This window comes from Aulostomus chinensis, chromosome 5, assembly GCF_037954235.1.
Source record: "Aulostomus chinensis isolate RoL2024-O1b breed Wild chromosome 5, RoL_Achi_v1.0, whole genome shotgun sequence".
Lineage (NCBI taxonomy): Eukaryota > Metazoa > Chordata > Actinopteri > Syngnathiformes > Aulostomidae > Aulostomus > Aulostomus chinensis.
The window spans coordinates 8,680,952-8,958,125 of record NC_141324.1 but is presented as its reverse complement, the minus strand read 5'-3'; the positions used below and the strand labels follow the sequence as shown (position 1 = coordinate 8,958,125).

General features: G+C 45.6%; 18 protein-coding genes, 1 long non-coding RNA gene and 3 pseudogenes across 35 annotated transcripts; 7 read left to right on the top strand and 15 right to left on the bottom strand.

Moving 5' to 3' along the window:
* Nucleotides 1–1,161: 1,161 nt before the first annotated feature.
* LOC147261087 (uncharacterized) lies at nucleotides 1,162–3,544 on the bottom strand. Of its 3 annotated transcripts, none has more exons than XM_086204824.1 (6): nucleotides 3,370–3,544; nucleotides 3,065–3,130; nucleotides 2,546–2,979; nucleotides 2,113–2,188; nucleotides 1,931–2,038; nucleotides 1,162–1,836 (listed from the first exon to the last, which is right to left on the bottom strand). In XM_086204824.1, exons 1-6 carry the CDS (start codon nucleotides 3,522–3,524, stop codon nucleotides 1,461–1,463), a joined length of 1,215 nt encoding a protein of 404 aa, XP_086060950.1. In that variant the 5' UTR covers nucleotides 3,525–3,544; the 3' UTR covers nucleotides 1,162–1,460. The 3 variants fall into 3 exon arrangements, with proteins under 3 accessions (XP_086060950.1, XP_086060951.1, XP_086060952.1); XM_086204825.1 differs by having other exon boundaries at nucleotides 3,400–3,527; XM_086204826.1 differs by having other exon boundaries at nucleotides 3,242–3,510.
* Nucleotides 3,545–10,049: 6,505 nt separating this feature from the next.
* On the top strand, nucleotides 10,050–11,892 carry LOC147261086 (tubby protein homolog pseudogene; annotated as a pseudogene).
* Nucleotides 11,893–26,995: 15,103 nt separating this feature from the next.
* Nucleotides 26,996–28,913, top strand: LOC147261085 (tubby protein homolog pseudogene; annotated as a pseudogene).
* Nucleotides 28,914–44,037: 15,124 nt separating this feature from the next.
* Nucleotides 44,038–45,973, top strand: LOC147261084 (tubby protein homolog pseudogene; annotated as a pseudogene).
* Nucleotides 45,974–48,793: 2,820 nt separating this feature from the next.
* Nucleotides 48,794–54,069, top strand: LOC147261083 (UDP-glucuronosyltransferase 1A1-like). Of its 2 annotated transcripts, none has more exons than XM_086202950.1 (10): nucleotides 48,794–48,979; nucleotides 49,519–49,992; nucleotides 50,151–50,214; nucleotides 50,288–50,436; nucleotides 51,443–51,570; nucleotides 51,759–51,852; nucleotides 51,926–52,051; nucleotides 52,113–52,200; nucleotides 52,263–52,482; nucleotides 52,569–54,069. In XM_086202950.1, exons 2-10 carry the CDS (start codon nucleotides 49,540–49,542, stop codon nucleotides 52,837–52,839), a joined length of 1,593 nt encoding a protein of 530 aa, XP_086059076.1. In that variant the 5' UTR covers nucleotides 48,794–48,979; nucleotides 49,519–49,539; the 3' UTR covers nucleotides 52,840–54,069. The 2 variants fall into 2 exon arrangements, with proteins under 2 accessions (XP_086059076.1, XP_086059075.1); XM_086202949.1 differs by lacking the exon at nucleotides 48,794–48,979 and adding an exon at nucleotides 49,014–49,151.
* ndufb3 (NADH:ubiquinone oxidoreductase subunit B3) lies at nucleotides 52,956–54,969 on the bottom strand. The gene is made up of 3 exons (XM_086202954.1): nucleotides 54,865–54,969; nucleotides 53,483–53,611; nucleotides 52,956–53,189 (listed from the first exon to the last, which is right to left on the bottom strand). The coding sequence occupies exons 2-3, from the start codon at nucleotides 53,608–53,610 to the stop codon at nucleotides 53,039–53,041; spliced, it is 279 nt and encodes a 92-aa protein (XP_086059080.1). The 5' UTR covers nucleotide 53,611; nucleotides 54,865–54,969; the 3' UTR covers nucleotides 52,956–53,038.
* A 129-nt stretch (nucleotides 54,970–55,098) lies between these two features.
* pecr (peroxisomal trans-2-enoyl-CoA reductase) lies at nucleotides 55,099–58,507 on the bottom strand. Of its 3 annotated transcripts, none has more exons than XM_086202951.1 (8): nucleotides 58,349–58,507; nucleotides 57,817–57,950; nucleotides 57,575–57,740; nucleotides 57,217–57,298; nucleotides 57,003–57,099; nucleotides 56,811–56,921; nucleotides 56,514–56,625; nucleotides 55,099–56,413 (listed from the first exon to the last, which is right to left on the bottom strand). In XM_086202951.1, the coding sequence occupies exons 1-8, from the start codon at nucleotides 58,458–58,460 to the stop codon at nucleotides 56,331–56,333; spliced, it is 897 nt and encodes a 298-aa protein (XP_086059077.1). In that variant the 5' UTR covers nucleotides 58,461–58,507; the 3' UTR covers nucleotides 55,099–56,330. The 3 variants fall into 3 exon arrangements, with proteins under 3 accessions (XP_086059077.1, XP_086059078.1, XP_086059079.1); XM_086202952.1 differs by having other exon boundaries at nucleotides 58,072–58,480; XM_086202953.1 differs by having other exon boundaries at nucleotides 57,817–57,925; nucleotides 58,072–58,480.
* Nucleotides 58,508–59,202: 695 nt separating this feature from the next.
* rpl37a (ribosomal protein L37a) lies at nucleotides 59,203–61,235 on the bottom strand. Its single transcript, XM_086202948.1, has 4 exons — nucleotides 61,102–61,235; nucleotides 60,335–60,463; nucleotides 60,159–60,241; nucleotides 59,203–59,365 (listed from the first exon to the last, which is right to left on the bottom strand). Exons 1-4 carry the CDS (start codon nucleotides 61,180–61,182, stop codon nucleotides 59,302–59,304), a joined length of 357 nt encoding a protein of 118 aa, XP_086059074.1. The 5' UTR covers nucleotides 61,183–61,235; the 3' UTR covers nucleotides 59,203–59,301.
* Nucleotides 60,336–63,118, top strand: cfap410 (cilia and flagella associated protein 410). 2 transcript variants are annotated; one of them, XM_086202947.1, is made up of 8 exons: nucleotides 60,336–60,510; nucleotides 61,520–61,611; nucleotides 61,705–61,723; nucleotides 61,828–61,874; nucleotides 61,958–62,187; nucleotides 62,294–62,444; nucleotides 62,532–62,622; nucleotides 62,699–63,118. In XM_086202947.1, the coding sequence occupies exons 2-8, from the start codon at nucleotides 61,523–61,525 to the stop codon at nucleotides 62,861–62,863; spliced, it is 792 nt and encodes a 263-aa protein (XP_086059073.1). In that variant the 5' UTR covers nucleotides 60,336–60,510; nucleotides 61,520–61,522; the 3' UTR covers nucleotides 62,864–63,118. The 2 variants fall into 2 exon arrangements, with proteins under 2 accessions (XP_086059073.1, XP_086059072.1); XM_086202946.1 differs by lacking the exon at nucleotides 60,336–60,510 and adding an exon at nucleotides 61,400–61,433.
* orc2 (origin recognition complex, subunit 2) lies at nucleotides 63,109–69,013 on the bottom strand. Of its 2 annotated transcripts, none has more exons than XM_086202944.1 (16): nucleotides 68,885–69,013; nucleotides 68,541–68,612; nucleotides 68,320–68,460; nucleotides 67,769–67,855; nucleotides 67,605–67,694; nucleotides 67,478–67,509; nucleotides 67,335–67,392; nucleotides 65,817–66,139; nucleotides 65,628–65,737; nucleotides 65,427–65,559; nucleotides 64,790–64,886; nucleotides 64,560–64,706; nucleotides 64,314–64,485; nucleotides 64,169–64,230; nucleotides 63,505–63,623; nucleotides 63,109–63,410 (listed from the first exon to the last, which is right to left on the bottom strand). In XM_086202944.1, the coding sequence occupies exons 2-16, from the start codon at nucleotides 68,608–68,610 to the stop codon at nucleotides 63,330–63,332; spliced, it is 1,722 nt and encodes a 573-aa protein (XP_086059070.1). In that variant the 5' UTR covers nucleotides 68,611–68,612; nucleotides 68,885–69,013; the 3' UTR covers nucleotides 63,109–63,329. The 2 variants fall into 2 exon arrangements, with proteins under 2 accessions (XP_086059070.1, XP_086059069.1); XM_086202943.1 differs by having other exon boundaries at nucleotides 63,110–63,410; nucleotides 67,335–67,395.
* A 580-nt stretch (nucleotides 69,014–69,593) lies between these two features.
* LOC147261077 (D-serine dehydratase) lies at nucleotides 69,594–74,630 on the bottom strand. Its single transcript, XM_086202945.1, has 10 exons — nucleotides 74,415–74,630; nucleotides 73,854–74,020; nucleotides 73,483–73,612; nucleotides 72,465–72,615; nucleotides 72,210–72,390; nucleotides 71,075–71,193; nucleotides 70,877–71,003; nucleotides 70,629–70,691; nucleotides 70,443–70,548; nucleotides 69,594–70,362 (listed from the first exon to the last, which is right to left on the bottom strand). The coding sequence occupies exons 2-10, from the start codon at nucleotides 73,997–73,999 to the stop codon at nucleotides 70,273–70,275; spliced, it is 1,113 nt and encodes a 370-aa protein (XP_086059071.1). The 5' UTR covers nucleotides 74,000–74,020; nucleotides 74,415–74,630; the 3' UTR covers nucleotides 69,594–70,272.
* A 1,749-nt stretch (nucleotides 74,631–76,379) lies between these two features.
* col6a2 (collagen, type VI, alpha 2) lies at nucleotides 76,380–95,486 on the bottom strand. Of its 2 annotated transcripts, XM_086202941.1 has the most exons (32): nucleotides 95,288–95,483; nucleotides 91,580–91,667; nucleotides 91,346–91,446; nucleotides 91,100–91,243; nucleotides 90,195–90,557; nucleotides 90,093–90,113; nucleotides 89,929–89,994; nucleotides 89,750–89,848; nucleotides 88,659–88,685; nucleotides 87,723–87,749; nucleotides 87,527–87,571; nucleotides 87,364–87,417; nucleotides 87,221–87,283; nucleotides 87,076–87,138; nucleotides 86,928–86,981; nucleotides 86,824–86,859; nucleotides 86,677–86,739; nucleotides 86,505–86,567; nucleotides 86,220–86,282; nucleotides 86,078–86,140; nucleotides 85,914–85,964; nucleotides 85,732–85,830; nucleotides 85,580–85,642; nucleotides 85,423–85,458; nucleotides 85,283–85,328; nucleotides 85,055–85,207; nucleotides 84,882–84,976; nucleotides 83,936–84,117; nucleotides 83,603–83,781; nucleotides 83,480–83,518; nucleotides 80,328–80,671; nucleotides 76,380–77,500 (listed from the first exon to the last, which is right to left on the bottom strand). In XM_086202941.1, the coding sequence occupies exons 2-32, from the start codon at nucleotides 91,653–91,655 to the stop codon at nucleotides 77,234–77,236; spliced, it is 3,045 nt and encodes a 1,014-aa protein (XP_086059067.1). In that variant the 5' UTR covers nucleotides 91,656–91,667; nucleotides 95,288–95,483; the 3' UTR covers nucleotides 76,380–77,233. The 2 variants fall into 2 exon arrangements, with proteins under 2 accessions (XP_086059067.1, XP_086059068.1); XM_086202942.1 differs by lacking the exons at nucleotides 76,380–77,500; nucleotides 80,328–80,671 and adding an exon at nucleotides 80,879–82,074 and having other exon boundaries at nucleotides 95,288–95,486.
* Nucleotides 95,487–104,214: 8,728 nt separating this feature from the next.
* Nucleotides 104,215–127,602, bottom strand: col6a1 (collagen, type VI, alpha 1). The gene is made up of 35 exons (XM_086202940.1): nucleotides 127,282–127,602; nucleotides 126,565–126,694; nucleotides 126,272–126,472; nucleotides 126,022–126,181; nucleotides 125,141–125,254; nucleotides 125,017–125,037; nucleotides 124,175–124,195; nucleotides 124,033–124,077; nucleotides 123,883–123,936; nucleotides 123,742–123,786; nucleotides 123,602–123,628; nucleotides 123,485–123,511; nucleotides 123,351–123,395; nucleotides 121,666–121,719; nucleotides 121,057–121,119; nucleotides 120,911–120,973; nucleotides 120,781–120,834; nucleotides 120,665–120,700; nucleotides 120,435–120,497; nucleotides 120,179–120,241; nucleotides 118,410–118,472; nucleotides 117,565–117,627; nucleotides 117,344–117,394; nucleotides 117,226–117,261; nucleotides 116,894–116,956; nucleotides 112,167–112,232; nucleotides 110,131–110,166; nucleotides 109,754–109,790; nucleotides 109,501–109,509; nucleotides 109,279–109,412; nucleotides 108,817–108,923; nucleotides 107,492–107,678; nucleotides 107,201–107,372; nucleotides 107,067–107,096; nucleotides 104,215–106,342 (listed from the first exon to the last, which is right to left on the bottom strand). Exons 1-35 carry the CDS (start codon nucleotides 127,361–127,363, stop codon nucleotides 105,741–105,743), a joined length of 3,024 nt encoding a protein of 1,007 aa, XP_086059066.1. The 5' UTR covers nucleotides 127,364–127,602; the 3' UTR covers nucleotides 104,215–105,740.
* A 1,757-nt stretch (nucleotides 127,603–129,359) lies between these two features.
* LOC147261074 (uncharacterized) lies at nucleotides 129,360–137,363 on the bottom strand. Of its 4 annotated transcripts, XM_086202927.1 has the most exons (8): nucleotides 136,981–137,363; nucleotides 136,879–136,902; nucleotides 136,035–136,237; nucleotides 135,859–135,951; nucleotides 135,681–135,776; nucleotides 132,468–132,578; nucleotides 132,264–132,393; nucleotides 129,360–132,178 (listed from the first exon to the last, which is right to left on the bottom strand). In XM_086202927.1, the coding sequence occupies exons 2-8, from the start codon at nucleotides 136,889–136,891 to the stop codon at nucleotides 130,299–130,301; spliced, it is 2,526 nt and encodes an 841-aa protein (XP_086059053.1). In that variant the 5' UTR covers nucleotides 136,892–136,902; nucleotides 136,981–137,363; the 3' UTR covers nucleotides 129,360–130,298. The 4 variants fall into 4 exon arrangements, with proteins under 4 accessions (XP_086059053.1, XP_086059052.1, XP_086059056.1 ...); XM_086202926.1 differs by having other exon boundaries at nucleotides 136,879–137,362; XM_086202930.1 differs by having other exon boundaries at nucleotides 136,035–136,230; nucleotides 136,879–137,362.
* A 1,022-nt stretch (nucleotides 137,364–138,385) lies between these two features.
* On the bottom strand, nucleotides 138,386–144,942 carry LOC147261073 (uncharacterized). Of its 2 annotated transcripts, none has more exons than XM_086202935.1 (7): nucleotides 144,675–144,942; nucleotides 143,977–144,179; nucleotides 143,386–143,472; nucleotides 143,189–143,281; nucleotides 142,080–142,190; nucleotides 141,842–141,977; nucleotides 138,386–141,283 (listed from the first exon to the last, which is right to left on the bottom strand). In XM_086202935.1, the coding sequence occupies exons 1-7, from the start codon at nucleotides 144,676–144,678 to the stop codon at nucleotides 139,938–139,940; spliced, it is 1,980 nt and encodes a 659-aa protein (XP_086059061.1). In that variant the 5' UTR covers nucleotides 144,679–144,942; the 3' UTR covers nucleotides 138,386–139,937. The 2 variants fall into 2 exon arrangements, with proteins under 2 accessions (XP_086059061.1, XP_086059062.1); XM_086202936.1 differs by having other exon boundaries at nucleotides 138,387–141,283; nucleotides 141,842–141,974; nucleotides 144,675–144,940.
* A 5,114-nt stretch (nucleotides 144,943–150,056) lies between these two features.
* On the bottom strand, nucleotides 150,057–201,592 carry LOC147261072 (sodium channel protein type 5 subunit alpha-like). The gene is made up of 30 exons (XM_086202939.1): nucleotides 201,521–201,592; nucleotides 201,149–201,306; nucleotides 199,786–200,284; nucleotides 187,890–188,196; nucleotides 185,967–186,084; nucleotides 184,977–185,067; nucleotides 183,908–184,036; nucleotides 183,015–183,106; nucleotides 182,686–182,928; nucleotides 182,507–182,570; nucleotides 177,754–177,895; nucleotides 175,565–175,762; nucleotides 175,299–175,484; nucleotides 174,849–175,220; nucleotides 174,587–174,716; nucleotides 174,219–174,457; nucleotides 173,867–174,040; nucleotides 173,091–173,447; nucleotides 167,230–167,637; nucleotides 161,865–161,982; nucleotides 161,618–161,772; nucleotides 161,178–161,351; nucleotides 160,170–160,196; nucleotides 158,813–158,935; nucleotides 157,481–157,753; nucleotides 156,207–156,260; nucleotides 155,986–156,127; nucleotides 154,942–155,042; nucleotides 154,518–154,788; nucleotides 150,057–153,917 (listed from the first exon to the last, which is right to left on the bottom strand). The coding sequence occupies exons 4-30, from the start codon at nucleotides 188,154–188,156 to the stop codon at nucleotides 152,686–152,688; spliced, it is 5,880 nt and encodes a 1,959-aa protein (XP_086059065.1). The 5' UTR covers nucleotides 188,157–188,196; nucleotides 199,786–200,284; nucleotides 201,149–201,306; nucleotides 201,521–201,592; the 3' UTR covers nucleotides 150,057–152,685.
* Nucleotides 201,136–211,681, top strand: LOC147261071 (WD repeat-containing protein 48). 4 transcript variants are annotated; one of them, XM_086202934.1, is made up of 18 exons: nucleotides 201,136–201,273; nucleotides 201,936–202,076; nucleotides 202,167–202,242; nucleotides 202,328–202,540; nucleotides 202,662–202,750; nucleotides 205,644–205,745; nucleotides 205,911–206,135; nucleotides 206,309–206,383; nucleotides 206,597–206,699; nucleotides 206,780–206,877; nucleotides 206,961–207,068; nucleotides 207,175–207,271; nucleotides 207,353–207,448; nucleotides 208,226–208,331; nucleotides 208,480–208,567; nucleotides 209,689–209,765; nucleotides 209,863–210,055; nucleotides 210,144–211,681. In XM_086202934.1, the coding sequence occupies exons 1-18, from the start codon at nucleotides 201,226–201,228 to the stop codon at nucleotides 210,237–210,239; spliced, it is 2,031 nt and encodes a 676-aa protein (XP_086059060.1). In that variant the 5' UTR covers nucleotides 201,136–201,225; the 3' UTR covers nucleotides 210,240–211,681. The 4 variants fall into 4 exon arrangements, with proteins under 4 accessions (XP_086059060.1, XP_086059059.1, XP_086059058.1 ...); XM_086202933.1 differs by having other exon boundaries at nucleotides 202,164–202,242; XM_086202932.1 differs by lacking the exon at nucleotides 201,136–201,273 and adding an exon at nucleotides 201,387–201,855.
* On the bottom strand, nucleotides 211,603–216,449 carry gorasp1a (golgi reassembly stacking protein 1a). The gene is made up of 9 exons (XM_086202938.1): nucleotides 216,308–216,449; nucleotides 215,429–215,509; nucleotides 215,122–215,325; nucleotides 214,946–215,032; nucleotides 214,700–214,830; nucleotides 213,605–213,737; nucleotides 213,330–213,453; nucleotides 213,094–213,237; nucleotides 211,603–212,992 (listed from the first exon to the last, which is right to left on the bottom strand). The coding sequence occupies exons 1-9, from the start codon at nucleotides 216,368–216,370 to the stop codon at nucleotides 212,529–212,531; spliced, it is 1,431 nt and encodes a 476-aa protein (XP_086059064.1). The 5' UTR covers nucleotides 216,371–216,449; the 3' UTR covers nucleotides 211,603–212,528.
* A 5,204-nt stretch (nucleotides 216,450–221,653) lies between these two features.
* On the bottom strand, nucleotides 221,654–223,447 carry LOC147261069 (uncharacterized). Its single transcript, XR_015116068.1, has 3 exons — nucleotides 223,215–223,447; nucleotides 223,019–223,097; nucleotides 221,654–222,612 (listed from the first exon to the last, which is right to left on the bottom strand). It is a non-coding gene; the product is annotated as an uncharacterized LOC147261069 (long non-coding RNA).
* A 945-nt stretch (nucleotides 223,448–224,392) lies between these two features.
* On the bottom strand, nucleotides 224,393–235,723 carry LOC147261068 (cysteine/serine-rich nuclear protein 1-like). Its single transcript, XM_086202925.1, has 5 exons — nucleotides 235,165–235,723; nucleotides 232,707–232,927; nucleotides 231,064–231,326; nucleotides 230,714–230,980; nucleotides 224,393–225,897 (listed from the first exon to the last, which is right to left on the bottom strand). The coding sequence occupies exons 2-5, from the start codon at nucleotides 232,897–232,899 to the stop codon at nucleotides 224,944–224,946; spliced, it is 1,677 nt and encodes a 558-aa protein (XP_086059051.1). The 5' UTR covers nucleotides 232,900–232,927; nucleotides 235,165–235,723; the 3' UTR covers nucleotides 224,393–224,943.
* A 4,796-nt stretch (nucleotides 235,724–240,519) lies between these two features.
* xirp1 (xin actin binding repeat containing 1) lies at nucleotides 240,520–259,174 on the top strand. The gene is made up of 10 exons (XM_086202924.1): nucleotides 240,520–241,061; nucleotides 243,192–243,316; nucleotides 243,773–243,933; nucleotides 245,330–245,384; nucleotides 245,479–245,736; nucleotides 246,261–246,348; nucleotides 249,983–250,119; nucleotides 250,588–250,629; nucleotides 252,090–257,205; nucleotides 257,287–259,174. Exons 3-10 carry the CDS (start codon nucleotides 243,809–243,811, stop codon nucleotides 258,816–258,818), a joined length of 7,353 nt encoding a protein of 2,450 aa, XP_086059050.1. The 5' UTR covers nucleotides 240,520–241,061; nucleotides 243,192–243,316; nucleotides 243,773–243,808; the 3' UTR covers nucleotides 258,819–259,174.
* Nucleotides 259,175–266,399: 7,225 nt separating this feature from the next.
* Nucleotides 266,400–273,325, bottom strand: LOC147261066 (solute carrier family 22 member 13-like). Of its 2 annotated transcripts, none has more exons than XM_086202922.1 (10): nucleotides 272,914–273,325; nucleotides 272,722–272,825; nucleotides 270,167–270,321; nucleotides 269,127–269,295; nucleotides 268,937–269,057; nucleotides 268,295–268,389; nucleotides 267,489–267,703; nucleotides 267,294–267,402; nucleotides 266,812–267,018; nucleotides 266,400–266,707 (listed from the first exon to the last, which is right to left on the bottom strand). In XM_086202922.1, the coding sequence occupies exons 1-10, from the start codon at nucleotides 273,286–273,288 to the stop codon at nucleotides 266,656–266,658; spliced, it is 1,602 nt and encodes a 533-aa protein (XP_086059048.1). In that variant the 5' UTR covers nucleotides 273,289–273,325; the 3' UTR covers nucleotides 266,400–266,655. The 2 variants fall into 2 exon arrangements, with proteins under 2 accessions (XP_086059048.1, XP_086059049.1); XM_086202923.1 differs by having other exon boundaries at nucleotides 272,722–272,830; nucleotides 272,914–273,110.
* Between the last annotated feature and the right edge of the window lie 3,849 nt (nucleotides 273,326–277,174).

Sequence of the window (277,174 nt, the reverse complement as noted above, 5' to 3'; positions counted from 1 at the left end):
AGTGCTCATATTAAGGAGCTCATTCTAAAGCATCTTTAAAAAAAAAAAAAGTTCCACAAGTAACCTGATGTTTGAAGTGTCATGATCACGTGACCCTGAAGCCCCTCCCCTTTTACTGAGCAGAAGAGTAGCTGATTGCTCGTCCGGCGTCCGTGGCCCTCCTGATGTCTTCCGTGTGGAAGCTCTGCTTCAGCGTCCATTTCACTCAAAGTGGAACCATACTTCTCCTGAACATCCACCATCATCGACCTTCAACTAGCGAAGGGACAAATTAGCCGCGGTCAAGTGTGTATAACACGTCCCAGACACACACATGCGTGCTGCAGCGGCAGGTATTAAAAACCTGCATGGACGTTTCCTCTGACGGTGTCATGAGTGGAGCTCAGGCTGCTCGCTGCAGTTCTCAAATGGTAAAGCTTTCATTATACATCGCAATTACAGCCTGAAAAAGTCAATATAAATATTCACGTATGATGACCCGAGACGAGAACAGAGACGATGTCCCACCTGGGAGAGACAAGCAGGACGCAGGGAGGAACCACAGAAGCTGTCTCACGTCACTGGAGCAGGCAGGACTCATTGTACTACAAAAACATTCATTCAGTAAAACACTGGATGCTTCTCTAGCGAATTATCTCCTTTATTCATACGAAGCAAAGTTCGATGCAGTGCTGCAAAAAGGTTATGTTGCTGTTGGGACTGAGATCCTTTATATGTTTGTTTTACGTGGGCGGCCCAGTGGAGCAGTGGTCCTCACGGTGGCCTCCCAGCAAGAAGGTTGTGGGTGGAGCCCCGGCTGCAGCACGGGGTCTTTCTGGGTGAGTCTCCATGTTCTCCCTGTTCCTGCTGGGTTCTCTCTGGTACTCCAGCTTCCTCCACAGTCCAAAGACATCAAGAGGGACCAGGTTAATCCAGACTCTAAATTGACCGTAGGCGTGGCTGGGAGAGCCAATGGTTGTCTGTCTCTATGTGTTGGCCCTGACATGGACTGGTGACCTGTCCAGGGGGAAGGCTGCTGGGAGAGGCTCCACCCCCACCACCCTCAACAGGAAAATGTGGAAGACAATGGATTGATATTTTATGTGTAGAATTTATTTTTATCACCACAAACGTCTCTGGCTCTCGGTGGCAGGGATGAAGCCGGTCGTCACGACAAAACGATGCACATGCACACAAAACCAGCGTTTATTAAATAAAGAGAAAACTGTTCCAGCTCCAGAACACGGTTCTGCTCTCAGAACAGGAGAGGAACCCTTCAGGTTCCACAGGAACAAAGCATCTGAATGCAATAATGAACTGCTTCATTAACATAATACAAGGTTTGGTGGCCTGTAGAGGGTGAAAATACCTGGGAGTGTGGATCTCGCTCTCTCTCTCTCACGCACACACACAGTAAGCCCAGTTGGCACCAGTACCTCCAGTGCTGTTACTGCAGCACTGCTTCCCAATGGCTCCACTCGCTAGCGTGTTTCTCGGACAACTGCACTCTGTTTGCCGCGCAGCTGGACAAGCATGTCTTGGAATCTCGACACCTTCTTTGGTGAATGGGGTCTGGACTTGGTGTTTTCCACAGCAACCGTGGAGGGCTTCAGCTCAGCAGCCCTGCATGTGCTCCCCAGATCCCGGTTCTCTGCTTCGCTGCAATCCGGAGAGTAAGCGTTCCCACCGTGCCCACGGGCAGAGAGGGGAGCGCTGCCACTGGCGTGCCACAGGTCGTTGTCACGGGAACGCTTCCGCTTAGCCACGTGTGAACCCTGAACGGTGTTTCTCACTCGCGTCCTTGTATTTTTCTTCCTCTCCGTCTTCACCTGCACTTTGATGCATCGCCTGAGGTTCCTGACATGTTCACACACACACACACACACCTTCATGTCACGTGCTGACTGACCTGCTCTGATGTGAGAGGTGTGTGTGGTGAATGGGTTATTACCTGTGTAGGAACGTGTGTGGCCTTGAGCAGGCCGACCAGTCTCCATCATCCCAGTGTTTCAGTTTGGCAAGTCTCTTCTTGACCAGTTCCACATGGATCAAAAGCTTCCTGGCAGGGGGGTGGGGGGGTGTTAGTGGCTTTGTGACACTGGTGTAATCACTCCACTCCACAAGTGACCTTACCCTTTCACGTGAGGCCACAGCTTCAGCTTCCGCTTTTTCAGCAGGACCCACTGGTCACAGGTCAAGGAGGCGGGATCTAAACCACAAACCAGGAAAAGGAAACTTAGCATGTGGTGACGTGTCAGTGTAGTGGCCACTGCCGTTACCACGGCAACAGAACTGAACAGGGCAGGTTAGGGTGGCTCGATCAGCCGTCTCACCCAACTACCGATGAAGCTGTGTTTGGATAAAAAGTTGGCCTGCAGGTAGAAGCTGAAGCATTCATCCTGACCGAGCTGTCAGCTTCTCATTGATTTACGCATCACAAATAAAGAATAATATTTCGCAGCTCTTCTGAGAAACAGATGGCTGCTCGTGATTGGCTGCCGTCAAAGGGCCTCAGGTCTGATACCTGTTTAGAGGACTTGTTAGCTCACACAGCTCCAGTTCTTACCGTTGTCCAAGAGTTTGCTTCTGATGGGAGCTTTTATCTTCTTCGCCTTCTGCCAGCGCTTCAGACAGCACGGGCACAGGCTCAGCCTCGTGGTCGTGGACAGGGAGGGGAAGGACGGACCGGAAACAACACTGCTGCTCGTGGAGCCACACTCATCCACTCCTGTATCCACGATTTCTGCCAACCTGTCTTTGTCCTCCTCTGGAACGTCACAGGCGCTGTCGATGAGGTCGATGATGTCATAGCTGCAGCGTTCACCTGCCTGGAGGGGGCTGCCTCCAGCCCTCCTCCTCCTCTTACTCCTTGGCCTGCCCCGATTCACGTCTCCTTGGGGGCTTCGACTTTTCTGGGTTTCCTTCTGGGAGGCTTTTCCAACTTTGGAGGAAGGTTCAATATTCATGAGGCTTCTCCTCCTCAGACAATACTCAACAGACCTGCGGCAGAAGGCACAGCCGTCACACCGCTGGGACCCACTCCACCCTACCGATGGACACGTCTGAAGACGCCCAGCTGTCTGACCTGTAGTACTCCACTCTCACAGCCATCGACCGAGCGGAGGCCTCACGTCCGGAACTCTCCGCGACCCTGTAGAGTTGAGAACACCTTGACGTGAGTCGGTTTAAAGAGCAAATGGGCAACGGAACAGCAGACACCAGCAGAACCGGGGGACTCGGTTTCTCGTGCTAAAACTGATACCTGACGGGTTTTAGGTCACGACCGAGAACTTCGGATCGGTCCGCGGTCGACGGAAGCGCGAGCTGCTTTCTGATAGCAGTTTTAGTGACAACCAGGACTCGTAGTATCACGACGGTTTTCACACTTACGTGGTCTCAGCTCGTCCACCGTTTACGTACGTGTGTGTTCGCATCACTGTTCGGACTCCGTATCGCTCAGAATGAAGCCGGCGTCGAAAAATCGGCGACGGTAACTGACTGACACAGAGGCTCAAAGCGGACTCGCGGCAGACAATTTGAGTCATGGCTGCGCATGCGCAGTTCTTCTTCTTCTTCTTCTTCTACTGGGATTTAGGGCGGTTGGCAACCAACTAGCTAGAGCATTACCGCCCTCTTCTGTCCCACCGCGGAAAAACCAACTTTCCCTCCATCTAACCCCTACACCGAAGTCCTACCTCTAAATAGAACCCTAACACTCTCCCGATCCTCCATCCAAAGAACTCCCTCCAGACTGATAAGGGTTTGATAAAGAGGTCAACACTCTTCAAACACATCGTGCTTGTTTTTAGATTGTATTTGTTTTTATTTGATTTCAATATAAATGTTCTAATTCATCGGAAATAAAACAAACCAAACAAATGGATGATAAAAACTCAGTGACGGTGCTCGTCTTTCATAGAAAAGTGATGTTGTTGCCATGGAGCAGTGCCTCTCAATTATTTTCTGTCCCCCCCCCCCCCCCCCCCAGCAAGAAGAAAACAATTTGCCCCCCCCCCCTCTCCACCGTGACTCTAAATAATATCATTGTTCTATAAAATTGTTATTAGTACACCTCTGCATAACATTGTATCCTTGTTAACATGAAAGAAAACAAGGCAGACAAAAGAAAGAAATGTAGTTCAACTTACAACAAAGAACAACTTTGTTTTTTAGTTTGGAACAGAAAAGATTTGGAGTGCATCAATTTGCCTGACATTAAAAAAATCCTTGTTTCAACTGTCAACATTTTTGACCAACTTCTTGCACCATTTGATACTGAAAAATAAAATGAAATAAACTCAATAAAGAATCCATTCAAATTCAGCTCAGCAACATGAACTCTGGAGCGCAGTGTATAAAACACTTTAGCCTCCAAAACAAAAATGAAGAAAACAGTTTGTGCTGTTTCTTTCTTTCTTTCTTTTTTATCAAAATGAGGGAGTCAGGATTAATGGCTACAGTGAGCACGTTTTGCAGCGCGCAGCTTTTCAAAGAGAGGTTTGAAGCACGATACTACTGCAGCTCTCAGCTGCTGCTCCAGGTTTAGCCGGGACCTGGACTTGGTCCTCAGTGCAGCAACAGCAGAGAAGCCAGTCTCACGAAGGTAAGATGTAGCAAAAGGCAGCAGAATGCCTCCAGCCCTCTGCCCTGAGAGTGGATACTGCCTCTCTCCACTCAGTCTCCATGTGGAGTCAGACGTCATGTCAATGAACCGGTCCTCCTCTGCAGAGCTGAAACCAGTTGGAGCTGGTGCTCTGAAAGGATCTCTCACCCAGTCTCACTGGGAACTGTTTTCAGGGAAGCACTTTTTAAAGAATCCCATCAGTGATTCAATATGCTGCTTCATGTGTGGAATCACTGAGGTAGCATCATAGTCAGTAGTGTCTACAAATTTGTGCAGGTTCTCCAATGAATCAGTGTTTCCTTCATCAAGTTGCCTGCCCCACATCGCAAGCTTTCCAGCGGAAGAGCCGATCTTGTCTGGGACCTGAGGGAGGTGTTTATCTTTCCCTTGAAGCTGTAGATTGCGTTCATTTAGCTTTCCAAATGTGTCAATCAGGTCGGCCAGTTTTCCCAGGAAGTTCTCATCACTAAATTTTTCTGCGACTTCACACCTGTGCTCCTGCTCCAAAAACACTCTTATCTGCTTCAAATGTTGTTCAGTCAGTAAACCAGCTCACCTGTTAGGGGTTTGTCAGAATTTTCCTGTCAGACACATAGATTCAGTTAAATATTGATGCTTTTTAATTCTTTTTTACCTTGACCCTAAAATAAATCCATTTTCTTTGGTTATTTTGGTCTCAAATGTGTCACCAACTGACTGGGCACTGCTCCAGGAACACTCTTATCTGCTCTCTGAGCTCAGAAACTCAGGACAAGACTTTTCCTCGTGCCAGCCACACCTTGCTTCCTAGCGCAGCAGCTGAGTGGACGCACTTCATTATACACAGAGAAGCACTTGCATCAAGGCAACTTTCCCCTGAATTAAGTGAAGTAATGACTGATGTTATTTGTTACATTATTTTGTAAAGACCAGACCACTCAAAACAAGAGTCTTCTCTGCTCTCTGAGGAGACGGGAGCTGAACATCGAGCTGTGCTCTATCACAGGGATGGTACAGTGGATCACCAAAACATTGTGCACTTTTTGAGAAAAGCTTGAAACTCCTACCATAGTAAGATGATACCATGAGGTTTATTTGAGGCAAGTCAGATTTGACCCTTGAGGCCCGGGAGAGGTCAAATTCAAAATGGCCGCCAAAAATATTGAAAAATGCTTAACTTTGGAAGCAAACTCTGTAAAAATACAATTAAGGTTTCATTTCCTGCTGATTTTTGGGTGCCCAGTCAGTTGGTGACACATTTGAGATCAATATAATTAAAGAAAATGGATTTATTTGAGGGTCAAGGTAAAAAAGAATTAAAAACCATCAATACTTACCTGGATCCATGTGTCTGACAGGAAAATGCTGACAAAGCCCTAACAGGTGAGCTGGTTTACTGATTGAACAACATTTGAAGTAATGCGCTACCGAGTTGCTGGGCTTGGTTTGCGCTCATGTGACGTCACAGCGCGCCCACATACACAATGAATGGACTTCCCCCGCGCAGCCTGCGCCTTGCGCGTTCAGTGTGAAACTTCCTTGACACGGAGTCGTGCCCATGAGCGCATCGCCGCATGCAGGCGTTTCTGGTTGGCTGACAGACGGACACGTGGGTCACGTTACCAGCATTGCTAGTTGTGATTGGTTAAAACCACACGTGTTCTGCTTTCACGGAACGAAAAAAGAGAAAGAAAACCAAACAGAGGGCAAAATCAAAGACCTCGGCTGCTGGCTACCTGCTTTGGGACAATGCAACGTAACATAATTGACATGTTTAAGGCAAGGCAAGGCAAATTTCATTGTATAGCTCCATTCATCGCGCTTTATAGAGGGAAAGAGAAATTGAAAGTTAGAATCAGTTTAAAATTGAAAACATGAATTAAAACATTCAAAAATCATTTAAAATCAATAAAACAGTTTAAGATCAATTCAACAACAACAGCAGACTAATCAACATTAAATCAATCCATCAATCCCAAATCAACACTATCAGAAGGCTGCAGTAAACAGCAGTGTTTTCAGCCCTGATTTAAATGAGCTGACAGTTTGTGCCCCCCTCAGAGGTTCAGTTTGTTCCACAGGTGTGGACCACAGAAGCTGAAAGCAGCTTCCCCCTGCTTGGTTCGGACCCTGGGGACGCTGAGTAGACCTGTCCCTGATGACCTGAGGGGTCTGGATGCTTCACGCCCAGTCAGCAGCTCTGACATGTATTTAGGCCCAAGCCCATTCTGTGACTTATAGACCAGTAACAGGATTTTGAACTCAATCCTTTGACACACAGGGAGCCAGAGCAGTGGTTTAAGGACAGGTGTCATGTGGTGAACGTGAACACAGTACACGATCACTGTTCTGTTTCAAGTTATTATCATTATTCATCATAAAAACATTTCACTCGTTGCATTCATTTTTCGGGAAATAAACCACCCTTTTGCACATTTCAGCTCTCTTTTTCCAGATGATTTGACCTTGACATTGATCTAAAGGCATTTTCTTTAATTATATTGATCTCAAATGTGTCACCAACTGACTGGGCACCCAAAAATCAGCAGGAAATGAAACCTTAATTGTATTTTTACAGAGTTTGCTTCCAAAGTTAAGCATTTTTCAATATTTTTGGCGGCCATTTTGAATTTGACCTCTCCCGGGCCTCAAGGGTCAAATCTGACTTGCCTCAAATAAACCTCATGGTATCATCTTACTATGGTAGGAGTTTCAAGCTTTTCTCAAAAAGTGCACAATGTTTTGGTGATCCACTGTACCATCCCTGTGATAGAGCACAGCTCGATGTTCAGCTCCCGTCTCCTCAGAGAGCAGAGAAGACTCTTGTTTTGAGTGGTCTGGTCTTGATAAAACTGACTGCACCTTTGATTGCAGTCATAACTGCACTTAATTCAAGGGAAAGTTGCCTTGATGCAAGTACTTCTCTGTGTATAATGAAGTGCGTCCACTCAGCATTGGGTGAGGCCTTCTTGATGAGTGCCCCAAGTCCTTTTCTCTTCCCTGCCATGGTTTGTGCCCCATCACTGCAAACACCAGTGCAGTTCTCCCACTTGAGCCCATTCTCAGTCAAGAAGCAGTCCAACATTCTGAAGAGCTCTTCGGCTGTGGCTCTGTCTCTGACATACCTACAAAAAGTAGATCCTCACACAGGGAGTTTGTCAAGTCAAAACGTACACAAGCAAGAAAAAAACCCTCTTTGTTGTTGTCAGTTGCTTCATCAAATTGTAAGGCAGAACGCTTGTCTTGAGTTCATCTACCAGCTGTTCTTGAAGACGGTGAGCAAGGTCATCTATACGTCTGGCGACAGTGTCATTAGACAGAGGGATTGTTTTGGTTTGGCAGCACTTGGGTCATCCACCATGACAGAGACCATGTCCAATGCTGCAGGCAGGATCAGCTCCTCTGCTATGGTGGAGGGTTTTTAGCACTGAGCAACTTGGTATCCACCTGATATGATGCTAACAGCGCTCGCTGGTTTGCTGAAGTAGCGCTCACAAAGCGGGATGATTGTTGGCAAAATTCGGCACGTTTTCGCTGAAAAAACTCCAGCAGCTTACCAGCGTGATTGGGGTGGAATGTCTTCAAGTGGCGCCTTAATTTATTTGGCTCTGTGCTGTCTGCTGCTAGCACTTTTAGACAGTGAACACACCGGTCTGTCCTCGTCTCCCACTGTAGTCACAGTCAAGCCAAGTGCTACATTCGCTTCGTCATATTTCCTCATCTTAGCTTTCGGGTGACTTTCTTTTGTCTCATTATCTTCGTCTCTCTCCTTCTTTCCTTTCAACCCTGTTCAAATTTTTTTCCATGTTGTCTCTTGAGGGTTGGTTTACTGCACTTAATATCGCCTGTTCGGTGCAAAAAAAACAACAACCCTACACCATCGAGTCAATACTCCCTGCACACACTCTGACAATGAGAGCGCCACTGCCAACTACTGTAGTGGATGTGCAATTACTGTACACTTTATTCTAGTACGGCAAAAAAGAAAATAGAAGCATGTTCCCCAGGGTCATACGCGCCCCCCCCCCCCCCGGCATCGCCCCACTATTTGAGAAAGACTGGACTGAGGCGACATGCTTCTGTCTGGACTCAGTGGGGCTGTTTGGGAGTGTTGCAGATAAAGACTGCGCACACACACACGCACACACACACACACACACACACACACACACACGCACACACACACACACACATACACACAGACACTCGGCAGCAGGACTTCAGAGTCGGTGGTGAGATCACAGTCGTAGTTCTGAGGGTGAACTCAGACAAAATCATGGCAGTCTGTCTTCTTGTCATCTCAGTCACTAACAGTGATGTCACCTGTCTGTCATCATCGTCGTCACATGGTATAACAGAACACCTGCACCTGACAACGGATAGAAAAGTTCTGATGGAAACAAACCACCACAACAACGACACCGACATCAAGGAACAGGAAACTAACATGAATCCTAAGGAACAGCGTTGGCGGGATGAACCGGTAAAGAACTTTCACCATTTAACGTCTCTGGCAAACACCAGATGGGTGGAAATGATACATGTATACATGTTTATAGTACATGTATACATGTTTATAGTACATGTATACATGTTTATAGTACATGTATACATGTTTATAGTACATGTATACATGTTTATAGTACATGTATACACTACATGTTTATAGTACGTGTTTACTTTGGGATATTGTTGATCAAAGTTAGCGTTGTCATCTGTTCTTTTTCTATACGAGTGAACAAGTGATTGGGGCTGAGGTGGAGCTTCCTCGCTGTCATGGCTACTACCTGTGTCACAATCACCTTCTGGACCTTAAGTCTCGTTGCGGTACTATTTGGGTTGTCATCTTGTACCTCAAATAATACTATCAGTCGTAGGAAACAGGAACGATGATGCATGAGCCCATCCATCCATCCATTTTCGGGTTGCAGGGGCAGCAGCCTAACAGCAACACCAACAACAACCTTGACAGTTTTGGCGCTAATGTGAAGCTGACATGTTTTCTCTTTCAGCTACAGAGACCTGGCAATGTACAAGAGGAATGCCTGAGGAAATGCCTGGAATCAGAGGGAATGCATTTGTCTCGTGCTGGATGCAACTGGACAGAGTCTCACAAAACTCTGTTGGACCAGACTTCTCAGAGCAGCGGGTCCCTCAGCGACTCCTCCCTGAGTGAGCCTGAAGATGGCTCTGACGAGGACACACTCAATCAAAGCAACATGAGGGCCTGGTGGCAAATGGAGGAAGAGGAGGAGGAGGAGGAAGAGGAGGAGGATCAGGAGGAGGAGGAGGAAGAGGATCAGGAGGAGGAGGATGAGGAACAGGAGGAGGAGGAAGAGGAGGAGGAGGAGGAACAGGAGGAGGAGGAAGAGGGGGAGGAGGAGGAGGAGGAAGAGGAGGAGGATCAGGAGGAGGAGGAAGAGGAGGAGGAGGAGGAGGATCAGGAGGAGGATTATCAGGAGGAGGAGGAAGACGACAGTGCAGAGTCCCTTCAGTACTCTTCAGAGAGTGAGGAAGATGAAATGTCAGCGTCTCCTCTGTCGGTGGAGGATCTGCAGGAGTTCGCCATGCGTCCTGCTCCTGAGGAGGAAGTCATCCGGTGCAGGATCACCAGGGACCAGAGCAGTTTTTACCCAGTTTACTACCTCCACATGGAGAGGGAAGACGGAGAGAATGTCTTTCTAATGGCCGCTAGAAAAAGGAAGAAGTGTAGAACTTCAAACTATGTGATTTCTACCGACCACTCCAATCTGTCAAGGAAAGCCAGCGGCTATATCGGAAAACTGAGGTCCAATTTGCTGGGTACCAAGTACGCAGTTTATGACTGTGGAGAAAACCCGGCAACAACAAAGAGGAAAGGGAGTGAAGCAGTGCGGCAGGAGCTAGCAGCTGTTAGCTATGAGAGGAGTGATCATGGGGTTTGGGGTCCCAGGAAAATGAAAGTGGTCGTCCCTGGGATCCTGGAGAATGATGCCAGAGTGAGCATTCGTCCACAGAATGAGCAGGAAACCCTCCTGATGAGGCAAGCAAACGATGACATGGATCAGCTGATCACCCTGCAGAGCAAGAGCCCCAGCTGGGATGAGCGGATTGAGTCATTCACTCTCGACTTCAACGGGCGAGTCACACGGACGTCTGAGAAGAATTTCCAGCTCGTCCACCCTCAAAATGAGGACTATGTGGTGATGCAGTGTGGGCGCGTGTCAGAGGACGTCTTCATCCTGGACTACTCCTTCCCCATGTGTGCCTTTCAGGCGTTTGCCATCGCCCTCTCCTCTTTTGATGGCAAACTGCCATTTGGTGAGCTGATTCCCTCATGGACAAGAGGCACTCAGAAGTCGATTGAGGAGGAGACAGAGGACGACACAGATTGGAGGAATGGAGGGACAGCGTCACCAAGTGCGTTGTCCCCTCTCTCCACCCCCAGGCAGGAACCCACAGGGAGTGAACGGAATTCAAGGGCATCGTCTCCTCTGTTTGTGAAAGATCTAAATGAGCTTGTGATGTGTTTCTACTTACCCCCATGGTGAGACCATCCAGTGGAGGATCACCAGGGACCAGAGCAACGGCCTCCCCGTTTATCAGCTCCACACGGACGGGGAAGACGGAGAGAAGGAGTTTCTAATGGCTGCCAGGAAAAAGATGTACAAAACACCTGCACCTGATTTCCTCTGACCCAACAAATGAGTCCAGAAAAGCCAGGAGCTGCACTGGGAAGCTGCCATCGCCCTCTCCTCTTTTGATGGCAAACTGGCCTGTGAGTAACGCAGTCGTGCCTGCAGTGGCCTTCACTCAGCCCCCCTAAGACGCCCGCGGCCAAATCCAATCCTACATGGGCCATCTTGACTGTGCAACGGAGGCCTTTCAAGCATTCAGCAGTGGTGAAAATACACTGCAACTATGGGACCTACAAGTCTGATGGCTGACATGCAGACAAATTTCAGGGAGGGGTGTTGAATATTTCTCTCTCCCAAAGCCAAGACCAAAGAAGAGAGATGGTAGGAACATCTGGATCCTGCACAGAACCTGAGAACTCCCAGCTCACTGATCGGGGCTCCAAGCTTGAAGAAGGGGAGGGGATTTCTTATGAGTTACTTTTATTCCAATGGGAAAGTGGATTGTTATTAAAAGACAACACAACATGATTTTGAAAAGCTGTATGGATGATGAAGTGTCATATTCTGAGTTGTTTCTTGTTATGGTCTTTATTCATGTTCCCAATCCATTTGGGGTTCTTAAGAATTATAAATGCGTTAAGGGTTTGATAAAGAGGTCAACACTCTTCAAACACATCGTGCTTGTTTTTAGATTGTATTTGTTTTTATTTGATTTCAATATAAATGTTCTAATTCATCAGAAATAAAACAAACCAAACAAATGGATGATAAAAACTCAGTGACGGTGCTCGTCTTTCATAGAAAAGTGATGTTGTTGCCATGGAGCAGTGCCTCTCAATTATTTTCTGTTCCCCCTCCCCCCCCCCCCCAGAGACAAGAAAACAATTTGCCCCCCCCCCCTCTCCACCGTGACTCTAAATAATATCATTTGTCTATAAAATTGTTATTAGTACACCTCTGCATAACATTGTATCCTTGTTAACATGAAAGAAAACAAGGCAGACAAAAGAAAGAAATGTAGTTCAACTTACAACAAAGAACAACTTTGTTTTTAGTTTGGAACAGAAAAGATTTGGAGTGCATCAATTTGCCTGACATTAAAAAAATCCTTGTTTCAACTGTCAACATTTTTGACCAACTTCTTGCACCATTTGATACTGAAAAATAAAATGAAATAAAATCAATAAAGAATCCATTCAAATTCAGTTCAGCAACATGAACTCTGGAGCGCAGTGTATAAAACACTTTAGCCTCCAAAACAAAAATGAAGAAAACAGTTTGTGCTGTTTCTTTCTTTCTTTCTTTTTTATCAAATGAGGGAGTCAGGAGGTAGGTAAAAGGTAAAAAAGAATTAAAAAGAATAAATATTGAACTGGATCCATGTGTCTGACAGGGAAATTCTGACAAACCCCTAACAGGTGAGCTGGTTTACTGACTGAACAACATTTTTTTTTTAACTTTAACTTTTCTTGAGATATTTTCCTTTGCATAGATGTAACATACAACTACAAACCTAAATCAACATATGGGAGTCACTATCAAAGCATTAGTCCATGTTCCATCCTCTTAAACTATGTCAGCTTGTATGGTTGGTCGCTCATGGAACACAGATGACGTCCATCTCTTCCATCTCTCGTTAAGTTGAGCCTCCTGGAGCCGTAGACCATGGATCATTTTTTCCTTTTTGTCAATGTCCTCTATAAGGTGGGTCCACTGGTCCTCTGCAGGGGGGTCTTCCTTTCCCCATTTCTTCGTGATGGCTTTTTTGGCTGCTGTAAATAGTACTTTTACCAAGTATGTGTCTTCCGCTCTCACATTCTCTGCAGTTAAATTACATAAATACAGGACCTTACAAGACACAGGAATTGGATACGCAAGAATTTTAACCAATGTGTCGTGTATTATTTGCCAAAATCGTCTGATTTGATCACATTCCCCAAAAATATGCGAGTGGTCCACGTTCACGACTCCACAGCCTCTCCAACAGGGTGTGTTTTTGTTCAACTGTCCACTCTTGATCTTGGTGAAACAAAAAATCGTTTCAGATTTTTCCAAGAGAACTCCTCCAGATCCGAGAACTAGTGGACGTGTGGTGTATTGTCCACATATTTAGCCACTCTTCATCATTCATTTTTATCTGTAATTCTGATTCCCATTTTTGTTTTATACATTTAGTTGAATGTTTATTAGATATCAAACTTTTATATAATCTTGATAAAGTTCTACATTTGGTCTCCTTGTATGTATTAATTATGATTTGAATCACAGCATTCACTTCTCTGGAGGGATGCGTCTTTATCTTTTCCATATAGTCATCCCTCAGTTGTAGGAACCTATAGAATTCGTTTTTATCTAAATCATATTTTTATTTTAAATTTTGGAAACTCTCCAGCTGTCCGTCTTTCACGAACACACACGTTGCTGTCATTCCCTTCCCTGTCCACCTTTGAAATCCTTTATCGTATCTTGCTGGTTCAAAATTGCTCTCAATGCGACCCACTTTAAGGAGCCGGTGTCTCCCTGGATCTTATATTTCTGTATTATGTTGAACCCTAACCTTCAGTGTAAACAACACAATCGGGTCTACTTGGTTTTTAGTCTGTTGGCATGTTTCTTCATCTCCTATAACACTCTCTATTTGGTACTCCCCGATTTGTTTTTCCATTTCTTTCCACTTTGCGGTAAAATCTGTGTTGCACCAACCAACAGTAAACCTTAATTGGGCTGCACAAAAGTACATTTTCAAAGTTGGGAGTCCCAACCCTCCATCTTCTTTCGGTGGCTGGAGAGTCTCCAACCTTATTCTTGGTTTCCTCCCTCCCCAAACAAACCTTGATATTCATCTATTCCATCTCATAAATTGAGACTGGGGGACCTCTACTGGTAGAGATTGGAACAGGTAGAAAAGCCTTGGTAAAACATTCATTCTAATTATCTGAATCCGTGAGCTAAAATCTAATGTCAATGTGGACCATCTTTCAATGTCTTTTTGTATTTCCTGACTTATCTTGCCACAGTTTGATTGAAATAATTTAGGTAGTGATTTGGCAAGGCAGTTTTCTTTGTAGCCTGTTTTCCCCACCAGTTTGTCTCCAGCCTTCATGGCATCATAACAACATCCTCTGTCCTCAGAGTCTCACGTCAACTGAGGAGAAACTCCATAGAAAACCTTTAACAGGGAAAAATCTGAGAAACCTCAGGGTGAGGAGGGGAGACGGATCCCTCACCAGGAGGGACAGACGTGCAGGAGATGTTGTTACAGACAAGAAAACAGTTTATAACACAGAATGGAGGAAACATGGAAATGTTAATAACAGTTGAAGAGGGAAGCTTCTGGAAGGGGAGGCAGGGAGAGCAAGCCAGCTTGATGGGGGACTGGATGGTAGACTGGTTCATGGAAGGGGAGGCAGGGAGAGCAAGCCAGCTTGATGGGGGACTGGATGGTAGACTGGTTCATGGAAGGGGAGGCAGGGAGAGCAAGCCAGCTTGATGGGGGACTGGATGGCAGACTGGTTCATGGAGGGGGAGGCAGGGAGAGCAAGCCAGCTTGATGGGGGACTGGATGGCAGACTGGTTCATGGGAGGGGAGGCAGGGAGAGCAAGCCAGCTTGATGGGGGACTGGATGGCAGACTGGTTCATGGAAGGGGAGGCAGGGAGAGCAAGCCAGCTTGATGGGGGACTGGATGGTAGACTGGTTCATGGGAGGGGAGGCAGGGAGAGCAAGCCAGCTTGATGGGGGACTGGATGGTAGACTGGTTCATGGGAGGGGAGGCAGGGAGAGCAAGCCAGCTTGATGGGGGACTGGATGGTAGACTGGTTCATGGGAGGGGAGGCAGGGAGAGCAAGCCAGCTTGATGGGGGACTGGATGGTAGACTGGTTCATGGAAGGGGAGGCAGGGAGAGCAAGCCAGCTTGATGGGGGACTGGATGGTGGACTGGTTCATGGGAGGGGAGGCAGGGAGAGCAAGCCAGCTTGATGGGGGACTGGATGGTGGACTGGTTCATGGGAGGGGAGGCAGGGAGAGCAAGCCAGCTTGATGGGGGACTGGATGGTAGACTGGTTCATGGGAGGGGAGCGCAGGCCGGTGTAACAGTAGGGGATAAAAGGGGGGGCGATGCAGGCGGCGTTTGGAGCTCTGGTGGATCTGTGGAAACAGAGAGAGACTGAGAGACACCAAGGACAAACTACAAAGTGCAACAAGTAGTGGTAATGAGAGTTCCAAAAATGTGCGGGGAGGAGAGGTGGAGAGAGGGGGAGAGAGGAGAGGAGAGGAGGGGAGGGGAGGGCTCCATGTAACATGATGTGTCCCCCAGCAGTCTAAGCCTGGAGCAGCATAGCTATCAATGGTTCAGAGCTACCTGAACCAGTCCTAACTGAAGGCTCTGTCACGGAGGAAGGTCTTAAGCCTGGACTTAAACGTAGTTAAAGTGTCTGCCTCTCTGACCCATGGAGAGATGCTGGTTCCACAGTAGAGGAACCGGTAACTAAAGGCTCTACCTCCCAGTCTGTTTTTATTGATACTGGGAGTCACTAACAGACCTGCATTCTGGGAGCAGAGTGCTCTGGTAGGACAGCAGGGACTAATGAGTTCTTCAGAGAGGATGGAGCTTCATCATTGAGAGCCTGATGAGTCAGCAGAAGGATTTTGAAGTCCTAGATCCTACAGGAAGGAGAGAAGCTAAAGTGGAGAGATGTGTTCTCTCTTCTAACTCCTGTCAGAACCCTGGCTGCAGCGTTCTGGACCAGCTGGAGACTCTTTAGAGAGTTGTTGAGACATCCTGACAGGAGAGAGTTGCAGTGGTCCAGCCTAGAAGTGATAAATGCATGCACCAGTTTCTCAGCATCACTCTGGGAAAGGATGTTCCTGATCTTAGTGATACTGCAGGTGGAAGAAGGCGGTCCTAGTCACATGCTTTATGTGGGAGCTGAAGGAAAGGTCCTGGTCAACAATGACTCCAAGGTTCCTTGCAGTTGGTGATTATGACCCCCAAATATTCAGTTCTCTTAAGTTTCCAGTTGAAATGAAATAATTCCTGGATCTCCTTTGGTGGGTTGTAGTTAAGCGTTAATATCTGAGTCTTTGCAACATTTATTTTATACCCTGACAGGTTTCCGAATGTCTCCAGAAGCTTCATCAAGGTAGGGAGGGATTTGTTTGGGTGTTCAAGGTAGGTAATGATGTCATCCGCCAAGAGGCCTATTTTTTGCTCTCCATCGTTCACCGTCACTCCTCTGATCCTTGGTCCTGTCTGGTAGCCTGCACAAGTGGTTCTCCAAAGAGAGCAAATAGGGCGGGTGACAGACAGCACCCTTGCCTTGTTGACCTCTGGATTTTATCTGTCAGACTCCTGTTGATTTTGATTCTTGCAGTTGGTTGTTGATAAAGTGTCTTTATGCACTGTATTGATTTATTGTTGAACCCAAATTTCTCTACTCCTTTATACAGAAATGTCCAGTTGACACGATCACGGGGTTTGTCTGCGTCTATACTGACGACTAAAGTGCTCTTTTAGTCTTTTCTGGCTTGTTCCACTGCAGTGCTTGTCGTGTTCTTCTAATGCTATCACGAGTCTGTCGTCCTCCTACAAATCCTGTTTGATCCTCTTCTATTATTTCTGATATAAAGGAGTTCAGTCTTTTCGAGATTATTTTTGTATATATTTTGTAATCTACATTCACGAAGGAAATGGGTGTGTAGCTGGCGCACTGCTCTTTGTCCTTTCCCTGTTTCAGAATGACTGTAATTATGGCCTCGGCCGACGATGGGGGCATTTTGTTGTTTGGAGAGTCCAAGTGAAAGAAGCAAGGAGCGGTGGAGTCAGCTCGTCTCCAAACATCTGACACCACTCAACCGGGTATCCATCGCTCCCTGGTGTTTCATTGTTTGTCAATGTATTTATTGCCTCTCTCACCTCCTCATTTGTGATCTCAGCGTTTAATTTTCCATTTTGTATTCGTCCTGTTGAAGGTCGACGACTCCAGGAATGCACTCATTTCATTCTCTTCTCTGTAGGCTGTGTCTACAAATCTTGGTAGTATCTTTGGAAGATTTCTCCAATACCATCTGGGGTGGATGCTTTCTCACCTGTGAGTGGATCTTTAATTTTGTAGATTTTATTAACTGCCTGTTGTTTTCTTATTCGCGTTGCCAATATGGTAGTGGCCTTTGAGCCTACTTCATGCTAACTCATCTTAAGGTATTTATTCTTTTTTTCAATTTCATCCAGTAGTACGTCATCTATTTTGGTTTTTGTTTCTTTAATTTGCTGACTTATCTTGGAGTCGTTACTACTTTGGTGTTTCTGTTCCAGTTCCCTTAGCTTCTCAGGATTCAGTCTCTAGGCTTCTTCTTTGACTCTGTTTCTGTATGCTGCTTCAGCTGTCAGCTTTCCTCCAATGACCGCCTTCATGGCAACCCAAAAACTTGTTGGGTCCTCAGCGTCATTGTTATTTTCCTCTGTGAATCTTTTTATTTCCATTGTAACCTTCTGCCTTGTTTGATCATTGTTCATTATTCCCAAATTGAGTCTCCACACTGTGTGCCGTCTTCTATCATCTAAATTTGTTGTTAAATAAAGTTGTGATCAGACACATCTGCAGCCCCTACTTTGTACTGCCTTACCATGTGATTATCCTCTACAGTTATAAAGCAGTACTCTATCCTTGAGTGGGCCCTATGTGCTGCCCAGTAAAGTGTGAAGTCTTGTTCCTGTGGATGGAGATTCCTCCAAACATCGATCATCGCCATCTCCTCCAAAGACACGTTTATGAATCTTGCCAAATGCTTTTTTGCCCTTTTTGCACCAGTTGTATCTTTTTTGTGGTCCCTGACAACATTTAGATCTCCCCCACAAACCAGGACTCCTCCCGTTTCTGATAGAATGACATCAAATAGACATTAAAAAAATATTTGTCACTTTCCGGAGGTGCATATATATTTACTAATGTAACTAGTTCATTCTCCAGTCTTCCTTTGATAATGACATATCCTCCTTCTTTGTCCCTGCATTCCTTCTCGAGTTCAAATTTAATTGTATTTGATATCAGTATCACTACCCCTCTTCTACTTCCTTCTCTAAAAGTACTATGGTATAAGTTCCTATAGCCATATTTTCTAAGTTTATTGTGTTCTGATTGAGACAGGTGAGTCTCTTGAAGAAAGATTATATGTGCCTTTTCTTTTTTAAGTTTTGTGATGACCTTCTGTCTTTTCATTGGATTATTTAACCCATTTACATTCAGCCACATTATTTTGGTAAGGTTAGTCATCTTTATGTTCTGTTATTCCTTGAAAGCAAACTCCCAAACATCTCTGAACCAAACATTCATGAACAGTAAGTGAAACAACAGAAATCAGAAGAGTGAGTGACTTCAAATGCTGGGGAGAATTATCTGTCCTCCCCGAGTCCCCGTTGGTGTGCAAGGGGAAAACCCTCATCTCAGGAGGGCCCCTTCCTGGACTTTAACAAAGGTCTAGATCTGTCCAACTGAAAGAGCACTAAACAACCCCCAGTTGGATTTTAAAGAGTCATTAAAGAAGAAACCTGTGTGTTGTAATCTGTGCTTCTACCTTCCCGTGCATGTTCATGTTTTCATGTGGTATTTCTGCAGCATCGCTCTGGCACGGTGTGCCGCTTCCCGTCTCGTATCCTTCCCTTTCACACGTTGCCAATCGGGCGTCACTCGTTTCTTCCTCGTAGCCGCAGGTGTGCCGTCTTCTCCTGGTGGGTCCACTGTGTGTCCCCTCTCTCTCATATCCCGCTCAGCTTCCCTGGCGCTGTCGTCAGGGCCGGATTAACACTCCACAGTGTCCCTGGGCAACAACCTGTTAGTGCCCCCCCCCCAACCCCCCCAACCCACAAACCCAACCAGCACCGCGGTATCAACAATTAACCACAGAAGATTATAATATTGTCCAGTCAGTGCTTTAATATCAAACAGTCTCCAAGTACAAATTAAATGACAGAACATTTAACTTGGACTTTCTTTAGAACAAAAACAAAGAGATTATATAATAGTCACTCCTATCTTATCTGCTTATGGCTTTTCCTTTTGTAAGCATATCTATAGCATATGCTATTCCTTTGGTAAGCATATTTTACACTGGCCTCTTTCTTGACTTTAAATGGGCAAACTGGTGTATAATATCTTCAAAATCAAGACCACTAACAAGTTCGTGTTCAATGGCCAAGAGGGAAAGTGCAGAAAGCCGTCTTTGTGACATTGTGGTCCTCAGGTCATTTTTAACTCTTTTTAATACAGAAAATGACCTCTCACCCTCACAGTTCGACACAGGCAAAGTTAGAAACATTCGGAGTGCAACATATACATTTGGTCCAGATGGATATGTTGCACTCCTAATGTAGAGGGGCCCTCTAAGGATCTAGGGCCCCTGGGCAACTGCCCAGTTGCCCTAATGGTTAATCTGGCCTTGGCTGTCGTACGTTTTCACTCCGTCGCTCCAGTGTATCCGTATTTTCGTTAGCGGTGTCTTGAAACGGATCTTTTTTTCTTTGAGGACCTTTTTGATGTCCGCATACGACCTCCGTTTCTGGACGACTTCAGCAGGATAGTCGTGATCAAAAAAGATGAGTTTGTTTTCCACTTGTACTTTTTCCCCCATGCCATCTTCAGGGTCATTTCTTTTGTCTCAAACTTCAGAAAGTTAACCATGATGGACCTGGGTGTAGCATTTGGGCCCGGTTTCTGTGCGAGGCTGCGATGCGCTCGTTGGGTATGTAGCTCCACTTCTTCAGGTAGCTGGAGCTCTGTTTTTAGCAGTCGCTCAGTGTACTGACTGGTGGAGTTTTCTTCCATCTCTTTCTCCTCTGGGATGCCGAAGATTCGGATATTGTTTCTCCGTGATCTTCCCTCAAGGTCTCTTGTCTTCTCTTGCATCTGTCCAGTCTGCTCCAGCATTTCCATCATCACTTCTCCCGCATCTGCTTTCTATTCCTCCAGCTCTGCTATGCGTACCTGGGTCTCAGCCTGAGCCTCCTTCTGTGTCTGTAGTTCGTTAATATTGTCTGTTAGTTTACGTTCAATTTTTGCTGAAGAGTGCTTATTTCTTCTTTCAGTTCGTCTTTTAGAGTGTTCAGTTCGTGTCGTATCTCTTGTTTGAGGTCTTTTATGTCTTCACTGATTGGAGCCGGCCCAGTTCGCAACGTCTCGTTGTGGTCTGCTCCGTCCATTTTCTTTGCTGTGTCGTCCTCGTGTTCGCTTGCTTCACTTTCTTTCTAGTTATTTCCTCAGTTTTATCTTGTTTCTGTTTCGTACCTGTTCTTCGGTTGCCTCTTCCACCCATAATATGATTTTAATTATCGAGTGTTGTTCTTGGGTGGGTTTTCATTTTCCCACTTGGGAGAGTAGTTAACTATGTGTCTGCACTATCGGCCATCTTCCCGGAAGTCGATTGAACAACATTTGAAGTAATGCGCTACCGAGTTGCTGGGCTTGGTTTGCGCTCATGTGACGTCACAGTGCGCCCACATACACAATGAATGGACTTCCTCCGCGCAGCCTGCGCCTTGCGCGTTCAGTGTGAAACTTCCTTGACACGGAGTCGTGCCCATGAGCGCATCGCCGCATGCAGGCGTTTCTGGTTGGCTGACAGACGGACACGTGGGTCACGTTACCAGCATTGCTAGTTGTGATTGCTTAACACGGATTCACTACCACAGGTTATGCCCTGGATGTTTGCCCTTGACCATACGCACTACAGGGTGGCTGTTGGTGCACATCCGGGACATGATGGCTCTTGTGGACAGACATCCAGATTTCTTTGCAGAGTTCATGTCAGGACATTCTGTCGTGCACAAAACTACCAACAAATTCTCTGCTATGGCAATCGACCAGTGCCATGAACAGAACAATGCTATGGTGAAAGGATCCGGAGGGGCAGTTGGATTGACTGGGAATCCAGGAGCACTGAGATGCTGGATGGTAGCTGGGCCAGAGATTGCAAGGATCACTAAAGAGTTTGAAGAACAGGCAACAAAGCAACAGTGTAAACCCAGTGACTCAAGACAACATGAGCAGCGACCTGCAGTACAAACAACATTCCTGAAGGAGGTCCAAGCCCTTGTGAAGGTGCTGGAGGAGATGGGGATCCCTTTTTTCGAGCACATCCAGGATCTTCTAGTCATTGACACAAGAGACATTGTTGATACTCAAATAGCTGACACTGTAAGAGGAATTGATACCCTTGGTGAGGAGCAGTCCACCCAGTTTGAGACTGAAAGGCTGGAAAAGTGCACAACACCTATCACACATCCTCTTCCAAAGAACAAGTTGTCACTGTTCAGCGGGCCACCTGTCAAGGTCAAATCAAAAGAGAAGGCACAACTTGCCGCACTGAAGAGTGACTGTGGTCTTTTTTCTAGGCTGTACATCTCATGTCAAACAAGAGCTGGAGACATCAACCATTTCTTTTCCCGTGAAAACCACGCAGCGCCCCCAGCTCTGTCAAGTGGAGGAAAACTTCAGCGTGGGGTGAAGGCTGATCTGCTTTGCTGCCTTGAGTCAAATCTGCCTGACAACAAGAGTGTTCCTGAGGCTGATGCAGTTGTTCTAGATGGCGCAGCTGTGGTTCAAATGCTGAAACCAAATACATCACGAACATTCCAAGAGGATGGAGAAACTGTTTTTGCAGCATACATCTCTGCTCCACTTGATGTAAGCTCCCGTGTCGACCTTGTCTGGGATGCACCCCTACCTGCCAGCCTGAAAGCCTTAACAAGATAGAAAAGGGGAAAGACAGTGAACGATCGCTGTTCCGTTACCACAATGAATCATTGTGCTGACTTTTATTTTGAAAAAGTTTATTTTGAAAGGACAGGAAGTACACGTAAGTTTAGCGATCTCAATTTCCTGCTCATGGACTGGAAGTGAAGGAAAACATTTGCAAGGGATGTCGTTTTTTTCTGACAGCTTCATCCTGTTGAATTTGTCAGCATCTTACACCCTTTGATAGCATCGCCGGTATGTAGTAAAGCACATTTATGTTGGAAATGAGCGCAGATGATAATTTTGTGATGGCGTTTATTTTTGCTAACTTTGTGGGGAGAGTTGAGGACTCTATTTCTGCCGTTGATCATTTCTCTATGACTGTTGTTGAAGTTCATATAGATGGTGATGATATGTTAAAATACAGTGGTTAAATGAATAAAGGGACTTAAGCAGCTAACTAACAAGTTGATGAAAGGTATGGTTGAAGAACAGTCACTTTAGTTCATGAGGACTTTATTAGGAGTATATTTACACTGTGTGTTGGTGCAGTCAGAAGAAAGAAAGCAATTCCATTTGTATTCATTATGTGTTTTGTGTGTTATAGTTTTACTCTTCCCTGCGTCAATAAACCTGTGGACAACGGGCAACTGTCTTCAGAGTGGTGATGTTCAGAAGGAGTTTATCTGTCTGCTAAAGTGTACAGCAGTACACATACTAGAGGCACCACAGTCACAGTCACCCATAGAATGATCTGTGGTGCTGATGTACGACCGAACCACTGAATGGATGGAGGGTAACGATGCCAGGAAACACCTTTTCTCCCAGAGGTCCAGGAACTTGGAGAACATCCCTCCAACCCAGGCAGCCCTTAAAGAGCACATCAAGAGGACTTGCTTTCAAGCCAACCTGTGGAACCAGTCAGTGGTCTTGGATCCGAAGATATCAGAGCCATCTGACTGGGGCTGGATGAAAGAATCTGCTGGATGGCAACCTTTCTGGACAGCTCTCCCTCAAGCAGCACAATTTTGCAAGGAGCTGATCTGTAACTGCCAGAAAGGGTGCACTGGACCATGCATGTGTGTCAAAGCTGCACTTGCATGTACAGATCTTTGTTGTTGTTCAGGAGACTGTTAGAGTTTAATGATTCACCACAATCATCACAGAATCCAGGAAAGTGCCAGGCTAACAGGGTGCAGAAGGAACGCACGTATCTGGGGGTGAAAAGGTGGGGAACCAGGGGGCGCTACTCATGACTAATAGACGGTTAAGAAATGAGATTATTTCCATTACGTGACATGAGGAACTGTGGGACTGTCTATTTGCCATAACTCCATCCACTTTTTATTTTTGTTTTGTCAAGAAACCTTCTGTTCTATGACAGGTGCTGTATGAAACACACATTTTTATTTATATATATATATATATATATATATATATACATACATACATACATATGTACACACACACACATATATATATATACATACATATACATATATACATATATATGTATATGTATGTAGTACAAGTTATTATCATTATTCTGATATTCATCATAAAAACATTTCACTCGTTGCTTTCATTTTTTGGGAAATAAACCACCCATTTGCACATTTCGGCTCTCTTTTTCCAGATGATTTGACCTTGACATTGATCTAAAGGCATTTTCTTTAATTATATTGATCTCAAATGTGTCACCAACTGACTGGGCACCCAAAATTCAGTAGGAAATGAATCCTTAATTGTATTTTTACAGAGTTTGCTTCCAAAGTTAAGCATTTTTCAATATTTTTGGTGGCCATTTTGAATTTGACCTCTCCCGGGCCTCAAGGGTCAAATCTGACTTGCCTCAAATAAACCTCATGGTATCATCTTACTATGGTAGGAGTTTCAAGCTTTTCTCAAAAAGTGCACAATGTTTTGGTGATCCACTGTACCATCCCTGTGATAGAGCACAGCTCGATGTTCAGCTCCCGTCTCCTCAGAGAGCAGAGAAGACTCTTGTTTTGAGTGGTCTGGTCTTGATAAAACTGACTGCACCTTTGATGGCAGTCATAACTGCACTTAATTCAGGGGAAAGTTGCCTTGATGCAAGTACTTCTCTGTGTATAATGAAGTGCGTCCACTCAGCACTGGGTGAGGCCTTCTTGATGAGTGCCCCAAGTCCTTTTCTCTTCCCTGCCATGGTTTGTGCCCCATCACTGCAAACACCAGTGCAGTTCTCCCACTTGAGCCCATTCTCAGTCAAGAAGCAGTCCAACATTCTGAAGAGCTCTTCGGCTGTGGCTCTGTCTCTGACATACCTACAAAAAGTAGATCCTCACACAGGGAGTTTGTCAAGTCAAAACGTACACAAGCAAGAAAAAAACCCTCTTTGTTGTTGTCAGTTGCTTCATCAAATTGTAAGGCAGAACGCTCGTCTTGAGTTCATCTACCAGCTGTTCTTGAAGACGGTGAGCAATGTCATCTATACGTCTGGTGACAGTGTCATTGGACAGAGGGATCGTTTTGGTTTGGCAGCACTTGGGTCATCCACCATGACAGAGACCATGTCCAATCCTGCAGGCAGGATCAGCTCCTCTGCTATGGTGGAGGGTTTTTAGCACTGAGCAACTTGGTATCCACCTGATATGAAGCTAACAGCGCTCGCTGGTTTGCTGAAGTAGCGCTCACAAAGCGGGATGATTGTTGGCAAAATTCGGCACGTTTTCACTGAAAAAACTCCAGCAGCTTACCAGCGTGATTGGGGTGGAATGTCTTCAAGTGGCGCCTTAATTAATTGGCTCCGTGCTGTCTGCTGCCAGCACTTTTAGACACAGTGAACACACCGGTCTGTCCTCGTCTCCCACTGTAGTCACAGTCAAGCCAAGTGCTACATTCACTTCGTCATATTTCCTCATCTTAGCTTTCGGGTGACTTTCTTTTGTCTCATTATCTTCGTCTCTCTCCTTCTTTCCTTTCAACCCTGTTCAAATTTTTTCCATGTTGTCTCTTGAGGGTTGGTTTACTGCACTTAATATCGCCTGCTTGGTGCAAAAAAACCCCCCAAAAAACGTACACCAGAAAGCCAATACTCCCTGCACTGACAGGACCAGGCTCAGACACAGGACACAGATGCAGGGTTCACGGCAAGGGGTTTTATTGTCTGACACTCTGAGCAGAGAAATCAAAGAGCTTTGAAAATTAAACTAATCTACTCAGAGCTATGAAACAGACACAAAATGAAAATCGCTCCAATGAAGGAGGAAAACACAAAAGCTATCAAATACTATCAATAAATAAAAATCACTCCAAGCGGAGGAAAGAAAAAGGGCTGTAAACAAAACTACTAACCCTGGACTAAGGTATAAAACTTACAACCAAAAACTCTCTCAGAGGGATGCAAACAGAAATCAACAGGCAAACTTGAGGTAACTTGATCAAGGATGTGGCAGGGCTTTGAGTCGCTGGCTGGGGTGAACGCACAAGGACGAAACACACTGGCAGTGGACAAAGGGAGACAAAGACTATTTAAACACAAGGTCAGGGGACACAGGTGGAAACAATCAGGGCGGGGCAGACAATCAGACTGGCACAGGAGGAAAGGCAAGTGACCTGAAATGAGAGGAGAGTCAATATTTCACAATAAGACAGGAAGTGACAAGACAAATAACCAGGCGACATGCTTTTGTCTGGACTCAGTGGGGCTGTTTGGGAGTGTTGCAGATAAAGACTGCGCACACACACACACACACACACACACACACACACACACGCACACGCACACGCACACACACACACACACACACACAGCCACACTCGGCAGCAGGACTTCAGAGTGGTGAGATCACAGTCGTAGTTCTGAGGGTGAACTCAGACAAAATCATGGCAGTCTGTCTTCTTGTCATCTCAGTCACTAACAGTGATGTCACCTGTCTGTCATCATCGTCGTCACATGGTATAACAGAACACCTGCACCTGACAACGGATAGAAAAGTTCTGATGGAAACAAACCACCACAACAACGACACCGACATCAAGGAACAGGAAACTAACATGAATTCTAAGGAACAGCGTTGGCAGGATGAACCGGTAAAGAACTTTCACCATTTAACGTCTCTGGCAAACACCAGATGGGTGGAAATGGTACATGTATACATGTTTATAGTACATGTATACATGTTTATAGTACATGTATACATGTTTATAGTACATGTATACACTACATGTTTATAGTACGTGTTTACTTTGGGATATTGTTGATCAAAGTTAGCGTTGTCATCTGTTCTTTTTCTATACGAGTGAACAAGTGATTGGGGCTGAGGTGGAGCTTCCTTGCTGTCATGGCTACTACCTGTGTCACAATCACCTTCTGGACCTTAAGTCTCGTTGCAGTACTATTTGGGTTGTCATCTTGTACCTCAAATAATACTATCAATCGTAGGAAACAGGAACGATGATGCATGAGCCCATCCATCCATCCATTTTCGGGTTGCAGGGGCAGCAGCCTAACAGCAACACCAACAACAACCTTGACAGTTTTGGCGCTAATGTGAAGCTGACATGTTTTCTCTTTCAGCTACAGAGACCTGGCAATGTACAAGAGGAATGCCTGAGGAAATACCTGGAATCAGAGGGAATGCATTTGTCTCGTGCTGGATGCAACTGGACAGAGTCTCACAAAACTCTGTTGGACCAGACTTCTCAGAGCAGCGGGTCCCTCAGCGACTCCTCCCTGAGTGAGCCTGAAGATGGCTCTGACGAGGACACACTCAATCAAAGCAACATGAGGGCCTGGTTGCAAATGGAGGAAGAGGAGGAGGAGGAAGAGGATCAGGAGGAGGAGGAAGAGGAGGAGGAGGAGGAGGAAGAGGAGGAGGAGGATGAGGAACAGGAGGAGGAGGAAGAGGAGGAGGAGGAGGAACAGGAGGAGGAGGAAGAGGAAGAGGGGGAGGAGGAGGAGGAGGAAGAGGAGGAGGATCAGGAGGAGGAGGAGGAGGAGGATGAGGAACAGGAGGAGGAGGAAGAGGAAGAGGAAGAGGAGGAAGAGGAGGAGGAGGAGGAAGATCAGGAGGAGGATTATCAGGAGGAGGAGGAAGACGACAGTGCAGAGTCCCTTCAGTACTCTTCAGAGAGTGAGGAAGATGAAATGTCAGCGTCTCCTCTGTCGGTGGAGGATCTGCAGGAGTTCGCCATGCGTCCTGCTCCTGAGGAAGAAGTCATCCGGTGCAGGATCACCAGGGACCAGAGCAGTTTTTACCCAGTTTACTACCTCCACATGGAGAGGGAAGACGGAGAGAATGTCTTTCTAATGGCCGCTAGAAAAAGGAAGAAGTGTAGAACTTCAAACTATGTGATTTCTACCGAACACTCCAATCTGTCAAGGAAAGCCAGCGGCTATATCGGAAAACTGAGGTCCAATTTGCTGGGTACCAAGTACGCAGTTTATGACTGTGGAGAAAACCCGGCAACAACAAAGAGGAAAGGGAGTGAAGCAGTGCGGCAGGAGCTAGCAGCTGTTAGCTATGAGAGGAGTGATCATGGGGTTTGGGGTCCCAGGAAAATGAAAGTGGTCGTCCCTGGGATCCTGGAGAATGATGCCAGAGTGAGCATTCGTCCACAGAATGAGCAGGAAACCCTCCTGATGAGGCAAGCAAACGATGACATGGATCAGCTGATCACCCTGCAGAGCAAGAGCCCCAGCTGGGATGAGCGGATTGAGTCATTCACTCTCGACTTCAACGGGCGAGTCACACGGACGTCTGAGAAGAATTTCCAGCTCGTCCACCCTCAAAATGAGGACTATGTGGTGATGCAGTGTGGGCGCGTGTCAGAGGACGTCTTCATCCTGGACTACTCCTTCCCCATGTGTGCCTTTCAGGCGTTTGCCATCGCCCTCTCCTCTTTTGATGGCAAACTGCCATTTGGTGAGCTGATTCCCTTATGGACAAGAGGCACTCAGAAGTCGATTGAGGAGGAGACAGAGGACGACACAGATTGGAGGAATGGAGGGACAGCGTCACCAAGTGCGTTGTCCCCTCTCTCCACCCCCAGGCAGGAACCCACAGGGAGTGAACGGAATTCAAGGGCATCGTCTCCTCTGTTTGTGAAAGATCTAAATGAGCTTGTGATGTGTTTCTACTTACCCCCATGGTGAGACCATCCAGTGGAGGATCACCAGGGACCAGAGCAACGGCCTCCCCGTTTATCAGCTCCACACGGACGGGGAAGACGGAGAGAAGGAGTTTCTAATGGCTGCCAGGAAAAAGATGTACAAAACACCTGCACCTGATTTCCTCTGACCCAACAAATGAGTCCAGAAAAGCCAGGAGCTGCACTGGGAAGCTGCCATCGCCCTCTCCTCTTTTGATGGCAAACTGGCCTGTGAGTAACGCAGTCGTGCCTGCAGTGGCCTTCACTCAGCCCCCCTAAGACGCCCGCGGCCAAATCCAGTCCTACATGGGCCATCTTGACTGCGCAACGGAGGCCTTTCAAGCATTCAGCAGTGGTGAAAATACACTGCAACTATGGGACCTACAAGTCTGATGGCTGACATGCAGACAAATTTCAGGGAGGGGTGTTGAATATTTCTCTCTCCCAAAGCCAAGACCAAAGAAGAGAGATGGTAGGAACATCTGGATCCTGCACAGAACCTGAGAACTCCCAGCTCACTGATCGGGGCTCCAAGCTTGAAGAAGGGGAGGGGATTTCTTATGAGTTACTTTTATTCCAATGGGAAAGTGGATTGTTATTAAAAGACAACACAACATGATTTTGAAAAGCTGTATGGATGATGAAGTGTCATATTCTGAGTTGTTTCTTGTTATGGTCTTTATTCATGTTCCCAATCCATTTGGGGCTCTTAAGAATTATAAATGCGTTAAGGGTTTGATAAAGAGGTCAACACTCTTCAAACACATCGTGCTTGTTTTTAGAATGTATTTGTTTTTATTTGATTTCAATATAAATGTTCTAATTCATCAGAAATAAAACAAACCAAACAAATGGATGATAAAAACTCAGTGACGGTGCTCGTCTTTCATAGAAAAGTGATGTTGTTGCCATGGAGCAGTGCCTCTCAATTATTTTCTGTCCCCCCCCCCCCCCCCCAGCAAGAAGAAAACAATTTGCCCCCCCCCTCTCCACCGTGACTCTAAATAATATCATTGTTCTATAAAATTGTTATTAGTACACCTCTGCATAACATTGTATCCTTGTTAACATGAAAGAAAACAAGGCAGACAAAAGAAAGAAATGTAGTTCAACTTACAACAAAGAACAACTTTGTTTTTTAGTTTGGAACAGAAAAGATTTGGAGTGCATCAATTTGCCTGACATTAAAAAAATCCTTGTTTCAACTGTCAACATTTTTGACCAACTTCTTGCACCATTTGATACTGAAAAATAAAATGAAATAAAATCAATAAAGAATCCATTCAAATTCAGTTCAGCAACATGAACTCTGGAGCGCAGTGTATAAAACACTTTAGCCTCCAAAACAAAAATGAAGAAAACAGTTTGTGCTGTTTCTTTCTTTCTTTCTTTTTTATCAAAATGAGGGAGTCAGGAGGTAGGTAAAAGGTAAAAAAGAATTAAAAAGCATAAATATTGAACTGGATCCATGTGTCTGACAGGGAAATTCTGACAAACCCCTAACAGGTGAGCTGGTTTACTGACTGAACAACATTTTTTTTTTAACTTTAACTTTTCTTGAGATATTTTCCTTTGCATAGATGTAACATACAACTACAAACCTAAATCAACATATGGGAGTCACTATCAAAGCATTAGTCCATGTTCCATCCTCTTAAACTATGTCAGCTTGTATGGTTGGTCGCTCATGGAACACAGATGACGTCCATCTCTTCCATCTCTCGTTAAGTTGAGCCTCCTGGAGCCGTAGACCATGGATCATTTTTTCCTTTTTGTCAATGTCCTCTATAAGGTGGGTCCACTGGTCCTCTGCAGGGGGGTCTTCCTTTCCCCATTTCTTCGTGATGGCTTTTTTGGCTGCTGTCAATAGTACTTTTACCAAGTATGTGTCTTCCGCTCTCACATTCTCTGCAGTTAAATTACATAAATACAGGACCTTACAAGACACAGGAATTGGATACGCAAGAATTTTAACCAATGTGTCGTGTATTATTTGCCAAAATCGTCTGATTTGATCACATTCCCCAAAAATATGCGAGTGGTCCACGTTCACGACTCCACAGCCTCTCCAACAGGGTGTGTTTTTGTTCAACTGTCCACTCTTGATCTTGGTGAAACAAAAAATCGTATCAGATTTTTCCAAGAGAACTCCTCCAGATCCGAGAACTAGTGGACGTGTGGTGTATTGTCCACATATTTAGCCACTCTTCATCATTCATTTTTATCTGTAATTCTGATTCCCATTTTTGTTTTATACATTTAGTTGAATGTTTATTAGATATCAAACTTTTATATAATCTTGATAAAGTTCTACCTTTGGTCTCCTTGTATGTATTAATTATGATTTGAATCACAGCATTCACTTCTCTGGAGGGATGCGTCTTTATCTTTTCCATATAGTCATCCCTCAGTTGTAGGAACCTATAGAATTCGTTTTGATCTAAATCATATTTTTATTTTATATTTTGGAAACTCTCCAGCTGTCCGTCTTTCACGAACACACACGTTGCTGTCATTCCCTTCCCTGTCCACCTTTGAAATCCTTTATCGTATCTTGCTGGTTCAAAATTGCTCTCAATGCGACCCACTTTAAGGAGCCGGTGTCTCCCTGGATCTTATATTTCTGTATTATGTTGAACCCTAACCTTCAGTGTAAACAACACAATCGGGTCTACTTGGTTTTTAGTCTGTTGGCATGTTTCTTCATCTCCTATAACACTCTCTATTTGGTACTCCCCGATTTGTTTTTCCATTTCTTTCCACTTTGCGGTAAAATCTGTGTTGCACCAACCAACAGTAAACCTTAATTGGGCTGCACAAAAGTACATTTTCAAAGTTGGGAGTCCCAACCCTCCATCTTCTTTCGGTGGCTGGAGAGTCTCCAACCTTATTCTTGGTTTCCTCCCTCCCCAAACAAACCTTGATATTCATCTATTCCATCTCATAAATTGAGACTGGGGGACCTCTACTGGTAGAGATTGGAACAGGTAGAAAAGCCTTGGTAAAACATTCATTCTAATTATCTGAATCCGTGAGCTAAAATCTAATGTCAATGTGGACCATCTTTCAATGTCTTTTTGTATTTCCTGACTTATCTTGCCACAGTTTGATTGAAATAATTTAGGTAGTGATTTGGCAAGGCAGTTTTCTTTGTAGCCTGTTTTCCCCACCAGTTTGTCTCCAGCCTTCATGGCATCATAACAACATCCTCTGTCCTCAGAGTCTCACGTCAACTGAGGAGAAACTCCATAGAAAACCTTTAACAGGGAAAAATCTGAGAAACCTCAGGGTGAGGAGGGGAGACGGATCCCTCACCAGGAGGGACAGACGTGCAGGAGATGTTGTTACAGACAAGAAAACAGTTTATAACACAGAATGGAGGAAACATGGAAATGTTAATAACAGTTGAAGAGGGAAGCTTCTGGAAGGGGAGGCAGGGAGAGCAAGCCAGCTTGATGGGGGACTGGATGGTAGACTGGTTCATGGAAGGGGAGGCAGGGAGAGCAAGCCAGCTTGATGGGGGACTGGATGGCAGACTGGTTCATGGAGGGGGAGGCAGGGAGAGCAAGCCAGCTTGATGGGGGACTGGATGGCAGACTGGTTCATGGGAGGGGAGGCAGGGAGAGCAAGCCAGCTTGATGGGGGACTGGATGGCAGACTGGTTCATGGAAGGGGAGGCAGGGAGAGCAAGCCAGCTTGATGGGGGACTGGATGGCAGACTGGTTCATGGGAGGGGAGGCAGGGAGAGCAAGCCAGCTTGATGGGGGACTGGATGGCAGACTGGTTCATGGGAGGGGAGGCAGGGAGAGCAAGCCAGCTTGATGGGGGACTGGATGGTAGACTGGTTCATGGGAGGGGAGGCAGGGAGAGCAAGCCAGCTTGATGGGGGACTGGATGGTAGACTGGTTCATGGAAGGGGAGGCAGGGAGAGCAAGCCAGCTTGATGAGGGACTGGATGGCGGACTGGTTCATGGGAGGGGAGGCAGGGAGAGCAAGCCAGCTTGATGGGGGACTGGATGGCAGACTGGTTCATGGGAGGGGAGGCAGGTAGAGCAAGCCAGCTTGATGGGGGACTGGATGGTAGACTGGTTCATGGGAGGGGAGGCAGGGAGAGCAAGCCAGCTTGATGGGGGACTGGATGGTAGACTGGTTCATGGGAGGGGAGGCAGGGAGAGCAAGCCAGCTTGATGGGGGACTGGATGGTAGACTGGTTCATGGGAGGGGAGGCAGGGAGAGCAAGCCAGCTTGATGGGGGACTGGATGGTAGACTGGTTCATGGGAGGGGAGGCAGGGAGAGCAAGCCAGCTTGATGGGGGACTGGATGGTAGACTGGTTCATGGGAGGGGAGGCAGGGAGAGCAAGCCAGCTTGATGAGGGACTGGATGGTAGACTGGTTCATGGAAGGGGAGGCAGGGAGAGCAAGCCAGCTTGATGGGGGACTGGATGGTGGACTGGTTCATGGGAGGGGAGGCAGGGAGAGCAAGCCAGCTTGATGGGGGACTGGATGGTGGACTGGTTCATGGGAGGGGAGGCAGGGAGAGCAAGCCAGCTTGATGGGGGACTGGATGGTAGACTGGTTCATGGGAGGGGAGCGCAGGCCGGTGTAACAGTAGGGGATAAAAGGGGGGGCGATGCAGGCGGCGTTTGGAGCTCTGGTGGATCTGTGGAAACAGAGAGAGACTGAGAGACACCAAGGACAAACTACAAAGTGCAACAAGTAGTGGTAATGAGAGTTCCAAAAATGTGCGGGGAGGAGAGGTGGAGAGAGGGGGAGAGAGGAGAGGAGAGGAGGGGAGGGGAGGGCTCCATGTAACATGATGTGTCCCCCAGCAGTCTAAGCCTGGAGCAGCATAGCTATCAATGGTTCAGAGCTACCTGAACCAGTCCTAACTGAAGGCTCTGTCATGGAGGAAGGTCTTAAGCCTGGACTTAAACGTAGTTAAAGTGTCTGCCTCTCTGACCCATGGAGAGATGCTGGTTCCACAGTAGAGGAACCGGTAACTAAAGGCTCTACCTCCCAGTCTGTTTTTATTGATACTGGGAGTCACTAACAGACCTGCATTCTGGGAGCAGAGTGCTCTGGTAGGACAGTAGGGACTAATGAGTTCTTCAGAGAGGATGGAGCTTCATCATTGAGAGCCTGATGAGTCAGCAGAAGGATTTTTAAGTCCTAGATCCTACAGGAAGGAGAGAAGCTAAAGTGGAGAGATGTGTTCTCTCTTCTAACTCCTGTCAGAACCCTGGCTGCAGCGTTCTGGACCAGCTGGAGACTCTTTAGACAGTATTTAGGACATCCTGACGGGAGAGAGTTGCAGTGGTCCAGCCTAGAAGTGATAAATGCATGCACCAGTTTCTCAGCATCACTCTGGGAAAGGATGTTCCTGATCTTAGTGATACTGCAGGTGGAAGAAGGCGGTCCTAGTCACATGCTTTATGTGGGAGCTGAAGGAAAGGTCATGGTCAACAATGACTCCAAGGTTCCTTGCAGTTGGTGATTATGACCCCCAAATATTCAGTTCTCTTAAGTTTCCAGTTGAAATGAAATAATTCCTGGATCTCCTTTGGTGGGTTGTAGTTAAGCGTTAATATCTGAGTCTTTGCAACATTTATTTTATACCCTGACAGGTTTCCGAATGTCTCCAGAAGCTTCATCAAGGTAGGGAGGGATTTGTTTGGGTGTTCAAGGTAGGTAATGATGTCATCCGCCAAGAGGCCTATTTTTTGCTCTCCATCGTTCACCGTCACTCCTCTGATCCTTGGTCCTGTCTGGTAGCCTGCACAAGTGGTTCTCCAAAGAGAGCAAATAGGGCGGGTGACAGACAGCACCCTTGCCTTGTTGACCTCTGGATTTTATCTGTCAGACTCCTGTTGATTTTGATTCTTGCAGTTGGTTGTTGATAAAGTGTCTTTATGCACTGTATTGATTTATTGTTGAACCCAAATTTCTCTACTCCTTTATACAGAAATGTCCAGTTGACACGATCACGGGGTTTGTCTGCGTCTATACTGACGACTAAAGTGCTCTTTTAGTCTTTTCTGGCTTGTTCCACTGCAGTGCTTGTCGTGTTCTTCTAATGCTATCACGAGTCTGTCGTCCTCCTACAAATCCTGTTTGATCCTCTTCTATTATTTCTGATATAAAGGAGTTCAGTCTTTTCGAGATTATTTTTGTATATATTTTGTAATCTACATTCACGAAGGAAATGGGTGTGTAGCTGGCGCACTGCTCTTTGTCCTTTCCCTGTTTCAGAATGACTGTAATTATGGCCTCGGCCCACGATGGGGGCATTTTGTTGTTTGGAGAGTCCAAGTGAAAGAAGCAAGGAGCGGTGGAGTCAGCTTGTCTCCAAACATCTGACACCACTCAACCGGGTATCCATCGCTCCCTGGTGTTTCATTGTTTGTCAATGTATTTATTGCCTCTCTCACCTCCTCATTTGTGATCTCAGCGTTTAATTTTCCATTTTGTATTCGTCCTGTTGAAGGTCGAGCTAACGACTCCAGGAATGCACTCATTTCATTCTCTTCTCTGTAGGCTGTGTCTACAAATCTTGGTAGTATCTTTGGAAGATTTCTCCAATACCATCTGGGGTGGATGCTGTCTCACCTGTGAGTGGATCTTTAATTTTGTAGATTTTATTAATTGCCTGTTGTTTTCTTATTCGCGTTGCCAATATGGTAGTGGCCTTTGAGCCTACTTCATGCTAACTCATCTTAAGGTATTTATTCTTTTTTTCAATTTCATCCAGTAGTACGTCATCTATTTTGGTTTTTGTTTCTTTAATTTGCTGACTTATCTTGGAGTCGTTACTACTTTGGTGTTTCTGTTCCAGTTCCCTTAGCTTCTCAGGATTCAGTCTCTAGGCTTCTTCTTTGACTCTGTTTCTGTATGCTGCTTCAGCTGTCAGCTTTCCTCCAATGACCGCCTTCATGGCAACCCAAAAACTTGTTGGGTCCTCAGCGTCATTGTTATTTTCCTCTGTGAATCTTTTTATTTCCATTGTAACCTTCTGCCTTGTTTGATCATTGTTCATTATTCCCAAATTGAGTCTCCACACTGTGTGCCGTCTTCTATCATCTAAATTTGTTGTTAAATAAAGTTGTGATCAGACACATCTGCAGCCCCTACTTTGTACTGCCTTACCATGTGATTATCCTCTACAGTTATAAAGCAGTACTCTATCCTTGAGTGGGCCCTATGTGCTGCCCAGTAAAGTGTGAAGTCTTGTTCCTGTGGATGGAGATTCCTCCAAACATCGATCATCGCCATCTCCTCCAAAGACACGTTTATGAATCTTGCCAAATGCTTTTTTGCCCTTTTTGCACCAGTTGTATCTTTTTTGTGGTCCCTGACAACATTTAGATCTCCCCCACAAACCAGGACTCCTCCCGTTTCTGATAGAATGACATCAAATAGACATTAAAAAAATATTTGTCACTTTCCGGAGGTGCATATATATTTACTAATGTAACTAGTTCATTCTCCAGTCTTCCTTTGATAATGACATATCCTCCTTCTTTGTCCCTGCATTCCTTCTCGAGTTCAAATTTAATTGTATTTGATATCAGTATCACTACCCCTCTTCTACTTCCTTCTCTAAAAGTACTATGGTATAAGTTCCTATAGCCATATTTTCTAAGTTTATTGTGTTCTGATTGAGACAGGTGAGTCTCTTGAAGAAAGATTATATGTGCCTTTTCTTTTTTAAGTTTTGTGATGACCTTCTGTCTTTTCATTGGATTATTTAACCCATTTACATTCAGCCACATTATTTTGGTAAGGTTAGTCATCTTTATGTTCTGTTATTCCTTGAAAGCAAACTCCCAAACATCTCTGAACCAAACATTCATGAACAGTAAGTGAAACAACAGAAATCAGAAGAGTGAGTAACTTCAAATGCTGGGGAGAATTATCTGTCCTCCCCGAGTCCCCGTTGGTGTGCAAGGGGAAAACCCTCATCTCAGGAGGGCCCCTTCCTGGACTTTAACAAAGGTCTAGATCTGTCCAACTGAAAGAGCACTAAACAACCCCCAGTTGGATTTTAAAGAGTCATTAAAGAAGAAACCTGTGTGTTGTAATCTGTGCTTCTACCTTCCCGTGCATGTTCATGTTTTCATGTGGTATTTCTGCAGCATCGCTCTGGCACGGTGTGCCGCTTCCCGTCTCGTATCCTTCCCTTTCACACGTTGCCAATCGGGCGTCACTCGTTTCTTCCTCGTAGCCGCAGGTGTGCCGTCTTCTCCTGGTGGGTCCACTGTGTGTCCCCTCTCTCTCATATCCCGCTCAGCTTCCCTGGCGCTGTCGTCAGGGCCAGATTAACACTCCACAGTGTCCCTGGGCAACAACCTGTTAGTGCCCCCCCCCCAACCCCCCCAACCCACAAACCCAACCAGCACCGCGGTATCAACAATTAACCACAGAAGATTATAATATTGTCCAGTCAGTGCTTTAATATCAAACAGTCTCCAAGTACAAATTAAATGACAGAACATTTAACTTGGACTTTCTTTAGAACAAAAACAAAGAGATTATATAATAGTCACTCTTATCTTATCTGCTTATGGCTTTTCCTTTTGTAAGCATATCTATAGCATATGCTATTCCTTTGGTAAGCATATTTTACACTGGCCTCTTTCTTGACTTTAAATGGGCAAACTGGTGTATAATATCTTCAAAATCAAGACCACTAACAAGTTTGTGTTCAATGGCCAAGAGGGAAAGTGCAGAAAGCCGTCTCTGTGACATTGTGGTCCTCAGGTCATTTTTAACTCTTTTTAATACAGAAAATGACCTCTCACCCTCACAGTTCGACACAGGCAAAGTTAGAAACATTCGGAGTGCAACATATACATTTGGTCCAGATGGATATGTTGCACTCCGAATGTAGAGGGGCCCTCTAAGGATCTAGGGCCCCTGGGCAACTGCCCAGTTGCCCTAATGGTTAATCTGGCCTTGGCTGTCGTACGTTTTCACTCCGTCGCTCCAGTGTATCCGTATTTTCGTTAGCGGTGTCTTGAAACGGATCTTTTTTTCTTTGAGGACCTTTTTGATGTCCGCATACGACCTCCGTTTCTGGACGACTTCAGCAGGATAGTCGTGATCAAAAAAGATTAGTTTGTTTTCCACTTGTACTTTTTCCCCCATGCCATCTTCAGGGTCATTTCTTTTGTCTCAAACTTCAGAAAGTTAACCATGATGGACCTGGGTGTAGCATTTGGGCCCGGTTTCTGTGCGAGGCTGCGATGCGCTCGTTGGGTATGTAGCTCCACTTCTTCAGGTAGCTGGAGCTCTGTTTTTTGCAGTCGCTCAGTGTACTGACTGGTGGAGTTTTCTTCCATCTCTTTCTCCTCTGGGATGCCGAAGATTCGGATATTGTTTCTCTGTGATCTTCCCTCAAGGTCTCTTGTCTTCTCTTGCATCTGTCCAGTCTGCTCCAGCATTTCCATCATCACTTCTCCCGCATCTGCTTTCTATTCCTCCAGCTCTGCTATGCGTACCTGGGTCTCAGCCTGAGCCTCCTTCTGTGTCTGTAGTTCGTTAATATTGTCTGTTAGTTTACGTTCAATTTTTGCTGAAGAGTGCTTATTTCTTCTTTCAGTTCGTCTTTTAGAGTGTTCAGTTCGTGTCGTATCTCTTGTTTGAGGTCTTTTATGTCTTCACTGATTGGAGCCGGCCCAGTTCGTAACGTCTCGTTGTGGTCTGCTCCGTCCATTTTCTTTGCTGTGTCGTCCTCGTGTTCGCTTGCTTCACTTTCAGAGGTCTTTCTAGTTATTTCCTCAGTTTTATCTTGTTTCTGTTTCGTACCTGTTCTTCGGTTGCCTCTTCCACCCATAATATGATTTTAATTATCGAGTGTTGTTCTTGGGTGGGTTTTCATTTTCCCACTTGGGAGAGTAGTTAACTATGTGTCTGCACTATCGGCCATCTTCCCGGAAGTCGATTGAACAACATTTGAAGTAATGCGCTACCGAGTTGCTGGGCTTGGTTTGCGCTCATGTGACGTCACAGCGCACCCACATACACAATGAATGGACTTCCCCCGCGCAGCCTGCGCCTTGCGCGTTCAGTGTGAAACTTCCTTGACACGGAGTCGTGCCCATGAGCGCATCGCCGCATGCAGGCGTTTCTGGTTGGCTGACAGACGGACACGTGGGTCACGTTACCAGCATTGCTAGTTGTGATTGGTTAACACGGATTCACTACCACAGGTTATGCCCTGGATGTTTGCCCTTGACCATACGCACTACAGGGTGGCTGTTGGTGCACATCCGGGACATGATGGCTCTTGTGGACAGACATCCAGATGTCTTTGCAGAGTTCATGTCAGGACATTCTGTCGTGCACAAAACTACCAACAAATTCTCTGCTATGGCAATCGACCAGTGCCATGAACAGAACAATGCTATGGTGAAAGGATCTGGAGGGGCAGTTGGATTGACTGGGAATCCAGGAGCACTGAGATGCTGGATGGTAGCTGGGCCAGAGATTGCAAGGATCACTAAAGAGTTTGAAGAACAGGCAACAAAGCAACAGTGTAAACCCAGTGACTCAAGACAACATGAGCAGCGACCTGCAGTACAAACAACATTCCTGAAGGAGGTCCAAGCCCTTGTGACAGTGCTGGAGGAGATGGGGATCCCTTTTTAAAGCACATCCAGGATCTTCAAGTCATTGACACAAGAGACATTGTTGATACTCAAATAGCTGACACTGTAAGAGGAATTGATACCCTTGGTGAGGAGCAGTCCACCCAGTTTGAGACTGAAAGGCTGGAAAAGTGCACAACACCTATCAAACATCCTCTTCCAAAGAACAAGTTGTCACTGTTCAGCGGGCCACCTGTCAAGGTCAAATCAAAAGAGAAGGCACAACTTGCCGCACTGAAGAGTGACTGTGGTCTTTTTTCTAGGCTGTACATCTCATGTCAAACAAGAGCTGGAGACATCAACCATTTCTTTTCCCGTGAAAACCACGCAGTGCCCCCAGCTCTGTCAAGTGGAGGAAAACTTCAGCGTGGGGTGAAGGCTGATCTGCTTTGCTGCCTTGAGTCAAATCTGCCTGACAACAAGAGTGTTCCTGAGGCTGATGCAGTTGTTCTAGATGGCGCAGCTGTGGTTCAAATGCTGAAACCAAATACATCACGAACATTCCAAGAGGATGGAGAAACTGTTTTTGCAGCATACATCTCTGCTCCACTTGATGTAAGCTCCCGTGTCGACCTTGTCTGGGATGCACCCCTACCTGCCAGCCTGAAAGCCTTAACAAGATAGAAAAGGGGAAAGACAGTGAACGATCGCTGTTCCGTTACCACAATGAATCATTGTGCTGACTGTTATTTTGAAAAAGTTTATTTTGAAAGGACAGGAAGTACATGTAAGTTTAGCGATCTCAATTTCCTGCTCATGGACTGGAAGTGAAGGAAAACATTTGCCAGGGATGTCGTTTTTTTCTGACAGCTTCATCCTGTTGAATTTGTCAGCATCTTACACCCTTTGATAGCATCGCCGGTATGTATTAAAGCACATTTATGTTGGAAATGAGCGCAGATGATTATTTTGTGATGGCGTTTATTTTTGCTAACTTTGTGGGGAGAGTTTAGGACTCTATTTCTGCCGTTGATCATTTCTCTATGACTGTTGTTGAAGTTCATATAGATGGTGATAATATGTTAAAATACAGTGGTTAAATGAATAAAGGGACTTAAGCAGCTAACTAACAAGTTGATGAAAGGTATGGTTGAAGAACAGTCACTTTAGTTCATGAGGACTTTATTAGGAGTATATTTACACTGTGTGTTGGTGCAGTCAGAAGAAAGAAAGCAATTCCATTTGTATTCATTATGTGTTTTGTGTGTTATAGTTTTACTCTTCCCTGCGTCAATAAACCTGTGGACAACGGGCAACTGTCTTCAGAGTGGTGATGTTCAGAAGGAGTTTATCTGTCTGCTAAAGTGTACAGCAGTACACATACTAGAGGCACCACAGTCACAGTCACCCATAGAATGATCTGTGGTGCTGATGTACGACCGAACCACTGAATGGATGGAGGGTAACGATGCCAGGAAACACCTTTTCTCCCAGAGGTCCAGGAACTTGGAGAACATCCCTCCAACCCAGGCGGCCCTTAAAGAGCACATCAAGAGGACTTGCTTTCAAGCCAACCCATTGGAACCAGTCAGTGGTCTTGGATCTGAAGATACCAGAGCCATCTGACTGGGGCTGGATGAAAGAATCTGCTGGATGGCAACCTTTCTGGACAGCTCTCCCTCAAGCAGCACAATCTTGCAAGGAGCTGATCTGTAACTGCCAGAAAGGGTGCACTGGACCGTGCATGTGTGTCAAAGCTGCACTTGCATGTACAGATCTTTGTTGTTGTTCAGGAGACTGTTAGAGTTTAATGATTCACCACAATCATCACAGAATCCAGGAAAGTGCCAGGCTAACAGGGTGCAGAAGGAACGCACGTATCTGGGGGTGAAAAGGTGGGGAACCAGGGGGCGCTACTCATGACTAATAGACGGTTAAGAAATGAGATTATTTCCATTACGTGACATGAGGAACTGTGGGACTGTCTATTTGCCATAACTCCATCCACTGTTTATTTTTGTTTTGTCAAGAAACCTTCTGTTCTATGACAGGTGCTGTATGAAACACACATTTTTATTTTTATATATATATATATATATATATATATATATATATATACACATACATATGTACACACACACACACACATATATATATACATATACATATATACATATATTTGTATATGTATGTAGTACAAGTTATTATCATTATTCTGATATTCATCATAAAAACATTTCACTCGTTGCTTTCATTTTTTGGGAAATAAACCACCCATTTGCACATTTCGGCTCTCTTTTTCCAGATGATTTGACCTTGACATTGATCTAAAGGCATTTTCTTTAATTATATTGATCTCAAATGTGTCACCAACTGACTGGGCACCCAAAAATCAGTATGCTTCCAAAGTTAAGCATTTTTCAATATTTTTGGCAGCTATTTTGAATTTGACCTCTCCCGGGCCTCAAGGGTAAAATTTGACTTGCCTCAAATAAACCTCATGGTGAGGCCTTCTTGATGAGTGCCCCAAGTCCTTTTCTCTTCCCTGCCATGGTTTGTGCCCCATCACTGCAAACACCAGTGCAGTTCTCCCACTTGAGCCCATTCTCAGTCAAGAAGCAGTCCAACATTCTGAAGAGCTCTTCGGCTGTGGCTCTGTCTCTGACATACCTACAAAAAGTAGATCCTCACACAGGGAGTTTGTCAAGTCAAAACGTACACAAGCAAGAAAAAAACCCTCTTTGTTGTTGTCAGTTGCTTCATCAAATTGTAAGGCAGAACGCTTGTCTTGAGTTCATCTACCAGCTGTTCTTGAAGACGGTGAGCAAGGTCATCTATACGTCTGGCGACAGTGTCATTGGACAGAGGGATCGTTTTGGTTTGGCAGCACTTGGGTCATCCACCATGACAGAGACCATGTCCAATGCTGCAGGCAGGATCAGCTCCTCTGCTATGGTGGAGGGTTTTTAGCACTGAGCAACTTGGTATCCACCTGATATGATGCTAACAGCGCTCGCTGGTTTGCTGAAGTAGCGCTCACAAAGCGGGATGATTGTTGGCAAAATTCGGCACGTTTTCACTGAAAAAACTCCAGCAGCTTACCAGCGTGATTGGGGTGGAATGTCTTCAAGTGGCGCCTTAATTTATTTGGCTCCGTGCTGTCTGCTGCCAGCACTTTTAGACAGTGAACACACCGGTCTGTCCTCGTCTCCCACTGTAGTCACAGTCAAGCCAAGTGCTACATTCACTTCGTCATATTTCCTCATCTTAGCTTTCGGGTGACTTTCTTTTGTCTCATTATCTTCGTCTCTCTCCTTCTTTCCTTTCAACCCTGTTCAAATTTTTTCCATGTTGTCTGTTGAGGGTTGGTTTACTGCACTTAATATCGCCTGCTTGGTGCAAAACCCCCCCCCAAAAAACGTACACCAGAAAGCCAATACTCCCTGCACTGACAGGACCAGGCTCAGACACAGGACACAGATGCAGGGTTCACGGCAAGGGGTTTTATTGTCTGACGCTCTGAGCAGAGAAATCAAAGAGCTTTGAAAATTAAACTAATCTACTCAGAGCTATGAAAAAGATACAAAATGAAAATCGCTCCAATGAAGGAGGAAAACACAAAAGCTATCAAATACTATCAATAAATAAAAATCACTCCAAACGGAGGAAAGAAAAAGGGCTGTAAACAAAACTACTAACCCTGGACTAAGGTATAAAACTTACAACCAAAAACTCTCTCAGAGGGATGCAAACAGAAATCAACAGGCAAACTTGAGGTAACTTGATCAAGGATGTGGCAGGGCTTTGAGTCGCTGGCTGGGGTGAACGCACAAGGACGAAACACACTGGCAGTGGACAAAGGGAGACAAAGACTATTTAAACACAAGGTCAGGGGACACAGGTGGAAACAATCAGGGCGGGGCATACAATCAGACTGGCACAGGAGGAAAGGCAAGTGACCTGAAATGAGAGGAGAGTCAATATTTCACAATAAGACAGGAAGTGACAAGACAAATAACCAGGCGACATGCTTTTGTCTGGACTCAGTGGGGCTGTTTGGGAGTGTTGCAGATAAAGACTGCGCACACACACACACACACACACACACGCACACACACACACACACACACACACACACACACACACACACACACACAGCCACACTCGGCAGCAGGACTTCAGAGTGGTGAGATCACAGTCGTAGTTCTGAGGGTGAACTCAGACAAAATCATGGCAGTCTGTCTTCTTGTCATCTCAGTCACTAACAGTGATGTCACCTGTCTGTCATCATCGTCGTCACATGGTATAACAGAACACCTGCACCTGACAACGGATAGAAAAGTTCTGATGGAAACAAACCACCACAACAACGACACCGACATCAAGGAACAGGAAACTAACATGAATTCTAAGGAACAGCGTTGGCGGGATGAACCGGTAAAGAACTTTCACCATTTAACGTCTCTGGCAAACACCAGATGGGTGGAAATGGTACATGTATACATGTTTATAGTACATGTATACATGTTTATAGTACATGTATACATGTTTATAGTACATGTATACACTACATGTTTATAGTACGTGTTTACTTTGGGATATTGTTGATCAAAGTTAGCGTTGTCATCTGTTCTTTTTCTATACGAGTGAACAAGTGATTGGGGCTGAGGTGGAGCTTCCTTGCTGTCATGGCTACTACCTGTGTCACAATCACCTTCTGGACCTTAAGTCTCGTTGCAGTACTATTTGGGTTGTCATCTTGTACCTCAAATAATACTATCAGTCGTAGGAAACAGGAACGATGATGCATGAGCCCATCCATCCATCCATTTTCGGGTTGCAGGGGCAGCAGCCTAACAGCAACACCAACAACAACCTTGACAGTTTTGGCGCTAATGTGAAGCTGACATGTTTTCTCTTTCAGCTACAGAGACCTGGCAATGTACAAGAGGAATGCCTGAGGAAATACCTGGAATCAGAGGGAATGCATTTGTCTCGTGCTGGATGCAACTGGACAGAGTCTCACAAAACTCTGTTGGACCAGACTTCTCAGAGCAGCGACTCCTCCCTGAGTGAGCCTGAAGATGGCTCTGACGAGGACACACTCAATCAAAGCAACATGAGGGCCTGGTTGCAAATGGAGGAAGAGGAGGAGGAGGAAGAGGATCAGGAGGAGGAGGAAGAGGAGGAGGAGGAGGAGGAAGAGGAGGAGGAGGATGAGGAACAGGAGGAGGAGGAAGAGGAGGAGGAGGAGGAACAGGAGGAGGAGGAAGAGGAAGAGGGGGAGGAGGAGGAGGAGGAAGAGGAGGAGGATCAGGAGGAGGAGGAGGAGGAGGATGAGGAACAGGAGGAGGAGGAAGAGGAGGAAGAGGAGGAGGAGGAGGAGGAGGATCAGGAGGAGGATTATCAGGAGGAGGAGGAAGACGACAGTGCAGAGTCCCTTCAGTACTCTTCAGAGAGTGAGGAAGATGAAATGTCAGCGTCTCCTCTGTCGGTGGAGGATCTGCAGGAGTTCGCCATGCGTCCTGCTCCTGAGGAAGAAGTCATCCGGTGCAGGATCACCAGGGACCAGAGCAGTTTTTACCCAGTTTACTACCTCCACATGGAGAGGGAAGACGGAGAGAATGTCTTTCTAATGGCCGCTAGAAAAAGGAAGAAGTGTAGAACTTCAAACTATGTGATTTCTACCGAACACTCCAATCTGTCAAGGAAAGCCAGCGGCTATATCGGAAAACTGAGGTCCAATTTGCTGGGTACCAAGTACGCAGTTTATGACTGTGGAGAAAACCCGGCAACAACAAAGAGGAAAGGGAGTGAAGCAGTGCGGCAGGAGCTAGCAGCTGTTAGCTATGAGAGGAGTGATCATGGGGTTTGGGGTCCCAGGAAAATGAAAGTGGTCGTCCCTGGGATCCTGGAGAATGATGCCAGAGTGAGCATTCGTCCACAGAATGAGCAGGAAACCCTCCTGATGAGGCAAGCAAACGATGACATGGATCAGCTGATCACCCTGCAGAGCAAGAGCCCCAGCTGGGATGAGCGGATTGAGTCATTCACTCTCGACTTCAACGGGCGAGTCACACGGACGTCTGAGAAGAATTTCCAGCTCGTCCACCCTCAAAATGAGGACTATGTGGTGATGCAGTGTGGGCGCGTGTCAGAGGACGTCTTCATCCTGGACTACTCCTTCCCCATGTGTGCCTTTCAGGCGTTTGCCATCGCCCTCTCCTCTTTTGATGGCAAACTGCCATTTGGTGAGCTGATTCCCTCATGGACAAGAGGCACTCAGAAGTCGATTGAGGAGGAGACAGAGGACGACACAGATTGGAGGAATGGAGGGACAGCGTCACCAAGTGCGTTGTCCCCTCTCTCCACCCCCAGGCAGGAACCCACAGGGAGTGAACGGAATTCAAGGGCATCGTCTCCTCTGTTTGTGAAAGATCTAAATGAGCTTGTGATGTGTTTCTACTTACCCCCATGGTGAGACCATCCAGTGGAGGATCACCAGGGACCAGAGCAACGGCCTCCCCGTTTATCAGCTCCACACGGACGGGGAAGACGGAGAGAAGGAGTTTCTAATGGCTGCCAGGAAAAAGATGTACAAAACACCTGCACCTGATTTCCTCTGACCCAACAAATGAGTCCAGAAAAGCCAGGAGCTGCACTGGGAAGCTGCCATCGCCCTCTCCTCTTTTGATGGCAAACTGGCCTGTGAGTAACGCAGTCGTGCCTGCAGTGGCCTTCACTCAGCCCCCCTAAGACGCCCGCGGCCAAATCCAGTCCTACATGGGCCATCTTGACTGCGCAACGGAGGCCTTTCAAGCATTCAGCAGTGGTGAAAATACACTGCAACTATGGGACCTACAAGTCTGATGGCTGACATGCAGACAAATTTCAGGGAGGGGTGTTGAATATTTCTCTCTCCCAAAGCCAAGACCAAAGAAGAGAGATGGTAGGAACATCTGGATCCTGCACAGAACCTGAGAACTCCCAGCTCACTGATCGGGGCTCCAAGCTTGAAGAAGGGGAGGGGATTTCTTATGAGTTACTTTTATTCCAATGGGAAAGTGGATTGTTATTAAAAGACAACACAACATGATTTTGAAAAGCTGTATGGATGATGAAGTGTCATATTCTGAGTTGTTTCTTGTTATGGTCTTTATTCATGTTCCCAATCCATTTGGGGCTCTTAAGAATTATAAATGCGTTAAGGGTTTGATAAAGAGGTCAACACTCTTCAAACACATCGTGCTTGTTTTTAGAATGTATTTGTTTTTATTTGATTTCAATATAAATGTTCTAATTCATCAGAAATAAAACAAACCAAACAAATGGATGATAAAAACTCAGTGACGGTGCTCGTCTTTCATAGAAAAGTGATGTTGTTGCCATGGAGCAGTGCCTCTCAATTATTTTCTGTCCCCCCCCCCCCCCCCCCCCCAGCAAGAAGAAAACAATTTGCCCCCCCCCTCTCCACCGTGACTCTAAATAATATCATTGTTCTATAAAATTGTTATTAGTACACCTCTGCATAACATTGTATCCTTGTTAACATGAAAGAAAACAAGGCAGACAAAAGAAAGAAATGTAGTTCAACTTACAACAAAGAACAACTTTGTTTTTTAGTTTGGAACAGAAAAGATTTGGAGTGCATCAATTTGCCTGACATTGAAAAAATCCTTGTTTCAACTGTCAACATTTTTGACCAACTTCTTGCACCATTTGATACTGAAAAATAAAATGAAATAAACTCAATAAAGAATCCATTCAAATTCAGTTCAGCAACATGAACTCTGGAGCGCAGTGTATAAAACACTTCAGCCTCCAAAACAAAAATGAAGAAAACAGTTTGTGCTGTTTCTTTCTTTCTTTCTTTTTTATCAAATGAGGGAGTCAGGATTAATGGCTACAGTGAGCATGTTTTGCAGCGCGCAGCTTTTCAAAGAGAGGTTTGAAGCACGATACTACTGCAGCTCTCACTCCTCCCCATGTTCCTCCACCTGTCCCTCATCACCCTCCTCTCCACCTCATACCTGCCACACCTCAGAAGTACGTGCTCTACCGACTCTTCCTCACCACAGCCCTGTGTCGTGCTTCCCCAACACCTTCAAAGTCCCGTTCAGCCCACAGTGTCCCAGCCTCAGCCTCACATTCACTACTTCCTCCCTCCTCTGCCCACCTCCACCCCTACACCCTCTAGCTTGCACACTCCTCTGAAACCTATACAGGTGCCTACCCTTCTTCTCTCTGTCCCACCTTCCCTGTCACATGCCCATCACCCTCTCCCTCACTATCACCTTCACCTCAGCCCTACTCACCCTCACGTTCATCTACACCGTCCTCTTCACCAACGCCCCCTTTGCCAACTCATCCGCCTTCTCGTTCCCCTCCACCCCCACATGTGCTGGCACCCTTCTTCTTCTTCTTCTTCTTCTTCTTCTTCTTCATGGCTCATCCACCGGTGGGGGAACTACTAGGTGCATCACCGCGTCCAACCTGACTCGAGTCTAGAAGAAGAAGTATTCGCTTAATAAGCAATTAAAGAAGAAAAAACAACTACTTAAACTTTATTTCTAGTTGTTCAGAACAGCGACACGTAAGGCACATTTTGTTGTATAAACTTGGGAGAAAGAAAAGAAAACACACATTTAAACAGGAGGACAGGAATCAAACACCACTGTTAGGGTCTCATGCTAGGAGAGCAAACGGGTCCATGAATGAAAATCCTCTGAGGGCGTCACTGTTAGAAAAAACAACGAAATAGTTCTGATCAAAGCTTCCACGCACAGGACGAGCAAAGCCCTCCCACAAGGTCACATGTTCAGCTCCGCCACCGCGGGTGGACCAAACGTGGCGTGTGTACGCCATACTCAGGACACCCTCCCTCCATCTCATCAGCTCAGCTTGCTTTTAGCGATGTGCTTTACTTTCTCTTCTAGACGTTGAATCCACACCGTAGGAGGAACACCTCCAAGTCTCCTCGACTTAATTAAAGGCAGAAAACCTCAGATAAAAGGGACCTCTGGGTGAGTGTGCACCGCTGAGGGCATGTTAAAGTGGAACTGTTCCACTTTTGCTGCTCTGATTGTATCTTTTTGAAGTTGCCAATTTTTTTTAAATTTGAAAATACATGAATTTCAATGATTTCTATGTGAAACACCTGTTGTTTCCCCACCATGACAAGTTCATACATTTAAAATGAAAAAGCTTTTATAAATGAAATAATCAGGTTATTGGCTGCACGGTGGAGCAGTGGTCCTCACTGTCGCCCCCCAGCAAGAAGGTTGAGGGTGGAGCCCCGGCTGCAGCACGGGGTCTTTCTGGGTAAGTCTCCATGTTCTCCCTGTTCCTGCTGGGTTCTCTCTGGTACTCCAGCTTCCTCCACAGTCCAAAGACATCAAGTGGGACCAGGTTAATCCAGACTCTAAATTGACCGTAGGCGTGGCTGGGAGAGCCAATGGTTGTCTGTCTCTATGTGTTGGCCCTGCCATGGCCTGGCGACCTGTCCAGGGTGAACCCCGCTTCTCACTTGTTGACGCTGGGATAGGCTCCAGCCCCCCCGCGACCCTGCATGTAGGAATAAGCGGAAGCCAATGGATGGATAATCAGGATATTCGGTTGTATTGTCATCACCCTCTGCAGCACCACGCCACAAGCTGGTGTGGCCGTGATGTGGGCTGGTAATCGGATGACAGGTGGAGTTCTCTGGTAGCAGCAGCAGCCTGCTCTGCCCCGTTAGTGAACCTGACTTACAGGAACCGTATCCTCTGCCCCCGTCTTTATGTGCTCTAATGCATATCAGCTTAAAGTCAGCCAAAGTGGGTTTGGCCCACCAAATGGAATGAATGAGAACATAAATAATCAGCCAGACTGAATAAACCTCGTCAGCCATGTGCTGGAGCCTATCCTAGCGGCAACGGGCGAGAGGCGGGGTTCACCCTGGACAGGTCGCCAGCAGATTGTGTTTCATTTCCACTCATCTTATTTTATCTGAATCTTCGATAGGTTACTTCCTCCTTATTTATCGCTGCAGTCCAGCAACTTCCTGCAAGGGATTAATAAAGGATTTCTGATTCTGATTCTGATTCTGATAATCACATTGACTGTAGTTGAAAGTTTATAGTGTTTTCTTTTGTGAGGTTAAAAAAGCCCTTTAAATATGTAGGATCCCTATTAATTAATTTTCAATATTTTAGTTGGGTGACAGCCAGGCAGGAGAGGTGCTGCAGACAGGAAGCATTACTCCGTGACAGTGGGTCTTTATGACCCACAATCCTTTACTCAGCCTGAGCTTTGCTTCACAGAGGACAGAGTTGGCAGCCCTGCACTAACTGGTAAGAAACTAACTGGTAAGAAACTAACTGGTAAGTAATGTAGAGAGGCATGTTTGATTGACATGTGTGTGGGGGGTGATGTTAGAAATCCTCCCTGTCTGTGCCTGAGAGCTCCAGCTCGTTGTGTCTGGACAAAGGCAGCAGGTTTTCCTGGATGTTGGGGTTGTAAAAGGTAAGCAAATCTAATGTGCACCTCATTTGAGCCAAACTGGGTTTTACAAACTACTAGGGTCGCATTTTGAACGTATCGGGACTTTGCTGGTGCATGTAGACATTCAGAAGGCATGTGAGCACCCTGCAGTTGAACTTTGTCCCACTGACTAACCTGCATTATCAGCTTAATCCATGCGATTTCTTGTGAGTGTGTGGGAAACGTAACACATTAACAATAGTTGTCCTCATCAAATCTTGTCTCGAGCTGTGATTGTCACACTTTGTGGACTTTGAACACGCGTAGAGAGGCCGTGACGGCAGGCATTCAAAGAGTGTTTACGCTCTCCATTTTCTCTCCAACGTCCCCCACATTCCTCTCCGTCAAGGATTTGGTGAGGCACACAACAATGTGGACAGCAGCAGTGTGTGTGCTCCTTCTGCTGAACATGGATAAGGAGGTGAGCGGTGCTGTGGATCGAGCGATCGGGCCTGCAAGTCAAACTTTCCTGGGCAAACTGCTGGTGGTGCCGATGGACGGGAGTCACTGGGTGGGTATAAAGGCCATTGCTCAAGAAATGGGTCGCCGTGGACACCAGGTCACCGTGGTGATACCAGAACTAACCCTGCGGATGGGCCCGGGGAAACACTACGATACCCTGACCTACCCAGTTCCATATGACAGGGCTTTCGTGGACGGCATTTTGTCTACACACAAAGACTTGATGCACAAGTCAGCACAATCCTTCCTGCAGAAAATATCCAAACGACTGTCTCAAGTCCAAAGCATCAGAGGCCTCATCCTCACCACCGCAGAGAGCCTTCTGTTCAACGCCACTCTCATGTCACATCTGGCGCAGCAGGTGAGTGCGTTCCGCAGGAATCCCGCCCTCTGGACTTCGCTGCGTCTGTACGATGGCTGCACTTGCTTCATTTAGAATGATATCAATATTTACCAGGCGCTTTATGCAAAGTAACACTTTTCTTCGCTCCTGTGTGAACTGTGCATCGGTGTGTGAAGAACTTCGATGCAGTCTTGACAGACCCCATGGTGCCCACAGGCGCCATCATAGCCCATAAATTAGGTGAGTTCTCCCACTCTTGAATCAGTCTGCCTGTGTTTCACACTTTCTCACTGTGTTGCTAAACCACTTCCAGGTATCCCCACTGTTAATCTACTGCGAGGAATTCCATGCTCCTTGGATTTTTGGTCTGCAAGCTGCCCCTCGCCACCTTCATACGTGCCTCGCTTCTTCACCGGATACAGAGATAAAATGAGCTTTAAGCAGAGAGTTGTCAACACCTTGGTGAGCATCTGATGATGAGCGCGCACAGATACACATTTTTATTCTATAAAGGAAAACACCAGCTCTTGCAGAAATACATTTCTTTGTCATCCTCTCAAGAGCCAGGCAAGAAGACAGATTTCCTCCTCTGTGAGTGCATCAGGGAGCTGAGACCCACAGAGCCTGGCTGACTGCTGGTTAGCTTAGCGGGTGTGGGTGGAAAGTGTGACCATATAGACAAGGTGGATCCTGAGCCTTGTCTTACAAAGTTGGCCATGAATAGTAGCAGCAGTCACTCGTCACTTTCCGGTGTGTCCACGTATGACAAGCAGTCCTCGTTCTGCTTTCAATAACAAACACTGAAGAATGAAAGCCTGTCGCCTCGACTGGTAACTCTCAGTCTTAAATTCCACGTTTAGTTGTTGAGTTTAAAAAACAGATCAAGGCAAAAAATACAACAGAAACGCCGTCGCTGTCCTCCATGCTGCTTTTCCTCCAGCAACCAAAGACCAACCCTGGTTATATGAATTCAGTCACAGACCATTTTGGAGGATATTTCATGACTTATGACTGAGCTATGCTAATACTCCCCATCCACTACAATTCATTACGCTAAGCTAACCTACTGTCTGCTGGTCTCTGTGCTCTCAGGTCTCTGAGGCAGCTCACAGGGTTTAATATCTGTGACCTCAGCAAGTGTTTTTGACACAGATAAGACATCTTCCTCAACTGAAGCAGTCATGAATGCTGAGCTATTGTCATTTTAATAAGACTTCTTCAGGCAGGGTCTGTTTTGGGACTTAAGGGGAGATATTTGAGAATCGAACGGCAGCGAGCCAGTAAATCTCCTGTATGTCAGGATTCTCTCTTGGAAATGTGATACTTCTGTGGCTATTGTGAAAGGAACATACACCAACAAATGTGCCCCAACACCAAAAGCACCATATGTACACCATCTTGAGGGCTGGTTCAGCCAATAAAGCACCAACATAAAGCACTTTTATATTTAAAATGTTGTGACCTACAGGTGGCTGCATTGGAGCCACTGCTATGCCGATTGATTTACTGGCGCTTTGACGAAATCGCCTCCGAGTTCCTGGGGAAGAAGCTTGGCGTGGCTGACTTGCTGGCAGAATCTGCAATTTGGCTGATGAGGTGACAACGTTCAGAGGTTATCTGATGACATTCATGAGAGGAATGCTCAGTGACCAAGGTTAAATCACCTTTATTCTACTGATACAAAAAGGCAGGCAGTTTTCCTGCTGTTTAGATGTGAACTCTCATGCTGCTTTATCACAATAAAAGAAGAAATATCCAGATTTAACTAAATGACATCTTAACAGGGTTGACTTCACCCTGGAGCTGCCACGCCCACTCATGCCTAACATGGTGCTTGTTGGTGGAATCAACTGCGACAAGAGAAATCCTCTGCCTGAGGTGAGATCTGAGAGCCTCCTCCTGTCTCAGGTACAGCAGATAGGAGCGCTCATCCCGCTGTGTGTGGTTGCAGGAGTTGGAGTCCTGGGTGTCAGGGGAACACGGGTTTGTGGTGTTCACCCTGGGCACCATGGTGTCAGATATGCCGGCAGAGATAACCTCCGTCTTCCTCGAGGCCTTCAGACAGATTCCACAGAAGGTAAATAAATGTATTTATTATCCATCCCCTCTAACAAATAACACTGAGCCTACTTTGACAGGTGATCTGGAGATACTCCGGGCTCCTTCCTGACAATATTCCACAAAACGTGAAGACGATGGACTGGTTGCCTCAGAATGACCTACTGGGTAAATAAATACACAAGCACGCAAACACCAAGTGATCGCATCTGACACACTTTTTATTTTAGCACATCCTGGAGCTCGGGCTTTCATCACTCACGCTGGCTCGCACGGCCTCTTTGAGGGACTGTGTCACGCTGTTCCCATGGTGATGCTGCCGCTGAATGGGGATCAGCCTGACAATGCACAGAAGTTGGTGAGCAGGGGAGCTGGAGTTGTGTTGGACATTACTTCTGTCACCACAAAAATCCTCCTCCAGCAGCTGAATGAGGTCATTCATGACCCCAGGTGAGGGCTCACGGGTCTTTTATATGCTGACATGAATCCGTAATCATCCGTCTCACCCCGGTGTTGCATCTTCACACCCCCACCAGCTACAGAGAGAACATGCTGAAGCTGTCGGCTCTTCATAAAGATCGACCAGTTGACCCGCTCGACCTTTCAGTGTTCTGGACAGAATTTGTGATGAGGAATAAGGGAGCTGAACACCTCAGACCTGCTGCCCGTGACCTCACCTGGTTCCAGTACTTCTGCCTGGATGTCATCGTGCTACTGGCTACCATCGTGCTGGTTTTTGTCACACTGACAGTGACATGCTTGCGAATGTGCCTCCAGAAAATGAGAAGGAAGTGGAAGCAAGACTAACTTGGTGGCACCCGTGCTTTACCAAAGATGCTGACAGATGGAGACCACAAACAGCGCCATCGTGGAATCATCAAGCAGCCGGATCATAACGTTTAAGGATGAGACGTGAAGCCATGTGGGGGTCAAGAGGACATTTAATTAACAGAAAATACAGAACATCATTAGAATCCATGGGGTCCAGGGATGATGGACGACAGTGTTAGTGGCCGCCCTTCTTAGGTGGGAACAGGGTGTACTCCACCGCTACAGCAACAGCAAAGGCCACAAAGCCCCACTTGACTCCTTTAAACACCACCTCAGGCAAAGTCACAGCATGAGAGAACTTGCCTGAGTATCGCCAAGCCTCGTTGCTGCAGAGAAAGAGGGGGAACGCTGTCAGGGATCCCACTGGAGGCAGAGAGCCAGCACATGCAAGGCATACAGTATACAGGGTTCCATTTATGCACAGCAGAATTACAGCCCTTCTTCATTCAGAGTTTTGTGAAAGGTCATTAAGATCAGTTCACACATGTCACATTTATCTGAAGAGGACTCACATGTGTTTGCAGCACACGTGCTTTTTCAAAAATACTGACAAATCTGACTGGCTGAACCCTGAAGGTCCGACCTCATCTAATCCTCAGCGGTTCCTGTAAATACCGACCGTGCCCATGGGTCCTTGAGGCCCCGAGCTGCCAGCCTCTGCTGTGTGAACTCCAGCGGTGTCCCCTCAATCTTCCACTGCCGCCAGTCTGGCATGGGTGTCTTGCCATGGCCGTGGTCACCTCCCATACTGACACCAGACATAAATAGAATTAGTTTCAGTTTGTGCTATTTTTTTTTAATGGGGGGGGGGGGGGGGTTAAGTCACATATACAGGAAACATTTTTCTTACCAGGCAAAATAAAACTTCATGTATAATAATGATGTCTACGAACATACAAGTGCATCTCTTCTAAGCCTCAAACAAACTTGCTCCAAGCTACATTTATATTCCAACTCATTTATTTGAATTTGATTTGTAACCACGGGAGAATCATCTAGAAAAGGTTGTAGCAATGACAGTACTGTGGAGGCATGAGTGGTGTTGAGACCACACCGGTCGCTCCAGAGTGGTCCTTCCGCAGCAGCCTCACACTGGACTGCAACGTGATCTTTTGGTGATCAATTGTCTGCATGAATTTACCCAAAGGGACTGATTTGTTAATGACGTACTAACACAGGAGACAATAAAAGCTGCTGATTGTTTTAGGCTGAGTGGACAGTCTATTATTTTTGAGGTCTGAGCTTTCAGGAAACCTTTTTCAAATGGTTCCTTTTTGCCAGCTGTGTCTATTGGATGCACTTGTGTATTACATCCCACAAGATTACTACTGTAAACAGAGACCCAAGCACGCCCCTCTCGTGGCAGATTTAACAGCCCTGATGGTGGCTGCGTTCAGGTTCGGTCACGACAATTGATGAAACTGAACCAATGATACTGACCTCTAAAAATGTTCTCTTTCTAATTTCAGTAGTCAAAATGTCTGCCAATTGAAAGGAGCAGTGAGGTGATGATAACAACAGTTTACTCACAGACATCGTTCTTTTTGAAATGCTTTGTTTCAATATGTTTAAAGAAGGTAAGAACCTTAGAAACAACCGCAGCCCCGAGTGTGACAGCTAAAACCTGCACACCACGATCCAGCTGCTCTCAGCACAACAGACACACACGACACCTGACGTGCGCCTGACGGAGTCAACGCGCCATCCTAAAACTCAGCATCAGTTATTGAGCTACTCTGAATACACGAATGCCTCCTCTCCTTCAACTCAACGAATGTACAATCAACTGCTAAGAGGATTAATCCCCAAAAATGCCGTCCGAGGTTCATAGCATCGAAGCTAACTACTATTCTCGACATGCTAGCCACTAGCCGCTAGCCAAGATGCCCTCACACATTCATGTAAATACACAGGTTTCAACCATCCACGACAGTATAGCAAAAAAGAAGTTTTTTTTTTTGTTGGTGAAACGAGAGGTTTCAACGAGAGATGATACTGTACCCGAATGATTTGTTATGACCTCTGCTACTTCGCTTGTTTACGACAGTTGGATTGATTTACGTTAAACTACGGTAGAGCGGTAGGGAAAAAACACCGAGGGACAAATTATCTCTCAGACAGAAAAAAAAGACTAATATGGCAGTTTCCACAGTGTTTAACTCGTTTCCCATCTAGTTATATTTACTGCTTTATTCTTCTTCTTCTAACAAAATGTGTTTCCAGTTGCATATTAACAATGTTTATCTTTCAAGGAACGTCCCCACATTATTTCTTTAAACATAAACTGTGACTCATTTTCTGTCCCATCTAACATTACAGTGAAGACTGGTGCCTCCTGATATTTGGAATAGCAAGCAAAATACAAAAGTATCTCTTGAAAAATAAAACATAATGTAATGTAGTACTTTTTATTTTGTCGCTGCTGATTTAGTTCCGTTCCCTTGTTTCTGTTAGTAAAGTTGCCTGTGACAAGTGTTTTGAAGAAAGAAAACTTGCATTGCATAGAAAAAAATCACATTTTGTACGAATGTACAATCAACTGCTAAGAGGATTAATCCCCAAAAATGCCGTCCGAGGTTCATAGCATCGAAGGTAACTACTATTCTCGACATGCTAGCCATTAGCCGCTAGCCAAGATGCCCTCACACATTCATGTAAATACACAGGTTTCAACCATCCACGACAGTATAGCAAAAAAGAAGTTTTTTTTTTGTTGGTGTAACGTGAGGTTTCAACGAGAGATGATACTGTACCCGAATGATTTGTTATGACCTCTGCTACTTCGCTTGTTTACGACAGTTGGATTGATTTACGTTAAACTACGGTAGAGCGGTAGGGAAAAAACACCGAGGGACAAATTATCTCTCAGACAGAAAAAAAAGACTAATATGGCAGTTTCCACAGTGTTTAACTCGTTTCCCATCTAGTTATATTTACTGCTTTATTCTTCTTCTTCTAACAAAATGTGTTTCCAGTTGCATATTAACAATGTTTATCTTTCAAGGAACGTCCCCACATTATTTCTTTAAACATAAACTGTGACTCATTTTCTGTCCCATCTAACATTACAGTGAAGACTGGTGCCTCCTGATATTTGGAATAGCAAGCAAAATACAAAAGTATCTCTTGAAAAATAAAACATAATGTAATGTAGTACTTTTTATTTTGTCGCTGCTGATTTAGTTCCGTTCCCTTGTTTCTGTTAGTAAAGTTGCCTGTGACAAGTGTTTTGAAGAAAGAAAACTTGCATTGCATAGAAAAAAAATCACATTTATTTGTAAAGTATCATTATTTCTTTCTAACATGATAAATAATTATCCAGAAAAATAATTGTCCAATGATATTAATTACATACAAGACCAGTATAAGGCATCAAGCATCTTCTATCCAGGCCACGATAGTGCTGAGTCAGCTGGTGTGTGTCCAGCTCAGTGTCCGCCGGGCATGCGATGAGTCATCTGACGATGTTAGAGTTTGCTCTGTGGGTTCAGCAGCTCCTTCACAGCGTCCAGGTTCTCCCCCTCTGGAGCTTCAGGCCACGCACTATGATCTGGACACACACACACACACACACACACTCAAAGAACACTACACACACACACGGCAAGTGCTAAAATGTGTCTGTGTGTGTGTCAGCAGCATGAACATACTGGGTATCTCCCACATGGAGTGGTAGAGACTCTGGCCTGCGTCGACCCTCAGGGTGGCCCCAGAGATGTAGGAGGCAGCAGGGGACAGCAGGAAACAAACAGCTGACGAGATCTGAACACAAACACGTATTTAAAAAAAAAAATAGAGCCACAGACAAAAAGCAAATCCACTCATCGCTTAACACCAACTTGCGACTAAGTGTTGTACTTGTAATATGTGTTTCATTTCCCACACACATCCTGCACTCTTCATCAGTTTTATAGAGTTCTTTTTATTATCGAGAAGCAGTCGAGCACCTCCTCTGGCACGCCCAGTCTCTTTGCAGGGCAAAAGCCAGCAGCCATCTTGAAAATGTTTGGTCCCAGCTCCTTATAGTTCTCCATCGCTGTCTTCGAAAAAATTGTGCCCTGCAACCCCAAAAACACACAGCTGAGTTGATGGCGATATCATGTTATCACACTCGGCTGGACAGACACGCTGGCACATACAGGAGCAACCGCGTTGACTCGGACACCTGAGACCGCCCACTCGATGGCCAGACTCTTGGTTAAATTATCCACTGCTGCCCTGGCCGCTCCGGTGTGCCTGTCAGGAGCGAAACACACACACACACACACACACACACGCGCGCAGAGTTCAACAACATGTAAAAACCATGTTTTTTTAAGTCTGCTGGACTTGGAGGGGCGAGGCACGACGTACGCCATTCCTGGGAAGCCTTTCCACATGTCAGCGATGATGTTGACGATCACGCCTCCATGCTGCTTCATCCATGCAGTGTAGACTGAAACACACAGCAACACTGTGACACTTCAGGGCTCATAATAACAGCTGCTCTGTGCGTCCATGCGAACTTCACCGGTTGCAGCAAAGATGGACGGGGCAGCTGGGGTGGGGTCAGGGTGAAGGGTACTTAAGGGATCTCTTTTGCCCTCTTGACAATGAGGGTCACATTAATAAATGGTTAATTGTGTCAGAGGCACTCTCATGTATAACGAAGCATTGGCTAAGTGTGATAAGTTTCCTTGTGGTTCAGTGTTGTCCCAGTCCAGGATCTCACCCTCCTGGCAGCAGTGGAAGGTCCCGGTCAGGTTCGTGTCGACCACAGCCTTCCAGCCTTTGGAGGACATCCGCTCTGCTGGACTGCTGAACTGACCACCGCCGTTGTTCACCAAGAAGTCTATCCGGCCGAACCGCTTCAGCACTGAGGACACGAGAGCCTTCACCTGAGGCCAAACCACACTTTAATAAACCTGAGAGGCTTGAATCCACAGCAGCTGCAGCGGCGGATGGGGTGAGTACCTCATCCTGATTGCGGATGTTGCACGGGACGGGGGTAACGCTCGCAGGGCTGGAGGGGGGGATTTTTTCTCTCATCTCCTGGGCTGCTGCCTCCAGCCTCTCCACCTTTCTGCTGGAAATGACCACACTACAACCTGAGGACAAACCCTCCATGAAAATGTGACGGTGCCTTCAGTGTTACCAGAATTAGCAGCCAAGATGGAGGCACTGATCATGTTCTCACATGAATGCCGCTGTTGGCTGCTATTCACTCACGTTTCTTTTGTAATCCTCGGGTAACGTCACAGGGTGAAATGAGTTACTGGTCAGTGCAGTCCAGAGTTGACGTCACAAACGTCACGCTACACTGTGTTCTGAAAAACGCCTTTTAAACCTTTTACGTTAATTTGATATCTCAAACATTACGCCTCCACTCTGTCTACCGGAGTGTCACAGCTCCGGATCTCATGCTCCGGCCATCTGGGTCAAAGTTCACCCATGATGAATTCATTGCCCGCTCGCTGTGCTGTAAACCCCGCCAGTCGTCACTCACCCAGCTCCAGCAGCTCCCTGGAGATCGCTTTCCCGATCCCAGTCCCTCCACCCGTTACTATCGCGACTTTGCGGTTGAAAAGTCCAGGTCTGAAAACACTGGGCGCCGCCATGTTTATTGGTGCACCGTGAGGGAGCAGAGCGCCCGCCGGCGCCCTCTGCTGGCGTGAGTATGGCAGCTGCGGTCTTCTGCGACATCGAGAGCGCCCCCCTCAGTAACGGGACGGTAAGACACCAGAGTCGCTTTCCTCACCAGCAGGAGACAGAGCTGATACGGGATTTTGTAATGAGCCACTTCGACCAAAAAGACAGAGCCTCATCTCTGCTTCACCCCGTCAGAGCAGAGCGGGACACATCGGGCTGACTTAGAGGACGAGCGCTGGGTCCTCTGGCTCTTTTCCACCAGAAACAGATTTATAGGAGCAACTGCTCAGGTGTGAGTTTATTCTTCCATGTACCTGACACATCTGTATTTGCCAGTTTTAACACCAACATTCTCCATGTAGGAATTCCACACAGAACTCGACTTAGCCCTGGTTCAGGCCTTCAAGGAAGTGTTCAGCACAGTAGAATCCCTACTGAGATTCCTGAGGTCAGGCTGACTTCAAAAAAGAAGTACTTGATTTTTTTAGGGTTGGGGGGGGGGGGTGCAGTTTTACTTCCACTAAATTGAAAATGTCCCCAAAATCCTCATCTAATTAGCAACAGTAGTGACGACACGACGGTGGAGGCCCAGTGTGTTGGAGGTCTGAGCGCCACAGCAGCGCTCGCCCATGAAGACTTGCTGAGGCTGAAGGTTTGGACTAGAAGGAATTTACAGGATGAAATGAATGTAAAAAAAACAAACAGACAGACTTCCCCTCCAGACTGATTTATTTTTGGATGTCAAGTCAAAATCCTGGTCGGTTAAATTATGAAAACAGTCCCATTTCCACCAGTGGTCATCACACTGGTTTACTGGTCCTTCAGCTCCCTCAGTCTCCTGATGGCAGACTTTACTGTGACAGCAGAAGTGGTGCTGCAAAGAAAACAAGCACTGGTCAGTACTTTCAGTTTGATGCACACAGCAACTCATCAGGTGAATGAACCGAACAAGCAGCACTACAGACGCACCGCGCCGCCCTGAGAAACGGCCAACGCTGCCCCATCACGTGGTTTTAGAGAGGTCATAGACACTCAGACATTTTCTGACTTCCACACCTCTTCTTGTGAATCGACATTCAGAAAATATCCATTTATACGTGACAAATTCATAATTTAACAACATATATTTATCCAGGATTTTAAGTTCTTTAAAATACGAATCAAAGTAAACAATTAACATGACTGTCAATCCTAAATGAACCATGTTGATGTGAGAAGCTCGTTTTGATTACTTTTCCAACATTTGAGGGATTACTAATTTTTCCCAAAACTTTTCCATGCCTGAAAGAGACATTTTTAATTTCCATGACTTTTCCAGGGTGTTGAACGTGCCCACAGCATCTCAGCCTTCAGCCGTTGTTCCCAGGGTTTGTGCTTTTATTTGCTGGATGTCACCACCTTTAGAGGGCAAATCCAGCAGGACTTCAGCCCCAGGAGTGCCATCAAAATTTGGGAAAGTTTTCAAAACACATTTGAGTACCATAACAAGCAATCAAGCTCAACCAGCCAGCAAAGCTGATGTGAGTGTTTGCTCATCATTCGAGCAGCAAACCAACAGCAGCACCAATTCATTTTCACTGCCATGTGACAGCCACACACCTGAACCTAGTCAGCTGGGTGACCAGATGTTACCAGATGAAAAGTTGAGGAGGAAAAAGGAAACCTACTTATAAGTCCAGGCTCCTCCAGCTACCGTCTTCATACAGGACCCACAGTGCCAGATCCCCACAGCCCTCCTCTTCATCTTGGTCTGAAATGAAGCACGTTCATCAAACATCTGGCCAGTCTCACCACAACACCGCTGTATCTGTGGGACTGCACTCACTGGAACAGCCAGACTCACCTTGCCGCAGAATGAGCAGGTGTATTTAGCATGCTGGGAGATTTCAATCTTCTTCACCATCTTCCTCAGCGACGCGCCATAACGTGTGCCATATTTACCAACGATCCCCACCTTCTTGGTGCGCTTGGCCTTGGGAGGAATGAGGGAAGTAACACGACCCGAAAAACAGTCAATAGGTGCTACCACGTTAAGTCAACTCCGCGGCTAACTTCACCTTCCTATTTTTCCATCATGCGTTTAAGTACAACTGGTGGTCCTCGGGTCAGACCTGCATGAACAGGGGCAGTAGTGTGGCTGCCGGACACTTGCCTGCGACCACGGTCAGCCTCAGGGCAAAGCTGAGTTCCGCTTGGATGCGGCTTGATAGCATGGGTATGGCCGAGCCAGCTACCTAGCTAGCTGCCTAGCGACGCAAAACCAGTGTAACCGAGAATTCAGATGAAGAAATTAACACACCAAACTAGCTAGCGCGAACCATTTTTAAGTTACGAGTTACTTAAAATGGTAAAATGTGGGATTTACCATTGAGCTAATTTGACTAGCTAGCCCGGGACTTGGGCTGAATATCGGACAGGCGGCAGCCATTTTTATCCAAACATGACATGAAAACATCGTTTTTTTCTATTGCCACCATCACAAAAATACACAAGTTCGACTAAAATGTCATGTCAAACAATCTATCGGAGTCCCCAGGTGTGTGGTTCTGTCATTAATGGCACAGAAACACTGGATTGACACGGATTGTGAGGGGGACACTCAATGCTCACCATGGTTTCAGTGGAGACGTCGGTCCCAAAGAGGGATTGCTTTCCGCGCAGGCGCGATTTACCCCGTTGTTTACGGTGCATTGTGGGAGTTTGGGTTTTTACTGCTGTCTAATATGGCTTAAACGACAAGTAATAAAATGGCGTTGAATCAGAACTGTGTATTTATATGTATACATATTTAGATTGTTTCCACTCTGTTACAGCGAATACATTTTTATATGAAGCCAAAATGACAAAAGAAATGTCACGTCCTGTATCTAAGGACGCCTCGGTGGTTACGCGCATGCGTCCTCGTGTGGAGGACGTCAACATCGCCGCTGCGGAGTTCAAATGTTTGTCCATTTAGCGTGTGATGCTTTCTCTGTTCTGTGTCATTATATTTTGCATTGAAGTTATCACCTTTCGACCACCTTCTTAGGTGATGCGTAGCGATATGAAGCTAACACGTAAAATGGTTCTGGCCAAGGCGAAGGCCTCCGACTTGGACAGCGTGAAGAAACTGAACTGCTGGTAAGTTATTTTCAGAATGGCAGTAAATGGAATGTCAGCAACATTCGATTCGTACTTAAGAAGGTGATAGGATTCTCTTTATTTTTTGAACAGGGGATGCAACCTGACGGATGTGAGTAGCTGGAGGATGACATTTGCTCAGCTCGCATTCTCGCTCCTCTTCACTTCCAAGTGTTATGCTCTGGTGTTTGAAGTGTCCCATCATGTTCTTTACAGATTTCTATCTTCTCTCAAATGCCCAACATTGAAGTGCTGACTCTGAGGTTGGTCCTGGCTGCCTGCTTCACCCTCGCCACACACGCCGCCCTGCCTCCCATCACTAAACCCCGTCTCTCTCTTTCTGCAGTGTCAACAACATCTCGTCTCTGTCTCCTCTCGCTGGCTGCCTGTCTCTGACTGAGCTCTACCTGAGGAGGAACACGATCGCCTCACTCTCTGAGCTCTCCCATCTGCGCCCGCTGACACGTCTCCGGGTGCTCTGGTTGGCTGAAAACCCCTGTTGTGGGACAGTCTCGAGTCAGTATCGCCTCACGGTCCTGCGCTGTCTGCCTGGCCTTCAGAAGCTGGACAACCAAGGTTAGTAGGCAGAGTAAGAACGTCTGCGGTGAGGAGGTCTCCCCCGGATGGAGCTGTAACTTCTTTAGCGCAGTCTAAGCGTGGTGTTTCCTGTGTGTGAGTACAGTGGTGACGGAGGATGAGATTGCCTTGGCTCTCACAGAGGGTGACGAGGTCATCACCCCCCCAAACACTGTCAAGACCCAACTTTCTACGAACGGACATCCAGAGGGAGAGACGGAGAACGACCCACTCAACTACAGCATGGAGGAGACCAAGTAGGCTCTGCAGTTTGAAAATGTTGCTAAAAAAAATAACCTGTCAAAATGAAAATATTAAACGCTTCTCTTGATATTTGCGTTCAGTAAAATCAGAGAAGAGTTGGGGATGAAGCCCCTTTCCAGAGACAAGTTCCCCTCACTTTCCTCTCCATCCAACAGATCTACTGAGAAAAAGGTACCCCCCCCCCCCCCCCCAGTGCTGCACAAATGGATTCTGTTCATGTCAGATAAACGCTGACGCTGTCTTTCAGAGTCACACTCTAGATGCACTGCTGCTCCTGCTGAAGGATTTGGATAAAGAGGAGCTCCACGTTGTACACACGGCCGTGCTGAACAGACTCCAAGCGTTCACACTGGACACCCAAACACTACAAGGTTCATCAGAGACGCAGAAATCAGCTGAAATCCAACACTGAAAACACGCGTGTGCGCCCTCACGCCACTTATCAATGTTTCACCCAAGCACCTTTCTTCCCGTGCCCCCTTTTCTGCTGTCACTCTCAAACAGCAACCTGGCAGGAGGCATGGAACCATCCAGATTGGGAGCACGACTGAATAAGCTTCTTTCCCTTTTTGTGTGTAAATAACAGCATGTCTATCTCTGTCATCAGCACTGACAGAAGAATATCATGGATGTTTTGCTAAATCTATTTCTGTAATTAAAGAGAAAATAGCAATGTTAGCTTTCAGTGTCTCTTTTAATTCCACAGCTGCAAGGACAGCATGTCCACATCAAAGCCCGACGAGAACGTCACCACGTAACATGAGGCAGGATTAAGGCAGAATAACAAGAATTAGACAGTAATTTGATTCATCCCAATAAGGCTGAGTTTGTGTCGTAGTCACATCTAAGTCCTGTGTCTGCTGGCTGCAAGGGAGTCTTCAGTCCTCCTCATTCTCCAGGAAGTCCATCAGTGTGCTTGCATCCACGGCAACAATCAGGCTCTCCACTCCATCTACACCCTGGACAGTTATGGAAACATGGAAGCTGTAAACACGGCAGAACGTCCAGAGTGCTGGTGCTGAGCAAGAGTTGTGGTGTGAAACAGGACTTCACCTTGCGCGTTCGAATCAGCTTGTGGTCTCTGAACTCAGTCAGCTGAGTCCTCAGTGTGAGGTCAGAGTTCACCAGGAACGCCTCCCGACAGCGCTGGTAGAAATCTTGGAAGGATAATCCTGCAGACGCCATGTAGACAGTGAGAGGAAACGTTACAACCACGCAGCAACAAGAGAGTGTTTGTAGCCAGCCTCCAAGGTAGCATCACTGGCTTCCCTGGACTAAGAGCCACCAGGATTCTGGATTATTGCTTCAAATAATCTGTGGCCAACAGGTTAATGACACCAACACATTTTGTTCATGATGATAACCTTAACATGTGATCACAACTTTGGACTTTTTATGCTCGCTTGACTTTTCATCTGTTTTCAGCGCGATGAGGTGTAGCATCTGTAACAACCTCTGTGGCCTCTCGAGCAACCCCCTAGCAACCGGCATACTTAAGACAGTGCAGTGTTAGTTTAAGTATTTCATGGCGCAGAATAAAATCTTAAAAATCTCACTCTTATCTGAACTATCAGACATTTAACAGAAAACCTCTGCTAAACTCCCTTTAGATTTGAGACGAGGGAAGCGGACGCTCAACGCTGCGAGCTTCCGTCCAGGGCTCAGGACTCCTCACGGCTCCACACAAACTGATTTCCCACTCTGGGTGTGTCTGAACCTGTGTATGAAGCGTTGTCTTTGTTTTCCAGCTGAAATTTCACCAGCAGCTTGAAGATTCCCCTGTAAAATAAAACAAACCCAAAAACGTTTGGTGATGGACGGACAGCTTAAATAACTGACCACCACTGAGGACGATGCCGTACCTTGCGTTGGACGTCAAGCTGCGCAGCACATGTGTGAGGGAGGAGAGAGCGAGGGCGCCGGTCTGCTGCACCAAGAGAGAGTTCTCGTATGAGGTTTCCTCTGCATAGTGTTGGAAGGTCACACACTCCCACCACAGCCAGTTGAACTGGCTCTGCTTGAACTGGTCCCACACTGAGAGCACACAGGACACATTCAGCTACAGGGGCAACCCAGCCAGCACAGCTACCCTCTCCCTCAGCACTGACCCAGAGGAGCATTGATGTGGTCGATAGTAGCCACCAAGTGAAGGTTAGCCAGGGATGCGAGCTGCCCCAGTGCACCCTGGGTCTTCTCTCCTCGCAGCATCGGCCCATCGATATTGTGGATCAGCAGGTATACATGGAGATCTGGGCCTGGGGGGACATGCTTTAACTGTAAGGCACACAAGACCTGCCTTCATTCGTACGAAGAAGCAGTGACATTTTCCTGCACTTACTGTCTTTAAGCGTCTGACAGATGTATTGGATCTGGTCAGAGGGGGTTCGGAAGCTTCCTTGGTGCTCCAGCACCTCACACGTCAGAGCGTTTAGAATCTGTAATACAAGCTCGTGTTCAAGGACAAGAACGTAGGCGCTGGAGGGGTTGGCCTCACTCAAGGGGCTCCATCTCACACGTGCAACAAGCTGGCGCACGGTCAAGCGCCATCGCTAGTTTCAAGCCGGTGAGAGTGACGTTTTCACACCAAGCGCCCTCACACTTGAACCAGTAAATAAGCTAACGCTCCCCCTGCCTCTGCAGGTGCTCAAGTACGCAAATGACAGGAACAAATGGAAGGTGTTGTCAGAACAGCATCAGAGCGCTGCATCCTGGCTTTGAATACAATCTTTGGTAGCTGTGGTAAAAGCAGCGTTCTAACACCAACGCTCAACGTCAGGGCGCCGCTGCCGGAACACACACGGGCTGAATCTTTGTGGTTGAGAGGTCCCAAGCAAAGGCGAGAAGCTTTCATTCATGCTTGTATATTATTGGGAATTTCAGTTTTGGCCAGTTTGAAAAGGGATTTTCTGAGTACTTCAAAGGGAATACACACAGTATGTACACTGTCACGTAGATGTGTGTGGGTTTCTACTCACTGATTTTAGAGTCATAGAGGGGAAGAATCCATTCACCACCAGATGGATTTCCTGAGACAGGCGAGACACACGGAAGTCCTCCAGCAGAGCTTTTTTGCTCCCCAAGCCGTAGAGCAGCACGCTGAATCCCAGCCTACACACCAACACACACACTCACGTCTCTGAAGGCGAAAAAACACAAGCAATGAAGACTCAACTTACTGTAGCTGCAACATCCATTTGCTGAAGTGCTGTCTGTGTTTGTCGTGGAGCTGCTGGATCTCGTTCAAGTAGCAGGAGGGTTTTCCTTCCAGAAGCCTCACCAAGGTCTCCTGCAAACCCCAAACAAAGACATTCTTCACCTCCGTACGTTACCACACACCCGTAGGAGGTCGGCTGTTGTACACTCACTCTGTCGAGTTTAGGGGTGTGTAAACGCTCCAGCGTGCGGTCTGATGTTAAGGCTTTTGAGCTGCCGTGGGCCTCGAAGTACTCGTCCACCATACTGGGCTGGACCAGGGGTTCAGAGGTGGTCTTGCTCTTCTTGGCAGGAGTCTTGTAGAGAGCTGCGGCTGAGCCTTTACTCGGCCTTCTTGGAGTCTTTTGGTTCTCCTTGTCATCTCTCTTTATTTTCTGCTCTTCCGCCACACCATTTTCCTCCTCCTCCTCCTCCTCCTCCTCCTCAGAGTCCGAGGGCGAAAGCTCACTGTCGCTGTCTGACCGGAGGCTCGGAGCTGCAAGCATTCAAACATACATTACCTACTTTCAAAGGCACAGGAAAACGAACTTCTTTCATAGGGCGACTCTTTTACTCTACTGATTAAATGTCAGCTACGGGGATTCATTAACATCTAAATTGCTCATCAATATTAACCAAACGCGGTCTCCTCGTCGATCTAAATGAACCACATATCCTCAAATTCCTGTGGCGTCTTCAGAAGCTTCTGCCTCCACTGCTCCGCCTCGGACACAGGTGTCATGAGCTGAGGTGTTGTTCTCCCCTGCATCGCATCTTTGTGACTCCGGAATGCAGAGGAGCCAGCCATGTAAATTTAGCTCGATGCTAACGGAGACTGAGGGCTAACAACTGCTCCAGTAGCAAAACAACACAAATGACCAAAAACATTTGTCTTCCAACTGTCAAGTGTTCCGTCCAGTACAATGCAGGGCCTGTGCTATGAACCAGAAGTAGACGGTTCCAAAGATAAATTCAGACTTGCCTCTGAATCGTCCGTCCTATGACGGTGGCTGCCAACAGCACCCTGGTAAGAGCAGGCTCGGTGCTCCGGCGCGAGGTCAAAGCAGATACAGCAAAGCACCGTGACTGCAGGGGTCTGGCTTGGTCAAACCAGGCTTACTGAGAAAAGCCTGAGTAAACGGAGCAAGTTGGTGCTGGTCTGATTCAAGATCCGATCAAAGCAGTTGTGGCTTACTGAGCCTGAACTTGAAACCATTTTTAGGTGAAAAAGTCAATCAGTTGTTTGTTGGAAATCTAAGAGCGTTTTCAAGGTCATCCAAGCTTCACGTCAGGTTATGGAGGTACCAGCTACATGGACCAGATCTGATCAGGCGATCCCCAGGCGTTCCCAGGCCAGCGTGGAGATCTAGTCCCTCCACCGGGTCCTTGGCCTGCCCTGCTGTCTCCTCCCAGCTGGACCCACCTCGAACACCTCCCGAGGGGGGCGGCCAGGTGACATCCTGACCAGATACTTGAACCATGTTGGATTCAGGTCTCCAGCCCATCTCACACTCGAACGCCCCCCCACCCCCCAACCCAAGATGTCAAAACTCATTCCCTGGGGGGTCAGGACTCATTCCCTACTTGAGGACATTGAGCTTCTGACTGTGGAGCTGCGTCCCTCAGTGTGAACGGTCAGTGGTTAGTAGCACGGAGAACGCGACTCTGAACATCAGCACATGTGAACTCACTCGTCATCCTCTTGCGGAGCCTGTGAGGTGTTGTAGACACAAACTGCACCTTTCTGCGCTGCTGTAAGAGACCTGGATGTTAAAATGGCAACTGTCATGAAGAGCTGGTGTGTGATGAGATAACACGTCCCTCCTGCTCTCACCCTCCGTGGGGTCCTGGCTTCACCTTGGTGGTCTGCACACAGAGACACAGTACACTTATTTATTGGAAGTGGACAAACACAGGGCAGCACCGACACACGGCGGTGGGCGAGGGCACGGTTGACTCACAGCGGCCTGCCCGGGTGGGAGTGGAGGGCTCAACGTCTGGCGCCCTGCTGAAGCTCCCGCTCTTCCCAGGCGTCCGTGCCAGCTCACTCGCTGTGGAACAAAAGCAAAGTGTGTAAGAGTGTGAGGTAAATCCTGTACCGGCGTGAAGCATGAGGGAGTCTCACCCGTCTGGGCCATGCTGTGGCCTCGCCGGTTTTTCTGAAAAGTGAAAATGGATGACCCTGCAACTTTGGACGTTCCCACCTCATCCTCTGTAAGACAGAGAGGATTCTTCTGTTACCAGTGTGTCTACAAGTACATTTACTGTAGTACTCTCAGTATCTTTGACGAGGTTAACGAAACAGTGATGCACTTCTCCATACAGCGGCTGTCATTCATATTCGTACGTCTCTCCAGGATCAGACAGCCATTGTTGTTTTTCTGCTTATTTCTTCACTCAGTCATGAACCAGAGGTAGAACACCCCCACCAACGTCCTCCGTCCTGCTGGCAACTTGAGGCGCTTTCACGTTCATCCACAAAAACAAGAGGTCTAATGTGTCAGTCTAAGAGTTGACAGTTTAAAAAGCCTGTTGACATCATTGCTGATGAAGCAAGTTTGCAGCAGGCTCACTTTAAGGAAGGTTTGTGCTGGGTTGTGCGTGGCCGTGAACGTGTTCCTGCTCCTGGACCATTCAACTTGAATGAGATGCAACAGGAGCCTCCTCCTGGCTCACCTTCGGCTCCCAGGGCCTGGACATAGTTCTGCTCATCCAGGAATGCAGCCTCGTCCCCGTCCCGGTCCTCTCTGGGCCTCCGGCCCACCGGGGTCTTGAACGTCACCATCTTCTGAACGGATCCAGTGCTGCTCTGCACACCTGTTCAACGTCAGCAGACGGTTAGCAAGGAAGAGGCCAAATACCGTGCATGAAGAACCGTGCTGGGGAGACGCTCCTACCCTGCTGCCTGTCCACGATGTGCTCCACCACGTCCCCATCCCCGACGAACTTCACCTCCAACACACTCATGACTGGGGACGCGCGCGCACACGCACGCACATACATACATACATACATACATACATACATACATACATACACACACACACACACACACACACACACACACACACACACACACACACACACACACACACACACACACACACACACACGCGCTAGTATTCATTCAGTTAGACACAACAACCTGTTCGCTGACACGGACAGAGGGAGCCACGTCATCAGCATCGCAGTGGCGTCATAAATACTTGATTACTGTAAAATGACCTCCACGTGAACCTACCTGGCCGCCTCGGTGTCGCGCGCGGAGGACATCAACACGATACAAACTCCTGACAGCGAAACCGTGCGCTGCGACAACTTCCCGCGCCATTCTGCTAAAGTTTTAAATCACGTGACAAGTGAAAGGTCAGATTGTGGCCAATCAAATCGCGTCTCTCAGCAAAAACAGCATTTCCCAAAATGCAGTTCGGCGCAGACCTCAAACCAACTTGCATTTTTCTAACAGAAGACTCACGATTGTTAATGATACTGATTGGATGTTTTGGAGTGACGTAAATGTCAACTTAAAAAAAGTAAAAATGGAGGTTAAAATAAAAACAAATCGTCGCCTTCTTAAAATAATCGCCACTCATTTTTTAAAGTTTTTCAGAAAACACAAAAAACTGGAGACCAAACATCTCAAGGAGTTGTTTTAGGCAAAAAAAAAGAGGTCAATTCAGGCAATTATTTTAAGACTGTGACAAAACGAAATGAACTTTATCAATGAATCGAAGCAAAATTGCGCGACCTTGTGTCACATTAAACAGTAAAAGTTAAGAACTGAATGAATCCTGGAGCTCTGACAGCTGAAATGCTCATCTTCTCTGTACCTGCCGCTCTACTCTTCTGCCAGCATTTTGGTTTAGTGTCTGTACAACACTGAACACATGCAGGGAATACTGCCACTAAAAATAACACAAAACTGTGGTCCAGTTATATGGTGAAATTATATTTAATGTTACATCCTAATCGAAGCCCATGTGCTATGTTTCATCTGTCAGCTTCTGTTCACAAATGTCCAAAAATGTGTGATTATGAAAAAGAGAATAGGGACTCAACACGTAGAATAAATCGTAGCAGTGGGACACTCAGAGGAAGCTTCTCGTCAACGCGAGTCCGTTCAAAAACACGGGAGAACACGTCCAGAGATAAATCATGAAAAGAGATGCACGTTTGTGGAGGTGACGGTTGTTCAGCACGGTCCTCAGTTGTGCAGAAGTCCCTCATAAACCAGCAGCACCGGCGCTTCAGTGTCGTTTTAACGTCACACTGGGACATACAGACGTGGTGCTGGCGAGAGAGACTGGCCTTAGCTCATACTTCCATTATGAATACACATCCGCTCCCACATGGAATGAAAGGTGACACTTCTGTACTGATAGGAAACAAAATTCTGAAATATTAATTTATGTAGACATTTAAAGGCTGCGTGTGTGTCTTCATTCAAAAGTGTGAGATCTTATTATTCAGTTGTTCTGAATGCATCCAGACTTCTGATATGGACAACCGATGCTTTTCTGACATGGACTTTTTGTCTTTATTGGTACATAAAGGAGGACATTTCTCCACCACTGCTGTCCACCACTCTGTGTGCTCTGTTTCGTCTCTGGAGGGCAGGTGAGAGTGTTGTCACCACCCTCGGGTGGGCGTCCACTTCCCCAGCAGACGGCCCTCAGAGTGCACATGATACACGGGGTGCATCATTGCTGTTGCACACGCCTGCAGAATGTCAACAGAGGGAGTGAGAAGAGAGGGACATGGACACAGTAAAAGTGGCACACACATGGAAGTGCACTAACATGGTAGGGGATCAGAGTGAGCAGACAGCCCAGGGGGAACTTGCTGTAATCCAGCTGTCCTGAGACGGCCTCCACTCTTCCGTGCTCCTGGGTCATGGACAACAACCTGGGGGGAAAATGTCTCACATCAGAACTCAGTTACATTTAAGTTTTGTACTGAGAATCTGGAGAAGTAAATATCCTTACTTGAGGTCTGGATGCCCTTCAATCACAGCGTATCCTGTGGGAAGTTTCCCCCCTCCGTCCAGACTGAAAGGAGCAGCAACAAAACATAAGGTTATTTCAGAGCAAAGTTTAGAACAAGAGACAGGTTTTGTCTATGACATGTCGATAACGGTGCCACGAGCATAACTTAATCTATAAACTTCAGCCTCAAATGATACCTGCGAAAAACACGGGACACAGATATAAAACTAGGTGAGCAAGAGTTGCACCTTAAACCTGTCCATCCACAGTCGATCAGGAGCTGGTTCCTGTGAGGGCAGTGGCCGATGACTCTGGTCAAAACCCGCACAGCCACCTCCTCCAGCCTGCAGGAGCCGATCAGCGACTGCTGCACATCTTGAAGCAAACAAAAGGGGCTATGAGACTCAGGACGGAGCGCTCACACCGGCTCAGGGACCTGCTCGTACCATAGAAGACATAGTTCCCTGGGTGCACCTCGCTGAGTCGGGCCATGTCTTTGACCGGGTGACTACAGGAGGGAGTGGAGCCGATGCTGGACTTACATGTGATTCCAACAGCCTTCAATCTGCCAGAAAACAAAACCAGAGAAACCTGAGTTTTTAACATAAAGAAGCTAAATGACTTGAGAGAGAAAATTTGAGTCATGCCAACTTTTTGAGAAATACAATTATTGTCCATCCTCCCCAGAGCCAGACAAGAAAAGATGGATCCCCGTCTCTCCTCTGTGCTGCATTAGGGAGCTGAGACCCTCAGAGACCAGCTGACCACCAGTTAGCTTAGCACAGTGAATAGTAGTGCCTGGGCAGGTTAGCGTACCTCCATGAAAAGCCATGAAGCCGTAAGTGCTGCTTCCAAGACAGTTCAGGAGTCCACAAAAACACCAGCTCCAAAAAGAGAAAAATGAAATGAAGGGTATCAAACTCAGACGTGCACTGGACCTTTTCAGTTTCCTTGAGGATGTTCCTCCTCTCAGCCAAGGCTTCTTCAGTTGTACTTTAATGTGTATACAATATGTAAACACACACGTGTGTGTGTGTGTGTGTGTGTGAGAGAGAGAGACGTAAAAGAGTCCAGTTGAATACGATGCCATGATTAGCACTGTTGCTATGCTAGGCATTAGCAATATGCGATTTGTTGGACAGAATTTTGAGGTGCTGCATCAAATGGCTGCGCCACGCCAGGAAAGTAGTTCTGTTGAGTAGTTTGATTTTAAAATTGCTCTTAATTTGAAATGATTTTGTAGTGATGTTATACACAATCCCAGTTCTATTAATCAGGACAAAGAATGATTTTTAGAAAATCATATTTGTGACTTTTGATGGAGGTAAGCTATCCTGCCCATCCACTACTGTTCATTGTGCTAAGCTAACTAGCAGTCAGCAGGTCTCTGAGGGAAAAGTTGATGAGTTGAGTTCATCGTTCTTTCTCCTACAATTCCGGCACAGGAACTAAGATTAAGCAAGAATTTTGTGTTGCAAAGAAGCTTATATTGGCAGGAGGGGGGACCAAGAATCTCCGCTTCACTGCTCCGTACCAAGCAGGAAACTAAAAATATGGTTTGAAATGCAAAGTTTCTCCTACTTTTCCATGAACTGGAGAGTGAAGCTGGTAGTTTCCTGGGCGACGGCGTGTATTTGTTGCACTCCACTGCAGCTGTAGGTGTTCCCACAGTGGGCATACACTCCTGTTAGCTGCACCCCTGCTGTCTCAGCGATGGCTCGCGCCAATATGAGTGCCTCAGGTTCTGAATGCAGAACACCAGCTATGACAAAGAGAAAGACGATGATCAGCAGGTGCTCCAGCTCGCCAGCTCAGCAGCTGAAGACGCCTGGTTACCTCTTCCGTTACCGCAGTCGAGCTTCAACCAGACACGCCACATCCGCCCATCTCTCAGCGGTCGCTTCTTCAGCTGTTCCAGAGCATCAGGATGATCCAGTAAAACCTGGAAGAGATCCAGCCTCTCTGACAAGGCGGCGCAACGTTCCACCTGCAGCGAAACCCAGGTGAGTGAGAGCAGTGTTTGGAGAACTGCGTGGAAGCATGGACCCAATAACACAAGCAGAAGTCTTCTTCTGTTGCCTGCTGAACTAATCCACATGGTTGATTTTCCACTGTGACGTAACAAGACGGTGATTCTCTGATGGCATCGCTGCAAGAATGACAGCATTTTGGTTTCTAAAAAAGTGGTTTGAGCACTGCCACCTTGCGGCAGGAAGGTTGCGGGTTCACGTCTGACAGCCAGGTGGCGATTGCATGTTCTCCCTGTGTCTGTGCGGGTTCTCTCCAGTTCCACAAGCCAAACACATTCATGTTAGGTTAATTAGAGACTCTGTAGGCGTGAGAGTGAGTGTGCCTGTGTGTGTGTGTGTGTGTGGGCCCTGTGCCCTGTCCAGGGTGACCACATCCCTCACCCAGTGACAGCTGGGCCAGGATGAGCAGTCAAGACCACCGCTGGACATTTGGTTTTATTGTTTTTAAATCTCATTGTGGAAGATATCATGGTTCTACTTGCATGCTCACTTCAAGTGTTTCCACTTCAGTTACAGAACATTGGTGTTGCACATTTGCAGACTGTGCAGAGAGTCTCTGTCATATCTTTGCATCTGCATCAAACCAAGAAACCAGAGTTCTTATTTATAGTCATTTGGCAATTTTGTTTTCCAGCAGACTTGTGGAGTTGCTACACCAACATCTGGAGTTCAAATGAAATGCAGCTGTGACAGGCCCCCACATTTCCTTTGAGCGTGTACTTGCAAATCAAGGTCGTTTCAGGACACCCGCTTCCCCAATGTAAATGTATAAGATTGCACAAGCGTCTGGGAACTGTGGGCATCAGTGCGACGAGAGAGAGCACCTTGTCAAATGGGAGACAATAAGCATAGAGGATGTCGTCAAATCCATGGTCGGCGTAGAAACAGGCCTCTGCTAGGGTGGAAACCACGATGCATCGCCGCGATCCGCCAGTCATTATGTCGGCACACTCACTAAGCAAAGACAGAGGTGATGAGCACGCGGCTGACGTGTCTGAATGTACTGAGCAGGGAGACTCATTCATGAAACGTTCTGATGCACAAACTCTCTCTTATCCAGGTCTGAAGACATTTTACTGTTGAAGTACACGACATGTACAGCAGCAGCTGTACTTCCTGAGTGCTGGAGAAGTCCTTCAGTGTGCAAGACCGTGTGTGTGTGTGTGTGTGTGTGTGTGTGTGTGTGTGTTCTTACAGAGTTTTGTGGGTCTTCATGTGAGGGCGGAGCCTGACTCCCAGCGACTCACAGCGGTCAATCATACGCTGAGCATTTATCTTTACTTTATCAAGATCCACCACCAGAGCAGGAGTACACAGGGCAGACAGGGGCTCCCCCTCCATGTCAGCAGCGCTGGAGCACGCCTGAACACACACACACACACACACACGCACGCACGCACACACACACGCACGCACACACACACGCACACAGAGTTTTCATGCAATTAAATTCTTGTGCATGACTGACTCAAACACACCGCTGCAGAGACGCCACTGTTTGAGTGCATACAAACACAACATCAAGTGTGTGTATTTCATTACGGAGGAACATCAACAATACACCAACTTTCTCTGCTCGTGATTCTGAACTCTTGCACTCTGAGAGCTAAAGGCCAAAATTATTTTATACAAATCTCATTTTTCCAAAACATATAAAGTCCATAACCGCCCCCCAGCTGAACGTCGCTGGTTCGAAGCGGGCATGAATGTCAGCTCTTGGACATTTGTTGAGCCGCTATTTCTCGCCGTCTCTTACCTTTTGGTTGAATCCAAAGTCCGCACACCCACGTCACGCTGACTGGTTTCCGGGAAGTGCTCGCCTCGAAAACCGCAATTCATGCGTTCCAGGAAGGTGCCTCGAAACACGCAGTAGGTCTCCCTCAATCATGTGAACTCTTGCAGCGCCGAGGAATGCCGACTTCAGGGTTCCATGGCAGGAGAGCCCTACGACGTCACGACATACACTAGGTTATGTACGTCACTTCCGTTTGAAGTCCAAAAAACATTCAGTCGTTTCAAGAAAAGAAGCCAACCGCAGAGGAAGTCATGTCGTTGAGAAACTAATTGTATGTGTGCGTGATAAACATTCATTTGAGCGATTTGGTGCATTTCAGGCTCACGAATAAACCGCAGTCCAGCCTGAAAAGATGACCAACGACCTGAGGCACTGCGTCAGGTTCCATCCACGTCCGCCGCCTCCAGAGGTCCGCGGAAGCTTGGAGCTGAATCCCAACAAACTGCAACTTTTCCTGCCAACATGAACATCAACGAGCTCCCCTGAATTTATCACTGCGACAAAGAGAAAAAGCCCAATTAAATCAAAAAGAAATCCAAAAAGGAACTTTTGAATCAGTAAAACTACCATGAAAATGTAACTGGATTTATCCAGACCTTGAATGCTATTGAACCATACTAAGATACATGATAAATAGATAAATAGAAAATATGTACAAATGAATTTAAAGATCCTTTAATAAAAGAAAATATTGATGTGCTATGACAGGCAACTAGAGAACAGTAATATTACTCAACAAACACACCAGTTTCAGAATTTCATAGGCAATTTACTGATTTTATGGATGCGTTATTTTAACTCATTAAACGTCCATTTTCCAAACGTCACAGGATAAAACAGCACTGCAGAAGCTGAAACGTTACAATTCCGGTTAATGGCGCCTGCAGCACCTTTGGAAGCTGCTCCTGAGAGTGAAAGTGCACCAATATACCAAACTAATATCTATTAAACATATGATTAAGCAGCAATCTACTGAACACTGAGACTGAGAACAATGGTCATTTGGCATATTTGCCGCTTGCACTCCGCACTAACCCTGAACACGAACAGATTCATCAATGAAACATCTTGGTTCTTTGGTTCTTTCCACAAAGAACTGCGATATTTCCTGAGAAATTAATGACAATGTAAAAAGAAAAAGAAAAAAAAAGAAAAAGAAAATGCCTTTGATAAAATGAAACCCCCGAATAGACCAGATGCTTTCTCGGGGCCCGCCTCGTTCATCCATCGTGTGTGATGGGAGGAAGGTGATGCGACAGGCAGTCAGACTGCAGTGAAATCAGACCAGTGGGCGAATCACAGCGCTGCTCTGTGCGACTGCACTGAGAAGCTGTGCTTTGGTACTGAGTGCATTGTTTCAAGGGCAAAACACAACCTTTTCATTCATATTCAACCTCTTTTCTTTTACTAAAAATTCAGGAGATCCCCTTCCCTCAGTCTCATCGCCAGGGTCGGCCCTGACCGGTGTTGTATTACTGATGATGTCAGATGCACTGGGATTGACTCTCATGTGCTTGGAGGCTCTTTGGCGTGATGCTGGAACCGCATTGAAACTCTCCCGTGAAACAGCCAGGGAGAGAAGCGCCGAGGGGCTGAGGAGCATCCCAAGTCGTTTTGTTTGAGTTGACTTCATGTAACCCAAACTGAACTGCTTTCTGGAGCGCCACAGCAACAGAACACAACAAGACCGACGGCCCGGCCTCAGACCACAGCTCCTGGCTCCCTGCAGGACAGCGGTCTGGCGCTAGAAGACCGTCACTGTGCAAACATCGTGCAATGTAGACATGAAACACTGTCAGACAATTGACTGGCAGCTAAGAGCTCTGTTACATCGATGCAAATTGAAAACTGCTAGCTTCAGTTTAAGAGGCTGGGAGCTCAACAATGACGAGGAGCAAAGACACACCGAGACTCAGAAGACAGGTTGCACACAGACGGAGTGGGGTTCACCACAATAGGCTTTATTCAGACTTCATGTTTACAGACCCTTCCGTTTCATGTGTGTGAAAGTACATACATTATTCAATTAGTGTGCATGTGTGTGCTTGTGTGTGAGTGTGTGTGCATGTTTGTGTGATTGTTTGTGTGTGCATGCGTGTGTATGTGTGATTTTGTGTGCTTGTGTGTGCTTGTGTGTGCATGCGTGTGTATGTGTGCATCTGAATAATTTTATGGGACTGATCCTGGGGCATTTTGTGGGACAATTTATATCCATCTGGACAAACTACAGCAACAACAGTATAAAATTATGTAAAAACCATGCAAATGGCTCTGTCCTTTTATTTTTGCCTTAGCACCATTTATGTAAATACTGACTTGTGAGGCGGTATGGAGAGAGAGGGAGGGAGGACGAGAGGGAGGAAGAGAGGGAGGAGGAGAGGGAGGAGGAGAGCATTTTCTGCAAACCAAAACTCAACAGAAAACAACAAAATAAAGCCTACAATTTTTTTCCATACACATTCAATAATCATACAACTTTGCTCTGGGATACCTTATGAGTGTCTTTGGTTGGGAGCGCTGACCATAGAGTTAGAATGAAGAGAACAAAATAGTAGTGGTAGATTGGCTGTGTACATGGATTTTTTGGGGGGGGCTTTTAAGACTTTCTAGAAGAATCTTCACTCAAAACATTGGGATACGTAGCTTCTCAGTGCCTTACATCCAGTAATGAAGATGCACTTTGTTTGGCGTCTCTATGTGTTTGTTTACGTGGAAGGAGGAGGTCCTTCTTTCATTCTATGCATTCTAATTCTATGGCATAGAGTGCTAACAGTTCCCCACTAGCATATCCAGCGTACAAAGCGCTCAAAGAACGAGGGCTTGCTCAGCATGGTGTAGTCATCTCCTTTGAAGACGGCTGACATGTCCCCTAGCGAAATCTTCCGCAGCACCTCATCATCTGCGTCGCTTCCCATGGCAATCACCATGGGAACCCCCTCAGCGCGCTTCATTGAGGACACGCCTTCATCCAGCTGCTCAGTGGATGTGATGCCATCAGTGATGAACACAAAGGCCAGCTCAGCGTTTCGGCGAGCTAATCGGTTACCCTGCAAAAAAAAAACACACCGTGACAAATTAAAGGACTGATGAGGAGACTGATAACAGCAAGATGAATAAACGTGGGAAACATGGAATGAGAGAAAAATAAGTCATGTACTCTGTAGGTGAGATAGATAAAGTTCTCAGTGGCATCTGAATAACATAATCCTATTTCTATAAATGTCATAGGTTCTGTTTTAAAAGATATTTTTTCACAGATCCCTTGCAATTACACCACGGACCACTAAAGGTCCAGAGACTCCTGGTTGAGAAACATTTCATCCCACCTTGTATGATCTTGTATTTAATAGCAAACAATAGCCAGGAGCAAGTATAGCTTAGCTTAGCTTAGCTTAGCATATAGCAGGGAGGAAGCAGGGGAAGGTAGCTAACCTGGCTCTGTCCAAAGGTTAAAAACGTGAGTCTACCTGCACTTTCAATGAACATTTTACATTTTTGTTCAGTCTAATATTTAGTGTAAAGATAGTATGTGTGGTTTTAAGGGAGGCAACTGTTTGTGTCAGGCAATTTGCTGGCTGGGAGCAATGACCTCTTGGATTATACCATTAAGTTGTCAAACAAAGTAACTACATCATTTACATTCATTTTCTTCTCAGTCGACCAGGAAAATCTCATTTTGTGTCAGAATGTTGAGAGGACAGGTGTTTCTTGGAACATGGATCAGATATTATCTTGTGTGTCTATTTGTGGCAAAGGATTTAGAGAAGACCCTGAGAGTTGGGTCTGTCCTCTTCGCTGTTCTTTCTAAAAAGCAATCAAACTATTCCACCAAAGCCCTCTGACTCAGGTTTCCTGGCAGCATTGCTAACAGAAAGGCACAGAAATGAGTCCTAAAACATGTAACTAAGTTGGCATTGTTGAACGGTCCCTTGTCTCCAAGTCTGAGGGTTTTGGTTAAATGTCTGAAATAAGGTCTGTGGGCCACATGAACTTAGGATGTCTTACAATTTTACTATATGACATAAAATATGCTAACAATATGCCCGTATGCCAGTGGCTAAATGCAAGTAGAGAGGCAAGGCAAGGCAAGGCAAGGCAATTTTATTGGTATAGCCCGTTTTCACCACCAGTTTGTCTCAAAGGGTTCATGGCATCATAACAACATCCTCTGTCCTCAGACCCTCACATCGACTGAGGAGAAACTCCATAGAAAACCTTTAACAGGGAAAAATCTGAGAAACCTCAGGGTGAGCAAAAGAGGAGGGATCCCTCACCAGGAGGGACAGAGGGTGAGGAGGGGAGGAGGATCCCTCACCAGGACGGACAGACGTGCAGGAGATGTTGTTACAGACAAGAAAACAGTTTATAACACAGAATGAAGGAAACATGGAAATGTTAATAACAGTTGAAGAAGGAAGCTTCTGGAAGGGGAGGCAGGGAGAGCAAGCCAGCTTGATGGGGGACTGGATGGTAGACTGGTTCATGGAAGGGGAGGCAGGGAGAGCAAGCCAGCTTGATGGGGGACTGGATGGTGGACTGGTTCATGGGAGGGGAGGCAGGGAGAGAAAGCCAGCTTGATGGGGGACTGGATGGTAGACTGGTTCATGGGAGGGGAGGCAGGGAGAGCAAGCCAGCTTGATGGGGGACTGGATGGTAGACTGGTTCATGGAAGGGGAGGCAGGGAGAGCAAGCCAGCTTGATGGGGGACTGGATGGTAGACTGGTTCATGGAAGGGGAGGCAGGGAGAGCAAGCCAGCTTGATGGAGGACTGGATGGTGGACTGGTTCATGGAAGGGGAGGCAGGGAGAGCAAGCCAGCTTGATGGGGGACTGGATGGTAGACTGGTTCATGGAAGGGGAGGCAGGGAGAGCAAGCCAGCTTGATGGGGGACTGGATGGTAGACTGGTTCATGGAAGGGGAGGCAGGGAGAGAAAGCCAGCTTGATGGGGGACTGGATGGTAGACTGGTTCATGGGAGGGGAGGCAGGGAGAGCAAGCCAGCTTGATGGGGGACTGGATGGTAGACTGGTTCATGGAAGGGGAGGCAAGGAGAGCAAGCCAGCTTGATGGGGGACTGGATGGTAGACTGGTTCATGGAAGGGGAGGCAGGGAGAGCAAGCCAGCTTGATGGAGGACTGGATGGTGGACTGGTTCATGGAAGGGGAGGCAGGGAGAGCAAGCCAGCTTGATGGGGGACTGGATGGTAGACTGGTTCATGGAAGGGGAGGCAGGGAGAGCAAGCCAGCTTGATGGGGGACTGGATGGTAGACTGGTTCATGGAAGGGGAGGCAAGGAGAGCAAGCCAGCTTGATGGAGGACTGGATGGTAGACTGGTTCATGGAAGGGGAGGCAGGGAGAGCAAGCCAGCTTGATGGGGGACTGGATGGTAGACTGGTTCATGGAAGGGGAGGCAGGGAGAGCAAGCCAGCTTGATGGGGGACTGGATGGTGGACTGGTTCATGGGAGGGGAGGCAGGGAGAGCAAGCCAGCTTGATGGGGGACTGGATGGTGGACTGGTTCATGGGAGGGGAGAGAGGATTTCGTACACATGAAGCCAGTTGTGGTGACAAAGTCATGTGTCTGGTGTAGTTTGTTCAGAGCACGAGCTCACTAAATAACTGCATTTACACTTCAAAGCATCTTCAGAGTCTAGTACATTCATGAAGATTATCTTCTGAGCTAAAATGTAAAAAACTTTTGTTTGGCACAGAATTCTTTTTTTTGGGGGTGGGGGTGGGGGGTTATAATATAAAAATCCAATATAAAAATCCTGGTTTGTTCTGGTTAACTTTCAGGCTGGCTAACAAAAACGCATCATTCATGCAGCACTCTCTGGCAGTCACCAGTTAGTGTGTGTGTGTGTGTGTGTTCATACCTGTGGACCTGATTGATAAACCAGGTTGTTGACTGCATGGATTATGGCGTTGCCCAGAGCAGAAGAGGAGTCCATGTAGGTCACTCTGGCCAACGAATCAGAGATCACCGTCAGATTGTGTGTAAGCGGGAACTCCACTCTCTGTTCTGCTGGGCTGCCATATTGCAATAAAGCAATACGAGCATTCCTCTCATCTGATTGGCCTTTGGCCAGGTTGAGGCGTCGCGCTATGTTCTCAATGAACTCTTTGGCCCGGCGATGGTTCTCCAGTCCCATCCTCTCTGAACCGTCCAATAGGAAGACCACATCCACTGGCCGCTGCACACAGCTGGCTACAGCAGGTTCTAGAATACACACATAGACGTTACCTCTTCAGTCAGCTATGGTTTTCATTGAGCTACAGCTTGAACACAGATGCTCGGAGGGGAAAGTCAGCACAACATGTACTTTAACATGCCAGCTTCCATACATGCCAGTCGGAGTCCAGTTTTAGGATTTCATCAACCAGAGGTATCATGGCCTCATCACGGAAGCACTACTCTAGTTTGCTCCACCGTTTTATTTACTTTTTGAGATGACAGTATCGAAACATGAATACATTTAATTTCATACAAAAAGTAATTTACATCAGCAAGTTGCAGTCACAGAGCTAACATGATACTGTGAGATGTGGTTAAAGCCGCACAGTCACAACCTTCCTCTTGTCATCCAACTTTACAAGCTAAGCCGCATGCAAAACCATGCACTGATCAAGGCCACATTCGGCACGATAAACCTGTTTTTTAAAAACTACTTGACAATTATTTCTTCACTCTCAGTGCCAAAGTCAATTGACCAAACTTCCACATCATCTGACTCATATACAGTATAGTGAGATATACATAGAAAAACAGATAGTTTCCACATGTAATGGCCTTTTCAACGACATGAATCATTCACAGCGCATAGGGGAAAATGAAAGGCCGTAACCATGGATATGTGCAAAACATCAAAAAATACATATGTGTAAAGTCATCAGAGTGATTCAGCCCGTGATTCACAGTGGAAATGAGGCTTCATCAGAGAGCCACGGTACTCAGGAACAGCATGACTAGCTCTACACACACGAATGACATCCTCTATGTGGACGGAAAATGTTCGGAGGAAATTATATGTAACATATTTCATGCTAGTTTTTGGAGAGATAGCCCCCATGTATGGTTATGAATGAATAGTCTATGAATAAAGGGAGAATTCTGGAACCTTATTTTGACTTGCGGACCATCACATTCCGTAGCTACATGGAAAGCTTATGACAGGATCAGGATCAGCGTCATATCATGCGTTTGTTTGCATCAGCCCAGGTGTCTATTGCACCATCAAGAGTTAAAAATGCCCACAGTGTTTATAAATCAATTCTCTGTCCAGCAGTAAGCTCATTAGCTATTAGCAGACGAGGTAGCATGGTTAGCGTAGTAGCATTAGCAGAGTCCTATGGCTCTTTCTGGGTCTCCCATTATGTCCCCATAGACATATTTGAAGGAGTCGATGAACAGTTGGGTCCACTGCTGCCGGTCCACTCCCTGGGCCAGTTTGGCTCGCTGGGCTGTGTACGCCATGGTCGCCACACCAACCCCATACTGCTGCTCACTCAGACCGTTCAGCAGGGTGGCCACACCCTCCAAAGAGGTTGGGACCATTGAGGGGCTGCCTTCCTCAGCCAGTGGCTCCCAGCGGACAGGGGCCTGCCCTGAAGAGAAGACCCTTCCTGCAACAAGTGGTCGGACATTGTGGGCTTGGTCCCACAAACACGACGCATCAAAACAGCCAACAATGACGCCGCAGGTACAGCAAGGTGACGCTTAATTGTAAGTTTGATCTGGTGTTGGCCTGTCAGTCACGGTTAGGTACGTCGTTGCCAAGAGGATCTAACTACAAAGCTGAATAATAAAAATAAAAATGCTGCAGGCATAATGACTTCAAGCAACAACATTTATTCTCCTAAAGGCTTAAAGGCGTCAGTATGCTTCAAACACACGACTTCTTACAAAGTGTCCTTTCAACACATCTAAAATAGGTCATACAGTCAGACCCAGCATGGAGATGCATCCTGAGGGAGCCACTACCAAGTGAAGAGTTGCAAGTGGAGTTCACCCCTAAAACGTGTCCTCAGTGAGCACTTGTGATCAGAACGTCGTTCCCCACTCAATAAACAAATAAAAACCTATAAACTCTGTCACTCAAATTGTGCAAGATCCATATCCTGTTCATTTTTTTTTTTTTACTGTGGACTGTCATTAAGCAACATTTCAATTCTGGTCCAGTAAGGGCCGTGTGGCTGCAGGTTTTCATTCCAACTCAGCAAAAGCAACACCTGATCCAACAAATGAGCTGTGTGGACACATGAGTTGATTTAAGTAGAATCAGGTGTTGCTTTTGCTGAGTTGGAATGAAAACCTGCAGCCACACGGCCCTTACTGGACCAGTTTGGACACCCCTGTTCTTGGTGGTCTAGGTTGACTTGTAACAGGATAGCAAGCGGCGCGGTGACACTTAACCCGACATTCAGCCAGATATGAAGAGAATAAGAGGGGGTAATCATAAAATTGGGTGGCAAGAATGTATTTCTACATAAACAACAGACATCAACTAGTGATGCACTCCTTCAGTGTGGCCAAGGCCACCTCTCAGTGGAATCTGAGTGAACAGATCTCAGTGCACCCTCAAGTGATCACACTTGTTCACACCGGAGCTGTCCACCTGTGACCCGATCACTCTTAATTCCCAGTCTCAACAAGTTGAACAATTCTACAACTTAGGACTGGTGGGCATTTTCCTCGGGGGCACTTGTGCTTGGGGTCACAGGAAGGGACAGAAGACATTTTGTAAACAAGAAAAATTCCTCTTCTAGTTTTCTATTCGCACGCATCAAGTAAAAGGCTGTGTCAAGTGTGAGTGCTTTTTTGATTTTTAGTTTTAGTTTAATGAGTTAATTCTGGCATCTGAAAGATGTGAAAAAACAGAGTTTCAGATATTTGTCTGATGTTCTGATAAGCACATTGTTTTAAGCATATTGACGCCTTAATAATGTCGCTTACCCACACCAACGTGCTGAAACAAAAAATGGAGAAGAACACGACCGGAATGTTAATATTGTACAAAATAAAGCTTACCTGTCTTACATGGGAGGTCAGGGCACACAGTAATGGGATCTGAGATAGAGACAGAAACAGGTCGTCATTTTCCACCATGAAAACGCTGGACACCTACCATGGGTCTCTGATGAGTGACAGTACCTGGGCAGAGCACAGTCTCGATCTTGTCGATGAACTCGTCGGCCATCAGGTCTGCAAAGCGCTTCATACCCAGCACCCTGCCGTCTCTCTGGCACGCAATGCTTTTCAGAATCTCATTCTCCTCAATCTGGTCAAACATGTCTCCAATTCCGATGGCACTCACGTCAACATTGGGATCGCTGCTCACACACGCACGCACGCGCACACACACACACACACACACACACACACACACACATACACACACACATACACAAACACACACAAATAAACAACCTTGTTTTCAGATAAAGGGATCTTACAATTCCCTGATTGGATCCCAGAGCCCGGCACCTGCAGAGATAGGTGAGCAGCGAGTCATCATCCTTGGGGTCGAAGCGCCCATCAGTGATGACCACGACAGTGACGTTTGCTTTGGCCCTGCGGCTGTCTCTGATCAGGTGGTCATAGGCAAACTTCAGAGCAGATGGAGTCCATGTTCCTCCAGCGATCCACTCCAAGCGCTTCACTGCATCCTGATTGCAAAACAACATATGAGCACACGTGTTGGCGAATAATGGAGCTTTTGTCACATTCCCGACATTTTGGTATGAATGGGTGAAAAATGACCATGATGTGGAACCCTGCCAAGGAAAAAGTACAGAAATGGAGGATCATGTAGTGTGGCCTTAAGATGTTCTACGTTTCTAAACATGTAGACTTTTTTTTTTTGGATTCCTTGAGACCATGTGAGATATTTCTGGCTTCTGGAAATCATTTTGATTGTATTTTGGATTCATGCTCATGATAAAACCTACTGTCCAAATAATGGATGATCACTCAGATTACAATCAGAGGTGGTTTTCACCACATGGAAGGACTGCATCATCAGCTGATGTCCTTTGTTTATGTAGAATTACATACTTGAGGGCATATTACATGTCAGATGACCTGTGAACGTGACAAAAATCTCCGGGGGTTTGGTTTGCCGCGAACATCCTGAGGAACAGACCCATTTTGTGTTGTTGTGATTATTTCCTTTCATTTCTGACTCTTATGGGGTCAAAATGCAACTTTCCATAATGGAAACAAAAACTAGGGTAAACGGACTGGGTTACGGTTGGTCTAAGGTTTGGGTTAGGGTTAGGGTGGATGGGGATGGATGGGGGGAGGGTAAGTCTCCAGGAGAAGAATGTAAGTCAATGCAATGTCAATGCCAATGTGTGTGTGTGTGTGTGTGTGTGTGTGTGTGTGTGTGTATGTGTGTGTGTGTGTGTGTTTGTGTGTTCGCGTACGAGACCTTAAAAGAAGTGAGCGAATCGATCTTGGGATCATCGAGACGGATGGCCTGGAACGTTCCATTGTGACTGTACTGAACGATTCCCACCCTTGTGCCTGAGAACAAAAATAATCATGGTTATAGAAGCTCCGGCTGGGAGCTTTTTGACACATCTGATGTCACATGGTGACAACCTGTCTCCGACTGGGGGTCTTTAGCCAGGGATCCCAGTCTGTTGATGGTGTTGATGACAAAGTTCTTCTCCAAGGTGAAGTTGGTAAGACCCACTGACTCTGAGCTGTCAATCACAAACACAATATCTAGGGCTCCACACCGCTTCTCACAGTCTGCAGACAAAAACACAGAAAATAAGGATCGAACAGCCAATCAGAGCATATTCGCATCAAAAAATGACAACTCACCACAGCAGCCACATGTTTCCCTGATGTAGGTCATGACATCACATTCCTGCAGAAAGATACAAACAACACATTTACCACAATCCTGTCTGGATGCTTCACTGGAGGCTGAGTTGATCAGTAGTTAGGTGAGATGTTTTTACAGTGAGGCCGGGGTCTCCTTCGGGGCCAGGACCTCCCTGTAGAAGAAAAAAACAAAATAAAATCCCACTCTCACAAGTTTGGTTAGCTTGTCCTACCTGCACTGCGATAGTGATGGAGAGCTGCTGTATCTTTGATGACTCCATCTAGTGTACTTACATCGCCTCCGGAATCTCCTCTGGATCCTCTTAACCCTGGTTCACCCTGAGACCCTGGATCACCCTGTTATGAACAGAGCATTTAGTGATATGTAGCGACTCTATACACGTACCTGAAGCTTCAGCGGCAGTGTGCATCCAAGTGTTACTCACTGGCTCTCCATCAGGTCCTTTAACGCCAGGCTCACCCTTTTGCCCACAGTCTCCTCTGCTACCACGAGGTCCACGGTTCCCCTTCCCCCCTCGTTCACCCTACAGTATACCAGAGGAAGTCTCGTCAGCTAAGTCTGTCTCAGCTAGCAAACATGAGGACAGTGTGTGCATGTCTGCATTACCGATGGTCCTCTTGGCCCAGGATAGCTGAAGCCAGGTCTTCCAGGATCTCCCTGAGTAGAGGCGCATCAAACAGTCAAACAACATAGCACAGCAGTGATCAAGAGACGTATGAAGATCGATTGCCAGACCAAAGCGGATGTTATAGCAACAAACAGACACACACCTTTGGCCCGGCTATTCCAGGCTCTCCTCTTGGTCCAGCGTCACCAGGGTCACCTCTTGTACCCTATTATACAAACAGTATTAAAGGAAGCAAGACTGTACAGGTGTGTGTGCCAGGCACCTGAATGTGACGTGAGACTTACATTTCTCCCAGCTTCTCCTGGTATCCCTGGTGGTCCCCTGGGCCCTGGCAGACCATTGTCTCCCTGTTAAGAGGAAAGAAACTTGAATGAGACTTTGTCAGGCGTGGATGCGGCTGAACTGCACAGCCGTGTGGAGGCAAGCTTTCAGCGTGTAAATGTGTACATGAATGATTCCAGCTGATGCACTTGGTTGCTTCTCTGTCATGCATGTGCATCAGAAAAGATGATTGTGTGTATTTGTATGAAAACAGATGGCGTTTGTAGAGGTGATACAGGTAGTCTCACCTTTGCTCCCTTGCCTCCTGATTCACCTGGAAGCCCTCTCAACCCCTCAGACCCCATTTCACCCTGAAAAACACAGGATAATGAGTCTCCTATTAGTGGAATGAGGTGTCACAGTGAAATTACACTGAAAAACAAACAGTAAACTTTAGCCATTGCAACAGCAAAGTCCTACCTTTTCTCCTTTAGTTCCTCTTCCACCTTTGTCACCCTTGCGCCCGTAGTCTCCTCTTCTCCCCTAGAAGATAAGAGCCAGTGCTGTAAGCAACACAAAGACGGGAAAATCTGAATATTCCATCATGCATGACTCAGATATTCTTACTTCCTCTCCGTCGGCTCCTGGAAGTCCGGGGAGTCCCTGAGAAACACAACACACAGGTGAAACTTGCTCTACGTGAATGTGTGTTTGAATGTATTTCTGCTTACGGGGTTGCCCTTCAGTCCAGGAAGACCAGGCGATCCAGGACTTCCTCTTTCTCCCTGTGAACAGAGTACCAGAGGTGAGCCTATCAATGTTATGTCTAAACTACTACTGGGTCATTCCTGTAATTGAATAGATGCAATTCCAGTTTACCTTTGGTCCAGGGCCTCCAGTGTTGCCTGGTGGACCAGGCCTTCCAGGTCGTCCAGGATCTCCCTACAGACAAATGAAGAGCTCAACCATTTGTTGGAAGGAGGCTGATGATAGCTTGAGTTTTTTTTAAGCAGAGACTGTATACCTTCTCTCCGCCAGCTCCACCTGCTCCACGTTCACCAATGTCTCCAGGGTGACCATCGGGACCCTGTAAACCGTCAAACACATACCATGAGGCTACAACACACCTGTATGTGCATGCACTAATGTTTGAGTTCAATGTCGTACTCTGTCGCCTGGGTCTCCTTTGCAGCCAGGAGCACCAATCCGTCCAATTTTACCCTGGTGTGAGACGATAAAGAAAACTGTTAAATGGCAGAAGGACGGCCCGCTGTTAACAAGACCTGAACACAAAAGTCAACCTCAAAGTTCAGCGTAACGTGGTTCCTACCTTCTGGCCATCTGTCCCATTGCGTCCTGGGATACCGGCCGCACCCTGATGAACAACAAGAGGAAGAAATTGTGATCAATCCAAACCAGAATGCCCAGTGGTTGAAGGAATTTTCAGTGAATTTCCCAGTTTTGGGACTAACAAAGAATCGTCTTGTGTTATCTTATCTTATGAATCGTGGAAAAGGAAGACCTACCTTTTTTCCTTGAGTTCCGATCTCTCCCTGTGGAGAAAAAGAGGATGAACTATCACTGCCTGTTGGTGCAATTATCCGTAAAGACATTCAGATCAGAATGGCGGTTCCTGTGCCTCCCTCTGCTGTGTATCCCATCCCCTTCCACAGACAACTAACTCTTAAGACATTTTATATTTTGCTGTATTTGTACAGAAACGAAGTATGAGCTCATACTTCACCAAAAAACAATGGGCAATGCGCACCAATGCTAACGCTACTCATGGCTTGGCAGGTGGTACACTGCTACCAATAATGCTAGCTTTAGCAAACATAGTGCTAGATGGTTTGGAGAGTTGGGAATTTCTTAATTTTTCAACCCAGGAGCAACTGGATATACTGGGATTCATCCTGCCTGGAATACTACAGATTCCTTTGGCATATCCTCTGTTGTACCTACATATGTGTTTACATGCGCAGTTTCTTAGTTGGGCCACTTGAAGTGACGACTTCTGTGTCCACCACTGGAACAGCAGGTGGTGGTGGTGGTGCATCCCTTACAGCCTGCAGCTGGTTGTAATCAGACTTTCTTTTTGTTCAGATTTTTTGTCACATATCAAACAAATTAACCAGCAGCAAGAAGTATGCCTGTGGAACGGTGACCATAAATTAAAAAAATATTAAAAAACAACTCCTTAAGCTGGGACATTGTAAGGTTTGTCACTTTGTCAGTCCAGAAATGTGTTGTTTTTGCTCTTTGACTTATGAAATGGGACTTGTGGAACCTGTGCACAGTGCTAAGTCTATTGGGGGTGTCTGAAATGTGCACATGCCAGGGTAATTCAAGTCCACGTTGTACCCCAGTTTAAGAATTAGAGATAAAAAAATAATTTATCATTTACTTAAAACTCACAATCTAAAAGAAAATTAAATCATCATAACCCCAGACCGATGCCTCACCTTGTCGCCTTTGAAACCTGGTTCTCCCTACAGTGAGGTGGAAAGAAAAAGGAGAGTGTTACAATATGTATAATATCTATCTATCCATCTATCTATCTATCTATCTATCTATCTATCTATCTATCTATCTATCTATCTATCTATCTATCTATCTATCTATCTATCTATCCATCTATCTATCATCTATCTATCATCTATCTATCATCTATCTATCTATCTATCTATCATCTATCCATCTATCTATCTATCTATCATCTATCTATCATCTATCCATCTATCTATCTATCTATCATCTATCTATCATCTATCCATCTATCTATCTATCTATCATCTATCTATCTATCTATCTATCATCTATCTATCATCTATCCATCTATCTATCTATCTATCTATCATCTATCTATCTATCTATCTATCATCTATCTATCTATCCATCTATCTATCTATCATCTATCATCTATCTATCTATCTATCTATCTATCCATCTATCTCTCTATCCATCTATCATCTATCTATCTATCATCTATCTATCTATCTATCTATCTATCTATCTATCTATCTATCTATCTATCTATCATCTATCTATCTATCTATCTATCATCTATCTATCTATCTATCATCTATCCATCTATCTATCATCTATCATCTATCTATCTATCGATCTATCATCTATCTATCTATCTATCTATCTATCCATCTATCTATCTATCTATCATCTATCATCTATCTATCTATCTATCTATCTATCTCTCTATCCATCTATCATCTATCTATCTATCATCTATCTATCTATCTATCTATCTATCTATCCATCTATCTCTCTATCTATCTATCATCTATCTATCTATCATCTATCCATCTATCTATCTATCTATCTATCTATCTATCTATCATCTATCATCTATCATCTATCTATCTATCATCTATCATCTATCCATCTATCTATCTATCTATCTATCTATCTATCTATCTATCTATCTATCTATCTATCTATCTATCTATCTATCTATCTATCTATCTATTACCTATGCAACTTGAATGTTTGTCAGTGGTGCGATGAATAATAGGTAGGTGGAAGCATGCTGTCGTACCTTGATACCAGGCTGACCAATGGGACCTTCAATACCTGGGTCTCCTGGGCGACCTTTTTCTCCCTTCGGACCTGCTTCGCCATTGTCTCCTTTAGCTCCCTGAAAAAGGAGAAAATGGGAGAGGATGAGAGTGACAACAGTGTCAAATTTTTAAGTGTGAACACGTGTGCAAACCTCACTTTTTGTCCTCTGTGACCTGGTGGACCGGGAGGTCCTGGTGTCTCCAGACACGACACTTTGTGACACTGTTGTAAAGGAAACGGAGAGGAAAGTCAGTCATGCTGCCATGTGAATCAGCTGTTGTCGAGACACCTTTGATCACCAGGTCTTTGTGCCAGCTCACCTCCACATATGCTTGATGTTGCTGTGAAGACAAAAGAAAGACAGCGTCAGAGCAGTTTCATGTTTACTTGTGTGTGACTGTGTGTGTAAGTTAGTGTGTTACCATTGTCTTGATGATGCGGTCAATGGTTTCCATCTGGACCACAGCTCGACCAGAGCCCAGATCGATGGCCGTGAAGTTCCTCCTGAAGACAGTTGCTGGAGAGTTGGCGATCTCTGTCAGGCCAATCTCATCCACATTCTTGGATGCGGCCACCACAAACACGCGGATGCCTTCTTCACGTGCCTTTTCTGCTGCCACTTTTATACCTCCGCACAGTTCTCCAGTCACATGGCCATCGGTGATCACCACCGCAAATCGAAGTGCTCTAGGGTATGAGGGTGACTTCAGGATTTCCTGGGTCATCCTGTTGAGGGCACAGTCTATGTAGGTACCCTTACCCAGGTAACGGATATTCCTGACCCCCTGGGAACAGCCAAAAATGTGATTACAGGTTGGGCAGAGTGGGCAGCACCTGAGCTAAGCTAACAGGCACTGCTACCTTCAGTTGTGACTTGCAAGCAAAAAAGGGTACATGAGAAAATTAGCATGTTTTTTTTCCCCTCGGCATTAAAAAACAACGTAGGATTTTTTTTTTTTATCTCTCCATAGAGTGAAAAGTCATTCAAGAGAACTTTTACGGTTTGTAAAATAAAAATTATACTTGATTTTGATAAACTAAAAACATTCAAAACACAGTTACGTTGATGATGTTGGTAATTAAATTAACTTAATGTAGATACAGATTTTCAATATTTAAATTGTTTTGAATTTTAGATTCTGGTGTGATAGAACTGAAGGTTACTGTATTTAAGTACACAATAGGGAGTTAGAATAAACTCATGCGAGCTAAGTTAAACAAACTAACGACTCTTTTCTTTTACTCTTTTCTAAACACCCACAACTCAAACTGACCAAACTACATGACCTCTAACTTGAGGCGACTCTGTGGTGAGGGAGTGGCTTACAGAGATGAAGGCGCTCTTGGGCCCGATGGGGGTGATCAGCTTCTGCGTCTGGGAGAAGTGGAGTCCACCAATGTTCCAGTTGATCTTCACAGTTCCTCTGATTTCAATATCTTCTAAACGCTCGACAAAGCGCTCGGTGAAGGTCTAAAGCAACGGCCAGAAACACCGGAGAGCAAAAAATGAGCGATGCAGCGAACCTGCACAACAGAAATGATCACATGACCGGCAGAGCAGAGAAGTAGGGACCTTGATGCTCTCCACCAGCGATCCGGGGGGCGGCTCCAGCAGGGCGATGGTCTCAGACGTGTCAATGGTGAAGTACACATCTATGGGACATTCGTTCTTCTCTGGAGGGAACACAAAATTCCACATATAAAACCTCCTCCACAGAAATGTACAATTTTCCATGTTGTGTCACTGGAGCTGTGTTAAGATTGACAACACAACATGCTGCTGAGGCTCTCCAGGGTTCAGACTTACTGCTGCACTCTGGTGTCTGGCCATGGGTCAAGGCCCCAAAAATAAGGCACAGCGCGATGACCTCTAACCCCAGCATCTTGCTCTTCTCCTGTCCAACACACAGAACACACACCCGAGTTAACACACTTATTTAGTTTAGGTTTTTCTCCCTTTGAAACATTAAATACCATGAAGATGGTGGAACATGTAAAGAAAAAGAAAAAAGAAAAGACACAAAGTCTGGGAAGTAGAAAGACATAGAAAATAAATTTACTGTTTAAAACAAGCAGAAGTGAAGCAACTACACAATTCATACCCACGTAAAGTAGTACTCTAGTGATAGTAAAATTCTGCATCGAAAAATGCTGCACAAGTAAAAGTAGATATATACTTGAATTTGAAAAGTAAAAGTACACATTGTACATGATCTTGTTTTGGTTGGAAGTGTCCAGTCCTTCAGCTTCTGACCTCCAACGGTTGGTCAAGTGACTCTGATAACAAAGTTGACAGGCTTTAAAATTAAAAGTAATCTTCATCAGGTTTGTCCTGTTCCATCCATCCATCATCCATCCATTCATAAATCATCCATCATCCATCCATTCATAAATCATCCATCATCCATCCATCATCCATCCATTCATAAATCATCCATCATCCATCCATCATCCATCCATCCATCCATTCATAAATCATCCATCATCCATCCATCATCCATCCATCCATCCATTCATAAATCATCCATCATCCATCCATCCATCCATTCATAAATCATCCATCATCCATCCATCATCCATCCATCCATCCATTCATAAATCATCCATCATCCATCCATCATCCATCCATTCATAAATCATCCATCATCCATCCATCATCCATCCATTCATAAATCATCCATCATCCATCCATTCATAAATCATCCATCATCCATCCATCATCCATCCATCCACCCATCATCCATCCATCATCCATCCATCATCCATCCATCCATCATCCATCCATCCATCATCCATCCATCATCCATCCATCCATCATCCATCATCCATCCATCCATCATCCATCCATTCATAAATCATCCATCATCCATCCATCATCCATCCATCCACCCATCATCCATCCATCATCCATCATCCATCCATCATCCATCCATCATCCATCCATCCATCATCCATCCATCATCCATCCATCCATCATCCATCCATCATCCATCCATCCATCCATCATCCATCCATCCATCCATCATCCATCCATCATCCATCCATCCATCATCCATCCATCCATCCATCATCCATCCATCATCCATCCATCCATCCATCCATCCATCATCCATCCATCCATCCATCCATCCTTCCATCCATCCATCCATCCATCATCCATCCATCCATCCATCATCCATCCATCATCCATCCATCCATCCATCATCCATCCATCCATCCATCCATCCATCCTTCCATCCATCCATCCATCCATCATCCATCCATCCATCCATCATCCATCCATCATCCATCCATCCCTCCATCTTCTCCCTCCTCTCCTGCTCTCCCAGCCACGCCTACGGTCAATTTAGAGTCTGGATTAACCTGGTCCCCTCTTGATGTCTTTGGACTGTGGAGGAAGCTGGAGTACCAGAGAGAACCCAGCAGGAACAGGGAGAACATGCAGACTCCACCCAGAAAGACTCAAACCCAGAACCTTCTTGCTGGGGGGCCACAGTGAGGACCACTGCTCCACTGGGCCGCCCAGGTTTTTTTTTCCGTTTTCCATCAAAAATCTTGGCTTCAGAAACTGGTAGCTTCAGATAAAAGTTGTGGAGAAAAAAGGACAAAGTCCCAGAAAATGCAAATACTCATCACATTGCATTCAAGAACAGTGCTTGAGAAAAATCCTTTACTTTCCTCCAGAAATTAATAAATAAGCTTTTTCATTTGACAGCAGCGTAGCCTCGTCGTTCCACACGTGCTTTTGTCCTCGATGTCTAACTGCCAGCATGACCCACATAGTAATTCAACTAATTCATCAGTCTGGATTCAACAGCTGGTATCAGTTTGAGGGGAATCATGTGAAATACAATCAACTGAGTGTTGCCAGGGGAAGAAAATGGCGGCCTCGGGGTTATGTAATAGGAGGGAATCATATGTGAATTGAACATGGCTCCTCATAGTTGTGCTACATCATTTTTGCATGTTTGCAGAATTAAAACTAGAAACAAACCAGCAGGTCACTTTTTATACAGTTTGATTGGATGAATCTCATTTTTATTATACGTTAAGTCTTAAAACACATTATTATCTTGTCAAAACAATCATTACATGGATAACATTCCTTTTGGTGATGATGTTAAAAAGAACAGACTTCTCAGCAGAGCGGAGAAAATGTTGTATTCTCATATTTTGGTTTTAAACCACACAGTTCCACAAGGCCTCAGTTTGCTGCCCTCCAGAGGTTTCATCTCCCCCTGCAAGGGTGCGCCAGGACTGAAGGCTTTGGGTCTTCATTGGCCCTTTGCCTCTAAGTGCTTGACACATGTTTCTACATGAATGCGGCTTGCTATGAAATGCAGGACTTGCTTGAAGGACATTATCATTTGAGTGAATAAGTAACTAACAACATTTTCACATTTATAGGGTGCCCTCACACCGATACTCCAGGCAGGAGCAGAAAAAAGAGAAAAGGGGTCTGCAGGTGCTTCAGTACCTGTCTGACCGTCACTCTATGTTCTTGTCAAGGATTCAACTAAGCATGTTCTGCATCAGGTCTGCTAGCCTCTGCTGCACCCTGCCCACCACCGCTAACACCTGGATGAGTAGAAGTACTCACATTCCTCTGGAGAAAACATCAAAAATATGATGTCATTGCACTTCATTTGACAGATGCTTCATTTTTGTGACATCCCCATGCAAATGATGGGAGTGGGTCTGTAGAAGTGGACCATGCTAGCAGGACATTCATGCAGCTCCACAATATTATATTCAGAATGGTATTTTGACACATTACCTAATATTCTATCTTCCTGCAGTTCTAAAAAAAAAAAAAAAAAAAGCAGTCGGCCATGTTGTACTTCCAATGAAATTTTGATTAATTATGCTGTTCAAATTAAAATGATTTCACGCAGCTCTGTGAAAAAAAAGGTCTCAGTACTTTGACAAACAGAAAAGTCTTTTTTTTAGACGTTGACTCTCACCTACATACGCTCGGACAGCCTGTAGATTACTGACACCTGCAAATCTGAGGCCATTAAATCGGTGTTTTGCAGTACACAGTGGCTCCCCACTCTGTGGTATTTCTATGAGCACCAAGCTTTGGCGCCCTCTAGCGTCCTAGAAGCAGCACTCCCTAGAGGAGAGGCTCCAGCAGATGTTCCCACTCCTCTCCCGTGCCCATCCAGGCCAGGGGGGTAAGTGGCAGTCCTACCAGCCCTGCGCGTCCCTGCACGGGTTCAGGTCATGCAATTGCAAATACAGACAAAGCAGCACGACCGGTGGAACCCACATCTTCAGTGACTGAGAACTTCAATTTTGTCTTGAGAACAAGTTTTGTAGAATTCAAAGAAGTTGTGTGTCCATCAGTTAGTTCTCGCAGCAGTTTGTCTGACAAGTGTTTCGACCAGGGATGAATGCTGAGTTACAATAATTCCCGCTGAACAAAGTCTGAAGGCAGACACAGACAGACAGATGAAAATGGGGGAAGAGAGAACGAGATTGGCACATTGTCGTGCGTAAAAGCACCTCTTACCTGAACTCTTGACAACTTGAAAACTCGTGCGCAGCAGATCCTCAGATGATTATCTCCTCATCTCAGCTAGAGGGACTTCGAAGAGAGAAAAGGGGGATACGGGAGGAGAAAATGGAAATAAAGCCCTGGACGCGCTTTTACTTTCCGCAGAAGAGCCGTCCGTTCGCTCCCCTGTCCCGGTCCAGCCCCAGCGACGAGCTCTGATCCCTCCTCCTGCACGCAACCGCTGAAATCCACTTGGGGGCGCCGTGGCTCTGCAGTAACCCGTGAGTGCGTGTGCGCGTGTATGACTGGCTCGCTTTACAATCGTTAACTGCCAGGCAGCAGTAAAAGAGCGGGCCAGAGTGCAGTTACGATTCTAGCAGATCCACACAGACCCCCAGAACAGAGGAGATATTTTTTTGATAGAGGTATTTTCTTTCAAGTATCAGGAGCATTTAACACACACACACACACACACACACACACACACACACACACACACACACACACACACACACAGCCTGTGAGTGGTGGTCTGCTTGCAATTAGCAGTCTCAGTTAGAGGAGTTTACACTCAGTGTAAACACTGACGGTCTGTCCATGAACTTGCTCGCCATGTTTACACGCGAGTGTCAGTGCTTCAGCTGATTCCACCACTTGTATGTGATGGTGGGAGGTCTCTCCTTTAGTGCACTCAACATACAGTGGAAGTGCCTCGAATGTGTAGTCCAGCGCACAGGAGGCACCAGGGCCTGGATTTTACATCCAAGCCCACATCTGTCAGAGGACAACTGAGCAGTGTGGAGAGAGAAGAAGCAGCGACGAGCTGAGCCAAACAGAGAAGAAGTAAATCTCAGCCTTCAATCAGTTTAGCGATCAGGTTTCAAATCAACAGTGTCAAACAGTTGGACGTTTCAACTTAAGTTGAAAGTTCTATTAAGTTAAGTTCTGTTTCCCCCAACATTTGCACCAGCAGCTACCCTTCTGCCTTGATGAATGTGTCAGATTTGTGCGAGCTCATCTTGAATTTTAATCTTTCTTTCATTAATCTGAAGGCACAGGGATCGTAGGAGGTGAGACATTAACTGGAATTTTACCGATGTGACGGAAAAAAAAGAGGAGCAGGAGGAGGCAGTAGCAGAGGCCAGCTGTTGACCAGTGGAGCTGTGGAGCTGTTCTCTCCATCTTGGCTAGGGAAGAGTTTTTCCTTAAAAAGAGAAGAAGAAGAGGAGGACTGTGCATGTGATGGAGAGAAGAGGAGGCGGAGGGGGTGTTCTGGTCTCTCTTAAAACTGTGACTCATAAAGAAGGAATGACCTCCCTTCCGAATAAGAGCAAACCAGCCTTTGCCTCTCGCCCTCTGTCTCTTCTTTCTTTCTCACACATATACACTCTCAGGCTTTTATTTTTTTTAAATAATTTTTTCACATGGATCAAGAAAGGACTTTAGTCTGGGGGGATTTCTGCATAATCAGTCCCAGAATCCGGAACAGCTCGACTCTCCTAACATCACTGCTACTTTTGTTCTCCCTGTTCTGCAGAAAACATAAAACGAATGACTCAACTCGCTTCATGTGCTCGAGAACAAAATGGGGAAACACGGAGGCAAATCTCGTAAACATGAATGCACATTCGTGTTTATGCTATCTGCAACATACACCAATACATCAAGTGGTTGAAAGGCGGTGTCCTGAGTGTGTGTGCAGGGAGTGACAGGCCCTGTAAAAAGAGTCTGTTTGATTAAATAAACCTTACACGTGTGACAATGCAACATTTACACGTCTTTACATCTTGTCTCACTGGAACCTTTGGAACTTATTTTCTCCAGATGTTCTTTTCGGCTCAGACAAGGCAGCTGAGAGTCGTTACCTCACTGCATCAGGACTGCACATGCGCACGCACACACACACACACACACACACACACGCGCGCACACACACACACACACACACACACACACACACACACACACACGATCAGGTCCATGTGTAAAACTTATGTTACCAGTGAATTTCAGTGGAAAAGGGGTTGTGCAGGTGGTAGAGTAAGATGACGGTGAACCATCCAAACCAAAGACCCTCGTACAGCCTCAGAAACAGGAGGACACAGAAAGTTGGGTCTCAGGAAAACTGCAGATGGGCCAGGACAAATGTCTAAGGAAGAGTTGCAGGTGCGCGCGTGCACAAACTCAGTTTAAAATTCACGCAAGGAAGCTGCTGAGAGTAGTACGCAAAAGGAACAGGAAATGACATAATTGAACTGTCTCCAAACCTGGGTTCGTCCAGTCACAAACAAGAATGTTGTCCCTACCCTTTCCATAATCTGAAATGTCGTTGTGTTTTGCCCCTCAGGGCCACTGAATGACCCCCCCCCCCCCCCTAAAATATTTTTACCCATTGGGAACACAACATTTGTCCCTAAATCATATGCTGTTACCAACTAACTAGAGCAGGGCTTGTGGTGCTGAAAGTGTTGTAAACACACACACACACACACACACACACACACACACACACACGCACACACACACACACACCACAGCAGTATTTATTCAGTTCGACATGCAGAGCAAAAATCCAAAGAGTGTCGGGAAACAGAAAGCACAGTCACTCCTACTGAGAGTTACACAGAAATCCATCACAATCTGAAACTCCTGATGACAAGCATGTGTTGCTTGTCGAGCCAAGCAAGAGTCCTGAAGACAACATGCACACTCATCACAATTAGCACCTGCCACTGCCAGGACTCAAACCCAGAACCTCCTTGCTTGGAGGCAACCAGAGCTAACTCCTGTCCTGGCCAAGAGAGAGGGATTATTTTCTTTCTTCAAACAATTAAAGGGGTAATTTGTATCTTTTGTTTCAGTTTCCCCCAAACTAAAGTTCATGTATCACCCAGACAGCCGACAGTCTTCCATGACCAGTCTTCCATGCTGTCCAGTCGGTGACAGCATCCCAGTTTGGTGCGGCGACTAACTCGTAGCGGATGATTAGAAGTCAGATTCCCCGAGACATGAGGGTTCATCCGTCCCTAAAGCCAGAGAGAGAGAGAGAGAGAGAGAGAGAGAGAGATTTATTCACTCTCACTACTTGTATGTGATTAAAAACCTCTCAAATCCTCGGGACAGATTCACAATATCCCCAAACTTGTCTTCTGGGTGCCCCATCCACCACATCATTTGATAAACAAACCTCAGGTTGCTTTTGGCAATTCGTAGTTTTCCTGAGTGAATGCAAGTCAAGTCAGCTTTATTTGTATAGCGCCAAATCACAACAAAAGTTATCTCATGACAGGTCCAGTACCTCACTCCTTCAATGAATTTACACCCAACAGTTCTCCATCAGCAAGCACATCCTGCAACAGTGGCGATGACAACCTTCCTTTTAACAGGCAGGAATGTCGAGCAGAGAGTCTTTAGGGACTTATTAGTCCAGCCTGGTAGGAGGGAGGTGCAGTGATCCAGCCTGGAAGTGACAAAAGCAGGGACTAGTTTTTCTGCATCTTCTTGAGCCAGGATGTGTCTGATCTTAGCGATGTTACGTAGATGGAAGAAGGCGTCCTGGAGATTTGTTGAATGTGGGAGTTAAAGGGTCCTGGTCAAAGAGAACTCCTAGGTTCCTAAGGTGGTGCTGGGGGCCAGGGTGGTGCCATCCAGGGTACCTGTCTCAGTAGATAGGGTGTCTCTAAGATGTTTTGAGCCCAGGACAATGACTTAAGATTTATCAGAGTTTAATAAAAGGAAAAGGAGTTAAATAAAAGGAAACTCCAGTTGAGTCAGCTGATTTGTTCCGTGTGGATCATTGATAAGTACAGCTGTGTGTCGTCTGCATAGCAGTGAACATTAATGGAGTGTTTATGTTGTGTTTAATACCAATGACAGGTTCCAGTCTCTGTAGAAGGATATGGTGGTCAATGGTATCAAAGCTGCACTGAGATCTAATCAGACCAGCACAGAGACCAGTACCTCATCTGGTACCAGTAGGAGGTCACTGGTACCTTTGACTAGTTCTGTTTCTGTGCTAGGATGAACCTGGAACCTGACTGAATCCTCCAATCAGCTGTTGCTGTGGAGAAGTCACAGAGCTGTTTAGCAGCTGCTTTTTCCAGAACCTTGGAGAGAAAAGGAAGATGTGATGTTGGTCTGTAGTTGGTAGAACTTCTGGATCCAGAGTTGCTTTTTTGAGAAGGGGTCTAATTCCTGCTACTTTAAAGGACTGAGGAACGGAACCAGATACCAGTGCCACATTGATCATATCTAAGAGGGAGGGGCTAACGAGGGGAGAGAGTCTTGGAGCAGCTTAGTTGGGATGGGGTCCAGGAGACAGGTGGAGGTTTAGAGGAGGACATTATTGAACTGAGCTCATGAAGGCTGATGGGAGAAACACTGTCCAAGTGTGTGTCTGGTCCTCCAGCTGCCTCTAAGGTTCTGGGTTCTAGGGGCCATGTTGTCAGCTGATGGCAGCAGGAGAAGAAGTTTCTCTCTAATCAGGAGAATTTTGTCAATAAAGAAGTCCATGAACTCTTTGCTGCTCAGGGAAACAGGACTACTTGGTTCAGTAGAGCTGTGGCTCTCTGTCAGTCTGGCTCCAGGACTGAAGAGGAACCAGGGTTGTTCTTGTGTTCCTCTATTAGTGCTGAGTAGTAGGCTGCTCTGGTTCTACCAAGGGCTTTCTTCTAGGTTCTAAGGCCATCTTGCCAGACTACATGTGACTCCTCCAGTTTGGAGCAGCTCCATCTTCTCTCCAGTTTCTGGATTCTTGTTGAAGCTGTCAGGTTCCAGAACCGTACCAAGGTGCTTGTTTCCTTGGATTCATAGTTTTCTGTTTTAGTGGCCAGTAGAGTCCAGAGTTGTTGCTAAGGTGCTGCTGCTCTATGATAAAATGATCAGTTTGGGAGGGACTAAGGTGGACAACAGCGTCCTCTGTTACAGTGGGACACGACACTGAATTTAGCACCAATGGAACCACTTCCTTAAATCCAGGTGTGGCCTGATCAGACAAACATCTGGAAACTACAGTTTTCCTGAGTGGAGTGTAGTTGATCAGTACAAATTCCAAAGTGATTGATTGGTGGTCTGATAAAAGCGTTCTGTGGAAACACAACCAGATGTTCAGCTTCAGTTCCAAATGTTAGGAGGAGGTGGAGGTGTGGTTGTGACAGTGAGGGGGTTCATGGACAGACTGATGGACACCAGTTGAGTCTAGAAGAGAGAGAAATGCAGCACCAGACTGTCGTTATCAACACCCTCATGAACATTGAAGTCACCTCCATTCATGACTTGATCTGATTTAGAACTAAACTGATAGAAACTGAGGATACAGATAAGAATCCAGAATCAGGACCAGGAGGGCGGTCCTCAATAATCAATCAGAGAGGCTGGATAGTTTCCAGGCTGGAGGAGACAAACTAAGAATCAGGCTCTCAAATGAATTGAAACTTGTTTTGGGTTTGGGATTTATTACTAAATGTCTGTCAAAAATGGCAGCAACTCCACCTCCTCGGCCAGAGGCTCAGGGAATGTGAGTGTTCCTGTGACTGGGAGGAGTGGATTCATTCAGACTAGCATCCTCATCACCACCAGCCAGGTTTCAGTGAGACAGAGCAGGTCAATACAACTGTCAGGTATCAGTTCATTTACCAATTCAGTTTTTGGCATCAGAGATCTGATATTCAATACTGCCCATCTAATTTTGATATTCTTTTGGGTTGATCAGGTTTTTCTGATTGACTTCTCTACAGTAGAATTGGAGTGATGTGGTCGGGGGACAGACACAGTCTCTATGTAGTTGTGGGTTGGTAACTGCCCTAATGGTTGCGCAGAGAAGTGTGTTAGACGGCAGCTCTGCTTCCTGGTCTGAACTCTGAGTTGTCAGGGTTTTGGTTGTATTATAAACTGGGCCATATTTCTGGAAATGAGAGCAGCTCCGTCCAACGTGGGATGGATGCCGTCCCTCCTTATCAGACCAGGTCTCCCCCAGAAAGTTTTCCAGTTCTCTATGAAGCCCACTTGGTTTGCTGGACGCCACCTCAACAGCCAGCGGTTGAACAACGACATGCGGCTAAAACATGAGGTCACTGGTCCGGTTAGGCAGGGGTCCAGAGTCCAACATCGTCTTTGCAAATGTACACACCAACTCAATATTAATTTTTGTGACCTCCGACTGGCTTTATCGGATGTCATTACTGCCGACGCGAATAATGATTTTACCATATTTACGTTTACTTTTAGCCAGCAGTTTCAAATTGGACTCAACATCGCCCGCTCTGGCCCCTGGAATGCACTTGACGATGGTCGCCGGTGTCCTAATTTCACGTTTCTCAGAATGGAACTTCCAGTTACCAGATGCACTGGAATGCATTTGATTGAAAGCTGGAACTACAGCCTTAGCGTTTAGGACTGCTGATGTACAATAGAAGGCACAATCAGGCACACACTGGTACTTCTAGTTTTGAGTGTGTACCCTTCTCTCATCTGTGCATTAGCACAGCTGATCAGCTGAGATCAACAGAGACCAGCTGACCACAGTTAGCCTGCTGCAACGAATTGTAGTGGATGGGCAGCGTAGCAGAGCTCCGTCTTGTCTGCTCAGCTTCCAAAACACACGGCCCTGGCAATGAATCCTATTCTAATAGGATGATATTTGTCATTTCTTCACCGGTGTTATGCACAAACATGGTGATATTCAAGCAGGCCAAGAACATTTTGGAGGGAAGTATATTTGATAACTTTTGATGGAGCTTTATTAACACATTCCATCCATCCCCATTCAATATGCTAAGCTGACTAGCAATAAGCTTGTCTCTGGGTGTCTCAGCTCCCTCATACTCATGTAGAGGAGAGAAAGGCATCTTTCTTCTTGTGTGGCCCCAGGGCGGACAGAAAATAATTGTACTGCCAAAAAAAGTTGACATGTTCCTTTAGTTGATGTGGTGCAAAAAAAAAAAGTTCAACGGTGTACAGATTGAGCTCCAACTAAGCCCCATTACGATTAATTTGTTTGTCTCTGCCTGGAATAAGAGGTCAAAGATTGTTGTTTTTTTCCTTCTCTCTAGCAGCTTTGTTTTTGATCTTTATCAACTTCTGGGGAAAGAATCTGGCTTTGTAGCTAAATGCTCCACAGTCCAACTAGCTAAATGCTTCCAGCGTCTGGTGTTGAACAGGAAGTGAGGGTTTAGAGCATAAAATGTAAAAACAGCAACAGCTGATGATGTAAAAATAGTTCTGTTTCCATCTCAATTTATTGCAATTCTGAATGATATTTTAGTCAAATAATTAAAACAGAATATAAATTTTTGCATGTCTCGATTCACAACTGCTGTGGGATCATCAAAAATTACATACACCCATACACATAAGCTAAATGTTTAGTACATCCAGTTTTATTTAAGAGCATCCATCCATCCATCCATCCATCCATCATCCATCCATCCATCCATCCATCCATCCATCCATCCATCATCCATCCATCCATCCATCCATCCATTCATCCATCCATCCATCCATCCATCCATCCATCATCCATCCCTCCATCCATCCATCCATTCATCCATCCATCCATCATCCATCCCTCCATCCATCCATCCATCATCCATCCATCCATTCATCCATCCATCCATCCATCCATCATCCATCCATCCATCCATCATCCCTCCATCCATCATCCATCCATCATCCCTCCATCCATCCATCATCCATCCACCCATCCATCATCCATCCATCCATCATCCATCCATCCATCATCTATCCATCTTCTCCCTCTTATCCTGTTCAGGGTGGTGGGGTGGAGCCTATCCCAGCAGCCTTCCCCCTGGACAGGTCACCAGTCCATCGCAGGGCCAACACATAGAGACAGACAACCATTGGCTCTCCCAGCCACACCTACGGTCAATTTAGAGTCTGGATTAACCTGGTCCCTCTTGATGTCTTTGGACTGTGGAGGAAGCTGGAGTACCAGAGAGAACCCAGCAGGAACAGGGAGAACATGGAGACTCACCCAGAAAGACCCCGTGCTCCAGCCGGGGCTCCACCCACAACCTTCTTGCTGTGACGGGACAGTGCTGACCACTGCTCGCCCGTGCTGCCTTACTTAAACTAAGTTTGGTAAAAGTGTTTTTCATTTCGAGCAACCAAGCTCTTATAAAGGAATGTGTTGAGAAAATAAATAAAAGAACAGAAAAATTTTCCTTTAAAACAACTTACACATTTATTTTCTTCTTTGAAAACAAGAGCCAAGTAAAAAAAAACGTAGCTTTGCATCGATGCTACAGCAGAGGGAAACAGCGATCCAGGTTCAGTGCTGTCCAAAGCACCATTCACCAGAGTTTGTCTACAGAGTCCTAAAAACAAAATATGTGTTACACAAGGAGCTCAAGAAGGTTGGCAGGCATGTTTCGAAAGTTGGATACTAACTCTTATGCTTCTGCTTCAGGCTAAGCTACGCTAATTAGCTCCTAGCTTTGGTTTTACCCACATTTCGTACATCATCATCTCACCCTCGGCTGGATCAGTGACAAAAAGCACGTTTCACTGAATGTTTTGTGCAATTGTGTGGTATACTTGGTTTTGCTGCCTAATGGAGGTCTTGTCTGGTTAAACGCTAACCTTATCAGGACCAGTAGTTCTCATCGGAACTAAAGACCAGCCGGCAAGACATCGTTTCTGAGATCCTGGTTCAGGTTAGTGTTAGGCCACTACGAAGCTGTATGTGTGTGCGTGGACAAAAGTAAGCAGAGACACTTTGGTGTAGCAACCTTTATTGAAGGAGCTCTTTCAACACTACTGAGGTTGTGTATCCTCAGGTAAAATCACCTTTTAGAACATGGGTAGAGGCCGATACGCTGAGACTAATAGCACCACAGGTAATACCAGTAACCAAGCACAGTACATTGACCCTGGGCCACCGATGACAACAAACTGTTGGACTTACAGTTTAGGGGATCAGCAAGGTGTGTGTGTGTGTGTGTGTGTGTGTGTGTGTGTGTGTGTGTGTGTGTGTGTGTGTGTGTGTGTGTGTGTGTGTGTGTGTGTGTATGTGAAGGGCTCACAGTGTCAGTTACATTGTTTTTTTTCTCCAGCTTTCAACCATGACAGATGTTTTCCTCCATCACTGATGACGTGCTGAGGAATGTATGTGTGTGCGTGTTTGTGTGTTTGTGTGTGTGTGTGTGTGTGTGTGATCATTTCTGCTGTGCAGACAATATAGAACAGGCTTAAGTTATTCTGTTTTTTGAACCAGTGAACCCAGCAGAACTGTTTATGGAACAATCACCCAAGGCTGAAATCACCTCACATACTTTTAAATGTTGGACCTTGCACAGATATATAAACACACAGAGGGGCTCACACAAACGGACACACACACACACACACACACACACACACACACACACACACACACACACACACACGCTCAGGAAAACGCACATGTTGAGTCCAGCTGTCTAGTCCTCATTAGTGCCAGGTGTAGGGTTTCGTTTAGGAGGCTGTCTGATGTCACATCCTTTCCTCCAGTATCGCGATCTCATTAAGCTTTCGAGTGATGTCGACTCGGATTTTTCTCCAGTTCAGGACCATGTCACAATTTTGCCAACTGGCTTGGAATTTTTATGCTTTCTGAGGGAAGTTTTTATTTGATTGAACATAAGAGCCAGTTATGAGCCAGCCTTCCACTCATTAAAGTGCAGCGAGCGACTGATGACTACAAACACAGTTGTGGCTGCTTTTCTCATTTTTCTATCGAGGAGAAGTTTTAGTAGGTCAGGGTTAATTAGTATGAGTGAATCACATCACAATTGAATGAATTCCTGATAAAATTCAAATATTGTGACTAAATCATCATGCTCATGTGGAACCTCCTCTTGGGGAACATAAACTGATTATCATAGATGCTAATCACAGTCCTTCCAATGGCGGGAACTGTAGGTCTTGATAGACAGAAGAAAGCAGCCTCAATTAGTGTTTTAGGTAAAAACCACAACAAAGGAGGGTCCATACTTGCTGATAGTGATGGAGGAATGCAGAGTACCTGAATTAAACTCAGCTAAAAGGATGTGAAAGCTAGAAATAAGGCTGGATGGGGCCATTACTGACGGCTCTCCAGGACCAAAGTGAGCCCTTATCAGTGGGATGAATTTACCCTGAATACAGCCTCCAAGGCAGGAATTTCTCTTGACTGTGTTCTGTTCCAACAAGCTCTAAAACTCTGACATGGCTAGGTTTCACCATCATCATGACTCCACCACAAATAGTCTGAGATGGTGTGCCTTGAAGGCTTGACTCGGGTAAAAAAAGTCCCATGGTTTATGAACATATATATCCTTCTGCCTGCCACACAATCATTTGTCGCTTTGTGACATTTTTTTTATTACAAAGTTGTACTCAAACACAGTGTATGGTAAATGAGTGAGACTGAATAATCATTATGGGACTAAAGACCTAAAGCATGTTGGTCCTTTTCTTTGGGGCCCTGCACTCAAGGCATGGACACCCTTCGGGAGACGGTTTGGTAGAAGACCCCACGGAGCAGAGAGGGGTAATCTGGAACACGGAACAGGTGACGCTGGGTATAGGTGTTGTCATCAGGCCGTCCCCTGCTCACCATGGTGTATAGGTTGGCCTCATTGACCTGGGTGCCAACAGAGACGACAAAGACCTCCAACCCGGCGTCTGCTAAATCACGAACGCGCTTCTCCAGCAAGGGCGCAGTGACGGCCTGAGACCTGCCGTCAGAGAACAACACCAGCTTCCTCTTGTTCCCTGCGTCCCCGCGAACCTTTAAGTTCTTCACAGCAAAGTCCATGGCGTCCAAAACATTAGTGCCGTCATTCTGGAAGGCTGCCTCGTCAATGCGATAAGACAGCAGGGTCAAATTGGTGGTCAGCCCCTGCTCCATGCGGGCGTTCCTGCTGTACTGGGCAAGACCCACTCGGACGTTGACACCCCTCTTACTTTCAGCTGTCAGGAAACGTTCAGCCAACCGGTGGACAAATGTCTTGCTGAGCTCAAAGTTCTTCTGGCCCACACTGGCTGAGCTGTCCATCATCATCAGAATGTCACTGTTCTGTTCGAAGGAGACTGTAACACACACACACACACACACACACACACACACACACACACGCGCACACACGATATAATAAAGCAACAATACAATATCAAGATATCAATGGCATCATTACTCCGTTATTGAACAGCTCCAAGTCGTGCAGGTATTGTGTTCTGCATTGACTCTAAAATGTCTCAGTAATCATTTATTTTTGCAGCCCCATGTTTACTCGTCCAGCGTGGTTTGATACACACAGAGCAGGCAGGGGAGGACGTGTTCGCCAGGGTATCGTCTAGTTTATGTTGCAGGTTCATTCTCTGCCCCTTCCCCTACCTGTGGGCTTCTGTTTTCAACGTCCCCCCTTGCTACATGAAACCATAGCAACCTCAAATGGAATGAAAACAGCACGTTTGGGATTTTGGTGAGTTACTGTAAAGATTTACAAAAAGTACATTTAGAGAATTTGCTGTCGAACAGCGACGTTGTTGTTTTATTTGCCCACCAGTTATGGAAAAATGTTCATGTTCTGCTGTGGTTTTTGCTACTTTGCACGGGCACCATCGCTACTGCTTAGCTCCAGCTGCAACAATGATTATGATTGTCTCCCAGAATAGAAACTATGTTTTTTTTCATCAAAGCAGATTCACTCGGCAGCTGACTAACATGAATATAAATGACCTGCAGGAGCAAACAGAGCAATGAGGCAAACATGAATCACAGCGCTGTGGTCAAGCTGTTCAAACTCTGACTTACTTGGACACTTGTAGTCTGGACATTTCTTATCTGAGGGTGAGGAAACAAACGTTACTTCAAATATTCAGCTGATGAAAATGAACCATGCTATGTGTCTGTGTGCGCTTCTGTGTGTTTGGGGTGTCGCCTGCTACCTTGACAGATACTGGACGTGAGGTTCTGTAGGAAAGTGTCATCCAGCAGCTCAGCAAAGTTCTCCAAAACAAAAGAAAAGCCTGGTTTGGGGTCACTCTTGCACACCACATCTCCAAGCTGCTCCTGGTTGGGCTGACGACCAAAGTTGTCCTTGATTCCTACACCACCCACCTGCAGAAGAGAAGGACGCTCTCAGGTTGGCTGCTGTTTCGCTTCACAAGTCCAAGAGCGCGGCACAAGACAGACGCATGTCTGTATATCTACGGCCTAGTGACTCATACGGTTCTTACCCGGATGTTTTTACCACAGAGGACGTCGAGTCGATTCGGGTCCCTTTCTGTATTGGCGCGTCCATCGGTGATAACGATCACAACTCGGTTCTCCTGCCTCATAAGCCTGATTGTGTTCTCCAGAGCAAACTCAAGGGCCTCGCCTGTGTAGGTGGCCTCAGCCAGCCACTTCATATTTTTCACTTTGCTTCACGCACACGCACAAACACACACACACACACACACGCACAAACACACACACAGGAAATTAAGAGCATACAGTTTAATCTAAAGGAAATTGAAGAACATTCAAAACAACCAATTACGCTTCAACAATTCTGACTGATTGCTCACCATCGATTCCACTGACAAATAAACTAACAGTCAAGAAAAACTGGATTTTCTGTTTCGCATATTCTCATATCAATCTTTCAATACTGTTGTGTTTTGTTTAAATTCTAAAGGGAGTAAAGTTGGCCACTTCATGACATGTTAGGACTAAAACAGGATTGATAAAAGAACCCAGAGAACATTCAACAGTTCGCAGCTATTTTTCACAGCGATAAAATGCTTCTCTGTACGGCAACAACGACAAACTTGTCACAGTTGTTGTTTTCAAGTTGAGCCCAAGCTAAAAGTACGTTAAAACTACTGACAGAAACACACACATTGACTTCCTTCCCTTAATAAGAAGACCAATGCTTCTTCTGTTGCTGTGTTATGTGCACGCGTGAACCTGGAGGCCATTATCCCCGCTGAGCACGGGGGCGAGGCAGCGGGCCGGGTCTTTTCAGAATAAAGGAACATGTTGTAGCAATTTGTTTAGTGCAAAGCAACACAGCAAAACAAAAACAACATAAAAGTTTGTTTTCACTTTTCTGCTCATGTGGCGTAAAGATCATCATTATTATCAAGCAAAAGCCCCTCTGGCTGCATCTGTGTAGTTATCACACTACACCTTTTGTGATTCTCTCAGTCTTACCATGTTTCAGCTTCAGTTTAAAGAATGCTAATAAGCAACAGAGGGACTGCTTGACGGCTCTAACAGGGCTAACAGGGCTAACAGGGCCAACTGTGGCTACTTCCCAACTCTTTGCTGAGCCAAGTTGAACGTGTCTCTGTACTGCAAAGAGATGCTGATGTTGAGCACCTCAGTTTCAATGTGACATCCAACCAAAGAAGTGTGAATGCTTGAGGCAGTCTATTCAAATCCGAAGACCCAAGCAGACATCCTTTAAAACAGGCCTGATGGACAGTTGGGAAAATGCTCGCATCACTTAGTGACGAATAAACCTGCTAGTGAATCAAAGCTCCACACAGGAAAGGCTCTGCCGGCATGTACTCACTGTTTAAATTCAGCGAGGGCGAAGGCCTCACTGCCCAGCTGGACAGCTTCTTGGGCGCGTTCTCCACTGTACTGCACTACACTCACCCTGGACTCATTAGCTGCAAACTGGAAAGAACAACATGTTTTTTTTCAGTCTGTGTGTGTTATGTCTATCACGGTGTTTTCTTCTGTCAACATCTCTCCACCCATCCTGACTAATTATACCCACACTGGAAGAGGAGAGTCATTGGAGAGGCATAAATGTAAAGTCAAAAACCAGAGACACAATATTTCATTCGCACATTCTATCTTGGGATCTGTTCTCACTGAGGCATTTCCAAAAATCTGTTTTTTACAGCATTGTTGGTTTCAGTTTGACTAAACAACATAATCAAGAGTCAAACAGGTCACACCAGAGAGAAAGTAAAGACCGATGCATATGAAATTTGCTGTAGTCAAGGAAAAATTCAGCAGACGTTACCTTGACCTGCTGGTCTTTAATCAGTCTGTCTATCAAAGCGATGATGAAATCTTTGGCCAGAGCAAAGTTTGAGGCACCGATACTCTCTGAGCTGTCCACGATGAAAGCCAAGTCCAGCGGTGCACATTTACACTCTGAAGACACACAGAACACACACACTCAACCAAACTGCAAAAGATCGTTATTGAGCAAAAAAGAAGAGCAAGTGAATTTTCAACTTACCACAACAAGCTGAGACAGGATCCAAATAACAGGGCGAAAAACACACAAAACAAAACAAAAGTTACAAACAGCAGAAAAAACCCTAAACAGCACATGAGCTGAGTGACCCTGAAAGTCTGAGTGACCTCTGACTGAACCGGCTGATTAGTGAGCTGAGTCGAGCAACGTGTTTAACCTTGTGTGTGTGTGTGTGTGTGTGTGTGTGTGTGTGTGTGTGTGTGTGTGTGTGTGAAACATTGCATGTATAACTCACAGCAGAGCTTCATGATAATATCCAGAATTTCACATTCCTGAGGAGAGAGGCGGACTGCATGTTACAGTACAATTGAATCCCATTATACAACTCAAACACAACTCAGTGACGGGACCAGGACTGTGTTTCAAAAAAGAGGGAGAAAAGAGAAAAGAAAACATGATGGCGGTGGTATTTTGCTGAGGAGACTACTGGGTGAAAAGCTGTGGGGTTTTTAAGTTCAGGAAATTGAATGTGTGGCTTTGGACTGAACACACAGTATCAGTTTCCGATTCAAAACTAGCACGGCTTCACTAGGGAATTAAGTTTGACTCTCATGTCCTGGAGCTAGAATGAAGTCGAGGGCTCAGATTAAATGATTAAGATTTTATACTTACATCAGTTCCTGGAGGTCCAGGAGGCCCGACAGGTCCCTACAGAGACATGGACAACGAGTGAGAGATGGCGACAGGGAGTAATTAATCCTGTTAGATGCATCCGTTTATAAAAAAACAAAAAAAAAAGATTCTTCGGAATGCCATGGCTCCCTCCCCAAACCAGAGGAGCAGAATCAGTCACTGATCACACACACACACACACACACACACACACACACACACACACACACACACACACACACACACTTATTTTCTGCACTGCTATCTTTCTGCAACATTTGAAACTTCCAAAGGTTCATTGCCACAGCATTTTATTTATTTTCTTTGCCTGGTTTAAGAGAACCATCTGTTTTGTTTTAACAGACATTAAACTCAGTTTAAGAGAATTCTTCTCTGTGACAAAGGCGCCAGGATTGCTTGCATGTGTGCACAGAAGGCAACGCAGACAGGAGAGAGAGACAGAGAGAGAGAAACGGAGACAATCGTAGAGAGGGGAAGCGTTGATGCAGAAACATGGAGCAGAGAGAAAGAGAGAGGAGAGAGGAAGAACAGGAGGAGCTGAGAGTGTAAAATGCGGAAAGCAAAAGGCAAGAGTTCTGCTTGTACAACAAAACACACTGTTATATTTAGATCCAACCTAAGCTTTTTTTTTTTCCATTGTCCAATACCACAAGGTTTCACTCAACAGTTGGGAACAGTGGGGAATTCCACCGTCTTTCCAGCTAACTGCGAGCCAAACTCAGCGGTGCCTAAGTTTGTGTCTTCGTACGCGGTTTGTTGTCATGATGAGTGGTGAGAAAAGGTGCACTTAGCTGACTCACTGGACGTCTGAGACAGTAACAAATCAGCAAAGGAACACACATCCCTGAGGGTTTGTTTGTTTTGTTGTTGTCTGCCCAATTTGTTACAGAAGTCTGATGGTATCACACGATTCGATCATCTTTAGCTAGTTTTTTAGTGCATGAATGAGGTCCTGCAACAAAGTGGCAAAGTTCACGCAGAAGTGAAATACAACAACACCAAAAACCACAAAGAAAACAGAACAAATACCAAAACCCACAGGATGTGACATCACGTGTGGTGGCTGGTCAGATCCGTGCATCTGCTCATGTGAGGCTCACACACAGCAGCAGGTTAAGCTCCTGTCACGTCTGTGTGTATCAACATCAGATACAATCTCATTGTAGGCAAAGTCAAGGTACCTAACACACAAGTACACTTCAAGTAAGTAAACTTAACTAAAATTCACATATATCCTCCTAAGCATACTTCATGTGTCAAGTGTACTTCCACAAGTGTACTAGCAGTATACTTGTGACTCCGCCTCTTTGGAATTTGAGTTCATAAAAATGTATTTTCAAGTATACTTTCACTACAATTTCAGTCCACAACTTCCGTTTTACTTAGTGCTGCAGTAACACTGAATTATTTTATGTGAACTAACTTGTACTTTTACCTTAACTAACTAACCTCTAGATGTAACTGCTTTGTGACTAGTTTTATACATGATAGCCCATTTCAAGTGGTAACAAACCCTTTTTTTAATTTCCCTTGCCTTTATCATGCCCAGTTAAGTGCTGATTGCTGTACGCTCTAATGTTTCCAGGGCGACGACCCCGCATCTTTAAAAGGTTCCTTATAAGCCTCGTGCTCACTGTGCTCTTTTATTGAGAAGGCTACAAAGTAAATTAAGATGCTGTTGCTTTTGAGTTTAAGGAGATTATCCTGAGAGCAGAGTGGAATAAACTTCTCTTTTGTACATTCATGTTGGGTTACTTCAAAGTGGAAAATACATCTACTACACCAAAACTATACACGGTTTTGTAGGTGTGTTAACGATGTAGGGCAGGGTCTACGTTACACATGTGGACAGCAGCCCCTCTAATGCCTCAACACGCAGACAAACCTGCACAAAACACACACACACACACACACACACACACACACACACACACACACACACACACACACATGCACACACACACACACGAGTCAATGAGTCAGTTGGTGTGTGTATGTCTCCATGGTATTCTTACCGGTCTGCCCTCGGGTCCTCTGTGCCCTTTGGCCCCTTTAGATCCTGGAAGCCCTGGATTGTTGTTCTGGGGAGAGGACATGGAGATTTTGAGTGAGGCCCATGGCCTCTACAGTCTGATTGCAGTAAACAATATAGATGTCATAAGAAACATAAAACTAGAGTGTTCAAGGTTGAAGGTGGTTGCAGGTGCAGGTAGAAATAAGCGTGTGCTCCTTCTCTTTTTGTCTTTCAGTCCACGTGCTCATAAACATGTCGTCCATCAAGGGTTGGGCAATATTCTTTGCTGATATTACATATGAACCATAATCAACCTACAAATCAAACTAACTTAGGTTTTTTTTAATCGGTTGGATTATCCTTGCTACAAGCAAAAGGTGGCATAAGCCAAGCTGTTGGTAAATGTAAACACAAAGAGAAAGACTTAATGGTCCTAATACGAAGCCTTGAGGTATCCCCACAGATATTAATATTGTAAGAGTGGGATGACAGTGTGAAGCAGGTTAGTTTTCAAATGGAACAACCATATAAAATACATTTTGTTAAGTTACTAAATGTTTTCATTTAAGAATGTTTTTATTAATAAGGTACTGAAGGGGAAAGTGTGGTTTATACAGCAGAACCCAAGTTTTCTGTTAAGTAGATATGAATAAAATCACAGTGCAGCCCCAATGTCATCGTACAAGTTTGCAAATACGTGTTTTATATCCTCCAGGTCTGTCACTTTGGGGAACGAAGATCACTAAAGGATGACAACTTTACTAATAAGAAATTTGTAGTTTAAAAGGATGTAAATTATAAAAGGGGAAGCTTGGTGGGGGCAACCAAGTATCAGCTCCAAGAATAAGGCAGGGCACCCTGTATGTAACCTGAGAGGCAAAGCCCAGGTACGAAAACCCATGCTGTATCCCAGGCAGCTGCTCTTTAAAAGTTAATTGCGGTGTGTGTGTGTGTGTGTGTGTGTGTGTGTGTGTGTGTGTGTGTGTGTGTGTGTGTGTGTGTGTGGCAAACCGTTAAAATGACCATACCACCATGAAACCATAAGTTTACTAAACTTCTCTCAAATGCACTGGGCGATGGCTGGATTTTTTTTTTCCTTTTGAATTTTGTGCACAGAAGTCATTGTGTATGGCAGAGCAAAGAATTACCATAAATGTAATCGCTGTAAACAGCCGAGTATATATCTTTGAACCCAATTATCGACTGGGAGTTGTTGTTGTTGTTTTTTTGGCTTCTTTCCTTAAGGAAAGCCTCTAAATCCCTAATAAATCTCCTTTGATGTCAGGTCCGGCTCTCCCTGGCCAGCTGACTGCCACGCCAGTGCAGCTGCAGAGAAATAAAGTAGCCATGACCCCTGCAGCTGCTGCAATTTTTATGGCCCAGATACAAGAAGTGTGGAAAATAAAGAGCTTCTATCAATTTAGGAAAATGATCCCAGCTTAAAGCTCCATGTTCCCACGGACACATTTACATGCACGCATTTAGCAGTGTGAGCATTTTGACAGTTTTTTAGTGGAGAATGAACGCAAATTAACACATAAGCACATGAGAAAAAACACAAGTGAAATTTACAACACTGGGCGCTCTCCACTGGCGATTTATCGAAGATAAATTTGTCAAATGAACAAACTCATAGTGGTTTAATTTGAAGTCGTTTAAAACCTGGACAGACAGAGAATGAAATGCAGAGAACCTGCACAGACACATGCATGCACACACCAGGTTCAACTTCTGCACAATCTCAACTTCAAACACTCTTATAGTTGGATACACACACACACACACGCACACACGCACGCACGCACGCACGCACGAACACATGCACACACACATGCACACACACAGGCGCGTGTCCTCACGTTGATGTAACAGCATCATTGTTGACAGGACACAACCAAATGTAACTCTTTGCCATACCTGGCTGTTTGTTTTTCTGGTGCTGAATGGTGGTAAAAGCGTGTGTGTGTGTGTGTGTGTGTGTGTGTCCCCACCTTCATCTTCACTCTCCTTTTTATCATCTCCTGTCCCCTCTGGCCTGAGATAACCTGACTTATGCCTGCCAGTGCAGTTTAAAATATTTCAAGTATTCAGACAATGTCAATTAGTAGATTTTGTTGGTGTACGTGTGAGGGGGTGCTATTGTGTTACAGTGGGTGAAAGATTTTTTTTTACAAATATTACAAACGTGTTTGATCTCAGGATTTTAAATGAAGCGTAATTTTTTTTCTCGGCTGCAACGTCCAAAGCAGTGAAAGGCTGACTGTAAAACTGAGAAACAAGAAAGAGACTGTCTCAGAGAAAAATGGTAGGAGAGAAAAATAGATGGATTGTTCCCTCCAGGGACACGAGGAATGTAAGAGATTCTTGTTTTTTTCCATTGAAATTCACAGAACATGGCATCTTTATTTCTATATATTTTTTTTAAAAAGGGACGTAGTGTTAGAGTTTAGAAGGAGTAAGACAAAGTATCGTGCAACATGTCGTGATACTGTACTTCCTATTGCCGTACGTAATACGCTAGCAACAACTATAAAAAAATATCTGGTTAAAAATGTGGAAACAGATTCTGTTGGCCTGATTTGGACGCGTTTCTTTTATCAAAAGAACAATTAACTAAAATTTAGAGCCGGCAGGATGAAATGGCTCTAATGATTCTGAATGGGATTTTATTATTCGAATTTGTTCTTTTTTTTCAAGAATACTTGCTATTTTCTTTATTTTAGTCAACAATTTATAGTTTTATTTAAATATTGGATACTAGTATTAGCATTGCAGTGCTTTGCTCTTACTTTATCATCAGTTTTAAGTTGATTTTTATTTCGTTTTATTGTTCTTTAGTGTGTTTGCAATATTTTTAAATATGATAATCTCTGAACTCCAGTACCTGCTTTTCTTAGTAGGAGTTGGGACCTGCTGTTCTTGAGCCCATTTTAGACCATGATTTCTGCTTTTTCCTCTTCATGCTTGTATTTGGCAAGGATTATTTTATTGTTGTGGGTTTTTTTTTGCATATATTGCATGCTGATTGATTGCTCACCCATTTCATCAACCAGACGATGACATCATATCATTTCATGCACAGACAACCAGGTTTCCACCATTCTGTGGTATTGCCTGTGTGGTGGGAAACTCCTGGTTTTAGGTGCATAAGTTGGGATTCACATTCAGGGAATGATGTGATCAAGTTGTGGGCAAAGTACTGTGATAATATTGCATTGAGAGTTACTATAAATCCCGCCCCTTTTCATTTGTGGGCTTTAGGGGTGCTAGTTTCGAGATCTTGGACCGGGCCAAGCTAGCCAAGCTCCCCAATCTTTCAGCCGTTATGCTAAGCTAAGCTAACCCTGAAAGAGATTGTGACCGTGTGTTTGCCAGGCACGCGTGAGAACGATACCATCATCTGAGTCTTGGCAAGAAAGGGAACATGCATATTTCCCAAAATGTTGACATTCACCTCCACTCAGTTAACATGTAACTGCAGTCATATTACATGTCATCATTTGTGCATGTCTACAAACTTTAAAGGGAAAACTTGTTTGACAACCACACGTGATTTCAAATGTTAGCTATAATAAACAAATCCAGTTTGCCAAAATCTTTCTAAGGCGGGCCACATGTTTTACATTAACTGATTATTATATTATACATATGTTTATTCCTCAAAAACAGAACATCATAAGATTCAGGAAAGAATTCCTAACAGTCTCTTCTGCTGTGTCTCAGTTTCTTGGCTTGTATTTGTGATGTGAAGAGATGTGTGTGATACGTGCAGTTTTAACATTCAAGGTCAAAAAATGAAAAACATTAACATCGGCATGACTTGGTCAACTGCTCTGACTGTGTAGATCCTAATTTTACATGGTGCGACTTGTTTTGAAGAAAGGGAGTCAGAGGGCACTGGTGGACGGATGAGGGGAAACTAAAGACGTGCACAAAAAAAATGCAGTAATTACAGTGCAAACATGACGAAATTGAACCGGGGTTAAAGTGTTAAAAACTAGCATGTTATATGGACACACACACGCACGCACGCACGCACGCACACACACACACACACACACACACACACACACACACGAAGATTAATGCAGTCCCTTCATCCTCTCTCTGTTCATTTCCTGGTCTCCTTGACAACGACATATACACAGCTGCATTAGCTCAAAGTGCTCTTCCCCAGTGACAAACACACACACATGCACGTAAGCACAAACACACACACACTAACACACACACACACACACACACACTAACACACAAGCACAAACACACACGCGTGCACACACACACACTAATGCACACATACACACACTAACACACACGCGTGCACACACACACACTAACACACACGCACACACACTAACACACATGCGTGCACACACACACACACACACACACACACTAACACACACTATTCAAATAAAAGAAATCATTTCCAGCTGCAAAACAGAAGGAGACTGTGAGAACAAGTTGGACGGACAGAGAAAACAAAAGAAATATAGAATTTCTAAAGAATCATAGAAAAGCAAAGGGAGAGAAATCAAATCAAGTATAGCATTATTCTATATTAGCATGAGTGCTGAAGAGACCCAAAAGAAATATGCAAATGTGCCAATAAAACTAGACATGTGACTCATATCCTGTCAGCCCTCTCTCTTCCAAGAAGAGATTGAAGAAAAATAAAAGAGATCAAGCGTGCGGACCAACTCCAAAAAGGAGAAGCAGACTCACATCGGGGCCTGGCTCTCCAGGCTCTCCGTCATCTCCTTTGGGTCCAGGGGTTCCCTTGTTACCCTAAAGGTCACACAATAAATGTTTGAGGTCAACAGGGCACGTAATCCTACACTGTGAATGAACTCGTTTTCTACTGACACTCAGTGTTAAGTCAAATTCCACTTATTTCAGCAAAGTTTAAGGCAAAAAAAACACACACACCTCCTAATAACAGTAACGTCATCAAAGCAATCCAGAATTAATCACAGCCCTGCCTGCTCAACATCTGTTTTGAAATACTGGTCTGGCTATTTTCCATCTTCAAACAATAATTAAGACCTGAAACGTACCGGCTCGCCAGGGTCTCCGCGGGGCCCAGGGTAACCCTTGAAGATGACATAAATGTTAAGAATCTACAAAGGTGCAGGAATTTGAATGTGTCATACATGACAAGCAATACAAACACACCTGGAAACCGTGGCAACCAGCTGTGCCGTTTCCTGGGACTCCATCCTCTCCCTAAAAATGGAAAAATAGATACATTTACAGATTTATAAGCACGCACACACACACACACACACACACACACACACACACACACACACACACACACACACACACACACACACACACAAACACAATTCTCATGGCGGGGCTCATGATGGATGGCACACGTGTCTCTGTCTCACCCTCTCCCCCATCTGGCCTCTGTCTCCTTGAGCGCCTTTGATTCCTCTCGGTCCTTTTGGTCCCTGGGAGACAAGAGCAATCACATGATCAGAAACATATGAAATGTGATGAAACGCGAGCTCCACGAAACATTTGGATGTTGTCAAGTTGTCTGCATGGGGTCTGCATGACAGCGTCGGTGAACAATGGTGATAAATAAAGTAGCTTTTCCAGCAGAACACTTTTAAATTGCTTACAAAACAACCATCTTATTTACATTCACGCATTTATACAGTGAGATCATAATTCATGCTTTAATAATTCAAACACATAAAAAATGTCACTCAGGACCAAAGTCTTGGGGTTGCAACACTTGAAAGCTTTTGTCTGAAGCCTTAGTACTTGATACATGATAAGTGTACTACAGATGTTTCTGTGGCAGTTCCCAGAGAGGTAGAAATGATCCAACACTGTATCTAGTCAATCAATGTACTTCTTTAAGATTGGTAGTGGATCTGGGATCTCCTGCTCGTGCATCCCAGGCAGAATCGATGACTTAGCTGCATGTAATCTTATTTAAACTCCTGAACCTCGGGAAGTAGTTAAAGGTGTTTTACAAGGGGGTCTCCCAGCTCTTCCTGAGGATCAGACTAACTGAGGCTATTTCCACAACAAAGAGATGCTCACATACGACAAGGGTCATATGGAAGCACATTCCAAGACTATTTGTCTTTAGATCCACGTAAATTTGTATGCTTGACTTATAAGTACACGTAAGTTCAAAGTATTATTAAAAGATAACATATAAGACAACAGAAAAACACTTAATATCAATAAGCATGCACCGACTCTCAGGTGGACTCACCTCCGGTCCAGGAGGGCCCTCATCTCCTCTGTAGCCAGGTGAGCCAGCCCTGCCAGGCTCGCCCTGCAGAGAAACAGAGCTGTTAAGACATGTGCTCAAACACTGTAAAGCTCATTTTCCAGAACAAATCACTCTTTGTGAGCCTACAAGATGGGGACACTGTCACTTTTCTTTACTTTCCATCATCTGTACGACCTCGGTGCTAGGTGGCTATCCACTGTTAAATCAGTTAGCTTGTTATTAGCACCCAACAACTACAAACAACTCCCAGTATTCTTATGGCAAACTGCCAAAACCTGATGTCAAACAGAAGCTTGCCTAATTCCAGAATAACTTAACGCCAGGGTGTAAATGTGTGTTTTATTGCTATAAATAGTTTCAATGTTAAACATAGTGTCTGTTTCACCTCCGACTACAGCCAGCAGTGTTGCACCCAACGGTGATGTCACCGTGTAGTGAACACACCCTGGAGTACACTTCCACATGCAGCACATCTTGGGTGGAGAACTGCTTTAACTTACTGTTTGTCTTGACCTGAATATGATCGCGACAGGACACTCGGTGCTGAATTCGAACATCCGATTTTTTCTTTAAAAAAATGACATGGTGATCATCCAGGATGTACCTGGATTTTTGCTCCCTGTATCCTTGAAAGTGCTGCAACTGTGACTTGACTTCCCTGCAGATTTCCACATGAAACCATCTGACTAATGTTTTGTTGTTGTTTTTAAAAAAAAAAAAAACTGACATCGATGACATTCTTCAACTACGTGGGGATAAATAGTGCTGTAATATACTGAGAACTCCAGGGGCTAAATTACCTCCAACAACAAAGACTCAGATGAAGGGTCTGCAATCTGATAGCAACGCTCAGCCCAAACTGTGCATAGGGGCGAGACCAAATTAACAAATGACAGGAAAACATGGCAAGTAGCTTCTGGATGGCATCATGGAGCCAGCAAAAGCATTCACTGCAAATTCCCGTGGGCCCCACCCATCCGGGTGAAGGTTTTAGGGAGTCCCATGTTGCGTTGAGCACCTTTTCCTGTCAGACAACAGCTGGGCCCAGCTGCTGTGTGAAGCAATTAGTATTCCTCGCTTAGTGAAGTCACCATATTCCATCGTATTGCTGTAATATTTCTTAAAATATGACTGCGTGAGTGAAGGGTCTTGCTAACACGGTACAGTGCAGTGCTGTACTGTGTCATGCTGCATGCAGGCCCACCATGTCAGTTATTCCATGTTTTTTCTACAACTCAGTTCTCCGATGAGAAAAGGAGGTGAAGCACAAAAGAGCCATTGAAGGTTTTGACATCACGGAGGTTACCACAACTAATGCTTGTAACGTATTATTATTACACCGCCTGGTGCCTTATTAAGTCAAACCATAGTGAGGCTTTGGCTGGACGGGACGGGGAGAAGAACTGAGTCAGAGGGGAAAGAGTGAGTGTTGATGTTCCCAGGAGAGGTTCAGAACGGAGAATGAGAGAGGGGAGATGGAGTGTGCACAAGTGGGCAGCACTGTGGGGCTCAGGCCAAATTCGCCTCCTTTTAGGCGTCTGGCCCACGCACTCCCCCTCAGCATGAAATATGGATGCTCATGCGCACACGCAGTAGCTCTCTAACTGGGGGAAAAAAGGATGCTGCCAGAGAGAAAAGTGTTCCTGATTTACTGCGCAACAGGCTGACTGTATGTGTATGATATTGAGAGTGTTTGAGTGTGTGTTTGTGTGTGTGTGTGTGTGTGTGTGTGCGTGTGTGTTACTCACAGGGTCTCCATTGGGGCCAGTTGAGCCCTCCCTCCCTTGCTCTCCACGGGGTCCTGGCTCCCCCTGGCAAGGAAGAGAACAAATGAATAAAGAACTCTAAATGGTTTCAAGACAGTAACAATAGACAAGTAAAGCAGCCAGAGCCAAGTTTCAAACCAGATAGATGGGAGAACATGGGGACATGGATGTGGATTTCTGCAGAGGGGGTCCTGAAATGAGGGGTCCACCCCTGCTTCTCATCATCATCAGCACTTACCGGTTCTCCTCTTAGTCCTCTGTCCCCACGGGAACCTTGCTCCCCCAGCTCGCCAATGACTCCCTAAGGTGATATTTTAAAAGTTGCAATGAGCAGATTTCTAACACACACACACACACACACACACACACACATGTACGCACACACACATAGGCACACACGTATGCACACACACATACGCACACATGTATGCACACACCCCACCCTCATATAAAAGATGTGTTATTTACTCCCTCTCCACGTGAGCCATCCGGTCCTGGTGCCCCCTGAAACACAAACACACACAACCTTATACAGAGGCCACGAAGAAGAGATGCCTGGCAGTCGCTGGAGATTTAGCACTCACGTCATCGCCACGCTCTCCTTTGTCCCCATCAGGTCCCCGGGGGCCTCGTTCACCCTGTCACAAACACACTCTGTGTTATAAACGCACTCCTCAGGCCGATTTCTGCTTTTCATCAGCTGCATTCATTTACCTTTTGTCCCAACTCGCCGTATTTACCAGGCCTTCCGAGCTCGCCATCTTTTCCAGGGTCTCCCTGGAATAAACACAGTGACTCAATACACCAAAATATTTGGTGAAATTTTCATCTGCACACGTTTTTCTTTCTTTGTATCTTACTTTTGCTCCTTTCAGTCCATAAGAACCAGGGTCTCCCTTTGGTCCAGGAAGCCCCTGCTCACCCTGGAAACAGGAAACACAGACGTTTTGTTACATGATCACAAACAGCTGAGGCCCCAACTGTACATCCTAGAAGCCGATGAGGCACGTACGGGCACATGTACGCGTCCGTGTGTTTGTATACAGTTTGACCATATGACTTCAGTTTGGCTTTATTTAAACAATCTGATAGTTGAGAATGTAAACTGAGCAGTGATTTAAGAGCCAGGTGCCTCGGCGTGCCTGCTGCAGGCCTCCTCCAACATCCTAATGCTGGTCAGGGACAGTCCAAGAGGGACATTCCTAAACACACAACTGTAGCAAATTGCTAATCTGTAAACAATGTGTCTGCGCCTCAGGCTGAACACTGCAGGGTCTCGTAGTGTGTGTTCAAGTTAAGACCCAAGAAACAGAGAGTGACGCGTGTGCATGTGTGTCCTGGCACCTGCACAACTGCTCTCCTCAAGCCAGTGTGCACTCATCTAGTGATGCATCTCAGTCTGGATGTGAGCCCAAGTGTCTGCATTGTGAGACGACGTGAGTACGACTGGATGGAAGACCTCAACTCACATCTAGTCCAGGAGATCCTTTACAGCCGGGCAGGCCAGGGAAACCAGCTTCACCCTGAAGAGGAAAACCAGAGAAAACTGATCAAACTGGGGGTTGCCTCTAAGCTGAGGTGTTGCTCCAGGAACACTGCTTCCATCCTCTGTGGGTGTTCCCTGGCTCACTCTTGACAGCAGGATTTGTCAGCCCTGTGTGTTTCTCAGTAGTACAGGATGCTTGTGTGTACACATGCGCAAACATCCACGTGCAGCAGCCTGCACCTGCAGACTGGACGGCTGAAGTCGCCTCTGGACGACAATCCAAGTCCCAGACAACTTCCATAGTAGACATAATCATTGTGTAGCGTGTGGGTTACCCACACACACCTCTGTTAGGCTTCACTTACGCTAGCATCCAACAACGTCACAGTCACTGAGCCTCATTCATGGAATTTTCTTCAACATATATTTGTTCTTACACTCTTTTTTTTTTAAACTCTCAAGTTTAGTCTTAAGGATAAGATGTGTAACTTTTTGCTCCTGACACCTGTTGTTTACAAAGCTCACAAAGACTTTAATGTGACATGAGGTACACAAAAACTATCAGGAGCAAACAGTTGCAAATAGCCGTCAGGCTTTGGTATCCTACATGTCAACATTTCATGAATGGAAGTGGACAAACGGACACTACAAAAAGAATCTTAACTGGGCAGAAGATGCGGTTGTTCTCCTAGAACCCCCTCCTACGAAAGCACAAGCAAATAATTCAGGGTAACCTCGCCAAGCTGGTACTAGAGATCTTTAAGGTACAGCAATGATTCCACGCAGAACTCTCTGCCTATGACTAAAATCATGACAAGACTCTTAATACATCAACATACACAGATCCAGCACACGACGGAACCAGAGCCGCTCTCCATGGGTACACGTGGACAGTCAAAGTCCCCCAAGTGTGCCAGATTGAGATTTTGAACAGCTCATAAGGACATTAGACCACAAAATACTAGTGAATTCCATTCCAGGAGACTATGTGCACTCTATTCAAGCTTTGAACAGGACTTTTATTCTGCAATCACCAAATTATAATATTTTACCAAGCCCACATTAAAAAATAATACAAATCTATTAATTTGCATAATTTTACCTCCAAATTGAGCATCAAGTTAAATATAAAATTAATGTAAATTAAAATATACAGTCAATACAACAACAACTGTAAAACGGTAAGGAGTCATCAAAGAAACAAGGTATCAAAAAAACCCTGTCAAAATTATTATCTAAACCTGATAAAGGCAAGAACAAGGTGCAAAAAAACCACCACCAAAAAAAACAACAGCCTGTCAAAATCATTCAGTCTTTATAATAAAATGATTCCCAAACGAACAACTTTAGGAGGACTAAATGAAGGTGAACAGTTGGGCTTGATGGGGTTAAAACCTCATCTTTTGAAAAGATTTTGAAGAATCTGATCAAGCCAGCATCCTTGATCATTTCTGTGAGACCGCTCGGCTAAATCCAGTGCTGGGGGTGCAGGTTCAAAGGTGGGAGAATGGAATGAAACCCAGTCCCCCAGGACCCTGCAGCTACCGGGGAATTCTCAAGTAGTTTAGAGAGAGCAGAGATCAGAGGGTTTAAGGAAGCAAATCCTTATCATCATCATGAAGTCAAGCCTTGGCTTGGGCGCTTTAAGCACACAGGTGTGTGACTCACCTTGCGTCCATCAGTCCCGTCCTTTCCCCTGACACCTTTATCTCCCTGGGAACGAGGGACAGGAAGAGTTAGTGACAAAACAACACAAAACAGATCAGCGGAACAACGTAGTGACACGGAGGAGACCATCTCACCTTGAAGCCTTTGTGTCCTCTCTCTCCCTGGAGAAAACACACACATCAGTCAGCCACGTCTGGTAATCCCAGACATATCGAAAGTTAGTTTTTTGTATTTTTGCATCCTGATGATACCTTCTCTCCTCTGGTTCCGCGGTCTCCCTGGAAACAGGAGTACATTACAGTTATGATGGAGGCAAACAACCAATGAACATGCAGAAATCCTTTCTGAAGCGTCTGACATGTGTTTGACTTTTTTATTCCCTGTGTTTTACCTTCATTCCACTGTAACCAACTGGACCAGGATCTCCAATGCTGCCCTGTAACGAGAGGAGAGAATTCATTTCCACAGAAGCTTTCATGATAGGTCACAGATAGGTATGATGAAGAGGAGGTCAAAGGTCAAAGTTACTTACGATGTCACCAATATTTCCCTTCTCTCCTGGCATCCCTGGTCTGCCAGTTTCTCCCTGTGGAGAGAAAATTAAACCAAGATGAGTCCACGCCACTTGAGTTTCCTCACTGTTGAACTCTGCGTTCCTCAATATCACACAGTATCAACGCACCTTAGCGCCGACGTCTCCAGGCCGTCCTTTGAGCCCCCCTGGAGCCTGCAGGCCAACGGGACACAACCAGTGATGTCACTGCTCATAAAACTCAATCAAAACAAAACAGTTTGAGGTGAAAGGTAACAAGAGGGCGACTTACATGACAGTCAAAGGAGCAGCACTGAAAGAAGAAGAAGAGAGATGATGAACCTTCAAGCCCACAACTGGTGATTGCTGCTAGCACACCTGTGCTCAGGTAGGTCCACTCACAAGAACTCAGTGTCCTGCCAGCACTGCCAGTACGTCCTCAAGCACAGCGTATTTAAGTGGTAAATGTCAAGCAGTAAATAAATTTGGTTGTAGACAATTAACACAAGATTGATGTAAATACAGTCCATAGATCCAACACAAGTTTAACGAATGATTGGACCAGACCATCTCTCCACCGGACACTCAAAGGGTGCCTTATTACTTCAAATACTTTATGGGGGAATTTGACGACAAAATATTACTACTCAACTACTGCCACTCATACTAATACATAAGAAAACGCATCACTATCACAGCGCTCTCAAGTGGCTCTGGTGTGTTGGTGTCATCGCCCTGCTGTGCCCAGTGTGGCCCTCCTCTTCCTCCTCCTCATTGCCAGACTATGACGTGAACGTTTGCGTGGCAGTGAACTAGTTACTGACAAGAGGAAGGTGACCCTTTGAATACTAGCTCTACTTCAGTCAGCTGGATTGAATAAACACCTCTACTGTAGTAGTCACAGAGTAGTAAACGGTATAATCGAGAGATATTTGCTTGTGTAAACACTCCCAGCCTTTGGCCTCCCAGTACAACAATTCATGTTTCATCAGCAAAGTTCATGATAAACATTCCAGCTACTTTGACCTTTCAGTTTGTCAGCTGCCACATTTTGTAACTATTCTGAGCTGAAACTCAGACAGAGTGAATGAGGTTTCATTAATTCCCTTACAGAGGTATTTTAAGAGTACTTACCACATCCTTTGTCTCATTAGTCTGAAGAGAGAGAGAGAGAGAGAGAGAGAGAGAGAGAACCCATATTAGATGAAAATCTAAAATCCTGAAAAGAAGAGAGGAGAGGAGAGGAAAGGAGACATACGATCATGTCGATGATGGTTCGAATGGTTCCCATCTTGGTGGATCTGGATTCGTCTGCCGCGGTAAAATTCTGTCTGTAGTTTGGGTTGGTAGCAATGACTGACAGTCTGGTATCCTAGCAACACATAAGACACAAGCATCATCACCCACAGGCCTATGGAATGGTGCAGGATTCAGTTGTTAAACTAACACAGTCAATGAGCATTGTTGAATCTCGGAGTCAATGGGACTTTGTTTCTGGTTAAATGCCTGTAATGAGGTTTTTGGTTGACATGAGCTGAGGATGCACTGACATCACAACTTGTCAATAAATACTGAACCCATGCAAGCAGAGGACTAAACAAGACCACAAACGTCGTTATGCTGCTAGTAAAAGCAACGCCCAGCTCGTGTCCAGTCCAGTTCATGGATAGCATAGCATTAGCTTCCTAGCTTGAGAAATGCATTCACACCTCCTGAATCATGACAGCGGTCTCCACTTGTGCCAGATCAGGAGGTTCCTCACTCGTGTATGGAGAACAGTAGTGGTAATGATGTTAATACTGGGAAATTAAATTGCTCTAAGTGTTAGTCTTGTGTGTGTGTGTGTTCGTTCTTGTACTTGCTACATATTGAGGACTAAAGTACATATTTAACCAACAGAGTCAGGACATTTTTGGAAAGTGAGGACATTTCAGCCGGTCCTCACTTCTTCAAAGGGACGTTTGAAAGTCAAGACTTTAGGGTTGAGGTCAGAATGAGGTTCAGGTTAGGTGTAGGGTCAAGGTTAGGGTCAGGCAGTCAGCTGAGGTGGTTAGGATTAGGGTGAGTGGCTAGGGAATATATTAAGTCACTGAAAGTCCTCACAAAGATATAAGTACAAGGACGTGTGTGTGTGTGTACCTCCTGGTCAGGTGAGATGGCGACAGCGAACACTTTAACGCCGTGCTGCTTGGCTTCGTTGGCGGCCTCCTGCACGCCTCCACATGGCTCCTTGTAGCCGGTGATTGGATGCCCATCAGTCACCACCACGATGTACTTGTTCTCATGGTAGTGGGAACCGCTGCCGGGAAGCACACAGAAAACGCACCCTGAGGTAAGCAGGTGACTCCGCTCATTCATCTCCTTTGGTGTAAGGGTGTGACGTCTTTACCCCACGAGCAGCTCAGCCAGACCCCTCTTGATGGCACAGTCGGTGTAGGTGCCTTTGCCGATGTATTGGATGGTATCGATGTTGTTCTTCAGGGCCTGGCGCTCGGTGTTCATGTCACTCAGCTCACGCACCAAGACAACTTCGTCACTGTAGTGCAGAGCTCCTGAGTTCCATGTCAGGTAGCGATCGCATTGGTGGCGCCTGGGTGAGTAAAGACAGTCTACTGGTTGGGGGGGGCATCATGCCAAAATAACACTGCATCCCATCAAATGAAATGTATTTGTGTGTCTTACATGTCTTTCAGTTCATCTATGAAGTTCTTGGTGAACCCCTTGATCTGGTCAATATAAAAGTTGGGAGGTTTCTGTCTGAGGGCAACACTCTCAGAAGTATCCAGGACGAAGAAAAGGTCAACGGGACACTCTGCTCGCAAAGCACACCAACAAAGATGGCAGAAAACGGTCAGAACTCACTGAACAACCACAAACCCTCAAAAGCCCACTGTTCAAGAGCCACGTCCACCAGGATCCATGCATGCATTCTGTGGCACTGCAGGCCTGCTGGTGTGATGCTGAGGATGCAATCTTGGAGCTCTGTGCTCACACACAGGGCTGCTGCCCATGACAGGCAGGCCTGCACCTGGCTGTCTGCATGGGCACCAGTGTGGCAGCACCTTGGCAGTGGAGCAGGCCTGGGGGGTGCTAATGTATCACTCCTCCAGCCTGCATCACACCCACTGCTCACCAGCTTCCTGTATACTTCATGAGAGTAAGAGATCCAACAAGTTCCTTGCTAGTGTGGACTCATCCCCCGTCATGAGAACGAGAATAGTTCCAGCTGCCTTCACTACATATGAAGGAGGGTTACCAACATCTGGACCATCTCTGGCAGCAGACGTCACTGCAGTATGTACCCTCAACACATTACATGCTACATAACGTCACCATCACCACACAGTAGAGCAATATGTAGGTGGATACGACACATATGACCATTTATATCCAACTTACCCGCAAAGCTGCGTCTTTCGATCTGTATTTGCGCTCCAGCCAGGGCGACGCACAGCGCAAGAAGAATATGGAGGGTCTCCATGGTTTAACTGCCCCCCCCAAAAAAACTACAAATTTATAAGAAACAACTCAAAACCCCACTCCCCTGCAAAAAAAAAAAAAACACCTTTCAGATCCCCCAAGCCAGAACCAGAACTTTTAAACCCGTAAAACTTTTTTGTGATCCAGTGCTCCGCCGCAGTTTGTCCGAGGCGGAGAACCAGAGCGCGCAGAGGAGGACCAGAGCGCACGGGGAGGGAGGAGGGAGGGAAGAGAGAGAAGAGGAGGAGGAGGGAGGAAGGGATTGTTCATGCGCTTTCTATTGTGCACGAGGAGCAGGAATAGACCAGAACGCGCCCCCCCCCCCCCCCCCCCCCCAAAAGTCTGCTTCCTTTCCATGGATGCGCATCAGATCATCTCGCTTAATGAAAAGCAGCTGACGCATCTTGGAAGCATTTTGTATTCTGCTGCGAAATACATTTCTATGGAAGATGGAGGCGGGGTTTCGGTACATCTGGTTCACTTCGACATCCAGACCTGACCTGAAAATCGAGAGGCAGAGAGGGTGAGGAGGAGGGAAGGGCGTCCTCTCTACTCCCTTCTCCTCGGGAGCAGGAAGGGACACAGTGACATCTAGTGGCCGGTGTGAGCAAGTCTGGGAGGGAGCTTGAGGGGAACAGTGAGGCAGGAGTCATGAAGGCGTGGGGGGCTCATTTGGCAAAGGTGTTGACGGGGGTGGCTGCCTCATGGTTTGCACATGCGTTGCGTTCAGACTGTGGGACTGCAGGAGGAAGGTCTGGCCCGGACGCAGATTTTCCACTGAGCTCACCATTGCTCAGAGGCACAGGGAGGGAGGGAGGGAGCAAAGAGAGGAGGGGGACATCTGGGAATGATCTTTTTTTTATGAGCATGCTCTCATAGTAAATCTAAGCTTTTTGGCTGCAGCAAAGTGAATGTAAATTACGATGCCCTCACCAACTGTATGTTAACCTAAAAATAACTAACGAACTCATTAGCAGTTGGAGGTGTTTTTCGTAGCCTGGATGATTTTGTCCAAAGAATGAAATCTAGGCTGCACCTTTACAAGCTTGATGCTGGCAGGCACTCAGATGACATTAGTCCTTCCTGAAGAGGCGCATCAGTGTCCTCAAGAGGTCAAGATAAGAGAATCTTCACGTGTGGAATGCTAAAAGGTTGAGGGGTTCTGGGAAGGACCCATAGCCTACTGGCACCCAGGACCCAGCCCCAGTTTCCACTGGATCCTCATGTTCAGAAGTCTGAGTCAGAGACAGAAAAGTTGAGAGTCCTCCAGCATGAAGATACCAGATTATTACAGCTCGTGGTTTTTTGCATTTAACACAGTGGTGCATTCATCTCTGGGGCTGGACTCCTCGTGAATGGCTTGTTAGAAAATATGATTCAAAAGTTGCTATGGTTAAGTGGCTGCATGCGGTAGAACACATGCGTGGAACAAGGGAGGGGAAAAAAAGATTCTTTTCTTCCAACAGGAACATGAAAGTCGGCAGAGCACACATGGAAGAGATTAATCACTGCTGCGGTCCCCTCCAGACCTCTTTTGACTAAGATTCAACCTACGAAATTCATGGGAACAGAAGTAGTCTGACTCAAACGGTGGCATCATTCAAACCTTGAAAAGTAAATGCTCTTTGTGACAGTTTACTTTAGATGCTGCTAGGCGCCAGCGTAAACATCAGGAAATAGCAGGCTAATCAGGATTCCAAACCACACCAAATGAAGGTAATGACAGGAAACTGGCCAGAGGAGTTTCCTCTGCATTCGGCTCATCAACTCAAGTGTGTCTTTGAAGTCTGCTGAAAAGTCCAAAGCATTAAGAAGAGGAAGGATAAATTAACGGTTCTTATTAATGTCAAATAGACTATGCATCACGCTAGGCGGTCAGCTACTGCCATCTAGTGACGCCCTTCCACGCTGTGGTCACACTTTTTTTTCCCCCTGAAGGGAAAAATATTAACTTTTGTTTACCCAGAAATGACTTCCATCCAAATGCATGAGTTGTAACCAAGGTTGTTTAATTTGAAAGTCACAAGCTTCACAAACCATAGCTGGGATAGAAAAGGCCTATAGAAATAAAGTGATGTCATGGTGATATTCATGGTTTCTTTTCAGTATATTTACAGAGCCAAAGCATTGACTTCTAGTACTTTTAAAGGCCTTTCAAAAATATAGATTTTCAGCAACATCTCACAGCAGTATCTCACTCAAGTAACACCCGCCACAGCAGCCAAACATAATCACTGTCTAATGGAAGAACAACAACAAAAATTAAGCCTTGCTTGTGCAAATATTTGAAGTGACTTTTCACCCAAAAAGTGTATTTTGACTTTCAAGTACTCACAAAGAAGTGTTTGGAGCTCACAAAGGTTAATTTCCCCTCCTGAACTCTCCTTCTTTGTCACTCCAGAGTACAGAAAGAGGCAGCCACAAATATTTAGCTTGAAGCTATGGAGACTGATGGCTGACAGCGAACGAGCACCAAGCCAACAATGTTTGGGTTTCGCTCAAATCAAAGTGCTAGTGGATTGCTGAGCCTACGGTTCAAGGAGACCTGGATTATTCTGGATGACGGTTTTGAAAGTGAGTAAACAGCGAGTTTTGCTGTAGTTTTGTTGGTGTTGCTGCTGTTGGCCATTCGTCGTCATTACCTTCAAGCTAAATACATGCTGCTGGCTCTTTCTGCATTCCGGATGGCAAAGAAGTGATGCAGTTGGGAAAAACCTCTTTGTGAGATCAAGACACCTATTAGTGCAAACTCCAGAGGCAAAACACCCCTTTTGGGTCGAGTGTCACTTTAACGACAGCTGCTGTGCATCGACCTCATGATGAGGAAGCTTCCACCTTCAGCGGCCATCTTCCTTCTACTATTGCTTGGTTTCATTGGTCCATTTCTGTAAGGAGACGTGTTGGTGAGTGAGCAAGTTTGTGCTCACGTGTGCGACTCAGGTCATGTTGGAGTGACTCTTCAGGTGCCTCCTCAGGTGGTTCAGACAGGTGTAGGTCTTGGGACAGATCTGGCAGTGGAACGGTCTCACCCCTGAGTGGTTCAGCATGTGCTGCTTCAGCACGCTTCCATCTGAGAACGCTTTCCCACACTGAGAACACACGTACGGCCGTTCTCCAGTGTGCACGCGCATGTGCACAGTCACCTTGTGCGCCATCGTAAAACCTTTGCCGCACACTGTGCACTTAAACGGCCTCTCCCCAGTGTGGGTAAGCCTGTGTGTGCGCATTGCACCCATCTGGGAAAAAGCCTTTCCACAATCCGGGCAAACGTGTGGCTTCTCGCCTGTGTGGACCCTAGTGTGACTCCTCAGTCCTCCTGCTGTGGAAAAACACTGCGAACAGTGAGTGCATTGGTACGGACGTTCTCCTGTGTGAGTGCGCATGTGCTGCTTTAAGTCGTAGCGGTTTCTGAAACCACGGCCACAAACCACACAGCTCTCGGGTCGGTCATCGTTGTGGCGCAGCTCATGATTGGACAGGCATTTTTCAGACAGGAAACACTTGCCACATTCCTGACACTGGTATGGTTTCTCATGGTCAACTCTCTGATGGTACTTAAGCTCGCTGATCCCAGGGAAGGTCCCGTCGCAGTACCTGCACCTGAAGCGATGGTTGGGGCTGTAGGGAAGCTGATGTTCGGTCATCTGATGATTCCTCAGCAGGTGGGCCATCTTAAAGGTCTTTCCGCAATGAGAACACTCGTATTTTGTCAGCAGCTGCACACACTGGTGTCGCACACGCTCATGCAGAGACCTGAACTGACACCCGCATTTGGTGCAAATGTGGGCGGCGTTTTTGCACTTCCTCTTCCTGTGGCCAGACAGATGAGCTTCTGTGCGGAAGGCTTTACCACACTGGGAGCACTTGTAAGGCTTCACGGCAGTGTGGAACCGCTGGTGTTCTAGGAATTCAAAGCGATACTTGAAGCTCCTTCCACAGAGCGGACAGTTGTGGGTAACTCGTCCTCGTGGGTAGACTGCTTTGATAGTACTTTTCCTGGAGGACATCAACGCTGAAGAAGTTCGATAGGTCAATGTGCCACTTTTCCTGTGTTTACCTCCACTCATCAACTTGACCGACTCCATTTCACTGACCTCCTCGTGCCGCTGCTGATGTTTGGCGAGACACTTGGACGAGATAAAGCTTTTCCCACACTGCTTACACTGGTAGGGCTTATCGTGGTCCACTTGCTGATGATACTTTAAGTCACCAATGCCTGAAAAACCTTCACCGCAGTGGCTGCACTTGAACAGGCGGCTCTGAACGTGAGTCAGCAGGTGTTCCTTCAGACTGCTGGACTTTCGGAAACTCTTCCTACAGTGCACACAATCATAGTTGCGACCCCGTTTTGGACAATGGTGTCGGAATTTGTCCAGTGAGGTGGGAAAACTGTTCCCACACTTAATACACAGGTACGCAGCGTTTTTGCATTTCCGTAGCCTGTGGCCAGCCAGCAGCGTGGCTGTTCTGAAAGCCCTCCCACACTCGGAGCAGTTGTAAGGCTGCAGGCCGCTGTGCACTCGCTGGTGTTCCACGAGCACAGAGTGATGCTTGAAGCATTTGTCACACTCGGGGCATTTATGTATTCCAGGCTGCTGTCTCCCACAAGGAGACGAGGGGATATCAGTTCTTTTTGGTGAATCAGGAAAGTCTGTTGAGGTGGAGGGATTCGTAGACAGTTCTTCATCAAACATGACAATCTGAGGGACGTCGTTATTCTCATCATCGCAAGCACTCGGATGGGATGCGATGGCCACTTCCAGCGATGGAGGGAGTGACAGAGACGGAATGAGAAGATCATCGGACTGAAATGGAGCTGTGTGGAAAGTCAAGGAGACAGGAGCTCAACAATCTCATTCTTTAACTTGAGCACTTAGTTGACCACTAAAGTTAGCACCTACCAACACTGCTTTTAGCCAATTTTCCATGGCACTGTTTGCTCTGGAGAAGAAATTTGAGGTCTTCTCCGTTTGATACACACTGCATGTACTCCTCCAGGACAGAGGGAGCAGCACTGATCCAGGAAGCGGTCTAGAAAAGACAGCAAATACACTGAAGTGCTCCTGGGTATCGTCTCCATCTTCTCATCTTAAATCCTCCTGTACCTGTTTGAAGTCTGGTATTGGCAGCAGCTCCTCCAGTCTGGTGAAGAATTCACACACCAGTGTCTCCAGAGCTGTGTCGAAGTCAGGCCCGTACTCCACAGGAAACACGTTCTGTCGGAGGACGTTCAGGAAAGAAAACATTTAAATCGTGACATTCTGAAGACTTTCCTAGGGGTGAACAACAGAGGATGTCTGGAGCCAATGCCAGTAATAGGGAGTATAAACTTCTGATAACTGATAAATCAACGATATTTTTTGAAACGTGTAATTAAAAAAAAAAAAAAAAAGACATTTATCAGATAAACGTTTAAAAATATCCATATTTTTTCATCAATCTGTTCAAAAGAGAGAATTTCTGCAGAAACAAACACTGTTTGCAATGATCTCTCTAATATGGTTCATACGCTTGTGACAAATTTTATTTATATACACACACATATACATGTGTACGGACGCGCACACACATATGAATGAAGTGGTTCTAAGTTTGGACGCCTTTTCATTCAGTGTTGTTTCTTTATTTTTACTACTTTCTACATTGTAGATTCATACTGAAGACTTCAAATACATAAAGCAGGATAAATGGAATCATGTAGCAAAGAAAAACTGTTAAATAACTGTAAATGTGTGTTATATTTATGATTGCTCAAAGTCGCCTCCCTTTGCTTCGCTGCAGCGCTGCAAACCCTCGTCCTTCTCTCTGGGAGCTTCATGATGTCATCACCTGAAATGGTTTCCCCTCTCAGGTTCACCTTGTCAGGGTTCAGTGGTGGAGTTTCCTGCCTTCTTACTGGTTGGGAGCATCAGTTGAGCTGAGCAGAAGTCAGGCTGCTCCCCAGCTGACAGCTCTGTTTGACCACTGCTAGAAGTCCTGTCATGGCAGGAACCATCAGCTCAGTGGAGAGGAACCACCGTCCATCAGTGCTCTAAGAACTGAAGGTCACTCAGTCCAGGAAACTGCTAAAACTTTGAATGCGTCCCTGAGTGCAGTTGTAAAAACCATCAAGCGCCACGATGAAACCGGCTCACATGAGGACGGCCGAGGAGAGGAAGACCAAGAGTCTCCTCTGCTGCTGAGGAGTTCATCCCAGTCCCCAGCCTCAGGAATCACCAGTTAACAGCTCCTCAGACTGGAGCCCAGATGAACGCCTCAGACTTCTGGTAGCAGACACGTCTCTGCACCAACGGTTCAGAGGAGACGGCGCCAATCAGGCCTTGATGGTCCAACAGCTGCTAGGAAACCACGACTAACCCACCCGCCGTGTCTTTGTGGGACACAGAAAAGGTGACTGGATGGTCTCTACATGCGTGGTTCCCACCGTGAAGCATGGAGGAGGAGGTGTGATGGTGGGGGGCTTTACTGGCGACACTGGCGGGGATTTATTCAAACTGAAGGCCCACTGAACCAACATGGCTACCACAGCGTCCTGCAGCAACACGCCATCCCACCCAGTGTGTGTTTAGTTGAACCGTCATTGATGTTTTAGCAGGACGACGACCCAAACACACCTCCAGGCTGTGTGAGGGCTACTTGACCAAGAAGGAGAGTGATGGAGGGCTGCACCCCATGACCTGGCCTCCCATCACCTGACCTGAACCCAGTCCAGACGTCAAACAGACCAACTTAGAGCTCAGCACCTCTGGGACGTTTCAGCTGATGACCTCATGAAGCTCACAGAGAGAGAACGCCAAGAGGAGCAAAAAACTCATCAAAGCAAAGACAGGCTTTTTTGAAGAATCTCAAATATAAAACATGTCTGGAGTCATTTCACACTTTTCTGTTCACTTCATAATTCCATTTGTGTTCATTCATAGTTTTTACGCTTTACAATTACCACACACTCTGACGTTTATAAAACCAAAATCAGTTCTGTAGGGTGAAAACAGGCTCGGTCAACACTCTTTTGTGACGGAGGTTTCTTGTCTGTTGTTGATTCCACTCGCCCCCAACCGCCTTCTAGCTCGCACCTGTGTTGTGAATTTCTGTTGGTTGGCGGGCTTCCCTCAGTTCATAAATGCTGGCTGTGACGTTGGCACAGTACCAGTATGAGAGGACAGAGCCCACGCTCGGTTACATGAAGCACAGCGTTCCACTAAATCTGTCAAAATAACCCAACTGAGTCACCAAGCATTATGACATCACGTTCGACTCGACTACAGAAAATTGCACCCCATTTAATGTGACAAATTGGTTATATTTTGTCCGTGTTTATATTCTAGTTAGCTTTCTTAGCTCGTAAGCTAAGCTAACTTTTGGCTAACTCTCCTGCAGAGCTGTAACCATGTCACTGACCAGTGGACTTTCACGGTTTATTCAGGCAATAAACGTCCAGCGTAAAAGTCGAGGAGCCTCGGTCCATCCTTCAAACGACGCAACGCAGACTGAACAACCGTCACATTTTCATGTCTTCCTTCAAATAGTAAAACAAACAAAAACAAAAATGTCTTTGTTGATTACTGGCTCCCCTTTGCACATCAAGACTGATTTTAGAAAGAACAGCAAGAAACCAGGTGTCGTCTGGTCCAAACCACAGCTGGGGCCGAGTTACGATCCAGATCAGATTTCTCCCCATGTGTCACAGTCTGGATGCTCTTGTTGGATTTAACCGTGTATTTCGCATCATTTGCCATCGGTTTATCCACGGAATTGATCTGCCTTTGATGTCCGGATGCAACAAATCTGATCCCATGACTAGAAACTAACAGTGTTAGTTACTCTAATGAGCTGCGTTTAAAATACAATTTCTTGAGAGTCACTTTGTCTGTACGGAATAGACAAACGAAAAAAAAAGAAAAGAATTTAGAGCCTGAATCTAATTCTAAGAATTCTGCAGAAGCACACACACAATTTCCAAAACCATAAGTTTGCCATGACTGTAGTACTGCTGTCAACGATGAACAGTGTAATTACTCCTCGAACCAAAAATGGAATCATAAAAGTCTATCATGCGACAACGGAGTCTTCTTTGAAGGGTTGTTTTTTTGTATTCGTACATTCTCTCGTTTCAGGAATGTACAACTGCAGATGAGCCGCTACTTTCTTATTTTCTTTTTTTAATATGAGGATACATCAGAAAATAAACAAGTAATCTAACGACACTGTTACAGTTCACTTCTGTTCTCTCACACAAATCTAAGTACAGACGCGCTCGCCTGGAGCAGGGAACACTTTGAGAACGCCATCTTCACACACTTTCTTTGAGGTCACTCTACCTTGAGGAAATGCTCTCTGCCATCGGTGTCTTCAATGAGGCCCTGCACCAGCTTCATGAAGTTCGCCTCTGGGGCTTCAATCACGGGATCGTTTGTCTACATCACAAAACCACACTCAGATTCACAGTATCATAAATACACCTGACATCCATGAAAACATGCAAACCGCATTCTTCACCTCTTCGATGCAGGATGACCGGATCCTGTTCAGGTGAGTCTCAACAGCCTTGAGGTCCTCAGGGTGCTCAGAACGCAAGAGTTCAAGGGTCGTCTGCAGGAAAGGTTGTCAGGACTCAATCAGAACGGTTTACTTTCAGGCGGTGAAGTTTCACTACAAGTCATCCAATCTCTTACCCTCGCCCTCAGGCCCAGTGAGAGCAGCCTCCCCTCTCTTTTACTCATCAGTTCAGGAACTGCATCTGTTACCATGGATACAAACTCCTCTAGTTTGCCATAGTGCTTAATGTTCCTCTGGCGCACCACTTCCCACATCACTGCTGACATCAGCCGGAGGGGGGGGACCAGGAGGGCCAGGGATGACAGGGGGACACTGAATTCTTCAAAGAAACAAATTCGGGTCAAACAAAGCAGGAACGCACCGTCGGTCGCTCGCTCGTAGGCTTGAGCCACCTGACCGAAGCGGCACAGCGTCTCCTGCTACCGCAGCCCCCTCCCCAGGATGCTACCCTCATCACGGGGGCCCACGGCTGCCACCAGCCCCTTATTTCGTGTTTCACGCTCAAATCCTGAAATCGTTACCTCAATCCTCAAATGCTAACATGTACATTGTTGTATTTAATACACGCCTCGGCAGCTTTGACTTTCGTGGCACTACACCCGCTGATCGGACCACTCTCATGTTGCTCACGTATGAAATGGAGTCTCGCTAATTGTCCGCTAAAGGCCCCCACAGCTGCGTACGCCACGTTTGTGCAAACCTGGTCAGTGGTGAGGAGTGCTTCCAGTCACTGTCACCAGTCTGAGCCCAGTAAAGACGTCACACCTGCTACCGACCAGCTACACGGCCGCTAACGGAGCCTGGTCAAACCAGTGCGTCAGACGGCGAAAACAATTCTTGTTCCAGGGACTAGTCGAGGCCTGTTGCACCGAGGCTAATCCTCCTGTTTAGCTAGTCTGAGTCCTCCGATGAAAGGCGAAAAATACGCAGTTTTCCAGAGCTTCTCAAACGAATACATACCCATGTCGCTCATTTTGGAATTCTCTGAAAACAAAGGAGGACGAAATGGTTACAGCGGAAAATCGCTCATTGTTTCGGTTAGCGTGTTAGCTAACAGCTTACAGGGCTCCAGGCGCCAACTTCTTCCTGAAACACGCTCTTGGCTGCGCGGATCATTGGCTCCGTCACTGCTGGTCGTGGTGCGCTCGTTTTACTTTGCGGAGCAGCCCGAGGATTGCGATGCTATTTAGGATCCGATGCACCGCCCATCTAGACCAATCAACCAACGACTCCTTTAACCGCTGAGAGAGCCCGAGAGCTGTTCCGAGTCTGTGGGACTCGGTGTCAGTGTTTACTAGTAGACAATGATAGGATTCATTCTTGTTTCAGCCTCAGACTCTTGAGCTCATTTCCGTGACGTCACACTGTGCAGCCCCCCGCACATTGACATTATATGTGGGTGATAAGAGTGGAGACTTTAGGTGCACCTTCATTCTGTCCTCCTCCTACCTGAGTGTGTGTGTGACTGAGGGGGGGGGGGGGGGGTGTCCTTGTGCTTCTGTTATTCCCTCACAAGGTTGCCACACTGACATTTCAAGCACCGACACTTGGTCTCCTCCCACATCTGGACTCTGCCTTCCAGGTGTTTTCTCACTCCAAACTGTGGCAGGACACAACAAAGAAATAGCTTTACCTGTGCGGCTCCTTTTCCAAGTTGATCAAGGTGGCAAAAATATTCTCTGCTCAGCGATGCTTAGAAAGGACTTTTGAACAAATGGAAGCTATGAAGACGAGGATTTGTGTCGATTCAGGGTCTGGCGGTGAGTGTGAAGCAGAGGGTGAGACTGACTATCAGCAGACCGGCTGGACCAGCCTGTCAGCGCCCAGCAAGTGGAGGAATCTGGATGGCAAAAACAGGTGTAGTTCATGTCCGTAGAATGCACCACCCCGCATGGCTGCAAGTGTGAAGAGGATGAAACCAGGACCGACCGGTGCAGGACACCAAGCCCTCATTTGAGCCTTTCATTCCAGATGCCATCCAGGAAAATCACCCTGGACTGGACCAACTCCGAGGGAAGGCAGGTGTCAGAGAAAGGTGGGAGAAGATGAACCAACCTTGTCGATGTCCTTGGAGGTTCTTGTCCATTCTGAAGTGTTCAGATCCAAAGGAAAATCCACAGAATCCCTGTGGGATGCAGAAACAGGCAGAGAACATTTCCAAGCAACAAGGTCTCTGGCGGCAGAGCCGAGCTGGCCGCCATCAGGATGCCGGAAGCACCAGAAGCCAGAGAAGATGACGATTGCGGTGCCACAAAAGGAGGAAGGACCAGCTGCAGGAGGAGAACCCTCACGCGCTGGTGATCTCAGCCTTAGCTTTTCTTGGTTCCAGACAGGAACACAGGGAAGCTCCAGAGGAGACAGCTCTCTCTGGAGGACCTGGCGAAGCCTGGTGAGACCTCAGACTCAGAGAGAAAATTTATCCAAGAAAGGCCTCAGCAGCACCTGCTGCCATCCAGAGGAGGATGCTGGTGCCCATCGCCTGACCCGCCGAACCACCGCCACCGTTTCACAGTACAGAAGCTGCTTGACTCTCCTTCCTCAAGCAGCTGGTGTGTGTGTGTGTGTGTGTGTGTGTGTGTGTGGTGTACTGAGTCTTCCTGTCCCGTCACATACCAACAAAAAGCAGCGCTAAAATTTGTTGTATCAATGTTATGTGCAACCCTGACATAGACTTCATAATTTTCTTTTTTGTACATTTTGTCACAAAAAGTGAATGCTAATTTGGTTTTGTTTTTTGCACAACTTCAAGGATTCCTACACCGACTGTGGTGGGTCCACCACCCCTGCAAACACAAGCTGGGCAACAAAACCATGAGCAGCCCACAAGGATTCAGGGAGATCCAAACAATCCACTGATGCACTTTGTGTCTTATTATCATTATTATCTCTGACCGTTAGGAGAGAATATTTAAATTAACCACAAAGCAGCAATTTTACCAACACAACAAAAACCATCGTGTCAGATTTGTGCGGTGAGCAACTGGTTGGTGGTTGTGTGAGACACACTTGTATCTTCATGAGGAACTCAGAAATGAGAAGATATCTGACCTGGTCTGAAGATCTTTTCTCTCTTTTATTTGCAAGCATATTCCTCTACTCTGCCTATTCATCAGAAACCAGACCAACAGGTGATGTGTCATGTTGGACGTAAATGAGAATTCTGCTGACAAACCACTGGACTGCACACGTCCACATTCTGGATGACAGAATTATCTGACACTGGCAGGTGATGGGACCCCAAATATTTGTTGAACAACTTGATATTGTTTTCATACAGACTATTTTATAGGATAATGTTTAAAAAAAAATGACATTAATACACTGTCAGGCTGAAGGGGAACTTTAAGAGGAAGAGACCGGACCCTCCAGACAAAGAAATCACTGTAAAATCAAGAATTTCTGAAAGAAGACGGTGAGTACGTTTTGATTGCCCCAACAGCTGAGTACAGACGAGCTGCATAACTCATCCCAGAAGGACAGAATTCCGATGAACTGTTAGCATGGCAAAGGGAAATACTTTTTCCTCCAATATTCCTGTTCACATGCAGGAAGAGTGGAACTACAGTTTGCGGTGGTTGTTTCCTCTCCTGTGCAGTTCCAATTTGTGCTCACTCATGACGTCAGTGATGCCAAGCGTTTGCTCACTCGGTTATGACGTTTCACGATTAAGACTCTGACTGTACTTATGGATGTTAAACAGCTGTTATTGCTTGCAGCAGTCATCATGGCAGCAGTGAGCTAACCCGTCTGACTGTTTGAAGGCATGCGGCTGTGTGCCAGCAGGTCATAAACCGCTGCTGACACCGCGCCTCCGAACTCATCTTCCAAATGTGCTGAAATGATGTCACAGGAATGCTCCTAAAAGCTGCCGAATGGTCAAACGCTACATTCAGAAAAGGTGGAACCCTTAAAAAACAACCAGAACAGGCTGTTAGCGTGAGCCGCAACAAACTTGCTGTCTTGTCATTTTCAGACCAACACCGTAGTCCTGGTGGATTTGAGGAACGGCCATTTCAAACTCAACGGACTGCTGCCGACTGTGTTTGGACGTCAGTGTGGGATGTCAAGTGTCTCTTCAGGTGATTGAGACGTGTGTACGTCTTTGCACATAGCTGACAAGCGTACGGTCGCACCCCAGTATGGTTCATGGTGTGTTTTTTCAGTTCGCTGCAGCGTGAAAAACCTTTCCCACATTCAGAGCAGATGTAAGGCCGTTCCCCGGTGTGGACGCGCATATGAAGCGTCACTTTACTGGCCATGGTGAATCCTCTCCCACACACAGTGCATTTGTAGGGCCTTTCCCCTGTGTGGCTGCGTCGGTGTATCTGCAGCTCACCAGCTGAAATGAAGGCCTTGCCGCAGTCAGAGCACAGATATGGTTTCTCTCCGGTGTGTATCCTGATGTGTATGTTCAGATTTCCTGACACCGAGAAACGTTTCCCACAGTACGTGCACTGGAACGGCCTCTCGCCCGTGTGACTGCGCATGTGAAGGTTCAGGTCCTGTTTGTTCTTAAAGGCTTTGCCACATCGTGCGCAAACCTGCGTTCTCTGTTGTCTGTGACGCAGTTCGTGACCTTTCAAAGATGCAAGAGAGCTGAAAAGTTTCCCACACTGCATGCACTGTTTGGACAGCTCAGCAGGATGAATCCTCTGGTGGGATCTCAGCTCACTCATACTGGAATAGACAACCCCGCACTGTCTGCAGGTGAAGATCCGGATCTGGGTGTGAGTCACCTCGTGCTTCCCCAGCAAGGACATTTTCTTAAAGCTTTTCCCACAGTGAGAACAGTCAAACCTCTGGACAGCACGGACACACTGGTGTTGAAATTTGTCCTGCATGGACTGGAAGCTATTACCACATTTGATGCAAATGTAGGCAGCTTTTGAGCACTGAGTCCGTCTGTGACTGGACAGATCGGAGGTCCTGCGGAAGGCCTTCCCGCATTGGGAGCACTTGTAGGGGTTTTCTCCAGTGTGGAGCCTCTGATGCTCCAGGAGTTCGTAACGGTAAATGAAGCACTTTCCACACTGAGAGCATTTGTGTGCAACTCTCTGCCGCAGAGGGCCAATCATAGAGCTGGACAACAACGAACTCCCAGCAGATGTAGAGGGAGCTGGGGACGCGGCGGAAACCTGGTCTGTACAAATGGTTTGCCATCCCTTTGCTTGCTCTGCATGCGTTTCTACCTGGTCCTGAGAGGAAGACCCCTCAGATGGTTTGGTTGAGGTCACTGTGCTGGCGTCATCCTCTTTGGTATTTGCAGGACCTCTCTGTTGACAGCACTCGGCGACTGCGTCGGTCTCCCTCAGTGAAGGAGGGCCAGACAGCGATGAGAGCAGCTGTTGCTCTGAGAGAGACGCGTCTATTTGGAAACAGAAAATAAGAGATCGCATTTCATCCACCCGGCAAATACTAAACACCACAAGTACTGACAATTTCCCCGCCATTGACAAGGTCATATTCATCATGTCACCATGGTCATGAGTCTTTGACCTTGTAACGGGGTATGACATGTCTCCAGGTAGGCCCAAGAACAAGAGAACAGGAAGGGATGGAAACCAGAAGTTGCAGGCAGATGGATCTTTTTTGAAAAGTACTATTTTTTTAATCTGTCCTGAGACCAAACCTCGTTCAAGTGTTGATGATACAAAATGGATGAACAGGGAAACTTTTTTACTTTGTTTTTTTTAAATGAAAAGTAGAGGCTTTGTGCTTTCACTTCATATATTCAGTTGTTTATAGTCCTAGCATGAAACATTCTGGGGGTCTTAAATAATTAGTGAAAATGTTCAAAAACTATCAAGTTGGTCGGCAACTTTAAAAAAAAAGAGTTACTCGATTATTAGATGCTGACAGTTAACTGTGAACCTCCGTGCGCTGGGCAGAGACACCTGAGACCCACCCAGACACACTCACTCACCCCTGCTGCTGAACTTAGCCGCTCGCCCTCTTGGCATTGAGGCTCTCAACAGTTCTTTGACGTCATCTGCTTTGGAAACACACTGCATGTACTCCTCCAGTACAGCGGACGGATCACCAATCCACACTGCAGTCTGCTTTCAAACACACACACACACAGACACACACACACACACACACAACTGCGTCATAACACTGAACTGCTGAACTACAAGTCCTAAGAGCTGTTATCACCCTACCTGTTTTAGGTCTGGAATGAGCAGCAGTCTGTCCAGTCTGGTGAAGAACTCCCACACCAGTGTTTCCAGCGCTGCATCAAAGTCCGGCCCGTACTCCACAGGTAACACATTCTGTGAGGAATATCATCAAACCAAAGGACGGATAACAAGTCACAAGATATATCGATCTTAAAATCCCTGACAGAACTTCTGGGTCTGAAAATCAAAGCCAGAATACTTTAAAACTGCTTTCCTTCTAAAGACCAGCAGGGGCAGCAGCTTCTTACTTTACATGACAACGAGGGCGGGGCCAATCTACTGCTATAAAATAGTAAAATAAAACAGTATAAAATGCTCAGTTAAAGTGTGCTGAGTAGTTGGCCTGAACAGCAGTGACGAAGCTGAAGTGAACCATGTTTCATATTCATGAACATGAGCAGAAACGGCCGAGTTGGGGTTGCCACAGGAACCCCTCACAAAAACTTGCAATAATCCTGGTCAATCCAGGTGCCTGGTGGGAGGGGATAAGAATGGAGGGAATGACGTGATTCTCCCATGTGCTACATCCTACTGGTGAAAGTCCCCCCAGTCTGCTAAAGGGCCGTGAATGCATGAGTTCAGGGCTCTCCTGCGGGTGGCAGGTAGAGGTAGTGCCTCCTAGCATATTGCAATAATCTGGGGGTTATGGATAAAGAAATTGAAAAAAGCTCTTCTAGTCTTTACAGATGTTATTGGATAAATTGAAATCCAGACAGTGAAAGGAGTCACCTGGCGGTGCGGCCCACGCTGCGATGCCTCACTCTCACTTGCCTCCACTGGGACAACGGACTGTTCAAGCTTAGCGTACATACACAACAAATGTTTATGTGCTGTTGTTAGTTCTGAAGTGTACCATTATTACGATCAAGCTGTAATAATTGTAACTGTTTGTGAGAGCTGTCAGACAATTGAGTGTGCAATTACATTTCACCCTGGGCTCGATCCCCTGTTTAAACCTGAGTCTGAGTCTGAGTCTATGTGGGCCTGCTTGCGTGAATCAAAATAAAAGCAATAAGGTTTTCAGATGGATCGCGAGCATCCACATTCCAGCAGTGGCTCCATTCAGCGATGACACCAGAACAGACACACACCTTGAGGAAGTGGCCCCTCCCTTCAGGGTCCTCCAGAAGCCTCTGAACAAGCCTGAGGAAGTTGAGCTCCGGAGCTTCATCGTCTGGAGGAGCCTGCAACGTACAACAACGTACATCTCAAATAAACACAGCTTGTGTTCAAACAGGCAATATGGAAGGTCCATCACATGACACGACGTGACACAGGTCCCACTCACCTGCCTCGGGCCCCCTGGCAGGAGGCTGTCCAAGAGTGTTTGAAGACTTCTGAGGTCCTGCTCTGAACGCAACATCTGGAAAGCCATCTGGAAAACAAAGGAAAGACTCCCAGAGTGCAAACGCCGTCCTTTCATCCAACTTCCTCCTTACACATCGACATGTCCAGGTGGAAGCAATAAAAGCAAAACCAGAACAATAAAATAACCCATCAAATATCTTTGGTAGAGACGTGCAGCTTCCTCAGCTCTCAGATGCTTTGTGACGCAGACGTGGATGATGAATGAACGACTGCAGGGCCACGGCCCAGAGGTCGCACCGCCGTTGCTTCCTTCCACTGACAGGACTAAAACTGGATTTTCGATCATCGCAGGAAACCAGCTGGGAGTTAACTGGTCAATGAGACTTGTTCAGCGAGATCGCCTTCACTAATGAACAGCACTGTTATGAGGTCTGAAGTTTAAATGCAACCTTTCCACATAAAAACAGAGCTTCACGCATGACGGCAGCATCATGCTCCGCCCAGCTGGACGTCCGTCTGTCACATGCAGGGGCGGAGGTCCAGTTTAACCACAGCAGCGCTTGTTACTAACCTTGGCTCGTAGGGCCAGAGAGAGCAGGCTGGTCTGTCTGGAGGTCAAGAGGTCAGGGATGACTTCAGTTACTAGAGAAACAAACTCCTCCACTTTCCCATAATGCTTCACACTTCTCAGGTGAACCACCTTCCACATCAGGGCAGACATGACCCGCAGAGGCGGGACCAGGAGCCGTAGAGCAGCCAGGGGTCGGGGTCCCTCTGCAAGCACCAGGAGGGAGAATGAACAAGGTTCTGGTTCTGGAACCCTCCTGTCTCACCAGACCCAAACAGCAGCTCTGCAACGGTTCACCTCTCAGAGACCACGGCTCGTTCATGCTCGTACTTGTCAGTGTGACAGGTGGTTCTCTCCATCTTTGCTTTGAAGAGTCACTAACTTAGATGACGTCACATCATTCCAGTTGCTGGAATGGTTCAGTGTCTTTATTTAATTATTCCGTTTCCTAAGGGACCGGGTCACTCCCTCACTGTCCTAGTTCATTATTTAGAGCTGCAGAGACCCGGCGGTCCCGGAGGGGTGAAAGTGTTGGTCTGATGGTGGTCGGGGTCCCGTGCTGAGGACCGTCAACCACGGCTCCTCTCACTCTAAAGTTGTCTCAAATTAATGTTTCACTTTGGTGGGTCAAAACAATAAAGTTTACGCTAACAGGCGGGCTAACAACATCAAAACTAAAGACGTACAAAACCAAACGTTACCCATTTGTTTCCACCGAAGAGCTTTAAACTAAAACACAGGAATGTGTCCTAAAAACAAAATCTTCCCATTTCTGGAACCGGCTGTACGTCCGCATGTTGACGTTCTTCTTCTTCTTCCTCCTCCTCCTCCGTTCTTTTTCTTCTTCTTCTTCTACTTCTTCTTCTTCTTCTTCTTCTTCGTTGGATGCTGCCCTCTATAGCTCAGTAGTAGAACTCTACTGAATTGGTCCTCGGAAGTGACGGACTAAATTTTCGGAAAGTCGTTTTTGCTGGTGGCTCTTTGTCCTCTCAGGTGCTTCTTCCATCCGGGTACTTGGCTGCCTCCCTACTAGATAATCCAGTCGAAGCTGGTAACCAGTCTGACCAGTTTAAACTATGTCTGACATTTGGTAGACAAATTACCAGCTCATCTTCTCGCCAGCGAGCAGCTGATTTTTAGAGTTCTTTCTTTTTTGATTCTGTTTGTGTCAAAATCAACAGCAAGAAAAAAGCAGCCCCTCCAATAGCAATGCAAAACTGGTCTATCGGCTGATTACCAGTTTAAGCAGGAAGACCAGTTAATGACCAGTTAGGGTTTCTGGCTGAGGTGTCAAACTAAAAGCCAACATAACTTCTGTACCTGTTTTCCAAATGCTGTGTGCGTGTTGTCAACCTGATCTTTTCCTTTTTCTTTTTTTTTTATAAGTCTTTTTATTGAAAAATCAGATAGCATCAATAAATCAACAGCATGGTTACAAAAGATTTTTCTTTTTACTTTTTAACTCTTGGAACACATTCAAAACCGACCCCTCCCATCCCTCCCCCCACCCTGACTGGACCAAAACAATAAATGAACAAATAAATAAATAATAGAAATAAATTGACAGAAACTGTCCCAATAATAGACCTTAGTTTTTGTGTTTGGTAGACACAGGTAGATGTCAAAATAAACAAATTAAAACAGTAAATAAATTGCTTTATGGACAACAAAGTGTACCTTTGTGTGTGTTGAAATTATGGGACTGAACCCACAGAATCTTTAATTTATTGCAATGCCTGTGGATCTTTTCCCTTTTCTTGACATCTGATATCTTTAATTTTGCTGTTAAACGCGTGTGCCGGATCTGCTTCAGCAGCACAACACAGCACAGCAGAGGAGCCAAGCTACTGCTGGACCTGGAGGACTTCAGGCGTCTCTCAGCTGTCCCAGTCCCAGGTCCCAGGTCCCAGGTCCCAGTCTGACTGGGTTTATGTTTCTGAGGGAGACGACGCTATCAAGCAGATGTGAGATTAGACTCTCCTGGGGGAGGCAGGAGAAGTGACCTCCAGCTCTGATCTTCCTGGCAGATGTTTCAAAATGTAGACAATAATCTCTTCAAGCCGCAGCGTGGAGGAGGGTGCACTTTAGAAACACACACATTTGCTCAACCATTGAGGGCTGCTTTTGAAATCACTGGCTGATTTTTTGTGGACGAGGAGAAACAGATGTGATGAGGGGAACTTGAACTAATTGGAGGACGATGCCTGTTTTCGAGAGCTGTAGTTTATGAAAGCCTTCGACTCAAAATGTCTACACAATGACACCTCCTGACTTGAATTTAAATATAAAAATAATATAAAATAATATAAAATTATAAAAATCCCCATTGCTTAACAGCACCCGTGAATCCTTTTAAAACATTGAAACAAAATTGATTAAAGGCTGATGCTCCTGTGGATGACTTCTCTCTGACTTTAGCTCAGAGTCATGAGGGATTTTCGACTGTGGGAATAATTCAACAGATTAGAAAATTTAGATTTTGTGTCCAAACCTGCAGTTTTATAAATATCCTAGTGGTGGCAGTAAGCGCTCTCCAATAGGAGCGCCCTGAGCATCCATCAGACAGAAGGAGAGAAGGAGGAAAAATGAGATGCAGAACTTCATCAAGCCCCTACAGGAGAGGAGGAGGGAGGAGGGCTGCGGTTCTCCCTCACTGAGGTACCAGGCCCAAGTGTTTTTGTGGAGATTTGGGGTTTGAGTTCTCTGCAAGTTGAATATACATGTGATGATGAAAATGACATGATGAAGAGATGTTAAAAAGCCAGCAAAGCTCAGATGAATCACAACGCAATAATACAAATCTCAGACAGGACTGGTTCAGGTAGCTCTGAACCATTGATAGCTATGCTGCTACAGGCTGAGACTGCTGGGGGACACATCAGGTTACATGGAGCCCTCCCCTCCCCTCTCCTCCTTTGTAGTTTGTCCTTGGTGTCTCGCAGTCTCCCTGTGTTTCCACAGATCCACCAGAGCTCCAACCGCCGCCTGCATCACCCCCCCCCCCCTTTTATCCCCTACTGTTACACCGGCCTGCGCTCCCCTCCCATGAACCAGTCTACCATCCAGTCCCCCATCAAGCTGGCTTGCTCTCCCTGCCTCCCCTCCCATGAACCAGTCTACCATCCAGTCCCCCATCAAGCTGGCTTGCTCTCCCTGCCTCCCCTCCCATGAACCAGTCTACCATCCAGTCCCCCATCAAGCTGGCTTGCTCTCCCTGCCTCCCCTTCCATGAACCAGTCCACCATCCAGTCCCCCATCAAGCTGGCTTGCTCTCCCTGCCTCCCCTTCCATGAACCAGTCTACCATCCAGTCCCCCATCAAGCTGGCTTGCTCTCCCTGCCTCCCCTTCCAGAAGCTTCCTTCTTCAACTGTTATTAACATTTCCATGTTTCCCACATTCTGCATTGTAAACTGTTTTCTTGTCTGTAACAACATCTACTGCACGTCTGTCCCTCCTGGTGAGGGATCCTCCTCCCCTCCTCACCCTGAGGTTTCTCCCATTTTTCCCGTTAAAGTTTTTCTATGGAGTTTCTCCTCAGTCGATGTGAGGCTCTGAGGGCAGAGGATGTTGTTATGATGCCATGAAGCCTGGAGACAAACTGGTGGGGAAAACAGGCTACAAAGAAAACTGCCTTGCCTTACAACTAAAAATTACACACTGTGTCATGTGTGCCACAATCTGTGTCTGTCACCGTGACCTTTGACCTGATGGTGGGCCCCAGGGCTGACAGGTTTTGTAGGCCCTGTCCAATCCTCCAAATTTACTAAGTCTCACTATAAAAAACAGACACATTTTGGTGATCTACATCATAAAAAACCTAGTTTCTTTCAGGACACACAAAAGTGTCCCTCCTTTCAGCAAGAAAACCCTTATATTTTTAGATGTTATATCATCTGGCGGCCCGGTGGAGCAGTGGTCCTCACCGTGGCCCCCGGCAGGAAGTTTGTGGGTGGAGCCCCGGCTGCAGCACGGGGTCTTTCTGTGTGAGTCTGCATGTTCTCCCTGTTCCTGCTGGGTTCTCTCTGGTACTCCAGCTTCCTCCACAGTCCAAAGACATCAAGAGGGACCAGGTTAATCCAGACTCTAAATTGACTGTAGGCGTGGCTGGGAGAGCCAATGGTTGTCTGTCTCTTTGTGTTGGCCCTGCCATGGACTGGTGACCTGTCCAGGGGGAAGGCTGCTGGGATAGGCTCCACCCCCACCACCCTCAACAGGAGAAGAGGGATGGATGGATGGATGGAGGGATGGATGACATCATCATCAATGAGCGCACTAGAACATAAACACAGGCACGATTTAGAAAACAACTTCTGGTAAGAACACAACCACCATCTGCTCCTCTCACCTCAAACGTGGCAAACGTGATTGACAGGATGTTGTGTACGTGGCCTCTTAGCGCAGCTATAACATCAATAAAGACGCTGGAGAGGTGAACTAAGGGGCTCTTCACTTGTAGAATCCTGTATGTAACAGAACCTTACAGATCATAGGGCACCCAACAGCGCATGTAACGTGTTACTACAACATAAAGTAGTCCCTATGTATGATATAGGCTACACAGTCCACAGGAAAACTGACAAGGTAGGAAACAATGTGACTTTTTCAGCTCATTGTTTCCTCAAAACGATAGGCCCCTAAACCCGGTGGGCCCCTGGGCTTCAGCCCAGGTAAGCCCGTGCATTGAGGCGGCCTTGCTTTGTCCACCAAAATCACCTCATATTTGAAGAAATTGCATCGACCTGTTAATGAAATACGTCCATGTGATGTTACAGTGACTTTGACCTTTGACCTCTGATCTCCTTCTTGGTTCACCCTTGAGAGCCAGTGGAGGTTTGTGTCAAATGTGAGGAACTTTGGGACACGACGTGAGGCCTCCGGTCTCCAGTGTTCACTGGCCCTTGTGCCAGAAAAAAACACATCATGCCTGCTAAAGACAGGAATGCTGGGAAAACCCGGAGACAGCAGGAGCAAATTTAACCAGTATTTAGACTGAGGGAAATAGTAGACGGGCCTGCGTAGCCCAGATTTTGGATTTAACAAATGAAAATGTTTTAATACTGAGGCAAAATTTTTAACCTGTTAACAATTAAAAAAAACCCTGTATATAACTAAACTGTATACATATAAAAAAATACATGAACAAATTGATTCCATTAAAATGTTAATCAGTATAATTTTTATTGTTTTTTTTTTTCAACTTTCCATGCCAGTAATTAGCTTCTAATCTACCACCACAAAAGTCAACCACTCAAATGCAAAAAAAATACGTGTAATGTGGCCTCTCTTGTGAGGCCAATATTTACTGTTAAGTTCCTTTATATTCATTTATTGAATCACGGTCATCATCAAACTGACTCCATCAAGGGACGTTGACTTGTGGCCTCCATTCAATAAAATCAGCAGGCCGCTTTAAATGGACGGCATCGAGAACGCAATTCATTAAATGTATTTGTGTTCGAGTTCAGCAGGCCCACGTTGTATGCAGAGAATTTGTGCGGCATCACGTTGACATTGGTGTCTTCTGCTGTGCGCCGGAGCATTTTGTAATTAGACATAGTGCCTTTTTAATCTTTATAAAAAAAAAAAAAAATGTTTTCTCTCTCTGATGAAGCTTTAATCTCTGCCACATGTCCGAACGCCTAAAAATCAGATCAATTACCAAGTCACATCCAGTCAAGTCCGATTTCTCTGGCACTTTACACACAAACCCAAATTAAATTTGAAGTAAGCATCTGTCTGTTATGAAGATGGACGGCGAGTTTAGTGTGAATGTGCTCTTTGTGACTGCGTCTGTACGTATGCATGTACATGGTATGTGTGTGTGTGTGTGTGTGTGTGTGCAAGAGAGAGACTGCGTGCATTTGTGTGTCTGTGAGTGTGTAATTAAAAAAAGTGTTTTTTTTTTTTTTTTTTTTTTTTTTACACACAGATTATCCCTCTATCCCAGCTGGTCAGAGTTGGATTTGACCACCCCGACAACCAGCGAGAGGAAATCTCTTTGGGGCTAAATCCAAATTGGCACCCTTGATGTTTTTTTTTTTGTTGTTGTTGTTTTTTTTTCCCAAACTGAAAATGTGGGAGTGCTCAGCTTTTCACTTAACTTCAGCTCTAAAATCCAAGCATGACAAAGCATCTTTGCCCCTTTAAACACATAAAACACGTGATCACAAAGAGAAAAACATCAACTTTCTTGCGTTTTTGTCTTTGACATATTTTCTCAGTGAATGTTCAAACAGCTAACAATATTGTGTGTGTGTGTGTGTGTGTGTGTGTGTGTGTGTGTGTGTGTGTGTTTGAGCTTCAATCTCTCTTAACTCACCTCACTGAAATCAGCACAGATCATTGAGGCTGCGTTGTTGAGGGGTTTTATGTGATTGAACTGCATTTGTGGAGGCATTATAAGCAAATTCAAGCTTTAAAGGGCAATACAGTCACAAGGACAGACGAGCACGTAGATTCAGAGGGTTGTGCACATCTGTTCTGTTTTTTTATACACACGGACTCAGAGAGATTTAACAGCGCCCTGCCTTGTAATGAGGTCAAATCAGCTAACTGGTTCCTCATGTGAAATCAGAGAAACAGGGCAGTGTTTAAAAATTCTGCCTTGATTTGTTGCTTGCCACAGCAAAGTGCCTTTAAAAAAAATAGCTAAAGTAAGATGTTCAAATGAGTCAATAATGATAATTCAAAACATGTCTCTCAACTGCTCTCCCTACACCCAGAGGTGGAAAACACACAAATATTGGAAAAGAAGTTTATTACCGTTTGATAAAGACATTCATAAAATGATCAACCTAAATGCAGTACAGACAGTCAGGTTCTCAAGGAAAGTCTTTTATGTAAAAATGAACACAGTATATTTATATAATCTGGTCGTATCTTGCAGCTGTCGTGAGATTCACTGAAATGCTCTTTCGATATAAATACGTTACAAAAAAATAGGTAAAAATGAGTTTTAGATGTAAAGCCTCAGAGCTCTTTACACACATAATTGCAAAATGAGCTTTCAGCGCATCCACGCTCTCCCAACCACATCCATCAGGTCAAATTAAACGGTCTGCTGAGATTCAGAGAAGTGTGCGGACAACAGTCAAAATCAGGCACATAATTCAGGGATTATCAGTACACACGGCCCTTCTTCGTAATCGACACACACGGTAACGGTACTGTGCCTTGCTGGACAAAATAATAGGGTATTGAGTGTTTTTTCTACATGAGCATTTCTCACATTGGTTTGAAACGTCTGAAGAAGGTCATGATGTTTGGAGTGAAATGAAAACTGAGGGGCCATAAAGCACCTTCATTCAGTGACAGTGCAGTTTTGAGGACTTTTTCCATTGTGATCATTAAAACATCCATCCATCCATTTTCTGTACCGCTTATCCGTTAAGGGTCGTGGGGGCGGGGTGGGGGTGGAGCCTATCCCAGCGGACATTGGGCGGGAGGCGGGGTTCACCCTGGACGGGCTGCCAGTCTGTCGCAGGGAATAATGAACTGAAGATTCTAGCTGTAACTTTTTACATGTTTTCCTGTTTTAAGAAGTTTCATTTGAAAGTTGCATGAATTTTAAGAGTGAATATTTAGAGATTTATGAAACCAAGAGATACTGGGGTGAATTGAGCTAGCATAGCTTAGGCTAGCAAGCTAGCTACTGCAGATCTATAGTACAGTGTTGGGTCACCTGAGCTTGTCTGCATGGCTACAGTGTGTTGTTACACATCTCAAACCCCTGAGCACTTACAGAGGGAACGTTTGGATCAAATCACAACAATATTCCTGTGTGTGTATGACTGCCAGGTCAGTGGCTGTACCTGGCTGAGTCACTTATGACATGTATGATGTACTTAAGCCTCTGAGCATCAATCCAGAGGTGTCGTTTGTTTTTAAAGTTTAAATCAAAGTGGGGGTTTTTGGTGTTAATGAGAAAACCAACGGATAAAGAAAACGTGGACTTTACTGGCTGAAGCTCTTGGGAGTTGGTAAATGGAAACTTTGGGACAGTTTAGCTGTTTTTAGCTCTGAGTTCCCATAAAGCTAAACATGCGTGGCTGGATCTTTCTCTCTTCTGGAATCACAAAGATGTGATGATGGAGTGAAAGAATATCTTTGGACAGGCAAAATATTCTTTTTGAGTGCAGTGCTGCTTTATTCTATACTAACTAATACAGATTTTTGTTCTCAGTTTTAATTGGACGACATCCTGTTTATGGAGCAAATTTGCGTGAACGTCCCCATCTGTAGGGTGAGGTAACTACATTCATGTTTGTCCTTTGAGAGCGCTTCCTGTCCACTGAAACAATGTGACACATCTTTGTCTCTTCATACAACCGTCACTGTTTAAATACTCATTCTGCTTTCCACAGAAACAGTTAATTGACATTAATAATGAGTTTAATCTCACATAAGAATGTTTGTGTTCATGTTATTTCTCAGAGCACATGGTTCTTTGAAGGAAACACACATGAAGAGCCGGTTCACATTAAAGCAGCAATATCTCTTTTTGCAGTGTTGATTTCCAGGAGGATTGAGGCTGTATTTGTGTATCTCACCCCAAAGAGGCTGTGAGTCACTGAAACCTACCACACCTTCTCTACGTCTGCTAGCTGATGTGAACTAAGTTCATCTCTTTGACCATGACTTCTTAAAGCTACATTTTCCTCTGTGAAAAGAACAGACAAAAGCCACACAAACACTCTCCGCACAATCAAATCTCAGAGAAAAGTTTCCTCGTAGTTTTCACAAGGCTCCCCAAGTTCGGAGTCTCTGGATAAAGATCTAACGACCTGCGAGAGGTCACTGGCTGCCCGGGTCACACTGTCATACGATGGGGGCGAGGACATTAGCATGGCCTCTGTTGTCTGTATAAGCTCTACCCCCGTCGGTCCGTAGTGCTGTATCATGGAGGCTATCAGCCCCTCCGTCTCTGGAGCGTTCTCCACATCCACCACAGTCTCGTAGTTGATTTGTCTGTAAAGGTACGACGCCTGCTTCATCTGCCGGCGGACCAGATGCCTCCTGTAACACCTCTGGATGACGATGGCCGACACCTCCTCCAGTTTGCGCCGCAGTGTGGACGTGATGGGCTCGTGGGAAATCTTGGAGGGATTAGTCATCATGAACTTCTCCTCCATTTGTTGCTTGAGGGCATCCATCTCACCAGACTCTCCCAGGACTCGTTTTGTGAAGGCAAACAATATATCCAGGCAGTGGATCCTGTCCCCACTGACCATGGGAAGATCCATGGCAATCAGCTTGATCCTGTTGGGCTTGGCTATGCGCAGCGGCTCCGAGAGAGTGTCAGCAAAGCTCGACAGCATGGAAAACTCGATGAACTGCGTGGCTTCCGAGTCAAACTTCTCCCAAACCTCATAAAACATCTCAAAGTCGTCCTCACTCAGCGGCTCTGTGCTCTCCTCTGTGGCCACGCTGAAGTTCTCCAGAATTATAGCTATGTACATATTCACTACGATGAGGAAAGAAATGATGATGTAACTAACAAAGAAAGCTATGCCCACCGAGGGGCTGCCACAGTTCCCCCGAGTTATTGTCCCAGTGTTGACGAAGTTAACGTCACATTCATCCTGGGAGTTGGACATGATGGGGCTCAGGAGGTTGTCCCAGCCCGCTGAGGTGCTGATCTGGAAAAGGCAGATCATGCTATTCCCAAAGGTCTCAAAGTTAAACATGTCATCGATCCCGTCTTGTTTCTTCACATAGGCAAAGTTCGCCATTCCGAAGATAGCATAGATAAACATGACAAGGAAAAGCAGGAGGCCAATGTTGAAGAGTGCTGGCATGGACATCATTAAGGCAAACAGCAACGTCCTTATTCCTTTGGCTGCACGTATAAGTCGAAGTACTCGTCCTATCCTTGCCAGTCTGATGACTCGAAACAGGGTCGGGGACACAAAATACTTTTCAATGATGTCTGCAAGAACAATCCCTGAAAGAGAGAAGCAGACAGGACAGAGATGATTGTCTCTGAGGAGGACGCTGCATTTCCGTAGAGGTTGCTGGCAGGGAAAAAACCCAAGAACAACCAACCGTCACCTGACACACCAGGCAGCGCCGTCTTTTCGCTCACTGTTTTGTATTTCCAGATATCTAATTGAAAAAAGCCTTGGGGGGGAGGTGCTGGCTCTTTCTTTCTTTCTCTTTCTTTCTTGATGAGCTCAGGACACCGAGATGCGAGTACTTGAAAGGTAAAATGCACTTTTTGGGTGAAGTATCACGCTTCATTACTTGGAGCAAACACTGAATTTAAATCTGATTTGTGGTTTTCCACAAGTATTGACATCCTGCTCAAGATGTCCAAGTGAGAATATTTCCCAAACTGTTATTTTAAGAATTTTACATTCGTTATCCAGCACTTTTTTCCATTCTGGAAACTAGGATACATTTGTGAAAATTGTAAGAATGTCTCAAAACATTCGTAAATGTTGCACTTGTAAAAGGCTTCTGGGACGCTAACAAATGAAAAGTACTGTGTGTGTGTGTGTGTGTGTGTGTGTGTGCGTGCGCGGGCACGCGCCCCTCTACCTACCCACAATGGAGAGAATGATCACCACAAAGTCAAAGATGTTCCATGCAACTGTGAAGAAATAACAACGGAGGGCGATAATCTTGATCAGGCATTCGGTGGTGAAGATGACGATGAAGACCAGGTTGATTTTGTTGAGGATGGACTCCATGCGGTCCGACTGCTCGTCGGTTTCTACCATCATGGTCACCATGTTGACGATGATGAGCATCATGATCATGATGTCGAAGGCTTGCTTTGACACCAGATCAAAAAAGAAGGCTTGGAGGATGTTCTAGGATCGAGAAGTACAAACAGCCACTCAGTCATTCGGTCTCAGGTGCATCCGTGTTTTGTCATCAGTATTAATTGAAATGTAAATGCAAACGTGTGTGAAATGTGTAGAAATGTAAAAATGATGTGCAGTTTCAGTGTGTGTCCATTTTACCGCGGGCCTTGGTATCGGCTTTTGGGGCTTTTTACTTCCTAACTTCTTCATGGCGTTATAGTACTTCTTCTGTTCTTCAGTCATGAAGATATCCTGCCCACCTAAGTATAATCAGAAATACCAACACTATTTTAACAGGAACAAGGGAAAGGGAAAAAAAAAACATTGAAAGGCTTTAAGTCTCCTCTACATTGTTGTTATTAAAAACTCCCGGTAGATCTGAGCCACTTTGCATCGCTTTGAGTTTGCTTGAAGAACCAAAGGAGCGCAGCCAGCAGGCGCCCCCATGGCCGCAGACATCGGTGCCACAGGGGCGACGTTCGTCTCTAGTCCAGGCCAGAAGTTAGCACCACCACAGGTTCCCTCCACAAAAAGCCAATGACACTTTTACTGGTGTTCTGATTATTGCCTTCAGCGGGTTCCGTGGCAAACAAAGGTTCAGGAGATGTGCACGCGTTGTTGTGATTTCTGAAGCGTACATCCGAGCTTTAGAAGTGCAAAGCTGCACAACATCATGGACGCATGACTTCTTCTGTTTTCAGCACGATGACATCTGTAGTCCCGGCCCGCCACTTGTTAGCTACCGCCGTTTAAAAAGACACAAAAACTTTTGAAAGTTCATGAGTGTGACTGCTGTCTTTTTATGCTTGAGACAAAGAATTTAAATCATTTAAGCTTGTGTTCACCAGTGGCCAGGAAATGAACCCACAAACCCTCCACTCTAAGACGCCGCTCTGTTGGGTCGAATGCACACAATGTAATAATAATTAGACATCAAGTCCTGACAACAGCGGATGATGGTTGTTTTACATTGCATTGTGGCTTTTCCAAGTGTCATAATGTTAATGGCCTCACTACATTTTAAGTCTACCAATTCTCATTTTCAGCCAAACTGCGGGGGCCATCCAACGAGGAGAACTTCTGACCAAAAGCTTGAGCTGTTCTAACTCAGGATCAGCTGAATCCATCCTGTCCAAGTTTAAATAACCATTCAGGATCGTTGCAGTGAGTGTGGATCACTCCGAGCTTCACCAGCATGGATACTCATCTTTCTCTTCTGCTGATTGAAGTTATCAATGATGACGCCGATGAAGAGGTTGAGGGTGAAGAAGGAGCCGAAGATGATAAAGACGACAAAGTAAAGGTACATGTAGAGGTTGATCTCTCTGATGGGCTGCTCCTCCACCTGGAAACGACCAGTTTCATGAGTCGCCAGTGGTTGTAACATGTCTGCGACGTACTTCCTGGAGGAAAAACATACTTACGCCTCTTGAATCAACAGCTGCGTGCATGATTTCCATCCATCCTTTAAATGTCGCCTAAAAAAAACAGAATATCACAGTTACTCGGCCACCCGTTGACCACTGACTTTATCGAGAGAGAAACAACATCACAACGATAAACTGAGCTTGACAGGATTCCTCGAAGGTTTAACGTGAATGTGTGTCAGTAAATGTTTAATGGAGATATGTGACTGGTAGCTGGTGTCCTTGGGGGCTGACCTGTAAACAGATAGTTGGACATTTTCTTTACCTTAAAAACTAAAGGCAACAACATCGTCTCTTCACGCTCGTCAGTGGAGGCAGCAGCTCGAGGAAAACTAGTAAAATCATCAAATCTCCCTGAATGCTGGAAGGATTTTCAAGTTGAGATTTTGTTCCAAATACTACATCATTGTTCTCCCTCTTCTCCTGTTGAGGGTGGTGGGGGTGGAGCCTATCCCAGCAGCCTTCCTCCTGGACAGGTCACCAGTCCATGGCAGGGCCAACACATAGAGACAGACAACCATTGGCTCTCCCAGCCACGCCTACGGTCAATTTAGAGTCTGGATTAACCTGGTCCCTCTTGATGTCTTTGGACTGTGGAGGAAGCTGGAGTACCAGAGAGAACCCAGCAGGAACAGAGAGAACATGGAGACTCACCCAGAAAGACCCCGTGCTGCAGCTGGGGCTCCACCCACAACCTTCTTGCTGGGGGGCCACAGTGCTGACCACTGCTCCACCGTGCTGCCTGTTCCAAATACTACGTACATGGATTTACACTTTGTTGTTTTCGTACCCAACCTCTAAATCTTGTGTAGATGATGAGAGTGGTATGTCTGTGTATGTCAAAGATGAATATACTGAATGTATTCAGGTTCTGAGTAACTTCCTGTAAAATGGCTGCCATGGTGTTATTTAGTTCATAATCTTGTCATAAAACACAATACAACAAAAACAGACTTGCATCATAAAAAATATACAATTGTAGCAAACATTACAATAAAATATTTTGCATTTTTATTAGAGGCTTCAAAGCTTTTTGGACTTAAAAAAAAATCATATTCCTCTTATTATTTTTAAAATATTGCTGTTCAACCAGTAGGTTATTAATCTGTCTTCAGTCCAGCACATAAAATAGCTGCTTCATAAAAGAATTTCTCTATATTCATTTCATGCAACAGCTCTTTGGCTGCATCTTTTGCCCCTCCTGCTTAAATAAAAGAAAATACTTTTAAAGGGTTGCTATGTTTGTCATATTAAACAAACTCCAAACCCACCACTTGTAGAAGGGAGAGGTAGCCCAGTCCCACGTTGTCAAAGTTGACCTTCACTTTCGTCCAGTAGTACTGGGTGTCATTCATGGCGAGGCAGTCGGACTTGTTGTTGACCACTGAGACGTTGTGGATGAAGCCTGTCCGGTTCACACACTTGCCGAACTTGCCTGCGAACAGGTTGACCCCCATGATGCTGAAGATGAGCCAGAAGATGAGACACACGAGCAGCACGTTCATGATGGAGGGGATGGCACCTATGAGGGCGTTCACCACCACCTGATGAGCAATAGCGCGTGCGCGCACGCGCGCACATACACACACGCACACACACACGCACACACACGCACACACACACACACACACACACACACAAGTGAATCACTGTCCAGGTATCAGTGGGACGACCAGGACCAGGAGTTCCACCTCCACGACCACAGTGGTCCGTTTTCTCATTTCATTTCCTCTCATTAAAAAAAACAGAAGAAAAATTTGAAACTAAAACAAAAAAGGTATTCTCTGTAGGTGTGTTTTCCATGATGTTGTTGGACACTGATAATATCAGTGGGCCTCATTCCTGAGACCTTCTAACACAAGGAGATTTTTTTAACCCTCAGTTTAGTCTTACTGTTTAGTCTTAGATGTGTAGCTTATTGTTTCTGACATTGAGTCTCTACCTCATGTATGATTGAAGAGATTTTTTTCACCAAAAAAGTATACTTTGCCTTTTATGCAATCACAAAAAGGTGTCTTGAGCTCACATGGACCTTTTTCACCACTGCATCATTTCTCTGTGACTCCAAAATGCAGGAAAAGCCAGCCACGCATTTTAAGCTTGAGCCTAAAGGTGACTGAAAGCTAACAACAGCAACACCTTAACAGACTCTCAAGGTCGTCGTCTGATGTGACCTTCCTCATGCTCAGTAACTCACAAACACTTTGGTTTATAAGTTACAATTTAGCGTTTCGAGTGAATGAGCTCGAGCTGCTTCATGTTCAGTTTTGCTGCGGTTAGCCAACAGTCTCCATTAGCTTCAAGCTAAATAAATGTAGCTGGCTCCTTCTGCATTCTGGATTTACAAAGAAGCGATGCAGGAAAACAAATCCTGTCCCGACAACCATTGGTGAGTACTTGAAAGGCAGCATCCACTTTGAGCTGATGTCTCGCTCTAAGACGGATGAGCAATCCTTGTTCTTCTTTGAGAAATGATTCTGTTGCTCGGAGGATAAACTGAACTAAAAACACAACATCCACAGTAGAGATTTGATGCTTGATTACTTGTTTGTAAAATACGTCATCATGTCACAGCAATGTGTAGCAGACGGTCCTATTCTCACCCGCATGCCCTCAAATCTGGAAAGAGCTCTGAGGGGCCTCAACGCCCGGAGGGTCCTCAAAGACTTGATAGCAGCGAAGTCTGAGTATCCCAGTGAGTTTGCTACCAGGCTAATCAGGGACACCTGCATGGCGAGAGACACACCTGGACTGTGAGGCCATACAAACAGTGTCAGTGCAGATATGATTCCACTTCAAGTCTTGTTCGTTAACATATTTGCATATTTATATTCAAAGCGACTGAAGATATTCACTAACTTACTGTAATATTTCAAAGGAAAAACACACAATAGAAGACAGAAGAGCCATATTTTAGAGTTTTTGTGTATTTTGGGACATTCCACAGTTAGAAACACAAAATATAGAATTTTTAAAGTTTTGTTGTTTTTTTGTTGTTGTTGTTGTTTTGGTTTTTTTGCATCATTTTTAGCAAATTTAAACTTCCACTCTATTCTACATCCAAAACAGACAAAACAAAATGATTTTCCGCTGTTGAATGACCCGTGGATGGAAGCTGTGAATGAAGATGGCGTGACGTGACTGACAGGAGCTCATGTCATGACTGATGATGACAAAACACAGACAAGTATGCACACATGTCCAAACCATGTCCATTCATGCATACTCAGCTATATATGCATATCACATATGTATATATATCAAATAGAGTGAGTTTTATAAAGAATTTTTAACAAATCTGTCTCGGCCAAATTTATTACCCAATTTGCATCCAAGTGATCCAATAAGTTCACGAAAACAATTTAGGGCTCGTAAAGTCCCAATCGTCTGTATTTCTTTATAAAAGTCTATTTACGGATGTGTTGGTCCAATATATCTAAAGAAGATACTCAGAATTAATTCTCAGGACAAGAGGCTTCTTTGGCTCCAAGAAAGAGAAGAAAAAAAATATATATACAAAAATAAAACAGTAGAAAATAAATGGAGGGAAACAAAAGCTGTTTGTCAGAAGTAACAATCACTGAATCAGACACAGCAGTTTTCACAAGGATTACAGCGGTACACTTCTCAACTGAAAACGTTGTCTGGCAAAGTTTTAGTAGGATTGTTACGCCGTATTAAAGACGCTGGATCTTCTGTAGATAAACCTCAGAGTACATGGTACTGCATTTGTTTCTGATATAAAAGCCAAGGTCTTGTCGTAACGTCATGTGATTTAAACAGGGGTCATGACACCCACACAAAAAAAAAAAGCAGCAGTGCGTTTGTTTCGAGACAAGACGGTGGCTTTTGACATCACAACAGAAAGCAAGTGAAGAAACACAGAAGCATTTGAGATGCAGATGCAGATTTTTGTTCCTGAGGCTCATACTTACCTGGGACCTGCTAACTAGGACTTACCCTAACAATAGAGCGGTCTGTGGCGATCTGTGTAACAGCAGGTGAGATCAGAGGAAGTCAAGTCAGGCCTCGCGCTGCACGCCTAGGCCACTTCCATTTTACCCAACAGTGCTCACGAACTGGAGGGCTTCTTTCAATAAGCGCAGCCAAAATCCTCAGAGAGCTTTAAAGTGATACCTCACTCAGACAGCGTACCTGTCCTTTCAGGTGCTCAAAGGTAGGTGTCTGGAGCTCACCAAGGGCTATTTTTCTCTTCTTTGTGACTCCAGGACGCAGAAAAAAAAAACCTCCCCTCATATTTCACTTGACTGACTGCTAGCAACATCAAAACTGTCCGAAAAAAATCAGTTCACAAAGACACAAATGCATCTTGTGGTGTAATTCACGCCTTCCTGATCCAGTCTCCACCAACACTTAGAGCTAAAACAAACTGGGACACGTCGCAGCTCCCCTGAGGTGTTGGAGTTTGTTTTTAACTCAAAGCCAAGCGCTTGTTGATTACCGAGCATGAGACTAAACAAGGAAGATAAAGAAGAAGATGCACGTGAGAGGTTGTAGACTGACTCTTTTGGACAGTTTGGATTTGTTAGCTGTCACTCACCATTGGCTTCAAACTAAATATGTGTGGCTGGTTCTTTCTGCATTCTAGAGCCAAAGAGACGAGGTGCAGTGGTGAGAAAGGCAAGACATCCAGCTGTGTGTACCAAACGTCTCTTTCTGTAAGGTACCACTTTAGAAACGGTTGGTGTGTGAGTTTACGTGGTGAATGGTTCAAGTCTTGGAATGGTTGTGCCGTTGGCTTTTAGACAATTAGATAATACGGTTAAGAGAGTGTTGATCAGGAAAGTGGCCGCTCAATCAATCGAGAGAATAACTGAACAGTCAAATGTTTTCCTCAAACACACAAACATGAAAACACATCAGCCACAGTGAGAGATGGTGATTCACTCCCGGCATCCTTTCGCATGGAGCATCAAGAACATGAGGAGCATGGAAACGTTCACTTACATCTACGATGAGAAAGTCGAGCCAGCACCAGTAGTTGGTGAAATACTTCTTGAAGCCGTAGGCGATCCACTTGAGGAACATCTCCAGCACGAAGATGTAGGAGAAGACCTTGTCGGCGTACTCCAGCACCACTTTTACTACTTTTCTCTTTTCAATGTAGATGTCTTCAAATGCCTGTGGCAGCACAGGGACGGTGGTGTGAGGAGGCCATGGAGCAAAGGTGTTGGCAAAACATGAGAAACTGCATATTCATTTCACAGTGCATGCTAGTGTTGAACATGCCTGCCTGCTTTTATGTGTTCAATGGAAAAGAATGCTCAGAAACATGCTTTTACAGCTAAAAATCCTTCAGCTTGGCATCTGACACAGAAACATCTCACACTGACTGGACAACAAATTCTAGCTTTTGAATGGTACATTTTTAAAAAGTAACGCTGTACCAAAGCCCCACTGCTGAGCAGGATCATGAAGATGATGAAGGTCTCGAACCAGCTGTGCTCCACAATCTGGTAGCAAGTCTTCCTCAGCCTCCACCAGGCCTGGCCCAGGCCGTGGCTGGTGTCCACATTGCAGCACTGGCAGTGTCTCATGCACACTGGAGGGAAGCGTGAGAATGAAGCAGACTGTGTCACGTAACAGAACACTGGTGTGATGTCAGCTGGGTTATCACTGTGAATCTTCACACACATTCTGGGAAGCACTCCTCGGGCTCCATGCATTCCTCAGCCAGCTCTGATAAGTTGTCCAGCTCCTCTCCAGGCTTCCGCAGGTCCACCGTGCTGCCCTCTGACAGGCTGATCTGCTCCTGAGAGGGAGAACAGCTCACTGTTACCAAACAATATTCTGAATAAGCATGACGAGCTGGTCACCTCAAATATGTGTGGCTGCTGAGTGACGGGGATAATCATCAGTGCCAGGCTCTCTTCGGTTTCTGTCATAGATTCGATTACAAAGATTCACTGGGATGGATTCAGATGTGCAATGTGCTTTAAAGTTCCATCCGGAGGGGAGCACCGCAGCTGCATTTTCATCTCATCAAAGCGAGCTCACCTCCATCACTGCTCCGCCTTTCAATCTCCTCTGAGCCTGAACACAATTTTGATGAGATTTTCGTCTGTTGTAACAACACCATATTTAACATGATTCCTGGGACAGAGGTGCCGCCTCCACCCTGCAAAATACTGCCAAGACTAATCCGGCGTTAAAGAGCATCCATGGGACCTGGAGACAGGATTACCGGCGTCACCAATCGGAGTCCTCACAGGCGGAGAGCACTGACGCTGGGATGACAGTCAGGTTGGTTGCATCCACAAGACAGTTAGACGGAGGTCAAGGCAGTTCAGGAGAACCTTCAGAGATGATCAGCTGGAGATGCACGTGCCAGCAGATATTTGGCATTGTTCTGAATGTAAATGTGCTTTTCCAGTATTTACAAAATGTAAATATTGTAAAAACTTGATTTTATAAGAACTGAATCAACATATTTTGTATCCAAATAAGAAGCAATGTGTATTGCAAATGAATAATGCCAACATAATCGATGTATGAAGTTACTTTTGACTCTTTACTGTAAGAAAAACATGAGAATTTGCGATCAGAAAAGGAGCTGCGAGCAAACCTGGCACACCACAATCACAAGAGGTTTTACTGTAAATAAAGTGGCTCAGAAGGATGGATGGTGCCATGTCACTGTGTTGAGTTGAAATGAACCTCAAACAGCAGCAGCTGAAGAAGGCGCTTTAGCGTCGGGAGCTCATAAATACTGAGCCTCAATTACATTTGAAAATGTAAGAAGCAGCGGCAACACTGAAAAGAGCTGAGACCAGAGGAGGAGATGGAGTGAAGGTGAGTGTGAGGAGTGTGAGGAGTGTGAGGAGTGTCCAGTGTGGGTTTCCAGCTGAACACGCCCACAATCATTAGACACTGAAGTGGAGGGTTTGTTGCATCTTTTAGCCTAATTCAAGGGAACAACTACAACAGTAAAAAAAAAAAGGAAAAAAAAGAAAAAAAATCAATTGACAAACAAAACTTTTGGACTCCAAAAAATTATGGAGGGGCTGCACAGTGGAGCAGTGGTCCTCACTGTGGCCCCCCAGCAAGAAGGTTGTGGGTGGAGCCCCGGCTGCAGCACAGGGTCTTTCTGGGTGAGTCTCCATGTTCTCCCTGTTCCTGCTGGGTTCTCTCTGGTACTCCAGCTTCCTCCACAGCCCAAAGACATCAAGAGGGACCAGGTTAATCCAGACTCTAAATGGATCGTAGGCGTGGCTGGGAGAGCCAATGGTTGTCTGTCTGTATGTGTTGGCCCTGTGATGGACTGGTGACCTGTCCAGGGGGAAGGCTGCTGGGAGAGGCTCCACCCCCACCCCCAGGATAAGAGGGAGAAGATGGAGGGATGGATGGAAAATAATGGGTTTCAACCATGCATATTTAATTACAAATGTATTTTACTTGGAATTTTAATCATAAAACATCTGTTTGATTGTGGTATCGATAGTGTGGCTCATGCATTTTTTTCCAAGCCACTGACAATAAACCAATCGGGTCGACTCAACCACACAGTCCTCCCTCACAGGCTCTTTCTGTATCTGACGTTCCTTAAAAAAAAAGCACAGTAACATGAACCTCCAGCAGCTCAACAGAATTCTGCCACTTTAATTTGATAATTTGCACACGTGTTTTTCCTGCTGCGACATGTAAAATGGTGATCCTCTCAGCTGGTCACATGACACCTGTCATACTCAAAAAGCAGTGCCCGTCGCACTGAAATAGCATAGCTGATAGATTAACAATGTATTATTATTATTATTATTATTATTATTATTATTATCATTATTATTATCATTATTATTACGAAGCACTTTCCTTACAACTCAAAGACACTGAGCGACAGTGAACAGGACATCAATATTGAGCAGGAGCATGAGTGCTCGTTGTAATGAAAGCCCATCGTCACATTGAGGCTGGTTTGGTTCGTCACGAGCCAGCATGTGTCGCAGGAGGGTGATGCCACACAGGAGTCATTGATTTTTACTTAATCCACATGTGCTTTTCCAGCTGTGACAGCTCAAAATGTCATGACAACGCCAGTTGATGATGCGTTTGTCACAGACTGTCTGAGGGACTCGCAGCGAGCACCAGACTCCACTGAGCAGCTCCTGCTGGAACGATGACATGGAGGGCGGCGGATACAGGAATTCATCAGCGTTTCAGCAGGTTTTTTTGGTGAAAGCTAGAGTTTGGTGAACTCAGATAAAGAGACGGTGATATGCTGTCCTCTCAATAAATACAACAGTGCTCTTTGTTTTTCTGTCATTTCAAATAATTGTAAATAACATAAACAAACTGAGGTTTGATGGGAAATTGGCAACGATTTCCCCGTAAAGCTCTGATTTCTGAACAGACTAAAAATAAAATCCATTCGTGAATGAAAACTCTGGAGAAGAAATCTAGACAACTTCAGCACTCACGAACTACAACCACTGACAACCTGATGACTGCTAGATTAATCTACAGTGCTGCCCCCCCCCCCCGACTGAAAACAGCCCTGCTCTGAACTGAGAACCAGACCTGAACCAGAACTGAACTGACAACCAGACCTGCCCCCAGAGGGACTGCGATGTTCCAAAGCCACGTTCTGCATTTGCTCAAACCACCTTTTCATTTAAGAGCATCAAAGAATGGAAAAGGCTCCACAGTGATGGGACAAATATCCTGCTGTTATTAGACCACACAATTTATATTAGGTTGCATAAATGTAATCTTTTATAACTATTAACTGCTGCTCACTTTAAACATGGTTGGTGTGTCTTTTATACTAGTGTGTGTGTGTGTGTGTGTGTGTGTGTGTGTGTGTGTGTGTGTGTGTGTGTGTGTGTGTGTGTGTGTGTGTGTGTTGCATTGTGTCAGGTGTATTTTCTGTTTATAGAGTGGGGACCACAGATGGGAATTAGCTTTTTGCTACATCTGGTGGACTCGTCTTTTTATTTCTTGCAAGTGGGTTATGTACAAGTGCACACTGTCCTTTAAACAAAACTAAACTGAATAAAACAACACAAAACAGAACTAAACTAAACTGTGCCCTTCATGTCTCAACATTTCTAAATGAATCAGAGAAAACCATCTGGATCTTCACTTGTTTCCATCAGTATTCTCCTTCTCTTCTTTAGTGATGAATTGCTTTTGCCTCAGGAGAGCCTCCACATCTGTGCCCTCTTCATTTCCTACCTTCTCATCCCTCCCTACTCGAGGCATCAACCCCCAGGGGCCCAACACGGGGCCGAGCTCAGGGCAGGAGGGAACTTAAGTGCCCCAAACTTCAAACAATCTGCTACAAGTGGGAAAACTCTAAAAAGGAAAGGGTGCCGTCCCCAAGGAAAAGAAGCAGCTAATCAGAGCCTGAGGACTGGAAACGGGTGTAGTTTTGTTTTGTGGTGAAACCAGGAGTCACATCAGAAACAGAGGCGACCGACACAGAATGAGAGCCAGGTGCTGTCTTCAATAACGAAGGGTCTTCGTGATAGAGATCTGCATTATTTAACACAAACGAGAGCTCAGGGTTCAGGGTTTCTCCGTCCTCTGTCCCTTCAGTTGTAATCCTTCCATTACAGTCATAGCTCGGTTTAGTTTAATCCATCTGTTTGACATCTGAATCATTTGAAACTGCGAACCTCTCCCTTCATGTTTGGAACCTGTACACGTTTAAGAACATTTCTTGTGTTGTCTGCTGGCCTCAAATTCAGAACTGAAGATATTCATTCGGAGCGATTGTCTTGTCTCCTGTGTTTCTGCACTCAGGTCCTGTCCCAGAGTTGTGTTGAGGAAAACTCAGAACCCGGGATGTTAAAATAAAGTTTCCACCAGCAGCCAACTGTCTAGGACAAGTAAGTTGTTCTCCAAAGTACAGGAAACTACTTCCCACCAGCACCTCTTAAACGACTCACAATAAAATTTCACTTCTTGGTTACGCCATCAGTCCGAAAGTGCAAAAGTACGGTGCTCACGGCTAAGCCCAGCAGCTGCAGGAGAGAGAGAGAGACCACTGCTGAGCACAGGAGAATTACAGCCCAGCCCCACACAGCAGTTTGGCTCAACATGCCAAAATGTGGAATATTTATGCAGGCTCGTCAATTCAAATGTAGTGGACAAAAATGAGAACACAAATGAGAATTGCAAATAATTATGGATGGGGCTTGAACAGGCACCGTTTGTTTCAAAACAAACCAACGAACAAAAATAAAAAAAACAAAACTTTTCCTGAAATGTCATAATTTTAGGGAAACGTCTGAAAAAAGATGAAGATATTACAGTTGGTATTATATCCTGTGTCACAGAGAACAAGAGGGCCTTTTTTATTCCTCTGAAAGATGCTCAGTAGTGCCTGAACCCCCCAAAAAATCCTCTCGCAGGTCTGAATGAAACTGGACTCTCTGAAAGCTGTTCTAGAGTCTAGAACTAAACTGATAATCTGATAACTTTATGCTGAACCCTTTGTTGATTTAACAGTGGATTCATGATTTCATCTTAGAGTTTTTCTGTACGTTTAAACTGTTATTGGAAGACGCAGATCCAGTTATAATAGCACGTCGAATCATTTTGCCAGGGCTGTGAGGCTTGAAAAAAAAAGGAAAAGTATTTACAATTTGACACCAGTTTCTTTCACAATGAAGTCTATGGGGACATGTTTTTTTGGTCCACAGTGCATCACGTGACTGACATCATAGTTGTAATTACAGTTTAGCCATTATGTAAAAACGGCTTAAGGCCCAGCGTGCTTCCGTTATGGAGGTCTCATTACACATCCTTGAGTTAAACTGAATCGTTCCAGGCTGCCGGCTACATTCATGTTTGCTAAAAAGACTACAACACCAGAGTTTATCGGTGAGTAGAACGCCGGGATCACCAGTGTGAGGTCGGTTCTCTTGTGACATGGCTGAGCATGACATAGCTGGTCTCGCCCAAAGAAGTCATGTCACACCAAACAACAACACTTAAATGAGCGTAAATCATAATAATAATGTATTGTGTACAATGCACTTAGAGATGAAAAACTCACTTTTTGGTCCTCATCCTCTGAGGACTCAGAAATCTCCTCCTCCTCAGGAAACTCCACATCAGACTCTCCAGGTGCTATGGGAACTATAACAGTCAGGTTGGGGTTGGTCATGTAGCTGTCCTCCTCTGGGATGATGTACTTCTCTTCGTAGCGTCCACATATCCCCCCGTTGCTCTCAAGATGATTTCCAACCAGCTTGATGGCCTGAGTGGCTTCTTTGGCTTTCTTCTGTCGACGCCTCAAAATGCGGTTGAGAAGGTCTACGACTCTTGTGGTGAGCCAGGAAACCCCAGCGTGGATGCGGGCGATGGCAATCTGGATGTTATTCAAATCACCATCTTCATCGGGGGCAGAGAGGTTATCAGAGCTGAAAGAGCTGAGCAGCAGGGCCAGGAAGAGGTTCAGCACCTGTGGACAGACAAGAGATGCTGAGATCTGAAGGAACTATCTGGACGTTGTTGTTTAAAGGGGGGGGGGGTCTTTCGTATATTGAACTTGTAAGGGTGCTTGTGTGAACATCTGGATATTATACACAAATATGTTCTGACACATTATGGTTTCTGGTGCTTTCTGCTACTCAGAACTCAAGCATCCGCCCCCAAAATAATCTGTCTACGAGCTTAGAGAGCAGCAGAAGGAGCAAGCGCTCATCTACTGAATGTGTGAGTGCTTGCATGTGTCTGCATGCATACATGACGTGCACAGTTGGTGCGCAAGGATCATCTTTAGCCAGTCAGAGAAGGGGAGCATGAGCAGTTGATTAGTGATGAAGGCCCTTCGACCTTCTCGCCCCTAAGCACCCTGGATAATCTCTTGGATAAACAGCTTTCCCATTCATGTGCAGAGGAGGTTTCTGTCCATTTAACTCCATAAGGAACACTGTAGTGAACTGACCTCTGCCCTAACAAGCCAATAGAGTCACTGTTGCACCCAGTGAGAAAACACAATGAGAAACTGGCGTGGTATGTGCTCATTTGGTCGTCTCACTGAGCATCTTCTTTTCGTGCACCAGAAAATGGGAGGTAGTGGGTGGTTGAGCTGATGTAAATTGCTGCCTTTGGAGGGACAGCGATGTAGAATGTTGCACATTTTTATTATCAAAGTGATACCTGGCTCAAAAAGTGAAATTTGCCACAAATACATGTCGTGAACTCACAAAGACTGTGTCTCACCGCTGCATCACGACTTTGTCACTTAAGAATGCATGCCCTTAAGAGCCAGATACATGTATTAGCTGGTAGCCACACATCCAGATGAAGCAGCTCGCTCCTTCACGGTGGTGCCACACCAGAAGGGCTGGGCTCTGTTTTTAGCTCAGATCTCCAAGTGTTTAAGTTACAGTAAAACATCACACAGCTGGATAAAGAGGACATGGATTAAACTGAATAATGAATATGAGACTTTGTAAATTGTCATTTTTGGACAGATTTACTGTTGTTATTAGTTGGTCAGGATGCTTATTAGCCGATTAACTAATCAAGGTCCTTATATGTGAGTAGCTGTTTCTCCAACACAGTCTCACACCCTGTTCCTCAAAGAATGACGTTTGGTCATTTCTCCCTCTGCGTCCACATCTGACATGGAGGGGTTTTCTTTCCGGGGTTTTCTGTGTCTCCACTACGTTGTCATCCATTTCTACCCGCAACGCCGCACTCTGTCTTACAACTTCCTCTTCCGTCTGGTCCTATTTGCTTAGCTATGGACTATTCTTAGTGTTGTTAGGGTCAGGGTTAGGGTTAGGGTTAGGGACCGGTTATCCCCGCCACATCATCTTCTTTGCACGGAGAATCCCCATTCGTCATCATCCGACGATGCCAGCTTTGCCGTGTAAGTTGCCAAGCGATGCAGAGGGGATACCCTCAACATCGCCTGTGGACGCAGCGGGACTTGACTAAATAGGGGGTGAGTCTGCATCGGTTTCTTCTATCTGGGGTCTCAAAGATGTGATGCTGAGGGGAAAAGCATCTTTATGATCTGAACACCGTCGAATGAGTACAGAAAAAGAAAGACGGAAAGCAGTTTCTGTGTGAACGATAGCTTTAACTATCTGATCTCCTGAAGATTGACATACTGCATGTAATCATGGCTTTTGTCATGATGGACACGCTCTTTTGACCAAGACATTGACAAGAGGTGAGTGGTAAAACTCTCCGAGTCTACATGGTAGCTTGCTAAATGTCCTTGTCAGGTAGTAAAGTACTTTGGACTCATGCACAGACTGTGGAAAAAGACATTAGTGTTCAACAAAAAGGCCTTGAAACATTTATGCCAGACAAATACTTTTGTGAGCATGAGATTAAATGTGGCACAATATAGCATTAAATGGCAACGAGCCCAGAGAGCATGCAGGGAACAGGTGTTCGAACCCCCTATGACGGTGACTCTGCTCTCAAAGCCTTTTCTGCATCCATACAAAGAGCTGCACGGCACTGGACACAGACAGAACTGATTCATCTGTGGTGTATTTTGATTCTTTTTGCTATTTCACCACACAAATATCACCATTTCAAGGCTTTGACTTTCTAATTTCCTGACAAGTAAGATGAGACATGAAGTACAATGGATTAAGGCCAAATTTTGCAGTAATTTTTACCCTGACAGATTTATGTTTTTTTTTAAGATTTCAATTATCAGCTATAAAATGATGCCACATTCAAAATAACTACATGGACTATAAATAAATGCGGCTGATACAGGCTGTTTGCGCTTCCGGGATTTTACTTTCATTTGCTCTCATTAACGTTAGCTTACAGGAAACAGCTGGACAATAAGTCGCCATATGGCTGGCCTAACCAATGTACACATGCTAGCTGGGGCACTACGAGTCAGCAGATGCATTGAAACATAACTGTTGCACAGATTAACTATTTTTTTGGCTGAAACAGCTGCAATTATGTGCAAGCTGTGAGTCATTCTGGTTGAAAATCAATACCTGCTGGAAAAGGCTGGAACGTCAGCAAAACCACCGTGGCCTTGGCTGATCTTTTGTACAGTACTTAGGTCACAGTTTCACCCATGGGGCTTAGTTCATTAGCTGTGGATAAAACATTCAGTGCTGCTGGACATGAGGTTACGGTAAAGCTGCTCCAGCGCAAAGTGTGTCTGTTGTGGCTGCAGTTTGCATGACAGCATGTGCAGATAATACATGTATGACTTAGAAAGGGCAACAGATGGTTTATATGTCGTCCAGACATGATCTGTTTTGTCTGCTAATGCTAATCTGTAAGGCAGATAGCATGGGGCTGTTACACAATCACTTGTCAGTGAGAAGCATGTGATCAAACCCTGAGATGCTCAAGAGTTTTCCACTATTTGTCACTTTAAGGCACCAATCAGTATTCAAGAATGTCCCATCCTCGTTATATAGAATCTCCAATCCTCCCTGGCACAGCATAATCCCTGCTTACTTGTGACATCATCATTTGGATTTGACAGCATCCACAGTTGGTTGCAGTGGCATGCAATTAAATTCCTCTGCAGCCACTGTTCCACTAACCTCCCCCCTAAACATTTGTGGGCCAGGATATCTTAATTGTATCCTGAAATGATGTCTATCCCCTTAATAACATAATAATAACATCCCTGCTACTTTTTAACTGAGGGAAGTAGCAAGGTGACATAATTTAAACTAGCAGAGACATTCTCAGAAGTAGCAATGCACAGTTCATATTTTTGGAATGTTTTCCTCTCACAAAAGCCATAACAGGAATGGTTTTATCTGGCCTATAAAGAACCGTATTGCTTCTGTTGGCCCCACAGGTACAGCTGTGGAATTCAAGACTCCACCTGTCTCTGTCCTTTGCTGTGGTTTCTCTGGTGCTGGTGTCAATTCTGGTAACTTTCAGGCCACATTTAGCTGTGGCCGCCCTATTGGTCCTTTTCCTGAAGCGAGCACTCCGCAAAGGAGATCTTTAGGGATTCTGCCACCTCCCATGCAGTATACATGGCCCAGCCAGCAACGATATCCCTGTTTGAGTAGGAAAGGATTTGTGTTCAAGATAATACCCCCTTCTTTGGTGGCACCTTTTGCTTCCAAGAGAAGGAAAGTATCTGATGAAGACAGTGCATATGAAAGGCATGGAGTCTCCTTTCCTGGTGAGCCTTGAGTGTCCATGACTCACAGGTACACAGGTGCATGCTCACAACAGAAATCCCATACACCTGACATGATGTATTCTGTGAGTTTGGTCAGTTTTATGAAGACGGTTGAGGTTTTCCCAATTTGACAACTGAGCTCTACCTCCAGACGCAAGAGGTCTGCAATGACCGAGTCAAGGTTTGTGAATTCATTGACAATTCATAGGTGGTAAGACCCTGTGCTGATGTAAGGTGGACTGCACATGTCTTGGCCCATGATATTGAACTTTCTGATGCTGAGGGTCAGGCCAAAATCCTTACACATCTTGGAAAGACGGTCCATCAGTTGTCAGAGGTTGTGTTTATCATGTGTGGCAAGTGCAGCGTCATCAGCAAAGAGGAGCTCCCCAAAAGTGACTGCTTGATATTTGGTTTTCGCCCTAACCCTTTACAAGTTGAACAGCTTCCCATTGGACCTGGTATGGAAGTAGATGCCTTCAGCAGATTGGCAAAATGCCTGAGGAGTACAGTTGAGAGGATTCCAAATGGAAGGGGCAAGATTGCAGCCTTATTCACTCCATTGAAGGTGCCAAATGTGTCAGAGGTAGGTCCATCATGAATGACAGCCCCCCTCATGTTGCCATGGAAGGGCTCCCAGATGCAGCAGTGTGAAGTGATCCTTTTTTCAAGGTTTTGAACAGACCTTCTATGCTCACAAGGTCAAAAGCCTTTGTTGGGTTGATGAAGACAAGATGCAGGGGCTTGGTCTACTTGGTGCCAGTGCTTCAACCTCAGGTACATACAGGAGACTCTGTGGCGTGATTTTATCCCAAAGAAGGTGTTGATAATGTACAGATCATTAAAAACGCTTAGCTCGAGTAGACACTGGCCATTCTCATTCATCCTCCCCATACAGTGGTTTCTGAGGCAGGATGGCGAAGGTGTTAAGTTATACTTAGCACTTGTCCTTGGTATCTTGGGGAGAAGTTAGTGTGGGAGTGAAAGCACTGGTGATGCTGGCCCAGCTGATGACTGTAAATGGAGCTTCGGGAGCCTCTCAGTGCCCTCTGAGGGAGGTGTGATGCAGCCAAGCAGGTTCTTTACAGCAAAACTGACTCTCTGGTCTCTCCTCTCCTTGGTGGTTTTTCCCTGCCAAGAGAACGTGTAGTCCCTTTCTGTAAGGGTGCCAAAGTCTACACAGTTCAGTGTTGATGACAGCTGTCTTACGGCCATCGTCTACCTTTGGTTTTTTTTGTTTGTTTTTTTAAGGCCAGCTGTCATTGTCTGTATATTCCATGTACAAAGATTGAGTGTGTGCAACCCTTACTTTTTATTTTGGTTTTTGTCTGGTGCAATGATTGCATTACATTTTTGGGGGTTTTCACCAAGCCTAACACACCCACTTGGGAAATAAACCATGGCCGCACAGCATCTAATTGACTGGCGGCTGCCCAGTTTGAGGGGTGTGGTGGCTGCCCAGGGAGGTCCAAAGATCTCTCCCACAGTCAGGCACAACTCCTGGTACTTCCACTTTATGCTACGTGAGCCACGGCTTGTCACTGGTGACTGTTGTTCCCCATCTCAGTATGGTTGTTTCTGAAGTCCAATCAACCAAGATGGAACATCCAACTAGAGAACACTGAACTGCAGGATAACATTGCATAAAACACGATAACCGAACAGAGATACTTCAAAGGTCACCAGGGGTCCCTTCATAGCTTTGGCTAACATGAAAAATACTTTGATTAAGATTTTTCAATAAAAACAAAATATGATGCACTCACCACCAAGTTCCCTATGACCATGACCAACATGAAGACCAGGATGCAGAGAGGCTGGCCAGCCACTTCCATACAATCCCACATGGTCTCAATCCACTCACCGCACAGCACCCGGAACACGATCAGGAAGGAGTGAAAGAAGTCCTTCATGTGCCAGCGAGGCAGCTGACAGTCCTTGGAGATCTTACACACACAGTCCTGGTAGTTCTTGCCAAACAGCTGCATGCCCACCACGGCGAAGATGAAGACGATTATGGCCAACACCAGCGTCAGGTTTCCGAGGGCACCCACTGAATTGCCAATGATCTTGATGAGAGTGTTGAGAGTGGGCCAGGACTTTGCCAGTTTGAACACTCGCAACTGACAAAGAGAACAATAAACTATGAAGCTTGAACTTCAAAAGTAAATGTCTCTATACATTTCAGCTGCATTTTACCCACAAAATGACAATGGTTTATGACAAGGAAATAATGTGGTGAATACGGGGTTTATGTGTTTCAAATGTTTTGGAAATAAACAAAAGTTTCCTTTTTTAAATTCAGAATGTTAAAATGTGTTTTTCATTGTCTAAAAAATATATTACTAATAATAAGAAGAGCTGCTAAAAAAAAAAAAATCTAATATTGTGCTTCCCAAAGTTGTATTCATTTCTCTGCATCAGTAAATCTGACAGATATAAAAAGTGAATTTAGTCATCATTTGTAGAGGCTATATGTCAATAATGAGTTTATTTGTATACTCGTAAAACTGCAAATAAAATATGTCATGTTTGATGTTACCAGTCTGAAGGAACGAAGGACAGATAGCCCCTCTACGTTGGAGAGACCTAACTCCATCAGACTGAGACAAACGATGACGCCGTCAAAGATATTCCATCCCTGTTGGAAGTAGAAGTACGGATCCATGGCGATCAGCTTCAGCACCATCTCAGCTGTAAAGATCCCTGTAAACACCTGCACAGAGAGACATGTACATCCAGGAGGTGCGAAAAATGATTGATTGTACTTACGTACTTAAGTCTAATGAATGCTGCCTGAAAACCAAATATATCTGAAAGAGGTCTTTACTTCGATTCAATCTTTGAGGCTCGTTGCTGCTCATCGATCGCAGCACTGAGGAGGTAGTCCTTACCAGATTGCCCACAGAGAGCATCGTGTTGAACTCATCAGTCATGGGGTAGTGCTCCAGGGCCATAAAGAGGGTGTTCAGCACGATGCATATGGTGATACCCAGGTCCAGGAAAGGATCCATCACCATGAACTTCACCCACTCCTTCATTTTCAGCCACCAGGGGCAGCAGTCCCATATCAGGTACTTCTTGGCGAATGTATACCAGCAAGGGTGGCACTTTTGCCTCGACTCCTCCAGCTCTGCAAAAAGACACCCAAGTAAATTGTAAGCCTTAGTTCAAGACTCCCCTTCAACACCTGAAGTCATATTAATTACTCAGTGCCACCAATCAAACTAAAGACAGCAAAAGACATGTTTAGATTTCTAACCCTCCATTGCATCACTGAAGAAGCTGACGGAGCTCAGCCCTCTTTTACGTTGCACAGGAGGAGGCTCGGTCACCGTCGGGGAAGGCTGGAGGAGAGGTCTGGGAACACTGTCCTCTCCACTGATGGGCTTCTGGGAGACAGGAAATAGACCCCAGAACACTTTATTAAAATGCATAACTTACAATAGAATCAATGAGCTGTTCTGAGTAATTCTAGATCCTAAACATCATATCTAGATATGAAGGGCACATCCATCACTCACGGTGTCCTCTTTGATTCTCTCCATGCTGTAAGCATGTAGGGAGGAGGGGGTGTGCAGGCCCACCATAGTGACTCCATTGTGGTCAAGGGAAATGTTAAGCCGGCCGTTCACATTGAGGCTGGGGGTGAACACCTGGGAGCAGTGGCTTCTCACACTGCCTGTCCTTCTCTTCCATGGTGTTGCAGTCGAACTGGTGCGGCTTCTGAAGGTGTCCCCATGGATGCTGTACTCGTCATCCCCAAAATCAGCTTCCGAGTTGTTTCGAGCCCGAAAAGAGCTGAAGATGCTGCTCTGGCTTCCTCTCCTGGTGCTGAGGGGGTGAGAGGAGAGCGTGGCCAGCAGAGGGTGGGCTGGCAGGGGAGACGGGGGAGGCTACAGAGGAAAAGAGGATACATCAGCTCACATGGCTTTGAATAGAAACATCAAGAGTGTAACTTTTAAGCGATGTACCATCGGCTCATCTAGTGGGTCGATCTTGTCTTCCGCAGCATCCTCTCCTGTTTCCTCTGATAACGTCCGGTGAGATCTCCTCCTTCTACTGCTGCTTCGCCGTGTGCTTCCTGTCTTCATACAAAATGGAGACAACTCCGGGGACAACACCGAGTCTGTCTCCTGCGCTAGTCTCTTAGCCGCCAACTTCACAAGGAAGGACACGATGTTAGAAGTCCGATCTTAACCAAATGTAAACGCTTGCTAACTGCTGGATAAGCACATACTCGCTGCTCTCTTCTGAGATGCTCCATAGCCAGTTGAAACTCCCTCTCTTTCTGCCAGGCCTCTGCGATGGTTGCCTGGTTCTGCTCCTCGTAGGCCATGGCTACCACTGCCAGGATCAGGTTGACCAGGTAGAAGGAGCCCAGGAAGATTACCAACACAAAGAAAACCATGTAGGTCTTCCCTGCTGAGCGCAGAGTCTGAGGAACCCACATCAAGTCAGTGTGAGCAAAGCCACATGTGAATTGTAGCTGTTTGAAAATGTTTGTCTTTTTATGATTTCACGACACACTTTTGTTGATAATGGATGGGGAACTCACAGGTATTTGTCATGAGATAAAGAAAATGGTCAGAGCACACAAGCCAATCATGAATTAAAAAAGCCAGTCAGCAGGTAAGAATTCATGAAAAATGTAAGAGGGGTAATGTGAAATAAGAGTACGTCCCACTTTTTATATGTAAATGCTTTTAATGGAATCCATTCTGAATTTTACCTTTTTTCTTTTATTTCCTTTGTATGAACAATTCTTTTTCACATATCATCACCTTCTTAAAATAATCGCCTGAGTCTCTTTTTTTTTCCAGGTTTTTCAGAAAACACAAAAAACTGGAGACAAAACTTCATAAGGGGTTGTTTTAGGGAAAAAAACTGTCAAAAAAAGAGAGGCAGTTATTTTAAGAAGGCGACGATATTCAAAATAAAGACTTTGATTAATTAACAATTATTAACAAATGTTCTCCTTTTAGTTAAGTCAGTTTTGAGCTATATATTGCAGTAAAAAACAATTTAAAAATTAACCAAATTTTAGTGTGTAGAAGTGACATAACTCTGCATACGTTGGTCAAAAGAGGAACATAATACCATATTTTTGTAGGGATTTTTGTCAGGAATCCAGTGGTGTGTTTTGTGAAGCCGTAGGAGTTTTAGCTCAGACGTGAGAAGCGCGTTTTTGACAGTAGGTACCATGAGAGGAGACAGGCTCCCCATTGGTTTCCATTACAAGTGTAAAAAGTCTCCTGTGAAACCGAGTGAGTTATATAAAAACTTTTAACAACTTTTGATCAGCAGAGTTTGGTGAATCATGTATTAAGTTTTGGAAGCGATACTATTAACGCCATCGGAGGAGATAGCGTTTGTTCGGGGCGCAAAATTGTCCAAAATTGGACATTCGTGTCCAAATTGTGGACGTCCTGTTGGAGTTAGGTCAGGGGTGTCTGTGTATGATTTGTCCGTCTTGATGAGACGAATAAAATCGTGTTGGTCCCATGTCTGTAGGACATTCCTACAGGCTGTGGCGGGTTTTTTTTTCTATCTAGGTGGCGCTATTGAGTAGAGCGCTGTTTTCTTGTTTTTTTTTAAATATCTAATGTTTTGCCGGAGCCGATGTGTGTGCCAAATTTGGTGAGTTTTTGAGCGTGTTTAGGGGGTCAAATGAAGCCTTGACGTGGCGAGTGTGTCGAGCAAACACCCGCCCCAGAGGACCTCCAGGCTCAGGCCCTAAAAACACTCATGACTTAGCAAACCGGCTGCTGTTTGGTGCAGAACTGTGAGGACGTAGAGGGTTGCAATCCTGTGAGCTCATAACTGAAGAATGAATGAATGAATGATGATGAAGGGTGGGCAATCATGTGCCATGGAGGGCCGTGTGTATGCAGGTTCCTTCCAACCAAACACTTTAACAGGTGATTCCACTGATTAACACTCTTCTGTGGCTGAAGGTGTGTTAATCAGTGGAATCACCTGTTAAAGTGTTTGGTTAGAAGGAACCTGCATACACACGGCCCTCCATGGCACATGATTGCCCACCCCTGGTCTAAAATATGTTGAGAATGCAAGATAGACTGACAACATCAATGATCAACATACGAAGAACTTGTGTGTCGTGTGTCCTTCCTGGGTGGGTAAATCACCACATGTGTAGCAAAGCTGCTTCTGCAGCTGGAAACAACGTGGTGACACACCTAAGTGCTGCCATGCACTGGTTATACTGGTCCTACACTCGCTGCTCCCCATTTACAAGCAAAGTCTAAGTCTCTAATCGTGTTATTTTAAAGTTTTTTTCTTTCTATTTTTTTTACATTGCCAGCCCTAAATGAACACTTTATGAATATATCATCAAAATGATGATTATGATTGAAATGTTGATTCTTCTACTGGTGAATTTTGAGAACTCCGATTTGAAAACGGCACCTGGTGGAACAGTTTTTCCCAGTAGTCTTGTGTCATGAGACGGAAAAGGGCCAGAAAAGCCCAGCCAAAGGTATCGAAACTGGTGTAGCCGTAGTTGGGATTTCTTCCAACTTTTAGGCAGTCAAATCCATCTGGACACTTCCTGCAATGAACACACAGTTGAAGACAGACGATTATGGGACAGGCCGGATAAACAAACATTGTACACAATTAAATCAAAAGCAGCTGGGGCAGCTATGGCGGCGGTAGCGTGCGTGCTGCTTTAACAGGGCTAAACACATCTCCTGTATCTAGATGCAGGCCTGTGGCCTTTGACTCTGCAGTAGGCCAGTCAGTAAGTAAACACACTGCCATCATCACCATTATTTCAACTGAAGAGGGCACTTGAAATTCATTCCAGGCAGGAGCACTAAAATGCACCAGAGCAAAAGAGATTACGGCGAGCCAGATGGATATCAAATTGCGCTTCAAAAAATTTTCAGCTCCATGCCTCCATTTCTGATCTTCATTGTCAGCATCGTGGCATTACAGCAAATATTTAAGTCCAGCAGCTGAGAACAAGCTGGACAGCCATGTCAATCTGAGAGCAGAATAATTTCGTAATGGCTGGGAAACAGCTGGGGAGGAAAGCGCTGCCGGGAGAACAGCTGTAGGTTTCAGCGAGCAGCCAGCTGAGCAGGAGTGCTCACTAATATCCAGCAGAGGGGACACAGGAGGCTGCGTGAGGCCAGCGACATCTTCCTGTCTGGCTCTTCCTTCACTTGCTGCACTGCACAACATCTGTTCCACATCTTTTATCCAGTATGACAAAAGGAAAAAACTAGAACTGGCAGGCAATACAGTTGTTGAAGAACAGCACTTGTATTTATGCACGTTTAAGGCCATAAACTACATTTTTATAAACATTTTCCAAAACATCTTTTTAATAACACCATGCAGGCAACTTTTCCAATTAAATCCAAAAAGGTGAGATAATTTGGAGATTTATCCAGTAATCAAGAGGCCTATCGCTCCTTTTTGCTGCAGTGACCTCATCACCATTGGAAGGTGCTGCTTTGGTTGTGGCTGTAGGAAACTGTAAATATGGTGGAAAACTCCCTCCCAAACAAGGCATTTATGCCACAAAACAGACTAAAAGTTTCTTAAACGTGTGTTTGAGAGTGTGATGCATTGTCTAATTACTCAGTGTGTGTTTCATCTTAAAGATGCCTTTCATCTATTTCAACTACTTAGTAAACGACAAATGGATGCATGGAGCAGAAGAAAACCAGATTAAGTTTTTAAAAACACTTTGGAACGTTAAATCCAGAGCAAACATAACTGGCTAACAAGTCAATGAATTCCACTTTGAATCAGGACTGCTGGCTGGATGTAATTTCTCACTAAACTGGTCTGAACAGGTGTCTAAACAGGAATCTTTACTGAGATACGTTGAGTTTACAAGCACGTCATGGCTGCCTGCATCGAATCACGCCACAGCGTGAAAACCAGACACGGCGGGAATGAGAGACTGCTGTTGTATAAGAAAATGCACCTGTTAAGTGAAAGGTCCAAGAGGTTTCTATAGAAACCTACTGTAACTACACTGAGGCACGCGCACGCATGCACACACACACACGCACGCACACACACACGCACACACACACAGCTGGACATTCCACTGACTTCCATTCATGTTGACACAAACCCGAGCCCTAATCCTAACCCTAGCCTCAGACTTAACTCTGACTTTAGCCGGGAACTCAGAGATTACAATGTGCTGATTTAGGGTCCTTATAAGGCATGTCACTGATAGGTAACACAAAACAGGTACACACACACACACACACACACACACACACACACACACACACACACACACACACACACACACACACACACAGGCTTGGTTGTTGCACAGTCACATCATGTCGGTGTGTTTTTGTTTGTTTGTTTATTAGACTGCTAATTAAGTGTAACAGAGTTGAGCATTCATGCAAAAAATTTGGCAAATTAGTTTGAAGCTTTTGGATGCATTTCCTTATGAACGACTGCTGTGGTCAAATCCATTCTTCTCCACATGCAGGGAAGTTCAGTGGAGTTGCATTTGGACTCATTTTGCCCCACAAATGATCCTGTGACACGAACCGATCCTCACAAATATTTAAGTCTTCTTCCAGATTTCGATATTTCGAGGACACGGTTGAAAACCGTTGGCGTTGTGAAACAATCAAAGATGGCGTGCATCAGAAACTGGGCAGGAAAAGAATGATTACATGAACCTCATGTATTTATTTGAAGAGCTGAACATTCAAAAACCGCGAAGGACGTTGCCACACATCAGGTGTGTTCACGTGACGTCCATGCAGCACCTCTGACAGCTTGCACTCTTCATTTCCTTTCAAACAGCAGAGGAACATCTGCCAAGAGCAGCAAAGTGTTTTTCTCTTGTGGGCGGGGCTGATGGGGTGGGTTTCCATGCCACATGAAACCGATCAAGGGCAAAAGTTGAAACTGTCTATACAATCAGTCATAATCCTGGATGCACAGTGGCTTTAAGATGGGAGGGGATAAGTGTCTGCCTGCAGTAGGTGCAAGGACAAACAGCTGCAGCAAACTTGTTAACCATCCAGGCTGAAAATATCATTTGAATATGGGTGTGTTTGTGTGCAGGCGTGCCCACTTGTGTCTATGTGTGTTTGTGTGCGTGTGTTTGTGTCATCATAACGTATCCAAAGCTTTAATTTGGAAATCTACTCAGGGATTACTTGTTGGAATACACTCAAAAGATTAAGCATCCTCTATGTTTTACGTCCTCCATCCTGACCTGCTTAATATCTTGCCGGTCTCCACAGCTGGCCTCAAAAACTTCCATCTAAAATGTGGCAGGAGTTAAAAGGCTGTCTCGATCATTTTTGCCAATGGGGGAAAAAAAACATATGCTGCTTTCCGGTCACTTTAATAAATAACCTGGAAATGAACCAGAATGAACCCGTTTGTCAGTTTGGTGAACATCAAACTGAAAAGAACTTGTTCTTCTGTGGCTGATAAGAGGAACGAGAACACAGCCCCTCTGTTCATTGATCCACTGAAGACAGAATAACATTTTAAACCTCTGACATAAAAATAACCTGACGTGAAATGGTTCAGTCCAATTACGTGCAGGTAAACGGAGGGGCAGCCAGACAGGTCTGAGCTTACTGACCGATTGCTGCAGGGAGATGAATCGTGTCATTTCCCCTTGAATGCCCTCAAACGTTACCGTGTTTGTTTGAACCCAAGTTACCGGATCCAGTTTTAGCTCCTGGGAATTAACTTCTGCGTTACTGGAGAAGTTACAGGGAGAACAAAAACAGCAGGCTTGTGTGCTCCACTTCACCACCCATGTAGCACGTGCATGGTTTTGATGCGCTCGTAGCAACTGTATTATTTTTCTGTACTTGATCTAATGATGTCTTACACAAAAGGTTGGGAAGGGTTTTCTCCCCCTGAGCAACACCAGATGTGTAAAATGAATGTTTTACTTTTCCCTCGGGAGTCTGTGGTTGCTGCCGTCTCAGGTTTGGCCGTCTCAGGCTGGCACCGTGAGATTCTTTCATATATTTTCCTCTTGGAATTCAACCCTATTCCACTCCTTTTCGTGCGCAATGTCACATCGCACACGTCAGTTAATTTCATGTTGTGTGGTTGCCATAGTAACGGCTCTATAATGCCGCTTTCCCACAGCTGCCTAGTTTTAGTGGCTAAAATTATATTTATTTCTAAAGGAGGTTAAAGATTCCCTTCCCAAATCAGTTACGAGATTAACCAACATGAAGGCAGTCAAGCAGGACGCTGTGAATGATCCATTAGTCGTCCTTCCAACTTACAACTCACAGACCAAAAACCAGCAAAGACACTGATGATTATCACCCACCTCACGAAAAGAAGACGAAACCGCTGACGAATATTTTTGTGAGTTGCTTTCGTCCGTCGTCATGTATCACTAACAAGAGCACCTAATAGAAGCCATTTGCTGAAGCTGCAGGATTTCATATTCACACAGATGGGTATTTAGTTCACTATAACCCCTGAACTGGGCCTGGCAGGGGCAGAGTCATCCTGTTGTGCTTGTTTCAAAAGCATTTGGATTTATAGGATTATTCAGTATGTAGGCTGAGTAGCAATATTTGGATGCTTTCACACTGCGCCTTTGATTGGGAACAAAGTCCATCACTCCCAAAGCATCTCTGCGTCGCTGTATCTGCTGACATCACTCACACACACATGCAACTTCCTTTGATTCAATGTCAATCACTTTCACTCTGCAGGATTAGAAGCTATATTTAATGACCTCAGCCCAGTACCTCCTCTCAACAATAACAAGTGGTCTAGTCCCTGCCAGTAAACCACCTCCCAAAGCCTGGGAGATGATGAAATCTCCAACAACCCCCCCCCCCCCCCCCCAGCCCCCTCCAGCTGGTAACTCCATGTTTCTCAGTAAAGGGAGAGCCAGTGGAGCCGGGGCGATTATCCACACCGCATGTCGTCTTGCGGACTGCCTCTCTCACGCTAGGCCCCTCCCTTTCAAACTCCTCTATACATTACATTATGGACAGATATGAGGTGCCTACAGAACACCGCATCGCCCACTGTGCGGCCAGCCTGGTGCTCCTGCCACCGTATCCAGCTGCACGCACCGTATGCATGCCATCAGAAGCCATTAGATGTGAGACATTCTGATGCTGTGTAACAATTTGTGGATGATTGGAAGTTGTGAACAGCACTCACTTACCCTGCATCACTTCCATATCCACATATTAAGGCATCCTTTGCTCCTTCAACCTTGTAAAAATTATCTATGGAAAAGGAAAGAAGAAGTGAGGAGAATCACAATTGTATTGATTTTTTCTGACTTCATTGTACGCGTGAGAAATCCTTTCCCAGCATGAGCCAGTGTCGGCGGTGACTGACCTTCACTGCTGAGGAAGTCCGCCCTGGAGTTCCAGGTTCTGTTGTTGCAGATGAAAGATGCGTTGGTGCTGTAGGAGGAGTTGATGCAGTTTCCCAGGCTGCGGACGCACTTCTGTCGCAGGAGCCCCATGAAGAGCTGCAGGCCGATGAGGGCGAACACACTGAGACAGAAGACAGTCAGGATCATCACATCTGCCAGCTTCTTCACAGACTGGATCAGAGCGCCGACGATCGTCTTCAGGCCTGGGCGGAGGAGAGCAAACATAAATAAACAACAGAAGTCGCTGCAACAAAGAGATGAGATGTGCAAGCGTGGAGCTTTGCTTTACCTGGAATAACTGAGATCGTTTTCAGGGCTCGTAGTACTCTGAAGGTTCTGAGTGCAGACACGTTTCCCAGGTCTACAAACTCTGTGACATACCTGGAAATTGATGGAGGAGATGATCTATTCCTAAGGGTCACCAGGGTCAATCACTGAATATCATCGTTCGCCATCACAGTGGCAGTTCATGTTATTTTGAACAGTTCTGTACAGCAATGGCTTTATTTATGGAAAACAGATCGTTGTTATAGTTTTTTTTTATTTTTGTAAAACATTGTTATCTTGAAAACAGAACAATGTAAATGTGTTCATACGTTTAGAAGCAAGGTGTCAAGTGTGTTTGAGCAGAGAAACAGACATTCCAAACAGTAGAGGCTGCAGTCACAGAGATGGATCCTTTAACAGACTCGGCTCAGAACAGGAGTCATATCATATTTTACCTGCTATAAAACATAGTTTTGATTGTGTGTACTTCTTTGTGATTGCACAAGAAAACAAACAAATGATTCATTAATGTCACTAACGGCACCAGTGATTAAAAGTAGATTCATCAGCTTTGTCTATGCACTCCAATATTCATCACTCCAAGTGATTTTGTCGCTCTGTTTTCAAACATCCTATCAGGATAATTGGTCTCAGACGGCGCAGGAGCATCAAGAGGTCTAATCTGCCACCTGCATAGTTAATCATGGGAAACAGATCCCTGATCCCTCTACAGGCTTACAGCTGCGGCTGCTTCCAATCACTGCCACCGCGCTGGAAATAAGTCCTGCCTGTAACGTCACAGGCTGCGCAGAATTATGATGTATAGGAGAGACCGAACACTGACTAGGTGAAAATAGGTTTGACCGCACAGAGACAATTGACGTGAAGCAGATACTGAGTGTTACTGCTACTTACGCCATGACAATGACGCTGAAGTCCAGCCAGTTCCACGGGTCTCGCAGGAATGTGAATGGAACTAGACAGAACCCTCGCGCGAAAATCTTTATTGCTGACTCAAAAGTGTAAATGCCAGTGAAAGTATACCTGGGATTGATGGAGAGGGAGGGCAGTGTTAACGCAGGATGCAGATTTGAGTATTCAAGTAAATGACAGTAACAGCAGGAATGTACATGCGACTGAAAATAAGACAAGCCACAGCTCATTGTTTGCAACTTAAACGATGAAGTAATTCCATCATTGACAGCTTGAAGTAACGGAGCCACTCCACGTTTAGCTTTGAGGCACGCTTCATGCTTCAAACTCAAGCAAAATGCTAAATATGTGGTTTGGCTTCTGAATAACATGCTCATCCCTTCCACTGAAGCCAAACGAATACAAGTTCAGTTCAGTTTTCATCGTCAGCCATAAAAACAGCAGAGGTCACTTCTGCATATCCAGAATTCAAATCCCAAGAGCAACTATGGACTTGTATAAATTTTAGTTCTTAAAAACTGCAGGAGTTTTTTGAAAATCGTCATTTTGTCCCTCAGTTAGGGAGCAGGTCCACACGGACACTCAGGATGCTTTGCTCCTGACATCCATGGCCCAGAGAGGAGACGCTGTCGTTGAACGTCTGGTTCATTCGTCTCAGCCTCAACGGATTTTTTCAGTGGTCGTGCAGGTAAATACCTGAAATGAGGTCTTTAGTCCCAAACAAGCTGAAGACTTTTAACGGTCTTTTAATGAAAGGTGACCTACAGGTTTGTCATTGGAAAAATGAAAATCTTTGCCAGTGCATAAGACATGCAACATGCTGAACATGCTTGGGAAGGACAGACTCAGCCATGTCTTCCATGTCATGCATGATGTCATATCTTAAGAGGCCATTTTTACCCTGTGGACTCCAGCTAGGCTGCGTGCTTCGCATACTTACATCACTCTTCAGTCGTCTCTGGTAAAACAACAGACCTCGGTAAGGCTCAACACTCGCACTCACAACATGTCCACACCACACAAACTACTGGGTAGTAGACACTCCACTCACTCCAGGTACTTGGTCCACGGAGCCGGGTCAGACATGGCCATGAAGAAACAGTTGGTCAGTATGGTGAACATTATGAACAGGCTGAACAACGTGGGGGAGACGTTAAGGAAAGTGTGCAGTGAAACAACAATTTACAGTGACAAAGTCAGAGAAGTGATAGGCCAGCAGTGTATCTCAATAATGCAGACACAATGTTCTTTATAATCCTATGGAATCGACTGTATCCATTAGGATAAACCGTGGCTGTGCGTGGCAATGGCATTACAATACAGTAAATGCAGATTAGAGAAGATGCAAGTAAATTCCATTAATGAAATCAGGGGAGTGATATCATTTTCTCTGGTAGATAAATGAAACAATCACAGAAGATCTGGAGACTGACTCTTTATAGTGATGAAAAAAACCTATCCAAGTACTGAACATATAGAAATATTTAAAAAAAAAAATGCTGTTCTGTCATAGTACTCCAATCATACAATCTGTATACTAGCTACTACACAGCTGCTTCTGGAATTCATCAGATGCAGTGGGAGCACCAGTGGTTTGTAGTTTGAGCCGTCGGAAAACCAAAACGTCGCCATCACATGATGTGAAATCTCCTCGCTCTTATTTCATGTCAGAGATTATAAAAGGGATACATGGGGGGCGGGCATAACAAAACTGGTCCAGAAATGGTGACTGTGGGAGGGAATGTTTTTAAATGATCTACAAAGAGTAGCTTTTAGACAGCAGGTCAGCTCAGTTTGACTGTGGTCCTCATGTTAGCACAAAAGTCAGGACAATCACATTCAAACGTGGCGGTTGTTTTATCACCCTCGGCTCGTGCGTCCTCTCCTACCACATCTCCTCCATTGTCTCCATTTATTCAAGCACTGATCACATTATCTGTTCAAACAAACTCACCCCAGAGACAGATAGTGAGATCAACATGAGAATTTTTACGTCGTCCCTTGCCTGCTGGGACCGGCACAGGGCAGCCAGAAGGATATGAATGGACTAAAACTTTAATGGCGATGGATCTGATGAAGTGGAATGGGCTTAAGATGTAAAGCGCAGATGTGGCACTGAATCTGAAGATGGCTTTCCCTTTGTTTAGTACTATAAAAGTCTGCAAAAAAGCACAGAGACAGAGATGATCTGTTAGACATTCCACTGATGTGTCACAGCCTGTAAATACACACAAAAAAGCAAAGCAAGTAAAAGGTGACACCACAGCTTCCATCGACCTTTTAAATCATGATCTCAACTCCAACAAACTACAATGAGCTTTCCTGCTACGATCAAAAGGGTTTCCTTTTAAACTACGAACGACCTAAAAATGTTAGAACAACCAACATTTTGAACTTCGTTACTCATCGAAATGAAGTTGTTCCAACTACGTTTTTCCAAATAACTGAAAACTCATTACAATAACTTTCAGGCCTACCACAATGATAACCAAAGTCATTCCAGTGTCTCTTGGTAATTCTAAGTTAATGTAATTACCAATTTAATTATTTCAGCACAGCTGATCAAATTATGTTTGAGGCTTAGGAGGTTTATCTAAAGCAATACATTATAATTTCTATCACAGCCATGCATCTCGTCCAGCAGCTGTAAAGGGCCCTTCAGTTACTTGTTAGCACACATGCTACACCGTCTCCCTCTCGTCTCTGCGGGTCTCAGCTGCGTGTCCTCTGTGTCGTCTGTCCCGTCTATGTCTGTAACTTCTACCACGAGTACTTTTGCCTCCAAGAAGGCGGCACACATACGAGCAAGGCCAGTTGAGATAATGGAGGCCAGCACGCTGAACCTTTCCCCAACAGATGTGGCATTTATTTAAATATTTCTCCGTCTTTGGATAATCCTCCCATCCAGCAGTGCATCACATGCCAAAACAAAGAGACACTGAGAATGGCTGTCATGTCCTTTTTCATCTCTCCATAAGCGGCCCGTTAATGGGCTGCAGCCTGATCTACCGACACTGCAAATCAAAACTTGCTAATCCCATTTCTGCATCCACAAGAGATCAAAATAGATGCAGTCTGCTCTAATACACCGGTGCCGGGGGAATTTAGTGCGAACCTCTGCTGATCTGGAGGGTCGCTGCCGTATCATGATGAGTTCTGATGAGCTGGTTATTGATTATTCCTCATGGAGCCAATTATATCATCAGTAAAATAGCAGCTCTGATGCTACTCATGTAGCATCACTCACCATTTTCTGAGCAGATGCGTCAGCTTGAGGAAACAGAACATCCACGACTGAAAATGTTACGGAAGAATAAAACGAACACACAAACACACTTCTCAACATGTGCGTCTAACCCAGCCATAAACAGCCGGTTCAGAGGGAACACAACAACATTTCTGAGTCTGCCCAGTGTGTTGTGTTATTCGTACATATCAAAAACTAATAATAAAATATTTTTGGTGTTTTTTGGGTTTCTAAATTCCTAAATATGATCTCTGCCACTGGAGCTTTATCCAATCCATGGAGCGGGAATAAATCCACGGATCTAACAAGCAAACATAACCTGCATGTTTATGAGACCCTGCAGAAGTTCTGTGAGATCCTGAGCCACAGCTCTGTTGTCTTTGCCTTCCTTCCCATGAGAGAGCAAATCACCTGATCTTTCTTTCATCGGCTGAATAATTTTCACCTCTTGGGTCTAAGTGATCAGACCGAGCTCATCTTATATGTGAAATGAGCACAACCTCCAACACCACATCACATGGTGGCACAACCAGGAAGCCAGGAGAAACTGAACTGGGATCCTGTTTTCATTCCACCAGAGAATTTGTGCGCCAAAAAAGTGAATGCTAATTGATTAAAATGGTGCCGCCATATAAGGTGTTAGGAGGGGGTCATTAGTTCACACATTTTCTGAGATGTTGCAGTGGGTCAGATGGATTATTTAAGAGTGACTCTCACCCTCTGGTTCTTGAAGTAAAATGGGTCAATGTCTTCCAGTGGCACCCCAATAAGTTCTGGAGGGATGTCACCGAAGATGCGTGGCAGCTGCTTGCCTGCCTCCAGGTCAATCCTGGGTTTGAGTGGCTCTGCGTTCCTGTGAGACTCGTGGCAATCCTTGGCGTTCTTGGCCTGCTCCTCCGCAATCCGCTGCTCCATGGCAGCCAAGGATTCACGAGTGAACCGCCGCAAGCCATCAGGACCCGTTGGTAACAGCATGGCTGCCATCTTTTCATCCTGATTCTCCTGGACTAGAATTTACTCACAGCTAGAGGTGAGGAAGCAGAGAGAAGACACAGGATCAGATCACCTGAAAAAATGAAAAGCTGTTTGGAGTTTTTGCACAGTAAAAAGAAAGTTCATACGATTCAGGGGTTGTACTGTTGTAGGCCAACCTGGATGATTGTATCGCCGAAGTTTCCTGGGCCCAAAATCCAATGAGATTAATAAATTGGAATTTTAATTATTGCTGATGAACTCTGTGGCAAACACTTCAGATCGACACAGTCTGTGCCGCAAAATGGTCCTCACATGACTTTCTTGCTGTGTTAGGCGGTCGTGAGAAGCTCAAAGGCCTTGTGCTATGAATGAATCGCATCACGGACACGCCAACATCACGGCTTCAGGCGTCTGCGTAAAACCTCTCGTCTTGTTTTGCGACTTTTTCAAAAGCTTAGAAATTCATGAATGTTGTTCTTACTGGCTTATATTTTGCCCCAGAACAAAATGTTAAAATATCTATAGAAGCTAACACAGGCAGCTGTGGAACACAGACAAACACTCATTTTCACGCCTCTCTGGTGTTGTCTAAGTTGTGGGATAAACAGGAAACTGTTAGCTGATGCGTTACCTTCAGCTCGTCTTTACTGAGCGACAGCCAAGTCGCTGTTTTATTTCTTGTTGTGTGTGCTGGAAAAACCTGAATCTAAGCCAAGGGGAGGTAAGTGGGCAGTGAGCTCTGTTACTACTTTTTGTGGATTCTGTGTGGGATCAACAAGAATATGCTGTTGGTTGACATGTTAGACAGCTGGAGTGGCTCCCATCCCACAGGTACAGCTAGCCTGAACTTCTTACGCAAAATTAACTGAATGCTGCTCTTGAACTATTTGAATTGCTTGCCGTTATTCTTTTGGGGCGTAGCCCTGATGTTGTCAGAACTGTATACTGAATAAATGTTGGAACACAATGAATTAGAAAGTGCTCATTAATGCTGCAATACATTTTTGCCGACAGATGTCTGCAGATGGAGGAGAACAACAGAGCTGCAGATATTGTACCTGCTGTCGTGATTGCAGCTGGAAATATTTGCATCAATCAGATGACAAGAATCTTGGCTTTACAAAATGTTGCACGAGCTGCACTTGACCATCGCGTACGGACACAGCCCACTCCGACAGCCCACCGTCTGAGCTTTCCCTGTCCTGCTGCACTGACTGGTTTGAAATCCTGTGTTTAGTTTTCCAAAGTCTGTGATGAAGAAGATTCAAAGAAATGAGATCAAACCTGCTGCCAAGAGCAGATGAGTTGATTTCGTTCAATTTCATTTCATTTATTGAGAAGGACAACACACATTAATCAACATTTCTGTAAATGTGCCAGTGTTAGCCAGCTGGCTAAATTCCAGCTAGAGTGCTTTGGCAAGATGTTCTGAAACTCATAAAATGTACAACACAGACACAAAGTCTACGATGACAGAGCACGAGTCACACAAACACAACACTTAACGATTGATTCAGTACAAATTTGCTTGACCACAATCACATCTAAAAGTCTCTCACAGCAAATAACACAGAGAGCAGCTGGACGGCTCAATCACGGCATAATCCAAGATCCTATCTATTTTTAACGAATGAACACACTTCCCCGTGAACCCAGCAAGCGTCAACACACTTTGATGGAGGTTCATTCAGAGACTGGAGCGGGACCATTCCACCTGTACCTGCTCCAGGTCACCCCCCAAACGTGAAGAGCCACCTTAAAGACGCTGGATCGGTCTGGCAATCAGTTAGACTCCAGTTGTTTCTAACTTTTAGCAGCGAACCTTGCAGGATTGCCCTCAGCCACTATGAGCAAAGACTTTAAGACTGACCAGTGAATCCAGTTCCATCATATAGGGACAGTGTGTAATAAGATACAGAGCTAAGACTTGATGGTTTAATGAATCATATAGAACTGACATAGATGTGAGAACAAATGTACAAATTACAGGAAGACACGACAAACGCTAAAATAAAGACATTCACAGAGTTCACCAAGTGAACACTGAACGCTTTGCGTTTAAAAAAAGTGTTTTTAGGGGAATCGCTTTTCACGACAGCTAAATTAGCCAGCTTGGTCATTCAGCATCATCCTTGAGGGTTGTCAGGTCGAGGTGACCGTTGGTTGAAATTGTTTTCAATGTGTTGTGCAGTGTGTAGACTGTTTGTCTGACGACGTGGCGACCTGAGTAACGTTAGACAAACTTATGGCTCTGATTGTGATTAATATTCAGATGAAGGGAGCTTCCCTCAGTTAGAGGTTAGGGCAAGAGAAGAGTCACAGCAGGAGGCCAGTGGGAGATCGCCTCAAAATATGGGAGGAGAACCCTGGGAAAAGAGCAGAGAAGAAGACAACAGAACACAAAGCAGGGTCCCTGTTGGGGGGGGGGGACAATACATGGTAAATCGACTCCATGTATACAGCACTGTTCCACCTTAGTGACACTCAGAGTGCTTTAAGCCTGGTTTATGCTTCCATGCCGTACCTACACTGTCGACGCAGACCCCTACGTGGACCCTACGCCGTAGCCTGACGTGCACCTCCAAAAAATCCTGACTACGCGTCGCGTCAACGCGTCGTGACGTGAATGTCAAGGACTGTGATTGGTCTGCTCAGAATGTCATTTCCGGTTCAGCACAACAACACCGCCATTTTTAAAGTTTCTGTGGTGAGAGCTACACGCAAAAATGACCCAGGCCGAAGAAAGCGTTATCGAGGAGGTCCGCAAGTACAAAGACACAGCCACACCCCCTACCGGCTTGGCGGTGAATTGCAGAGCAACGCGTTCCCTTGGCGCAGAACTTCAAATGCTCAATGATGCCGCAGGGTCTGCTCCTTCGCCGCAATGTTGCCGCGACGCAGAAGCATAAACCAGGCTTTACAGTGTCCTCTCATTCACCCGTTCACAAACACACTCACACACTGATGGTGAAGGCTGCCATGCAAGGCACCACCCTACTCAGCAGGAGCAATTATGGGTTCAGTATCTTGCTCAAGGACACTTCAACACGGTCACTGGGGATGAGGATCGAACCAGCGGCCCCTCGGTTGCTCGATGGCCACTCTACCTCTGAGCCACGCCGCCCCCAAGATGGACCTTTCAGGACACGGTATATGAATACGTCGTCATCCCACTGGCCTGTCACTGAGTCTGGGGGTGTCTCTGGAATGCAGTGAGACTGCCGTAGCCCAGGAGAGACAGACAGGACAGACATAGACAGGGAGGCGGTGAAGCACATGAGCACAGCGATACTCACACACAGAGGAGGACCTCTCTGGGTGTGTTGTTGGATTTACCCAACATTTCCCACTTGTCAGCCAAGTGAATGACACCTGAGATGCCAAGCATTAGGCGGTGCCTCTTGGACTTATCACGGCGTACAGCTCCTGTGTCATGCGTCCTCACGCTGCACTAATATTTATGCCGGTCTGTCCTGATGGAGGGGCGCTCGTGTATCAGCAGTATCCTCCTGAACCCATTTGTCTATGACTTGCTGAGGAACTCCCCACGTGTTTCTCTGGAGAGCGCAGAGCACCCAGAGGACCTCGTGCTCAGTGTTTGCTGGTGATCCTCCACCTAAAAGAAGTTAAAAAAGCTGGAACCATTTTGTTCAGGAGGAACCCTGATGAGACCAGCGAATGCCATTCTCAGTATATTTTAGTTGTATTACAACAGAAGAGCCATGCCCGGACCGAAAAGAAGTCTATGTGAAAAAGTTCACTTGCCTGCCGCGTCATTCAAAGCTGGAAGCCCCCCTCCCCACCCCAAACCTCATCCAGTAACCACTGGAGCTGTGACACGGCGACGTCAACCTGACACTAAAGTAGAGATGATGTTGGGCACTCGGGCCATTTAGACTGCAAATAAGTCTGATTTGTGTCTCAAGCCTACACTGTTATTTGGAAGTGATGAGAACAGATTCATCATCAAACTATCGACAAGACCCAAACTTAAAGCTGCTAACTTCCAAGTTTGATAAAGAGGTTGTGAGGGATGGGAAGGGCACGTTGAAATCCTGTTTGAATGTCCAGACTAAGAAGTGCCAAAAACCTGATTCAAATCAGATTTCAAACCACTTCCTAATGTGATTTGGATCAGATTTGCAAGAAAGATTGAGAGTCCAACTAGAGCCCTCCACAGAGGCTTACAAGCACACTTCTGTCCCTCATGTAGAGCACATGCCAGCAGGCTTCATAGCAGGACATTTTCTAACATTCTTTGTGCTGCAGGTAACACTGAGTGGTACTTTCTCTACACGGTCACGCCCTAGTTTGACAGACCGAAAGGGAAAGCATTCGACGTCCCTGTGAAGCAACATGAGTGATATCGAAGGCCTGATGGTCCCTGGCAGAATGTGTGACAAGCAAAAACTAGCAAAACGGCTCTCATGCCCTTCAACTCCAAAAAATGTTAAAAATTCAATGTTTCAAAATTAAGGGAGAGACTGGCATTCTTTGATCAGCTCACAAGATAAGGACGTTGATGAGGATGCCGCCGGATCGCAGACCGTCACAGACTCTCACTGCAACAACACTGACACGCCACCGTAAGTTTTGAATCTCAGTGTAGCACACAACCTTGTCTACATCCAGGACTACTTTCTCCAATCCACTCTTCAATTTTTAAGGAAAATTTATACTCACACACGAATGGTGGAGGGTGTGTGCGCTGTACATGGGGAGTTATTTCACACACAGGCATTTTCATACCGCTGACCACCAGCTTCCTGTTATCCAACTGTCTCTGACAAACTAGGACAGCCATAGTTGTGAGGCAGAGGGATTAAGTCCACCGTCTCTAGCTCTGACCAGGGGTTTTCACCAGCTTCGCCTGTTTATCTCCTTTCAACTGGAAGAAACTGCAGAGCCTCGACCTCCCTTTATTTATTAAGACAATTGGTATCATTCTTACTACACCCAGTAATACACACACACACACACACACACACACATCCTGCATCCACGCAGATACACTAACAGCTAATAACCTACTCAAAGCTGAGCGCACAGGAAGTAAAGGTAAGTTCAACTGTGTCTCAACACCACGTCATTTGTTTGAAGCTCTTATTAAATATTTCGTGGATTACAGATCAGACAGCTGGATTAAACCAAATAATGAGTTTGAGAGTCTGCAAACATACGTTTTTGGACAGTTGTGCTGTTGTTAGCTTTGAGTTTTGCTTCAAGCTAAATAGACCTTGGTTTTTCTTGCACTTTGGCATCAAAAAGAAGAGGTGCAGAGGTAAAAAACATCTCGTGAGTGAGAGGCACTTATTTGTGAATCATTAATGAAAAATGCACTTCGTGTATGAAGTATTGCTTTATGTTACCCGTGAAATTTTCTTACTTCTTGCAATATTTTATTTGCTGGCTCTGCTTCATATCATCATTGATTCAAATGATCATTACCTGGCCATGTACAGGCCCCTCTACAGCAGCCATTCTTGCAGGGTGAACACAGGTGTAATCAATGATGTTAACCACACACTGCTGCATTGCTGGGTTGGCGCTTGACTCAGTTGACTTGTGTTTGCCCTGCTACAAGGCCACTCAGTCTTCAGTTAGTCTTCCTCCTCCTTTCTTCTCTGATGGCTGGGGAGCTTGCAGTGCTATCACTGCAGGTGGCGCTCACGTCACAAATAAGGCCAGTAACACCTTTATCTGCCCCACCTTTGTGATTTTTCAGCTCTTATTATTCTTTATCCAAAGCTCCTCTCTCGTTGCTTCTTTGACCTCTGACATTACAATGGGGTGGGGGTGGGGGGGTTCGCGTTAGCCCTCCACTTCTTTTGGCCTACTGACAGATTTGGGACTTCATAACCGTCATTTTTTTTCACCCCAAAAATGTTTCCCTCTCTGCTGGTGGATGAAGCCTTGCAGCCCACAACACTGGCCAGCCCTTTAGGATACGACAGAGCTACCAAAACCTCTGCCTAAAAAACTACCAGATGATAAAAGACCCGGGGGCATGAGGGTGCAAGTGAGCACTTTAAGACATTCGCCAAGTTCGTCTCCAAACTGCACATTGTGTAAGTCGTCAGTGACTCATTCCACAAGTTGAGTTGTTACAAAAGGGAACGGAGACACAATCTAGACTGATTTAAACTCTGGATATTAGTTATAATCAGCAGTGCTGTGCAGGCAAGGTCACGTCTTCTTCTTTGCCCAACAGATGAGGAGGAAAAAACATAAAGATTAAGAATTTATGGGCGTTTCCAACTGTTTAGGAAATAAAGGAGAATATTCGTTGTTCCGATTCAAAATGTTTCAGTCGTAGTCACTTGTTTTCATGCAGATAATATTGACATTGGTAAAATCACCTAGCGGTTAAATTAATTGTAAAAATATCAACAAATTGGGATCCGCAAAAAGATCCAATATTGTCCATCATCGGCTCCAACTTGAGATCAACAAAACGTTAAACTCACCACACAACTTTCCCATGAGTACAACTGTGTCAGCGTGCAGTTACATATCTGACACAGGTCTATATGAGGCCCGCCTTGAACGTCAGTCTCAAATCACCACGTCATTTTCTTCAGTTAAAAAAAGTCATTCTAGTCGTCTTCTTCTCCCCCCATCCCAGATCCTGGTGCTGCTGGAGGAGGCAACAGACCTGAAGAGGCTCAGGCTTCACCATAGCTCCACCTGCTCACGTCCCCGTCTGTCCATCAGTCTCTCCTCCTTTCTCTCCCTCTTTATCTCTGTCCCTCTCCTTCCTTCTGTCTCTCTGTCTTCCTCCATTCTCTGTCTTTGTCTCTGTCCTGCTCTCCTGCTCTCTCTCTGTCCCCACTGATCCTGGATCTGCTCCACCTTCCTGCTGGTAAAGGAAGGTTCTGGTGGCTGCTGTTGCAGGATGTGCTGCTGATGGCGAATTGTTGGGTGGAGGTTCATTGAAGGAGGGAGGTGCTGGACCTGCTCTACTTGGACAGAGTCAGGACAGAACTTTGGTTGGGGTTTGGAGACACACAAATAAACCTGACTTGACTTGACTTGACGAGCATCTTTCTGATTTCTGACCAAGCTACGACCACCAGGCCATGGTTGTGTGATAACCATCGTCAGTTTCAGTCTTAAATGGATCAGAGAATCTGTTTACAATGAATTTGCTGACTGTAGCTTGAACCTGCTTCCTCTGGATATTCCTTCTGATCTGCTCCCCTGGACAGAAACAAAGGCTGCCCACAGGGAATCTGATCAAGGTTGATAAACACTGTCTAAGTAAAGACAATGCTATGAAGACCATTCCACTCCCGAAAAATTCAGTCCCACATTTCTACCAGTGGCCAAGTCTGAGATTTTAATAACTGCAAAAGCTTTCCAAAGAGAGGATTACATTCCTATGGTCCTTTTTTGACAGAAAAATGCCATTGTATCCTTTTCATATTGACTAAGCTCTGAGTTTTCCATCTCCTCCTGTCCTGAAATGCATTGATCCCTTCACACGTCCAGCCAGACGCTAGTTATCTGCTTTCACTTGATCTGCTTATTTGGCTCAGGTTGATCTCAGATCAGCTTGTCTCACACAGCGAATCCAGTGTGTTCCTATTTTCTATCCAAATAAATAGGTTAAGGTCCACTTGCAATGTCACAAAGCTGATAAACAGGTTGAGAGCAATGATATTTCTGCTGTGACGTAACAATCGTTCACAGAAACATGAGCAGCCACGTTAAAAGCCGATGCTACACGGCAGCAGAGAGCGATGACGTCCAGCTGTATGTGATTCACCCTCATCTACATAAGAAGCACTAAACAATATGTCTGAAATTACCTAGCAGCTTATATGTGGGGGGGAGGGGCGGCGGCAAAGTGTGAGATGGTGCACAGGGGGAAAAAAGTTGAATGAAATTTAATTCCCATAACAGCCAGATGTGAGACGGTCATCATCACTACAAATAATTATGATAATTAGATTTAAAGTAGAGCAGAGCGGTGGATGGGGCATTTTGACACGCACACTCATTTTTACCCCCCAAAAACAACTGCTTTACACTCTCATGTTTAATGGTTTCCCGCCAAGTCACCGTATCGTGACGTCACATTTCTTTTGCTCTATTTAAGACGCAGCGGGCTTGCAGCTGGTTCGATTACCAAAGAGCTGAAATCCACTGAGAACAAGTGATCCGTGTGCCGTTGAGCAAAGCACCGATCCTCCAGCAGTTGTCAAAATCATGACGGTATCCTGGTTCGGCGCTGACTGGCATCGCTGAGTTTACAACCAAAAACTAGAAAATAAAGTCCCAACTTGATGCTCCACTTTGTCCTGATTTAAAAGCCGGGTGGAGAGTCTAGTATTTCAGTGGGATGATTGACAGGTGATCATGGTAATGGTCACAATCATGGACCAGTTAGCTTCAGTACCTGTCACCAGTACGTGGATCTCAATGCCAGTTTTACAGGAACTGTTGTGATATGATACATGTTGTCATATTCCACAGAGTTAACTCATAGGAATGGGTACTCCAACAACAGGACATCACATATTTATCATACGTTGATGAATCAAAGGACAAACTGGGTGAAAAATGGAACAGAGCCCGAGTTCAGGGGGGTCATAAGGTCAAGCTGGCATCCCTGACATCAGCTATTCTCAACCAGCCCACTTCAGCTGGTGACCCAGTTATTTCCTTCGACACATTCATGACCCAGCTAGCATGGGTTATCAAAGCCGCTTCAGTCTGCCTACACGTCCTGCTTCCGCTGCAGGCTGTGACCCACCTCAGCTCTGCCTTTACACACTGGATCTGACTCCATCAGTGTCACTCCTGTCGTCAGTGTTGCTGGCAAAGTTAGACTCCCTGCAGCGGTTGGTCCCTGATTGGACCGTTGTTGCTGGGCTCCTTGAATACTCCGTCACACTATAACAGGGTTCGTGGATGAAACGTGTTTATTCTAACTCATTAATCACTGTTCTGTTTTGACAACCAAAGAGCATCCAAACATCAGCTGTCAAAACTGCAGGTGCTGTGGTAGAGCTGCCCGCCATGACAGTCCTCTGACCGGAAGAGTGGGGGGAGCACGGAGGCGGCTGGAGGCGTTTGCTATGCAGCGACATCTGCAGGAGCGGGGCGTGTTTTCACCATATTGATACTGTGAGCAGGAGCACTGATGAGGCATCATGACAAAGGATGAATCTCAAAGTGCTACTATCTTGTTGCACATCCTAATCCCTGAGATGATTGGTTCATGCGTGTCACATGTAACAAACTTGTCAAACCTCCCAACTGATGGGTCGATTTGAGGGCTTTGTCTTCTCTGAAGCACATGCTGGGTTATGCAGAACTGCAACAGACTCTGACTCCAACATTAGATTGAAAATACAAAAAAAGAACATCAAGAGAGGATTATAAGTACAGAAGACTCAATTCCTTTACATGTAGTAAACAATCAGCAGCGCAGCGACAAGCTAAGCCTCCGTGAAGACAGATACACTCAAACGTGAGACAGAAACCAAACTGTCCCGACCTCCGGCCTTTGCAACTGAAGACAACTCGAAACAAATCCTGCAAACGAGATCGAGAAAACGTGACGAATCTAGTAAACTTTCTTGTGAGTTCATCTGAGGAAATGTGTCACGTACTGATTTACCGTGTGTTAAGTTTGGTGGTGTTTTATTGTGAAAATTCTGCCATTCTTAAATGTGAAAAATGTTTCTTTTGTCAGATCCTACGGAGTTTTACTCTGATTTCTTTCGGTTTTGGGGGGAAATTATCGTTGGTCAGTGTAGCAGAGGATGGATTAATGTGGCGTACATTGTGTTTGATCCTGTGTGCCATTTAAAACCCTCTGCTGTCGACGATCTTCACGCATGGGGAGTTGCATCGACTGTCTGAAAGAACAGCAAGAAGCTTTGAACGCTCTCCTGCAACACAGGTGCTACCTGCCCTTCATCAGAGATGATGTGCGTCTTCACTTGTGTGTCAGTTCACATTTAAAACTCCATCAAATTGGCTCGGTGGCTTTAAAGTGACGAGTGAATCAGCAGCAGCAGAAGACCTGCCACTCTCGGCTCCAGGTTTCCTTCCTATGTCTGGTCAGTCACACTCCAGGACGTCACGACAAGCGAATGCTTTGACCCCTTTGTCACCTGAGCATAACATGGGCCGAAGCCTGATCTCAGTCTCACTCCTTTTTTTTCCCCAGTTTTGGGGCTTTTTGAAATCAAGTGAAATTCTTGAAAATGAAAATATGGATTCATCAGCTGGCTATCATTCAAAGATGGTTGAAAAAAAATCTAAAAAATGTCTCTACCTGAACGCTCTTACCTTGGATTCCTTTTTTGTTGTTGTTTTTTGCATGAATTCTCTTTTCTTAATATTATCAATGCCACAGAAGTACATACTCCCATGTTTCTGGTGATTATCTGACATCTGGAATCAGATTCTCTCAGCGATCTGAAGAACAGCCTTGTTGTTCTTATGATCCTCCTGTTCTAAAACCAGAGGGGAAAAATCGCCAAGTCAAATATCTATGCAACGAACAAAAAGGATATCTAGATCATTTGTGTGTTTATCTACTTATTGTAAAGTTGCAGTTCTTGTGCCTCTGGATTTATGAGCTGGAATCCTTAAGAGGGTTATTTCAGGGTAGTAGGACAACGCCACAAGTATTTAAGGCCTTGTTTACTCGGTCTGACATCGTCTTGATCCTGTCGTTTCACTGAAGGTCTGTACACAAATCTTAATGATATCCAAGCATTGTGGTTCCTTTTATTTTAAATGTACATTTATCATGTAATATTTCTGTTTTTGTACTGTGAAAGAAATGCATGAGTTTTACAGTCTGTCCTAATATTATTTAGGAGAACAGCCGCGGCCGTGAGAGCAAATGAAACCCACTGTTTGATCCACGACTTGCTGGCTCTCGCTGGGCCGCGCCAGGCTCGTGTGGCCTCAGGGAGCCGGTCCTCCTGCAGGTGCACAACTGAACTGATGACCTACTTCTGCAAAAACCTCTCAATGTAATTGCAGCAGATAGCTTAAACACATAGGTTACAGGAGGTATGGACTTACATAACGGGACCACTAAGGAGATGAACAAACGAGAAAACTGCGTTCACTGGTCGAAGGGCAACTTGAATGTTTGTTTATTTGAATCCGTCCTCTAAAGCTAATCCTGAGCACAAACAAACACACAAACAAACACAAACAATGAGGCCAGCGAATGTCACCCTCAGTGTTAGGAGCCAAACTATGTGACAAATCACAGATCATGAGAAGGAGGGATGTCTGAATTCTCAGCTGATTTCCTGTGTGAACTCTTTAGGACGATTTGTCCAAATCATGACATCATGACGTCAAAGTTCAATCCAGCAGATTCAAGAATAAAACTTCAAATTAAATTAAATCCACCCCCCCCCCCCGCCCACACACACACACACCTTCTTCTTTCACCATATTTTCTCCTCAACTGAATAAGCCATATGGCAAGTAAATATTCTAAGGTCAAAAATGATTTATATTTGTCAGAAATGTATTTTATACCTTTTGGCTTGAAGCATCTGAAACTCAGCATTATGAAGAAATAAAGCAAAGCCAAAAGTCACTTTGTGTCGTGATGATAAGATGAAGGTCAGAAACCCTCTGATGAGATACTTACGTATAAAACTCTGAGATTCACTGCTTCATTTCCAGAGTTAAAACGGTGGGGATTCAGAGGAAGGAAGTGCCAAACCCTCCGTGCAAAATCCATGTCTTCTTTTCAAAACTTATTCCGCTTCATGATGGAGGGGAAAACTCCGGGAACAGGACTGAGAAGTGCGCGATGTCACTGGAATCCAGAGTTTTGCGATCAAAAGTGACTTGAGACGAGTGCCACAAGTTCGATCACCTTATGTTGCACATATTGAAACCTGCCACACATGCACAAGTGGTACAAGTTGCCCTCTTGTCTCCCATGAGAGTGGCCCCTCTGCGCTCAATCCACGGAGGGACGGTCTGTCCCCGCTGAGGGATGAGAGGATGCGTATGCTGTCCTCGGCAGCTGCGCAGCAGCGGGGGAGTCGCACCTCCATTTGCCCTTGAGCCAGAGCTCGAGGGAGGGAGGATGCGGCGGGACGTCAGGGGATTACTGCCTCCATACATGCCCTGCGTCACACCTAGATTTGACAGGGAGAGATGCTGAGAGAGCTGGCAAACTTCCCACATCTCAAAGCCCATACACGCAACAATAGGGTCTCATGGAGGAGAAAAGTGTGTGTGTGTGTGTGTGTGTGTGTGTGTGTGTGTGTGTGTGTGTGTGTGTGTGTGTGTGTGTGTGTGTGTTGGGGGGGGGGGTGACGCATGTCAGACTGGTTTATGAGGTTTTAGGACACGAGAAGATTTTGTTGAGGAAAGGATCTTTGCGTGGTTTGATCACACCCTGAAACATCCTGCAGGTCAAGCGGACGCGCTCGACACCGACAGCAGCTCATAAAGAAGAGTTTGCAAGAAAAGTGCATGACTAAAAGTTCAAGGCACACAAGTCAACAAAAACTTTACACTGTTTAACTCATTTCAGTGTATGAATTTATTTTTGAGACTGGGATATTGTGCGGCTTTGGGCGAGGCTCTCTGGTTTAGCGCTTCGTCGTTGCGCCCCCTAGTGGCTAACACTAGAAACGTCTAAATCGGAGGTTTTCGAGTTCTGCGCGATCGCACCGCTGCACCACGAACAAGAACACGACCGTAGTTGTCCCTCACAAGAAATAAAATATAAAAACTTGATTTGGACTTAAAGTCTAAAACCTCGTGGCAGGAAATTAATCGTCACTACTGAGCATCGATCAACATCTGTATGGTTTATGTAAATTAGCTGGTAGACTATGAATGGCGCTTGACGGAATATTCAAAATCAATTAAAAAAACTGCTTTCTTTAGGTTGGTGTGTTTTCTTTTACGACACCCAGGTATCTCGTTTTTATGGGACCCCGCTGGAAAACTGTATTCAGGAGAATGACGCCGACAGTGGAAAACTACATTACCCACAGAGCTCAGGTGCGAGGTGTTTGCTTTCTTCCCCGGGATGTAGCATCACATGGATTGACTGTCAACATGCAAGATGGCCACGCATCACAGGCAAAATGCTGCTGGGCGGAGAAAAGTGCAGGTAAAGTGTAGTAGTCGCGTTACTGTTGACGGCCTGGAACGACAGCAGACGGTCGTCTGTTGGAAAAAGTGCGTCCCGGATGTGACATTAACAGTAATAACCGCCATCAGTGAGCAACGATCCTGTTATGAGTCATGACTCAAGCCGGCTAATTTGGCTAGCTTAGCTTACGGTAGTGTTTAGCGTCTAATGCTAACGTTGGCATCGGAATAATACACCCTTTTTCCAGCGTTTCACCAGCACCTACGTGTCAAATGTTTGGATGGAACTGTTACTCTCGTTTCAGAACACCAAAGACTAATGTGCTGTCTCAGTTGCGTTTTTATTGTTATTCCAGGCTTAAACGCGGCTTAGCTTCGCTGCTGGTGGGCTCTGTCTAATTGCTGGCTCGACGGACGTAGGTTATACCGGTAGTACAACAGCGTGCCTCACCAGTTTCCAGTTTTACCAATTCACGGCACGCTTGACGTCATATATAAGTCATTTTGGACAATGACTAAATTAGCTGTGGTTTTCCCTCATACGTGCCATCAAGCTAGGCCACATTTGCCTCGGCTAACTCCACTTGTCTCCACAATGAAGGTGCAAACTTCTCCGTTGCCGTACTTTGTGGGAGCATCAGTTTTACTACAGGTTTCTTTCCCCTCCTGCCGGTGTTTCAGGTGTCTTATGTCATTAGAGATGAGGTGGAGAAGTACAATCGAAATGGGGTGAATGCTCTCCAGCTGGACCCTGCGCTCAACCGGCTCTTCACTGCTGGGAGGGACTCAATCATCCGGATATGGAGCGTCTACCAGCATAAAGTAGAGCTTCTTGTCGTCATTGTTGGAATGTTCCACTCTCATTGTTCAGTCACTGTGTGTCTAAATGTGTCTTCCCCTTCACTGTAGCAGGACCCCTACATTGCCTCGATGGAGCATCACACCGACTGGGTGAATGACATAGTTCTCTGTTGCAATGGCAAAACATGTGAGTGAAATCAGACACCAGTTTCATGTTATAATTCGTCACTTCAGCCTCTAATGCTGTCATTTTATCCCGCTGGTCCATGAAGTGATATCTGCTTCCTCGGATACAACAGTCAAAGTATGGAACGCCCACAAAGGCTTCTGCATGTCAACGTTACGAACACACAAAGACTACGTGAAAGCTTTGGCCTATGCTAAGGATAAGGAGCTGGTGGCATCAGCAGGCCTGGACCGGCAGATCTTTCTCTGGGATGTGAACACGCTAACAGCGCTCACGGCTTCCAACAACACCGTCACCAGTAAGCAAAGTTCTTTGTCATCATTGCAGCCCCTTTGGGACTCAACGCTGTTGTTTAATTTTTGCGTTCTGTGGGTATATTGATGTTCTGTACTTGACTTTGTTTTGTCTGCTTCTGACAGCTTCATCTCTCAGTGGGAACAAGGACTCAATCTACAGTCTGGCTATGAACCAGATGGGAACAGTTATTGTATCAGGATCGACAGAGAAGGTTTGAGCTCGCATCAGTCACACGCACACACATGGCACACACACGAGCTGAGTGCTGGTTTTTGCTGGGGTGGTCTGTGCTGCGTTCTTGCTACAGTGTGGTTTAGTTTCATCCTGTGCACAAGTTCATCCCCCCCCCCCCCCCCCCCCCCACACACACACACACACACACCAGCAGGAGCCTTTCAAGATCAGTATTCTATCCGGCTGACTTAGTTGACTCGCTGATTGGATCATAATGGGATCGATACTGTTTGGTTTTGTTTGGGTGTCGTAGTTTCCTGTTTTGTTGTGCTTTAGCCTACTCAGAAAAGTAATACAAGTACATTTTCTTTATGTAGCATCTCTGAAAACCTGGGTTTAAAGTGTTTTACGAACTGATAAAAGACAGGACCACTGGAGCACGATGTAAAATGCTGTAGGCACTCTGATGTCTGAGGCTGTGGGGCAGGAAGTCGCAGCAGAAGACTGTTGTCTCGCTGTCTTTTTGTACCTGAGGGCCAGGACAGCTAAGTCCCTGTGTGTTTTCACCCTTTTGTGGGGTATCACCAGTGTCTCAGTCTGTGACCTGTGGGGTGTAGCAGGCATGAACTGTTGACCGGTGCAGCGTGACTGGCTGTCTAGTAAATAAAGGGTCACATCCACTAGAGACTGATGAAGTGATGCTGAACCCCTCAACACTCCATCAGTGTGAGCTTGAATGAGTCCAGCTATGGTCGTGAAGCATCTGTTCAAGTGCTGTCCACTATCATCTAGTATTTAGAAAGATTGTTCAAGGCTGCAAGTACGCCAGTCAGGTTGATGTCGTCCAGTTAGCCTCTGTGTTTCAGCGTGGAAGATGACTTTCGACAGCCACTGTGGAAATCCTGCTGGATGCCGCGTTGACAAGGTGACTCGATCAGGCAGGGTTCGGTCTCAGCCCCTGCCCTGCTCGCTTCAGCTGGATCTGGCTTCCATTAGAATAGATTAGGCATGTGTTTAGTGGAGCCGGGTGGACAGATGCTTCTGGCAAACTTGTCAAATGCACCTCAGCAGCATGTCTAATGGCCGCCCCGGTGGGATCCAGCAGTTAGTGCTTCAGTAATCCACCTCAAAATGAGAATCTGTTGTCTTATTAGTGTTCATACGATGATCATCACAAACCTGGAAATGTCTTGGAATTTGAAAACTTCAATTTCCAAACCTGGAATTTTTTCATTTTTATTTTTTATTTATTTATTTTTTTAAGTTAAGCCAGAAAAGTTTGGGAATCATGGAATTTGCTCCACAAATAGCTGCACATAGAGTTTGGGGTTCAGTAGGGACTGACTGAGAAAAATCCAATTATCGAAGTGGATTGCTATACTTCTAATATGTCTGCATCTTTATGATGCGTCAGACCAGCTGGTCAAGTCAAAGCCACTCATTTGCATCGTGTCAAATCACAACAAGAGTTCTCTTTATTAGTAGAGCAGCTCCAGAATCACACTCTTTACATTAACTTACACCCTACAAGTCTCCATGAGGAAGCGCATCTGAGACAGCAGAGATGAAAACCTGCCTGGAACGTGGAGCAGATCCAGGAACAGTGGGGACGGACGTCTGCTTTGACCGTTTGGGGGGAAGGAGAGCAGGGCAGAGACAAACATGGAAGAAGGGAAAGAGATGGAGTAGAAAGGAGAATGAATGACAGACAGACAAGGGGATGTAAACAAGACAGAAAGAGAAAGCCGAGCAGAGAGAAAGACAGAGAGACGGAGGATGGGAGAGTAAAGACACACAACAACAGTTACAGTGAACCAGCTACCCATAATAACACCTACCAGTTACTTAAGTAATCAGCTCAGGTGTAGTATGAGCATTGAAGTACTAGTACTGATAGTAACACACTAGTAACACAAGCACAATGCTAATGTTAATGTTAGTACAGTATTGAGATGACTACTAGAATTCTACTAGTACTAGTACCAGTACTAGCACTAAGTCAGAGGTTGAGCCTCTTCAGGTCTGCAGCCTCCTCCAGCAGCAGCAGTCAGTCAGGGATCTGGGAGGTGGGAAAGCAACAAAAGCTCCAGGGAAGAAGTCAAGTTAGTAACAAGTTTGAGTAGAGGAGAGAGAAGCCCAGTGCACCATGGGAGATCCCAGCAGTCTGAGCCTATAGCAGCAGATCTAAGGGCCAGCCTAAGCAGTCCTAACTATAAGCCTGATCAACAAGGAGGTCTTAAGTCTGCTCTTAAACATAGAGAGGGGGTCTGGGTCCTGGACTGAAACTGGGACACGGTTCCACAGGAGGGGAGCCTGGTAGCTGAAGGTTCTGGCTCCATTCTACTTTTTAGAACTCTAGGAACCAGCAGGAACCCTGCATCCTGGGAGTGAAGGGTTCTAGCTGGATCATAGGGGACTAGGAGCTCTGTCAGGGATGAAGGAGCCTGACTGTTGAGGACTTTGATGGTAGAAGAAGAATTGAATTTAACAGGGAGCCATGCAGAGAAGCAGTCCAGGAGAGACCTGGTCTCTGCTACCAGTTCTAGTCAACACGCAGCAGCAGCGTTCTGGACCAGCTGGAGAGTCTTTAGGGACTTATTAGTCCAGCCTGGTAGGAGGGAGGTGCAGTGATCCAGCCTGGAAGTGACAAAAGCAGGGACTAGTTTTTCTGCATCTTCTTGAGCCAGGATGTGTCTGATCTTAGCGATGTTACGCATCTAACTTGTTGTTTATTTCGGGTCTATGTAGTGGTGAAATTTAACGTGAATTCTGCCACGGGGGGGGGGGGGTCACATGGTTAAAACAGCTCATGTAAACTTGCTCTGAGAGCCTTTAGACAGTTGAACTGTTACTGTTCTTTATTCATGCCGGTCTTGTCGTGAGTGTCGTGACCCGCCGTCTGGCTTCACCTCCTCCCGGTTTGTTTCCAGGTTCTGAGAGTCTGGGATCCACGAACATGCGCCAAACTGATGAAGCTGAAGGGTCACACAGACAATGTCAAGTCGTTGCTGTTGAACCGGGATGGCACTCAGGTGACCTCAGAGTTCAGCCTTTGGAACCAACACTTACGCTGTATCAACATGTAAAGATATCCAAAAAGCTAAAATATCACAGATCCAGAAACTGCCCAGTGACACAATAATTGGCAGATGTCCGAGGGTTTGTTTTATATCTGAACTTGCTGTCTGTCCCATCAGTGCCTGTCGGGCAGTTCAGACGGGACCATCCGCCTGTGGTCCCTCGGCCAGCAGAGGTGCATTGCCACCTACCGGGTGCACGACGAAGGGGTTTGGGCCCTGCAGGTCAACGAGGCCTTTACACATGTCTACTCTGGAGGCAGAGACAAAAAGATCTACTGCACTGACCTGCGTAACCCCGATATCCGTGTGCTCATCTGTGAGGAGAAGGCTCCTGTGCTCAAGGTAAGAGGCCACCGCACATCCACGGGTGTGCAGCTGCTCCAAGACACTAAATGTAAGTAACTTAAACTGGTTAGGTTTACTTGTAGATGAATGTAGGTGTGGGTTAGTGTTGGGGCTTTCCTCCCTGTCTCATCCCCGCACCATCCTTCTGCTCCCTTTCTTTTTTTGCTCAGATGGAACTGGACAGATCAGCTGACCCACCTCCAGCAATCTGGGTCTCCACCACCAAGTCATCTGTTAATAAATGGGTAGGCATGCGTGACTCCTGCGATACGTGCTCCTGGCGCCGTGTCTAATGCCGTTCAGCCGTAATCCTCTTGTCATTTGCGTCTCATTTTAAACCAGCTTTGTGTCAGTGTGGGTGATACACAAAAGATAATTGCATTACATTAATCAGAGCTGTTGCTGCATGGAGGAAGTAGCGATTGAACCCCGGGGTGTTGATTGTGATTTTTGTGTAGTCTCTAAAGGGAATGCACAACTTCAGATCATCCGGGGAGTACGACAATGACTGCACTACCCCTCTCACACCTCTGTGCACTCAGCCAGAACAAGTCATCAAGGGTAAGCATCCGAGGCGGGTGGATTTTTTAAATCTCTGGTGGTTTTTTGCTAAAATATAATACAAAATATTGTGTTTGAAGGCGGGGCCAGTATTATTCAGTGCCACATTCTGAATGACAAGAGGCACATACTCACCAAAGATACCAACAACAATGTGGCTTTCTGGGACGTCCTGAAGGTAAAGCTGTTGCTGAGAAATGAGTAGGTGCAGAAACCTCCTCCTCAGAGGTTCGTGTGAACACTCCTCTGGTTTGGCTTCAGGCTTGCAAGGGTGAAGACCTGGGGAAGGTGGAGTTTGACGAAGAGATTAAAAAGCGCTTCAAGATGGTCTATGTGCCAAATTGGTTCTCCGTTGATCTTAAGACCGGGGTAAGTCAGACGCCTGGGAACTCCTGAACCTCTGGTCTCTTCCGGTGGCTGTGTCAGCCGGAGCCTGGCTGGCGTCTCATAGCTGCCTCTGCTGTCGTGTGTGTAGATGCTCACCATCACGCTGGATGAGAGCGACTGCTTCGCTGCCTGGGTGTCTGCAAAAGATGCAGGTTTTTCAAGCTCTGATGGATCTGACCCAAAATGTAAGATGCCGGCTGAATGGTATCTTCTTTTAAGAGTCTGAAAAGGCTTATAACAAGTGACTTTTTGATGTCTGTCTGCAGTGAACTTGGGTGGACTTCTGCTTCAGGCCTTGCTGGAGTTCTGGCCCAGAACTCGCATCAACCCCATGGACGAGGAGGAGAACGAGGTGAACCATGGTAAGGAGATGCTGGACAGCCTGCTGGTCAGTCAGTGCTGGAGCTTCTTGAGGATGATGATGTAACTGAAGCCCCTTGAGCCCTATCCCCACAGACCGAAACACCTGATAACATCAGACTTTAGTCTGGAAAGGGAACAGCTTTAATCAGCGTTCAGTTCAGGTCAAGTAACCCTGATACACATGAGAACTTTGCAGCTCAGGCTCCTGTTGGCATAGACGAGAACACAGGACCCGGGTGAACATGGTTGCCAGCCCACTTCCAATCTCGGACTCATCTATGAGTGGTCAGGGCTTCTGAACAATAGAGTTGGAAGCTATCAAAGCTTGTCACCGCTGCAGCAAATGTCTGGGATTCTGTCATTGCAGCCACGAGTTCAACTCAACGCTCAAACATCGCTCAGTCAGCATTGAGTCAGAAATGTAGGATACAGCGAAGTTTGCTCGGTGCTGCTTTTCCTCCAGATTCCAAAATACTGCCGCACTATTTTAACAAGACATTTCACTTCTTCCGGTTGGGTGACTGCGTTTATGACCTTGAACAAGATGAACCGGCAAAAATAAGGGTAACTCCTCGTCGAGGAACTTGATGAATCTGAATTTGGAATGTTGGTGATATTCTGTAACAGATTATTGTGACCAAAGCACTGAGGTTTAAAAGAAGGGGGAGGTTCTTGCTAGGACCCAGCCCTGTGAGCAACCTCCCAGAAAAAGTCCGCTACACTGCACCTCCTGCTGTCGTTAGTGAACAGAGGGTGTGTCGCTCTGATGCCCACAGTGAACGGAGAGCAGGAGAATCGGGTCCAGAAGGGAAACGGCTACTTCCAGGTGCCGCCGCACACGCCAGTCATCTTTGGGGAGGCAGGAGGAAGAACTCTTTTTAGGTACCGTCTCACTACCAGACCTTTGAGATGTCAGTGGGCAGGCTTGCGCTGTAGGCCCTGTGATGTCATCCGTCTGTATAGATGTGTGTCGTCGAGAAGAGGGCTCTGTTCCTCACTGCTGCTGCCTGGTGTGTCTTGTGTGCTGCAGGTTGCTATGTAGAGACTCTGGTGGAGAGACGGAGTCCATGCTGCTGAATGAGACCGTTCCACAGTGGGTTATTGATATAACTGTAGATGTGAGTATCTTCACCTTGATGTTGGATAAAGTTGCAAGATGGGAGCAGACAGATATTTAGGCTTGACGGCACAGGAGAATTGTACACGTTTCTCCATCTGAGCGCGACAGAGTGGTGACCAGGCTCAAGGTGGATGACTGCACACAAGTTCCGCAATATTCTCAGCAGCTACGAATAAGACAGTCGTACTGTTGACGGTTGATGGTCATCAGATCTTAATCTTTACAAACGTTTGAACTCATCTGTAACTGCCATCAACTGCAATATTAACCCAGTGCCGCCGTCGTGGAGGAGCAGGATGAGAAACCCGCCTGTTTGATCCCTCTGCGTCTTTATTTACTGCATTAATGACCAAAATTTGCTGGTTGACACAAGTTGTTTGATGTCCTCCTTATTTTTATCTCCGCTATGTGAGTTTAACAACCATGAAATTCTCCTGTGATTCTGTGGTGGAAATTATAAGAGAAACCAGCACAGAAACCACAGAAAAGAGCCTAACGGTATCTGTGGTGCGTTCAGGAGTCGTCACATAAAGAACAAAATCCCGGCATTGAACAGGACTGGCCACAGATTTTATTTTCTCTGATAGCTGATGTGAAGGGACCTGAGCGTAATGTGAAGATCATTCTAAATGTGCGTCCCAGATCGGACAGTTGTCCTCTGTTGTGTACGTCAAAGGTCAGTCATTGAGAGGAGCAAACATCATAATAACGTGGCTCAGTTTGGACCCATGCTTAGAAAACCATGACTGCTTTTGATTATGCAACTCAGAATTGACATTCTCTTCTCCGATCATCGCAGTGGAATCCTGAAATGTGACAGTATTTAATGTTGTGGATGACATTCCAGGTGTCCCTCTCAGTCGTCCTCTACAGCTCCAGACTGGATCATCGGGATGTTTCAGGCTGGAGGGCTCAGCTCCCGAGTCACTTCACTGTCGGGAAATTAGAAAACAACAACAAATGTTCAGCTTTGGATTCCAGCTGTGCTTTTCCTCTGCCAGTGGAGCCGTCCAGCGACTGGCGAGCCTAACGCTCTGAGCTTTTCTGATACGGCGGATATGTGTAGCGACTGTTTGTCTCTGCATTCTTGTATACATGTGTGCTCTTTTTCCATCCCAGAAAAATATGCCCAAATTCAACAAAATCCCGTTCTACCTCCAACCCCATTCTTCCTCTGGAGCGAAGACTCTTAAGAAGTGAGTTTGGTCTTTCCTCCTTGTGATTCTCTGATGGTGAGAGCTGCAGCGCTGGCGTGGAGCCTGACCGAGCTGAGCTCACCTGTGTGTTCTGCAGGGACCGGCTGTCAGCCAGCGACATGCTCCAGGTGAGGAAGGTGATGGAGCACGTTTACGAGAAGATCATCAACCTGGACAACGAGTCGCAGACCACCAGCTCCTCCACCAACGATAAACCCGGGGAACAGGAGAAGGAGGAGGACATGGCCATGCTAGCCGAGGAGAAGATTGAGCTCATGTGTCAAGACCAGGTGGACCCACTGTCTCCTCACCTGGACAACCCTGATTTGTCTTTTCATCACTCAACACTAACCTTCTTTTTGTTCATCTCTCACCCAGGTTCTGGATCCCAACATGGACCTGCGAACAGTCAAACATTTTATCTGGAAGAGCGGAGGGGACTTGACACTTCACTATAGGCAGAAGTCCACGTGAAAGTTTGAATTTTAAAAACAAGAACTCTTTGTCATTTGCCAATCACCACCCACCTTTGACATGTAGTACCCTAAACCCCATTGTGTGGTCAAGAGTCGCAGTATCAATGAGAACCAGTCAAACGTGTGAGGACCTGGCTCGAGGTGCGTCACAGGGAACATCCCAGAACCGGCCGGAGCAGCCGAGACACCTGGGAAAAAGTGGTCTGCTTTCTTATCTTACACAACTCAAAGAGCGGACTCTGCAGCACTCATTTACTCTTTTTGTTTGACATTTTGACTGCTGGTTTTGTTTTCTTCTGATTGGCATTTTACTTAAGCAACTGAATTTGCAGTACGTTTGTGTCCGAGTGTGTGCGTGTGTGTGCGTGTGCGTGCACACATGGATGTAGTAGACAGTTCTAGTACATTCCAGTCCTTGTTCTACAAACACTCCACTGTCTCAGCAGCACCAGCAGGTCAGGACTCCACGCCCTCCCGGGGGCATCAGTCCTCCTCTGGTCTGCTGCAGGCGTCTTCCATCGTCACTCGATCGTAACCTCGGCTAAGACATCCAAGTACCGCAGAGCTTGAACCTCCGTGACAGAAGCACTCGTCTTTTCTTTTGCCTGTGCTGGTCTCAATGGACTGAATGTTCTGTTTTCTTGTAAATATATGTACAACATTTTTGATTTTAAATGACTTTTTGGTTTTAATTTGTTGTTGTACAGTTTACTTAAACCGTTATTTTTCCAAATCCTGAGATTACATTCATGGTCATGGCGCTCATGGATGATAAATTTGATGTGTTCACTACAATCCAGAAAGTTTGTTTTACCCTTAAGAATGTTAGTAGTTGTCTAAGTCCTCTAAGCAATTGGCAAATATTTACATATATAAGGTGATGTACACCTGAAATATCTCCTGATCCTCAGCGTGCGTGAGGGCTGTTCCTGATGTAAATTTCATTTTAGGTTTAGTAGAACATGAAGAGAACATATAAGGGAGCCTTGCTGGAGACCATATATGGATATCCAAAGTGAAACAAATGGTCATGTGTCTTGGTGTGTAACCAAGCAGAAGAGGCCATTGTCATTGCAAATTGTAAGGAATTATTTTGCAATGAGGGGGGAGAGAGAGAGAGAGAGAAAATGTGTCTGACCATTGCAGGAATGCATCAAATGTGCTCTAATTGGCCAACACAGGATGGGTACCACCGAACTGCTATCGCCCTTGTTGTAAGAATTTGTGAAATATGTATATTTTAGGCTTTAAAAGAAATAAATTGGAATGGTTTAACAATGGCAGATTTCTGGGGATCGTACCTGCGGTGGCAACTTGACCAGCTGATGTGTGAAATAAGAAAAACAGACAATTTTTTTTAAGTGATATGATTGTTTAACCATCATATACTCACCCATTTCACATTTATCAAAAGACATTCCTAATAAAACATGTAATTCATTGATGAAACATCTGCAAAAATACTTTTTTTTTTTTTACATACTAGCACCTACATAGAAAGTGGAAAAAACAGAGACCCCCTAAAAAAAACAAGCAGCATCGTCACTATTTGTCTGAATACATCACACATATAATAAAAGCCCATCATCTAAGGATTTACATTATGAACAGGAAGGGATCGTCTAACGTTGCATAGGTCTCAAAAATAAAGAGGGGAGGTGAAGGTGACGCGGGACATAAGAACAGCTCGGTGGGCTGCACGGCCAAGTGAATCGCATCAAGTGTTCAGACGTTCTGGTCTCTTGGTGTAGTGTGGAGCGACTACTTAAACGCAGTTTGAGTGGAGGAACACCTCTCACAGCACTTCAGATCCAGTCCCGGGGTGATAACTTGTCCCTGTCCTTGTGGTGTTTAAGGTTTGTCATTCCAACACTGTAACACTGATGTGGGATCGTGACGACTCTCCTCTGACCTCTGAAAGCTGCAGTAGTGCTGTACTACATGTACAGTGTGTTTTCTCCATACTTCAGTGTTATCTTTGGAAGAACTCACTATATTAGTGTGCCAGACTCAAATCTTGCTACCCGTATAGTCTAAATTTGCACCAGGTCAGGATAAACATGACCTTTTTTGGCTTTCAAATCATCAGTAACCTTACTACAACTTGAAATAATTCTCAGTAAAATACACAATATTACTTGAAAAGCTCCAAACGTGTGCCTAGCTCTTTCTGGTTTCTGTGGTGGAGCTTCTGCGGTGATGGAGAACCCTTTCCCTCATGCGCCCTGTGTTGCTCAAAACATGATTGTCCACTTGGTTGTCCTCCTCAGTGTGGCTCCATGGAGTCTCACTGGAGCAGAGCTTCTTCTGGTTCCTCATGGCTGTCGTGCTCACAGTGGTGAGCAGGCGCTTCCTCTTGGGGCTCATCGAGCTCCTCCGATGAGCTCAAGACATGAGGCTCTGCTGCATCCGCCACGTCCTGTGCAGCAGAGTTGTCCAGCGCGGACTCATCAGTGATGGAGGCGGGGGGGAGATCAATAGCAGCTGGGCCAGCTGGTTCTTCAGCAGAAGGATCGAGTGCATCTATGGACAGAGACAGGGCACCCATAGGTGGACTCGGGCTACTGCTAGACTCACAGAGAGAGCTGGGAAGGTTTGCAGACTCGAGGAGAGACGGTGGGACATCTGAATCGGACGTTTGAGCGGAGGCGAGAGCAGACGTGAGGTCCATGGCCGCCAGGGGGCTCAGCTCCAGTGGGTCCGAGGGTTCATCTGCTGCTGACGCGAGCACGTCACTGTCCTCCAGATCCTCTGCACAACAACAAATCAGACACAGTCAAGATGGCGGCCTGAGGTCAACCACCCCACCTTCATTGCCTCACTCCCCTCTGTCTGCTGCCGTCCAGACTTACCAACACCAGAGATGTCCCCGTACTTCTCCTCGTGCATAGCCAGTGCTGTGTTGGTCATGTCGATGGAGGACATGGACAGATCCAACCTGTCCATCAGATCAGCCGGGTCAGGGGTCATCACCGCTGCTTCGGAATCAGAGAAGCCTGGAGAAACAGCCCAGCACAGGTGGGTAACATGCTCGCGTACAGATGAAGTTCCTGTAATCTACTCTCCTATGATGGTCTCTGGAGCTCACCAGGGTCCATGACCCTCTGGACGGGCGGAGGTAGGGGGGCCTGCTCCAAGGTGACCTGCTCCAGGGTGACCTGCTCCAAGTCTAACACATCTTCACTCTGGTCTGAAGGAGCGATCAACGGCGCCTGGAACAAAACAGGTCATTTGCTGCACTGCTAGTACCAGAACTACAACTGCTACTATTACTACTAGCACTACTACTACTACTGCTACTACAACTGTGGTCTATGGTCAGATGGAGTGAGCGGATGCTTTGACCGGCACTGAGGCCTGTACCTCTGTGAACCCGTGGGAGGGTGGTTTTGGAGACGGCCTCTCCTCAGGGGGAGGGGGGGGGGGCTGTTCCACTGGTACATCAGGATGAGCAGGGATTCGGTGCAGGTAGCCGTACCCGATACCGCAACCCAAACTAAAACCAACAACAGCAGATCCAACAATTTTTATCCCCCAGAAAACTTGTATGGTAGATTGCACATCGAGAGTAGAGATTTTTGAATCTATTCCTGTGTCGTTTATTGGCACGACATTTGTTTTTGATCATTTTGTCAAAATCCCTATGGACGCTTTCATCCATCAATATCAAATGTTCACGGTAACCCCGCAGGCCGCCAACGCCGTCAAGGTAAATACCAGCACAGGAATTCCGGTCGGGCTCGACAATCCATCAAAATCCTAATATGGAACTGTCACGCTGCAGGAAGGTGCAACACGTGTTCATCAACCGAGTGTCCCAATACCATTTTACTAGCAACAACCACATTGCTAGCGCTGCAGAGCTACGCGTCATCTTCCACTGCCACTTTTATGGGTTTTCCAATGAAAAGAATAGAAGACACGTTCTCTGATATTACAGATCACATCACAACGTCAGTCCATCGGTCGTAAGAATCGCAATAAAGTTATGTTTTGGGTTTGTTCGTTTTTCCAAAATCAGGCAGCCTTAACTTCAAGCCAAAACATGTTTTGTGAGGTCACAGAGCAGTTGACCTTTGAACTTTCACCACTACAAACTAATTAGTTCATCCTTCAGTCCAAATGGATTTCGGTGACAAATTTAGAGAAAAATTCCCTCAAATTGTGTCTGAGATCTCGAGTCCACCTTTCGTACGGCCGGCCAGACCGACGCAGGCAGAGGCAGGATGAGTGAAAGCAACAGGGATTGCTGTCTTTGTAACTGATCGTACTCGTTGACCGTTCAACCTTGTTTGTGTTCTCTGCTTCCAAGTGCGTGCTCTGACACCAGGTTTACTCCTATCACCCTCTCTGACCCTGTGTACCATCAGTCACAATGTTTCATAAGGAGCAGAGTTCAAGGTGAAACGTAGTGTCACTATGTAGCTGGTCTTCCTGTTTCTGTGTGATGTCACACACCTGCCCTCCCCTCCCCATGCTCCGTTCGGCGTGACCACCACCTCCCTGCAGGCCTCCGTCTGGGAGTTGTACACCAGCAGCTTCAGTTGCTTCCCCTCATGGGCCTCGATCAGCGAGAAGAAGTCCTCGGACTGGAGACAAGCAGCACTGAGTCAACAGCAGATCAGCTCATGTTGCATCACCTGCTTGTGGTCCAGCTTCACTTCAGCGGTGATGTTTCATATCTCGATGAATGAGCCTCCTTACATCTTGCAACACCTGATCTGCTCCGACTATGTAGTCGTTGTGAGGGAGAAGCCCTGCCAGCGCAGCAGGAGAACTGGGTTCAACGTCCTGGGAGAGAAATGAAACATTTCAATCAGACACAAGAAGATGTGGCACAGAAGCTGAGCTCATAAGCAGGCTGTGGAGGAGCAGCTCACCAGGACATGCCAAACGTTCTCATTGGCTCCTTGGTAGCTGCAGAAGCGAACACTGGCACCCAGAAGACCCTGTCCTCCCCACATATTACTGGGCACCACCTCCAGCTCCCGAACACGCAGGGATCTGGTGCTGTACACCTCCATCCTGACCGCTTTCTCCATGTTGGCTTTCAGGAGCTCCTTCAGCAAGTCGTTTTCCTCATTCTGGCACACAGAGAAGACACTGAAGTGAAGGTGACACTTCCATGTTTGTAGTCCTGTGAGCACGCACTCCATTTATTAAGACCATGCTACTCAACAGGCTTACAAGTCGTTTGTTGTCCAGAGACAGAATGAAGTCAAAGAAGGGTTGCAGACCGCATTTTTCTGCAGGTGAATTTGGCTGCACCTGCAAGCACATGCACAACATGATCATCAAACTACAGGCCCTTTTCACAGCAGCCATTTTGACATGTAATAACTGGCTAATCACGTGTAACTGGCAACAATGACTAAGGGTCCGTTATTACTCAGTAGTGTAGCCTTAACACGCATAAAAACAGAGCCAGGACCCCCCCAAGGACTGCAGGGCCACAACCGATGTCATCAAAACATTTGGTGATTACTTTACGGCTTTTGTGAAAGTTCTGGTACTTTATGAAGACATGTTATACAAGACTAAACACACTGTAGAAGAAAATCCGCACATTTAAGAGACTGAAAAACCCAGGCACTTTTGGCATTTCTCTCGTCATTCATAATTAGTTTCAGGACCGTGGGAACAACACTTTTTTGCAACAAAATACGGTATTAAGGAATTCATGCATTATTCATGCGTTAGTCATGAAGAGCATAAACATGTCAAGATAATAACTTCCCTCTTGTTTGTGATGGTATTTGTAAGACTCTACAACCACTTGGGAATGTTGATTGATTCCCCTGAATTGCTTCACAACTGTGGAGTGAAGCCTGGAATCTTCATGTAAAATGAATGAATAGATACAAGTCCTAGCTGCGGAGCTGCCAGCTCTCTGGATCGGCCAGGTAGCAGCGCCCTGCCAACTCATCAGGTTCGACCGGTGAGTCTCCCGAAACCAGTTAGCTTAGCCTCCTGTTAGCCTACAGTGACATTTATAAAGAACCTGCTGTTCCCCGGACGCTTCCGAGTCCAAATTCTCTGTGAAATGAATCGTGAAAGAGGTCTTACGCCGTGTACGTGGTAACCGTACGTCCCTCCTTCGGACACATCCGAGCTCTGAGTTAAACCCATGGCAGCCAGCAAGTTTTAAGCATTAATATCAACAAAATAACAAGAGTGAGAATGATCACGGTTGACAGTCAGCGGCCATCTTGTCTGCAGGCCAACACAATCGAGCGCCGAAGCTATCGAACACACTCACCCGCACACACACCCGCACGCACGCCCCCCAACACACACACACGCACACAAACACAAAACAGGAACACTTTTTATTTCACAAAATGTTTATTTGTTCATCATTGCACTTTTACACATGAAGAACGCAAGTATTAGTGCGGATTTACAGAATGGCAAACCTACTGGACAGGGAATCAAGATATAAAAAGAAAATTAAAGCTGCAAGCAGCGTTGTTAGGGCCTGCGGCCAAGTCCTTGACACCGGCCCGAATCCAACAGTCTAATCGGCAAATCCCTGGGCCTTGTAGTTTTGGAGATACGAGCCTCAGTGCGCTGCACAGTGTGATGATGATAGTGAGAGCAGAGCTGAGAGCTGGCCCTTTAAGAACCCCTCCCCCACTGCTCTGTCTTTGATCTGTGCTAGAGTGAGAGCAGAGCTGAGAGCTGGCCCTTTAAGAACCCCTCCCCCACTGCTCTGTCTTTGATCTGTGCTAGAGTGAGAGCAGAGCTGAGAGCTGGCCCTTTAAGAACCCCTCCCCCACTGCTCTGTCTTTGATCTGTGCTAGAGTGAGAGCAGCGCTGAGAGCTGGCCCTTTAAGAACCCCTCCCCCACTGCTCTGTCTTTGATCTGTGCTAGCGTGAGAGCAGAGCTGAGAGCTGGCCCTTTAAGAACCCCTCCCCCACTGCTCTGTCTTTGATCTGTGCTAGAGTGAGAGCAGAGCTGAGAGCTGGCCCTTTAAGAACCCCTCCCCCACTGCTCTGTCTTTGATCTGTGCTAGAGTGAGAGCAGCGCTGAGAGCTGGCCCTTTAAGAACCCCTCCGCCACTGCTCTGTCTTTGATCTGTGCTAGCGTGAGAGCAGAGCTGAGAGCTGGCCCTTTAAGAACCCCTCCCCCACTGCTCTGTCTTTGATCTGTGCTAGAGTGAGAGCAGAGCTGAGAGCTGGCCCTTTAAGAACCCCTCCCCCACTGCTCTGTCTTTGATCTGTGCTAGCGTGAGAGCAGAGCTGAGAGCTGGCCCTTTAAGAACCCCTCCCCCACTGCTCTGTCTTTGATCTGTGCTAGAGTGAGAGCAGAGCTGAGAGCTGGCCCTTTAAGAACCCCTCCCCCACTGCTCTGTCTCTGATCTGTGCTAGAGTGAGAGCAGAGCTGAGAGCTGGCCCTTTAAGAACCCCTCCCCACTGCTCTGTCTCTGATCTGTGCTAGCGTGAGAGCAGAGCTGAGAGCTGGCCCTTTAAGAACCCCTCCCCACTGCTCTGTCTCTGATCTGTGCTAGAGTGAGAGCAGAGCTGAGAGCTGGCCCTTTAAGAACCCCTCCCCCACTGCTCTGTCTCTGATCTGTGCTAGAGTGAGAGCAGAGGAGGATTAAGAGAAATGTAGTGTGTAAAAGCTGAATAAGTCGGCATACGTTGGTCAAAAGTCACACATAATACCATATTTTTGTAGGGATTTTTGTCAGGAATGCAGTGGTGTATTTTTAAAAGGCGTGGGATGTATGGTGTAGACGTGGCAAGCATTTGTTTGACAGTATGTACACTGAGAGGACACGGTCTCCCCATAGACTTCCATTATAAGGGTGAAACGTGTCTCCCCCACTTTGAGGGCTTATAAAATCCAAACCGAGCGCGTAGTATATTAACCTTTAGCAACTTTTAATCAGCACAGTTGGGAGAGTAATGTGCGAAAGTTTGGAAGCACTGCCATTTACGGTTTAGGAGGAGATAGATTTTGTTCGGGGAGTAAAAAAAGTCCTGATTTTGACAGTTTTGTCCAATTTGTGGACATTCTGTTGTAGATAGGTGAGAGGTCAGAGTGTAAAAATTGTTCGTCTTGATGAGATGAGTCCAAAGGTGTTGGTCCCATGTTTGTGGGACTTTGTGGGAGGAGTTATAACGCGCGAAATTTTAAAAAATCATCTTTTTGTTGTGTGGCTCCCTAGGTGGCGCTATAGACTTTTGTGGTGTTTTTGTTTTTGATTAGTGAATGTTGAGAAAGACCGAACGATTGTGCTGAATTTCAGCGAATTTCATGCATGTTCAGGGGGTCAAATTAGATTATGCGCGTCATGCGCATTATGCACATATAGCGCGCGCTCATTGACAGCAAGAACAGTCTAGTACCAGGTTTTGAATGGTGTGTATGTGAAAACTGGCTCCGGGCCGTCTGGCCCAGTTGCCTCATGGGTGTTGGGGGGGGCCTGGGACACTGTTTAGTGTGTGTTTGTAGTGTTTTTAGTGCTGCTAATGTGTTGCCCTGCCGAGCAAACATAATAGGGTCTTCGCCAGAAGTGCCTTCTGGCTCAGGCCCTAATAAACAACTCTAACACCAGAGAGAGGTTTTCCACAAGTATAAGAGAATCAGAGAGAGCAGAATAAAAACTGAGCAGGAAAAAAAAAGAACCTACTACGACGGTAAATCAAAATCTGCAGTAACAGGGCCCCTCTTTTCAGAAAACATCAGCTTTGACCTGGAGAGATGCAGTCATTTCTTCCGCCGCATTCGTTGTTGCTATTCTCTCCTGCCATCGTTGGACCGTTGGTAGTCAAGTTTTGAGCCAAGACACAGAATCATCTTTCTAGCCACGAAGAGGAGAAAAGGTAACGTTTGTTCCTTGTTTGTCATGCATTAACTCTCAACTGTACGTAGGAATCAGGTGAACATCGAGCGCATTCGTCCCGTATTTGCTCAAAGAGGAGAGCATCTCCCACAAACAGTTGGTGGGTTGTTGTGAGTCCTTTCCCCATCCGTCCCTGAAACCAAAATCCATTCAAAATAGCAACGGCGAAATTAACAGCTTTTCCTCTTCTTCTTCTTTTTTTTTTTTTTAACCATGAACCAGACCTTCTGCGTCGTCCATTCGTTCTGAATTCTCCAACCGCTCCACTTCGGCTCCGCCCTGGATGGAGCTCTTCGTCTTGTTCTACCAGCCAGAGGCGGCCCAAGGCAGAAGCGAACTAAGCACCTGCTGAGGGCCCCGTGACCACTCTGGGGCCCCCAAGAAAAATTAACTTAAAAAAAGAAAAAAGTAATTAATTATTTTTTCCGTGTGTGAGTGATAATGATTCATGTATTATCAAATGTACGTTTGTGTACACAAAAATACAACATTATGTTAACAGAGTGTAGTTTCCTCCTGCCTCTCTGCTCTAACTGTCAAAGCTCCGCTCTCTCGTGCATCCAGCCTGCAGTGCCCTCTGCGCATCCAAGGGGCTCAGTGCAGGTCACACATTATTTCGCAAAAAAGGACCTACCCTTCAGGTGCTGAAAAGAGGAAAAGGAAGAAAGAGGAAGAGGAAAAAAGGCAACAAGATAAAGGTATGTTTGCAGGTTGGTTGGTTTGGTGTCAAGGAGATTTTTAAAGGTTTCCTCAAATTAGTAAAGTCCCTATTAGCCCATCATAGCAATTTAGCGAGCTAATGTTAGTTCAAAACTAGAGAAATTTCTCTTTTAAGTGGTAGATTAGATAGCTCACTACTCAAGCTAACGTTTTTATGTTTGTGTAATACTGTGACTGACTTGACTCTTGATATATATATATATATATATATATATATATATATATATATATATATATATTCTGGGCATCATAACAACGTTTGATAGCAAATGTTGAGTAACATCAGTTACAAACATGGTGACGTTTGCTAGCAATATGTTTTTGCATGAATGAATTGACTTCGTTAACTTATAGTTGGAGATGTGTTGTTTGCAATTGTTTGCTGCAGAGCATAGTAATTTATCTGAGTACATCGACTACCTATTCTGCGCCTAAGTTCTGTGAAACTTCCCCAGGAGCACTGTTGAAGTATTTTGGAGGAGGCCCTGCCACAGCCCAGGGGCAGTCCACCTCCTCAGGCTCAGCCAAGGCAACTGGATCAGGTGAGGGAAAAACTGTCTCCATATGTATTTAATCTCTAGTCAAATTATCTCATTAAGATCTGCTAATATAAGGTATAATTAGCTTAATATATTTTACATTTTACTGTTTACTTACTTAGAAAATAAGCAGCTTAATTTTAATATGCCATCTAACAAGGCTAGCTTTTGTTGTTGTTGTTGATTTTCCCCTTAGGTCCCCTCTGTGTCTGCTGCAACCTCAGCTCTACCTGCTAAGCTGACAACAAACAGCCTTTGTGAGTGCTCAGCACTGCAGGACATTCTGAGATTAATCATTTTGTCAAAAAAACATTAATTTCCTTATAGGTCCTCCATCTTTGGTCATGGAGGTTGATGTTTCATCTACTAATCCAGCAACATCCAGTTTGCAGCAGGGATCAGCAGGTCCGCCATAGACCCAGCTGAGTGGCCATCTTTCCAGGCTCAGAAAGGACTGATCAGGTGCTAAGAGGGCCACTGCCTATAAAGCACACATTTGCATTCCCAAAAAGACACGATGGCCAAAGTTTCCACCACCGCCTCATCTGGAGATTCCAGGGCTTGCAAGTGATTCATGCAGCAGGCATGCAGCAGAAACAGACAATAAGATGGCCAGTAGACAGTCATACTAGTATTCTACTCTGTATTGGCCTCTTTCAGTGGCCATACTCTGGAACAATGTGGGGGCTGGGAACCTGTTCGGCTGGCCACCACCCATTGAGCAAGAACAAAAGGATGCAGTATGATGCTAATGATGACCTTTCAGCCCATCCTACTGTGAACGCGGCCTTCTCAGCGCTACACACGCCTGAAGGAGTGAACATCAACGTGAGCATGACTCCAGGTTCCCTCAGCTCTGAGATGTGCTGGGAGTTCATCACTTCAAATGCAGTGAGGTTCACAAACCACTAGCAGTGTGTTAGTTTCTACAGAACAGACCTGCTGTCAAGCAGCTCTCTAATAATTAAAATAGATGTCTCACTGTGTGGAAGAGCGCGGAGCTTCAAGACCTCTGGATTTAAACTTTATCCAAAACCTGTTGAGTGAAGTCTTTGAAGGAGCCCGCAGCACAATGTTAATATCTGTGGCACAAATTGGTTTTTAATGACTGGAGGTACGCGCTCCCCTCACCCCTCCACCTCCGTTACTGGTCACTCTGTACACTGGAACAATGTGGGGACTGGGAATCTGTTTGGCTGGCGACCACCCATTGAGCTCGAAGGATACACTCTGATACCCTTCAGCCTTTAAGCTGTTTAAATAAAAAGAAAAACACACGCAGAAAATTCTTTTGTGAATTTTATTCAGGTGCAACATGGAACTCGATCACGTTTAAAAGGTGCACAATCAAATGCCTTTAATTTGATTTGATTGCTTGTGTTTCATTTTCCACTGTGTCCTCCTTGGTTCTCCACCACCAGTCGCACCACCTTGTTGAGGCCTGAAATCAGTCTGTTGCAGGTATCCTGGTCACTCGTGTCTCCCAAAAAACACGAATGGCCTGAACGAGCTCCCGCTTTGTGCCGGGCTTTGCCTCCTTTCGAATGAAGTCTTTGAGCAAACGCCAGAGGAGCTCGATGGGATTCAAATCTGGCGACTCGGGTGGAGTTCTCACCCAGTTAATTCCCATTGACTCAGTGAACGCCGAGGAGGCGGTGTGCTCCGGGTCATCGTCCTGAATGAAGCGGTGATTTGCGCCGAAGTGTCCCCTGATATATCGCAAATTCTGCGATGATATCTTCCTGAAAATAGTGTCTATCCAAGATTCCCACAAATATGAGTAACGGACCTGCTCCATGCCGTGAAATCATCCCCCACACATGGACTTTCAAAGGACGTTTGGACGTGGGTTTTGCCACAGTGTCCCTTTTTATGAAAACCGCGCCTGGCATCGTGTTCGAGAGCAACAGTGCTCAGCTTAAACAATCGTTCCCCACCCGTTTATTTAACTCAGCGTTTTCAGTCAGCACTACTCCATTACTAATTCAAACAAACTGTATTTTCTAACTGACCAAACTTTTCTTTTCAATTCCTGAAACTCAAAAATGTCTTTCAATCAATAGAGGCGTGTAAACTATAATAATTGCAACATTACATTGATCCATTTTTTTAATTGATCAACAACAGAAGTCATAAACAAAGCCATGCCCTGATAGGCTGTCGTGATTCCTCAGCGATGGCATCGTGGGTGATGTTTTCCTGTTCACGTCAGAGGATCCCGCTGGCACGTCATTGTGCGGACCTCCCACATCACCAACGTCTTGAAAGAAGGAGCAGGGCATGATCACGTTACCATGACAACCCAGTGCTACAAACAGGCTCAATCAGTACAAACACAGCCCACATGTCCGCCCTGCTCAGTGTCCACCCACTGCCCAGTGCAGGAGCCGCTACAGTAAATCACTCAGGACAGGTGGAGGGAGTTTGCCTCCTCCAGGAAAGCTTTTAGACTTCCAGCTGAGTGGACGCGGAGTCCCGTCACAACACAGTGGATGTCCGCTTCGAGTCCGCCCGGTGTTTTGTTTTCAACCAAAAGCGGACGGTCGCCGGACATGTCGGACCGAAGCGCAGTTATGACTGGGCAGACACCACGTACTCACTGTGTCCCACAATATATAATATAATTTATAATAGACACCCTGAGCAGTTCCGCTGCGCCACCTTACCGGGACGACTGCTGGTCCGTGGTCCGTGGCGGAGCTCACTAGTTCTGGTGTCTGGCTCAGCTCAGCTTGCACTAGCTGTCTGGGAGCAACATACAAGTTACCTGGTTAGCTACCTTGCTAATAGCAAACTAAGCTAACGCTGGCAGTCGGGACTGCAACGGCATGCAACCAGTAACGTTCCCAGGTTCAAACTTACCGTATCGTGGCTGAACTCAGGTCTTTCGCCGGTGGCTTCGAACGTGGGTCCAACAACCTGCGTGCTAGAACTTCAGCTACCACAGCTGAATTCCGTGTCTTTGTTCTGTCCCGTGTCTTCTCTGATTCAAAAAGCCCAGAGCTCACAAACGCCGCCACTCTGTCCAAGCTGGTATAAACTAGATATTTGGCAAAATTTGCCGATACTGAGTTGTCTGAGCTCAATCACATGAGTACAATAAAATAGGCTGTTAAAAAGTACAGTTTACTCAGACTTCATAATTAATGTAAAGAAAAGACACATGTTTAAGTCATACAAATTCAGTTTGTTTGAGTAGAAACTATTGATAGGACTTATAATTAAAACATTTAGAGGTTAATGTATACATTAAATGCTGCAGGCATATGACAGTAGAGCCGCTGTCTCCAGACACGGTAACCGCTTATAATGACTGCTCCTCCTGGTGGACTGATAAAGCAGTGCAGGTAATTTCCACAAACGGCGCTTAGGGGCGTTACGAGTCGGCCCCGCGCCGATGACGACATCGCGGGGGATCTCGTTACAGTCACGGACCTGCCTACTGCCGAGCAGGGACCGTCACGGACCGGTCAGGGCCCCATCACGAGGTTACGCGAAATTCGAGGCGGCCGGATCTGTAATACTGAGAATTTTTGCTTTCACTCATAATTGCCAATTTCCCCACTGAGGGATGAACAAAGGTTTGTCTCTTAATTGTTTTAAACCTGCACTATAACATTTCAATGGAAAAAAAGCCATTTCTTTCAGAATAAAATCTATTTAATTGTTGTTAAAAAAAATGTACTTTTTGTTTTTAAACTATTATGGTCTCTGATGTATTGTTGTCCATATTTTTACTGGGCAGGACCAAATTATGATGTTGCCTAGGGCACCAAAAGGGCCAGGGCCGGCCTCACTGACGTTTTTGTGGAATTAAATATATGCCAAGAAAAATACCTAACTATGGCATTCCAGTCAGCAGTGGGTCGGTGGCTTTGACTCAGGTTCAAGTGATGTTAAACCAGTTTGGCCATCTGCGATCGAAGCAGATCCAGAGGACTCGGCCCAGTGACCGGGGAGGAGAGAGAAGCGCCTTCCTCCTTCTGCTCACACAAACCTGAACTCGTGTATTAACTCTTATTGAACACATTGCAGTTAAGTGACTTAATAAATAAAAAACTTTTATTTTATAACTCCAGTACATAAATATTGTGAGGGTAATGCTCAGCGTCTAGAAGCGATCATCCGTTGTGAAGCAGGCAGGAAAAAAACAACTGAAAACAGGGTTATTTTTCATAACTGCAAATGTCAGAGTGGATGATGCTGCTCATTCCATCGCCAGTCACCACCAACATACACTTGCTTTCACTGATATTTACCTTGCATATTTAAAAACTACACAAGCTCTCCAGCAGATAAAAGAAGCAAAGGCAGATGAGCCCAGAGCAGACGGAGGCGGTGGCCTCCAATCATTACACACCCAGGTCCTGTGGCCCCGGTTCATAACACGTCAGAGTTCATTGTAAAGATCCGTGAAATAATAAAAAAAGACATATATTAGATAACTCAAGAGTGAACTCTCAAAGTAATTCTCTTAAGACAGGCGAAAAAAATATTCATCTTGAAAAAAATATTCGTTTCAGTCTTTTTTTATGCAGTTTAATATCAAAAAAACATAAATCAGATTATGAGCTCCTGGTGCTTGCATGGCCTATAGAAGCAGGCTGTCATAGAGCTGCTCTGGGCTGGTTTCAGTCAGACCAATCAGAGACTCCAGGAGGTAGGTGCTCGACTCGCACTGGGGCAGATGAACGGAGCTGAACAGCTGCAGATGGTGGAAGCTGTCTGGGTGTCGGTGTCCTTTGAAGGAGCTGTGCAGTGGTCCAGAGGGATAGTCGCTGTCAAAGAACTCCAAATCAGAGTCCGAGGAGAGACTCGGGTCCATGTACCTACTTGAAGAGTAGTCCAGCGTGGGGGAGGGCGTGTTGGGAAAGCCTTCAAGAGAATCATCGTCAAAGAAGTCTCTGGCTTGGTTAGCGTTTTCATCCAGGTAGTCTGCCCCGGAGGTCCTGCTTTGATTGTCTGTCAGTGTGCTGGCTGTGAGTGGTCCCTTACTGTCAGTAGTTGTGCTGTGCTGCGTCAGTGGTTCTCTGGTGTGTCTGCACATCGTGTAGTTCGTGTTATCAGAGTCACACATGCTGTGGGAGCACGGGAGTCCCCCATGAACCTCAGAGAGATCCGGGCTTGCAGCGAGACGTCCTCCTCCATCACAGACAGAGGACGAGCAAGAGGACTCAGTCATGTCGCTGCTGCAGCTGTTCTCTCCTGCTGCTGACTGCTCCGGGAGGAAATTAAAGGAGGGACTGATTGGCACGGTGAGAGGAAAGCCGTCCTCTTCCATGGTGAACCCAAAGGGGCAGCTCGTCTCCTGTTCCCTGCTCACTGGACGGGTCTCGCTCTGATCTTCAAACTCTGCGAGATCCTCTGGAAATCCCGTCTGGTCCTCTCGGCTCAGCGCTTCATCTTGCAGTCGCCTCTCCAATTCCAATCTCATGACCGTGTGGATGTAATGGGTCTGCACACGTCTGGAGTCAAACTGGATGTGTCCCACAGTGTTTCCACAACCGTCCTTGGTGCAGCCGCATGGGAAGCTGAAGCGGTCCACCTGAGTGTAGAGAAATCGGGATGAGATCACTAACTTTTGACTGTCAGGTTTTCCAGAAAACTCATCTTTTAGGAAGTTATTTATCGTCTTTCTAGGCATTTTTATGTCTAAATTGGATAAATGAGTTATGAAAACACTGTTTTGGTCCATCCAAGTACAGCAAGTTGACTTCAAAATGAGCCGCAGTGGCACATGGAGAGAGGAGGAGACTTCATCTTTCAGTCACTTTTCTAAAACAGAAAGGTTCAGTACTGGATATTTCTATTTTCTGCTGTAACTATGTCCATCTTATTCTTATACACTGACACACCACCGTTGAGGAGATGAGTTCCACCTTGGTGATAATGACAGGACAGAGCTAAGTTACTGTAGGAATTTTGTATCATCATAGCAACATGAAACCAAGACTAACCGGCTCAAATGGAACAGAGTTATCAACCGTAGTTTGAACCTCTGTCCTGAACTTTCATTCATCATAACTTTGTCAAATGGACACAAGTTTTTAAAATCAAGGAATCAAATCAAAGGAGCGTGCCAACTTTTTAGGAAATAGTGCCTCTCGTTTTTAGAGCCAGACAAGCAGATACAGACTTTTCTCTCCTCTCTGGTGCCGCGGAGCTCCAGACCCCCTGACTGCTAGTGAGCTGAGTGGCAATCAATGCTAACAGTGGGGAAGTAGAAACCCATCTGCTGTGAATAAACTCTTTAAAAATAATGAGTTGTTATTTCAGAGTCAGAAAAATACCTGGAACTACTTTCCTGAGCATGAGCAGTGATCTGACATAACACCTCAAAAGCTCCATCTTAAGTTTAGTCAACAAAAACAAACGTCAACAAAAACAAACGTCAACAAGAGCAACTGCTGCTCCTAATCATGGCCGACTTCTAAGGGAGGATGAGGATGAAGAGGATTACTGCTGGACAAACCAGCATCCTGATCTGATCCATATGAACCAGAGTACACACAGATGAGGAACTGCAGACTCTGGAAGCTGAGAGAATGACAAGAGGCTGCGGCAGTCGGGCTGTCCCACGGACGTATCTGATACAAGAGCAACATCTCATAATTTTCAAGTTCTTTCTCCGTGATTGTTAAAGTTTTTCTGATGTGCTGAAACACCAAAACCCCATTATCTTAGCCAGATGCTCAGTGGCCTGAACCCATCAAGAGAACTGATCCCCCTCTGATCCCTCTTTTAAATCCATTAATAATTTTTCAACGGCTTCCTCACAATTTGCAGATCCCATTTTGTCCTGCATCAAACTTGTGATACACAATGGTAGGAAGCACAGGAAACAAAAGTTGGTTTAAACAATCCACCTCGAAATGGATCACACTCTCTGTTAATGTCATGACCAAACCAATACGAGCCAGTTGAGAGTGCTGAGGTGGTTAAAGGTTCACGGCAACACTGGAGCTGTACTCCCCGCCCTCACTCCACCGCACACAATTCGCAGCCAGTGCTCTCAGAGGTGCCTGCAGAGCGGTGCAGACCTCCTCCACGACTCTGAGGATCAGCCGGGCCGAGGTGATTCTGCTGCTGTCTCTCAGAGTGTCCACTGATGTGGCCGTCAACCCCATCAGATGGCCCAGCTTGGAGCATCCGGCCTTGTGAAGGTTGGAGCAAAGGCTGGCCGACTGCAGGGGTCGGGTCCTGATAAAACTGTTGTGAAACAGGGGTTCCTCGTAGAGCCAGGAACCTGGAGGCACCGTCTGGTCATGTGTTATGTTGAACAACTGCCAGGCTTGCAGCATGGAGGCATAGAACGATGTGAGCCCTGTGATGTCCACATCGTCTAACTGCAACAGGAAGAGGTGCTGGTTGTACCCAAGACGTCCTGCAGCGTCTGGGCCAACTTTAGTCTGAAGGAGGCCATCCTTGACTGGATGTGAACAAGCCCCTGACCTCCTTCAGCCACGGGCAGGCAACGGCCCACTCTAATCCAGTGCTTCCCGGACCACAAAAAGTCCATGATGGCTCTCTGGATGTCATCCATCAGGCCTCTGGGTGGTGTCAGAGCTGTCAGTTTGTGCCAAAGAATCAAGGCAGCCAAATTATTGGCAACCAGATCCTCCCACTATACGACAACTGGGATAGCAGCCATTTCCATTTAGACAACCGAGCGCACACTTTCTCCTTCATCAGCGCTCAACATCATTCTGATTAGATATGAAAACAGTGACATCATCGGCATACGCAGATAGGAAAGGCAGTCTCTCGTCAAAATTAAAAGAGGACAGTGTTGTGAGACCCCCCAGCCTCTCTCCCAGGTGGACCAGCAAAGGCTCAATGGCAATGCTGTGAAACTGTCCTGAGAGAGGACAGCCCTCTCCTCACTGGGATGGGATGACTCAGCCCGGCGCCCAGCTTGATCAAGCATTGAGCGTTCTTACACATGAACCCTACCCAAGCTAAAAACCCATCACCCACACCAAAGGCCTTCAATGCAGAAATATAGCCACGATCCACCCAATCTAACACCTTCTCCTGGTCCAGTATCTCCTCCCGGCCCCCCGTGCTGTAATGATCAGCCCCAAACAGATCCGTGTAGTAGTCCACTGTGTGGTTCCTCATCTCCTCGGGGTCAGTGGTCACACGTCCTCCTGGAAGCTGGGGCAGCTCATCTGCTTCCCCTGGACCACCTACCTCTCCAGACTGAAGAAGAACGATGTGGGGGCATCCATGTCCTTCAACTGCATGAAGCGAGACCTCAGCATGTGTATTGTCTGCTATGTGGATGCTTGACCCTCCAAGTGTCCAACAGGTCTGAAGTGGGGATGATATGGCTGAAGTGCTGAGGTGGGCTCTTCAGTTGTTCTGTCCACGGTGAAGTCGGTGGTACAGTTAAAATCCCCCCCGATGAAGAGCTGGTTGTGATGATAGTTTGTGCGTTGGGTGTCTAAGTGGTTAAAAAAGTGTCCCCCGAGCGGCTCCCTGCTTTGGTGCATAAATGTTAAAAACAGTAAAAACTGAGCCCTGACCATGAGCAGACGGCCCTGTACCTTCTGAAGATGACATGTTTGCTCCGATGGAAGGTTTAAAAGTACTGTGACCCCTGCCCTAAAGTTAGTGCCGCGGCTGAGGACGCATGGGCCCTCCCACCACAACCCCTAGTCTGTCTGATCAGAGGCTGTCGTGAGGGTCTCCTGTAGGAGCAACACATCCAAACCTTTTAGTGTCCTGATTTCTGAAATTAAAGCCCTCCTCTGTCCCTCCCTCCCCCCATCATTGAAGTGAACCTCTTCTCAGCCTCTGCATAAGAAGAGAGAGAAGAAGGAGGAGGAACAAAGAGAGGAGAGAACAGTGAGAGGAGGAAAACCCCCTGTGATGCGTGAGCGTCTTTTCAAGGTTCTTCTGTCACTTTTTTCTCAGTTCCTTCCTTAAGGCGGTGATGTGTTTTTTTAACCTGAACCTCTATTTTTCATCCAGCAGATCAAAACCAACTGTCCGCTTTAAAACGGCGACTGACTGGATGAACTTGTTGGTGTCACTAAAATAATCACCCACCTTTACAGATCTTTTATATGTGACATCTAAGAACCGGTTGATCTCTTCCAGGGAGTCAGTGCTGAGGGAGGATTCTAAAACTGAGGTGCCATCTGACTCTGACTCATACTCCGTGTCATCAGTTTCTGCTGTGACTTCCTGACTATCGGCCAATCTGGCTGTTTCAGGGACAGCTGAGGAGGCCTCACCACTTTCTGTAGGCTGAACCTCTGGTCTGCTGTTTGCACCCTGAGAGTCAACCACTTTATCTGTAAGCGCAGACGCCGCACCGCTGGAGGTGTCATTAACAGTCACAGCATCGGCATCAGCCGCCACCCTGGCAGGCGTCGCTACACGCGGAAGCAAGCACCAGGCGCCGATGGGCAATCACTAGACACAGAAGCCAGCACCAGGCGCCATCACGGCACCTGGCGCCTCCTGCCTGTGCGAGCAGGCAACACATTTGTGGCCCACATCTCCACACTCCAAGCACCGGGGGCCCCCAAAGCTGGCATAAACCATATAAGAACCGTCCCCGTGCTTCACCCTGAAGGACACGTCCAGCGTCTGTGGCGGCGAGTCCAGAAACATGAAAACCTGCCGCCGCAGAGACTGAAGTGTCTCAGTTCGGGGTCTTTACACCCCAGACTAACGCTTTTAAAACCGCTGGCAAATTTTCCAAGCCACCGCAGTTCTGACTCAAGTAACTCACCCTGGAGACGGTGATCCGCGTGGACGGAACATCAATGGCGACACTTGAACAACAACAACAAAAATACTCTTACCTGATCAGATCACACATAAAGATGAAAAGGAACAGAGACACTCCAAAAGTTGTGCTCAAATCCTGCACCACTCACACTTGCTCAGACACACAAACACACACCAGAACCCGGAAGGAGAGGAAAGGGGAGGAGAGGAGAGACACTCTTCATTCCAAAACCCTCTGGTACTGAGACCAGCTGCCAACACGCAGACACGCAGTGAACAGTCTCACAACTGCTTTCCTAACAGCCCTCACAGTAAAACAAATTCTATCGCAAAGTAAAAATGGATATGGAACTCTGTAACAAATGAATGAGAAGCCAAAGTTGATTCGGCCCTAGAAACAGATTGTAAACTGTGAGATTAATTTCTGTCAGAGATGGAAAGCAGACACAGATCCTAACCAAATACAGGCCCAGTAACCACAAACTGGCAGTGGAAAAAGGAAGACAAAAAAACCATGGCAACCGAAAGAAAACAGAATTTTGAGGCTTCCTCCTCCGTGTTCTCCATTCTTGGGAGTCATGGTTGTAAGTAGTTACATGCATGTCTAAGGTGCATACCTGGCACTTGATGCCAGCCAGACTGCAGGCGCAGGTCTCTGGCTCACAAAAGCCCTGGCAGTCACAGCCACAGGCCTCCCTGGAGAGACGCAGGGCATGAAGTTGCCTCTTCTCCTCTTTGTCAATGCGCTTCACCCCTGCTGCCACGAGGAGAGCCTGCCGCTGTCTGGAGGAGTATGGCTGAAGGAAGCCATCCTCTAGATCGGCCTCACTGATGTCAGGGTCTTCATCTGGAACTTGGTCCCCTGTGAGCAGGCCTTCTTCTCTCTAGGAAATTGGTGATAGGCGAGAATCAGAATCCCTGATCCAGTAAGAAGATGGCAGCACAATAACTGGTAGAAATCACTCACTTGGTGTTTCAGAGCTTCTAAGCGCTCCTCCCTCAGTCTGTCCCGGAGCCTCTGCCTGCGCCGGTGCCTTTGCTCCACTGCATGCTCTGCCACCGTGTACCTTTGAAGGGTGCTATGCCTGCGCACCATCCCCAGGGTGGCACCTCCATGGCTGGGCACACTAGTGAAGCCCTGGCAGCGCGGGAAACTGAACACCGTCACCAGATCAAAGCGCACATTACTCTGCCTCGGTGTCAGCTTTGGCCTTTTCACAATGGATCCATCTTATGATATGAGAGGAAGGCATGGAGACAGAGAGAGAGAGAGAGAGAGAGAGAGAGAGAGAGAGAGAGAGAGAGAGAGAGAGAGCGAGCGAGAATGCATATTAGAGCCTGTATTTCAACATTCTGTTAAAGTGAATCTGGAAGTAAAACCATCTTCCCTCCTACATTCTCTCTTCTCTTCCTCTAATTGGCTCTGACCCTGAACCATCTCACTCCCCACATCTAAAGGTACCATGGACTAGCCAATCAGATTCAGAGCAGGGCTACGGCAGGTCTTCTGGTCACCCATTAGGCCAATAACTACTTCCTTCTGCGTCAGAAAAAAGGAGGTCCTTAAGCCCCCGATGTTGCCTGACTCAAATATGGATAAATATTTGAAACGCTCCCTCCCCACACCCATGGGAGACACTCTGATGCAGTACAGCTGAAGACGGAGACAGACCCATCTGCTCTGGGGCTCCCAGTACTGTGTCTGACAGAGCTCGCATGTTAGCAGTACTAGCCCAGCCTCTGGTGGTGCTAGCGCCCTCTGTGGAGGTAAAGGGGAACACAGCAGGAGGTTGACTGTCTGGGGGGACACGAAACACTGCCCCATATGATGTGATGCAAATCAGCTACATCCCAATCTCTCAGATCTGCTTGGGGGAAGTGTTTCTAAAGAGCTCATACGGCCTGATTTAGGCAGGAGTATCTTTCATCTCCAGCACAATTTGAGTAAATGCTTTGTGGGTGTGTGATAAATCTGGACCATGAGCCGTGACAGCAGCTCTGCGTCCTGCAGCTCTCTGATTAGCCACCAGGTGACAGTGAGAGTTCAGTTCAGTGGCTGAACAAACATAAATGAGGAACAGCAACCCAACACTCCACTGCAGCAGTAGACACATCAACAGCACAAGCAGTTAGATTGTTTCTGCCACTCAAGTCTCTCATAGCCATCAGGTTACTGTTTGTTTTAAGAAACCGTCTGTTCTTCACATGAGCGAGGCTGAACTCCTGTTCCAGCTGAAACCAGCTGACTACGCTGGGCTCAGTCGTCAAGAGCGCGCTGCACACTGGGACTCAGGACGGGTGTTTTATATTCTGTCATTGCCTGTCATACACAGCTCAGTGAAATCTAAGTCAAGGGTTTGATGTCGACTGTTGCTATTCAAACTGATTCCACAACTGCAGGCAAATGATCTTGTCGACAGCAGACAGTCCAGAGGTGAGCCGCCATTATCTGGAGGAGCCCTAGGGTTGGCGTTCTCATATCAGTGAGTCCTAATAGGGCTGCTGCAGAGTGATAAGAGACACTCCTATAAAACATTGAAGTGGAAATGGCCAGATAAGGAAGAGCTTTACATTATTTGAAAGATGGTGGTGGTTGGTTTAGAGACTCACTGGTGGGTGAAGAAAGGCTCTGAGGTGTGAAATCCTGGTTATCGGAGGAGCTGCTCTCCCCGTCAGACTCCCACTCTGAGGATGCAGGGGAAGAGCGTGAGGAGGAGGAGGAGGAGGAGGAAGAGGAGGAGGAAGAAGAGTTGCAGGGGTTTTCATCCACCACTGCAAACTTCCTCTTAAGGATGCCTCTCATTGTTTGGCTGTGGAGGTTCACATACAGTCTGCGGGGAAACAAAGAGTAGATGTGTCTAAAACATGCATCCTACTGTGGGAATAACTGCACCCATCAATACTCACAAGAGGCTGAAAACAAGCCATGACAGCTGAATAATCCTGCACTGACACCGCAGCAATGGCCAGTTCAACCGACAGGAGAGGCGAGCCAAAGAACACATTTTTGGATGCGTAAGAAAGTGGAGAGCTGCACCTCAGCTGGTCAAACCGGTTTCAGGACACGAGTTTGTTTAAGCTAATTACATCATAGTAGTAATGATCTTTCACTCTTGCGTTGCAGAAGTGAACAAATGTGAACACCGATTCTACTTTTGTCAGAGGAGAACTCAAGAGAGAAAAACAAAAATTAGCAGCTCTTTTTTTTCAGCAGAGTAATTAACATTCCAATGATTCCTCGAGTTTTTTGGCGAAGAATATGTTGAAACAAACCATCCAAAGGCAGTACTTGCGATGGGGGGAGGAGGTGAGGGGGGTAGGGTTAAGTGGCTGCTATTTTTGGATGTGAACATGAAAAATAAATCCAAAGATGAGTGATTTGTGGCTTCTAAACCATAGCACAGCTCTTCAAAAATGGCTTCATAAAAGTAGAATTTGACGTCAAAAATAAAAAGAAGGAAAGACGAGCTGCTGCAGCTCCAAGAGAAGCTGCTTGTTCATGTTTGGAAACAGGTGATGCTTAACTTGACCTCCTGGATGTAAAGCAAACAGCAATATTGGCTGTAAACGGTCAGTTATTGAGTCAGTGATCAATTCATGAACAGAAACGTTTCCTTCTCTGTGAGCTCATGGTGAAGCTGCTCCTTCAGAAATGAACCACACTAAACTCTGATGGGAAAGACAGGTCACATTTGTGGAACCCCAATTTTAGAGGTTAGGACTTCATTCATTTTCACAAGTGCTTTCAGGTGCTGTTCCAGTGTCCCCTGTCTGTCTCCGGAGGAACGACAAGTCAATAAGAACGAGTCTCTGGTCCAAGCGAAGCTGTCTGCCACATTCACCCAGACAAACCAGACAGTAGACGATGGCATGAGCTGCCTCACTCACAGTCAGGTGACAAGAGTTCAAAGGTGACATCAGAGCAAAACCAGTATTTTTTTCAGGAAATATGAGGACATTTCTTTGGGTTGGGCTGGAACCTGCACTCAGAGGGGAGATGTGGAGCTGGATTCAACAGTAAAACGCTTCTTGAGTGAGTTATTATTATCTACTTATTGTACACTTTTTAAGTATACTCAGCAAAAATATGAATCCTCACTATTCTGGCTCAATATGAAACATTTTTAATGGCAGTGCTATAAACAACTCTTAAACCTCAAGGAACTTTCAACAACATGAAGGTTCCCTATCACCGAAGGTGCTCAGCGTCAAGCAGGTAAGACAACAGGCGCCTGACGAGCCAGTACATCTACAACAAGCAAAAGTGTGTGTGTGTGCGTGCGTGCTAAAAACGTTCTTATTGTTTGACGTAAATACAAATAACAGAAATGCTGCGTTTCATCACCACTACACTTGCATCCTGCCCCAATTACGTCACAGCTGCTTTTACTATCTGAGAGAGCGGAAAGTCTCTCCTGAGAGCGCATCAATTATTTAAAGGTCCAAAGCAGCGGCACATGCGCGTTCACGTGGAGCAGGAGGGGTCACCAATCAATGTAGGAACTATTAGTGGACCTGTTCATGCAAGAGTTGAAGTCGGCGACGTTTGTGTAAAGAAGTACTTGCTGTGGCTCGCAGTTATTTTGCTGTAGTGTTCAGAAACCCTTCAAATCCCCGCAGGAATGCTGGGAGTTTTCATTGGAGGAGCGCAGGAGTCGTTTCCTGTTATGGCATAATAACGGTCATTATGCAGCTGACCTCTTGACCCCTCGCGGAGACACGCGGCGATCATGTCAACTACAATGACAACACTGTCCCCCCCCCCCCCCCCCCACACACACACACACACACAGCCACAGACTCACTTCAACCAAAGTTTCTTTCCAAGAAACACAAAGTGCAGCTGTGTTTGTCCTGTCAGCAGCACCAAGTTGAGTCTCCATAGTGTCCAAATGTGACTTTATAACAACAACAGAAGAGAAATGTCCAGAATCTACCGGAGTTCAGCCAAGAAATACCATGTAAAAAAAAGAAGCCAATATTGAGCATCCAAATGCGTAAACGTTGTTTCTTCAACTAATGAGTGACAGGCAGGCACACAAGAAGCAGCAGTGTTCCAGGTACTCACCAGGACTTTGGAGGAAGCATAATAATGACAGCCAGCGTGAGACGCGGGGCCATGGACCTCGTCCAGCCAGCTGAGCGTTGTGAGTCCCTCGGTGTTTATGTGCAGCTACACGGGCAGCAGCAGGCTGGGAGCTGCCCAAGACTACAAACGCGACAAGAGAACTCACCCCCGCGACCGCTAGCCGGGCTAGCATAGCGAGAAGCTAATTCACAGTCCCAGGAATGACCAACCGAGTTCGCGTAGCACTGTCCCAGGACGGCTAGCAACATAACTCCTTTAGAAATGTGACACTATATCTTTTTTTTTAAACAGCCGCGATGAGTTGGTGCTAATTGTCTGGTTTTCACTCTAAGCAACTAAGAGTCTAACGGTCCGAGCCGCCAAACGCGCTACAGAACAACAAAAAAGCATCGATGACGTCTTTACAAGACCTTTCAACGCGCCTCCTCGAGGTGTAAAAGTTATATATAAGCTACGTAAAAGTATATATATATATAAACTGATGCGCCAAACGAACCCAGGCGCGCTTAAGAGTGAATCATCTCGCTCCAGGAGCGATCTCCGGTTCCCCCCGGGTGACTTGACGCAGGCGGTGACACGCGCAGAGGCAGGAGACGCGCGCAGATTCCTGCCTGTCGTGTTCGCTCTGCTGGTCCAGCGCTCACGTCGCGGTGGATAAATAACCTTTAACCCCCAGCCGCCGATTGTCACAGGACAGGCACTGTAAACAGCAGTGCCTCTCACTTTATGAACTGTACTACGGAAGCTCAAAGACAAAGTAATAACACAGGAACTGAGATAGACGAGGACTGTGGTTGGTGAACCAACTGGTTCCAGTTATTTGCTGTCGGCCAATATTTATCTCTTCTCCTCCTATCAGTGTTATTAGGGGCAGCTGTATTTGTCTTTCTTCTTCTTCTACCTCTCACTTGAAGTAAACACTGGACCAGATGGACTCACCCATTCTCTTTATTTACGATTCTACTCTTTTTTTTTTAAGTGTTGAAATATCATCCTAAAATACATCTGAATAATTTTGGCTCCAACTTTTCAGGCGTTTATTGGTGCTGAAACTGAATTATTAATCATCAGTGCAGCAGCTGGGTACTCAGTTACTGATGAGCTTCAAGTTCACAAGGCCTTTCTGTGGCCTCCGTGGACTGTCTGGCGCTGTGTGTGTGTCTGTGTAGGTTCTCATTCATCCAGGTCATCGTAGATCGAAGCGAAGTAAAATCTGGTCAACTGGACGTAAGTTTATCTTGAAGACGTTTCACCTCTCATTCGAGAGGCTTCTTCAGTTCTAGTGAAGAGTGTGGAAACTCCAGCTTATAAACAACAACAAGCGCATGGCCCAACATAGAAGAGCCAACTCTGGAGGACAGGACTCAGCGGTTTTCCTCCACCTCAAGGAGGAAAGCCACTCCTTCCAGGACGACCATGTCCAAATCCTCGACAGAGAGGACAGATGGTTTGAAAGAGGAGTTAAAGAAGCCATCCACGTCAGGATAGAGAAACCATCTTTGAACAGAGGAGGTGGACTGCGACATTTCCTTTCACCTATTTACAACCAAGTCCTTTCAAAGCTTCCCCAAAGAGCTCAGCTGAAAGACCCATGTGGAACGGCTGATGCCAGCACAGACCATTAGCATCTGAGGGGTCGGTGAAACTCCCTAACGACCACCCCTGAAACTCCCTGACACCGCACAACGACTGTCGTTTGGGGGGGCCAGGTGAGTCTCGGGAGGGTCGTTTCCACCACAATAGCACTGACCACTCCCACATAGGTTTATAAGCTGGAGTTTCCACACTCTTCACTAGAACTGAAGAAGCCTCTCAGATGAGAGGTGAAACGTCTTCAAGATAAACTTACGTCCAGTTGACCAGATTTTACTTCGCTTCTATCTGTGTGTGTCCATTCATGCCCCGCCCACCTCCTATCTACCTGATCAGACCTGGTATTCACTCTCGGATTTCCTCTGAAACTCTTGGAGACTGGAGAGGTGCAGAGCAGCGCCCATCCAGAGCAGCAGATGGGACGGACGACTAAGGAAGAAACCTCCTTGCACGTTGGTGGAAATGTGCTGGCGCGCACACTTGTGTTGAACTCTGCCTGGTTAATGAAACCACTAAGTGAGAGTAAAATCTCCGCTGGATTAACATTCCAGTGCTTTTAAAGAGAACCACTGCATGTCCCCGCCCGTGAGGCAGGCAGATGGACAGACGGATGAACGCTACCACACCGTCCAAAAAAACCCCTGAGCTTTGACCTCATGTTGACACACATCAATGATACATTGCCTCGATTTGAGGACTTAAACAAACAAACAAAAAAAGAAAAAGTAAAAAGCGCTAATGCCTGGTGGTCCAAAGACTCAGCTCGTCCCGACCTCAGCGCTCTGTGGAAGTGTGTTATGAGAGGCTGACCCACTTTGGCTGGACTCACTCTCTTATGCATGTTTCTGTTTCCCAAACCTGAAGTTTACACCGGAGCAGCTGAAGAAATCCTGAGAGTGTATGAATGAAGAAGCACACTGATCCCAGATCAGATACTGTGACACATGCATGTGCTGCGTGAAGCTGCATGTCTATTTATAGTACACTTACACTGTCTGACCAAAAATACATCGGTGCAGTACAGCTGGAGTTTTTGGAGGTGGCTGCTGCCTGCTGCCATGCACGTCTGTGTGTGTGTGCGTGTGTGTGTGTGTGTGTGTGTGTGTGATTCCTGTGAGTGTCAGAGGGTTGATTGAGGTCATGCTGGTGAGAGCAGCCGAGTCAAGGAATATTTTGAGTCGTGAATGTTTTACTCGCAGCGATCAGTTTAAGATGGTGATTTTCAACAAAGTCATGAAGGCGTAGTCGACCCACATTCCTGGTCTGGTTTACGATGAGGGCATTTTTAGATTTAATGTCACTCACAGGTGATTAATGAGGATGTGACACAACAGGCTGCAGCTGGTGATGTCACTGGTTACCTACACCAGTATTCTGACAGGTGATCTTTGACGGCTCATCCAGTCAGAGAGCTCTGAGGCCAGAGGCCCTCTTATGTAACCTATGGTAACCTACATTCTCAGGTTGCTGCCGCTGGCCCCCCCGGCCTGGGTCCTCCTGATGACCCACATACCGCCAGCGCTGCAGGCATGTGGCACCTTCCCTCCCACCTGTGGATTCTGTCGCACATATGGTCTACAATAAGGTCCAGGTAGTCAGGGACAAGAGCGCTGAATCAGCATAATGAACGATTTGTTAACACTGTTTGTGAACCTCAGAAGGGAGCAGCGACCCTGAACCAAGCCTCCAAGCTGGCCTCCATGTCGGCTGTGACCCTGAAAAATGACACCAACACCACCACTGGTGATGGAAGATAGATAGATGGATAGATGGATAGATGGATAGATAGATAGATAGATAGATAGATAGATAGATAGATTGATAGATAGATGGATGGATAGATAGATAGATAGATAGATAGATAGATAGATAGATAGATAGATAGATGGATAGATAGATAGATAGATGGATGGATAGATAGATGGATGGATAGATAGATAGATGGATAAATAGATAGATAGATAGATAGATGGATGGATGGATAGATAGATAGATGGATAGATAGATTGATAGATAGATAGATAGATAGATGGATAGATAGATAGATGGATAGATAGATAGATAGATAGATAGATGATAGATGGATGATAGATAGATAGATAGATGGATGATAGATAGATGGATGATAGATTGATAGATGATAGATGGATAGATAGATAGATAGATAGATGGATGATAGATAGATGGATGATAGATGATAGATAGATGGATAGATAGATAGATAGATAGATAGATGACAGATAGATGGATGATAGATGATAGATAGATGGATAGATAGATAGATAGATAGATAGATGACAGATAGATAGATAGATGATAGATGGATGATAGATAGATGGATAGATAGATAGATAGATAGATAGATAGATAGATAGATAGATGGATGATAGATAGATGGATGATAGATAGATAGATAGATAGATAGATAGATAGATAGATAGATAGATAGATAGATGGATGATAGATAGATGGATGATTTACTCAACTCAGACAAACCCCTCCATTCTCACTCCCTCAGTCGCTGATGTGTCACTCTTTCTCAGTGGAAATATCTCACACATGCACATGAGCTGACTCCGTCCTAAACAGCCTCTGATGTCATATTTTGATGGTCGTCACCATGGCGGCGAGGGCAAATATAGCCCAGCTCTCTATTCTGGAGGATAGAGGGAGTGAATCACAAGGCTTGCATCATGAGGGCTGTCATCAACATCTATGTCATTGTGGTTTCACCAGTGTTGGTGTCGTTCTACCTGACTTCAGGGTTCATGACTCTCCTCTGTGCTCACAATTAAAAATACTCATTATCATTTATTAAGAGTCTGAATGATGGAAGCCTTTCACAACACTATTGAGCAAAAATACGGTTATGGTTGTTTAAGAAACATGTCTCTATATCTATATCTTGATTAAATCTGTAGAATAAATTAAAGTTTTATATGAATAAATGTGGCGGCACAGTGGAGCAGTGGTCCTCACTGTGGCCCCCCAGCAAAAAGGTTGTGGGTGGAGCCCCAGCTGGAGCACGGGGTCTTTCTGGGTGAGTCTCCATGTTCTCCCTGTTCCTGCTGGGTTCTCTCTGGTACTCCAGCTTCCTCCCACAGTCCAAAGACATCAAGAGGGACCAGGTTAATCCAGACTCTAAATTGACCGTAGGAGTGACTGGGAGAGCCAATGGTTGTCTGTCTCTATGTGTTGGTCCTGCCATGGACTGGTGACCTGTCCAGGGGGAAGGGTGCTGGGATAGGCTCCACCCCCACCACCCTGAACAGGAGAAGAGGGAAAAGATGGATGGAGGGATGGATGGATGGATGAATAAATGTTCCTTACATTCATGCTATGTGAGAAAATTTGTTCAACTCGTCATCGGCAGGAGGCTACTCTTCCTGCCTGCCAAACATGCTAATTTGAATGTGGATCAATATGTTCATTCATATCAGAGGGAATGAATGCCAGATTATATATATATATATATATATATATATATATATATATATATATATATTCATATTCATATATTGTACATACTCTCACATATTTGATTGTTTCTCATTAATTAAATATCAGCCCCAACATGTTCTTTTATGTCTGTTCTGGTGAAACCCCGTCAGCCTGTACTTGGCCACCCCACCAGTTCCGACGAGCCTGTGGTGACTCCGCCCATCCGTCCCGAGCTGGCAGCGCGCCCGAACGCCATCTTCCTCCGAGCTTTTCCCATAGCATGCATGCAAGCGCATTTATCTTTACCTTCATGGGTTGTGTCGTATTTTATTCAATTCATGGTTAAATTAATTCTTCCTTCACGTGGCCACATGTTTTTGTCTTATTTAAAAAGTGTAGCATAGATATTTTCCAGTGCGGCTTTGGGCCCCATTCAAGCCGTCTCCAGCGCCAGGTGGTTGGCGGGACTTGTCAGGATGTCGGTGTTAGCAGTGACGTCAGTCTGGTCAATAGCTGTTAGTGTTTTCTAATCATTACTAGAACAAAGCTTCAGACAGAGAAAACTGAACCACACAAGTTGCATATCTCTAATTATCACGCCGTGGCTTTACGACCACTTCAGGAACTATGATGGAAGACTAAAGAAAGCACGTACGAAGCAGTCGCTCTCCAATGGAAGTGTTCAGGAACAGAATCACCCGGAAACATCGGTGCTGATAGCATCTGCACCCGCCACTTCTCAGTCTTTCAGTCGCTCCACTGTGGAAATGCCATCAGACAAAGACCAAGGCTATGATTTCACAATGTGACGCCTTAAGAGATGCATCAACTCCCGTCCTTTTGTGAGTACAGTGGTGTCAGTGTTGGGTGTGATGCGGAGGAACTTGCTGTGACACCCTGACGGCAGGTCCTGGCCCTGTGCCTGGGGTGCTGGTCTCGATAGACCACATGTAGAGCCTTGCCATCATCGATTTGACAAAAATCTGTTTCATTTTAAAATCATTTGCAGTTGCTATTGCACCATTGCCTGCTGACTCCTTACAAATCTCCCCCATCACTTTTTCACCATTGTTGCAAAAGCGAGTAAAGTTGCTGCCCAGTGCGTAAAGTAGGGCACGCAGCTCAACAGAAGTGATCTTATCTGCATGTGAGCAGGACTCAGCTTTAACCATCAGCAGCCTCACAAATGAGTGAACTTGCTGAGTGATGTGAAACCAAATGGAGTTTTTACAGAAGGAATTTTGTTAAACGTGACATTTATTCTCTTTATGTGTGGCTGTTTTATTATGTATTCATAATCACTCACGAGTAAAGGTGTGTGTGTGTGTGTGTGTGTGTGTGTGTGTGCGTGTGAGCCTCTTCTCATCATACCACTGAGTGTGCCTGGCCCTCCGCCCGGCAGTGGAAGCTCCTGTACTCTTGGAGTTCCAGCACAGTGTATTCTAGTGTTCTGGTTGGCTGTCACATGTGTCTCCATGTGAGTGTTAGCAGCAGCAGCAGCAGCAGCAGGGAGGAGACCTGCCCTGCTCTCAGCTGCTCAGGCTAGAACTGGCTGTTCTGTGGAACTCAGTTGTGAGGGTGAGATTGTTGGAATCCTACTCATCTCCATCTCCCTAGCTCACCCCCCCCCCCCCCCCCCCGCCTGCCTGTCCTGTCTTCCACTGCAGCTGGCAAAACACATGACCCGTGATGGGCCTCCTCACCTCTTCATGTTTGTACGCTGTAAAGTTGCACGACAGATGTCTGCAAACTATTGCAGTCCAGTAACCATGCTGCATCGCAGCAGCATGCTAACTAGCAAATGGCAACAGTCAACAAGCTAGCAGCTATGCAACCCTTTAACCACTTTGGTTATCGTCAGAGGGAGATATGTTGCTATGGCGCCTTCTGCTGGCTGTCACGTGATAAAGGTTTTCTAGTGAAGGCCTTTTCAACATTAATATTTGAAATGAGGAAAGCCCCCTGAGACCCCACAACTGCAAGGGCCCAAAAGCAATGTATTTGTATCAAATGCTAATGTGTTTGCAGTGTTGCTTATGAATATTTCACGTGAGAGCATCAACCAGCATGCTAATATAATATACTATTATATAATGCTCTGTTTAAGGTTCAGGGTGATGCTTCTTGGTTTCAGACTGCTGTGTTGTTGTGTTTAGTCAAAGAGAGACGAGAAGGAGGGCTGGGCTACGTGACAAACAACAGACAGCAACAAACAGTAAAACTAAATAATGAACAAATACATTTAAAAATAGTTACCACAAAGAAGTGACTCTACAAATATATGTGAATAATTCCAGGAGCTAGGAGAAGTTGAACTAAAGTTTTCCAGCTTCAGGAAAACCGTCAAAATAATGATCTCAATCCTTCTAATGGTCTCATAACTTATTCTCTTGCTTGTTATGTGGGAACCAGATGTTAATTGCACGTACATTTTAACGTGGAACACTCAGAATATTGAACAGTTACGTTGCCCGTATCCAAAAGAAAGTTGTCAAGTTATTGGAGTGTAAAAGCCTCTGAGCAGCAGTAGACTGTAACAGGCAGCAGCAGCTACGAGCGCTTCATAGATTTACATGCAGTGTCAGCTTTTCCTGCCCTGTTGGCATGCAGCAGATTAACCAGCAGCAGGAGCAATGTCACGCGTTATCATCTATTTAAGCACACTGAGGAATAACAGTGCGTGAAGTGTATGAATGTGCCTCCTGCTGCCGTGGTAGAAAGGCTATGGCTGGCATGTGAGGTGCAGATAAAATGCTGCTGCTGTGAGGAGAGGCGATACAGTAACAGAGCAGTTATGTCTGGCATGTCAGCTGCCACTCACATCTGCTCGCTCTCAGCGTCACATTTTGATTCCAGTACCTTGCATGCGGTGTCTTTTGACTGTGTTCTGCTTTGAATTAAAATGTCTTGTGCAGTCTTGCGCTTTACTGAGATTCATCATGTGACGTGATGGTGGTAAATCTCGTATCCAGACTCTTCCAATCACAAGGTGCTGAAGGACTTTGGCCACATGAAACCGCTGCACCTTGAGAGAGATGCTTCAAAACAAGTCAGCCACAAAGACGGAGATGTTCTGGTGCCGCCATCCTCTCTGCAGGTACGTGGTTGAACGTTGTCTTTTGGAGACATTCTGGCAGAACAAAACTAATATAAAATAATATCTGGAGTAGGTTTTGCTGTGTAGCACTTTGAGTCACAGTGTCTGGGAATTGCTTATTATCCGTGTACTTTATTTAAAAATCATACATCTATTAAAGCCATTTTTTCCAGGCTATTTTGTGTGAAACATCGTCACTTAAACTTTTTTTTTGCCGTTTGTACAATAGTCTGCTGTCATATTTAGTTGTACGTTTGTGGAGGGACCATAAACATTAACTGAGTCATATGACCGGCGGTGTGACTACCTGTTACATAATAACTAAGATGACTCTAAACACCAGTTGAATGCTTGAATTCTAATGAGTGCACTGAAACAAGAACACGGATTATTACTTGTTTTTCTCTAAAAGTGACAATGTTTTGGGTCACTGACGAGAACTTCTTACCGTATCAGCTGTACGAGTGAGTGACTGCTGTTAGCCGGTCTGCTATGGAGGTGCTCGGCCTGAGGAGGACCCAGTCCCTGCGGAACCTTTCTGGGGCTCAGGAGAGGTCATGGGTCACGCCAGCTTCCACACACTGGGACAGGAAGTCTGTGTCTCAGCTGGTGAAACAGTAAGTTGTGAACCACCACAGGCTGCAAGCAACTTTTTTATTTTGGAAGAAGCTCTAAACACAAGACTGATGCGTGGTCTCAAACAAAGAGCGACAATCTAAAAGGCGTTTTAAACTCCATGTCCAGTATCTGGACAAACGGGAACCATCTGTCTGTCCAGATGCTCAACGCTGCGCTGTTCACTGTTCACCTGCTCGTCTCTCGCTGTTTGAAGGTTAGTGAGCAGACGTTGCTGGACCATAATCCAAAGGTAACCCTGCAGAGTGAAGTCATTTGGCACACTGCTAACATAAAATATAAATTATCACCATTTTAAAATGACAGTGAAAAGAATGTCTTTATTTTCCACAGACTGGGGTTTTTATACTGCATGTATGAGCAATGAGCAGTGAACAGTTAGGAGGGGCTTGGATAAGAGAAAGATAAGCTAAGCTAAGATAAGATAAGATCAACCTGTATTCGCCCCTTAGTGGGGAAATTGGCACCATTACAGCAGATGGACCAGTAACAGCAGGCCTTGTTTAAGCAGTGTAATAAGGAAGTGTGGTAGCGCTCTGATAAGAGCAGCTTCAATGGAAAGTCATGAGGCTGCTGGAGCTAACAGTTACAGTGTCAATCTAATTTAGTGCTGTAATTTAGCTCCATCAAGTAATTTGAGCTTGTGCACAAAATTCTTGCTTGTTTGTAGTCCTGTTTTCAGGCACAATAAACCAGTTCAGAACAGTACAGGACATTTACAGAGGAGGCCAAGACAAGAAGAGGGAAGCAGACCAGACTCTTACCTACTGCGAGTCACCAGTGCTAACGGTTAGCAACTGCTGTGGGTCCCCGCGGTCTCCTTTTCATCACAATTCCTGTCTTTCAGTCAGAATCATTTGTTTCATGCTAAGTGCTGTTACAGTTCTCAAGTGAACAGGAGTTTTGGTATCACCTGTATTAGCAGAGGCTACTGCTGCCAGGTTGAATGACCTGATACTGGTTTAGAATTCATACCTGTTTTTCTTCATGTTCCCATTGTTGAATGTTTGAGCATCTGCAGACTGATGGACGTGCCGAGGCTTTTTTTCACAGTCGCTGATGAAAGTATCTTTATTTCTGCGCGTGTGGAGAGTACGTCACTGGAAAGGTGGACATACAAGCATGATTGTGACGTCGTGGATGTTTTCCGATCCGGTCCTGACCCGTAATTCAGCCCGCTCTCACATGATGTGGACACTTGCATAGAAATTTATTCTGGAATGTTCAGTGAGGGAGAGGGGATAGATGACATTTTAATGATTGGAGGTGGAAGTGGTAGGTCCCTTTCTTTACAAAGTCACATCAGACACGGAGGAATTATTTGTTCATTTCTGAACGCCTTGACTCATTATACAAACAATACCTTTGTTCACACAGGTACCAAGGCTGTCACAACCTAAGGAGTTCTGAAAAAGGAGACCACAAACTCCAGGTAGCGCAGCTTGTAGTTTTATTATCACTATTAAACATATTACCACATCAGTGAAGCCAAAGCACCCGTCTATCGCTGACCTGCTGACCTCCAGGTGTCGGACACTTTTACCGGGAGACGATGGAGGACGGCGCAGAGCAGTGAGGCAGGGGCCTTCAGCCTGTCCAGGAGTCGCTCCATGGACTTCCTCCCTCAGAAGGAAGCTTCAGGGACCAAAGCTCTGTGTGCCCTGTTTGAGTCTAGGACCACCCAGCAGCCGAGGCTCAAGCCAAACGCAGTGTCCCTGACTGGCAGTAACACAGGAAGGGACTGCCCCCTGCAGGACTGGAGAAGTAACGACACAAGCTTAAGGGTGAGTCAGTTGAGTACATCAGCATTGTTTTTATGCAATAAATGCTTTATTCTTTAAATCTTTAAACAAATGTTGGCTAGTTTTCCAAAGTTTAAGCCAAGACTTATTACGGATGCATGATGATACCATATATGTACTGTATCGTATCAGTCCAGTGGCTAATATTTATATCTTTGCTCATCATCTGTTTTTTAAGGATTGTGAGAATGTGAATTACCTGAATATCATATGCTCTTGATTTATATAGATATTATTGACTTTGGTTATTGACAGTGTGGAGGATATCAGCAGAACATACAAGGAAAAATAAAACATCATCATGAATTCCTATTAAACCCCTGAATGCAGAACTGAACAGACGGTTATGACAGTGTTATCAATATTTCCTTGAACATAGACAAGAGGGTTACTTCCACTAATCTTGAACAGTCTCTCAGTAGCTATGGCCACCGGATACAGGTGGCGTAACAACAACTGGAAACATTCTAGTGGGTCTGCTGATGTCATGTGCTGTCGATCCACAGAGAACCAGCCAGACGGAGGGGGGGAAGCCCTCCAATGGGCTCCCAGAGTCTTACGCCAGACTCTCCCGACTCTCCAGACTCTCCCAGGGTGAGCAGCGGTGCTATGTTTCTCGTTTACCATCACAGATACCTGATCCCCCCAGCCATGAGCTCCCTGCTGTATTTTTGTGCCACACTTCACCAGCACTTATGTTTTGTGGACCAAATAAATTATGTGAAGGGATCAAAACCCCTGTGACTTCTGTGCAGCTGTTTAACACTTGTGCCCCAGCTTCTTCATGGTGGAATATTTAGTTGTTGTTTTTTAAGCTATATATGTAAGCACACTCATCGGTGCTTGAGCCTTCACACACAGTCAAACGAGTCTATATTCAGTTACCGCAGAGCAGAAGTGTCAGGATCAAGGACTCTACTGGAGCATCACCATTGGCTAAGCAGCGGTGTTCTTTGACCCTAAATAAAGACAAGGATGTTGCGGTGTAAATGCATAACTATGTGTTGGGCACACATGCTCAAGATAGGCAAGACTGTTGCTGACGGCTTTGACCGTGACGCAGACCTTGGCCCTCTGAGCCAGGCCGCTGTGTCCTGGAACTGATATCACTGCGGCGTGTGCTAGCTGATGCTTTACCCCCGTGATTTGTCTACTCCTGAGTCAGACAGGAATGTGAGCGGTGTCGACTCCAGAGGGTCTGACATGATTTGTGTTTGAATGACAACCAAAGCCCTAAACACTCTGGTAAAAATATTCAGATTCTGACTTTCTTCAGCAGCACTGGACCAAAGTAGGACCTTGATCGGCTTTTTTGGTTGTTGTTGTTTCTTTTATGTTGCCCACCAAACGCCCTCCAGCACCCAGGCTGCAGGTCCCACCCAGCGCCTGTTATAGGGGATGACAATGTAGCAGTGGGAATGGAGATGGAGGGGTGCCCCACTCTCTCAGTGACTAACAGAGGTGATTGACTCAGCCCAGTAGCAGCCGCCAGCCACCCTCCCAAAATAGCCAAAGTGTCACACTGGGGGCAGCGGCTCTGATAAAAATCAGCTGTCACTGAGGCCAGAGGACGAGAGAGAGACCATTGGGAGAGGAGCACTAAGAGAGAGGAGAGCCATCACCGAGGCCTTAAGAGTCAGTAGTCCAACTCAGCAGCGATACCGAGGACTGGGACGTTTAGTGAGTATCATCGCTCTTCCTTTGAGTAACATGGAGGATGTTAAAGGGGTAATTAACGAAGAAAACTGCCAAACAATACAAGTTACTGAATTTAACAGCATATTCAGCAAACGAGAGTTAATGTTTATGGTCCCTCCACAAATGTACAGTGTTGGGATGCTTTTTACTTCTATTTCAGCTTCAAAATGTTGTTTCATGTTGTACTACCTTATCTGACAAGTTAAAGGGATTGAAGCTGTGAATATTATTTATTTCAATCACTGACACAAACCCTCCGTGGCTGTGTCATACCTCAGACTTGACTACAGTTTTAAACTCGATTCCTTGCTCGCCTCTATCAGTGAAAGCTGTTTTCCAGGTGATGAAACAGCCGTTTAGCGCTGATATGAGGTCAGTTAATCCCAATACCTCTTATTTGGAAATTTGCTCCAATGGTAACTCCTTGCTAGCCATGGACAAGAAATTTGAAGCATCTTCGTACGATTAGTGGAGGCCTCCATGTCGATGTTGCTGCTCATCTTCTTCGTCATACAAACCCTGAGCGACTACAGTCATTTGGGACTTCAGGAGGCTCTGTGCCATCCTAACTCAGGACGCTCTTCAGTGGGAGTGGTTCTCCAGCAGTCAGAACAGGAAACACGTTTCTGTAATTCTAAAAATCCTAAATGTCATCCTGAACTTATTTAAGACAGGATTTAAGACTTAGGAAGTGGCTTTCATGAGGTTCCAGGTTTCCTGCTCTTTGTCAGGGTGATGGTGAGCTTTGAGAGGCAACTGTCATTAAAACAAGAAGAACTCAAAGATAATTCCAATTTTCTCTTTGGGGGGTCTGGGGGGCCTCCAGCGTGAGGAGCCTTTTTGGCATGCTGGTTTTCATTACAGTCTGTGAACGCTGCAACAATCGCCAACAGCTGATGGTGGGGAAGAGCAAATACCAGCTGCATTCACCGGCATTTGCACAGCTGCCAGCAGCCCAAAACACCCTCACATTAGTGCGCTGCTAATAGCTCCTCTTCATTCCTGGAGATTTAGCCCAGATCAAAGAGAAGTCGGGAGAAACTGCTCCAACTGCAAGAGCGTGGGAATCCCGCTGAAAGGCTCCGAGCCTTCAGAAACAGAGGATCTTAAAGTGACACTTCACCCAGAAAGCATATTTTCATTTCATGTACTAACTAATAGGTGTCTTGAGCTCACAAAGATGTTTTTCTCTCCTGCATCACTTCTTTCTCCAGAATGTAGAAAGAGCCAGCCACATGAATTCAAATTGAAGCTGACTAAGACTGATGGCTAACAAAAGCTAAAGATTTGCTTACAAAATCCCAAGTCGATCTGATCCACTGTGACTGGGGACAGAAGCAGGAGGGTTAGAGTTTGTTTTCAGGAGGACAGTGGGTTGTACCAGACTATAACCTGGAGTGTTTAAAAAAATGGACATTTGTGGACAGTTTTGTTGATGTTAGCCATCAGTCACCATTAGCTTCAAGCTAAATCAAGTTCTCTCTGTATTCTGTGGTCACAGAGACATAAAAACAACAACAACACCTATTTGTGAGTACTTGAAAGGGAAAAATACACTTTTTGGCTGAGGTTTTTGGCTCATCGGCTATGAGTGGTGTGTATGAATGTACAGTGATACCAAGTGAGGAAGTTGACCTCTGCGCTCGGTTGCCTCATTCTCTCTGCTCACCCATCTATGCAAATACTTTAAGTCCGGACTAGTGAAAGGCGCCAGCTTTTGTCCGGTGAGGGCTTACTGTGTGAAAAGAGGAGGTGTGTTCAAATCTGGCCATTAGTTACAGATGGAAAGCCTGTGCAACACTCTGACCTCTGGCCATATTGTCCACTCTGCTGCTGTTGAAATATTTTCTAAATGTATCATAGCCTCTGTGAAAAACTACAGCAGACACATTCAGCTGCAGGTTCGATCAGTCTCATGTTTTAATGGTGTCAAGCTGTCGCATTCCTTTGGTCAGGTGTTGATGGTTTGATGGCGGCAGCAAGCTCAAGCAAACAATGTGCAAACAATCTGGGTCACTCCAGCTGAGCAAGCAGTTGCTGTTTTGTTTTGTTTTTTGTTTCCTTCTTGGGCGTCATGGTCCGTCACTGGCATGCAGGTTTGCTCGTCAGATAGTCACAACATAGCTGGGGCTTTTATTTAAATCTAAAGTTTCTCTATTCGTTGTCCCATTTCAATATTTTGTCTCCCAGGCAGTGTCATGTGTGTCTGCTGCAGAAATAGTTTCCATTAACTGGGTGCAATAACAGTAAGCTGATAAGAAAGATTCCAACATCACTAAAAATACACACACCATGAACATCACGTATTTTTACACACACACACACACACACACACAAGTATAGTCATTGTTTTATCGTTCACATTTATTGCTCTGCTTTGCTAATTCTGGGTCACAAGAAAACTGAGATCCAAAGTGAGCAAAAGCGATTTCCTCAAATGTCTGTCAGTCGGTGTTTTCCTGGTGAGAAAAAAAGTGTCAACACTTTAGCTGGACTGGTTTCCGGTTTTAATTCTTCTCCTCTTGTGCAGATGACAAATATAGTCCAGCACTGACTAAGGGGGGCACCCCATCACCACAAGCCAGAGACAGGATATCTACTTCCTCCTCCGTCAGGGACAGATCAGCTCTCTATCTGTCAAGAGCAGCAGCCATCAGCTCAACAGGAGTGAGTTCCTGAAATACCTGTCATTCTCACACACACACACACACACACACACACACACACACACACACACATCCTTGTACTTATATCTTTGTGAGGACTTTCATCGATGTAATGCATTCCCTAGCCCCTCACCCTAAACTTAACCACCTCAGCTGACTGCCTGACCCTAACCTTGACCCTAACCCTAATCTGAACCTGATTCTAACCTTGACTCTAAAACCAAGTCTTGACATTCAAACGGCCTTTTGAGGAAGTGAGGACCTGCTAAAATGTCCTCACTCTGTTGGTAAAATACGTATTCTAGTCCTCAATATGTAGCAAGAACAAGAACACACACACACACACACACATTGAACAATCCTCATGATGAGACAATATGGGTTGTTCTCATGTACTCCAATGTCTAAGTGTACCAATTAATTTTAGTTTTGCAGGAATAACAAACATTATTTCTCTGTGGTTCTGCAGGAATTCATTGTTACTCCAGGAACGAGGGCTAAAAACTGTAAGGTACTGTGTGGTTCTCTTAGAATGTGGGTGCTGTGTGACGTGTGCAGTGGAACTGACTCTTTGCTTCCATGACTACAGATCTTTGACCTAACACACAGGCGTAACACAGCCTTAGAAAAATGACACACAATCACAAGTTAAATACTTTTCCCATCTATTTGTAATCAATATTCTGCTGTCTTTTTCATTTCTATGAATGTCACCTTGATTTATGCCCAATATGCTTAGAAACAGCAGGCTACACTGGTGTCATCAGAACATCATCATCAAGTAATTAAATAAGGTTTCTGTCTCTTACACTGGATCATAAAATCAGAACACATCTTTGGCCAAACGCCTGCAGCATTTCTTTAGAAACCTGAGCCAGAGCATCTCGGCGGTCTCCGTGCGTGTGTAAACTCTTCAGTACGGAGCGGCCACGGACTGCTTTCTTAACACGTTCCCTCAATTAAATTATCTTGAGCGACATCATCATCTATCTTTCTGTCGATGGCCGCTCCACGGTGGCACATGTCAACAAGTTATGCGTGTATCCACAACCTGATATAGCTTCTTCTTTCTCATAGAGCATTTTACATCATCAGTCTTCACATTTTGTCAACAATTTAAAAAAAAAGATTTTCACCAGCTTTCTTTAGAATAAATCTAACTGTGAACTCCTAACAAATATTCTAATATATAAAACGTGGGATATAACGTAGCAGAAGTAACTTGGTGCACCGTATGCTGTAGACTAGATGTGTGATGTGTGACCAGAGATGTTTAAGAAGAGAGGAGATTCCAATCTTTGCACAAAATTCTCTGTTTAAATGAATCTCTTTGTGTCATGTTGACATGTTGAACACAGTCCTGTTTGGTGGGACTTACTACTTTCATAACATTTACACTTCTTCTTTCAAAGACATTCACACCCTAAACAGAGACAAGTACCCGCTAAGACCTAAAACCACAGAGGAGCATGTTGGCGAGGAGGAGGTGAAGTGTATTTAGAAGGATATTTCAGGGACTAACGGGTTGACTACAGTTACATTTGGTGGAAGGATAGAATTTACAAGAAAAAATAAGTAACTTTTGAAGGTGATCAGCATTAAATTGTAGAATGCAGCTCGTTGCTGTATTTTTCATCATCAGAAATGTGTTCCATCTTTTCCCCGAGACTCTAAAAAGACTGCTCTCTTGTACTTTGAGAGTCAGTCACATAACCATTGGAAACCAGCTATGGTTGCTATCTCCCCGGTTTAGAACATCTCTGATCTGCCCACTAACAGCTATGACGTGTTTTGTTAACCTTGGCGTGTGACAGAAGATGATTTGCGGTGACACACATCGAGTGAGCACAGAAAAAGGTAACGTATCGCTTTTACTAAATGCACGCCATCAAAGTATTTGCATGTATTCTAATATTTTGTTTTCGGTGACCAAGGTCTGACATTGCTACATGTTATGTTTTTCATTTGAAGATGGCTGATGCAGCCAGGAAAGTCACAGTTTCACACTCATCTCATGACGAGGACGACTTACCTCTCCCCCCACCTCCTCCTGTACCACCTAGACCCCTTGACTATGAGGGACCCTCAACGATGACCAGCCTCCCTGTGCCTCCACCTAAAGAAACCTTCTCCACCTTCTACCAGCAACGACAGAAGAGTGAGCTGAAGAGGCTTTTCAAGCATATCCACCCAGATATCCGGGGGAGTCTAGATGATGCTGTTGATGATGAGATCATGAAGGCGGTGCAGCCAGAGAACGCTCAGGCAGCAGATGCAGCTTATCAGGGGGAAGTGCAGTCAATGAGGTGGATCTTTGAGAACTGGACTCTGGACAATATTGGGGATCCTCACGGAACCAAAAAGCTGCTGGATGAGGAGGAGTTAACAGGTGGAAACGTCAGATGCACCTCCTCCATGTTTGAGCACAGTGAGAGCTCCCAGCAAATTCCAGGGGCTCAAAGACAGACCTCAGTCAAAGGTGATGTGAGAACATCAACGTGGCTGTTTGAAACCCAGCCCTTAGATTCCCTAAATCAGTCCCAGACAGATGACGGTGAACTGGTAGAAGCAGTGCTGAAAGAGCCCATCCAGCCCGGAGATGTGAGCGGGACTCGGCTGCTTTTTGAGACGAAACCGTTGAGTGCCCTGGGACGCTGCAACTCCATCGAAGACTACAATTTCTTGAAACTGCGGTCAGAGGTTCAGGAGCAGAAAGGAGATGTCCAGAAGACTGTCAAACTCTTCCAGGCAGAACCAGGCTGTGCCATTAGAGATAAAAGCGGCAATATCCATAGGATTAAATCTATCTGCAGAGAAGAAATCAACAGTGGCACCAGCAGCACAGCCCGCTGGCTATTTGAAACGCAGCCTCTTGACCTGATTAATAAAGGAAGTGACACAGTGAAGATCATCCGGGGTATATCTCTGGAGGAGGGGCACGGAGGAGGTGTTGACAGAAAGAGGTGGATGTTTGAAACTCAGTCTTTTGACTCGATCCAAGAAGTTGTGGCGGTGGACAAGTTTGAAGGCACAGTGGAGGCTGACGTCACTAACAAGAGGCAACTCTTTGAATTACAACCACTGGCATCTCTTAAAGGAGACTCAGAAGAAAAGACACTGGAAAAAGATGAAATAATCGCAGGAAATGTCAAGACTTCTCTGTGGCTGTTTGAAACCCGACCCATGGACACACTCAATGACAGCTATGAAGTCGGATGTCTGAAGAAAATCGCCCTGTCGGCTGATGAACAAGGAGCGGTGAAAGACAAAAAACAAATATTTGAGAGGGGCAGCAATGAGTCGAACACCTCACTGAAAGACCACGATATTGAAAAGGGTGATGTGAAGAGATTCAAACACCTTTTTGAAACAATTCCCCTCAGTAAAATATCTCATTCTGATGAGGAGATTGGTGTAAAAGGAAATGGAGTCGCAGCAGGAAATGTTAAAGATAACAAAACATTGTTTGAGACCACTCCTTTATATGCAATAAAAGACAGTTCGGGAAATTTCCACAAGATCACAACCGTCAGCCGTGAGGAGTGCATCAAAGGGAAGGTCCAAAACTATAAGTGGATGTTTGAGACCAAGCCGTTACACCAGCTTGCAGAAGGAAAGGGAAATGTTGAGGTCATCAAAGGCATCACCAGACAGGAGGATACCATGGGTGATGTCAAGACAGCAAAGTGGCTTTTTGAAACTCAGACAATTAACAGGATCCATTCCAAGTTCAACCAGACTGAGCAAAGCCCTCCTGCAGAGGATGAGCCATGTAAAGGTGATGTCAAATCCTGCAAATGGCGTTTTGAGACACAACCAATGAACATTTTGTACGACAAATCAGAGAAAGCGGATGACAAAAAAGCCATCGACAAAACCGATGTTAAATCCATCACTTGGCTTTTTGAGTCACAGCCTTTGGACAGCATCAAAGACGGTGAAGAGTACAACTTAAGGCTGTGCAGGACCATACAGGATTCTGTTCGATCTGAGATTGGCGTTCAAACAGCCAAACATCTATTTGAAACAGAAACCTTAGACAGAATAAGACAGGACACACAGTCTGATCGAGATTTGAGATGTGTCAGCCAAGTAAACTTTCAGTCTGGAGATGTCTCTCGAGTCAAAGAACTTTTTGAATCCCAGTCCCTCGATGAAATAGGATCTGAGATGGTGATGGCATCTAATGAACAGAATGATGACGATCACATCCAGAAGGGATCAGTGCATAAATTCACTTGGTTGTTTGAGAACTCGTCCATGAGCAACAAGGACGACAGTGACACACACTTGCAGAGAGTTGGTGATGCTGAGAGCGGTGATGTACGGAACAAAAAGTTTATTTTTGAAACCTCCTCGCTGGACAAAATCCATGAGAGGCCTCTGGAAGAGAGGCCAGAGTGTGTGGAGCAGCCTGCAATTGACGTTGACGTGAAGTCCAGCACCATGATGTTCGAGTCCCTGCCTCTGTACGCCATCAGGGATAAAGAGGGGCAGTTTCATGAGGTGAAAACTGTGAAAAAAGAAGAGGTCATGAGTGGTGACGTGAGAGGAGCCAGGTGGATGTTTGAGACAAAGCCCCTCGATGCAATCAAGGCAGAGAACGAGGTTTATGTGATCCGAGCAGTCACTCAAGAGGACGTCAAGAAAGGAGACGTCAAATCAGCCAGATGGAAGTTTGAGACTCAACCTCTGGACTCCCTTACCAGCCGAGAGGAGCCTTCGGTCAGGGTCGTCGAAGAATTTGGCAGCAGCAGTGTGCAGCTCAATAAACAGAAATTTGAATCCGAGCAATCATCGAATAAGTTTGTGAGGATGGTTAGTGTGACTGATGTTCAGCATGGTGATGTCCGCACCTCCACCTGGCTCTTTGAAAACCAAACCATGGACAGTCTTAAAGGAGAAGCTCAGGAGCAAAGTCCAGTTAAAACAGTGCACAGGGAGGACAGCCAGAAAGGAGATGTGAAACGCTGCACTTGGTTGTTTGAGTCACAGCCACTGGACAAGATCAAGGAGCCTGAAGACACCTCGGTGCAAGGCGTTGAGGAGCAGATACCAAAAGCGGATGTGAAGTGCACTACTTGGCTCTTTGAGACCACTCCCCTGGACAGAATCACAGCCAACAGTGTTGCAGACTCCCTCACATACCTCCATGAAATGAATTTTGTTGAGTCAAGCGGCATCATAATAGAAGCCAACGAGAGCAGGAATGTTACCATGGCAAAATTCCAGTTTGAGGGCAACAAAGGCGTGCAAATCCAGAAAGAGGAGGTTGTTGGGGCCAACATCAGGAACATCATGTTACAGCTGTTACTCAGACCAACAGACACTCAAGTTACTCTTCTCAGAGAGGTGGAGAAAGGCAAAGTGAACACCACAATAGTGGAACTTCCATCAACCATCCATCTTGATAGGGATCAAAGAGTGCAAAACATTGTCCAGATGATCGATGAATTGCTTGTTGAAGATAAGAATTTGAAGAAAGGGATCCTAATGCAGGAGACAGCCGGGGGTCAAGCCAAGATGTCCGTTTATTCACTCATCTGCCATAGTGACACCAAATCTGTGATAGAAAGAGGAGATGTGAAGTCCACTATTGGAAGTTTATTAGCTACTGCCAGCAGTCAAAGGACTGCAGCCTCGTGCAGAGTGGATGACACTGAAAAGGGAAATGTGAACTTGTACACACGTTGCATTGAGAAAGGAGATCTGCACTACTTGAAGAGTCTCCACACTGAGGCTTCAGAAGATGAAGGGGATCACAACCTTCTGGCTCGGGAGCATGTAGAAATCATGCAAGGGGATGTGAGGGAAGCAAAGAGGAGTCTCTGTCAGCAAAAAGAGTCAGCAGAGAGAACCATTTCTGATGTTCTTCCAGGGGATGTGAAGAACACCAAAAAGGTTTTTTCATCTGAGTGCTCAGTCAGTGTTGAAAACTGTATTCCTAAAGAGGACATCATTCCTGGGGATGTCTCAACGGCAAAGCAGCAACTTGCAGTGAAGCAACCGGTCACAGTGGAAAAAGAGGAAATTGTAGCTGGTGACATTAAGGCAACATTGCAGTCATTAGAACGTGCAAAGCAGCAGAGCATGTATGTGGAGCGGGACATTGTTACACCTGGAACCATCTATGACATGGACCTGTCAGCCAAAGAGCCTGACACAGAAGGAAGCCAACCGCCAAAAGAAATCATCATATCTGGAGATGTGAAAGCAGCAAAAAAGTCCCTAGAGATGGCCAAGCAGCAAAGCATGCATGTGGAGCGGGAAACCGTCATCCCTGGAAAAATTTATAATCTGAGTGCCTCAGCACAAGAGGAAAGCCCCTCAGCAGTGACGAAATCATCCCCTAGATGCCAACAAATCAAGACTTATCCAAAGGTCAGTGTTGCAGTGAAAGATCAGGAGAGCCATGTTTCCTTTGAAGCTTGCCGCCAGGATGACATGTCACAAAGTTCAGTTATAGTCAGGGATTGTGCAGCACCATCTAGTGTAAGTTATGAGTGTAACGGTCTGACAAAGGAAGATGAGACAGAGGATGTTGTGAAAGGAGACGTAAAGGCAGCGATTAGGTCTCTGCAGAGTGCAGCGGCAGAACAGAAGCTTCTAGATAAGGAAGACATTGTAAGAGGTAATGTGCACCTGGCTCTGCAGTCTCTTGAGAAGTCTAGCATAAATGTCTCGAAAGGAGACTTTAAAGCTGCAATGATATACAGGAATTCAGGCAGAGCTTGTTCAGGGAGGAGCAAGACTGTTCACAAGCAGTGTGATTTGGTGTCTGTGCCTCCATCTGACACAAAACTGTCTCCTTCAATTTCAGTAACCTGTGAAGGACGACCATCCATTACAACACAGAACCCTACACCCAACCCTGTAGCACGCAGCAACGCTAAATCCTCCAGTTCTGAGGTTGTAACTGCACCTCCTCAAAAGACAATCGAGAAACCGCAGGAGCAGAAGCCAACTTTACCACCAAAGCCACAGTGGACTAAATCAGTAATTGTGGAAGAGGCGGATGTCCCTGTCATCATCAAAGACAATTTAGCGAGGGCAGTAATTCCTCCAAATGCAAAACAATTTACCGCAGGTAACCAAAAAAACACAATCCATAACAAAATCCCACAAGAGACCTCAGATAAACCATGTCACCAAAGGTTTCCTGATGAAGCACAACAAGCAAAGGAATGTCTTCCAAAACCCTCTAAGAATACAACTCCTCTCACGGGGACTAAATCAGATTGCCGAGCAATGGTGTCACACAGCACTGAAATGGAAATGGAGCGAAATGTAATCCAGAAAATCAATGCAGCCGAGGCGATACAGGTGTGTTTGAAGCAGCGCGCTGAAGATGCTCGATGTGACACGAACGTTAGTTTGAAGGCTGCTCTGCAGAACTTTGAACGAAAGGACAGCGAGGCGTTGGACAAAAGACTTCCTTTGTCCAAGAAGGTAAAAGTAATAAATGATAAAGTTGGCGAGAATAAACCGACTCATCAGTGCAATTCAAATTCTTCCATAAACCAAAAAAGCAGTGCAATAAATGCTTGCCACATGAAGCAAAACGACGGCCAACAAAAGCACGAGGATAAAGTCGTGTTACGAGAGAAGAAAGTCAAGGAGACGGAGGACGAGCGACGGCAGAGGCTCTCTGTCCACAAGGATGAAATCATGAAGGGAAACGTGAATGCTGCTATGGAGATTTTTGAAAATTTGAAGAAGCGAGATGAACTCAAGGGAATTCTGACTCACGTGCAAGCGATAGAGGGAGAGAGCAGCAATGTAAATGTTGGCTCCTTGAAGACATTGTACAGAAACGTCCCCGCTTGGGTCGCTGCGCCTAGCGGAAATGCGAAGCAAAGCAAAAAAGAGGAAAAGAAAGTTGATGTAGAGACACAGGATGATGATTTGGAAAGTGTTTCCTCAGTTGAAACTGCGTTCGAAGATTTAGAAAAGGCGAGCAAGGAAATAATGCATCTGAAGGAACAAACTTTGGTGAAACTCCTTGAAATTGAAGAGACAATTAAGAAAGCCCTGTACTCCGTTTCCAACCTGAAGTCTGAGACTGACATTGCAGGCTTGTCAGGACTCTTCGATGAATCCTTAAAATCAGAACAACACGTTCAATCTGCCAACAACATCAGAAAAATAAGCATTGGGTCAAGCAAGGCCAAATCGGGGGACATCAAGGAGACAGTTTCAGATTCAGGTCCTTCCAGACAGGAAGCCTCCCAACCAGTGCACAAGCCACTCATAAGACAGTCGTCCCAGTCGTCCCCATCATTCATCTCCATTCACTCTGCTGCCAGGAAGCCTGCAGAGCAGCCCAAGCCAGCCATGACGACATTTAAACCCCAACTTGAGGGCAACAGTCAAGCTGATGCTGCCCAGCGGAAGGTCAGCGTCCTCGAGGTGAAAACTGTTCCGGAACAACCCGCTGGAATATTCGGCACAAAGACTGTGAGTGAAACGTACGAAGAGAGCGACGCCTTTGGCAACGTGTTCGTTTCCTCTGTGACCTCAACGTTCGTCACCAAACAGTCTGAGAGCAAATCATCTCCTCTGTTTGAAGTGGTTGGGAGTCCAACCAGGTACGAAGTCACGGCATCCCCTTCTCTGCGAAGAGCCGCTCGCCCTTTTGAAGATGTCAAGGAAACAGGGAAGGTGTTTGTTACATTCAGCCAACCAACCGAGAGGCAGTGAATATCAGACATTGCTCTCCCCAGTCTTTAGCAACAAAGTTATTCCAATTGTGTATTTTAAAGGTTTTGTTAATCTGATCCTATGAAATTATGAAAATGTTAACTTTTAATTTAAGATGTCTTATAGATTTTATACTATAACCGCATTATGAAGCGTTACATTGTTTTATTGAAACTTAGCAGTTTATGGTACTGTATGTTCTCTTGTGTACATTGTTAAATAAATTACATCTTAAAAAAGAACTTCTGTTCCCCGTACAAGTTCTTCATGCTTGTTCTTTAGCTTGTAAAAGCCAAAAAAAAGAATTAACTGCAAACCAGTGGTGCCACTTGTTTGTTTGACTCACTTTGTTTGAGCTGAAAAGGCTTTAAGTGAGGAAATAGCGTCCTCCCACTGAAATAGAACATAGCTAACCTTCTATTAGCTTAGCAATTCAGTTTAGCCGTCTCATCATTGCATTGTTCCAGGCCTGACTAAGTTGAGCTTTGTCAGGCCGTAGAGGCACAGATGAGTTTTTGCTACTGGGTAATACTTAGGGAGGAAATACTCCAGAAATACAATTTATACTGTATGTTGTATTTTTTGTCTGCAACAGAGGTTTCTGAGGTGAGTCAAGCAGCTGAGCTCATTTCCTCTGAAGCAAATTTTCATGAATGTTTTTTTTTTCATAACATGATTAATATGAATAAATATTTATTAATTTGGGACACATTTCTGTTCTTGAACCTGATCTGGATAAGCAGATGTTACAAAATTACAATTAAACATTAAAAAAAAATCAGTATATTTGTCAATATTGAAAACTGCTGTCACAGAGGTCGAGAAATATTTCTAAACTTCAACTTAAATACTTATCACCATGTAATAAAAGTTTGTGTGCATTGTTCCTGTAAGTTTGGTGACGGTTAATGACAATCATTAGTCAACTGGTAGTTAAGGTATGGAAATGACAGTAATCATGTTTAGTAATCATGAGCCAGAATCTTCAGCATCACACTTGTTCAGTGTTCTTACAAACATTTGCCTACAAATACACAGTTGAGACAATGTTGGCTTGTAAAGGTTAAAAAAAAAAACCAACAATTTCCTTCCTCGTCTGTCAGACTTTGTCGTAAAGGTTGAGTGGGCGTGGTCAAGGATCAAAATGCCTGTGAAGAACAGCGCTGGGTCTGAGTGGCCTGCCACATTCGGAGAGAACATAGACAAACTGTCTTCTTCCTGGGTTCGACGTCATGAGTTTGAATGTTTGAGCAAAGTCAGGACTGAGATTAGCTGAAGCCACTTTTACAGAACTGCGCTGATCTCATGCATGCTACAAAGAATGAAAGAGCGCTCTGACCCACATCACACTCAGGTCTGACTTATTCTGCTTGAGCAGGATTTTTCACAGGCCCATGGTAGGAAAAGTATAAAAAGTTGTCTTTTTTTTTTCCTTTTTTGCTTTTCTTGTGTCCAACATACAGTACAGTTCTTGTTTCCCTAAACACTGAATTTGTTTTGGCATCATAGTTCCCATCAACTGTCAAGGAAATGTGTTCCGCCTGTTTGACTCCTGTGTACCCGATGGAAAAAATGGTGGCCAATAAACTTATCCTGCACAGCAACTGTTTCTGCTGCAAACACTGTAGGAAGAAGCTCAGGTGAGATGTGTGAGCGCGTGTGAAGAATGATTCGAATCAGCTGCACGTTACAATTTAGTAGAATGGAAATTGAACTGGCACAAGTGAGAGAAGTCATTATTAGAAAGGGTTTTTAGACATGATGATTGCCAATCGAATGATCCGCTGATCTGACAAAGACTAAAAAGATCTGACTTTTATCATGAACGCGATCTTGTTTCATTGCAGCATTCACAACTACTCATCTCTGTATGGCGAGTTTTACTGCATTTCTCACTACCAGCAGCTGTTTAAAAGAAAAGGAAACTATGATGAGGGGTTTGGGCACAAGCAGCACAAAGACCGCTGGCTTCCGAAAAATAAAGAAACAGATGAGACCGACAACATCACAAAAAGCAACGTAAACACTTCGGATGCCTCCGGAGTGTCACCTGCTGGTGTGTTTGAGGCAAAGTCGTCTGCGAAAGAGTTGGCAAGCAGTGCCGATGTAAGAGGCAAGCTGAAAATGAGCTGGCCACCAGAGAAGAAGAAGACAACCCAGCGTAGCAGCGTAGCGGCTCTGAATGACAAAATCCCAGAGAAAATTTGGATGAATGTTCACAAAACTGCTGGAAACCAACCAAGAAGCAGTCACGGCACCATCAGCTCAGGGGTCAAGGGTCAACCAAAGACTGAAGTGGGTAACATTTTTACAAACCAGCAGCAAACCGTGGCACCCACCATCAAAACAAGCATTAATCCACCATTTCATAGGCTGGAGGCAAATAAATCGAAGAGATCTGTACGGTTTGCTCCTGATGTGGATGTTTCCCACTATGAAGTGACCTCGGGGACCACGGAGGGCTCCCATGAGCTGGGTGAACCACTGGCCTCCTCACAGCAAACTCAACAAGCTGAAACCTCCAAAGATACAAAGGAATGCTCCTCAACTCAGGAGAACCTTGGTGGTCTTGCATATCACAATTATGGACAAATGAGCATCAGAAGTGATCCAGATGTTGAGACGGAGAGCAGTCAACCTTCAGACAGTGACGGAGATGGAGCTGAGCAGAAGGTTGAGGGATCGCTTGATACTCAGAGTTGTACTGATGGTCTCACAGAGCCACCCGAGACACTGACTGCCGTTACAGGAAATTCAGAAAATGCCAGACCTTCGCACAGTCCTGTTAATCAAACAGCCGTTGGGGGGACCAGTCTAGAAAACCAGTTTGAACAGCCTGACTCAGCAAAAGAACAAGAAAAGGGCAGCGGTCCGAAGGCGCCTCCTAAGGCTTCTGCAAAACAAGTGAATAAGTCAAAGGTCAAACTGGGATCCTGGTCCAAAGGGAAGAGTCCTTTGTCAAAGCTGTTCCCATTGAACAGTGGCAATGAAAAACCCAGCAAGGCTGAAGCAAAGAGAGCAGATGCCCGGCCCGGAGGAGCCGGAGGACTTCTAGGACGATTGTTTCAGTCGGAGAAGACTGACGACACCAAGACATCGGCAGCGCGTGATGAGAGACATCAACATGGTGATGAAAAGAATGTGGAGGAGGTAAAGGAGGCCACAATGATGGAAAAGCAGAGAGGTGACACTCCTCTAGTCATGACGCTGGTAAGAGAATCTGGGGGCCACATAAAGAACAACTCTACTTGCGGTGACACCAACGCATTAGATAGCAGCAAAGACGAGGAGGAGACATCAGCTGAGCCCCAGAACCTGCAGCAGCCGTCCAAGAGTGACGCAGGTGACGGTATGATAAGTACTGATCAGGACAGTGGCGCTACAGGCTTGTCTGTCACTCATCCTGGAATAGATGCTGCAAAAGATCCTTCCGTCATGCACTCAGGGAACCAAAATGTTGATATGAGCATTGCATCTGTCTCCGTCGACCCAGAGATTGTTCCAGTGGATTTAGATGAAGATTCTCCAAAGCCCGATGACATTAACGATGAATTGCTTGATACGTCTGATCTTATTAGTCAATCTGACCCTCTGGATGTTTTTGGGGACGCAGCTTTGTCTGCGGATGCTTCTCCTGGAGGTTTCAGCTTGCTTGGCTCTCAACCCGAGCTTGACCCAGCTCCTGTCAACCGAGATGAGAGTTCAGGTCCAAACCTTTCCATTGCAAACAGCCAGAAGAAGGAACAGGACCTGGATTTTGACATATTCAGCTCAAACAGCGGCTCGCTCACTCAGCCTCTGTCTGTAAATGTGTCAGCTGCAGGCGGAGCTTTAACAAACCAGCCATCCATGTTTGGTAATGATCTCTTTGGCCTTGGTGACATCTCAAGCAGCTCAGATGTTCCAACTATTCCCAATTCACTCGATGATTTCCTCACGCTGAGCTCAACTCCTGCAAACCCTTCAGCTCAAGTCGATCTTTTCACTGCTGACATCTTTGCACCAGAGCCACACTTGGTGCCGATGTCACGAGATGCCACAGGAGGTCCAGAGAACGGGAACGCGGGGGGAGAGGCTAAAGGTGCTGTCCAACACAGCAGCTGGATGGATGATTTGCTCGGATGAAGGCAGCACTGTTTTTACAAAAGACACAACACCCCAATGTTTGATCAACTGGGCTGATATGAGCAACATTTCAGAAGTAAAACACTGCAGATGACTTCATTTGAAACTGCGTTTACCCTGAAACACTGAACGTGATTCATGAGACTGCTGTGATTCAAACCTGCAACATACAGTATCATGTGTTGCGTCATGAAAGCTGCAAGTCTTTCCTCTCTTTTGATGATGTCAGTTCTGAGTGTGTCACATTTTGAAAGGGATTTTTCACGAGTTAATGTGATACATGAATAATGAGAACTTGGTGTCCAACTTGGCTGATTTGTCCTTAAATGATCAATCACTCAATCAATGATCTTTTATTTTTGTAATCAAATAAACTGTTGACTGTAACTAAACGGGATTATTTGTGTAATGTTTGTATTAATTCTCCTGTCATGAGATGAAACAATCACAACATACTCTGGCTAAAAGAGTGGACGGCGCCACTGTGACATCATCGTCATCGTCATGATGCCTGGAGTTTGGAGTTGCGGTCATCGCCATCTTGGTTTCTTCAACCACAGGTGATCCACTTTGTATGCGAGGGAGGAGCTGGAGAGGATTTAGAGGGTGGAGCTGACACAGACGGATCACCCTGGTAACAACTTGTCAATCACAAGGTAGCCATGCTCAAACAGACTCTCTCGCTCCTGGTCCTGATGTTTCCTCAGGTGAGAATCATACCTGCACAGTCAAACCAAAGCCACGAGTGTCGCCCCTGCTGGCTGGGAGAGGGATCTTTCATCTTTCTTCAAACTTTCTTTTATAATTAATCTTGAACAGAAGTAAAACTTCTGGAGGAAAAGTAAGGAGATGCTGGGAGGTTACTCCACTTATATAACGATGTGCAGGTGGAAGCTACGACTCTGTCAGAGACAATGATCAATAGAACATTAACTATGATGTACCAGGTTATAACAGAACTCTTCATTTATGTGGTCAGAGGGCAGGAAGGTGGAAACAATGAATGAATGAAAGAATTGGTAGGGTACAACACACCAGAGCGTGACATTTTACAAACATCATCACTCCCTCATCCCACCGACACAGCAGTAACTCATGAATTTGTCCAAAACTGCAGCAATAATAACTTAAAACCCACACATTCAGAAGCAAATGTGTAAAAACACAATTTTCAAATGCTGTAAATTCTAAAAACATACAGAGCTTTAAATAAAGTTTCTGGTGTTAAGATTTGCTGATATTTAGGAAATATTTACCAAAACCAATAAAAAAGCAGAACAAACCAAATGATAAACATACGTCTTCAAAGGAGGCTGATATACGACGATTTATAAAGGAAATTTCTCAAATTTGTCCAAAAAAAACAACCTTTTGTTTTTAACAAGCCTTATTTTAAATGAGACCTTTCTTGTCCTGTTGGTCATCAGACATTTTCTTGGAATCAACTATGACCTTTTCCAGGTGACGTGTTTAACCCTACAACACTACACTATGTTAAAATTAGCAGCGCCGCCCCTCACGTTGGGTATATTTTAACCGCTATAATATTGATGATAAAATATAGCTTTCATAGAAATATGTTGAAGTACAACACTATGTAAAATTAAAGTACTCCTCTTTAATTTCCCAATGTGCAATTTCACATAAGATTAAAAAGAAGGTACCATGGGGGAGCCTAGAAAAGGACATGACAAGTATTGTGTGGCTGAAAACCATCTGACGTTCATGCTCTTGAGTTAAATGAGCTTTCCCACGCGTGAACACAGGCGCTACAGTCGGTTCCAGTATTTCTACGGACTGAAGTGATGACCTTTGATTGGATGGACTCCACACATCAAGCCTGCATCCGTGCTGCAGCAAAGGTGAAGGAGGCGGTTGCCTCGGTCAACAAGGAGAAGGTTTTTTTGTCTGTTTAGTTTGGGTTCTTTTGTGAACTGATTCATCTTTGGTCTGTTCAAGTCGAAGGACTCTTTGAATATTAACAAAAGCAGCCTTCTAATTACAATAATGAGCATGTGAACTGTCAGTCAGAGTGACTGGAGTAAACAAACCTGCTACTTTGACGTGATAACAGGTGCGTGATATTACGCACTCTCCTCCAAAATATCAGGCACGCAAGGCAGGAAGGAGCTCAGCCAGGAGGAGCAGTCGCAGACGACGCAGGAAGCTGAAATATACTCAGATTTGAATTTTTTCAAGAGAAGAGTGTACCAGTCAAAATGGCTCCCTAGGAACGAGTCAGTCAGCCCCGCTTTTATGTGATGTCAGCTGTACTGGTGCCTCTCGAGAGACTTCACCCCGCTGTGTGGCTGCAATAATATGCTACAACTCCTATAACAGCTACAGTAGGTTTTCATGATGGTCATGCTGATTGTTCCCGGACTGCTAGAGAATCAATCTCAATGCCACCACGCATCAGAAGGTCTGATTCAAGCAGTTTTTGAAGAGGTTAATTCAAGCCAGGTGAGTTTGATTGACATGCTGGTCTGCAGATGGGCTCCAGACTGCATTCAGCACTTGGCCGCTGTGGAGAGAAGAAACCTGGAGCAGAAGCAGTTTCCCACCTGAGCTGAAAGGTCTGATTTCAGAGGCTGTACTCAGACTGCATCCTCAGAATCACCCCGAAGTACAAACCTGCATTTATGATGTTAGAACAACACGGGAATGACATGAATTCAAGTTCAACGCACAATTTAATCTACGCCAACTGCCTTAATAGTAGTTTTACCTGCAGAGCTGTAGTCAGCATAAACACAACGGGAGCACTGAACGTGAGAGACCAGCATCAGGCAGAACTCATAGAACGTCGCTCAGGATCTGTGTTAACACCCAGACCAGAGTCCACTTCAGCTGATCACCTTAAATAACCTTCACTATTTAAACCATAACCTTCAGATTACCAGGCAGCCTATCAAAGGATTGGGACTGCCTCACAGGGTCCAGCTGGATCTGACAATATTTGGAGAGCCAGGTGGAATTCCCATAAACTCCTGACAGGATTTGAGTTCAACAGTTGTCCCTCTGACCCCTTCAGATCAAACCGGCCGATGTGGTTTATGATGTTTGTTCAGAGCTGCATCTCTCATTTAAATGTTAATGTTTGACCCGTTCAAAGTGACAGATTTCACTAAACTGCAGTCAACCTGAGGTGCACTCAAATTATATAAACTTCCATATAACTATATCATTATATACCACTTTGAAGTTATTTATTTGCTTGGCACGAGTGCGTTTGTTGGACTGACCTCCACAATGTCACTGTGGATGAGGTTCCATCGGTGTGTTTCTTCCCTGTGAGATTACAGATGCATTCAAACAGAAACCTGCTGTTTGTTCTGTGATGCAATGACTCACGCTGATGTGCTGAGGGTTGCAGGCCTGCAGGGTTTGACTGCAACCGCATTGAAATAAATGATGAGACATGGGACACATAAGGGTCTGGATGCGCCACATAATAAACTCACATCGTATTTATACATCTTATCTTTTAATCTTCATCAAGTGTAGAAAGAAACAATTCCAGTGGTGAATAAATTATTCAAATAATAATGTTTTTTTTTTTCAAACATTCTGAGCAAATAAGAAGAATCTTTTCCATCAAACTATGAAAGGTGGTTGTTTGTTTGATTAACAAAATGCATAATTATGTAATATGATAACAGCATTCTGGCAAAAGCTGGAGGTAGAAGGTGAATCCTCACATCAGCAGCATCTATAGCTTTGTTGATTCTGGGGAAGTTTCAGTGTTTGTGGGCTTATCATTTCTGAAAGAAACAAGACAGAAACGTGACTAAATGACATCTGAGATCATATATATACATATATATATATAAATATATAACAATGTCATCTACAACACATGGGTTACCTCCTGTGCTCAGCATCATCAACTGATGCAGGAAGATCTTTTCTCCTGGTCTCTGGAAGCAACAAGCCCAGAGCTCCACTCAACACTGTCAGGCTGCCGAAGACGGCGACAGGGAGGGTCCAGTGGTACATGGATAAGATGTTAAACGTGGGAGCCAGTAACCCCCCAATTCTTCCAGACATGATCCCTAATCCTGCTGCTGTTTGTCTGTTTGAGGAGATTTGGAGAGGTGGTGAGCACTGAGGGGATGTTTAACTACTGAGAACCTGTTCATTATATGAAATGGCTTCTTGTCCCGCTACTCTGTGACTGCAGAAAGCAGAGAGCATCACCCTTGTATCTTCAGCTCCCTTCTTAGCCACAAGCACTTTAATTTGAGCTTGAAACAAAAAACTTTTTGGGTGAACTTTTGTCTTCATTTACTTTTGAATATGTGAGTTGCATTGAAAGGCAAGAGGCCGCTGTGAGGCGTGAATACAAACCTAATAGAAGTTGGAAACAACTCTTGGACATAGACATTACAGATGGAACCAGCCGAAATCAGGAAAAAGCGTGTCGCTACAGCTAAAGATGTAACGGCAACAGCATATCCTGGAAAAACAAGCAAATCAGCCGATACTTAACAAACGGGACAGAAGCAGACAACGAAGTCACGCCAGCCAGACGGAATGCGTTACCTTCAGGTATGGCGAGGATAAGTAAACAAAAGACACCTCCCATCAGAAGAGTGGATGCAAACAACGCTCTTCTCCCCAAAACCTCCAACAGCCACATGCTAATAAAAAGAGCTGGTATCTCACTGGCTCCAAACATGAACTGCGTCATAAAAATGCTCAGGCCCATGTTTCCCATGTTGAAGTACATGGAGAATAAGGTCAGGTTCAGTGAAAACCTGAGGAACAGAGACAACACGTCAGTGCCAGAGGAGATTCCTGCCTGTGAAAGGAACAGGACAGCTTTTGGGAGACATGCCTGTCAGCTGTCCCTCTTCAGAGCCAGATAAGAGGACACATCCCCGCATTTAGGAGTTGAGACCCTCAGAGACCAGCTCCCCGCTGCTTAGCTTAGCACAATGAATGGGGGGTGGGAGATCTGATCACTCTGAAATAACAATTTTTAATTGTGGGATACTGTAGTTTTATAATCAGACATAGCCCACCCACTACCTTCATCGTGCTAAGCTAACTAGCAGTCAGCTGGTCTCTCAGGGTCTCAGCTCCCGAAGTCAAGGACAGGCAACAAAAGCAATTCCCCTAAAGTACTGTATTCCTTTAGACATTTACTCGTACACCCAAACAGCTGCTGCATTGTTCCTCATGGGCCATTGTTGATCACTTTATCTCCCGTATCGTTCATGGAGCTCAGTGTTTGGTCACACGTACAGCATCATAAGAGGGTGCCTAACAATAAAAGGATCATAAATCTGTGGCTCCTTTGATGAAACTGACTCAGCTTAGCGGAGATGATCTCTGTTTCAACTCACCATGCCAATATCAGACTGAAGAAATATCGGGTCAGTAAAGGGGATTTGAAAATGACTTTGATTCCTTCCCTGTTCACGTTTTCTTTCACAGCGATCTGTTGAAGAAACATGATTTCATTGATGTTCACAGAACGGCTCGTGCTTGCTACCACCGTTTATTGCCACGATCTGGACGCAGAGCTAACTTAACATTTAGAGATAACTAAGACGTCCATCTTGATATTTCCAGATAAAGTTAGTGACCTCTTTATTAACTTGTTTCCTGGAGAAAAACATGTTTTGTTTTCCCAACGTATGCTAAAAGTAGGTTATTTTTTAAACTTATTTAATGAAAGGTAACTTTCAAATCTGTGGTTTAACTTTTACTCGCGCGTAGACTGCATCAGTGACTGAGTCCCTTTTTCTGATCAGCAAAACTTGGATTCAGATCCTGTGTATTAAACGTACATGACTGAATAAGCAGTCATCAAAAGTAAATGTCAGTTTTAATACAACTGATGCATACGATGCGTTACATCAGTGTATCCATGACAACAAACATTCAAAGAATCTGGCTAAAAAACATGAAAGCAAATAGAGGTCAAGGGATGGGGGGAGAGGGGCCGGCCATGAGAGCGCAGGCTTGAGGAGGCTCAGTGCTACCCTGTCCAGCAGAGAGTCAGGAACGCTGCGTTTGTTCATGGCTGCAGCCTTGATAATCAGCTGTTTGGCCTCCTGTGTCCTTCCTCTGTCCAGCAGCCACCTGGCTGAATCTGGAATGAACCTGATGGAAACATAAACTCTGTAATTTTTCTTAATAAAACAATAAAGGGCAATAAAGAGAGAAGCATACCATATGAAGACAACAACCACCGCAAATGGAATTGCTGTGATAAACTGTGTTAGTCTCCAATTGCGAACGAGGTACATCACGCCGGCCAGGACGCACTGCCCACTTGAGCCAAAGAGAAGGGTCAAGCATGCGCCCCATGATCTCCTAGACGCACCGATCCACTCAGTGGCTGTCGGGAGGAGAGCAGAACAGAGTGGAGTGGAAGTTTGGTATCTTTGCAGCACATTGAAAAAGCAGAGAGTTGTTATAAAGTTGTGATTTGTATCTCACCTGCCTCCCAAAATCATGACGTGTGCAGTACAATATTGTCACAATTGACATATTCTGTGTGTGTAGTAGCAGGTCAGCAGATGAATGGCACATATTCTTAAATTAGACGTCTTACATGTGCAGGCTCATGAATTCTTAATTCTTCCTGGTCTTTCTGTTCTTCTATTCATTCATAGGATGCTGCAGGAATGGTACATTTTTGTGGGCTCAGCTCACAACTCCACGCCAACACAACTGTTATCTTCCCAATTCTATTTTCAGCATGACAGTTTTTGCACTCATGTAGCCTCTTGTTCAGCAACCATTTTGAAGACACATTTTATGCCATTGAATAAAACCTGAAAATATCTCCAGCTTGTGACTTTCTTAAAAGTATTTAACAGAAAATCCATTCCAAAAAGCTCTTGAGAGTTCAGACGAGCTACGCAGGCATTCAACGATGCTACCTTACTTCTGGGTCCTGAGCCACTCCACCTTCCTCAGCACCTTCATCACTCGTTTGTCATTTCAGACCCTGCCTCTCCCACCACAGGCTTCCTCAATCAGCCCATCATTCACAGAGCAGAAGCAGCTGCATCATCAAATAATGAAAGCCTGTCAACATGTTAGCTACATGCTGTCACTTATAAAGTACAGGGTTTTCAGTCCCAGGCCCACTGAGCACGAGGGCCTCTGAGACGTGAGAAACAAATCAGCCTCAGCCTGCAGCTCTTTCTGCTGCGTCATGCAGCGCCTGAAGTCTTGAAGATGCATGAATGGAGTGAACGTACCTAAAACGATACAGTTGACTCGGTAGCCCCCTGCCCCGAATCCTACCATGAACTGGGATGCTGCGTATAAGTAGACATTGGGGCAGAGAGCTGTCGTCACAATGAATATAAACAGTATGACTGCAGAAACTTGCATGGCTCGTTTGCGACCAAACCTGTGAATGATAGACAACATTGCAACATTACATGAACACTGCAGGAGGACAGGGAAGCTTCTGCAATCATTGACAGTAATATCCAGTCACAGTGTGTGTGTGTGTGTGTGTGTGTGTGTGTGTGTGTGTGTGTGTGTGTGTGTGTGTGTGTAAGTAACTTTTGCCTCTTGCTGTGGTCTACAAACATTAAACCTTCTCTTGTTGATGCCAAACATGGGTGCTCTGAGCTCATCATTACAAACGCTCCCACTTGGCCAGGTTTGTGACAACGTCACTGAACTGCTGCACAGCCCACACATCAGTTGGGTTTGGGGGGCTTCACTTGCTCCGGATGAAGCCCAGCAGCTTGGCGTCATGGTCACACCCTGCCTCTTCATCTGTATCCCCTCAGCCTACAATGAGAATGACGTCTACTGTGGGCTCCTCTCCATTGAGTCCCAGCAGAAGCTTGTGCTTGTTCGCCGTGGGGAAGCTTCAACCGGCGCTTTTGCCCCCTGGGGTGTCCAGAAGGTGGTCATGTAACTGCTTGGCTTGTACGGTCTGCACTGGAGACTGTACTTGCTTGCAGAGGATGTCTTCATGAGTGGCCATGATACAGTGTGACGGCAGCAGAGCCTGGTCGAGGTGTTTGGGTCGATGCATATCCGCACTTTGTCTGGTTTCCTGATCATCACCATATCGCTGATCCAGGCGGTCGGCTCTACGACTGAGGTGATGTGGCCTCCCCCTCGTATTTCTTGAGCTGAGCCTTCAATGCCGCCCTCACAGCCGGTTCCTGGACTAGTATTGGACGAGTACAGTACCAATAACAAGACAGGCACAACTGGTGGTTGTCAAAGAAGCTTTACCCATTGTTGATTGAAGTTTTGTTGTTTGCTGCACGCAGCACTGTGGTTGTGGTGGTTTTGTCTCCCATAGTCAAACCATAGCAGCTACGACTGAATATTCCAGTGCTGGATTATTGGGATCCCCTGGTATGAAAACCAGATTTAGAGATGGCAAGATCAAACATTCGTTATTTATGTGCTGAGCCTGCTGCTATTTTAATGATAGCTGGTTAACAGGCTACATACAGTGTACACATACTATACAGTACATGTACAGTACATGTACACAAACTGTACATGTACTGTACACAAACTGTACATGTACTGTACACATACTGTACATGTACTGTACACATACTGTACATGTACTGTACACAACTGCTCAACTTTATTTTTGCAAACGTGCCAGTGATGAATGACACATTTTCTATGTACTCTGCTGCTCCATAGACAGCAGCTGGAAGCAAACTCCCTGGTCATTTATTTCCCCAACTTTTGTCTTATACAGCTTGTCACTGTCCGTGTGGCTGTGCTGCATGTGGTTGGAGCTGCTTGTTATTTGAGTGAAGTGTCTGTGTGTGTGTGTGTGTGTGTGTGTGTGTGTGTGTGTGTGTGTGTGTGTGTGTGTGTGTGTGTGTGTGTGTGTGTGTATAACTTTCAATAGCCAGCTCAGTTGACAATGTAAAATGTATGTTTTCCAACATTTGGCCAGTTTTCCTAAGTAAAGATGACTATAATGCCAGTGCTGGGGCTCAGTGGGAGCTCCGGCAGGTACAAAGCAGAGACTAAACTTTGGTCTTGACATCAAAGATTGCGTTGGTAACTCAACTAACAGAGCTGCTGACATGCAGGGGCAGTACAAGGGATTTTCTGCGTTGCTCACTGGAGAATCTCCCAAACAAGCTCTTGTATGGTGTTATGCACATGTGCTGAACCTGGTGTTGACAGACACCACTGGGGTCCTCCTCCCAAGTGCTTTACTGTTCTCTCTGTTAAATGATGTCGCAGTATTCATCCGGGAGTTTTGGGCTGTTTCGGAAATCCTGATGGTGCACTTTCCGTTGACTTGGCGTTACGCGAGCTAACACTAATAACTTGAGGGATAAAAAAACAAAAAAAACAACAACCGAAAGGCAAAGGTGGCAGTGATGCATCCAGTAGCAGTGATGTAACACCTGAACTGATTACATTCTGGTAAAAGAATAAAGTTAAAAACAAAACAAACAAACAAAAAAACCCATTGACACTTCTACAGAGAACTCAAAAATTCAGACCAGAGTTCAAGAGGAGCACAGCATAAGTTCTTCTCCTTGAAATGGTCCTATTAACAAAAATGGAATCAATTCAGAACAGACTCCATTTTTATTGATCAAAATGAAGTAAAAAAAGAAGAAGAAATAAACTAAAAGATGCCTGTCGACGTCCATCTGAAATCAAGCACCCATTCTTTCCAAAACTAAATTAGACTTTGAAACAGTCATTCACCATTATTGTAAAGTACATAACACTCTGCCTCTTCATTATTGGTAGTATTCTTCGTAAGTGGTTCAAGTTTTCTTCCAGATAAACTTACGAATTAGCCAAAGGTCCGAATGTGAGGGAACCAGCAATGACGCCGGCAAGGACGACTGTTTGTGTCACTTCCACCAGCGGGGCCTTGTCACATACCAGATCAAACTGTGCTGTGATAAAAGAAGACATGATTGCGGGGGATACTAAATCAGTTGAATGGCAAACACTGGTCTGGTTGTATTCATCGACTTACATCGGTGACGATGGTGGCAGTGTACATGGTGTGGTCGTACATCCATCCTCTCTGGCACCCTGTGGTCTCATTGAGCCCACGCTCCCTGATGGTGCTGATGTTCCAGTCCACAGGAACAAACATCCGACACCTGCTGAAGGTCCCATCCTCCTGCCGGGGCACCGTCAGGTTCAGCTGCTCCTCTGAGGTCAGGTTAGGATCAGCCCGGAGGATCCAGTCAGTGTTGCAGTGACGCTCTGGATCTGACTGGATGAAAACAAGGCTCGACAAGAAAAATGGTTGGAAAAAAACTGGAAAGCAAATTTGAAACAAATTCAGTTTCTGGAATAATCCAAATTCTCCAATATGCACAAGGATCTCTCCAAAATCAGTCATGCTGGTGTTGCTTATCTCCTAAACTCTCCTCCACTGAATGAGCAGCCGGGGTTTAAAGAGCATCTGTTAATGTATAACTTTTACTTTTACAATCTTCTATCGGCTGAGGTGCATTTTTATGTACTGGTCATCTACTAAAATTGGGCAGGACATAAGAATATTATCTTGAAATCTTAACACCATCCAGACATTGCAATCCATTGTTAGACACACACACACACACACACACACACACACACACACACACACACACACACACACACACACACACATATATCATGTAGCAACCCCATCTTTGGTATGAACTTCTTTATTCTATCCAATGAACAGTTGAACTGAAGGGAAGATAAACGGTGATGTGTACAACGTCCCAGAATGCCTTGTTCAACAACTCTCTCATGAGCTGCTCAGTTCATATCAGCTCCCGAGTCCCAACTGATGTTTCTGATGGTTAATTCATTCGCTTGTGTGGCTTCTGTGACTGAAGGAATCGAAGGCAACGTCAACAATGCATCAACATCCAATCAAATAACGTAGTCGAAATTGCCACTCAAATGACATCAAATCAGATCAAATCTCTGGAGGACGCATCGTGTGGTCTGTTGACCAGACAGCATCTAAAGACCTCAAGCCACTAGAACAGCTGTTGTCTGGAATTCGCCAGATTCTACATTCCTGAAATCATTTTCAACAAGCAATATGGAAAAGAGCTCTGTCAAGGATACCCAGAGTGCCAGTGAGTTCAGGCTAGGCATTGTCCACCTTCACTTTTAGTAAAATATCAGTTCACTTCTGTAATAATGCTTTAGTTTATTGCTAAAACATATCCAAACATTCTGAATGTGCTTGGGCAAGAGCCTAAAGATTATAGCTGAGCAGCAGGTCAAGGCTGCAGCCTCAGGTGTCCTGGCTCGAGTTGCTGATTTACACACCTTCAAGATGGAATGACGACATCCTGCGCTACTATTCAGTTGGCAGGGAACGTGAAAACGTTTCATTTTTCAGACTTAACGTTAACGCTGGGGTTAACCTTCCCTGCACCCCCGTGACTTTTAATTTAAAATAGTATTATGGCACACACTTGGTTTTAAATGTTAGCTCCTCTATTTATGATCCACGAACCTGCTCATATTCACCGGCCTGGTTGTTCCCATGTGAGGGCACATGGTGATTTGTCTGTTGTTCATTGTTCATGTGACAGCAAAAGTAAAAACTAGAAAGTATGAGGGGCTGAAGTTGTGGGGCCAAATAGAACGAGAGCAGAGTTCTCTGGCCACCAACCACTGTACATGAAGCAGCTCATTCAAGAACAAACAACTAAACCAGTAGCCATCAGCAATCAATATATTGATTATATAGCATATATCAATGCCATTGAACATGATGTATTTCAAAGTCATTTCTTTGTCAGGGACTTTTGAGGGTCACCAAACTTTCTCTGAAACATCTGTTTACGCATGAAACCCCCCAGAGATATCCATGTTAGGGCTTAGAAGTGTACCCCAAATTTTATGAAATCAGTATTAACCCAAAAAATATTTTTCTCAGAGCCACAAAGACTTGAATTTCCGAGACATTTAATATTGTGATTTATTGTGAATTAAGATTGTGATTTAATATTTTTGTAGTGAGATTTGTTGAACTGGCTAATTAGGAATGAGTATCCCAGGCCAGGGAAGAATGACATTATTCCTTCAAGTGTAAGATAATCTCTCGGTTTCAGATTCAACAGAAACTGGTTCAACTAATGTGCAAATGGTTTGACTGCAGTCCCTGAACCAGGAACCAATGTCTTTACCTGCAGTGAAGTGGGAGAACAACCTGAGCGCTCTCTGACATCTGGGCCTGAAACAGAGGTGCACTTACTGACCCCTGTTGGGCCAAGACTCCTACTAACAGGGCTTTTGGCCAAGACAAACACATATTGTGTTGTTGAAATGCCTTTTTGTCTGTGCACCACTTGCTCTGCCTCCTCCCTACCCAAAGATATGTCTGAATCTGTTCAGGGTGGTGGGGGGGTGGAGCCTATCCCAGCAGCCTTCAGGCGAGAGGGGGGTTCACCCTGGACAGGTCACCAGTCCATGGCAGGGCCAACACATAGAGACAGACAACCATTAGCTCTCCCAGCCACACCTACAGTCAATTTAGAGTCTGGATTAACCTGGTCCCTCTTGATGTCTTTGGACTGTGGAGGAAGCTGGAGTACCAGAGAGAACCCAGCAGGAACAGGGACAACATGGAGACTCACACAAAAAGACCCCGTGCTCCAGCCGGGGCTCGAACCCAGAACTGAAAGCACACAGCTTTTGAGGGTACTACATTTTCCTTAAATTGGCCACTGCAATGCTTCCAAACTATTAAACAACTTTGATTGTCAAGGCCTCCTGCCTTTGTTTCTCATTCTTGGTTTACGTTTGTCCCATTTTCCTTTACACACTGGAGAACTCCAACTACTTTTCAGTAGAAGACAGAAAAGCAAAAGATATAATGTTCATTTGAGAATTTGCTCAAATAAAATGGAAAAGAAAAAAGCTTTGCAGCCACTTTCTGCTTTCTAGTTTATAAATGAGACGGTTGAAGCAAGAGACTGATATTTTCCATAATTCAATGACAACAACTTCAGAGGAATTTGAAAGATACATTTGCTGCTTGCCATTTGGTTTGTGGCTATTAAATAATCAGATGCAGCCTGTTTCTCCAGCGACAACGTCCCCTTCTAGCTGGCAGCAGAGTCAGTTTAACATTAGACGGACACAGAAAACCAGGACCATGATGAAATCCATTGTTGATCTGATGTCCACATCCAGAAGTGGACTTTAAGCCTGCCGCAAATATCAAAGTCAAAGAAGAGGCACAACAGTCAAACATTCAAACAACTGAAAGACATAAAGGTCAACACTTTAACGGTAAACCTTAACTTGCACAGCACATCTTCCTCTCATGTACACCAACATTCATTACATTCAAGCCCTTTCAGACAAGCCAGGTAAATCTCGGGAGGGAGGAGGCATGCTGCTCCTGCTCTGGCTGAACTGGCTACTTCCTATTAGCCCTCCGCTTCCTTCAGTGAGGATGAATTTTTCTGTCATGAGGCTCTTAGACTTCTAAAATATTATCAAACCAAATGGATCAAATTCCAACAGTGAACCAAGTCACGTCCCTGGAATTGTGTGACACTCAGATCAATCAATCCTCAAATCAATAAGAGCAGAGTGAACCAGCGGGAACAAACACTTACAGCTCTTCCGGGGAATCTTGAGGCATTCCCAGGCCAGCTGAGAGATATAATCCCTCCAACACAGCCTGGGTCAGCCCCCAGCCTCCTCCCGTTTGGACATGCCTGGAAAACTTCCCAAAGGAAGCATCTAGGAGGCATCTTCACCAGATGTCCGAAACCACCTCCACTAACTCCTTTCAACATGGAGGAGCAGCAGCTCTACTCTGAGTCCCTCCTGAGTGACTGAGCTTCTCACCCTGTCTCTCAGGGAGAGCCCAGCCTCTCTGAGGAGGAAGCTCATTTCAGCCGCTTGTATTTGCAATCTCATTCTTTTGGTCATTACCCAGAGCTCATGACCACAGGTGAGGGTTGGAACGTAGACTGACAGGCAAAACAAGAGCTTCACATTTTGGCTAAGCTCCCTCTTCATCACAACGGACTGGTTTGGCACCTGCATCACTGCAGACGCCACCCCAATCCGCCTGTCAATCTCCTGCTCCATCCTACCTTCACTTGTGAACAAGACCCCGAGAAACTTAAACTCTTCCACCTGAGGTAGGACCTCCCTCTGACCCAGAGAGGGCAGACCACCCTTTTCTGGCTGAGGACCATGGCCTCAGACTTGGAGGTGCTGATTCTCATCCCAGCTGCTTCACACTCAGCTGCAAA

What these genes read in the sequence shown, in the direction of transcription:
- LOC147261087 (XM_086204824.1), bottom strand. Translation starts at nt 3,524, where the DNA reads ATGACTCAAATTGTCTGCCGCGAGTCCGCTTTGAGCCTCTGTGTCAGT. An exon ending in AAGCAAACTCTTGGACAACG is followed by an intron (nt 2,189 to 2,545) that starts GTAAGAACTGGA and finishes TTTGTGGTTTAG; the next exon opens with ATCCCGCCTCCTTGACCTGT. An exon ending in CTGTGGCCTCACGTGAAAGG is followed by an intron (nt 2,039 to 2,112) that starts GTAAGGTCACTT and finishes CCCCCCTGCCAG; the next exon opens with GAAGCTTTTGATCCATGTGG.
- LOC147261083 (XM_086202950.1), top strand. Translation starts at nt 49,540, where the DNA reads ATGTGGACAGCAGCAGTGTGTGTGCTCCTTCTGCTGAACATGGATAAG. An exon ending in AGAGAGTTGTCAACACCTTG is followed by an intron (nt 50,437 to 51,442) that starts GTGAGCATCTGA and finishes TGTGACCTACAG; the next exon opens with GTGGCTGCATTGGAGCCACT. An exon ending in AGAGAAATCCTCTGCCTGAG is followed by an intron (nt 51,853 to 51,925) that starts GTGAGATCTGAG and finishes GTGTGGTTGCAG; the next exon opens with GAGTTGGAGTCCTGGGTGTC.
- ndufb3 (XM_086202954.1), bottom strand. Translation starts at nt 53,610, where the DNA reads ATGGGAGGTGACCACGGCCATGGCAAGACACCCATGCCAGACTGGCGG. An exon ending in CTCAAGGACCCATGGGCACG is followed by an intron (nt 53,190 to 53,482) that starts GTCGGTATTTAC and finishes CTTTCTCTGCAG; the next exon opens with CAACGAGGCTTGGCGATACT.
- pecr (XM_086202951.1), bottom strand. Translation starts at nt 58,460, where the DNA reads ATGGCGGCGCCCAGTGTTTTCAGACCTGGACTTTTCAACCGCAAAGTC. An exon ending in CTTCCACTGCTGCCAGGAGG is followed by an intron (nt 57,299 to 57,574) that starts GTGAGATCCTGG and finishes TGTGTGTTTCAG; the next exon opens with TCTACACTGCATGGATGAAG. An exon ending in CTCCATGTGGGAGATACCCA is followed by an intron (nt 56,414 to 56,513) that starts GTATGTTCATGC and finishes GTGTGTGTCCAG; the next exon opens with ATCATAGTGCGTGGCCTGAA.
- rpl37a (XM_086202948.1), bottom strand. Translation starts at nt 61,182, where the DNA reads ATGCACCGTAAACAACGGGGTAAATCGCGCCTGCGCGGAAAGCAATCC. An exon ending in ACGTCTCCACTGAAACCATG is followed by an intron (nt 60,464 to 61,101) that starts GTGAGCATTGAG and finishes ATTCCTCCCAAG; the next exon opens with GCCAAGCGCACCAAGAAGGT. An exon ending in GGAGGAGCCTGGACTTATAA is followed by an intron (nt 59,366 to 60,158) that starts GTAGGTTTCCTT and finishes TTTTCTTTGCAG; the next exon opens with CACCACTTCTGCTGTCACAG.
- cfap410 (XM_086202947.1), top strand. Translation starts at nt 61,523, where the DNA reads ATGCGTAGCGATATGAAGCTAACACGTAAAATGGTTCTGGCCAAGGCG. An exon ending in ATTGAAGTGCTGACTCTGAG is followed by an intron (nt 61,875 to 61,957) that starts GTTGGTCCTGGC and finishes CTCTTTCTGCAG; the next exon opens with TGTCAACAACATCTCGTCTC. An exon ending in ACAGATCTACTGAGAAAAAG is followed by an intron (nt 62,623 to 62,698) that starts GTACCCCCCCCC and finishes GCTGTCTTTCAG; the next exon opens with AGTCACACTCTAGATGCACT.
- orc2 (XM_086202943.1), bottom strand. Translation starts at nt 68,610, where the DNA reads ATGAGTGTGTTGGAGGTGAAGTTCGTCGGGGATGGGGACGTGGTGGAG. An exon ending in ACACCCCTAAACTCGACAGA is followed by an intron (nt 65,738 to 65,816) that starts GTGAGTGTACAA and finishes TGGGGTTTGCAG; the next exon opens with GAGACCTTGGTGAGGCTTCT. An exon ending in AAATGGATGTTGCAGCTACA is followed by an intron (nt 65,560 to 65,627) that starts GTAAGTTGAGTC and finishes GTTGGTGTGTAG; the next exon opens with GCTGGGATTCAGCGTGCTGC.
- LOC147261077 (XM_086202945.1), bottom strand. Translation starts at nt 73,999, where the DNA reads ATGGAGGGGGAGCCCCTGTCTGCCCTGTGTACTCCTGCTCTGGTGGTG. An exon ending in TGTGGATGGACAGGTTTAAG is followed by an intron (nt 70,692 to 70,876) that starts GTGCAACTCTTG and finishes TGCTCCTTTCAG; the next exon opens with TCTGGACGGAGGGGGGAAAC. An exon ending in GAAGGGCATCCAGACCTCAA is followed by an intron (nt 70,549 to 70,628) that starts GTAAGGATATTT and finishes TTTTCCCCCCAG; the next exon opens with GTTGTTGTCCATGACCCAGG.
- col6a2 (XM_086202941.1), bottom strand. Translation starts at nt 91,655, where the DNA reads ATGCTGGGGTTAGAGGTCATCGCGCTGTGCCTTATTTTTGGGGCCTTG. An exon ending in CAGGTCACAGAGGACAAAAA is followed by an intron (nt 89,849 to 89,928) that starts GTGAGGTTTGCA and finishes CTCCTTTTTCAG; the next exon opens with GGAGCTAAAGGAGACAATGG. An exon ending in TTGGTCAGCCTGGTATCAAG is followed by an intron (nt 88,686 to 89,749) that starts GTACGACAGCAT and finishes ACCTCACTGTAG; the next exon opens with GGAGAACCAGGTTTCAAAGG.
- col6a1 (XM_086202940.1), bottom strand. Translation starts at nt 127,363, where the DNA reads ATGGAGACCCTCCATATTCTTCTTGCGCTGTGCGTCGCCCTGGCTGGA. An exon ending in ACGGGACTGATGGACGCAAG is followed by an intron (nt 121,720 to 123,350) that starts GTGAGTCACACA and finishes TTTCCTCTTCAG; the next exon opens with GGTGAAGCTGGTTTCCCTGG. An exon ending in GAGGACCCGAGGGCAGACCG is followed by an intron (nt 110,167 to 112,166) that starts GTAAGAATACCA and finishes ATGTCTCTGTAG; the next exon opens with GGACCTGTCGGGCCTCCTGG.
- LOC147261074 (XM_086202927.1), bottom strand. An exon ending in CACTGGGCCTGAGGGCGAGG is followed by an intron (nt 135,952 to 136,034) that starts GTAAGAGATTGG and finishes CCTTTCCTGCAG; the next exon opens with ACGACCCTTGAACTCTTGCG. An exon ending in GCAGAGAGCATTTCCTCAAG is followed by an intron (nt 132,579 to 135,680) that starts GTAGAGTGACCT and finishes GTCCTCCGACAG; the next exon opens with AACGTGTTTCCTGTGGAGTA.
- LOC147261073 (XM_086202935.1), bottom strand. An exon ending in CTCTGGCCCTACGAGCCAAG is followed by an intron (nt 143,473 to 143,976) that starts GTTAGTAACAAG and finishes TTTGTTTTCCAG; the next exon opens with ATGGCTTTCCAGATGTTGCG. An exon ending in TCATTCCAGACCTAAAACAG is followed by an intron (nt 141,978 to 142,079) that starts GTAGGGTGATAA and finishes TGTGTTTGAAAG; the next exon opens with CAGACTGCAGTGTGGATTGG.
- LOC147261072 (XM_086202939.1), bottom strand. Translation starts at nt 188,156, where the DNA reads ATGGCAGCCATGCTGTTACCAACGGGTCCTGATGGCTTGCGGCGGTTC. An exon ending in GGGAAAAACTGTTCCACCAG is followed by an intron (nt 175,763 to 177,753) that starts GTGCCGTTTTCA and finishes TGGGTTCCTCAG; the next exon opens with ACTCTGCGCTCAGCAGGGAA. An exon ending in TCAGCAGAAGAGAAAGATGA is followed by an intron (nt 155,043 to 155,985) that starts GTATCCATGCTG and finishes GATTATACTTAG; the next exon opens with GTGGGCAGGATATCTTCATG.
- LOC147261071 (XM_086202931.1), top strand. Translation starts at nt 201,766, where the DNA reads ATGACTAAATTAGCTGTGGTTTTCCCTCATACGTGCCATCAAGCTAGG. An exon ending in TGAACCGGGATGGCACTCAG is followed by an intron (nt 205,746 to 205,910) that starts GTGACCTCAGAG and finishes CTGTCCCATCAG; the next exon opens with TGCCTGTCGGGCAGTTCAGA. An exon ending in AGCTCATGTGTCAAGACCAG is followed by an intron (nt 210,056 to 210,143) that starts GTGGACCCACTG and finishes TCTCTCACCCAG; the next exon opens with GTTCTGGATCCCAACATGGA.
- gorasp1a (XM_086202938.1), bottom strand. Translation starts at nt 216,370, where the DNA reads ATGGGTTTAACTCAGAGCTCGGATGTGTCCGAAGGAGGGACGTACGGT. An exon ending in ACGGTTACCACGTACACGGC is followed by an intron (nt 215,510 to 216,307) that starts GTAAGACCTCTT and finishes ATGTGCTTGCAG; the next exon opens with GTGCAGCCAAATTCACCTGC. An exon ending in CGGGGACATCTCTGGTGTTG is followed by an intron (nt 212,993 to 213,093) that starts GTAAGTCTGGAC and finishes GTTGTTGTGCAG; the next exon opens with AGGATCTGGAGGACAGTGAC.
- LOC147261068 (XM_086202925.1), bottom strand. Translation starts at nt 232,899, where the DNA reads ATGAGAGGCATCCTTAAGAGGAAGTTTGCAGTGGTGGATGAAAACCCC. An exon ending in TAGAAGCTCTGAAACACCAA is followed by an intron (nt 230,981 to 231,063) that starts GTGAGTGATTTC and finishes CCAATTTCCTAG; the next exon opens with AGAGAAGAAGGCCTGCTCAC. An exon ending in TGGCTGGCATCAAGTGCCAG is followed by an intron (nt 225,898 to 230,713) that starts GTATGCACCTTA and finishes CTCTACACTCAG; the next exon opens with GTGGACCGCTTCAGCTTCCC.
- xirp1 (XM_086202924.1), top strand. Translation starts at nt 243,809, where the DNA reads ATGGAGGTGCTCGGCCTGAGGAGGACCCAGTCCCTGCGGAACCTTTCT. An exon ending in ACTCTCCAGACTCTCCCAGG is followed by an intron (nt 246,349 to 249,982) that starts GTGAGCAGCGGT and finishes CCTCTTGTGCAG; the next exon opens with ATGACAAATATAGTCCAGCA. An exon ending in CGAGGGCTAAAAACTGTAAG is followed by an intron (nt 250,630 to 252,089) that starts GTACTGTGTGGT and finishes TTTCATTTGAAG; the next exon opens with ATGGCTGATGCAGCCAGGAA.
- LOC147261066 (XM_086202922.1), bottom strand. Translation starts at nt 273,288, where the DNA reads ATGACTGATTTTGGAGAGATCCTTGTGCATATTGGAGAATTTGGATTA. An exon ending in CTGCCACCATCGTCACCGAT is followed by an intron (nt 272,826 to 272,913) that starts GTAAGTCGATGA and finishes ATCACAGCACAG; the next exon opens with TTTGATCTGGTATGTGACAA. An exon ending in TTCGGACCTTTGGCTAATTC is followed by an intron (nt 270,322 to 272,721) that starts GTAAGTTTATCT and finishes TATCATTCACAG; the next exon opens with GTTTGGTCGCAAACGAGCCA.